Raw genomic sequence first — 288,358 nt, 5'->3', positions numbered from 1 at the left:
CCTTGCAGCAGGCTGATTAAGGGTACTTTCACACTTGCGTTGTTAGATTCTAGCAGGCAGTTCCGTCCCCGGAACTGTCTGCCGGATCTGGCAATCTGTAGGCAGGCACCATTCGCAATACCGGATCCGTCTCTCCGGTTGGCATCCGGAAAAATGGATCCGGTATTTATCTTTTTCACATTTTTAAAGGTCTGCACATGCATTTCAATGAAAAATAATGCCTTATCCGGCATTTCGGCTGCGGTATTTTCTCCGTCCAAAAACCGTACAGTGACTGAACTGAAGACATCCTGATGCATACTGAACGTATTGCTCTCCAATCAGAATGTATTAGGATAAAACTGATCCGTTTTTTTCCGGTATTGAGCCCCTAGCACGGAACTCAATACCGGAAAAGTTTACCACAAGTGTGAAAGTACCCTAAGGCGTGTGATGGTGTGTGAGGGTGAAATTGCGAGAAAAGACAAGGTAATCCTGGAAAAAGGAGCCTATTACTTGGGAGATATATCAAAACATAGGCTTTATCAATCAGTTTTTTATTTATAATGTTATATAATATTACATATTTACAATGTTATATATTTATGATATAAATGTACCAGCAAAACACATAGGAGCTACTGCACAGCATAGGGTATAATAAGACAGTATAGGAATAGGTTCTGGCTCCGGATAGAGGTCCTTTGGAAAGCGAGAGTTCCCTCTATCCGGCATAGGGATATACAGGTTAACCAAGCACTGTTTGTGGGACGGCCTCAATGCTGGAGCTCTCTCTGACCATGAGTGCACTCACTCACCTACTCTATTGGAGTTTGCCAACTGAGCATCTATTTTAATTTTCTTGTTTATTTTAAATGGGGACTTTGCTTTGTTTTAACATTGATTAATAAAGGTTATGTTTTAATATATGTCCCAAGTATTGATGGTAGATTCAGATTCCTCCTGTTTAGACGAATCCAGATCTTTTTTGTAAGATCACCCATAATGCCGTGTGATGTCACAGCTCTATAAAACCCTCATCCCGCACGGTCTCCGCCATTGTCCTGTGAGCCGAGCATAGGGAGAGACATGACAAGCATTCATGCTCTAGGGACAGTGTTACTGATAATGATTAATAGGAGATTATTGGAGAGGGAGGGTGCAGGGAGACTGCAGGGAGAGTGCGGGGAGAGTGCAGTGGCAGTGCAGGGACAGTGCATGGAGACTTATTTTCCATCAGTTTTATTTATTTATTCCTATATTTACTTATTCCTACATCAGCCAGAAACTAAGATATGTAATTCAGTACGAATAAGATGGAAGCCTTTATTATTCCACTGCCAGTGTGCCAACCATTACACCCAGAGCTGCCGAAGATTTCTGGCTTTATTAGCACCAGACAACTGGCGTAAATGAAGATAAATTTGTCTCAGCTGTTGGTCATGCCGCTTTCACATCCTTGCCATGCCCCCTTTTGGAAATGTGGAGAGGTTGGGCATTTGTGATTTATTTATTTTTTTAAAGTCGCATTTAAAAAGTTGTGAACAGACGGGATTTATGTCAGGTAAAGCTACAACTGATAATATTATGCGCTATTTTGTGAACACCCAGCTTGAACCTACAAACTGTGGTGAAAGACTGATTGTCACTATAGATGCCTCAAAGGCATTTGATACGATAGAGTGGCCTTTGAAGAAGGCCACATTGAAGAAGATGGGCTTCAGTGATAATTTTATTTCATGGGTAAGATTGTTATACACGGAAATAACAGCAAAAGTGATAATAAATGGGGAATATTCTGATAAAATACACATAGGTAGGGGGGTGAGACAGGGATGCCCACTTTCCCCGCTACTTTTTGCTATAGCCATGGAGCCGTTAGCTGATATGATTAGGCATGATAAAGAAATTGTAGGGTTTAGATACGGTGAACATGAGGCAAAGATTGCTCTATATGCCGATGACATTATGTTATTTGTAGGCTCACAGGGATCACTTATAAAAAAAATTCAGGTATTTGATCATTACGGCAAACATGCAGGGTTAACTGGTCTAACGTCCCGACTGATAGCAACACCGCAGGAGAAATGCTAGCACAGGCTTCCAGTATCCGTAGTTTCAGGTGCTGCACATCTCGTATCATCTGAAGGCAATCGTCTATGCTGTGAAGATACGAGATGTGCAGCACCTGAAACTACGGATACTGGAAGCCTGTGCTAGCATTTCTCCTGCGGTGTTGCTATCAGTGTGTGAAGAGTGGGAGAAGAGGGTTGCATTGACAATCCAACACAATGGGCAGCACATTGAACACGTTTTATAAGTGGTCAGAGACTTGTAAATAACTCATGAAAGAATAAAGTTACGTTAAAACCAAGCACACCATTGTTTTTCGTGTGAAATTCCCAATAAGTTTGATGTGTCACATGACCCTCTTCCTATTGAAAAAACAAAAGTTGGATTCAAAATGGCCGACTTCAAAATGGCTGCCATGGTCACCACCCATCTTGAAAAGTTTCCCCCTCACATATACTAATGTGCCACATGCAGGAAGTTAAGATCACCAACCATTCCCATTTTATTAAGGTGTATCCATATAAATGGCCCACCCTGTATATATATATATATATATATATATATATATATATGAAAAAAAGTTGAAGAGCAGCACACAAATATAAGCTGGTGCAATACCTTGAAGCAGACCATGGACCTGGTCTTGTTAGATATGTGCAAAAAAGGCCAAGGCAGCACTCAAATATCCGTGAAAAACAGAGGGTATTTTATTAACCCATGTGGTAACAGCAACGTTTCAGCTCACCCCATGGAGCCTTTGTCAAGCCATAATACATAGTGCAACATCAAGTGCTTATATAGCATACATATTTAACAAAGTGATTACATGATTATACATCAATATCCATAAAAACAGTGTTAAAACAATATACAAAAAAGTGTGCATAATTTTATCTCAATAAAAACAGGCCATAAGTCATAAAGGGCTATGTGCCAATATTGTGTATAGCATACAAAACCTTTCATTAACCCTTTCATGACCAAGGGTCATTGATGCCCCAGTGTCCAGGTCAAAATTTACAAATCTGACATGCGTCACTTTATGTGGTAATAGCTTTGGAACACTTTTACTTATCCACGCCATTCTGAGATTGTTTTCTCGTGACACATTGTACTTCATGATAGTCATATATTTGAGTCAATATATTTCACTTTTATTTATGAAAAAATCCCAAATTTACCAAAAATTTTGAAAAATTCACAATTTTCCAAATTTCAATTTCTCTGCTTCTAAAACAGAAAGTCATACCTAATAAAATATTTATTACTTAACATTCCCCACATGTCTACTTTATGTTTGCATCATTTTGGAAATGTCATTTTATTTTTTTAGGACATTAGATGGCTTAGAAGTTTAGAAGCCATTCTTACAATTTTTAAGAAAATTTCCAAAACCCACTTTTTAAAGGACCAGTTCAGGTCTGAAGTCCCTTTGTGGGGCTTACATAGTGGATACCCCCATAAATGACCCCATTGTAGAAACTACACCCCTCAAGTTACTCAAAACTGATTTTAAAAACTTTGTTAACCCTTTAGGCGTTCCACAAGAATTAAAGGAAAATGGAGATGAAATTTCTAAATTTCACTTTTTTGGCAGATTTTCCATTTTATAATTTTTTTTTCTTTAACACATTGAGAGTTAACAGTCAAACAAAACTCAATATTTATTACCCTGATTCCGCGGTTTACAGAAACACCCCACATGTGGTCGTAAACTGCTGTACGGGCACACGGCAGGGCGCAGAAGGAAAGGAATGCCATACGGTTTTTGGAAGGTAGATTGTGCTGGGTTGGTTTTCTGAACGCCATATGTTTTTTATTTTTGTGCCGATCGTCTTGTGCAGGGGCTCGTTTTTTGCAGAAAGTGTTGAGGTTTTTATTGGTACCATTTTTGGGTACATAGGATTTTTTGATCATTCATTATTACACTTTATGGGGCAAGGTGACCCAAAAATTGGCTGTTTTGGAACAATTTTCATTTATTTATTTTTACAGCGTTCATCTGAGGAGTTAGGTCATGTGATAGTTTTATAGAGAAGATCGTTACGGACGTGGCAATACCTAATATGTATACTTTTTCTTATTTATTTAAGTTTTACACAATAATAGCATTTTTGAAACCCAAAAAATGATGTTTTAGTGTCTTTATAGTCTGAGAGCCATAGCTTTTTTATTTTTTGGGCGATTGTCTTAAATAGGGTATCATTTTTTGCGGGACGAGGTGACGGTTTGATTGGTACTATTTTGGGGGTCATAAGCCTTTTTGATCGCTTGCTGTTGCACTTTTTGTGATGTAAGGTGACAAAAATAGCTTTTTGGGCACTGTTTTTTAAATTTTATTTTTATGGTGTTTATCGGACGGGGTCTATCATGTGATATATTTATAGAGATGGTCGTTACGGACGCGGTGACACCTAATATGTGTATTTTATTTTTTCATTTTTTATAGGAAAAGGCAATTTTCTTTTTTCTAATTTTACATTTTTATTTATTTATTTTTACTTTTATTATTTTCACTTTTTTTTTATCAGTTCCCTCTTGGATCTTGAAGATCCAGTGGGGCTGATAGTTGTACTATACTTTGCAATGCTCTTGCATTCCAAAGTATAGTACTTCCAGATTGCCTGTAGGTGGCAGCACTGGACGCCTTTGCCATGGCAACCGGACGCTTTTGCTCCAGTAATGGAGCCGCCGCCATCGCACACAGCAGGGGGATCGGGGGGGGGGGAGCGCTGGAAAGGGGGGGGGGTTCGGGAGGCTGCCCACAATATCGAGGAAGGCTGGGGCAGGAGGGGGGGCTAGAAAATTAATGCAGGGGGCGGACCGCATGCCATCAGCGCAGGAGAGGGGCACAGATCGTCGGGGCACAGATCGTCGGGGCACAGAGGGGCACAGATCGGGGGGGGGGGGGCATGAGGAACACTATCGGCTTTCAGGCTCTGATCTGCAGAGCGCAGATCAGAGCCTGAAACCGGCATTTTAACACTGCCGCGATCCGATTGGTTAGTCTGCACAGACTAACCAATCGGATCGATTGCCAGCAAGGGGCCACTCTGATTGGCCCCTTGCTGGCATTACTGGCCTGTATGCTGTCCGTGACAGCACCAGGGCAGGGGCAGAAGCTTTAATCCAAGTGCTTTGCAGCTCTTGGATTAAAGAGCTGGCTTGACGTCTATACACGTGGTAGCTGCACGGGGCATGTGCAGCTATCACGTATATATACAGATTGCAGTCGTGAAAGGGTTAAACAATATCACATCTCAGGTGTGCATGATCGTGTTGATTAAAAACAAATAATTTATTCAATCAAAAGTTCTCACATGTAGCTTGAGACGGCAGGACCTGGTCGGCGTCCGAGATTACGTACTGCGCAGGCGTAAAGTGCTTCTCATCCCGCAAGACTATTCTAACACATAGAAGACATAGGCACCCACATCCAAGATGGCGACCTCGCACTGAGCATCAACTGAGCATGCTCCAACCCATAGTAAGGTGGAAACAGTCTGTCGATCACATGATGGAGTCACATGACCGCCATTCACACCAGCGGACAATCCATGCTATAGTATTTCTTTAATGATTACTTAAGAACGGGAGTCGAACAATATAAATAGGGCTAGTGTCATCTCGCCATTATCACCCTTTCAAACTTACTCCCATAGTCTTATACCAATAATTCCAGTGATGAACTCACCATGTATATAATAGTCCACTTATCATAGGCAGTCACATACTCTCTCAGAGGGCATGACGTCCCCGCCAGGGGTCATCTGTTTGGGGGCAGCATGTCCAAATGGGACCAAGGGGTGCCACCGTCACCGTGAAACGACTTCGCATCCTGGTCCCTATCCTGAAGTACTCAATATCAACATCCAATTATACGCAGACTGTATATCACCCTATGGATCCAATGGGCACAGGTACATGACCTCCAACAGATGTCAATCTACACTGTGCCAAAGACCCCATAATGTTCAAAAAATTGTGCAATGTGTCTAATTGTGTTTGTGTCGTCATATGTCTCAATGTGATTACATGCATACAGCATTGTACAAAAAATAAATAAAAAATTGCACATGTCCATGGCCGCCTGTCTGGTCCTGCTGTCTTATAGCTTCCAAGGAGGTAATTCATTGTTGTGAATATTTGTATATCCATCTGTATAAAAATCTGTATAAAAATCTAATAAAAAATAAATCAATTAATGGAATAAATCCAAGTATGGCACAGGTATAAAGCCTATACGAGAGAAAAATCTGAAGACAGAATTCATCATAGCAATAGGAGGAAAGGGAAGGGAAAAGGAGCAAAGGGAAGGAAAGGAAAGGACAATGGAGAGAGATATTCATATGACCCTAAATTCCACATTGAGGCCTCTTCGCTTGAGAGTTTGTAACTCAAAGATCCAGTAGAGCTCTCTTCTTTTTAAACGTATAGTCCTATCTCCACCCCTTCTGGACAACTTGCTCCTAAGTATTCTGAATTTCAGATCACGCTCAGAATGTCCTGCATCTTTAAAATGTTTGGACACGGTAAATCTAGCTTCCTTTTCCTATGGTATACCTATGTTGGTTCCAGGCGAGTTTTGACGTCCCCAAGTAGATTCGCCCAACATACCACAGGTTTGCACAGACATGATGATAGGGTAAATTCACATATGTAGAATCGCACGTAAGATATTGTTGAACTCTAATTACTTTACCAGAGGCTGGATTCACAAAAGATCACCTCTGATCATATAGGGGCAATTAACGCAATTGCAGCACGGAAAATAGCCCTTGCGTGTAGAGCCAAAATACGTGCTGCAATTGATTCTGGAGACCTAACACCGACTTGAGAGTTAAGTTTCATGGCAAAGAAGGACTATGCAATTCATCTGATCACTCTTCATAACATTTAGAGTATATGCAAATTGCTATTATAAAAACTTAAGCAGCCCACTTTCCAATTTCCAATAATTTATGTATTCTCAAAACTTTTGGCCACGACTGAGCTATGTACAGCTGAGGGGGACCGCGATAGGGTCCAATGTGGCGCCTACCTATGCAAATATATACATGACCCACCTGGAGGAGTCTTTCGTCTATGGGTGCCGCCACTTCAGCCATGTGCTGGGGTGGTGGCACTATATAGATGATATTTTTTTTGTATTGGTGGGCGCCACAGAGGACCTCATGGCTTTCCACTCATTCTTGAATGACATTGATCCAAGCGTCAAGTTTACTTTGGTGCACTCAAAAGATAAGCTACAGTTTCTTGACACAGAGGTTTCTATTAGGGGACACGAGTTGTTCACTGATCTATACGTGAAACCTATGGATAAAAATACCCTTTTACGGTTTGATAGTCACCACCCACGACCTATGATTAAGTCCCTTCCTCTTAGGCAAATGGTGCGGGTAGCTAGGATAGTGGATACGGGCCCTGTTAGGGATCTTAGATTAACAGAGATGGCTACCAAATTCCAGACTAGAGGATACCCCAAGAGTTTGATTTCTGATAGTATCTGTAAAACTAAAACTAGAATGATGAATGGAGATCCAAGGAGGCCCAAGAGTGCGATGCCCGGATCCCATTCATACTGACTATAGCATTAACAGTCCACAGGTCTCATCCATTGTCAGAAAACACTGGTCGGTTTTGGCCAGTGGGTTTGACAATATAGAGGAGTTCAGGGTTCCTCCATTGTGCTCCTTTCGTAGGAGTCGTAATTTAGGTGACAAATTTATCAAGTCGGATGTTGGGTCCTCCAGAGTCATTGCAGCACGTATTTTGGCTCTACACGCAAGGGCTGTTAATCCGTGCTGCAATTTCGTTAATTGCCCCTATATGATCAGAGGTGAATCTTTTGTGAATCCAGCCTCTGGTAAAGTAATTAGAATTCACAATATCTTACGTGCGATTCTACATATGTGATTTACCTATTATCATGTCCGGGCAACCTATGGTATGTTGGGGAAACACTTGGGACGTCAAAACTCGCCTGAACCAACATAGGCATACCATAAGGAAACAGAAGCTAGATTACCCGTGTCCAAACATTTTAAAGATGCAGGAAATTCAGAATACTTGAGCAAGTGCTCTGTCCAGAAGAGGTGGAGTTAGGACTATACGTTTAAAAAGAAGAGAGCTCTACTGGATCTTTGAGTTACAAACTTGGAAGCTATAAGACCAGACAGGCGGCCATGGACATGTGCAATTTTTTATTTATGTTTTGTACAATGCTGTATGCATGAATCACATTGAGACATATGACGACACAACACGATTAGACCTTGCACAATTTTTTAAAACATTATGGGGTCTTTGGCACAGTGTAGATTGACATCTGTTGGAGGTCATGTACCTGTGCTCATTGGATCCATAGGGCGATATACAGTCTGCGTATGATTGGATGTTGATATTGAGTACTTCAGGATAGGGACCGGGATGCGAAGTCGTTTCACGGCGACGGTGGCACCCCTTGGTCCCATTTGGGCATGCTGCCCTCCAAACAGATGACCCCCTGGCGGGGACGCCATGCCTCCAGAGAGAGTATGTGACTGCCTATGATAAGTGGACTATTATATACATGGTGAGTTCATCACTGGAATTATTGGTATAGGACTATGGGAGTAAGTTTGAAAGGGTGATAATGGCGAGATGCCACTAGCCCTATTTATATTGTTCGACTCCCGTTCTTAAGTAATCATTAAAGAAATACTATAGCATGGATTGTCCACTGGTGTGAATGGCGGTCATGTGACTCCGTCATGTGATCAACAGACTGTTTCCACCTTACTATGGGTTGGAGCATGCTCAGTTGATGCTCAGTGCGAGGTCGCCATCTTGGATGTGGGTGCCTATGTCTTCTATGTGTTAGAATAATTGAACACAACCACGTCAAGATGGTCAAGCTATTGATATCAATTATGAGCTAAACCCTTAAATCCAATAACAATTCACAGATAGTGGGTATCTTATAGTAAAACTTAGCATTTAATGTTTGCATATAAAATGATAGGCCCAAAAGTTATAAAAAATGTTGCATTGAATACAACTCAACTGCATATGTGTGTTAATTTTAGTATAGCTGTAAATAAGGAAGGGACCCAGTAAAGGGACAGCAATATAGATAGAGTAAGAGGAAAAACAGACGAAGGACACATTGCTGGTCGCAGACCCTAGGTGTCCCTAAGTCTGTCTCTGTCCCCACTCTAACTAGCAAACCCTAGAGTCTCCCTTCCTAGATTTAGACTGCCCAGCTTCGTCTAGCAGATGTGAACAGGTCCGATCACTCCTGATACCACTGGTAGTCCAAAGACAACTAGCAAAGGTATAGTAAAGTTTGGCAATACAGTGTTACTGCCTGACTAAATCAGGCCTTGATGATGCAACACTAGTATCACTCAATAATCAAAGGACCTGGTTTTATCCCTTATAATGGTGATTAAACATGTTCCGACGCGTTTCATTGGTTTCTACCAATTCCTCAGGGGACTAACTTATACATATATGACCACAAGATGACTGGTCAAAAATCCAATATCTCCGGTCGACACAGATAGATTACAGTCCAGGTTGATATAGGATGATCAGCCCAGATGATCAGTTGACACAGATAGATTACAGTCCAGGTTGATATAAGATGATCAGCCCAGATCCACCGTCTGTTTTTCCTCTCACTCTGTCTATATTGCTGTCCCTTTACTGGATCCCTTCCTTATTTACAGCTATACTGCAATTAACACACATATGCAGTTCTTGAGTTGTATTCAATGCAACATTTTTTATAACTTTTCGGGCCTATTATTCTATGTGTTAGAATAGTCTCGCGGGATGAGAAGCACTTTACGCCTGCGCAGTACGTAATCTCGGATGCCGACCAGGTCCTGCCGTCTCAAGCTACATGTGAGAACTTTTGATTGAATGAGTTATTTGTTTTTAATCAACACGATCATGCACACCTGAGATGTGATATTGTTTAATGAAAGGTTTTGTATGCTATACACAATATTGGCACATAGCACTTTATGACTTATGGTCTGTTTTTATTGAGATAAAATTATGCACACTTTTTTGTATATTGTTTTAACACTTTTTTTTTAGGATATTGATGTATAATCATGTAATCACTTTGTTAATTATGTATGCTATATAAGCACTTGATGTTGCACTATGTATTATGGCTTGACAAAGGCTCCATGGGGTGAGCTGAAATGTTGCTGTTGCCACATGGGTGAATAAAATACCCTCTGTTTTTCACGGATAGTTGAGTGTTGCCTTGGCTTTTTTTGCACATATATATATATATATATAGTCCATTTTAGTCCTTTGTAAATGCATCCAAAGGAGAGATGAATGGGACTAAACGTGGTGTCAGTCATGTGATACACACACGTGTCATGGGACCTCTGGCATTCAGTTAAAGGGGTTCTCCAGGAATGATTAAAATTGCTGCCAGCAACTTGTCCCTAGAATATGAGCAGAACTGGTTGCCACCACTTGCAGAGCTTTCTAGTGGGTTGAGGAAACGAGGTCTCACTACACATTAGTAGTAGAAACCACGGCATTATTTCATTTCATTATTTAAATTTCATTATTTAAATCCATCCGCTTAGTAAATTACTGGCCAACGTTTCGGTCCAACACGGACCTTGTTCACGGCCTTAGTATCATGAGTATCTCAGATGGCGCCATCTGAGGTACTCATGATAAAAAGGCCGTGAACAAGGTCCGTGTTGGACCGATACATTGGCCAGTAATTTTACTAAGCGGATGGATTTAATAATTAAATTTAAATAATGAAATGAAATAAACAAGAAATTACCACAAAATCTCTTGCGAGTGCCGAGGTTTCTACTACTACTGTTCAGCACCTTTTACCACTGAGCACCGCCCATCTCCAAAGAGGAGTGCCATTCAACCACTCCAGCACTGGCATATATTACACATTGGTGAGCGTTCCTGTCATCATTTACCATCTATGGTAGAGCTGTGTAGTGAGACCCTGCCCCCTCACACCCCTAGGCAGCTCTGCACGTGGTGGCAAACAGTTCTGCTCACATTCTAGGATAGGTTGCTGTGGCCATTTTAAATAATTCCTGGAGAACCACTTTAAATATCCAGGAATATGATAGGTGAATAGTAGTTTACTGAGGACCAGAATATATACAGTATTACAGTATTACTACCCGTAGCAGCATCTTATCATATCTGTCAGTGTCTATGTTGAAGCATATCTAACATTGTTCTCCCTGGGTCTCGTTTGTGTTAGCTTTATTAACAAAAGTTGACTGTATTAACACAACATCACCTAGACACAAGCAGCCATTTTACAAATCCTCTCGAGACAGGCGGCCATGTAAATACACATCCAGTTATGTAATTATGTCCTCTATGTTCAGCCAGCATGTGTATGTTGTATAACACTGTGGCTTACAGAATATAAGGGGTTACATGACATGAAGGGTGTCACATGCCATTTTGTTAGTAAGGCCATGAATATGTACATTACGTGGGACTGATCCATGGGCCATACCATTGTATCACACACATAGTGGTCAACTGCCTGATATAAGAAAAATTGTATGATTTCTCATTATATTTTAAAAAATACATTAAAAAAATTCCCCTTTAAGGAACTTGATTCCTAATTAGTGGAAACATTGTATTGAGGCTAAATTGTCACCTTTGTGACACATGATGAAAACTTACTGCCAATCACATAGGAGGAATGGGACCCCTGTTCTCGGAATCAGAGGGGGTCCTAGCAGTTGGTCTGCTAGCAATTAGTTATCCACTATCCTATGGCTGGGGGTAATTTCAAATCTTGGTACAATCCCTTTAAAAAAATAATAACTATGTACCATGGAAGAATTTAAAAAAGCATCTGTATAGAATAATCCAGTAAAATATCAGCATTTAAAAAAAATATATTCTATTGCACATTTAGACAACTGATAATACAGACTATTTGATTCTATATTATCAGATTCTATTGATTATGAATGATTATGAATTATTTTTCCTGTACATAGATTCTATTTAGTAAAGGTGTGCATGTATCTATTACTTCAAATAGTGCTTCTCTAGAGGGATGTCTGCTTTTAATGCATTATAATAACATCTTACCAGAGAAAAGTATGAGAGGGAATTAACACAATTTTTTCACATGGGATAGCTTGTTTGTTAGGCTACTTTCACACTGGGGTTTTCGCTTTCCGTTTGTCAGATCCGTTCAGGGCTCTCACAAGCGGTCCAAAACGGATCAGTTTTGCCCTAATGCATTCTGAATGGATAAGGATCCGCTCAGAATGCTTCAGTTTGCCTCCGTTCCGTCTCCATTCCACTTTGGAGGCAGACACCAAAACTCTGCCTGCAGCGTTTTTGTGTTCGTCTGACGAAACTGAGCCAAACGGATCTGTTCTGACACACAATGTAAGTCAATGGGGACGGATCCGTTTTCTATGACACAATAGAAAACGGATCCATCTTCCATTGACTTTTAATGGTGTTCAAGACGGATCCGTCTTGGCTATGTTAAAAATAATACAAACGGATCCGTTCTAAATGGATGCAGGCGGTTGTATTATCTGAACGGATCTGTCTGTGCAGATCCATGACGGATCCGTACCAAACACGAGTGTGAAAGCAGCCTTAATACTTTAGTTTTACCATAAGTGCCAGATGTGAACACTGTGTTTTAATGTAAGCATTGACAGGTACTAAACTTGATTACATGTTATTAGTTTTCAGTTTATTATGTGTTATTCCCACTCTCTAACAAGCATAAGGATTAACATCTCACCTAGTTCACATAAATAGCCTCACCATAACTTTATCCACCATGATTCATGTCTCGTATTCTTAGGTTTTATCTTGAAAGCCATTCTATGAGAAAAACACGGTTTGCTGGGGCCAGTGCTAAATTTCTAGAATTGTCTGTCTTAAAATGTTAAAAATGTTTAGAGTAGATTACATGAAAAATTGAGAAAATAATTTTCAGTTTTGAGCTCATTTTCTCAAGCAGATAAATTATTTACCGTCAAATAACTGTAGAATCAGAAATATTTGTCCAGTAAAGCTGAATCCAGTTACTTGGTTTCCATCAAAACAATAAGATTTCCAAAATGTGTCTTATTCCTGCATAACATTTTTATTTAGCGCTCAATACTAAGACATTGTTTTGGTAAAATTATCTCATATATTATCATCCTCCAATAATGCATTCACAGTAGCGCCACGGCCTTCTGGCAGCATTCACTAGGCTGAGTGATGACACTTTCATCAGTCACATTGCCTAGGCACAGCTCAACCCCATAGAAGTGAATGGGGATGAACTGCGATACCAAGGAAAGCCGCTATACAGTTGCAAGAAAAAGTATGTGAACCCTTTGGAATGATATGGATTTCTGCACAAATTAGTCATAAAATGTGATCTGATCTTCATCTAAGTCACAACAATAGACAATCACAGTCTGCTCAAACTAATAACATGTTACCATGTTTTTATTGAACACACCATGTAAACATTTACAGTGCAGGTGGAAAAAGTATGTGAACCCCTAGACCAATGATGGTGAATCTTTTACAGACCGAGTGCCCAAAATGCAACCGAAAACCCACTGATTTATTGCAAAGTGCCAACACGGCAAGTTAACCTGAATACTACAGTCCAATATACTGTAATATATTATCCAAGTACTTTATGATTTAGCTATAATATCCTGCCTACATTCAGTGCGCTGACTGTGCCGTTCATAGTGCACCCTGCGTTGATGAATGGCAGGAAAAGTCTAAGGCATATCGATACACCATAGACTTTTTCCAGGGCGTGGGTGCCCACAGAGAGGGCTCTGAGTGCCGTCTCTGGCACCCGTGCCATAGGTTCGCCACCACTGCCCTAGACTAATGACATCTCCAAGAGCTAATTGGAGTAAGGTGTCAGCCAACTGGAGTCCAATCAATGAGATGAGATTGGAGGTGTTGGTTACAGCTGCCCTGCTCTATAATAAACACACACCAGTTCTGGATTTGCTTTTCACAAGAAGCATTGCCTGATGTGAATGATGCCTCTCACAAAAGAGCTCTCAGAAGACCTACGATTAAGCTTGCATAAAGCTGGAAAGGGTTATAAAAGTATCTCCAAAAGCCTTGCTGTTCATCAGTCCACGGTAAGACAAATTGTCTATAAATGGAGAAAGTTCAGCACTGCTGCTACTCTCCCTAGGAGTGGCCATCCTGTAAAGATGACTGCAAGAGCACAGTACAGACTGCTCAATGAGGTGAAGAAGAATCCTAGAGTTTCAGCTAAAGACTTACAAAAGTCTCTGGCATATGCTAACATCCCTCTTAGCGAATCTACAATACGTAAAACAAGAAAGGATTTCAAGGGAGGATACCACAGAGGAAGCCACTGCTGTCCAAAAAAAACATTGCTGCACGTTTACAGTTTGCACAAGAGCACCTGGATGTTCCACAGCAGTGCTGGCAAAATATTCTGTTGACAGATTAAACCAAAGTTGAGTTGTTTGGAAGAAACACACAACACTATGTGTAGAGAAAAAGAGGCACAGCACACTAACATCAAAACCTTATCCCAACTGTGAAGTATGGTGGTGGGGGCATCATGGTTTGGGGCTGCTTTGCTGCGTCAGGGCCTGGGCGGATTGCTATTATCGAAGGAAAAATTAATTCCCAAGTTAATCAAGACATTTTGCAGGAGAACTTAAGGCCATCTGTCCACCAGCTGAAGCTCAACAGAAGATGGGTGTTGCAACAGGACAACGACCCAAAGCATAGAAGTAAATCAACAGCAGAATGGCTTAAACAGAAGAAAATACGCCTTCTGGAGTGGCCCAGTCAGAGTCCTGACCTCAACCCGATTGAGATGCTGTGGCATGACCTCAAGAAAGCGATTCACACCAGGCATCCTAAGAATATTGCTGAACTGAAACAGTTCTGTAAAGAGGAATGGTCAAGAATTACTCCTGACCGTTGTGCACGTCTGATCTGCAACTACAGGAAACGTTTGGTTGAAGTTATTGCTGCCAAAGGAGGTTCAACCAGTTAATAAATCCAAGGGTTCACATACTTTTTCCACCTGCACTGTGAATGTTTACATGGTGTGTTCAATAAAAACATGGTAACATTTAATTCTTTGTGTGTTATTAGTTTAAGCAGACTGTGATTGTCTATTGTTGTGACTTAGATGACAAATTGGCACTAATGATGAGCATATTTTTTGCGCAATACATGCAACTTCAAATTTTATTAGGTCTGAGTAGATATTATTGATTGGTGCATTAAGTATTGTTGTGACATCACAGCACTATGTCTGTAGCATGTATGTATGGACAGCAAAGAAACGGTAATTCCTATCACACTACCTAACACCCTGCACTGGAACCCTTTCAGCTACACTATATCACTATCTAACCTGCCCTGACTATCTCCCACTAACTATCTGTATTATATATATGAGCTATCTATCTAATGTAATTGGATAAGGAATAGGATCCAGATGAAAGCACAAAGCACAGCAATGTCACTGCTCTCTCTCTCAGAAAATGGCTGCTGGGGAGTTTCTAATATAGTAAGGGGTAGGCAACTTTCCTATTGGTTGCTAGGGATGTTGCTAAGCTCAGACAAAGACATTGCAGCCTTCTCATTGGCCCACAAGCATGAAGGAAGGTTACTGATAAAAAAAACTTGAATATTCGCGATTACAAATATATAGCACTATATTCTAAATCTTTGCGAAAATCTTGCCGATATTCGCAATACAAATTCGCAATTAGAATATTCGCGATGAACACTACTCACCAGTTCTTTCTGCTGTTTATTTCAGGTGCAAAACTGTGATTGTTAGTATTATTGTTCGCAAAAATACAATTTAGGAATAAGTTGTACCATCCCAAATCAAAACAATGTCATCAATAACTCAGCATTATTCTCCTCCATGTTATGAGCAACAAGGATTTCTCTCTTGCATCATGTTCACCTAGTTACTAACTTGTTTTTTTTTTGCCTCGCTTGGCCTGGCTAATTAGGGTGGAGTTGCTGATTGTTGAGCCTTTACATATCCAGGCCTTACTCTATTCTGATTGCCTGGTATAGCAAGTGCATATCCTTGCAGAAATTTAGTATCTTATTCAGCATTCTGGGAATTGTATTTCTATGCCTGTATCATGTTCTAGTGTCGTGGTAGTCTGGAATTTTTAGTTCCACTGTGTTTTTTACTGCATTTTGGATTTGCTTGTGGCTGTGCTATTTTGTTGTCCTGACTGATTTACTCAGGTAAGGTCAGTTTACTATTGCTCTATTTCTGTACATTTGCATTCATCCATCATTTACGTGTAAGTCATAAATCTGTCATCCACTCCATTGCTGGATCATCTCCTCTATCAGTGAACATCACATTCATTTCTTCTCAAGTCAATGAGTCCATTTAAGTACCTTGTTTGGTAACTTGTTTTAGGCTATATTTTATGTACTTTATATGTTTTTTTATTTTAACTGTCTGGTTGTTGTACAGTTCAGCCCTACTGTAAGCCCAGGAGACACAGTTAGTGCTTGGAAAAGGCAACAGCTATAGGTGAAGTCCAGTTCTGTGGTATTTTGTACAACCGACATTATTACACTCCAGTTCCTTGGAATAAAAAATACAATGGTCTCACTTTCACCCAATGAAAGTCTGGAGCAAACATGGTGCCTGTGGCAGTGTCCAGAGAGATGAAGAAACAAAGCTAAACATTTTACACCAAAATTTAAGCAACATTATACATTGGCTTCGAAGCACAACTTGATAGCATATGTGACAAACTGCCATTTGCCACTGGGCATTGTAGAGGACTTATGGCTAGCCTCCTGCCCTACGACTATGGCCCCGGGACATATTACCTTCTTCCATACTGAACTTTCAGCTCCATAGACTAAGTCCCGTTCGAAGATGGGACTTAGTCATTTTCTGCATGAAATTGACCGACCGCACAGCCCAAATCTATGGAACTGTTTTGGGCAGGAAATTGTGCTTGCGGTCGGTCATAAAGGACTTCCACTAAACTTTTGATCCGCTGGAGGGATTTGTGTGATTTTTGGAAGTGTTTATGTTTGATGTATGCTGAGTTTAAATATGTAATTTTTATGGAGATGGAATGTATGGTTTTAAAGTTACAGTGTATGTTTAAAAACTGTATTTTTACTGTCTGTAAAAGTTATGTTAATCCATAATTATATCCCAGACAGAAGGGAGGATTTTGTGTATTCGGGTGGGGATTCCTCTCCTATTGTTCCCACATGTGTATTGGTGATCTCCCTTTGTCCTGGGAGATAATTGAATTGCACTTCGGGTGTCTCCAGGGCAGAGAGGAGGAAACCATGATGCATTGTGGGGACCTGCATAAAAACAGTTCAGCTCAGTTCCTGTTTTTCTAACTTTTCAAAACGCAGCTTCGTCTCGTTATTGGAGGGAATTGCTGCATCACGCTGGGGACTGCTATGCTCTGCATATTCCCTGGAGGAGAGATCTTTCCCACACGGTCCTGAATGCTGGAGGTTCATTCAGGGTGGAAGGAAGACGGCGCGGCTCCAGTTAAGCTACGGCGGTTGTGGAGTCTGCGGTGCTTGTGGTGTCCAGTGCGGTGCTTGTGGTCCTCGGCGCAAGCTAGGAAGCGTCCATTAACGGAAGCGGATCCGTTACAGCATATATTTATATTTCTTCTTTATGTTTACTACTAAAGTATGACATGTTTTAAATGAAAAATATTTGTGGCAGGTTATTGATTTTAATTATTTTTTAAAATTTTAATTGGTTTCTTGATATACGAAATATTTTAATAAAACAGAGCAGCTGCGATTTTGTTGCCAAGTTTGTGTAACTAAAAACAAAGCTGAAAAATATTGGTCTTCTTGGCACTGTTGTGCTTCCACGCTCACTGTTTACTGCATAAATATTTCCAAGCAAAGTCTCATTGCAAATAATCAATTTTATACGGAAGCTGCTGTGGCCATCATCCAATTGACATAGATCTGGCTCCCCAGACCTCCTCACTAGATTTTACTATTGCAGTTACCTGATAATTGCCCCTGAAATGTAGTGTTGGTGGCTTTGGAATGGTTGTCATTGTAATGCATTAACAGCTGGTGTTTCCCAGGAGGTCCATGTGCCCTAATTGGAAGTTCATATGCTTAAATTGGGAAACACCTTTAATTGCATAAGATTTATACTGTGAGTTTCATATCAGTGTCCTTGGTCTTTAAACTTTGAACATATCCGAAAACAAGTAAATCATCAGCATTTTCATGAAAATATACCAAAGATGGAAGGACTGTATAGCTACAAACCTCCATAAATGTTCTTGAGTTATTGGTTTCCAAATGATACCATCCAGGACACATAGCCTATCCCCACTGGGCTGTTGAAGAGGCTGTTACCAATCCTGTATTGGATAGATATTGTATATCACTGCTATTAAATCTCTGTATGTTGATATTATTTGGTCAGTATATGGGCAGTATTAAGGCAATATATAGCTCTGGTATTTGGTCACTGCTGTGCGTTGACAAGATGTGAGTTCTGTAGACATTGTTATATATTATCTTTGCGGTTTGACAGTGGTAGCAAAACTGGATACTGTTGAGCACGAATATTAAAAAAGCAAATTTTTGTCTTGAATATTGCCACTTCGAGAATTTGCGAATATTTAGAATATAGTGCTATATATTCGTTATATCGAATATTCGTCATTTTTTCCATCTGAACACATGATTCCTCCTTGCTTCTTGCTTGTGGGCCAATGATTCATTGGCCCACAAGCAACTTAAGCAGGGAAGAATCATGACTTCAGATGGAAAAAAATTACGAATAGTCTAAAAAACAAATATATAGCACTATATTCCAGATAGTGCTATATATTCGTATTTCAGAATAGTCATCATTTTTTTCCATCTGAAGTGAATGCAGGAGCTCCGTACAGTATTAGGATGTATTGGCTCTTATGAGCCGAAGTTATTGCTTTGCGAAGTCTCGGCGCTCCTGCTCCGTACAGTATTGAAACAAAGTTTTATGCGAATCGACTTCGGATGTTTTATCTAAACTCAATTCGCTCATCTCTAGTCAGTATGAATCCGGAGATACCTCAAATGTATAGTTTTGTTTGAGTTTTAATACTGATAAAATAATAAAAACCTTGGAAAAAAATCTGTTTTATTTTTTCATTGCTATATTCTGACCCATATAATTTTTTTGTAATTATGTGTACAGAGCTCTGTTAGTGTTAATTTTTTGCAAGTGTGTACGACTTTTGGATCACTTTTTATTTAATCTTTTGTGGGAAATAAAGAGACCAATAATGGCGAATCGGCCAATTGAGCTTTTTTCCATTACGCAATTTGCCATATGGGGAACATATTTTTATATTTTTATAGTATGGGTGTTTTCACACGTGGCAATACCCAAGAAGCAAGTGCTGACTTCGATTCAAATGTATGAGGCTGTTTATAGGCGTTTTTGCCGCGTTTTACACTTGCAAAATGCATAAAAAAAACTTGCAAAAATCAGCCGTGTAAACTGACCCTAACTGCTGCAGCCAGCCTTTGTTGTGACATCATTGCCTGAGCAGGAAGTAATGGGTGGCAGGAGGCTGGGCAGTGCAAGTATGAGAACAGTGGGGGATCCATGGTATGAGTATTGCTGTTTTGTTTTTGTTTTTTTGCTTTAAAATAGTCTTAGTAGTTTTACACATATTTTTCTGTTCTTAGTTTGGGCACCAAGGATATACACATACCCACCATAATTCACCATGACATTACATAATAAGATAGTAAGGTGGAAAAAAAAGTCCATCAACCATAGTTCAACATATTTCCCTCATATTTGAGGAAACCAATTACTTCCTAACTCTAAATATTAGAATAAATCCCTGAAATAACCCATCCCTTACACATCAAGAAAGAAATCCACATCCCTTTAAGGAGGAGCAGGGCCTGTCCAGCCTGACACATTTAAGATTACATCCCTGTTTTCTGACCCAGCACACCTGAAATCTTTGCCAACGCATACCTGGCATAGATTTCAGATTCTGATGCATGGACTTGGCGAGATGCACCTGTTAATAATTTTAGGGCATCTGATGCCGTCACAAACTTGATTAAGACTGGTATCAGAACTTCCCCATGTCCTCATCATGTGTGTCTATGCGTGCCTTAGCAGCTGCTGCCTGGCATTGGTTGCTAGGACTGTTTCACACTTGCATAGGCGTGCGCAGTCTATTGCATTAGGGTGTGCACCCTAAAGCACAAACACACACACCGCGCATGTGTGTATGTATGTATATATACACTCACCTAAAGAATTATTAGGAACACCATACTAATACGGTGTTGGACCCCCTTTTGACTTCAGAACTGGCTTAATTCTACGTGGCATTGATTCAACAAGGTGCTGATAGCATTCTTTAGAAATGTTGGCCCATATTGATAGGATAGCATCTTGCAGTTGATGGAGATTTGAGGGATGCACATCCAGGGCACGAAGCTCCCGTTCCACCACATCCCAAAGATGCTCTATTGGGTTGAGATCTGGTGACTGTGGGGGCCATTTTAGTACAGTGAACTCATTGTCATGGTTAAGAAACCAATTTGAAATGATTTGAGCTTTGTGACATGGTGCATTATCCTGCTGTAAGTAGCCATCAGAGGATGGATACATGTTCTCATTCTGTTTACGCCAAATTCGGACTCTACCATTTGAATGTCTCAACAGAAATCGAGACTCATCAGACCAGGCAACATTTTTCCAGTCTTTCATTGCTATATTCTGACCCGTATAAGTTTTTTGTAATTATGTGTACAGAGCTCTGTTAGTGTTAATTTTTTGCAAGTGTGTACGACTTTTGGATCACTTTTTATTTAATCTTTTGTGGGAAATGAAGAGACCAAAACGGCCAATTCGGCCAATTGAGCTTTTTTCCGTTACGCAATTTGCCATATGGGGAACATATTTTTATATTTTTATAGTATGGGCGTTTTCACACGTGGCGATACCCAAGAAGCAAGTGCTGACTTTGATTCAAATGTATGAGGCTGTTTATAGACGTTTTTGCCGCGTTTTACACTTGCAAAATGCATAAAAAAACTTGCAAAAATCAGCCGTGTAAACTGACCCTAACAATTTTGGTGAGCTCGTGCAAATTGTAGCCTCTTTTTCCTATTTGTAGTGGAGATGAGTGGTACCCGGTGGGGTCTTCTGCTGTTGTAGCCCATCTGCCTCAAGGTTGTGCGTGTTGTGGCTTCACAAATGCTTTACTGCATACCTCGGTTGTAACGAGTGGTTATTTCAGTCAACGTTGCTCTTCTATCAGCTTGAATCAGTCGGCCCATTCTCCTCTGACCTCTAGCATCCTCAAGGCATTTTCGCCCACAGGACTGCCGCATACTGGATGTTTTTCCCTTTTCACACCATTCTTCGTAAACCCTAGAAATGGTTGCGCGTGAAAATCCCAGTAACTGAGCAGATTGTGAAATACTCAGACCGGCACGTCTGGCACCAACAACCATGCCACGCTCAAAATTGCTTAAATCACCTTTCTTTCCCATTCTGACATTCAGTTTGGAGTTCAGGAGATTGTCTTGACCAGGACCACCCCCCTAAATGCATTGAAGCAACTGCCATGTGATTGGTTGACTAGATAATTGCATTCATGAGAAATAGGTGTTCCTAATAATTCTTTAGGTGAGTGTATATACAGTCAGGTCCATAAATATTGGGACATTGACACAATTGTAACATTTTTGACTCTATACACCACCACAATGGATGTGAAATAAAACGAACAAGATGTGCTTTAACTGCAGACTGTCAGCTTTAATTTGAGGGTATTTACATCTAAATCAGGTGAACGGTGTAGGAATTACAACAGTTTGCATATGTGCCTCCCACTTGTTAAGGGACCAAAAGTAATGGGACAATTGGCTTCTCAGCTGTTCCATGGGCAGTGTGTTATTCCCTCATTATCCCAATTACAATGAGCAGATAAAACGTCCAGAGTTCATTTCAAGTGTGCTATTTGCATTTGGAATCTGTTGCTGTCAACTTTCAAGATGAGATCCAAAGAGCTGTCACTATCAGTGAAGCAAGCCATCGTTAGGCTGAAAAAAAACAAAACAAACCCATCAGAGAGATAGCAAAAACATTAGGCGTGGCCAAAACAACTGTTTGGAACATTCTTAAAAAGAAGGAACGCACCAGTGAGCTCAGCAACACTAAAAGACCCGGAAGACAATGGAAAACAACTGTGGTGGATGACCGAACAATTCTTTCCCTGGTGAAGAAAACACCCTTCACAAAAGTTGGCTAGATCAAGAACACTCTCCAGGAGGTAGGTGTATGTGTGTCAAAGTCAATAATCAAGAGAAGACTTCACCAGAGTGAATACAGAGGGTTCACCACAAGATGTAAACCATTGGTGAGACTCAAAAACAGGAAGGCCAGATTAGTGTTTGCCAAACGACATCTAAAAAAGCCTTCACAGTTCTGGAACAACATCCTATTGTCATGGTCTTACCTTCTTGCTGTTCTCCTTCGTTTGACATGTGCTGGCGGCCATCTTGGTTTCTGGGTTTCTTGTAGCCTTCCACCCTGCGGCTCCTCCTTCCCACTGGGAGGAGCTAGATGCCTAGCTCATATATATAGGAGGTCTGTGGCTTCAGTTCCTTGCTTGGTCCTCCTGTGTTCACATGCTTCTAAGACTGCTGCTGCTTCTGGTTCCTGATCCTGGTTTCGTCTGACTACCCTGCTGGTTCCTGATCCTGGCTTCGTCTGACTACCCTGCTGGTTCCTGATCCTGGCTTCGTCTGACTACCCTTCTGGTTCCTGATCTCTGGCCTCTCAAAGACTCTGCTTCGGTTTCACCATTCGTTTGGACTTTTGCTTTACAGCTTTATTTTCAATAAAGCCTTCTTATTTTCACTTATCTCTTGTTGTACGTCTGGTTCATGGTTCCGTGACACCTATGGACAGATGAGACCAAGATCAACTTGTACCAGAGTGATGGGAAGACAAGAGTATGGAGAAGGAAAGGAACTGCTCATGATCCTAAGCATACCACCTCATCGGTGAAGCATGGTGGTGATAGTGTCATGGCGTGGGCATGTATGGCTGCCAATGGAACTGATTCTCTTGTATTTATTGATGATGTGACTGCTGACAAAAGCTGCAGGATGAATTCTGAAGTGTTTCGGGCAATATTATCTGCTCATATTCAGCCAAATGCTTCAGAACTCATTGGATGGCGCTTCACAGTGCAGATGGACAATGACCCAAAGCATACAGCAAAAGCAACCAAAGAGTTTTCTAAGGGAAAGAAGTGGAATGTTATGCAATGGCCAAGTCAATCACCTGACCTGAATCTGATTGAGCATGCATTTCACTTGCCGAACACAAAACTGAAGGGAAAATGCCACAAGAACAAGCAGGAACTGAAGACAGTTGCAGTAGAGGCCTGGCAGAGCATCACCAGGGATGAAACCCAGCGTCTGGTGATGTCTATGTGTTCCAGACTTCAGGCTGTAATTGACTGCAAAGGATTTGCAACCAACCATTAAAAAGTGAAAGTTTGATTTATGATTATTATTCTGTCCCATTACTTTTGGTCCCTTAACAAGTGGGAGGCACATATGCAAACTGTTGTAATTCCTGCACCGTTCACCTGATTTGGATGTAAATACCCTCAAATTAAAGCTGACAGTCTGCAGTTAAAGTAAATCTTGTTTGTTTCATTTCAAATCCATTGTGGTGGTGTATAGAGCCAAAAATGCTAGAATTGTGTCGATGTCCCAATATTTATGGATCTGACTGTATATATATATATATATATATATATATATACATATATAGCCTTTATGCCATTAGCCCCCATTATCAGCCCTTATGCCTCATTAGCCCCCATTATGCCTCTCATTAGCCCCCATTATGCCTCTCAGTAGCCCCCATTATGCCCCCAGCAGCCTCATTTTTTATAAAATAAAAAAACACTTACCTCTCTGCTCCTGGACGCCGCCACTCCTCGCCGCCTGCGATTATCTTCCTCCTGCTGTCGGCTCTCGGTTGTGAGCTCTGAACTGGCGCGCACAGCGTGACATCACAAAGCGCCTCACGCCGTGCGCAGCCCTGCACAGCTGACAGCCGAGCACCAGGAAGCGGTAAGTACAGAGTGTTCACCACTTCCTGGTCCTCCGGTACTAATTATTTTATTAGTATTCGCCGGCCAGCAGGCTTGATTAGGGTGTGCCCAGGCACACCCGTCACACCCTGTGTGCACACCTATGCACACTTGTGTTTAGACATCTCCGGGAGGCTCTTCTGGCAGGGAGCAGCCTGCTGGAGATGTCCAGATTTAGCACTGCTGAATGATACCTGATAGCCACCAGCCCTGGGGTTGACTGGGAACTTAAAGTAGCCCTGGAAAAAATGCTAAAAGTAGTCCTATTTTGTAGTCAGGTACAAATTGATGGAAGGCAGGGCCAGCAATACCATATTGTGGCACATGATACCACCCCAACAGAGCCAAATACCACAGTCCATCACAAAATACTGCCAGCAGCGCAAAATACATCACCAAAAACTTCCACTGGCCGGCCGTGAGGTCTATGGCCAATCTGCCCATGTAACCGCCCCATTCACTATAATAGGGACCGGTGGAGATCCAGCCACAACCGCGCAAACATGGCAAGAATCGGTAGACAAAAACCTACTGGGGCCAGTAATGTGATAGCTTCTGGCAATGCCGGAATACAGAGAGATCCGGCAGGTGTTTCCTGCAGGATCTCAAAATGTTAGTGTGCAACCAGCCTTACAGTCCGGTATTCTGTCCTCTAATATCGTCAATCAATAATATTATTGCAATAAAACAAATCACTTTTCAAACAGCATTGTCTTCTTAACGTTTACCTTCCTAGTATCACCTGATAAATTCTGAGCAAGTGATGTCACTGTCCATTACAATAGAAGGTGAGAGGTCTGCCACTGCACGTGTATGTCACTGGGTGTGTCCGCTGCACACACAGCATTATGTGGTTTGTTTGTTGTTTGGGTTGGTTAAGTAAATTACTGTATTCACAGCACAGGCAACTGCCTTTTTTGCTTGCACAGTTAGGGCTGTATTACACCAACAGATTATCTGATAGATATCTGACCAATCATTGGTCAGATGGCCGTTTACATGCACAGATCTTTTTGTTATACACACCAACTATTGGTCTGATTGGACAGATATTGGTCAAATAATTTGTTGGTGTAATACAGCCCTAAGTAGCACAACCTACTGACTGGTCATCTATGTTTCAGACATATCTCCAGTTGTCATAGTGTTACCGATGTGCAAAGGTAATTATAATATTTTAGCTGCTTTATTAATAATTATTATTATTATACCATTGTATTTCAAATTTGGTAATTTTAACATATTGAAGATTGAAATTAGTGTTTTCTTTTAAGGTAGCCTTTAATACTACTCCGTATAATACAAAAAATATGTTCTAACCTATAGGATGTATCTGAAATCTTCTCCTTGCCAAATTAAAATCAAGTAACAGAAAAGGATATATCTGTTTGTATATGGGTGTCTTAAGACACCAGGTGGTGAAGTCCAAAAATAATTTAAGATATAGAAAACCACCCATTCAAACAACTGGGTGATGCAGACTTAATGGGGTTTTCTGACCAAAAACATTTATCCCTATCTATTGGATGATTAATTGCTGGACGGCCCAAAGGTAGAGTTGCAGAGTATAGAGTGGGAGCACACTACTCATCATTCATTCCTCACCATAAGTCAAGGTGATGAAGAATGGTTTCCTGTCCTAGTGATAGGTGGGAGTCCCAGTGGTGGCTTTCCATTTTGGCTTTTAGAAGGGGTCCATAGCAGGTTCCCTAAAACAGCCTATGGACAAGGGTTGTTGTAATGAGACCACTTCAAGGACAAACTCTGTTACAAAGATATTAAAGTTGTTCGGTGGGACAAAAATTTTAGTTAAGTACTTAGAATGGTGTAAAGAAAATGAAACAATGGAAACCCACCATCACCGATGCCCAACTGCTGCTTAGCAGGTCTCCGCTGGTCTCCACTTCTTGTTCTGCGATCCCACAATTGACTACTATTGACCACCACAAAGTCCTACATTTCTTTAAGTGTCTTCTATTCTATAGGGTTTATCCCCCAAATTACAACTACTCATTTGATTACTGTATAATTCTATCCACACTTACAGGAAACGCCTTCGTATCTGTGACGTGAATGTTTTGTAGTGCACTCAGGGCTATGAGTGTGAATTCCTTAGACAGTGCTCATTCCTAATATTATGTTCCCAACCTGACCATTAAGTGTTAGGAATCTGATCCAGTAATTTGGGGAATTAAGTCACATATGTCATTTTAGGGTGGAGTAGATTTTGTTTACGAATACACCCAACTTATATTTTACACTTCTGTTTATGAGTAATTATGACTTCTCTGATTCCCTGATTGCTCTGCAAGTGTTTTCGGTTTAGTAATTTCTTCTTATGGACACACATATTTTAATAAGCTGGGCAACCTTGTACAGTGTCTTTGTGGTATTCTGACAGTAGGACTTTTTGGCAGAGGCTCCATGCATATGTACAGAAGAAGCTGCTGAAACCGCTGCCTCCAAAGAGTCCCCCATAATTTAATCATCTATAAATTAGCTCCAGGCCCACCCAACCACCAAGCAATGCCACAAGAGCTTCCAGAGGGTAGATTTCACAAATTCTTCTGAGCATATGTGGTTAACTTATACTTGATCGGAGGTTCCTGGACCATTTTTTTTTTTTTTGCTATGTGGACAGTCACATTTGAATACATTAGCTGACGGAGGACTATAACATAGATTGTTTTCATGTCATTTTTGGTTGTTATAATGTGATCCTGTGAGCAAGCATCTTTAGAATAACCCATGGTTACAATTATGTTATGTGACACACCTCGCCTTGGATCTCAGTGATGATCAATCGTGATTGGTTATGATGTACAAACCGGATTCCAAAAAAGTTGGGACACTAAACAAAGTGTGAATAAAAACTGAATGCAATGATGTGGAGATGGCAAATGTCAATATTTTATTTGTAATAGAACGTAGATGACAGATCAAACGTTTAATCCGAGGAAATGTATCATTTTAAAGGAAAAATACGTTGATTCCAATTTTCACGGTGTCAACAAATCCCCAAAAAGTTGGGACAAGTAGCAATAAGAGGCTGGAAAAAGTAAATTTGAGCATAACGAAGAGCTGGAAGACCAATTAACACTAATTAGGTCAATTGGCAACATGATTGGGTATAAAAAGAGCTTCTCAGAGTGGCAGTGTCTCTCAGAAGCCAAGATGGGTAGAGGATCACCAATTCCCACAATGTTGCGCAGAAAGATAGTGGAGCAATATCAGAAAGGTGTTACCCAGCGAAAAATTGCAAAGACTTTGCATCTATCATCATCAACTGTGCATAACATCATCCGAAGATTCAGAGAATCTGGAACAATCTCTGTGCGTAAGGGTCAAGGCCGTAAAACCATACTGGATGCCCGTGATCTCCGGGCCCTTAAACGACACTGCACCACAAACAGGAATGCTACTGTAAAGGAAATCACAGAATGGGTTCAGGAATACTTCCAGAAACCATTGTCAGTGAACACAATCCACCGTGCCATCCGCTGTTGCCAGCTGAAACTCTACAGTGCAAAGAAGAAGCCATTTCTAAGCAAGATCCACAAGCTCAGGCGTTTTCACTGGGACAGGGATCATTTAAAATGGAGTGTGGCAAAATGGAAGACTGTTCTGTGGTCAGACGAGTCACGATTCAAAGTTCTTTTTGGAAATCTGGGACGCCATGTCATCCGGACCAAAGAGGACAAGGACAACCCAAGTTGTTATCAACGCTCAGTTCACAAGCCTGCATCTCTGATGGTATGGGGTTGCATGAGTGCGTGTGGCATGGGCAGCTTGCATGTCTGGAAAGGCACCATCAATGCAGAAAAATATATTCAGGTTCTAGAACAACATATGCTCCCATCCAGACGTCATCTCTTTCAGGGAAGACCCTACATTTCTCAACAAAATAATGCCAGACCACATTCTGCATCAATCACAACATCATGGCTGCGTAGGAGAAGGATCCGGGTACTGAAATGGCCAGTCTGCAGTCCAGATCTTTCACCTATAGAGAACATTTGGCGCATCATAAAGAGGAAGGTGCAACAAAGAAGGCCCAAGACGATTGAACAGTTAGAGGCCTGTATTAGACAAGAATGGGAGAGCATTCCTATTTCTAAACTTGAGAAACTGGTCTCCTCGGTCCCCAGACGTCTGTTGAGTGTTGTAAGAAGAAGGGGAGATGCCACACAGTGGTGAAAATGGCCTTGTCCCAACTTTTTTGGGATTTGTTGACACCATGAAATTCTGATTCAACATATTTTTCTCTTAAAATGGTACATTTTCTCAGTTTAAACTTTTGTTCCGTGATTTATGTTCTATTCTGAATAAAATATTAGAAGTTGGCACCTCCACATCATTGCATTCAGTTTTTATTCACGATTTGTATAGTGTCCCAACTTTTTTGGAATCCGGTTTGTACTTGGCGGAATGGTCTATGATCGGTTTGGATCAATTTTTTCTGTAATTGACTTACGAGTGTATAGTATAGTACAGTAATGGCTAACCTCCGGCACGCCAGCTGTGGTAAAACTACGACTCCCAAGATGCCCCCATTCTTGGCTGTTCTCAGAACTCCATTGAAATTATTGGAGCTTCCTGGAAGTCGTAGCTGGAGTGCCGGAGGTTAGCCATCACTGGTATAGTAGATAATTTTTTCACTCGCTACAATACCTCAGCAAGATCAACTGAAACTTCACTGAAAAAATTAACACCTTCTGATCCTTAAAGGGACACTTCTGTCAGAAAGGGTCACTGAAAAAATTAACACCTTCTGATCCTTAAAGGGACACTTCTGTCAGAAAGGGTTATTTTTTAAACTCAGTATTCATAGAGAGCATTTTTTTTTTTAGGATTTTAGGCTGCTTTTCTTTTTTATGTCGGTAGTATTATACCATGGAAAATCAAATACAAAATGTTCTCCTTCTAAAACAGTCAACATGACACTCAAAATCAAAATGACAAAAGCTCCTGTATAAGATAGGTAATCCATTGTCAGTTTACTGCTGCAGTGAGTGAAAAATGTTATTCGCTAGTAAAATAATAGATTGGTAGACTTAGGATAACATTATGACAACTCTATTGTTCTTTTAATAGGCCTCGATAAAGATGCCCACAAAAGAGCATTGTGCTTATCGGTGTAATGTGGGATGTTATAATTGTGTCACTCATCCCCTGCCCTCTCTGATCACAGTGAATGGTCTGACTCAGAAAGTAGAATATATAGAGTGATTTAAAAATTATATATAGAAGACTATCCAGCAGTTTTTTTTAGTTTTTTTTAATGACATGGAATATTCACTTATAGGCTGTTAATGTGTCCCTTTAATGGCCCCATGCCAGCATCAACAAATCAATTCGGAATCAGATCCCAACAAATGCTAAATGAAACTTAACCTCTTCACGACCGCAATCTGTATATATACGTGATAGCTGCACATACCCCGTGCAGCTATCACGTGTATAGACGTCAAGCCAGCTCTTTAATCCAAGCGCTGCAAAGCGCTTGGATTAAAGCTTCTGCCCGAGCCCTGCTGCTGTCACGGACAGCATACAGTCTAGTAATGCCAGCAAGGGGCCAATCAGAGTGGCCCCTTGCCGGCAATCGATCCGATTGGTTAGTCTGTGCAGACTAACCAATCGGATCGCGGCAGTGTTAAAATGCCGGTTTCAGGCTCTGATCTGCGCTCTGCAGATCACAGCCTGAAATCGGTAATGTGTCCTGAAGCCCCCGATCTGTGCCCCCCTCTTGTCCTTCTTCTTACCCTGCCCCCGATGCGGTCCGCCCCCTCCTGCCCCGATCTGTAATAAATAAAATGCTGCGCCCTGCCCCCGATGCGTCCGCCCCCTCCTGCCGCCATCTGTAATAAGTAAAATGCTGCCCCCTGCCCCCGATGCGTCCGCCCCCTCCTGCCCCGATCTGTTATAAGTAAAATGCTGCCCCCGATGCGGTCCCCCTTCTGTGAGTGATGGCGGCGTCTCCATTCCTGAGCCGCCGCCATCAGCAGCGTGTGTCAGCTCTATGCTGACACTGCTGTAACCGCATAGATGCCGCAGTAGCGGCATCCATGGGGTTAATAGAGGGAGGGGGCTCCCTCTCTCTCAACCATCAGGGCTGCTGCGATCGCAGCGCCCGATGGTTGCCATGGCAACCGGACGCTTTGCAAAGGCGTCCGATTGCCATGGCATAGGCGTCCGGTGCTGCCACCTACAGGCATCTGATTGTATTATACTTTGCAATGCAAAAGCATTGCAAAGTATAGTACAACCATCAGCCCCACTGGATCTTCAAGATCCAAGAGGGAACTGATAAAAAAAAAATTGAAAATTATAAAAGTAAAAATAAATAAATAAAAATGTTAAAAAAAAAATCCTTTTCCTATAAAAAAAAACAAAAAAACTAACAAAAACCACACATATTAGGTGTCACCGCGTCCGTAGCGATCATCTCTATAAATATATCACATCATCAACCCCGTCCAATAAACACCATAAAAAATAAAAACGGTGTAAAAAAATAAGCCATTTTTGTCACCTTACATCACAAAAAGTGCAACAGCAAGCGATCAAAAAAGGCGTATATACCCCAAAATAGTACCAATCAAACCGTTACCTCATCCTGCAAAAAAAGCCCATATTTAAGACAATCGCCCAAAAAATAAAAAAGCTATGGCTCTCAGACTATAGAGACACTAAAACATCATTTTTTTGGTTTCAGAAATGCTATTATTGTGTAAAACTTAAATAAATAAGAAAAAGTATACATATTAGGTATTGCCACGTCCGTAACGATCTGCTCTATAAAACTGTCACATGACCTAACCCCTCAGATGAACGCTGTAAAAAAAAAAAAAAAAAAAAAAAAAGGTTCCAAAACAGCCAATTTTTTGGCCACCTTGTCCCATAAAGTGTAATAATGAATGATCAAAAAATCCTATGTACCCAAAAATGGTACCAATAAAAACCTCAACTCTTTCTTCAAAAAATGAGCCCCTGCACAAGACGATCGGTAGAAAAATAAAAAACATATGGCGTTCAGAAAACCAATCCAGCAAAATCTGCCTTCCAAAAACCATACGGTGTTCCTTTCCTTCTGCGCCCTGCCGTGCGCCCTTACATCAGTTTACGACCACATGTTGGGTGTTTCTGTAAACCGCAGAATCAGAGTAATAAATATTGAGTTTTGTTTGGCTGTTAATTCTTAATGTGTTAAAGAAAAAAATGTAATAAAATAGAAAATCTGCTAAAAAAGTGAAATTTAGAAATTTCCTCTCCATTTTCCTTTAATTCTTGTGGAACACCTAAAGGGTTAATAACGTTTGTAAAATTGGTTTTAAGTAACTTGAGGGGTCTAGTTTCTACAATGGGGTCATTTATGGGGGTATCTACTATATAGGCCCCACAAAGTGACTTCAGACCTGAACTAGTCCTTAAAAAGTGGGTTTTGGAAATTTTCTTAAAAATTTTAAGAATTGCTTCTAAACTTCTAAGCCTTGTAACGTCCTAAAAAAATAAAATAACATTTCCAAAATGATGCCAACATAAAGTAGACATATGGGGAATGTTATGTAATAAATATTTTATGAGGTATCACTTTCTGTTTTAGAAGCAGAGAAATTGAAATTTAGAAAATTGCTAATTTTTATTTATTTTTGGTAAATTTGGGATTTTTTCATAAATAAAGGTGATATATATTGACTCAAATTTATGACTGTCATGAAGTACAATGTGTCACGAGAAAACAGTCTCAGAATGGCGTGGATAAGTAAAAGTGTTCCAAAGCTATTACCACTTAAAGTGACGCATGTCAGATTTGTAAATTTTGACCTGGACACTGGGGCATCAATGACCTTTGGTCATGAAAGGGTTAATAAAGAACTGTCAGCTTGAGCTGCTGCAAAAGTAGCTCTGCAAAGTATGCAACTTTTCCTGTAAAAATCATTGAAAACCTGAAAGAATGGCAAGTAGCAGCTGCGTGAACAGAGCCTAAAAGCGATAGTATATTATGATATTATTGACCCACTTAATGTCATCTATGCTCTGCTTAATGATATAGAATAAAAAATATAACAACCTCGCTCATGTCTGGTTAGAGAAAACTGCTTATGAGTTCCCCAATAACTTCCAGCAAGTAAGAGGTTTCTAAATCTGTTCACAGCTACAGAATCCACGCTGGCAAAGCCACCTCCAAATTTTACCCCTTGGAGAGCAACCATCAATTCATTAAATCATAGACAATCAAAAGGGCTATAAATCATAATTTTTGGAAAGCAGAATGCCAATTTCTGTAATTGCTTTCATTCAGCAGAAACATGGGTGTTTGTTATTGTTTCCACTAAAAATAGCTAAGTGATGGGTGCAGACTTCCTGTAGGGTGGGTCCTCTGCAGCGCTAGACTTCATCTGCTGGCTTACTTTTCTCATTATTCTGACACATAACAATGTGAATTGAGGCAAAGTAAGGATGTTTTCTGTATTCTAGCAGATGAACAAACAAGTGTCAGACCAGATAGTCTTTACAATGCCAGATTAGAGAATGCAATCAGTTTAAACCTGCATTTACTAAAGTCTGCCAAATAGGAAGACATATTTGTTAGGAAGAAGTTTTCCAGTACTTAGATACTGATGACCTATCCTCAGGATTGGTCATCAATATCAGATCAGTGGGCATCCAATCTCAGGCACCCCCTCCAGAATCAGCTGTTTCAGGAAGTCATCAGCACCTGAAACTCTACAGTGGACAGAGGACTCACTTGAATGGGAGCTGTGCTGCAGTACGCCAACATGGTGACAACACAGTGGACGGAACCTTCCATCCACTGTATAGTTTCTGGCTCCAGTCACTACCTGAAACAGCTGGTTGGAGGGGTTGCCAAGTGTTGGACCCACACTGATGAGATATTGATGACCTATCCTAGAAGCTCCTTAAAACTATGTTTCATGGATGTCTATATTCAGGGGGTACTATCTCTCCTTGGGGAGAGAACGCCTTAGTCCGCCTGAGGAAACTTAAAGGCCATACATGCTCCTCTGGAATTCTATTGACTTATAGGATAACTGCCTTACATCTGGTGCCATCAGAGGCAGAGCTTGTTAAGAGATCATTTGCATCCCTTTCTTCCCAGAATTCCAGAGGAGCATGTATGGCCCATAATTCTCCTCATGCTGATTATGGCGCCCTCTCCCCAAGGAGAGATAGTACCCCCCAAATCCTGACTTGGCCTCTCAGTCAGTTAAGCCAGTACTCTCTGCTCTGCACCGATGAGGGGCAATCACCCTAAAAAAGCTGTCTGCAGATAAGATGCTGGCTTATTTATTATCTGAGTCATGTCTCAAGGCTAATTTAAAGGGTCAAACATTGACTTACAGGATAGCTGCCTTACATCTGGTGGAAAGAGAGGCAGAGCTTGTTAAGAGCTCATTTGCATCCCTTTCTTCCATACATGTCTATGTAGCACCACTGTGATGTGATGAAGTACTATACTATGCACAATCAATGACACTCTAGGTGATCATACAACAATGTGTACCAATGCAACAATGCTATGCTCAAAAGCCATGCTTAGTTTCCACAGTTATCTAACCATAAGGTGGCACTATTAGAACTAATTCTACTGGTTGTCCTTTGTTAATAGGGTCTATAAATGATGGAGGACATTTATTAAGACAGGCATTTTCCATGCAAGGCTCAAATCTCTCTGCGCTGTTATGTACAGATGCAGGCCTCTACATAAGTTTGGCGCTATGTCAGGCAGGCTGTGCGATAGACCTTACAGCTAGCATAGATTTAAGAGGGCTAGCATAGATTTAAGCCATTTTCAACATCAAAAACCGGAGTGGTGTTGGCGGCCCACTAGCTAACCCCACCCACGCCACGCCCACTTTTCTCGCCACTTTGGAAACCTTGCGTGAAGGGGAAAATGTCACAATTTTTAACATGCAAACGCCATGCAACAAAATTTGCAACCTGTTTACACCACAAAAGTGAAATAACTAGATTAGTAAATGTCCCTCAATAAGTTGTTTTCAGTGTGTCTGATAATACCATACTTTAGAAAATATTTATTGGTATTTTTTGATAAACATTTTAAGGTCATTAATATTTAAATTAAAATTAAAATTATTAGTATAAGAGGTTCATACAGTATATGCGTATGTAGATTTTTTGTTGCTCCAAATTCCTCCATTCGGCTATGTATTCCATATCTTTATAGTCTATGGCATTGATAGCTAACCTCCGGCACTCCAGCTGTGCTGAAACTACGACTCCCAGCATGCTCCATTAATTTCTATAGAGTTCTGAGAACAGCCAAGCAAGGGGGCATCTTGGGAGTCAGAGTTTTACCACAGCTGGAGTGCCAGAGGTTAGCCATCACAGCTCTATAGAATACTTCTGTATATCCATAGAGGTATATGAAAAAGTTTACTTTTGTATACTGTATACTTGTCACCGCCAGTTCTGTGAGAAGATCTGACAGACGTTCTTCTCTACCTCTTGTATGATGTTCTTTGTTTTGGTTTCACTTTCTCATCTCCTTTCCTTCTGCCAGGTGTCACTTATTTAGACTAATCGTCTTCCTTTATACTCCCTCCCATACTGCCTCACTTTGCGGTTTATACTACTTCCTGGATGAGGTGTTCACTGCTGGAGGCTGCTTCTGCTGTTTGTTCATTTACTTTATTGTGTTTCCTTGCTGGCTTGATTCCAGGTGACCCTGACTCCGTCCGTATTAAGTGCAGGGAGCCGGTGGTCGTGTCCCCTCACTATTATAGGGTTTTCAGGTGTCACACAGTATTAGGTACGCGGGCATGCAATCGTCTACCATACAGACCTTGCATGTGCATAGCAGTCAGGGAGAGCTCTTAGGGTTTTATAGGGCTCACCTATAATCGCTCCTTAGTTTGGGATCAAGCCAGTTGCTCGTTTATTTATATGTTCCAGCTATCTGCTAACTTTATCCATGAAATTATAAACCGCCATAACCGTCTTAAGCATGGATCCGGTTTCAGCCTTGATTGACCGCATGCAAGGTCTTTCGCTAGAGGTAGCTGATCTCCGTAAAACTGTGTCTCAGTTTCAGGTGACCGGTTCTGCTGGCGTTCATGGAGTTTGTCCCGAGCCTAAGATCTCGCTCCCGGATACGTTCTCCGGGGGTAGTGAGAATTTTGTTCGCTTTAGAGAGGCTTGCAAACTCCATTTTCGCCTACTTCCCCATTCCTCTTGTGATGAGGAGCAGAGGGTGGGGATCATCATCTCGCTGTTCAGGGATAACGCTCAGTCTTGGGCCTTTTCGCTGCCGGTGGGGGCACGGTCCCTCCAATCGGTGGATGAATTTTTTGTAGCCCTGGGGCAGATATATGATGACCCGGATCGTATTGCTTTGGCTGAATCTAAACTACGTCTTTTATGCCAGGGTAAACAGTCTGCAGAGATATATTGTTCTGAATTTCGGAGATGGGCAGCTGATACTGGTTGGAATGATGCTGCACTCCGAAGTCAATTTTGTCATGGTCTTTCGGAAAGATTGAAAGATGCATTTGCTTTTCATGAGAGACCAGCGTCTTTAGAGTCTGCCATGTCTCTAGCTGTTCGTATAGACAGGCATCTTAGAGAGAGAGAGGAGACTACTCTTTCCTGTCATATTCATCCCAAGGACAGTGGGGCTGTCTCATTCAGTGCGCAGGGGTCTCAGTCTGTCTCAATCCCCTCTGAGGAGGAGGCCATGCAGCTGGGTTTGCTTGCCTCTGATAGTAGAGGATTCAGCTCTCAGAGGAGGGTTTGTTTCTGTTGTGGGGGTATAAATCATTTGGCTAATGTTTGCCCCTCTAAGAGATTCATGGCGTTTTCTGAGGGTAATAAAAACAAAACAAAACAAAAAATAACCTCTAAAAACTTTCCATTTGCTACTATTGGCAAGGTTGATGTGGAAATTGAAGGTTTGGCGTTTGCTTGTAGCTCCCGTTTTCTCCTACCTGCCAGGATGGCGCTAGACAGCAAGAACATTGTTTGTGAGATTTTTGTAGATAGTGGAGCAGCTGTCAATCTCATTGATAATCAATTTGCAACAACGCATGGTTTCAAGGTATGCACTTTGAAAAAGGATATACCTTTTTTTGCTATCGATTCCGCTCCACTTTCTCAAAGATCGTTAAAGGGCATAGTTCAGAATATCCGCTTGACTGTGGGTGACGCTCATGTTGAGGATATGTCATGTTTCGTCTTAAGCGGATTACCTACTCCTCTAGTGTTAAGGCTACCCTGGCTCACTAAACATAACCCCACCATTGATTGGCAAGCAAGGCAAATAAATGGTTGGAGTGAGTGTTGCAGAGAGAATTGCCTCACGGCGTCTCTTTCGGAGGTTTCTACCAAGACTGTGCCATCTTTTCTCTCTGAATTTTCGGATGTGTTTTCCGAGAGTGGTGTCCAGGAGTTGCCCCCTCACCGGGAGTATGACTGCCCTATTAATCTCATCCCAGGCGCCAAGCTGCCAAAATCACGACTATACAATCTCTCCCAACCTGAAAGAGTCGCTATGCGTACTTATATCTCTGAGAGCCTGAGAAAGGGACACATCCGACCCTCGAAGTCACCTGTTGCCGCTGTTTTTTTTTTTTGCTAAGAAAAAAGATGCTTCTTTAAGACCTTGTCTGGATTTCAGGGAGCTGAACCGTATCACGATTCGTGACACATATCCGCTTCCTCTGATCCTGGACCTTTTTAACCAGATTGTTGGGGCTAAAGTTTTTTCTAAGTTGAATTCAAGAGGGGCATACAACCTAGTCAGGGTCAGGGAAGGGGACGAATGGAAGACGGCCTTCAATACCCCTGAGGGTCATTTCGAGAATTTGGTTATGCCCTTTGGTTTGATGAATGCTCCGGCCGTCTTCCAACATTTTGTGAACAGCATTTTTCATCATTTAATGGGGAAATTTGTACTGGTGTATCTAGATGACATTTTGATTTTTTCTCCTGATTTCAAGACTCATCGGGACCACCTATGTCAGGCTAGTAAAGAGAGTTTTGCTTCCGCTCCCATTTTGGTACAACCTGATGTCTCTCTACCTTTTATTGTTGAGGTGGATGCTTCTGAGGTGGGTGTGGGTGCAGTCTTATCTCAGGGTCCCTCTCCTGCCAAATGGCGACCGTGTGCCTTTTTCTCAAGTAAACTCTCCTCTGAAGAGAGAAATTACGATGTGGGAGATAGGGAGTTGTTGGCCATCAAATTAGCTTTTGAGGAATGGCGCCATTGGTTAGAGGGAGCCAGACACCCTATTACCGTGTTTACCGACCATAAGAATCTGGCCTACTTGGAATCGGCCAAGCGTCTGAACCCGAGACAGGCCAGATGGTCTTTGTTCTTTTCTAGGTTTAATTTTGTTGTTACGTTCCCCCCTGGGGTTAAAAATGTGAAGGCGGATGCCCTGTCACATTGTTTTCCGGGAGGGGGGAACTTTGAAGACCCGGGTCCCATTTTGGCTGAAGGGTTGGTCGTCTCTGCTCTTTATCCTGATTTGGAGGCAGAGGTTCAGGCAGCCCAGGCAGAGGCTCCTGATCTTTGTCCTCCTGGGAGGTTGTTTGTGCCTCTCGCTTTACGACACAAGGTTTTTAAGGAGCACCACGATACTGTCCTTGCTGGGCACCCGGGGAGTAGAGCCACAGTGGATCTCATTGCTCGGAGATTCTGGTGGCCGGCTCTTCGTAAGACGGTTGAGGGTTTTGTGGCAGCCTGCGAGACCTGTGCTCGTGCCAAAGTCCCTCATTCACGGCCATCGGGTTCTCTCCTCCCATTACCCATTCCTTCCCGTCCTTGGACGCATCTGTCCATGGACTTCATTACGGACCTGCCTGGTTCCTCGGGGAAGACTGTGATTCTGGTGGTAGTGGACCGTTTTAGCAAAATGGCACATTTCATTCCCTTTCCTGGGTTACCCAATGCTAAGACGCTGGCGCAAGCGTTTGTTAATCATATTGTTAAATTGCATGGCATTCCTTCAGACATTGTTTCTGATAGGGGCACGCACTTTGTTTCCAGATTCTGGAAGGCCTTCTGTTCTCGCTTGGGGTTCGGTTGTTGTTCTCTTCTGCTTTTCACCCGCAGTCTAATGGTCAGACCGAACGCGTCAATCAGAATCTGGAGACATATCTGCGCTGTTTTGTGGTGGAGAATCAGGAGGATTGGTATTCTTTTTTGTCCCTTGCTGAATTTGCTTTAAATAACCGTCGCCAGGAGTCCTCTGATAAGTCACAATCTTTTGGTGCATATGGGTTTCATCCGCAGTTTGGGACATTCTCTGGAGAGGGGTCTTCTGGTTTACCTGATGAGGAGAGATTTTCCTCGTCTTTGTCATTTATTTGGCAAAAGATTCAGGGTAATCTGAAGAGGATGAGTGAGAGATATAAGCGTGTGGCGGATAAGAGACGTGTGCCTGGTCCAGACCTGAATGTTGGTGATCTGGTGTGGTTGTCTACAAAGAATATCAAACTGAAGGTTCCCTCCTGGAAGTTGGGTCCTACGTTTATTGGGCCTTACAAGATCTTGTCTGTCATCATTTCAATGTCCAACCCACTGTACCCTCCTCTTTGCCTCCTTCTCCGATTATTGTTGATGGTAATCTTGAATTTCAGGTCTCTAGGATTGTGGATTCTCGCATTATCTGCGGTTCTCTTCAGTACCTCGTTCATTGGGAGGGTTATGGTCCCGAGGAGAGGATGTGGGTCCAAGTGGCGGACATTAAGGCCACTCGTCTCATCAGGGCTTTCCATAGGTCTCATCCTGAGAAGGTGGGCTCTGAGTGTCCGGAGTCCACCCGTAGAGGGAGGGGTACTGTCACCGCCAGTTCTGTGAGAAGATCTGACAGACGTTCTTCTCTACCTCTTGTATGATGTTCTTTGTTTTGGTTTCACTTTCTCATCTCCTTTCCTTCTGCCAGGTGTCACTTATTTCGACTACTCATCTTCCTTTATAATCCCTCCCATACTGCCTCACTTTGCGGTTTATACTACTTCCTGGATGAGGTGTTCACTACTGGAGGCTGCTTCTGCTGTTTGTTCAGATAAGTCATTTACTTTATTGTGTTTCCTTGCTGGCTTGATTCTAGGTGACCCTGACTCCGTCCGTATTAAGTGCAGGGAGCCGGTGGTCGTGTCCCCTCACTATTATAGGGTTTTCAGGTGTCACACAGTATTAGGTACGCGGGCATGCAATCGTCTACCATACAGACCTTTGCATGTGCATAGCAGTCAGGGAGAGCTCTTAGGGTTTTATATGGCTCACCTATAAGCTCCTTAGTTTGGGATCAAGCCAGTCGCTCGTTTAATTATATGTTCCAGCTATCTGCTAAATTCATCCGTGACAATACTGGTTTATTGTTGTGTCTAATGCATAAACTGTAACTTTTACTTATTCATATTATATAAAATAATACCACCGTGGTGGTTCACCAGTGAAAAATAGTGAGACAAACAACAATAATGAAAGATAAAAGATGCTCCTGGAAGCCTACCGTTGATACAGTAGTTGGGTGGTGAGTAAACACAGGGCAGCTAAGGGGAGCAGTAGGTATATCTAACCTGTCCCTACGCTCACCCTGACTGATTCCTCAGCCCAGGGACGTCCCCTAGAGGTGGAGACTCCCTGTCCTCGTGCCTGGGCTGACTGCCCTGCGTTTACCCTCCTCTCAAAAAATAATAAATAATTAACACAGCTCCCCAAGAACTGACAGGTAATACTCTGCGTCCCAGGTAACAGATTACCCACATGGACATCAATAGATAAGATCAGACCAGATAATGTTTATAAATGGGTGAACGAAGGTACGTATCGTCTATAGACATGAAAAAACCAGTAGCACAAGGGCATCATAACGGTGCATTCCCAGGCTGGTTCACATAAACCCCTACGCGTTTCCCCTATTGCTAGGTTCATCAGGGGGCATTCACGGTCAAGGGTACAGGACGTTACTGGGACGCAGCCTAAACCTTCTTGGGTGAAGTGCTGTCCCTTATCCTATTGGCCCCTTTAGCCTCCTGACTGCCTAGGACACTAAGTGGGACATATCATTTGGTCCCTTGGTCCTATGCCTATTATCGTCTGCGTCTCTGGTCCTGTGTCCTCCACTATATCATAAGTATATTTGATTTATCTTGTCATATATGACGGTTGTACCCTTGACCGTGAATGCCCCCTGATGAACCTAGCAATAGGGGAAACGCGTAGGGGCTTATGTGAACCAGCCTGGGAACGCACCGTTATGATGCCCTTGTGCTACTGGTTTTTTCATGTCTATAGGCGATACGTACCTTCGTTCACCCATTTATAAACATTATCTGGTCTGATCTTATCTATTGATGTCCATGTGGGTAATCTGTTACCTGGGACGCAGAGTATCACCCGTCAGTTCTTGGGGAGCTGTGTTAATTATTTATTATTTTTTGAGAGGAGGGTAAACGCAGGGCAGTCAGCCCAGGCACGAGGACAGGGAGTCTCCACCTCTAGGGGACGTCCCTGGGCTGAGGAATCAGTCAGGGTGAGCGTAGGGACAGGTTAGATATACCTACTGCTCCCCTTAGCTGCCCTGTGTTTACTCACCACCTAACTACTGTATCAACGGTAGGCTTCCAGGAGCATCTTTTATCTTTCATTATTGTTGTTTGTCTCACTATTTTTCGCTGGTGAACCACCACGGTGGTATTATTTTATATAATATGAATAAGTAAAAGTTATGTTTTAAAGGGATCAATACTGCTGGACACTTTTTGATTCTATGATCCTTCTTCATTAAAATTGATATTGATTTAGCTGGACATTTATTACTAATGCATAAACTGTATGCAGTTAGCTCTTAAGCTCCCCTTAGTGGTAGCTGCCAGAATTTTATCTATTAAAGAAATTGTCTAGCTAGAAAAAAATATCAGTAAACGTGTTTAAACCAGAACATACCGTACTTACTAATGTATTTAAATTAATAAAGGTGCCCCGATCGCTGTCATGACAGGAAGGAGGCTAGCTTAGCCACGGAGATGTGCCAAAATGATTATCATCCAGAAGCTGAAATCAGGAGGTGGTGTAGAATTCGGGCCTAACACCAGTTCTCACCCACACCCTGCCAACTGGTAAGTACAGGGGGAAATGGGAAAAGTTGCACATTTATGCACAAAATGGGCCTTACACAAAAAATGTGTGACTTTTCTACACCAGAATCGTTAAAAAATTCCCCCGTTGGGTCCAAGGTTGAAAATTCACACAATATGAATCTGTTTTTTCCTCCTCTGGCCTCATTGATTACTTGTGAGGTTCCCCAACTCTACATATCAAATATAATGGAAGTATTCATGTTTTTCTTTTATACATGAACTTTTATTTCATATTCACTTTGACTGCATCATAGTCTTGTCAGCGGAGTATTACCATAAGTTCATCACGCTGTCGTTGTTTCCCCAGCCTTGTTATTATCTGTTCTTACAAGTGCTGTTAGAACCGAGTGATCGGCTATTGCAGGGATCAGCAACCTTCGGCACTGCAGCTGTTGTAAAACTACCATTCCCAGCATGCTCAGTTCATTTCTATGTGAGTTCTTAGAAGAGCAGAGCGAGTATGCATGCTGGGAGTTGTAGTTTCACAACAGCTGGAGTGCCAGAGGTTGCCTACCCCTGATCTATTGGAAGCAATTGGCAATGATCATGACCTAAGAATGTGAAGTTTTGCTTTGTTCATTTTTATAGCAGTCTTAGGCCTCTTTCACTCGGGCGTTGCGGAAAAACGTGCGGGTGCGTTGCGGGAACATGCGCGATTTTTCCGCGCGAGTGCAAAACATTGTAATGCGTTTTGCACTCGCGTGAGAAAAATCGCGCGTGTTTGGTACCCAAACCCGAACTTCTTCACAGAAGTTCGGGCTTGGGATCGGTGTTGAATCACCATGGTAAAAGATCATGTGACGTACCATGTGATGACCAGAGTGACGTCATCCCAGGTCCTTAAAATATAGTTAATGCTCACCACAGGTCCTATACAGTAAAAGAGACAGACGGAGATGCCGAGCATCGCGAGCAAGTGGATTAAGGTGAGTTAAATGTTTTTTGTTTTTTTTTTAACCCCGCCAGCGCTGTTTTACTATGCATTCTGTATTCAGAATGCTATTATTTTCCCTTATAACCATGTTATAAGGGAAAATAATAAGGTTCGGGTCTCCATCCCGATCGTCTCCTAGCAACCGTGCGTGAAAATCGCACCGCATCCGCACTTGCTTGCGGATGCTTGCGATTTTCACGCAACCCCATTCATTTCTATGGGGCCTGCGTTACGTGAAAAACGCACAAAGAGAAGCATGCTGCGATTTTCACGCAACGCAAAAGTGATGCGTGAAAATCACCGCTCGTGTGCACAGCCCCATAGAAATGAATGGGTCGGTATTCAGTGCGGGTGCAATGCGTTCAACTCACGCATCCGCGCGGAATACTCGCTCGCGTGAAAGGGGCCTTAAGGTGGCCATACACATTAGTCTAAAGTTGATCAAAACGGACAATTTCAACCAAAATGAACGTTCATCGGTTGAAATTTAACGAACGAATGATCGGTTTAGCCGACCAATGACAGACTATCATCTTCTGAAATCAAGTCGGCCTTTTTAAAGATTTTCATGGTCATGAGTAAGGGTGACATTTTAAAATCCGAAACACATAGACGCTAACGCTGTTTGTCTGTACTGTGTCATTGGATATTTTATTGCTTTAAAGAATAAAGGCTATCACTTTTTTATGGAAAGCTGAATGTCTCTCCCAACTTCTATCTAATGCGTAAGGTCACCTTTAGGGCCCTTTTACTTAGGGCCTATGATCATCCACATGTGTAAACAGGGCAGCAATCAGCTCATTTGTAGGGTGATCAGATCTTTGATGCTGGCCTTGCTTTATATCTCCCCATGTAAACAATATGCAAACCGAATGGGGAGGAATGATCGTACTGATGATTGTTTGTTCCCCTTTCAGGTATGCTTGGCTCATCTAAAATATACTTTAAACAAGCACCAATCGAGTTGTTATATTGGTGATTGCTCGTTCTAGGCTGAAATCAGACCCTTAAGGACACTGAAAATAAAACCTAATACTGGGGACTAGAGGCAAGCACGTTATAGAGGTTTTCCAGGAGTTTAAAGGGGTTGTCTCATCTCAGACAATGGGGGCATATTACTAGGATGCCCCCATTGTCTTATAGGTGCACGTCCCACCGCTAGAACCCACACCTATATCAGGAACGGAGCCACGTAAAGTGGTTGCTGAAGGACTCTAGTCCGGCCACCACCAAGCGCTCCTCCCATAGAAGTGAATGGGAGCGCACTGCGCATGACCAGCCACCGCTCCCATTCACTTCTATGGGCCCGACGGAAATAGCCGAGCCAAGCCTCCAATGGAAAATGAATGGAAGACGGCTGCACATGCACAGTGCGCCCTCTACCACTTTTGGGGCTCCGTTCTTGATATAGGTGCGGGTCCTAGCGGTGTGACCCCACCTATCAGACAATGGGGCATATCCTAGCGATATGCCCCCAATGTCTGAGATGAAACAACCCCTTTAATATTGATGGGCTATCTTCAGGTTAGGTCATCAATATCTGATTGGTGGGAGTTTAACACCTGGCACCGCCATATTCAAATCATCTGTTTAAAGAGGCTGCAGCTCTCTGGTGAGTGCTGCGGCCTACTTACAGCATACCTAGAACAGCGCTGTCCAGTGTATAATGGCTGTGCTTAGTATTACAGTCCAGACCCTGGCACTTACCGCTTTTTCAAACAGATAATCAGCAGGGTTCCTGGGAGGTTGGATCCCCACCGATCAGATATTGATGACCTATCCTAAGCCATCAATATTAAACTCCTGGAAAACCCGTTTAATTTTATCTAGACCTAAACTACCATCCACAGAACACAATCATAATAGTTTCTGCGTCCACACAAGGATTACAAAAAATGGGTGTATCTTTTCTTCAGAAGCAGCGCCACTTTTTTCTATAGATTATTACATTTACCTGTGCAGGGAGGATTTGTAGTGATGAGCGGCAGGGGCAATATTAGAATTTGCAAATATTTTGTAAAATATTCGTCATATATTCCCGAATTCGAGATAATATTCTTGATTGCGAAAATTGCCAATGTAATATTCGCGTAATGCGTGCGAAATACAGGCGTGGGTCACTTATGCTACATTTTTCAAGTTGGTATAAGTTTCCTGAGCCTGGAGAAAACGGTTGGCACGGCAGAACATTAGAATAGCTTTATATGCAGATAGAGTGCTCCAATATGTTCGCGCTTGCGAATTTTCGGCAATATCTACTACACTATAGATCAGTCTAACCTACACTGACTATCTCCCTCTAACTATCTGATTTATATATATATATAAGTTAACTGTCTAATGCGATAACACAAAGCACAGAGCACAGCAATGACACTGCTGTCACTTTCATAACTGCAATAAACTTTAGAAAATAGCTGCTTCGGAGGTTCTTATATAGTAAGGGGCAGGCAACTTTCCTATTGGTTGCTAAGCTGTGACAAAGCCTTCTCATTGGCCCACAAGCTAGAAGAAGGGAGGGATGATCACCTGATGTGTACTGTGTTAAAAATAAATAAATTAATTAATTAATTACGAATATATAGCACTATATTCTAAATATTCGCGAATTCTCGAAGTGCCAATATTCGCGATAAAAATTAGCTTTCGAATATTAGCGCTCAACACTAATGATTTGCAATACCAGACAGAGCCAATGGAGAATAGCGGAGATGTTATTGTGTTTTCTTTTTGTTTTTTTACAATCCTAGACAACCCCTTTAAGCAATTCATCCATTGTATTCCAATGGCAGACAAATGAATAATCATGAATTGGTGGATCGCCTATTACGGTAGGTGGTTCGATTGTATTTTCTGGTAAATTAATAGTTTTATCATCAAGCATTCACATGCACAGGACTGGAAAACTACTGAACAGGTATAATATAATTCCTGGAAAGCAACAGGAACCTCACAGGTCTTGGCTGTGACAGCGATGCAGTGAAAGAGAGAGAGTATATACAGCGAGAACTGATGGCACTGCTACTTGTGCTTCTACATTAAGCTATAAATGTTTAACAGATGACTTGTCATCGTGTGGATATTTATTAAAACTTTCCTGGATTGGAATCTACATTGATGTGCCAGGTGGCCATTAAAGTATTAGAAATTCTGCCATCCACTGAGTATGGGATGTTCCTCTTAAGTCTTTGTTTTGCACAGTCTTGCATTTAACATCACTTACTGGAGCTCTCTTTCATCCGCAGGTTGGAAATGACAAGAGGAAAGTGCTGAATTTGGCATGGCATAGGCATTATGCTGGCGGTGAGCAGTCATTAATGTCGAGCTTGATGTATCTCTTGCTGCATATTTCCCTAATAGCAAGTTAATTGTAGGCTATGAGTGAGTGTTTGTCACCCGTCCACGTCAGGAATGGCTCTAGAGTCTTGCTCTTAACTTGTACTGGTGTAAGACAAGAATTTCTGCTTCTGCAACTCACATTGGTATTTGGGAGGAACCGCTAATGAAGTAATTAATTGGAATAAGACAAGCGCTTCTGGTGCCTCTCTGGCTTCATGTGGCGTTGCCCTTTGATAATTTACAGTAAGCTGCACAATGTTTGATAAGCTGTAAGAATTGCAGTCTTATCTGCGGATTAATGTATTCTTTGTGGGGCAGATTGCAGATGTTAAACTAACACTTTCACAAGTTCAGCTTTCTTTTTATCGGTTATTGAAAAGATTACTCATGTGTAGGGCGGTAACGTGTCATAAATAGAGCCAGAAGAAAGCTAGCACTAATAGTGAAAGTCAGCCTAACAGAAAGATTCACCGTTTACTATCATTTATTGTAAATCTCAAGGAACCATATGTCTATGCTTTTAATAAGGTGCTTTCCCTCTTTGCAGTGCCCATTTGCTGTATGCTCCAGGAAAGCTCCCGCCAGTATACCAAAAGTATCCATCCCCCCCCCCCCCCCCCCCATTCTATCAGTCGGGGACAAATGCTGCCCTTTTGTCCAATATCGGCCTGATATAGGTCAGCATACTTGTTTTTCTGCTGTTAAAATTTTTTTGAACACTGGAGCCTATGGGTGATGGATGCCACCCAGTTGCATTCATTGGAAGTATACCTTGGTTAATGCTTCTGACATACAGTACACCTCCAAGCAGGGGCGTAGCTAAAAGCTCATGGGCCCTGGTGCAAGAGTTCAGCTTGGGCCCCCCTTTCCTCAGGGCTTTGTGGCAAGGGGAAGGGAAGCACATAGCCTTCGTGCTGCCTGAGGAAACCCGCTCTGCACCCGCTTTAGCTATGCCCATACTTCCAAAGAATACTGCTGTGGGACAGCATCCACCACTGGTCTAAATCTACGCCAGTTTCCTTGCTGTTGTTTAAATTTAGACCATTTTCTATGGCTAAAACAGGCGTAGAAAATGATAAATGAGACAGGCCTTCTGGCCCATCCCCTTCCCCACCCACAACTCCTTTTTTGACCGGGTGGGAGTGGGGAAAAGTTGCAGATTGCGGTGCAAATAACCTTTGTGCCACAATCTGCGCCAGAAATACTCCAAAAATAGTCAAATTTCTGTAAGTAAATGACCCACTATACATCTGTACAATACTACTATAGTTAGGTGTCACGGCGGACAGGATCTCAGATACACAGACAACCAAATACACAAGTGTCTAGGCTAGATGCTGGGGAAAGGTCACCTCCTAGCACATCCCTGACTTCTCTCCCTATGCTGCTAAGCCCACATTCAGATCTTGATGGTAGGAATGATGTGTCCTCGTGCCTGGACTGCAAACACCCTAGAATGCCTGAGATGGTGAAAGGGGAGAAGGGGCAGAAGACACACAAATAGCCTAGACCGCAAACAACACAAACAGAAACCAAACTTATCTGAGCTGGAACAGACAATCCTTCCTTTCTTGAATCCAAGGCCAGACTGAATTCTATAACCCGCATGGCCCTCTGAGAGGGAAGGCAATTTAAGCCAATGACCCCACCCAGAGCACCTGAAGGAAGGCGGATCCAGCATGATTCCAAAACAAACAAAAGGTTAGACACGTGCTGCCAATCTGACAGACCTCCGCACACCGTCCGAGCAGGGCATGACATTAGGTATATAAGAGAACATCTCCATAATTTAGCTTCCGATTAAACGTTGCATGTATACTATGTATACTTCTCTACATGCAACTCTTAATATATCAGAAATACTAGGATTTGTTGCAGGAATTGTCCCTGACCAGTGGAGGTTTTCATAATAAATTATATTTGTTGTCTAATGCTGAAAAGTTTCTTAAAAGAACGTTTAGAAGTGCAGTACCCTAGACCTGGGGGTATCTGCGATTGTTTTGTATTAATGTATTGAAATGTTTTATGTACTGCTGTGCACTCCAGCAGTTGAGGTATGATTGGCAATTGTTGGCAGGAACATGGCTAACCACCCTGTTCCTACTTCCTGCCAGGAGGGAGAGTTTGAGTCCAGAGAGGGAAGAAGAAGGAAGCTAATGCCTGCACTCCTTCATTGGGGTATCCTCAACTATTCTCCTGTGAGACCCTTACTCAGGGATGAATGCCAAGTCAAGATACAGCTTTCCCAAAAGCAACAGCAGATAAAGACAACAGAGTGATCAGCAAAATCACAGCTTTAAGGATCCTGCTGCAGGCAAAGGAGTATGACTCAGACACCCATCACCTAGAATAACCATCATGCCATTATAACTTCAAGCCTGCATCCCACAGTGGATACATATATCCAAAAGTGCCATTTAATTGCCACACAACCAGCCACCAAACCTCCTTATCTGGTGCCAGGAACTGCACTTTGTACTTAATACTGCTGGATGTTACTGGAGTTATATTTTATATTTACTGCTGGAATTATATTTTGGAAGTATAGATAGACTTTTATATGTTTACTTCTGACCTGATTCTTCAAACCACCTTTCCATTGTACTGAGTCCCAGGGAGATATGGCCTGAGGGAGCATATTGTGACAAAACACCTCATCAGGGTCACCACCACTCCCATCCTCTGCACTGGCTCCTCAGGAGCTCTCTGCAGAATCAACATACTAGGCCCCAATTTGGGACTCCCTGTCGTGCTCTCAGCAAAAAAAAACATTTCTACAAGACTTTTAGAACAAGAATTCCAGTGATTAGCTGAGTGGGCCTCTCCATTTCTGGCAGTATCAAGACAGGACAGGAAGCATACCTCCCAACTTTTGAAAATCGCAAAGAGGGACAATATATGCGGCGCATATCACAGCAGTTTTTTTCATACTAGGCCACGGCTCTAACTTCGCCCAAAGCATAATTACTGACTCCATCACTACTGCAGTAGCTGGGGATCAGTTAGGTGAGTATTAGTTCCTTTATTTTTTTTTACAGCATGTGGAGCCCCCCTGGGACAAATTTTTTCTTGCACTTCAATATCCCTTTAAATATTGGCACATAAATCATCGGATTATAGATAATTTAAGGTACAAACTGCACAAAACAATGAAGTTATGGTCTAATATACAGGTAGAAACCATAGAGACACTTTAGTAAGAAGCAGTTTAGTAAATTTATTAATGCACATTTATGCATTAATTCCCCAGGTCAAAAAGAGGGACATTTAGGGATCAAAGAGGGACAAATGGACTTGGGTCAAAAAAAAGGCACTGTCCCTCCAAAAGAGGGACACTTTGGAGGCATGGGGAAGTGCAGATTGGCAGGATCCAGTGCAGCAGCAGGATGGCACTGGCAGGAAATCACTGCAGGTGAGTATTTATTATACTTACAGTATATACTGTAGTGCTGACATATTCCGCAGGGCTTACAGACATTGTCATCACACTGTCCCCAATAGGGCTCACAATCTTAATTCCCTATCAGTATGTCTTTGGACAGTGGGAAGAAAAACCACACAAACATGGGGAGAACATGCAAACTCCATGCAGATGATGCCTTTACCCATACTTTATTGTTATATATTTAAATCTTCCCAGAAAACCCATTTAATCAGATGGCTTAAATTTTTATATGTGATCTTGCTGAGCTGCAATGTTAAATGAAGCTATAATAGGATCTACCAGCTGCCTACTTGTAGATGGTTTCCCTCTAGCAACAGCTTGAACTGTATTTTTCCTCTGTTTCATATTTTGAAAAACCACAAGAAAGCAACACACCCAAATGACTCCAGGGAATTGTGGTGCACACTTCCAGGTGGGCTTAGTGTGTCTTGCCCACGAGCATAGACCAAATGCTGTTCAATAACAACGTGTAAAATCAAAGGTGCATTTTATCCCAGAACTGCAACATTTCAGCTAAATGCCTTTGATTTAGCATATTACAGTTCAGTGCTGCTATCAGTTATTAGACGTTATTGTAATATGTATTCAGCCCTTGAATTATTGACGTTATTTTTTTTTTGTTTCTTTTTTTTTTTTTTAATTATCCATCTAAAGGTCTCTTCATATTGTATGTGAAGTGTATGTCAGAGGTATACACTGCAAAGATTTTCCATTGTATAACTCCAACAGACACTTAGAAGTATATCCCTGTATAGCTGTTCAGTGACATATGTCACCCACAGTCTTCTATTTTTAAAAAAAATTGTGGGAAATCAAGTGGTATAGTTTTTTCTGAGTTTTTTGAGAAGGCATCTGAAAGCAATAGCACACCAGACTGCAATATTCCAAATAGCTGAAAAACGGATATATTGACATGTTCTAGCCCAACAAGCCAGAACTGGGCTCCTTTTATAAAGCATAGCAATTCTGATATGATGAATAATAGTGTTGAGCGCGAATATTCGAATAGCGAATTTTTTTTAGCGAATATCGCCACTTCGCTAACTCGCGAATATTTCAAATATAGCGCCTTAAATTCTTTATTTCGAATATTGTTTTTTTTTTTTTTTTTATTGTTATATTTTTTTCTTTCCCACTTTCCAAAAGTAGTTCTTACCTGTCCTGAGGATTCCTGGCTTCCTGGCTGCTCCAGTCAGTGCCCGTTGCCACTTTTGCCGACTTCCGTGCTCATGGAGCGTCCCCATCACCATGGGAACGCCTCCATACTAGAATGTACTGTCGGATGTGAGAATTAAGTTGAAATCGCAATGCGATTAATATAACTTGAAGTAATCGCATTGCGATTTCAACTTAGAGCTGGGTTTCTAATGGGTCAAGCTTGCTAGAATTAACGAAGTTAACGAATATGGAATATAGCAGTGCTAAGTTGAAATCGCAATGCGATTGCTTCAAGTTATATTAATCGCAATGCGATTTCAACTTAGCACTGCTATATTCCATATTCGTTAACTTCGTTAATTCTAGCAAGCTGACCCAATAGAAACACAGCTCTAAGTTGAAATCGCAATGCGATTAATATAACTTGAAGTAATCGCATTGTGATTTCAACTTAGACCTGGTTTACTATGGTTGGCTTGGTAGAATTAGCGAAGATGACGAATATGATGAATGTATTCGTCATATTCCTCAAAACGAAGATAACGGAATATTCTCCATCTTCGTTTTAGCTCCATATTCGTCAACTTCGCTAATTCTAGCAATCAAATAGGAAAGTTGACTATAGAGACAGCTGTAAACTTCAAATATTTAGAGAGGGCTCACCTGCTACTCAAGAATGATATGGGTGTTCCTGCAGAGAGGATTCACCCAATCCTCTAAAATGATTGAGGAAAAAATATAGAATAGTAGGGCACACCACCACTTGATACCACACGGAGAATTGGTATAAAGATATTTATTTATCACGGTCGGCGTGGCTATCACATATGTAGTATACGGGAGTTGTAATACCCGTTACTACCAAAGGTCACTTGGTGTGCTGTCGTCCCTCCTAATTATGGGAAGTTGCTTTATGTCAGTTTTATAAAATGTAATGTAATGTGTGTATTTTCCTGTCACTGAAACTTGCACTTACAGGCCTGCTAGGGGTGTCATTCCTACTTCTAGTCCATAGAGGGAGCTAGGGATCCCTAGTTTATATAAGGCCAGACCAGGAAGTGCAGGGCAGACGGAGTCTAGTTTCAGTAAGCTACAGTTGGAGATTAGACTATGTCTGAGACAAGTCCAGGCCTGAAGCCTGCTGTTCAGGAGAAGATTCCCTCCTGAATACCCATATGCAGAAGCAGGAACATCTTAGCCCAAGGGCCTGAGGAACCATTCAGAAGCTAGGAGAGACTGAGGCAAAGATCAGAGGAGCCAGAGGTACTGAGAGAAACAGAGGAGGTACTTATTTAAGCCATAATCAAGGATATAAAGCCAGACTTAGGTTAATGGGCCTTGGTGAAGAATTGCTACATTCCAGGATCAGACAGAGTTAGAGTGCAAGCTCCTTTGCTGCAAATCCTGTGTTCAACACTCTGTAATTACCCTGCTGTACTGAATTGCCTGCATCGACCGAATTGCAAAATCGACTGTATGCTGAGGAACTGCGTTTCCAATATTGTCTCTGCCTGCAAACTACTAAAGTTGAAGTTCTGTTTTAATTCCACGTTTCCTCAATTTATTTCTGCTTTCCGCAAACGGCGTGCCACCGTTTACTTGGCACTGGCGTCACGAACTATTTCCAATTCTATACCTGCCCTTGCAGAGAGTCAGCTGTACCAGGTTAGTGTATATTGCACTACTACACCCAGAAACACCTACTACGCACAACTTGAGTACACTGCACCTCTCTTTTGGCGTCACGAACAGGATACGCACGCTTTATAGTGCAAGAAGCGTGAACTTTGTGCCTTACACCGTTGCCCTGTGACCAAAGTGACATTTTCCTGATTTATTCAAGTGGACTTTGTGGATTAAAAATCATACCCAAAGTGTGTCAAAAACTTCTAAAAAGCGCTGTGCAGTATTGCGCTGCCCAGAGGAAGAAAATCGCCGCATTGGAGTGTGGTTTTGTGGACTTTAAACATTCCTGCTTGCCGTCAGTGAATAGACAGCGTTTGTACCTAAAAGATGGCCGCTGGGCTTGCTGAATTTACTGCTGCGTCACCTTCATCCCGAAAAGGCGGGAAAAATTGGCGCCTTTCTGAGGAAAAAGCGGGAAGAAGGTCAAGGGCAGGCGCCACGGCTTATCTGGACATTTGCATGTCTGCCAGCATGGACACCGCCTTCCATATACTGGAATACCTGGGGGGCGGCTCCCCAGTGCAGTGGGAGGAGCTGGCTACTCTAATTGACGCGACCCTATCGCTCTCCTCAGAAGGATCGAGCATGTTGGATTGTGAGCAGAGTGTTGCTGCAGCGTCCGCACCAAGGATTGAAAAGATGACTGACACCGGTGTAGAGCCAGAGGAGGCTCCACCGGCCTACGCTCCGGGACCGGAGCAACCCGCCTGCCGCACCAGGGAGAAAGAACCCGAGCCCTACTATGGCTCATGGAGGGACTTTTTTCAGCCATCGTTCAAATGGTCTTCCCTGATGGCGGAGATCCGAGAGGCCGCTATCAAGCGGAACATAAAGACTAAGATCGTGTATGAGGAATTGACCAAGACCATCCACGAGAAGCATACGCACACCCAACCCCGCCTGGAAAGGAGAAAGGGAGTGGTGCTGTCGTTTGACAAATCCCGTGGCTACGGGTTTATTCAAGACTATCTGACTGGCAGAGACCTCTATGTGAATCGAAGGTCTGTCAAGAGAGACTACCTCCCTTCGTACCAGCACAGCCTCCGCGAGGGAGAGGAAGTGGAGTACACCCCTGCCGAGGGCCTGCGCGGCCCCTATGCGACTGCTGTGACCCGTCCGAAGCGAGGACCTGAGGATTGGGAGGCAGAAGAAGGAGAAGACTACTCTGGCTGCGAGCGAGAACCGGAACGCTCTCCAGAGCCGGCCCATCACGCCTTTCAGGAGCGGAGCTCCTTCATTGGGCCGAACGTCTTCTGGCAGCCAACCGTGTTGGAAAAATGGGTGAGCCCTTACCCTTCCCCCGAGCTGCCTCGTCGGGAGAAGACAATATCAGAGCTGGAACAGTTAAAAGGACTTAGTGCTACCTTTGAGAACATCCGGATGGGACGGAGACCAGATGCAAGTCCAGAACCTGAAGAGGCCGAGTCTGCGTCATCGGTGACTGTACCTGCGCCGGCGGCGCCAGCAGAGAACAGCGACTCCGACACAGAGAGCATCGGTGAGCAGATCGTCCGGCTGGAGGAGAAGTTGCGGGAGTTGCGTAAGACCTACACCGCCAGGATCCAGACACCGCCGAGGAAGGATGAGGTAAGGGTGCCTGTCACCACCCGCCGACCGCCTTCTGTTGTCACCGCTCCGTCAGTGCCCCAGACCGGACCCGCGATTGCCGTGAATTGCTGCACCCAGAGCACCGGACCGCTTGCTGCGGCGGTGCCAAGCATGTCACCCCCTGCAGTGATCATGCCAGGGCCGGCACGGCCCACCAGAGGGTTTACCCCTAGGCCTATGGGGCCAATACCTATTAGGGGCCCCTTTACCCTGCAGCTGCCCCCTGATACAGTCATGTGGGCCCATCCTCCTGTAGAGGAATACTACAGAAGATACCTCCCAGCAGAGCCAAGTAGCTACAATATGCCACTGTGATCAGCCTGCTAGGCCTGTGATTTATTTCTTCAGAAGGTGATGTTAACCCTTCCAGGACAGGAGTCCTATGTTGCTGGTCCTTTGTTGCAGCTGCCAGTTTGTCCACGGCTCAGTGGTAGGTGTTGACCACTGAAATCACAAAGTCAGCAAGGCCACGTTTGTTTCCAGGACCTCCTGCCTGCTTTTGTTACCCACGCCAAGTTGTGCCTGTTCCTTTGTTGCACCTTTTACCCTTCACCCCCTTTTCAGGTTGATCAGGGGTGTTACAGCACTTGTCTTTGCTGTCCATTTTATTGTGCAACCAGTTACCAAGGAACCGTGCCCGGAGACAGACTCAAAAGTACCTGAGCCTCTGAGATTCTTACTCTTTTAAAAGTATTGTGCCCAGAGATGGACTCCACCGCATGAGAGCCTCTGTGATTAATAAGAAATAACCTGGGTACGGACTCATGTTTGTTATTTGAGCCTCCAAGAACTTTTATACCGTTTTCTACTGTTTTATCATGGACTTATTCATTGTCATGGACTATCCTGGTTCTAATGTTACGCTGTGCCAGGTCAGCGCCCCCGTTCCATTCACTATCCTGGGAGAAGAGAACGACGCCCCTTGTCACTACCCTTCACTTTTGCCAATTGGACCTGATGTAAATGCAGATGAATTACATGTATGTATGCCTGCATGTCTCTATTTTCTATTTCAGGTAGAGATTCCAGTTGGGAGACCCATGATGGAGTACGAGGTCGTACTCAGCTTAAAGCAGTGGGGTATGTAGTATACGGGAGTTGTAATACCCGTTACTACCAAAGGTCACTTGGTGTGCTGTCGTCCCTCCTAATTATGGGAAGTTGCTTTATGTCAGTTTTATAAAATGTAATGTAATGTGTGTATTTTCCTGTCACTGAAACTTGCACTTACAGGCCTGCTAGGGGTGTCATTCCTACTTCTAGTCCATAGAGGGAGCTAGGGAGCCCTAGTTTATATAAGGCCAGACCAGGAAGTGCAGGGCAGACGGAGTCTAGTTTCAGTAAGCTACAGTTGGAGATTAGACTATGTCTGAGACAAGTCCAGGCCTGAAGCCTGCTGTTCAGGAGAAGATTCCCTCCTGAATACCCATATGCAGAAGCAGGAACATCTTAGCCCAAGGGCCTGAGGAACCATTCAGAAGCTAGGAGAGACTGAGGCAAAGATCAGAGGAGCCAGAGGTACTGAGAGAAACAGAGGAGGTACTTATTTAAGCCATAATCAAGGATATAAAGCCAGACTTAGGTTAATGGGCCTTGGTGAAGAATTGCTACATTCCAGGATCAGACAGAGTTAGAGTGCAAGCTCCTTTGCTGCAAATCCTGTGTTCAACACTCTGTAATTACCCTGCTGTACTGAATTGCCTGCATCGACCGAATTGCAAAATCGACTGTATGCTGAGGAACTGCGTTTCCAATATTGTCTCTGCCTGCAAACTACTAAAGTTGAAGTTCTGTTTTAATTCCACGTTTCCTCAATTTATTTCTGCTTTCCGCAAACGGCGTGCCACCGTTTACTTGGCACTGGCGTCACGAACTATTTCCAATTCTATACCTGCCCTTGCAGAGAGTCAGCTGTACCAGGTTAGTGTATATTGCACTACTACACCCAGAAACACCTACTACGCACAACTTGAGTACACTGCACATACGTGACACAGAGGGAGGGAACGAGGAAGGCCCTGCCCAAGTGAGAGGGAAGATGGTGACCCCTGACTCACCTGGCGGCTGGCACCTGGCTGCCCTGACGTCCCTAGACGGGTTCCTCACCCGTACGCCGATCACGTGCCTAAAGCCCTGGCTTTCCCTGAGCTGAGCCCTAGGTAGTGAACAGGGCGATGGGAACACTAGTCCGCACCACTAACTCTAAGGGAAAACACCAAGGGGAGGACAGACAACACAGACTCAACATATATTCCCAGGTGGGCGACAACAGGAGACAACAATAAGCCAAACAGGGATCCGGAGGGTAGCACACAGGAACAACAACCAGGATTAACCACTCCAGTGGGTCAGTATAGATGTCCAGGCAGGAAGCTCTATAACTGGCAACTAGAGAAGTGTGAGGGGAGAATATAAGGAGGTAGGGAGTGGCAGACACGAAACAGCTGAGGAGGAGAAGCTACGGATCCCTGAGAGAGACAAAAAGGATAGCAAGGCAAACACAGAAAACAATAACTAAGAAACACCATGATCTTTAGATATAGAGCGCGCAGCCACCCGCTGCGACTTCCTGACCCCGGGTATAACGGAGTCAGACGTGGCTCTTGATACCCTCGTGACAGTACCCCCCCTTTCACGAGGGGCCTCCGGACACTCAGGACCAGGTCTCTCCGGATGAGAGGCATGGAAAGTCTGAATTAACCTGTTGGCGTTTACCTCTGATGCTGGAACCCACATTCTTTCCTCGGGACCGTAACCCCTCCAATGCACAAGATACTGAAGAGAGTGGCGGACCCGACGAGAATCAACAATTCTGGCTATTTGAAACTCCAGATTACCATCCACAATAACAGGAGGAGGTGGCAGCGGCGATGGTTCTAGAGGTGGAACATACTTCTTGAGTAACGATTTATGGAAGACGTTATGGATCTTAAAAGTCTGAGGTAGCTCCAGGCGAAAAGCCACAGGGTTAATGATGGCTACTATTTTATAGGGACCAATGAACCTAGGACCCAGTTTCCAAGAAGGAACCTTTAACTTAATATTCCTAGTAGACAACCACACATAGTCATTCACTCCTAGGTCCGGACCTGGCGACCGTTTCTTATCGGCCATGCATTTATATTTACCACTCATCTTTTTCAAGTTAACTTGCACCTTCTGCCATACCGATGAAAGAGATGAAGAAAACCTTTCCTCTTCGGGAACCCCAGAAGACCCCCCCTCTTTGAAAGTACAAAATTGGGGATGAAAACCGTATGCACCAAGGAATGGTGACTTGCCAGTGGACTCCTGATAATGATTATTTATGGCAAACTCAGCTAACGGTAAGTATGATGACCACAACTCTTGGTTTTCAGACACAAAACACCTTAAATATGTTTCTAGGTTTTGGTTGGTACGCTCAGTCTGTCCATTCGACTGAGGATGGAAAGCTGAGGAAAAGGACAAGTGAACCCCCAAACGGGAACAAAAAGCTTTCCAAAACTTAGAAATAAACTGGGTTCCCCGATCCGAAACCACATCGGAAGGGACCCCGTGAAGCTTCACGATTTCACTGATAAACACCTGAGCGAGAGTTTTAGCATTAGGAAGTGCGGGTAGCGCAATAAAGTGTACCATTTTGCTAAACCTGTCTACTATTACCAAGATAACTGTTTTACCCGCCGACAACGGTAAGTCAGTGATGAAATCCATAGACAGATGTGTCCATGGCCTATTGGGAATGAAAAGTGGCAATAAAGACCCTGCTGGACGTGTATGAGAGACTTTCGCGCGTGCACAAGTAGAACAAGTAGACACGAAATCCATTACATCCTGACGCAACCTTAGCCACCAAAAACGACGAGATAAAAGCTCCAAGGTTGCTTTACTACCCGGGTGTCCAGCAAGTGCCGAATTATGATGTTCTTTTAATAATTCAAGATGCAGGTTTAACGGTACAAACAATTTCTCTGAGGGGCAAGAGGCCGGGGCGTCCCCCTGAGCCTCTAACACCTTTCCCTCTAGAACAGAGTGTACAGCAGAGACAACCACTCCTCTTTGTAAAATAGGTACCGGATCACAAACATTACCCCCTCCAGGGAAACTACGAGATAATGCGTCTGCCTTGGTATTTTTTGCCCCAGGACGATAGGTGATTACAAAGTTAAATCTGGTAAAGAATAGCGACCACCTAGCTTGTCTAGGGGTGAGACGTTTAGCCGATTCTAGGTACAGAAGGTTCTTGTGATCCGTAATCACCGTGACGGGGTGGATTGCTCCCTCTAAGAAGTGACGCCACTCTTCAAGCGCCAGTTTAATCGCCAACAGTTCCCTATTTCCAATATCATAATTCTTCTCTGCAGAAGATAATTTTTTGGAAAAGAAAGCGCAAGGACGCCATTTGCCAGGAGACGGACCCTGAGACAATACAGCTCCCACTCCCACCTCTGACGCATTTACCTCGACAATAAAAGGCTGGGAGACATCAGGTTGAATTAGAACAGGTGCCGAGGTAAACCTCTCCTTTAGAGAGGAAAATGCATCTTTAGCGGCGTCAGACCATTTGGAAAAATCCGTCCCCTTCCTAGTCATGTCGGTAAGGGGTTTAACGATCACTGAATAATTTTTTATGAACTTTCTATAGAAATTAGCGAAACCCAAAAACCGTTGTAGGGCTTTAAGGTTCTCAGGAAGATCCCAATCTAAAATTGCCTGGACCTTCCCAGGATCCATGCGGAAACCTGAAGCAGATAATAGATATCCCAGGAACTGTAATTCCTGAACAGCGAAGACACATTTTTCAATTTTCGCATATAATTTATTCGTCCGTAGGACCTGCAGTACTTGCCTGACATGCACCTCATGTGTTTTCAGATCAGCCGAATAAATTAAGATATCATCTAGGTATATGACTACAAACCTGCCGATGAGATGACTAAAAATATCATTAACGAAATGTTGGAAGACAGCAGGGGCATTGGTCAGACCGAAAGGCATAACAAGATTTTCATAATGCCCCTCAGGGGTGTTAAAAGCTGTCTTCCACTCATCCCCTTCCCTGATACGAATCAGATTGTAGGCCCCCCTAAGATCAAGTTTGGAGAACCACTTAGCACCCGCAATCTGATTAAAAAGGTCAGGAATGAGAGGAAGAGGGTATGGGTCACGGATGGTTATCTGGTTTAACTCACGGAAATCTAAGCAAGGACGCAGGCCCCCATCTTTCTTTTTAACAAAGAAAAACCCTGCAGCCACGGGTGAAGAAGAGGGTCTGATGTGTCCCTTAGCCAGACTCTCGGAGATATAATCTTTCATGGCTTGTCTCTCGGGACCCGAAAGATTATACAACCTGGACTTGGGTAATTTTGCCCCGGGAATCAGGTTAACCGGGCAATCATAAGGACGATGAGGTGGTAGTTTCTGACAACCCTTTTCAGAAAAAACGTCCTCAAAGTCCGAAATAAATGTAGGTAGGGAAGCTATGGAGGCGATTAAGCAATTGTTATTTAATCAATTCTCTCTGCAATGCTCACTCCACTCCAATATCTCCCTGGCCTGCCAATCCACCACTGGATTGTGCGCTACCAACCAGGGAAGACCCAATACCACCGGAGAGGGAAGGCCCTCCAGAATGTAACATGAAAGACACTCATTATGGTGGTCCCCTACCCGAAGATGTAAATTACGAACAATGTGGGTGAGGTTTCTCTGAGACAGAGGAGCAGAATCTATAGCGAATACGGGAATAGGTCTCTGCAGCGTACAGAGAGACAAACCCATAGTGCGGGCAAAATGGGCATCAATCAAGTTTACCCCTGCTCCACTGTCTAGAAAAACAGAAATAGACTCCGTCTTAACACCAAAAACAATGACCGCTGGTAACACAAATTGAGATGTTCGTATGGAGGAAACGTATACCCCCCGGCTGACATCCTCCGCACAGCCCGGGGTTAGTAGTTTTCCGACGGTCTTTTGTTTTTGAGAAAGGAGGGACAGACATTAATGAAATGACCCCTCCCCCCACAGAAAAAACAAGCCCCCCCCCTACGGCGAATCTCGGGAGGACGGACCTGACGAGAAGTTCCGCCTAGCTGCATAGGCTCATCTAAGTCAGTACAGGCTGACTGTTGCTTGGGAGAGGTAACCAATTGCTCCGGAATTTTCGATCTCTCCCTAAGACGTCTATCTATTCTGATAGAGAGGGACATAACAGCATCAAGGGAAAGGGGGGTCTCATACAGTGCCAGTGCATCCTTAACCCTTTCAGATAACCCAGAGCAGAACTGACTCCTGAGAGCCGGGTCGTTCCACTGAGTATCCGTAGCCCACCTACGGAACTCTGAGCAATATTCCTCTGCTGACCGATCTCCCTGTAGGAGTCTCCGTAACTTCGACTCAGCCAGGGCGACTCGGTCAGGGTCATCATATATGAGACCCAAAGCCCCAAAAAATCCCTCCACTGACCGAAGAGCCTGAGAACCAGGGGGTAACGAACGCCCAGGATTGCGGATCCCCCTGAAGCAGGGAAATGACAATCCCAACCCGCTGTTCTTCATGACCTGAGGAGTAAGGGCGCAACTTAAAATATAATTTGCAGGCCTCACGGAACGTTGCAAATTTGTCCCTTCCCCCAGAAAATCTGTCGGGAAGAGCAACCTTGGGTTCAGTGACAACCTGGTTACCCATAGCAACCGCTGGGGGTGCGGTCTGCTGCATTTGCTGCTGTTGTTGGAGAACAGACGCCTTCAATCCTGCCACCTCCAAAGACAGGCTTTGAAGCTGTTCTGCCAAGGCATCAATAGGATCCATATTGGATTCTAAGTAGAGAGAGAAAAAAAAACAACAAACAAAAAATTAAAAAATAATTTTTTTTTTTTTCTCAAAAAGTAAGGGCCAGTTATAATATCACGGTCGGCGTGGCTATCACATACGTGAAACAGAGGAAGGGAACGAGGAAGGCCCTGCCCAAGTGAGAGGGAAGATGGTGACCCCTGACTCACCTGGCGGCTGGCACCTGGCTGCCCTGACGTCCCTAGACGGGTTCCTCACCCGTACGCCGATCACATGCCTAAAGCCCTGGCTTTCCCTGAGCTGAGCCCTAGGTAGTGAACAGGGCGATGGGAACACTAGTCCGCACCACTAACTCTAAGGGAAAACACCAAGGGGAGGACAGACAACACAGACTCAACATATATTCCCAGGTGGGCGACAACAGGAGACAACAATAAGCCAAACAGGGATCCGGAGGGTAGCACACAGGAACAACAACCAGGATTAACCACTCCAGTGGGTCAGTATAGATGTCCAGGCAGGAAGCTCTATAACTGGCAACTAGAGAAGTGTGAGGGGAGAATATAAGGAGGTAGGGAGTGGCAGACACGAAACAGCTGAGGAGGAGAAGCTACGGATCCCTGAGAGAGACAAAAAGGATAGCAAGGCAAACACAGAAAACAATAACTAAGAAACACCATGATCTTTAGATATAGAGCGCGCAGCCACCCGCTGCGACTTCCTGACCCCGGGTATAACGGAGTCAGACGTGGCTCTTGATACCCTCGTGACATTATTCTTGATCGTTGTGACATATAATGTTAAAACATACTAAAACACATGAACTAAAATTGTTACTATAAAATACCTAAAACACAGTCATCAATAGTCTAGTCTGCTGTATTATAAACGAGATGTTGTATATAGCAGTCTCTCCTAAGGGTTAATTAACCCAAATAGTGTCCCAGGAGGGGATAATGTACATGAAATACTCGATCCAATGATCGGATATAGTTGTTTGGAAGATAGTCACTTATATCTTTTGTGGTTTAGTTGCCACTTCTCCTGATCGCAGTAATACCGCTAGTTAAATCGCTGCCTAATTGCAGAAATAAACCGGAATAGTTTTTACTCACTGTTTTAAGTAATACCGATTTTGTTATATCACTCGTGGCGTCCCACGTGTAGTGAAGATCTTTATAGGCTGCGGTATGATGCGGTTTTAACTTGCTGCAGCGATGGTGAAAAACTTTCGGGATCCTCAGTGGTTATATGTAGCTGTGCTGTCTTTGAGATCACCTGTTAACAGGTACCTTCTGCGCTGTTTGTTTGTGGTACGCAGGGTTGGTTTTCACCAGGGAGAAGGATCTCAGCAAAGAACGACAGGTATCCAGCTTTTCTTTGTAACGAAACACAAATTCACCGATCCCTTTCTTGAAGCGCTTATTCTCCTCCGGTTCTGTACTTTTGTCTCATGGGATTAATTACCATACGCGTTTCGGAGTGGACTACGACTCCTTCTTCACTGGTACCACTGAAGAAGGAGTCGTAGTCCACTCCGAAACGTGTATGGTAATTAATCCCATGAGACAAAAGTACAGAACCGGAGAATAAGCGCTTCAAGAAAGTGATCGGTGAATTTGTGTTTCGTTACAAAGAAAAGCTGGATACCTGTCGTTCTTTGCTGAGATCCTTCTCCCTGGTGAAAACCAACCCTGCGTACCACAAACAAACAGCGCAGAAGGTACCTGTTACCAGGTGATCTCCAAGACAGCACAGCTACATATAACCACCGAGGATCCCGAAAGTTTTTCACCATCGCTGCAGCAAGTTAAAACCGCATCATACCGCAGCCTATAAAGATCTTCACTACACGTGGGACGCCACGAGTGATATAACAAAATCGGTATTACTTAAAACAGTGAGTAGAAACTATTCCGGTTTATTTCTGCAATTAGGCAGCGATTTAACTAGTGGTATTACTGCGATCAGGAGAAGTGGCAACTAAACCACAAAAGATATAAGTGACTATCTTCCAAACAACTATATCCGATCATTGGATCGAGTTTTTCATGTACATTATCCCCTCCTGGGACACTATTTGGGTTAATTAACCCTTAGGAGAGACTGCTATATACAACATCTCGTTTATAATCCAGCAGACTAGACTATTGATGACTGTGTTTTAGGTATTTTATAGTAACAATTTTAGTTCATGTGTTTTAGTATGTTTTAACATTATATGTCACAACAATCAAGAATAAATATCTTTATACCAATTCTCTGTGTGGTATCAAGTGATGGTGTGCCCTACTATTCTATATTTATAGAGACAGCTGTGTTTAATTCGCTATGCGATTATATTACTTTGCTTTTTTAAAAATAAATAGAATAATTATAATAATTATCAAGTATTATAATTATTCTATTTATTTAAAAAAAAGCAAAGTAATATCGAATAGCGAATTAAAAAATTTGCTGTCTCTAGTCAACTTTCCTATTTGATTGCTAGAATTAGCGAAGTTGACGAATATGGAGCTAAAATGAAGATGGAGAATATTTCGTTATCTTTGTTTTGAGGAATATAAGGAATACATTCATCATATTCGTCATCTCCTCTAATTCTAGATATCAAACCAATAGGTAAGTTGCCTTAAGTTAAAATCGCAATACGCGATTATTTAAATCGCATATTAATCGCGATAACTAGAATAATGCCGAATATTCGATTTCGACGAATATGAGACGAATATTCTAGCGAATAATCGCGAATTTCGTCGAAATCGAATATGGCACCTCCCGCTCATCACTAATGAATAATAGGCATTGTATAAACAACATGACGAATTACAGCAGGCTGGTTACGAAAAGTATTCTGTTTGATAAGATTAATCACAGCTAAAGGAATTGGCAATCTGAAAAACAGATGTTTCATAAGCCTTATTAATCTGCATAAACTAACGTTAAAAGGTATATAAGCATCTACACACATCTTCTAACATATCAGTCAAGGTCCATTGTGTAAGGGGCCAGCCTCTCCAAGTTAGGGTAAAAACATTCCTAATTCATAAAGCAGACAGTCATCTGTCATATATTCCTACCCTCTGATAATGAGATTGCTCTGCACACTCTGCTCATGTCTACACGGCAAAGCTGAGATCAAGCAGCAGAAAACAGGAAATATCAGCCTATTGTGTAGACTCGAGAATCTAGTGTTAAAGCAAGAACATTTTAAGATTGTGTTTATATAAATGTCACATAGCTCAGAGCTGATGCACAGATCCCATAGTTTGCTACAATGTATCAGTCTAGGAAACAAGACTATACTATCTTATCTAGAATAATACAGCTTTATTTGCAGACTGGATTTTGCAGACTAGAGATTGAAAGAATCTCCTGGTATGACTGATTCCCATAGAAAAAATGGATGCCAAAAGCCTTATTGAGTGCCTGACTGAAAACTGAGATGTACGCCTGTAAGGTTGTCGACTCCCTGGGGTGTTCATTATTGGTATTCTTGGTGTGTGACATGATGTTAATTGTTTCTTTGTTGCAGCAGTGGACATCTTTTACATACATAATGCTAATATTTGGTGTTATCCTAATATATTTTTGTTGCTGTCCAGGTGGTAGCTCTCATATTGTGACAGGTAATCACCTCCAGTCCTGTAACAATATGGTAGTGGGGGCGCCATGTTTGTGGAATTGAGTCAAGAAGACACTATAAAATTGTTCATAAACTTTTCCCATTTTTTTTATACAAAGTTGGCATTTGACCAAGATATTTCTCTCACCCAGCATGGGTATATGTAAAATGACACCCCAAAACACATTGCCCAACTTCTCCTGAGTACGGAGATACCACATGTGTGACACTTTTTTGCAGCCTAGGTGGGCAAAGGGGCCCACATTCCAAAGAGCACCTTTCGGATTTCACCGGCCATTTTTTACAGATTTTGATTTCAAACTACTTACCACACATTAGGGCACCTAGAATCCCAGGGCAGTATAACTACCCCACAAGTGACCCCATTTTGGAAAGAAGACACTCCAAGGTATTCGCTGATGGGCATAGTGAGTTCATGGAAGTTTTTATTTTTTTGTCACAAGTTAGTGGAATATGAGACTTTGTAATAAAAAAAATAAAAAATAAAAATCATCATTCTCCGCTAACTTGTGACAAAAATTAAAAAATTCTAGGAACTCGCCATGCCCCTCACGGAATACCTTGGGGTGTCTTCTTTCCAAAATGGGGTCACTTGTGGGGTAGTTATACTGCCCTGGCATTCTAGGGGCCCTAATGTGTGGTAAGTAGGTAAATGACCTGTGAAATCCGAAAGGTGCTAGGCTGCAAAAAAGTGTCACACATGTGGTATCGCCGTACTCAGGAGAAGTTGGGCAATGTGTTTTGGGGTGTCATTTTACATATACTCATGCTGGGTGAGAGAAATATCTCAGCAAAAGACAACTTTTCCCATTTTCTATACAAAGTTGGTATATGACCAAGATATTTATCTCACCCAGCATGGGTATATGTAAAATGACACCCCAAAATACATTGCCCAACTTCTCCCGATACCAGATGTGTGACACTTTTTTGCAGCCTAGATGCGCAAAGGGGCCCACATTCCTTTTATGAGGGCTTTTTTAGACATTTGGATCCCAGACTTCTTCTCACGCTTTTGGGCCCCTAAAAAGCCAGGGCAGTATAAATACCCCACATGTGACCCCATTTTGGAAAGAAGACACCCCAAGGTATTCAATGAGGGGCATGGAGAGTTCATCAAATTTTATTTTTTTTTGGCACAAGTTAGCGGAAATTGATATATATATATTTTTCTCACAAAGTCTCCCTTTCCGCTAACTTGGGACAAAAATTTCAATCTTTCATGGACTCAATATGCCCCTCAGCAAATACCTTGGGGTGTCTTCTTTCCGAAATGGGGTCACATGTGGGGTATTTATACTGCCCTGGCATTCTAGGGGCGATAAAGCGTGAGAAGAAGTCTGGAATATAAATGTCTAAAAATTTTTACGCATTTGGATTCTGTGAGGGGTATGGTGAGTTCATGTGAGATTTTATTTTTTGACACAAGTTAGTGGAATATGAGACTTTGTAAGAAAAAAAAAAATAATTTCCGCTAACTTGGGCCAAAAAAATGTCTGAATGGAGCCTTACAGGGGGGTGATCAATGACAGGGGGGTGATCAGGGAGTCTATATGGGGTGATCACCCCCCTGTCATTGATCACCCCCCTATAAGGCTCCATTCAGATGTCCGTATGTGTTTTGCGGATCCGATCCATGTATCCGTGGATCCGTAAAAAACATACGGACATCTGAATGCAGCCTTACAGGGGGGTGATCAATGACAGGGGGGTGATCAATGACAGGGGGGGTGATCAATGACAGGGGGGTGATCAGGGAGTCTATATGGGGTGATCACCCCCCTGTCATTGATCTCCCCCTTGTAAGGCTCCATTCAGACGTCCGTATGTGCTTTGCGGATCCGATCCATGTATCAGTGGATCCGTAAAAATCATACGGACGTCTGAATGGAGCCTTACAAGGGGGGTGATCAATGACAGGGGGGTGATCAGGGAGTCTATATGGGGTGATCACCCCCCTGTAAGGCTCCATTCAGACGCCTGTATGTGTTTTGCGGATCCGATCCATGTATCCGTGGATCCGTAAAAAACATACGGACATCTGAATGCAGCCTTACAGGGGAATGATCAATGACAGGGGGGTGATCAATGACAGGGGGGTGATCAGGGAGTCTATATGGGGTGATCACCCCCCTGTAAGGCTCCATTCAGACGCCTGTATGTGTTTTGCGGATCCGATCCATGTATCCGTGGATCCGTAAAAAACATACGGACATCTGAATGCAGCCTTACAGGGGGGTGATCAATGACAGGGGGGTGATCAATGACAGGGGGGTGATCACCCCCCTGTAAGGCTCCATTCAGATGTCCGTATGATTTTTACGGATCCACTGATACATGGATCGGATCCGCAAAACACATACGGACATCTGAATGCAGCCTTACAGGGGGGTGATCAATGACAGGGGGGTGATCAGGGAGTCTATATGGGGTGATCACCCCCTGTCATTGATCACCCCCCTGTAAGGCTCCATTCAGACGCCTGTATGTGTTTTGCGGATCCGATCCATGTATCCGTGGATCCGTAAAAATCATACGGACGTCTGAATGGAGCCTTACAGGGGGGTGATCAATGACAGGGGGGTGATCAATGACAGGGGGGTGATCAGGGAGTCTATATGGGGTGATCAGGGGTTCATTAGGGGTTAATAAGTGACAGGGGGGGTGTAGTGTAGTGCAGTGGTGTTTGGTGCTACTTTACTGAGCTACCTGTGTCCTCTGGTGGTCGATCCAAGCAAAAGGGACCACCAGAGGACCAGGTAGCAGGTATATTAGACGCTGTTATCAAAACAGCGTCTAATATACCTGTTAGGGGTTAAAAAAATCGCATTTCCAGCCTGCCAGCGAACGATCGCCGCTGGCAGGCTGGAGATCCACTCTCTTACCTTCCGATCCTGTGAACGCGCGCGCCTGTGTGCGCGCGTTCACAGGAAATCTCGGCTCACGCGAGATGACGCGTATATGCGTCCGCTGAGCGCAGGGCTGCCGCCTCCGGACCGCAATACTGGGTTAAGCGGTCCGGAGGCGGTTAAAGAGGTTGTCGGGTCCCAAAATCGAAATTCTTTTTATATGCACCTAACACCCCTCACCATGCATACATAAGCCCCCAATACCTGTTTTTCAAGTCTGAGCTTTCCTTCCCCCCTAGAAGACATCAGATTATCCGGCCTTAAGCTAAACGTCGTTTCGGCGCATTACCGGATCCGACGTTTAGCTTTTTCTGAATGGTTACCATGGCTGCCAGGACGCTAAAGTCCTGTTTGCCATGGTAAAGTGTAGTGGGGAGCGGGGGAGAAGTATACTTACCGTCCGTGCGGCTCCCCGGGCGCTCCAGAGTGACGTCAGGGCGCCCCACGCGCATGGATGACGTGATCGCATGGATCACGTCATCCATGCGCATGGGGCGCCCTGACGTCATTCTGGAACTCCCCGGGAGCCGCACGGACAGTAAGTATACTGCTCCCCCGCTCCTCACTACTACTATGGCAACCAGGACTTTAATAGCGTCTTGGGTGCCATAGTAACACTGAACGCATTTTGAAGACGGATCCATCTTCAAATGCTTTCAGTTCACTTGCGGTGTTACGGATCCGGCGGGCGTTTCCGGCAAATGGAGTGCGGATCCGACAGGGTGAACAGCCTGTTGGATCCGTCCTGTCGCTAGTGTGAAAGTACCCTAAGCCTATCTTGTATGATCCTGCCTGCTGAGCTGTTTATCTAAACCCTTATTCACACGACCGTATCCATTTTGCGATCCACATTTTTGCAGTCCCATTGAGTTCGATGGATTTGAGGTGCTCATTTTGAGGACCAGAATAGGACATGTTCTGTTTTTACAGGAACTGACATACGGATGTAAAAAACACACTGAGGACATCCCTGTGCTTTCCACATCCGTATGTCAGTTCTGCAAAAGATAGAATATGTCCTATTCTGGTCCTCATAATGCAGATCTAAAACCCATAGAACTCAATGGGACTGCAAAATGTGAATCCCACATTTAGTGGATCCGCGACTTGCAGACCGCAAAACAGATACGGTTCTGTGTACGAGCCCTATCACTTATACTGAGCGCCCATAACAGTGACGTCCACAGTGCCCCCATAGCAGTGATGCCCACAGTGCCCCCATAATGGTGACATCCACAGTGCCCCCATAACAGTGACGTCCACAGATCCCGCATAACAGTGTCATCCACAGATCCCGCATAACAGTGTGTCATCCGCAGATCCCCCATAACAGTGTCATCCACAGTGCATCCATAACAGTGACATCCACAGTGCATCCATAACAGTGTCATCCACAGTGCATCCATAACAGTGTGTCATCTGCAGATCCCCCATAACAGTGTCATCCACAGTGCATCCATAACAGTGACATCCACAGTGCACCCATAACAGTGTCATCCACAGTGCATCCATAACAGTGTGTCATCTGCAGATCCCCCATAACAGTGTCATCCACAGTGCATCCATAACAGTGACATCCACAGTGCATCCATAAAATGTCATCCACAGTGCATCCATAACAGTGACATCCGCAGATCCCCCATAACAGTGTGTCATACGCAGATCCCCCATAATAGTGTGTCATACACAGATCCCCCATAACAGTGTGTCATACACAGATCCCCCATAACAGTGTGTCATCCACAGGGCCCCCATAACAGTGTGTCATCCACAGGGCCCCCATAACAGTGACATCCACAGTGCCCCCATAACAGTGACATTCACAGTGCCCCCATAACAGTGACATCCACAGTGCCGCCATAACAGTGTCATCCACAGCACCGCCATAACAGTGCCATCCACAGTGCCACCATAACAGCGACCTCCACAGTGCCCCAATAACAGTGACATCCACATCGCCCAATAACAGTGACATCCACAGTGCCCCTCTTGTGCCATCCTGTGCCCCCTAGTGCCATCCTGTGCCCCTCTTGTGCCAACCTGTGCCCCCTTTTGCCATTCTGCGCCCCCTTGTGCCATCCTGTGCCCCTCTTGTACCATCCAGTGCCCCTCTTGTGCGATCCAGCGCCCCTCTTGTGCTATCCTGTGCCCCCTTATGCCATCCAGTGCCCCCCTTGTGCCATCCTGTGCCCCCTTGTGCCATCCTGTGCCATCCAGGGCCCCTCTTGTGCCATCCAGCACCCCTCTTGTGCCATCCAGCGCCCCTCTTGTGTCATCCTGTGCCCCCTTGTACCATCCAGCGCCCCCCTGTGCCATCCTGCGCCCCTCTTGTGCCATCCTGTGCCCCTTTAGTGCCCCCTTGTGCCATCCAGCGCCTCTCTTGTGCCATCCAGCATCCCTCTTGTGCCATCCTGTGCCCCCTTGTACCATCCAGTGCCCCCTTGTGCCATCCAGCACCCTTTTGTGCCATCCTGCCCCCCTTGTGCCATCCTGCGCCCCTCTTGTGCCATCCTGTGCCCCCTTGTGCCATCCTGTGCCCCCTCGCGCTATCCAGCGCCCCTTGTGCCATCCTGTGCCCCTCTTGTGCCATTTTGCGCCCCTCTTGTGCCATCCTGCGCCCCTCTTGTGCCATCCAGTGCCCCCTGTGTCATGCACAGCATAGCGATCAGCCTCTGTGGCTGATCGCTATGCTGTCACTCCTGCACAGTGCTTACATCGCACTGTGCAGGAGTCAATACAGGCTTCACATAGAAGCCTGTACAATACAGTCGGCGGTACTGCGCATGCGCACTAGCATTCAGCCTAGTGCGCTGTGTAGACGGTCGGGCGGAGCTTTCTCCAGCAGGAAGCGGTGACGTCATTATTGACGATCCTTCTCCTGCTAGAGAAAGGAAGAGAGGACCGGAAGATAGGGAGACTGACTTCGTCCGGAAGAAGAGAAAAGATCGCTAGAGGGACCACGTGACTAAGATCCAGATCGCAAGAACAGCTGCACTGTGGAAGGTAAGTATATTAGTAATACTCTTTCCTCCACAGGTTAGTTCTTTTTAGCAAAAAAAAGTTTTAGGCCAGAGAACCCCTTTAAGTCACTTATTAGGGTGACTCTGCTTACACTCAGCAGACTGGCATTGGTCAGGAGAGGAAAAAGTTGTTGCCCTAGACTTCATCAGCCAGGACTTTGTAATGCACACCCATGAACGAGTGGGTGGTAATGAAAGTGTGGGCCTTCTATGACTTAAAGGCCCTAAACCTTTGGCCTGTTACACACGGGCGTTGCGGGAAAATGTGCGGGTGCGTTGCGTTTGTAATGCGTTTTGCACTCGCGTGAGAAAAATCATGCATGTTTGGTACCCAAACCCGAACTTCTTCACAGAAGTTCGAGCTTGGGATCGGTGTTCTGTAGATTGTATTATTTTCCCTTATAACATGGTTATAAGGGAAAATAATAGCATTCTGAATACAGAATGCATAGTAAAATAGCGCTGGAGGGGTTAAAAAAATTAATAAAAAAATTTGACTCACCTTAGTCCACTTGATCGCATAGCCCGGCATCTCCTTCTGTCTCCTTTGTTGAATAGGACCTGTGGTGAGCATTAATTACAGGAACAGGACCTTTGATGACGTCACTCCGGTCATCACATGATCCATCACCATGGTAAAAGATCGTGTGACGTACCATGTGATGACCGAAGTGACATCATCAAAGGTCCTGTTCCTGTAATTAATGCTCACCACAGGTCCTATTCAACAAAGGAGACAGAAGGAGATGCCGGGCTACGCGATCAAGTGGACTAAGGTGAGTTAAATTATTATTAATTTTTTTTAACCCCTCCAGCGCTGTTTTACTATGCATTCTGTATTCAGAATGCTAATATTTTCCCTTATAACCATGTTATAAGGGAAAATAATAATGATGGGGTCTCCATCCCAATCGTCTCCTAGCAACCGTGCGTGAAAATCGCACCGCATCCGCACTTGCTTGAGTATGCTTGCGATTTTCACGCAACCCCATTCACTTCTATGGGGCCTGCGTTGCGTGAAAAACGCTGAATATAGAGCATGCTGCGATTTTCACGCAACGCATAAGTGATGCGTGAAAATCACCGCTCATGTGAACAGCCCCATAGAAATGAATGGGTCGGTATTCAGTGCGGGTGCAATGCGTTCACCTCACGCATAGCATCCGCGCGGAATACTCGCCCGTGTGAAAGGGGCCTTTATCTGGACTTGTAAATATGTGTATGTGTTTATGTAGAAAGCAATGGGGCCTGTGTATTTTACTTTAGTTCTTTATTTTAATAAAATACACACATACAGACATCTACATTATTTTCCTTGATCTGATTGCTACCCTACACACTAGCTGACCCTCGCCCCCCTCTATTTTCTATAGTACAGCTCTATGAATATATCAACGATGTGTTAAGACTTTGTAAACTGACTTGTCAGCATGTGCATATTTTTTCTTACCCCTACTGGCTGTCCAGCAAATGTTTTCAGTGGTAAGATTCCCCTGGAGTGAACTCTAGAAAATTTGAGTTCTTTAACCCAAGGATGACTGTAACAACCGGATGAAAGGTCTTTCAGATTCCAGTCCCTAGTGCTCTGATAATGCAGAAAATGGTGGTGACAGCTGAAAAGCCTCTAGAGCACTTCCTACGTCTGGATGTAATTTCTGTCCTCACATTCAGTCTGAGCCGCTAGATCGCAGGTGTTTGCTGCTATATCAGTTCATTTATGGGAACTACTGGAAGACTTGGCTTTCCTCAGCACTGGAACCTGCTGCGCAAGACAAGCAGATGTCCGGTATTTCAATAAATTGCTGTGTTATCATTTGGAGCTCACTGAGCAAAATGTATCATTTTATAAAATAAGCTATTAGGTCAAAGTGTGTGCAATATTAAAGGGAAAGTTCTACTTTTTCCCTAAAGAACCCCTAAATCAGTGGCGCACTGCCAATATAGGCAGGGTACACCACTGCTATGGGGCCCGCGGCACAGGGAAGCCCGGAGTGCATGGAAGGCCCCGCCCCCTGCAACTGCGCTCACTGTAGGCTCAGCTTGAAGGCCCTCCCCCCCCCCCCCGAACTCTCACTGACTCTGCGCGCTCCCTAGGACCCAGCCTGGCTGCACACTCCCTCGGCTCCTGCGCCTGCACAGCACCACACATTGGGCCAATCAGCATTAGGAGTGTGCAAAGATCCTGCTGCTGATTGGCCCAGTGTATCGCTGGCAGGCAGCAGGCGCGCACCCAGCGTGGAAGAAGTTGAGAGTGACTTGTGCTGCCCGCCCGCCTTGCCAGTGTCGCCAGCCAAACCGTCACCCCGCAGCCAGTCCAGACCTGTGCCACTGCCAGCCCGCCCACACAGTAAGACTGCCCCAGCCCCCAGTCACTATCTTTCCAACCCCAACCCGGATCATTAAAGAAAAAAAATTCTGTACTAATAACAGTCTCTCTTACTGGCACTGGCGTAATTTGAAATGACTGGGCCCCATAGGAAATAGGACGATATAAGATACACAGATAACTAAACAAACAATATTTCTAGGCGAGAAGCTGGGGATAAGGTCACCTCCTAGCAAATCCCTAACAGCTCTCCCTATTCTGATTTGCCCACATTCAGACCCTGAAGGTGGGAATAATGTGTCCTCGTGCCTGGGCTGAGAATACCCTAGAATCCCTGAGATGGTGAAAGGGGAAAAAGGGGCGGCCTGCTCCCTCAGAACCAGGAGGGGACAGACGACACTCAAACAGCCTAGACAGCAAACCAAAGAAATCAGAAACCAACTTATCTTATCTGAGCAGGAAAAGCCAATCCTTCACTCCTTGCTTCCACAGCCTGAAAGAAGCTATAACCCGCATGGAACCCTGGGAGTGAGAGTAATTTAAACCAATGACCCCACCCAGAGCACCTGAAGGGAGGCGGATCTAGCACGACTCCAAAACAAAACAAATGACTAGACACATGCTGCTAATCTGGCAGCCCTCCGCACATCGTCTGAGCAGGGCATGACAACATATTTCCATGACTTGTCTATTGGATGATAATTGGACTGTATTAGGGAAGAAGTCAAGTGTCTCTGCCAGTCAGAGGTGCCGGACAACTGGGTGGGCCCATTCAAAAATTTGCTGTGGGGCCCGTTCAAAAATTTCCTATAGGGCCCAGCCATTTCTAATTACGCCAGTGTCCCTAACGTTTTCGGTAGGTCATGTATACATTTCTTTATTGGCAAAATGGGGGTGTGGCAGAGGAGGAGCCAGGGCAGGAGGTGGGATGGGCCAGGCTAGAGGGCAGGGTTAGGGGGTCCAATTCAGATTCTTGCTATGGGGCCCAATGATTTCTATGTACGCCCCTGCCCTCAATCATAATCTTTAATGGATTCTCTGAAATGTTTTGAACACAAAGCAGATAATTACCGTAATACCCAGCTAAATAGTTGTGTACTGGGTACTGTCAGATAGACTCGTTATTAGTGTAGCTATCCAGAATTAAATTCTTTGCAACATGTACTGCCTGTAGCAGGTCAAGTATGGTTGAAAGATTTCACTAATCAATAGTCAAGGCAGAGATTAACATAAGCCTACCTCAGTCATTACCCTACTCCTTACAGAACACTCATCCTAAAAAGGGCCATTATATACATACCTGGCCATACACATTAGATAGTAGTTGGTTGATAGCTTACCACCAGTCTAACAAACAAACATCTGGTGAACGAAGCTTTCACAGGCCCTACACATTTTAGTCCATATTGACCATTACAGTTATTCAAACTGCTCATAAATAGAGATGTCGCGAACATAAAATTTACGCAAATGCTCACGAACGGGCGAACCGGGCGAAACGCCATTGACTTCAATAGGTAGGCGAATTTTAAAACCCACAGGGACTTTTTCTGGCCACAATAGTGATGGAAAAGTTGTTTCAAGGGGACTAAAACCTGGACTGTGGCATGCCGGAGGGGGATCCATGGCAAAACTCCCATGGAAAATTCCGTAGTTGACGCAGAGTCGGGTTTTAATCCATAAAGGGCATAAATCACCTAACATTCCTAAATTGTTTGGAATAACGTGCTTTAAAACATCCAGTGTGTGTATATGATCAGGTATGATGTTGTATCGATCAGGTAGTGTAAGGGTTACGCCCGCTTCATAGTGACAGACCAAACTCTGACAGACCAAACTCCCCGTTTAATGCACCGCAAACAACAGCAAACAGTCCATTTGCACAACCGCAAACTCCCCATTTGCACAAGGTTGGATACCAAGCTAGCCATGTCCCGTTCCTTGTCCTCACTGACGTCATTGAAGGTCTCTTCCTCCACCCAGCCACGTACAACACCAAGGGTCCCCGAAAGGTGACAACAAGCCCCCTGGGACGCCTGCTGTGGTTGGTCTTCCACCTCCTCAAAGCCACCTTCCTCCTCTGACTCCTCTTCTTCAGACTCCTCTCTCTGCGTTGCCGCAGGTCCAGCAATCAACGACGACAAGGCTGCTTCTGGTGGTGATGGTGACCACAACTCTTCCTCTTCATGCTCATCTATGGCCCGATCCAGCACTCTTCGCAGGGCACGCTGCAGAAAAAACACATATGGGATGAGGTCGATTATGTTGCCTTGGGTTTGACTGACCAGGTTTGTCACCTCCACAAAAGGACGCATGAGCCTACAGCCATTGTGCATGAGCGTTCAGTAATGCTGCCAAAAAATACCCAGCTCCGCAGAGGCTGTCCTCTTTTTTTTTTTATTAAAAAAATCTGTTCTTACCAGTTTAATCTCTGTTTTGTCCCCTATTAGGGGCCGGTGTATGGAATAGATTTTAGGAACCGAGAGATGGAAAAAGATGCTTGGTCGCTCCTCTTACTTCCAATTTAGGTCACTGCGCTTGCGCCGTGCAATGTACTGTGCTACCCTATATGAGTGGTATGTTAAGTAGTACTATTCCTATCAGTTTAATCCCTGTTACATCCCCTATCAGGGGCCGGTGTATGGAATAGATTTTAGGAACCGGGAGATGGAAAAAGATGCTTGGTTGGTCCTCTTACTTCCAATTTGGGGCACAGCGCGTGCGCCGTGCAATGTACTGTGCCACCCTATATGAGTGGTATGTTAATTAGTACTATTCCTATCAGTTTAATCCCTGTTACGTCCCCTATCAGGGGACGTGTATCGAATAGAGTTTAGACAACCGCAAAGAGTTGTCAATAGTTGACACACTCATGACATAAATTTTATTCCTCTATGCGTCAATCTTGATGTAGTGATGACTGTGCTCGTGCGCACATTTGGGAGATTGCCTATGGTCATGCTGAGGTAGTTCAGTGACAGTTAAGTGACCCAGAAAACAATGATTCTGCAGTGTGGGCCCATTGTTGGCCCAGTAGACTTTAATGATCACCTTAGATGATCAGAAAGAAAATTAATGTTTTTTCTATGCAAAATTTTCCAGCCGATCGCTTTTGGTCTGTTCACAATGAAGCAACGACCTTATCATCTGGGGTGTGCCAACATTGCCATTGCCAACAGAGGTGAACGCTTCATTGTGATACGCAAGCCCCTTCACCACAACAAGGTAACGATCACGAAGGGGAATTGACACATGTATGTGCCTTTTTTTTGTTTTGTTTTTGCAGCCACAGTGCAGCACCAGAGGCCAGAAAAATTAGACATGTACACATGCCTGAAAAATTAGGAATTGTTGCAGCCGCTGCTGCAGCTGTAGCAGCGGCCAGAAAAATGTATGTTTTCCAGGCAGAAAGTGCACTAAAACATTGCGGCTTTAACCCAATTTGGTGGCGGAGAAGTCATGGAAGTCATCCGGCATGCAGAGATTAAATACAGCAGCGTGTGTCCCATTTTTAGCCCAAGGCATCTCATCAGGCCTTTTTTAGTCAAATGCATCCCCCACTGTCAGTCCCTTCGGGATCCATGCCTCATTCATCTTAATAAAGGTGAGGTAATCTAAACTTTTTTGACCTAGGCAACTTCTCTTCTCAGTGACAATACCTCCTGCTGCGCTGAAGGTCCTTTCTGACAGGACACTTGAAGCGGCGCAGGCCAGAAGTTCTATCGCAAATTGGGATAGCTCAGGCCACAGGTCAAGCCTGCACACCCAGTAGTCAATGGGTTCATCGCTCCTCAGAATGTCGATATCTGCAGTTAAGGCGAGGTAGTGATTCTCTGAGGGTGGACCCCGAAGGGCTGTGGTGATGCGTAGGACTTAAAAAGCTCTGCATGTTCTCCATCAACAACACGTCTGTAAAACATCTTGTCCTTGCCGCGTGGTCATGGTAGGAGGAGAATTACTTTCACCTTTTCCCCTGTTAGATTCCCATTGTGCTGTGACATCACCCTTATACGCTGTGTAAAGCATACTTTTTAACTTGTTTTGGAACTGCTGCATCCTTTCCGACTTCCGGTAATTCGATAACATTTCAGCCACTTTCTGCTGAAAGGGTCTAGTAGCGTGGCCACCCAGTACAGGTCGTTCTCCTTCAGCCTTTTTATACGAGGGTCCCTCAACAGGCATGACAGTATGAAAGACCCCATTTGCACAAGGTTGGATGCCGAGCTACTCATGTCCCGTTCCTCGTCCTCACTGATCTCATTGAAGGTCTGTTCTTCCCCCCAGCCACATACAACACCACGGGTACCAGATAGGTGACAACGAGCATCCTGGGATGCCTGCTGTGGTTGGTCTTCCTCCTCCTCAAAGCCACATTCCTCCTCTGACTCCTCTTCCTCAGACTCCTCTTCCAGTGTTCCCGCAGGTCCAGCAAGCAATGCTGATAAGGCTGTTTCTGGTGGTGATGGTGACCACAACTCTTCTTCTTCACGCTCATCTACGGCCTGATCCAGCACTCTTCGGAGGGCACGCTCCAGGAAGAAAACAAATGGGATGATGTCGCTGATGGTGCCTTCGGTGCGACTAGGTTTGTCACCTCCTCAAAAGGACGCATGAGCCTACAGGTATTGCGCATGAGCATCCAGTAACGTGGCAAAAAAAATACCCAGCTCCGCAGAAGCTGTCCTAGCACCCCGGTCATACAAATACTCGTTGACGGCCTTTTCTTGTTGGAGCAGGCGGTCGAACATTAGGAGTGTTGAATTCCAACGTGTCGGGCTGTCGCAAATCAAGCGTCTCACTGGCATGTTGTTTCGCCGCTGATTATCGGAAAAGTGCGCCATGGCAGTGTAGGAACGCCTGAAATGGCCACACACCTTCCTGGCCTGCTTGAGGACGTCCTGTAAGCCTGGGTACCTATGCACAAATCGTTGTACGATCAGATTCAACACATGTGCCATGCACGGCACATGTGTCAACTTGCCCAAATTCAATACCGCCAACAAATTGCTTCCGTTGTCACACACCACTTTGCCGATCTCCAGTTGGTGCGGGGTCAGCCACTGATCCACCTGTGCGTTCAGGGCAGACAGGAGTGCTGGTCCGGTGTGACTCTTTTTTTCAGGCAAGTCAACCCCAAGACGGCGTGACACTGTCTTATCCGGGATGTGTAATAGCCCCTGGGGAGCTGGGGGGTGCAGTTGATGTGGAGCAAGACGCAGCAGCAGAAGAGGACTCAGCCGAGGAGGTTAGCGAAGAGGATGGAGTAGGAGGAGTAGAGGAGGTGGCAGCAGGCCTGCCTGCTAGTCGTGGCAGTTTCACCAGCTCCTCTGCAGAGCCACGCATTCCATGCTTGGCAGCCGTCAGCAGGTTTACCCAAAGTGCAGTGTACGTGATATACCTGCCCTGACCGTGCTTTGCAGACCAGGTATCAGTGGTCAGATGGACCCTTGCCCCAACACTGTGTGCCAGACATGCCATGACTTCCTTTTCCACAATAGAGTACAGGTTGGGGATTGCCTTTTGTGAAAAAATATTTCGGCCGGGTACCTTCCACTGCGGTGTCCCAATAGCTACAAATTTTTTGAAGGCCTCAGACTCCACCAGCTTGTATGGTAAAAGCTGGCAGGCTAAGAGTTCTGACAAGCCAGCTGTCAGACGCCGGGCAAGGGGGTGACTCTGTGACATTGGCTTCTTACGCTCAAACATTTCCTTGACAGACACCTGACTGTGGGCAGATGAGCAGGAACTGCTGAAGGTTAGAGGCGGAGTGGCGGGTGGTTGAGAGGGGGCAAGGAGGACAGCAGTGGTTGACGTGGCTGACGATGCTGGACCAGGAGGAGGATGGTGGCTTTGAATTTGTGTGCTGCTTGTACTCATCATGTGTTGATCCCATAGGCGTTTGTGATGTGAGATCATGTGCCTTCGCAAAGCAGTTGTATCTAGGTGGGTGTTGGACTTCCCACGACTCAGTTTCTTTTGGCACAGGTTGCAAATGGCATCGCTGTTATCAGAGGCAGACACACAAAAAAAATGCCACACTGCTGAGCTTTGCAATGACGGCATTCTGGTGGTGGCAACAGCATGCGTTGATTGGCGTGCTGTCTGGCTGACCGCGGGTGCCGATACATGCTGTCTGACTGTGCCACTAGCTCCTTGCGACGACCTCCCCCTGCTTCCAACTCGTCTCCTCCTCCTCTCTGTCTCCCCATCTGAACTTTCCCCCTGTTCTTCTTCTCTTGGAGCGGGCACCCACGTGACATCCACGGACACATCGTCATCATCAACCGCATCACTTGTATCTGACATCTCAGCAAAGGAAGCAGCAGCGGGTACAACATCATCATCATCACACCGTACGTCCATGTGTGTAATGCTGCCTGACTGAGACATATCCCTGTTATCTACATCCTCTGGCATTAATGGTTGCGCATCACTCATTTCTTCCAACTGATGTGTAAATAACTCCTCTGACAGATCAAGTGAAGCGGCTGTGGTGCTAGTGTTGGTGGTGGTGGCAGGCAGGCGAGTGGTAACTTGAGAGGTGCCCGAAGCTGAGCTGGAGGAGGATGGTGCGTCAAGGTTCCGAGCGGAAGCTGTAGAAGAATGGGTGTCCTGTGTTAGCCAGTCAACTATGTCCTCAGAACTTTTAGAGTTCAGGGTACGTGGCCTCTGAATACTGGGCATTATTCTAGGGCCAAAGGAAATCACAGCACCACGACTACGACGGCGCCTGCGGGGTGGCCTGCCTCTGCTTGTAATTTTTTTTTAGATTAGTGGTACTATGCATGCAAGGTACTGTGCCACCCGATATAAGTGGTGGGCAGTGGGTACAGTACAGTCTGTGGGCCTGATACACACTGGCAGGCAACTGCAATTCTATTACAGAGAAAAAATTGTATTCCTTTTTTATCTGCAAGCTACTGTGCCACCAGATATGAGCGGTGGGCACTGGCAGTGGGCACAGTACACTCTGTGGACCTGACACACACTGGCAGGCAACTGCAATTATATTACAGAGAAAAAATTGTTTTACTGTTTTATCTGCAAGCTACTGTGCCACCAAATATGAGTGGTGGGAAGTGGGCACAGTACACTCTGTGGGCCTGACACACACTGGTAGGCAACTGCAATTATATTACAGAGAAAAAATTGTTTTACTGTTTTATCTGCAAGCTACTGTGCCACCAGATATGAGTGGTGGGAACTGGCAGTGGGCACAGTACACTCTGTGGGCCTGACACACACTGGCAGGCAACTGCAATTATATTACAGAGAATTATTTTTTTTACTGTTTTATCTGCAAGCTACTGTGCCACCAGATATGAGTGGTGGGCACTGGCAGTGGGCACAGTACACTCTGTGGGCCTGACACACACTGGACTGGAGTGGACACAGAACACTGGCCTAGCTAACGATTTCCCTATAAATTCAGCAGCAGCAGCACTCTCCCTGCTCTAACTAACACTGCAGCTTCAGAATGAATCTAAGATGGATGCTGTCCTTGCTTTTTGATAGGAGGTGGGAGGGTCTGGGAGGGAGGGTATGCTGATTGGCTGGAATGTGTCTGCTGATTGTGAGGTACAGGGTCAAAATTTGCTCAATGATGACGTATAGGGGGCGGACCGAACATCGCATATGTTCGCCCGCCGTGGCGAACGCAAACAAGCGATATTTGCCGGGAACTGTTCGCCGGCGAATAGTTTGGGACATCTCTACTCATAAACATTCAATAAAATCGAGGAACGAAAGATCTTTCTTTGAATGTTCTTCCAAAGAAAGATGTTTTGTTCACAAATGATCTTTCTTTGAACTAAATACCTTTCATCCAATTACCGACTTCTATTCAAACAATAATGTTCTGTCATCTCTCTGTTAAAATAGTAGTTCATTGTTAAATTTCAACAGAACATTCATTTTAGTTGAAATCATCAATTTTGATCAACTTTAAACTAATGTGCATGGCCACCTTATAAATCTTACCCTGAGAGACCCTAACAAATTTCCATTTCCAACCTAATTATGTTTCCACCACTGTGACTATTTTGGAAAAATATCTAGACTGAGTATACACATATTGTGGCATCAGGGGCTTAGATGTATTGTTCCTTATCCTGAGTAACAATTTATTTGTTCCAAGAACTGTACACAGGACTAGAGGAAAATTCTTAACATGTGGAGTTAAGATGATTCACACATCCGTATAGGAAATGGTTCTTTAAAGCTGGAGTAGTCAAAATATGAAATTCCTTACTCCAAGAGTTTGGAGGTACTTTAGCAGACACATTCATACTCCTAACTGCCTTGGGGCAAAGTCGGAACAATTGGTATAGGAATCTGAGTTTTGCCCTGCTCTAGTTTAACCCCTTCCCACAAGTGAACTGTCCATTTTCTGTGTATGTTCATTTTGGCAGTGCCTTTACACAGATGGATGTACAGTGGCATTCAGTGGATGGCATGGACACAGCAACTGTGTAATATATAGCCGTCTTCCCACTGTAACAGCCAGAGCCGGCCAGGATCAGAGTTATCTCCAAACCTGGTCATTGCAGCGGAATGTCAGCTTTACCTGCTGCAGATGGTGCTGGCAGAGCACCTATGTCCATGCCATTCACCGATTTTAGGGGTACCTTTCTGCCAATAGCATAGGACCTGAGGCTGAACTATCTGCAACAGGAACAAACTGTAATATACACAGTCAACATCCCACTGCAATAGCCAGCCGATAACTTCAATCTTGGTTATTCCCTTAAGGTGCATTTACATGGGACTACTATCGGGCCGATAATCAGGACCTAGCATCCAATGAAAGAGCAAATACTACTGCATTCGTTTATCGGGAGAATTAATTATTTCTGGGTAGCAGATTGTGCTGTGTGAACAGTGATCTGCTGCCCAGAAAAAATGAATCTGTGTGTGGATGAGCAATTGCAGTAACCATCGCTCATCCCCATACAATGGAGATGATTGCCACACGTAAATGCAACTTTTCACCTCCACTAATGAGCAGGCAATTATCGAGAAGGAACAGTTCCTTCTCAATAATTGCCTGCTCAGTCAGAACGTGTAAATGTGTCTTTAGATGTTGGAGCCAATAGTGACTGTAGCATTTAGGTGGTAAGCTTTTTCTTTAAAATTGATTCAGTAATTTATTATGTACTTGAAAATGTTTGTGTCAAAAAAGAGGATTAAAAAAAAAGTTGCTGTTCTTGGATACATACGGTGACATAACACCTTATGTTTCCATGACATGTTATTATTGTGCAAAACTAGTAAAACATAAAAAACTATATATTTTTGGTATTGCTGTAACAAAGGTAACATATTATTTATGCCATGAGGTGAATGATGAATAAACTGGGCCATTCAGTATGGGACAAAGCTTAAGCCTGGTCATATGTGCTTCACATGGAAGGGGAACCTTCAAGAGTTTGTCCCATCTAGACATTTATGGCATATGTACTTGTGAGGCTCTCTCCATTCATTGCTATCTGACTTCCAAAAATAGCCAAGTAAATGCATGCGCGACTTCCTCTCCATTCACAGCAGTGAACGAGGAGGCCCATTCTTGAGGTACAGTATGAGCAGGTTCTAGAGATGTATGCCATAAACACTAGGATGGGACACTTTTAAAAGGGTTGTCTGAGATATTTAAAAATTTGCTCCATGCATGCTCAAGTTTGAAATAACTAGGGCAACCCCTTTAACTTTCTTACAGTTTTTATCTACTTCACATACATTAATATTTTTCCTACATTTCAGCTTTCCTATCTACAAATAACATAATCTGGACCATACCATAATTCTGTTCTGTGATAGCAAAAACAGTACATAAATACATAGATCATTTCCCAGAAGAGTTTATTAACACAAGACTAAAAGAATATGAAAAATAAGTACAATATCTAAGGTTCATGTATTTGTCAAAAATGATTGAGCTACAAATTGGCGTGGTAATGAAAAGCAGGAAGTGCTCAACCCCACATGCAGTGGCGCATCTATACCGGGGAGGCAGATCCTGCACTTGTGGTCCGCTGCTAATGGCAATCCCCAGCAAAAATGCATACAATGGAGGATTCCCGCAGCGGACCACAAGTACCACAGTAGACATCCTACACAGGATAGAAAATGTGTGGATGTGATAATCAAACAAAATAACAATAACTTTTACAAAGACAGGTGCACTCTGCGGTCTTACTAAACCCTCATACTGATGTAAAATTGAGAGATTAGCCAACATATCCTACTGTGGAGGACATGTCTGAGCCCGATCACCGCGACAAGGTTTCTCAAGTAGCTCTGGACCTAACGCTAAACCTACCGGTGCCGTATGGGCAATACCAGGAGCCAGTGGGCAAATTACAGGCGCGCAAGGTCCGACTCACAGAAAACTCCCAGTTACCTCCAGCATGCAGCCATGCTTACAATGGGAGGAGGGAGAGAGCTCTGAGCCCCACCCAAGACTAGGTGATATATCCCAGGCCTCACATGTGCACCAGAATGGTGCCTGTAGGAGGAAATACATGCATATTCACTAGTGCACATGTGGGGCCTGGGATATATCACCTAGTCTTGGGTGGGGCTCAGAGCTCTATCCCTCCTCCCATTGTAAGCATGGCTGCATGCTGGAGGTAACTGGGAGTTTGCTGTGAGTCGGACCTTGCGCACCTGTAATTTGCCCACTGGCTCCTGGTATTGCCCATACAGCACAGGTAGGTTTAGCGTTAGGTCCCGAGCTACTTGGGCTCAGACAGGTCCTCCACAGTAGGATATATTGGCTAATCTCTCAATTTTACATCAGTATGAGGGTTTAGTAAGACCGCAGAGTGCACCTGTCTTTGTAAAAGTTATTGTTATTTTGCAAAAATGATTGAATAAATATTTTACACTCCACCATAACATGCAGAAGATGCTTCTATGCAAGACATGAGGTTACTAGCCTTTGAGAGATATTTGAGTTTGCTTCCCTTTTATTCAGGGGCGTAGATAAGGGGGGGGGATAGGGGGGTTCAAACCCCCCCCCCCCCCAGAGTGTCTGTCCTCCTAACCTGCCAGAGAACGGCCCGGGCGTGCCGCTGCCTGCAATAGCGGCGCGGGCAGTGCAGCACACAGGGAGGTGATGGAGGCTGCAGGGCGGGCTGCGCAGGGGGGCAGGTACGGCGGCACAAGTAACTCACAGACACACACAGGGCAGGGCAGCCAGGCAGGGATGAAGCTGATGATCACATGGCATGCACGCTGCCTTCAGGCTCCGCCTGTCGTACGTCTGGCCCCCGGCCAGCTTCCTGCCTGCGCGTGCCTGCTACTCCTGGGCGGCGGCTGACAGAGCACCGAGCCTGGAGATCTCAGAAGATTAGAAGAGAGAGAGAAGAAAGAAAAAGAAGTAGTTTGAGAGACAGAGAGAGAGAGACAGACAGAGACTCTGGAGCACTAGTGTAAGTAAAAGTAATAGTTAGAAAAGGAAATCAAGAAGATTCAAAGCCCACCCCCACACCACCCCCACCCCCCGGGCCCACACCAGGCTACAGACAGTGTCAATTCATATATTTAGTCCAGCCCCCAGACTCTTATGAATTGAGGGAACTGGCCACCACCATGCTGGTCCACATCACTTATTGTGCAGGCTGCATGGTTTGATGTATTTTTTCTAGTCTCTCACACTCTAGTCTCCTCAACAATAAAGAAACGCAATTTCTTATGGAAATTACAAGAGTAAGCTAGCATGTGATGTGTCATGCGTGCCACAGACTGAGTCCACAGTCACACATGCTGCATCAGGAATCATGTGGAATGGATGCTGCAGCATTTGTGACTGTGGAGTGACAGCTATGGCAGGCATGACACATCACATGCTAGCTTACTCTTGTAATTAATTTCCATAAGAAATTGCGTTTGTTTCTTTATTGTTGAGGAGAGAGTGTAAGAGACTAGAAAAGTTAAATCAAATCCCCCCCCTCCCAAAAGGCTACACTGTAAATTCATATTTTTTAGTCCAGCTCCAGCCCCCAGACCCTTATAAATTAACTTCTATGAGGGAACTGGCCACCATGCTACACAATAAGTGATGTGGATGCATGTGTGACCGTGGAGTGACAGTCTATGGCATGACACATCACATGCCTGCCTGCTCTTGAAATTTTTGCATATTGGTTTTTGAAGCATACATTCATAAAGCGCCGGTTTATCATCAGGCCTCATGACTACTCAGTGAGGTGTGCGTTCACTTTAACCCATTAGAAAGCTGCTGTGATGGGGGCAGGTCATGGGCAATGAGGCATTTGCACACCTCACTAAGTCCATGAGGCCTGATTCAAAACCTCTTTATGAACGCAGCGCTTCAGAAACCAATATGCAAGAGAGCAAGCATGTGATGTCATCATGCCATAGACTGTCACCACACATGCATCCATCACCTATGTTGCTTGCACTTTGTTAGGATTGCCAATTTATTGCACCCAAATTGTGTTTAAAAATACAAGGAGACCATTTTTTTGTTCTGTTAGGAACCACAATGAAGCCAGCAGCAGGAAAAAGAACAAAGCAGACTCAGATTAATTCATTTTTTTGCCAAAAAGTTCCAAGACAGGAATCACTAGATGAAAATCAAAATATCTTACCTTCCCAGCAAACTAGCTCTAGTTCTATGTCTGCCACTGAGTCTGATTTAGTAAGCACAGAGGAATGTAATGCGTCAACTAGTACTGCTTTATGTTTACCACTTCCATTGAAGAATGACGTATATAGTTTTGTAAAAAAGGGCAACATAAGGGATGCTGAAAGATTCGACATTCTAAGGAATCTGTGGGTGCCAGATTAAACCTATTCATTTCCAGTGTCAAAACACTATCAGGAAAAGGGCCGAAATCTAAGATTCCAGTACCAGTGGCTGACTAGATGGAAGTGGTTAGCTTATTCTGCTGCTGAGGATGGTGCTTTCTGTAAATACTGTGTAGCATTTTCCAAGTCAGGAGCTGGAATAAACTCACAACCTCTTGCCTCTCTGTGTAAGAAAAAATTTGACAATTGGAAAAAAGCAGTTGAATATTTTGAAAAACATTCAGCAAACCAATACCATCAAAATTGCATTCATGATGCTGATTACTTTTTGACTGTGCATAAAAACCCTAACAAGTCTGTGGAAAACCAGCTGGTCACAGAAAACGTGAGAAAAGAAGCTGAGAACAGAAAGAAATTAATACCTTTAATTGAAAGAATTATTTTGTGTGGTAGGCAAGAACTGGCTTTAAGAGGAAATAAAGATCATGGTAAGATCAACTGCTCAGAGCTGCCAGACCATAATGACGGAGACTTCCATGCTATATTAAGATACCGGGCTAATATAGATTCTGAGTTGAGAACAGTCTTAGAGGGTGTAGGGCAAAGGGATAAATACACAAGCCCTAATATACAAAATGAAATTATTGAAGTATGTAATACAATAATTCTCAACAAACTTGTTGAAAAAGTTGCCAATCAAAGTTCTTTTCTGTACTACTTGTTGAGACCGCAGATATCAGCGGGGTCGAGCAGGCCTGTCTTTGTGTTCGGTATGTTGACTTGGATTCCAGCATTCTTAGAGAGGACTTTCTGCAATTTCTTCCAGTCACTGATTTGACAGGAAGAGGATTAGCTTCCTTACTATTATGTAGTTTAATCACATTTGGAATCAACTGTCAATATTTAAGGGGGCAAGGTTATGATGGAGCTTCATCTATGTCAGGAAAACTACAAGGTGCACAGGCCATAGTTAGAGAAAAACATTCCACGGCCCTCTATGTTCACTGTTCAGCTCACTCTCTGAATTTAGCAGTGTCTAAATCTTGTGAAGTGCAAGCCATCAGGAACTGCTTAGGGATCATAGGGGCTGCTCACAACTTTTGTAAATATCCAAAAAGAAAAACAGTGTTTCTACAATGTATTTAAAGATGCAATGTGCTACCTGCTGCAAAATCTTTAAAAAGTCTTTGTGCAACTCGATGGATTGAAAGATTCGATGCAGTTTCTGACTTCCTAGAACTCCTTGAACCATTGGTAGAAGCATTGACCACTATATCCAGATGGCCAAATGATTCATCAGACACATCCAAAGAGGCAAACTCTTTGTGTTCTATTCTACAGTGTGAATTTATCATATCTCTTTTGGTGACCGCAAAGGTTTTTGGACTTGGTCGAACATTAAGTAAAATCCTTCAAAGAACATCTCTGTGTTTAAGAGAGGCAATGAAAGTAGCTGAGGACACAAGACAAGAATTGGAGGTTCTGAGAGCAGACGCTACAGAAACTTTTCAATCTCTTTTTCAAACAGCAACAGATATTTGTCTGAAGCTGGACATTACAATCTTGGTCCCAAGACAGGTAGCGACTCAGAGAAATAGACCAAACTATATGACCCGTTGTCCTGAAGAGTACTTCAGGCTGGCAGTCTATATCCCATTTTTGGACTGTTTTATAGCAGAGCTGAATTGTAAGTTTGCAGAGCATAAGAAGGTGCTCTCTGGATTTTCATCCCTTTTTCTCGCTTCAACCGATGATGTCTTTGTGAAAGGGGAAGAACTGGAGGAGTTTAAGACTTTAGTTATATTTTATATAAGGGATATGGAGGGTGGTTTTGAAGATGTTGTAGCTGAACTGCAGTTATGGAGAAGGAAGTGTATCAAACAAAATCCAAGGCCATCATGTGCTTTGAGTGGACTAAGTACAGTTGCAAGAAAAAGTATGTGAACCATTTGGAATGATTTGGATTTCTGCACAAATTGATCATAAAATGTGATCTGATCTTCATCTAAGTCACAACAATAGACAATCACAGTCTGCTTAAACTAATAACACACAAAGAACTAAATGTTACCATGTTTTTATTGAACACACCATGTAAACATTCACAGTGCAGGTGGAAAAAGTATGTGAACCCTTGGATTTAATAACTGGTTGAACCTCCTTTGGCAGCAATAACTTCAACCAAATGTTTCCTGTAGTTGCAGATCAGACGTGCACAACGGTCAGGAGTAATTCTTGACTATTCCTCTTTACAGAACTGTTTCAGTTCAGCAATATTCTTGGGATGTCTGGTGTGAATCGCTTTCTTGAGGTCATGCCACAGCATCTCAATCTGGTTGAGGTCAGGACTCTGACTGGGCCACTCCAGAAGGCGTATTTTCTTCTGTTTAAGCCATTCTGTTGTTGATTTACTTCTATGCTTTGGGTCGTTGTCCTGTTGCAACACCCATCTTCTGTTGAACTTCAGCTGGTGGACAGATGGCCTTAAGTTCTCCTGCAAAATGTCTTAATAAACTTGGGAATTCATTTTTTCTTCAATGATAGCAATCCGTCCAGGCCCTGACGCAGCAAAGCAGCCCTAAACCATGATGCCCCCACCGCCATACTTCACAGTTGGGATGAGGTTTTTATGTTGGTGTGCTGTGTCTCTTTTTCTCCACACATAGTGTTGTGTGTTTCTTCCAAACAACTCCACTTTGGTTTCATCTGTCCACAGAATATTTTGCCAGTACTGCTGTGGAACATCTAGGTGCTCTTGTGCAAACTGTAAACGTGCAGCAATGTTTTTTTTTGGACAGCAGTGACTTCCTCTGTGGTATCCTCCCATGAAATCCATTCTTGTTTAGTGTTTTACGTATCGTAGATTCGCTAACAGGGATGTTAGCATATGCCAGAGACTTTTGAAATTCTTAGCTGACACTCTAGCATTCTTCTTCACCTCATTGAGCAGTCTGCGCTGAGCTGTTGCAGTCATCTTTACAGGACGGACACTCCTAGGGAGAGTAGCAGCAGTGCTGAACTTTCTCCATTTATAGACAATTTGTCTTACCGTGGACTGATGGACAGCATGGCTTTTGGAGATACTTTTATAACCCTTTCCAGCTTTATGCAAGTCAACAATTCTTAATCGTAGGTCTTCTGATAGCTCTTTTGTGTGAAGCATCATTCACATCAGACAATGCTTCATTTGAAAAGCAAACCCAGAACTGGTGTGTGTTTTTTATAGGGCAGGGCAGCTGTAACCAACACCTCCAATCTCATCTCATTGATTGGACTCCAGTTGGCTGACACCACACTCCAATTAGCTCTTGGAGATGTCATTAGTCTAGGGGTTCACATACTTTTTCCACCTGCACTGTGAATGTTTACATGGTGTGTTCAATAAAAACATGGTAATATTAATTTATTTGTGTGTTATTAGTTTAAGCAGACTGTGATTGTCTATTGTTGTGACTTAGATGAAGATCAGATCACATTTTATGACCAATTTGTGCAGAAATCCATATCATTCCAAAGGGTTCACATACTTTTTCTTGCAACTGTATATGTGACAAAGACATGTATCCAAACATAAATACTCTTCTTCAAATTGTGGCAACTCTTCCTGTTTCAACTTCCACTCCAGAGAGGTCCTTTTCTACTCTGAAAATGATCAAGACATACCGTATTTTTCGTCCTATAAGACGCACCGGCCTATAAGACGCACCTAGGTTTTTGAGGAGGAAAATAAGAAAAAAAATATTTTGAACCAAAAGGTGTGCTTTTGGTGGGTTTTGAACTAATTGTGGTCTGTGGATGGCACTGTTATGGGGGATCTGTGGATGGTGCACTGTTATGGGGGATCTGTGGGTGACACTTATGGGGGATCTGTGGGTGACACTTATGGGGGATCTGTGGGTGACACTTATGGGGGATCTGTGGGTGACACTTATGGGGGATCTGTGGGTGACACTTATGGGGGATCTCTGGGTGACACTTATGGGGGATCTCTGGGTGACACTTATGGGGGATCTCTGGGTGACACTTATGGGGGATCTCTGGATGGCACTGTTATGAGGATCTGTGTATGACAGTTATGGGGGGGATCTGTGGATGACACATATATAGCATCTTATGCTATGTGTCATCCACAGATCCCCTCCATAAGTGTCCCTGTAGTGAATGACCCTCAATACACGCTGGGGGCCGGCATCTGCTTTTATAATGACAGCGGGGCCCGTGCAGTGATTGTATTCTACTACACGGGCCCCGCTCACTGTATGATCCTATGTCTAATAGTTACTGTAATTGTAATTGTATGTAATCAGGAGCGCTGTGTATTGCCGGTACTTACAACTAGAAGCGGTAGGTAGCAGAGAGGAGGGAGGAGGAAGAAGGCAGGCTGGGAGGACGGGCGCTGGCAGCGTGAGTCATACGTCATGCGTCCACGCCGCCTGCTTCATTCATTCATAAAGTGGGCGGCGCAGACGCATGACGTATGACTCACGCTGCCAGCTTCCGTCCTCCCGGCCTGCCTCCTCCCTCCTCCCTGCTACCTACCGCTTCTAGTTGTAAGTACCGGCAATACACAGCGCTCCTGATTACATACAATTACAATTACGGTAACTATTAGACATAGGATCATACAGTGAGCGGGGCCCGTGTAGTAGAACACAGTCACTGCACGGGCCCCGCTGTCATTTTAAAAGCAGATGCCGGCCCCCAGTCCCGCCTCCCTCACAGCTGATACACCCGCCGCACGGCATCGCGGCGGGTGTATCATTGAAAACCCGACAAAATCGGCAGCATTCGCCGTATAAGACGCACCGCTATTTTCCCCCCACTTTTGGGGGGAAAAAAGTGCGTCTTATACGGCGAAAAATACGGTACTTGCGGAATACAACAGGACAGGTAAGTAAAATAATGAAAATTATAAATAAAAATTGAAAAATACTGTTGGTTTCATCATAGTATTTTGTATATTTTCAGACAAGGCTGAATGGGTTAGCACTGCTATCAATTCACCATTTGGAACCAGTGACACCACTGGATGTTTTGGATGAGCTCGCTAAGAGAAAAAATAATCTAGATATGTCATAACTTTGGTAAGTGATGCTTGTTATATCTCCTGCATTATATATTCTGAACTGTATTGGGCCAAATTCACAAGACTGAAGAAATAAAAAGAATTGCCCATGGCAACCAATGAGATTCCATGTGTCAATTTTTAAGAGAACCTAAGAATACAGAAGCAAAGATCTAAGTGATTGATATGTGCAACAATTACAGTTTTTCTTGCTCCAGTCCAGGTGATTTGGGCCCACTTTCGTTTATTTTAAATAGACTTTTGGTTGGTGTCTGCTGCATATTTTTACTAAGTATTTTTTGAAAATACTCAATGAAAATGTGCAGTGGGTAGGTACCAATTACGAGTCTTTTTAAAACATGTTTTTTCCATATGGTGTCAAACAACTAAATCGGTATTGCTCAAGGTAAAGGATTGGTTTAGGAATGATATGACTGGTATATTTTTTTCAAAACCTGGTGTGTCTGCTAGATAAAGTCTTATAATTTGAGAAAGCTGAACCCCCCCCCCCCCCAGGAAAAAAAAATTATCTACGGCCCTGCTTTTATTTGTCTCACTTTTAACTGGGTTTTCTGATATTTTTAACTAATGATAGGTAGAACCTCTGGATAAGTCATCAGTATCTCATCTGTGGGGGTCCGACACCCGCTGATCAGCTGTTTGAGAAGGCATCAGCGCTTGCAGTAGCGCCACTGCCCCTTTAATAGAAGGCTTTATTTTCTAGGATAGTCATGTGTCTGTGTAAACTTACAGTATAGTTTGGAAGACAAGCATTGTTCCATTTTTTTAAATTCCCATAATCCTAAAGTCTCCTGCCAGATCTTCACTGTCAGTGTTGCTGAGGTTTGATAATTCTTTCAGAAAACAATAGCTAGTTCATGGTCTGCTAGGAAATAAAATGGATCATATCAGGGTGGGAATAAATGTTAGACATTCCAATGTACTGAGAACAATTAAGCAAAAATAGAGGACATATCTATGAATTAAAACATGAACAAGCATTTTTAACTAGGAAGAGACCTGTAATATTAAATAAGCAAGATGTTTGGTTAGACTGATGCATGCCCTGGTTCTGATTCTGATTCGGCCTCTTGTTCTGTTGTCTGACTGGTTCTGTCTCTGCTCTTACTCTTGATTTAGGAGTCTGTCAGTGTCGTCTAATCTTACTAAGCCCTGTTTATTGTCTACTAGCTATTGTCTGATGCTACTATGATTAAAGGGATTTTTCAGGCGTTTGATATTGATGGACCATCCTCAGGATAGGTCACCCATATCTGACTGGTGGAGGTCCACCTCCTAGCACCTCTGTGTTGTTTGAAGTGGCCACAGCATTCCAGTAAGAGTTGCAGCTTCTTCTTGGGTCATTGATCTTACCTTCATTACTCACATGACCTACAGTATTTGGGACCTAGGGCTGAAATACCACGCACAGCCACTATATATTGTACAGTGCTGTGGTTGGTATGCTGTGAAGATGCCACAGTGCTCACAGAAGCTCCGCAGTCTCTTCAAATAGCTGATCGTCAATAGGGTGAGGTGTCAGACCCCCACCAATCAGATATTGATGACCTATCCTGAGGACACACCATCAATATTAAACTCCCAGAAAAAAACTTTAATTTCTTAATATATCTTTAAAACAGTGGGAACTTCTTTTTCTCATACAAAGCTACAAATCTGCTGCAGACACTAAAGGATAACATTCTGACTGCCTACAAACTCCAAAGGGGAAGCTTACTGCTTAATAATAAAATAGTATGCAGCATGCTCCTGAGATCCCCCTAGTGGTGGCTACAGGGTTCCAGAATTTTATACTCAACTCTATGTTTATTCCAGGGATTTGGATTTTGTACTAGAAAACAGGATGAGAAGTGAGTTAATACAGTATATTGGACCTATTTAAATGAGCAAAGTGAAAGAAATTTGAGGGGGGATATTCCCTTTCAGTTTTGGGAATCCAGCATGAGTTAAAGGTAAACGACGGTGGAGAGTTGCTTATTTTACTGACTCATGTATGTGGTACAGAGGATTCAATATCCAAATTCTTAATTATTCTCAAAACTATATATATGTAAAAGTAAATAGTCATCATAGTTTCAACAACCTTCCCTAGCAAAATAGCTATGCACAGGAAAGAATAGGCTACATGTAAATGTCCAAAAATAGACATTTGTGAGCACATTTTCGTAAAAGTTTCATAAAATGGTTATCATACTAACCAGCTAGTCAAAGGAATTCTTATTTTGTTTCCCCAGATAGGCAGCAGTTAACTGCCTACACCCCTTGACCACTGAGGAAGGGGTGTAGACGCCCCGAAACGCGTCTGGTTAAAGAGAAGGAAAAGCGCCCACCTAATATACCGGACCTTCTTATGGATTGCATGGCCATGCATGAATAAATCTTCAGCAAACAACTACAGACACAGCCTTCAGCGAATATTGCTGATCAGAATCCTACCTGCCGGATCCCGCGATATTGTGACGTCACCCGCCTGAGACGTGCGGCGCAAGACGCTCAGACAGCCGGCACCGCTCGCCTCGAGGAGGGAGCGTGAGACGCCACATAGCGAGATACATTACCAGGAACCAGGTAGGAACTGTAAAATTATAAGTTTGGGACTTTGTCATTACCGTTCTGGCTTGAGTGAACTTTCCTGGAGGAATTACTCTGCACGGCGTCTGCTTGCATTGGAGACAAGCCGTTAAAGTGCCCCATATGAGGAACTTTTAGGACGCTTCCATCTATTGTACTAACAGATAGTGACATTGTTACAACAATTGTCACATAGTGCGGCCACGAATTCTTACCCCGACACTAATTGTGGAAATTAAATGGTACCATATTATAGCATTTTTAGATATTTTTATGCTCATTGTATTTTAATGTGAATGGTGTATTGTTTTAACCCCATCTGACCAACTAGGTCTAAGTAAAATCATTTCCATATGACGCAGATGTTGTGAGTGCTCACTCTCTCTCTTGTTTTAACTTATCATTTGCATTGATTTTACAGTATGAATTGGAAAATTAATTTACATTTATTTACATTAATTTACATTTTCATGTTTCACTAGAAATCCAAATGAAAATTGTCAATCAAAATAAGTAGGGTGAGTTGAAAACTGAACCATAACTCTATTTAATATGAACATGCCATAAAAGAAATATAATTAGAATGATTTATGTTAATGTACACCATGCTATTGCATTGCCCCAAGCAGCTGTCTGTTTTGAAGGAGTGTCTCAAGATGTTTTCCAAAAATGCTGCTATCTGTTAGTGTCAACCTACACCCACAAGTAAGGAAATGATAAGAAAAGTGACTACAAGTATCCTATAGATGCCAAAAAGTGACAAATACAACCAGTCAGAAAATTATAAATTAGCATTAAAGGAAAGTAAAATATGCATAAGAGTATGGCCACATGGTCATATTAACTGCAGAGAAAAGACCGGCACTCGAGTGCCGGTCTTTTCTCTGCATTACCAAGCGGGCTGTCTTTCCCTGATGCGTGCACCGAGACCTCTGGATACGAGGAATGCCGTCTGTGTCTATTCTATGGTCATATTAACTGATGTGGTTTTAGAAGCCAAAACAGGTAGTGAACTAATAAAAGAGAAGTCGTATCTATCTATCTTTATACTTTCTCTCCTGTTATGATCCACATCTGATTTTGGCTTTGAAAACTGCATCAAGAAGCATGACCGTGTGGTTGTAACCTCAACTATCCATCTTGTTTCAGGATTTATTAGAGGCACTTCTAAGTGCAAAAGTATCAGCAAAATAGTTCCTTATGTGCCATTTATCCAGCCATCGTGCCTGATTATCTGGGGCATAGAAATTGCATTTGTCCGAACTACTGATGCATGTACTACAAGGTATATTTTGCACCAAGTAAAGAGAGACTTTTATTCTTTACTACTGGCCTTAAGGGAGTACACCAATACACGACCATTACCACTCCCATCCCCTGCCCATGCTCCTCAGGTGTCCGCTGCAAACGGATCATGATTACTGCACAGAATATTAATCAGTTGTGAACCATAAGCATGTCTGAACATAGCAGACCATGCTACTATTAGACTCCTTGAAGGAAGGGGGCCAGACCAAGATGGCTGCAAAATGATGTAAGAGTACAATTGCATGTAAGGGATAGATGGAGCGGACTTCCAGGCTGAGCAGCTCTGTACATGGTTGGTACCTTCTCTGTAATACAGCTGACACCGAGCTGCAATGACCACGGTGGGAGATACTCACAATACCATGGCATCTGAGGGGTTAGCCAGAGGCAGGAGGGGAATTGTGGGGTTCAGATCAATTACTATGGCAGACTGGGGCCTTGTGAAAGCTCCCAGGGCTGCCATAGTGAGCCACAGTAAACCTCTGGCATTGCTTAATAGGAAGCTTAGAAATCTCCCATAGACTGCAATAGTATTCTATTGGAGTCTATGAAACAATCAATCAGAAGATTGGATGTTTAAATCCACTAATGGGACTAAAAATAACAGTAAAAACGGTTTTTAATAATATAAAAACAAAAATATTAAAAAGTAAATCTCCTTTCACAATTTTACATATAAAAACAAACAGGAAAAAAATTAACATAATTGGTATCACCATGTCCAAAAATGTCCAAACTATTAAAATATAAGAATATTTATGCATGCATGCTTAATGCCCTAAACAGAAAAAGAATAAAAATAGCTGGTTTTTGGCCACCTTGACACCACCAAAAGTTGAATGTACCCCAAAATAGTGCCAATAAAAATTACAGCTTGCCCCTCAAGAAACATGTCCCCCAAAAACTCTGAAGACATAATTATAAAAAAAATTATGGTGTCATAATATGGGGATGCCAATAATTGTTTTCAAGGTTTTCATTATTTTAGAACATAGTAAAATATAACTCCAAGCCATTAAAATATAAAATATACTATATAAAGGCTAAACCTGATATCATCATAATACTATTCACCCACAGAATAAGATTGTCATGTCATTTTAAGTGCACGGTGTACTCTATAAATACAATACCCAAAAAATCATGGAAAAGTTAAAGGGGTTCTCCGGGAATTAAGAAAATGAAAATACTTAAAGTGGTTGTCTCACCAAGCCATTTGCAGTCTTTCTCAGTCAGTATAGTGTGCATTTTCAGGCTTGATGTGGGCGTTTTCATCACAGTGTATTTCACCCAATGAGGAGCTGGCCCTCTAATCCTCCTTCCTCTGTACGTGCACGCTCCCGATAAGAAATCATTGTCAGACTGTATACTAAGGGAGTCTTGGAGTGTCCCTGCCACAGGTTGTGACAAGCCATGAAAGTGGTTTGTCACAACCTATATGCTCTCTCCACTCATCATCACCCTCACAAATATAAAAAACTAAGTTTGCTGTGCTCTCTCTGCTAATTCAGTGCTGGCAGGCGAGATGCGATACTGTAATCACGCCTGCAGCGCCAGACAAGGATAGCCCTGCACACAGTGAAGAGCAGACCTTCACTGTGCTATCTGTGACTAATGCTGCAGGCGTCGTTACAGCATCGCCTGCCAGCGCCGCATCCCAGCTGAAGAACCATAGAACGATGACGGCGAGGGAGTGCTGGCAATCCATAAGAATGAATGGGGAGTGTGCTCCCCATTCATTTCTATAGAGCTGACGGACAAAGTCGAGCTTGCCGCTCAGCTATTTTTGGCATTCTCATATGAATGAATGGATGGCAGCCGCGCATGGGCGGCTCGCCCTCCTTCATTTTACTTGCTCTGCAGACGGGAGCTAAGGCGCATGTGCAGGTAACAATGCGCGATTACTCCCAACAGCTCGGCCGAAGGTATAAGCAGCAAGAAGAGGGGGCACCACGCCTGTGCGGCCACCGCAGTTAGTGTGAGAGTGGTGGCCGGATCCTCTGGAGATAAGGGGGTCAGGATTTTCAAAATAACTAGAGAGAGAAACAAAATCTACAAAACAAGGTATTTGCAAAGTTGAAGATGTTGATATGATTTATTGATTTACTATAGATTTTTGTGATGAGACAACCCCTTTAAATATTAATTTATGATAAATATATTCCCAAATACCTTTCATTAGTTATAATGGCTCGTTTTGTCTGGGGAGCAATCATTAAGAGAAATAAAATGTCTGCTATCCTATTAGTACACACAAAACCTGTCCTAATCACACAGGAGGACAAGGTACTTCAGAGCACTGAGCTAAAGAGCTTCCTTATCCTCCTCTATGCTGTACCTATCAGGGATTATGATCCTGAATACAGCTGATAAGATCTTCAGCTAAATCTCTGTAAGAATGGAGTCCATGAGGAGAAATGAAGTACAGAGAGGCGGTGGGAGTAATGAGCAGCAGCACTTGTATACAGTCCCCATTACCACAGCCCCACATTACCACAGTCAGTCCTGTCTGTCCTCTCTGTACTTCATGTCTCCTCATGAACTAAATTCCCCAGAGATTCAGCTAAAGTTCTTATCAGCTGTATTCAGGATCAAAATCCCTGAGAAGTAGAGAGGAGGATGAGGCAGCTCTTTACCTCAGTGTTGTGAAGTATCTTGTTCTGCTGTGTGATTAGGACAGATTTTGTATGTACTAACAGGAAAGCTGCCATTTTGTTTCCCCTGATGATTGGTCCCTAGACAACATGAGCCATTATAAATAATGAAAGGGATTTGGGAATATATTTATTATAAAGTAATATTCAAGTATTTTCATTTTCTTAATTCCCGGAGATCCTCTTTAATGTAAATGAAATGTGTGCCATTAAAAAATACAACTTGTCCCACCAAAAATAATCCCTTCTGTGGCTATGTGAACAGAAACTTTAAAAAGTTAAAGGAAAAAATAAATTGCAAAAACTAAACATTTTATATTGCCCTAACGTTTGGCCATGGCATTTGAACGTGGTGAAACAAGGAAGCGTGCGCTTCTGAGTGTGCTCTGGCTCCCTCCGGCAAGAATTGAGGGAGCCGGATGCACTGTGCAGCAGCCTCTGTCCTCCTGCGTGACAGGAGGCTACAGAACATCATTTTCCATGAAGTCCCTGCCTGTGGCATGGCTCCATAGGAACACAGTCCAATCCCCATAGACTATGGAAGAAGCAATCTAATGATTGCTTATTATAGTTCCAAAAAGTGTAAAAGATGTTTTTAAAAATGAAAAAAAATTTAAAAAATATAAAAATTAAACTCACCCCGTTTTCCCCAAAATGAAAAAAAATCTATAAAAAATAAATAAAAATACACATAATGGGTATGACCACGTGATTAAAAAGTCATACACATACATAAAAAGTAAAGATCGCCCTGCAAAAAATTAGCCCTCACACAGCTCTATACATATAACTGCAAAAAAGTTATAGGGGTCAGAATATGGCAACTTTTTTCAGTTTATAGTTCATAAAAAATATATGTATGTGGTATCTCCGTAATTGTACTGACCTGTAGAATGAAAGTAACTGGTCAGTTTTACCCTATAGGGAATGCCGTAATAGCAAAACGCTTAAAATTGTTATTTTTTTTCAATTTTACCCATTTTGGAATTTTTTTTCCTGCTTCCCACCATATTGTATGCAACTGTAAACAGTGCCATTAGAAAGTGCGTCTTGTGCTGCACAAAACAACCCCTCATATGGCCATATGAATAAAAAATAAAACAGTTTTGATTTTGGGAGGACTGGGAGTACAAAAAAAAAAGAAAATGGAAAAATCACCCGGTCTTGAAGGGATTAAATTTATTTTGTGTCCCATTCTCCAAATCTTTCAAAAAACTAGATTTGTGTCCGAATTGATTCTACTGAACTGAGTTCTCCTAGGACTCATATTTTTCTACAGCCCCCCCCGCCCTTTTAGCTCTTTCACGCAATGACAGCAATAGCAAATAATGTCAAAGTGACACTGACATATATAACTTTGGGCAAATGCACGGCTGACATTGTTAACAAACAAAGTTTAAAAACATTGAATGCCTATGATTTATTTTCATCCTGCAGATCTTATACACGGCAATGCTTTTGTCTTTCAGAACTGTGTGAAAAAACTTCCAGATGGGAGATACTTACACAGAGCTAGCGGCAGCCAAGCTTAGGTTAGGTCCGGCACATTTTGAGCCTTTGCCCACAGTATCAGTGTCATTACCTGTTCCCAAACTGACCATAATAGAAGCAGATCTGGCCCTGGGGCGCTTGGAGTTTTTAGGAGCACATTGCCTCTGCTCTTTATTGCTATTGCGACAACCTCTCTCCTTCTCTGCTATCCTGTCACCCTCTACCCACTTTTATCCGACTGTAATATGTCATTGTTGGCTCCTTGCCGCCTCCCAAATTTCCTTCTCTTCATTTGCCCCAAGTGCCACTATCACCACGTCCCACTATCATAGCCTCTACTGCCCCCACCACCACCATGGCTACAAGCCGGGCCATATTTATATGCATCCAAGGGCACGTGCCTAGGGTGGGGCTGAGCATGTGGGGGTGGGGGGGGGGCAGAGAGAATGAGTCATCAGTCCACAATGTTCTCCTCTTTTTCCTCAATATTAATGTAGTGCCGAAAGCAAGTGAGAACTGTGGCTTGCTGCTACTACTGCTACTACTACTGGCTGGATGACTGGTGCTGCTACTGCTGTTTACACTACTACAGCCACCCACTCCCGGATGACGCATTTAATTTTCTACTATTCTGTTACCAGACATTTAATTATGAGGTCTACAAATGAAAAGTCACAGGTTTGGTACACAGATTATTAAATGGTACTTGAAACATTGCAAGTGTTTTACTTTACTTTACAGAGCCACAATTAAACGTCCCTCCCTTTCTACCAATACACAGTACACTGGTATCGACAATTTACAGTGGTAATACAATGCTTTAAATTAAATTGGTATATTAATGCAGTACAATGCGTTAACTTAAACTGATACATTAATGCAGCTATTTCAGTACAATGTATTCACTGTAACTGCACTGTTTATTGACACAATACAATGTGTTAACTAAAACCGGTATATTAATGCAATTTTGGCAGTACCATGCCTTCCTAAAACTGAACAGCAAATTGACACAATACAATGCATTAACTAAAACTGGTATATTAATGCAATTGACGCAATACAATGTGTTGAATGAAAGTAGTATATTGATGCACTAAAATGTGCTGAACTGCACAATTATCTATCTATCTATCTATCTATCTATCTATCTATCTGTCTGTCTATCTGTCTATCTATCTATCTATCTATCTATCTATCTATCTGTCTGTCTGTCTATCTGTCTATCTAGCTGCCTGACTATCTATTAATCTAGTATACTGCACCTTAACAGTAAGATGCAGAGATAACATTAACGTTTCAATGTACTAATGTACTAAGCATTATAATATTTCAGCATGACTGGGTTCATGAGAACATGGTTATTTTATGCCATGGGAAAGGGATTAACACCTTACATTTTCCTTTGATAAACTGCTGAAACCACAACAAAACTTAGTATAACCAACAGATTAGTGCAAAATTATGAAAGAGGTTTCACTAGCTCTAAACCACAGTTTTAGGTAACATACTGTATAATGTTTCATCAATTTAAAGATAGAAAATTTTGTATATTTTATAATGTTGTTGAGTGGCATATAATGTAGTAAATACATTATATTGAAGAATAGTGTTGAGCTCGAATATTTGTATTGCGAATTTTTATCGCGAATATCGGCAGTTCGAGAATTCGCGAATATTTAGAATATAGCGCTATATATTCGTAATTTTGAATATTCTAGATTTTTTTTCATCAGTAACCTCCCTTTTTGCTTGTTAGCCAATGAGAAGGCTGCAATGTCTTTGTCTGAGCTTAGCAACATCCCTAGCAACCAATAGGAAAGTTCCCTACCCCTTACTATATATGAACCTCCCCAGCAGCCATGTTCTGTAATTTTTTAAAGTTCTCAGAGAGACAGCAGTGTCATTGCTGTGCTCTGTGCTTTCCGCTCAATACATTAGATAGATAGTTAGATAGCTTAGGCTACTTTCACACCTGCGTTAGGTGCGGATCCATCTGGTATCTGCACAGACGGATCCGCACCTATAATGCAAACGCTTGTATCCGTTCAGAATGGATCAGTTTGCATTACCATGATAATGCAAACGGATGCGTTTTGACTTACATTGAAAGTCAATGGGAGGCGGATCCGTTTTCAATTGCACCATATTGTTTCAGTGTAAACGGATCCGTCCCCATTGACTTACATTGTAAGTCAGGACGGATCCGTTTGGCTCAGTTTCGTCAGACGGACATCAAAACCCTGCAGGCAGCGTTTTGGTGTCCGCCTCCAGAGCGGAATGGAGGCTGAACTGAGGCAAACTGATGCATTCTGAACAGATCCTTATCCATTCAGAATGCATTGGGGCTAAACTGATCCGTTTTGGGCCGCTTGTGAGAGCCCTGAAACGGATCTCACAAGCGGACCCAGAAACGCCAGTGTGAAAGTAGCCTATATACACTATATACAAGAATTATTAGGAACACCATAATAATACGGTGTTGGACCCCTTTTGCCTTCAGAACTGCCTTAATTCTACGTGGCATTGATTCAACAAGGTGCTGATAGCATTCTTTAGAAATGTTGGCCCATATTGATAGGATAGCATCTTGCAGTTGATGGAGATTTGAGGGATGCACATCCAGGGCATGAAGCTCCCGTTCCACCACATCCCAAAGATGCTCTATTGGGTTGAGATCTGGTGACTGTGGGGGTCATTTTAGTACAGTGAACTCATTGTCATGTTCAAGAAACCAATTTGAAATGATTCGAGCTTTGTGACATGGTGCATTATCCTGCTGGAAGTAGCCATCAGAGGATGGATACATGTTCTCATTCTGTTTACGCCAAATTCGGACTCTACCATTTGAATGTCTCAACATAAATCGAGACTCATCAGACCAGGCAACATTTTTCCAGTCTTCAACAGTCCAATTTTGGTGAGCTCGTGCAAATTGTAGCCTCTTTTTCCTATTTGTAGTGGAGATGAGTGGTACCCGGTGGGGTCTTCTGCTGTTGTAGCCCATCCGCCTCAAGGTTGTGCATGTTGTGGCTTCACAAATGCTTTGCTGCATACCTCGGTTGTAACGAGTGGTTATTTCAGTCAACGTTGCTCTTCTATCAACTTGAATCAGTCGGCCCATTCTCCTCTGACCTCTAGCATCCACAAGGCATTTTTGCCCACAGGACTGCCGCATACTGGATGTTTTTCCCTTTTCACACCATTCTTTGTAAACCCTAGAAATGGTTGTGTGTGAAAATCCCAGTAACTGAGCAGATTGTGAAATACTCAGACCGGCCCGTCTGGCACCAACAATCACCTTTCTTTCCCATTCTGACATTCAGTTTGGAGATTGTCTTGACCAGGACCACACCCCTAAATGCATTGAAGCAACTGCCATGTGATTGGTTGACTAGATAATTGCATTAATGAGAAATAGAACAGTTGTTCCTAATAATTCTTTAGGTGAGTGTATATGTAATGTGTGTTCCTGCTTGAATTGTGCACGAGGGGGGGCGGGAGAGGGAGGAATTATGTCACTTCCCGGTTTCGGAAGATGTGCGTTCCACAGTGGAATGCATGCCCGTTTTCTCAGATGTATATATATATATATATATATATATATATATATATATTATTATACAGGCAACGCACCTGTCAGTTTCTTCTTGTGGGAATTCTGTCTATTGATAGTAGAGATGTGTGGGCTGGGAAAGGGGATATGGGGGCTCATTCGGAAGGAAGCAACTTCTGGTTCTAACGTTAGTAGAGCGCATCCGTGGAACACATCGGCCAGCATGGATTTCAACAGAGCCTGTCATACCCAATTAACTTGTAATGGCGTCCATCGGGTTCTGCTAAGGTGTCGTTTGGTTGCTGGAGAAAATGCCCGCAGTGCTATTTTTCATGTGAGATGTTCCACAATGTTCAACGGAGGCTCCTGGCGCAGATGTGAACAAAGATAATTTTTCAATTTTACTTGCAGTCCTGTGGGAAACTATAGATAGTACATGGTGATGTCATCATGCCAAATGACAAACCAAGCTCTTCTGCATTAACAAATCTATGAAGACTACATATGTATACAGAAGTAATCTCCATAGTATAATAAACCAGCTATTGGATGCTAGGACATGTCCTGTAGTGCTAATTGTCAGCTGTTTGCAGTAAACTATACATAAGTCTCTGGTGGACGTCCACATGTCAACATTCTAAACTCTTAGCCTTTCAAGTCTTACAAACGCTGAAAGGAATGTTTATTTTCAAAGGCACATTGGTTCTTCAATGCTTAAAAATGCAAGCTTGTTTACTCGATTTGATTTTGACAAGCGTATCTCCGTCTACGAGGCAAGACTGTTAGATTTCTTACATTACAAGGATGTATTTGCAATTTTTTTGCTGTTATATTGTAGGTAAATGACACACTGACTTAGAGCCAAACTTCCAGTATTCATAGATATTTCTAGTAACACACATGTAGCCCAGTTCCTCACTTACAACACACATACCCACCAATTTGTAAAAAAAAACTTAAAGGGGTTCTCCAAGACTATACCTAAATTCTCTGGTTCAGCTAATCTGTGGAAGGAAAAGGGTCTCAGCAGTACTTATCCTTCCATCACACCACCAATTCCGTGACTGTTTTGAGAGGTCCCAACCAGATGTGCTCCCTGTTCTGTTGCATAATGTTACAAGCAGCTGAAGAAGAAGACACAGGAGTATGTCTGGACTTCAGTGGAAGAGCTAGCAGCCAGTTGGGTCGGTCACTTGATCTCAACCTAGATTGCGGAATCAGTGGTACAACAGAAGCGCAAGTACTGCTGAAACTCACTTCTTTTCACAGGTTAGCGGAACCAAAGTATTTAGGTAAAGCCCCCTGAAAATCTTTTAAAGAGCATCCACGTTGTCACTTACAAAAATAGAAAATGCATGTCCATCAAGGTCTAGTTTTCTCAAACCTAGCAGTTTGACCAAGGGGAAGGCAAAATACAATTCCCCTGGTCAACTGTTGACAACCTTTCCTAATTAGATAGGTATTTAGCCCTTTTTTGAATGGTTTCATAGAATTTTGCTTTTTTATTCCCTAGGGTAGGTCATTCAATACTTTGACTGCCCTAACTGTAAAGAACCCATTCCTATATTGATCTGCCTTTTGCACCTGTCATAAGGAAGGTTCCCTCATCCTTTGCACCATTCATAAAATGAATAAATCATGTGCCTGTTCTTGGTATTCGCATAAAAAGCATTTATACCTGGCAATAAAATCACCTCCAAAGACAACTGGGAGAGATTTATCAAAACTGGCGCAAAGGAAAACTGGCTTAGTTTCCCATAGAAACTGATCAGATCCCACCTTTCATTTTCCAAAGGAGCTCTGAAAAATGAAAGCTGAAATTTAAGTGGAAGCTATTAGGCAACTAAGCCAGTTTTCCTTTGCATCAGTTTTGATAAATCTCTCCCATTATTTCCAGTCTTTCAATCTAAGAGAGAACTTTCATCCCATTTATTAATCTAGTTGTCAGAAGCAAAATTGAATTCCATATTTGGGATTTACTCAATGATTTATAGAGACAATATTTACATTTGGATCACCATTTTTCCCTTTTTGAACACCCTAAAAACATAATTGCTTTCTTAGCTGCTGCTTGACACTGAGCATCCTTGCTTAGCTTACTTGTAACCAGAATACCCATGCCCTTCTCTAGTTCTGCTTTGCCCTGTGATCACTTATAACCATATGCTCTGATAATTTTGTAATCCCTATAGCTGTGGGGTCTCCTCATATACTGTAGTTATTTATCTCAAGAAAGAAATTAGGGTGGCTTACTTAAAACCTCAAAATGGGTAAAATCTGACAATACGCCGAGTTACTCCACCTATCTGGTGCCTCCAGATACAAATAAAATAGTCATGAAAATTATGTTGAGAAACTCAAGGCGTATATACCAATAAATATTTATTATTACATACAGTCAGGTCCATAAATATTGGGACATCGACACAGTTCTAACATTTTTGGCTCTATACACCACCACAATGGGTATGAAATGAAAAGAACAAGATGTGCTTTAACTGCAGACTGCTAGCTTTAATTTGAGGGTATTTACATCCAAATCAGGTGAACGGTGCAGGAATTACAACAGTTTGCATATGTGCCTCCCATTTGTTAAGGGGCCAAAAGTAATGGGACATAATAATAATCATAAATCAAACTTTCACTTTTTAATACTTGGTTGCAAATCCTTTGCAGTCAATTACAGCCTGAAGTCTGGAACGCATAGACATCACCAGACGCTGGGTTTCATCCCTGGTGATGCTCTGCCAGGCCTCTACTGCAACTGTCTTCAGTTCCTGCTTGTTCTTGGGGCATTTTCCCTTCAGTTTTGTCTGCAGCAAGTGAAATGCATGCTCAGTCGGATTCAGGTCAGGTGATTGACTTGACCATTGCATAACATTCCACTTCTTTCCCTTAAAAAACTCTTTGGTTGCTTTTGCAGTATGCTTTGGGTCATTGTCTATCTGCACTGTGAAGCGCCGTCCAATAAGTTCTGAAGCATTTGGCTGAATATGAGCAGATAATATTGCCCGAATCACTTCAGAATTCATCCTGCTGCTTTTGTCAGCAGTCACATCATCAATAAATACAAGAGAACCATTTCCATTGGCAGCCATACATGCCCACGCCATGACACTACCACCACCATGCTTCACTGATGAGGTGGTATGCTTAGGATCATGAGCAGTTCCTTTCCTTCTCCATACTCTTCTCTTTCTATCACTCTGGTACAAGTTGATCTTATTCTCATCTGTTCATAGGATGTTGTTCCAGGCTTTTTTAGATGTCGTTTGGCAAACTCTAATCTGGCCTTCCTGTTTTTTAGGCTCACCAATGGTTTACATCTTGTGGTGAACCCTCTGTATTCATTCTGGTGAAGTCTTCTCTTGATTGTTGATTTTGACACACATACACCTACCTCCTGGAGAGTGTTCTTGATCTGGCCAACTGTTGTGAAGGGTTTTTTCTTCACCAGGGAAAGAATTCTTCGGTCATCCACCATAGTTGTTTTCCGTGGCCTTCCGGGTCTTTTGGTGTTGCTGTGTTTTTTCAGCCTAATGATGGCTTGCTTCACTGATAGTGACAGCTCTTTGGATCTCATCTTGAGAGTTGACAGCAACAGATTCCAAATGAAATAGCAGACTTGAAATTAACTCTGGACCTTTTATCTGCTCATTGTAATTGGGATAATGAGGGAATAACACACACCTAGCCATGGAACAGCTGAGAAGCCAATTGTCCTATTACTTTTGGTCCCGTAACAAGTAGGAGGCACATATGCAAACTGTTGTAATTCCTACACAGTTCGCCTGATTTGGATGTAAATACCATCAAATTAAAGCTGACAGTCTGCAGTTCAAGTCTCCCACTACCAGCACCGGTCTGGCCTGGCCTGCCCTGCTCTCCTGGTCCCCTGCTTACTGGAGCTGACATTCCCCTGACTGGCAGAGGTAGTGTCTGGCTGCAGCAGTGCTGTCCCTGAACTGACCTGAACTGACATCCCCCTCATCTGCCAACCTTGGAAACTTGTTGGGATGTGTCAGATCAGGGCTAGCCTCCCTGGCACTCTTCCCTCTACCCCGCTTTCTAACTGTTACCCAGCTAGCTACCTCACTTTCCTGAGCCTCCTCGCTACCACCCTCCCCCACATCTACCCCATAGAGTGCTTGCTCAGTGAGCAGCAAACTCTTTTCCAAATTGTCAACGCTTCTCAGTGTTGAAACTCGTCCGTTTAGATATACGATGTGCGATTCCAAACTGGGAATTTGCTCACATTTTGAACAAAGATATGCACCCTCAAACGGCTGTTACAGGACTGCATACAGTAGACAAGATGTGCACTGGACTGCGCTGTCAATAATGGAACACATACTAAATGGGGATTACGCAGGAAAAGAGAAAACATACAATACAGTGCAGTGATAAGAATCTAACTTACCCTCAAAAGTCCCTGAATCTCAAGTCACGTAATCTAAAGTCACACACTTAATACAATCACACACTGGAACTCAAACACGCGAACGCTCAGAAACTTGTGTTGTTTGTCTGCTTGTGTAAGTGCAGCTCTCAAACCAGACTGCTTTTTTTCCCTCTGGATTCAAAGGACTGAGCTGGCTATTTAAAGGGAACCTGTCACCTGCAAAACGCATATTAAACCGACCACAGTACCTTACAGTATCCCCCAGTGTGTTGCTAATCATGTTTTCCTTTCCTCTTTGTGTTTCTTCATACTTGTTAAAAGCGCTGTTTTAATGTCGGTTGGCGCTGTCTCCGAGTCAGGCTTGAAGTCAAGGGGGCAGCGGCCTCCTTGCTTCAAGTAAAGCTAAGCCTGCCCCTTACCCCTCCTCTCTACAATTAGATGGACATGCTACCGTGAAGCCGGGATCGCGCTCTTCTAGCGCATGCGCGGTATGCTGCCTGTTACAGCGCGATCCTCACTCACCCGCCTGCATTTTGCTGACTGCGGATGCGCCGGACAGCTCGATCGCGCGCGCGCCCGGCCGTTACGCTGTAACCGGCAGCGTACCGCGCATGCGCTAGAAGAGCGTGATCACGGCAGCATGTCCATCTAATTGTAGAGAGGAGGGGTAAGGGGCGGGCTTAGCTTTACTTGAAGCAAGGAGGCCGCTGCCCTCTTGACTTCAAGCCTGACTCGGAGACGGCGCCAACCGACATTAAAACAGCATTTTTAACGAGTATGAAGAAACTCAAAGAGGAAAGAAAAACATGATTAGCAACACACTGGGGGATACTGTAAGGTACTGTGGTCGGTTTAATATGCGTTTTGCAGGTGACAGGTTCCCTTTAACTTCTCCTAATTAAATAGCCACACCCTAATTACTCACCTGTGCAACACCCTGGAGAAGGAGGAGAAGAAAGAATGTAATCACAGTATACTCTCAGCTGCTATGCAATAAGCATGGCAGCAAAAGCAAGTCACAGTGTATAAACTAGCCTACACTGCTCTGACTTGGTATAGAGTACAAAAAAGTCAGGCACAGCTACTCAGCAATGCACACAAATAATTTAGCTCTCACAGATACTTCCTCGCGTAATCTAAAGTCACACATTTAATACAAACACACACTTAAAATCAAACACGCGAAATCAAACATATTCCAAAGCTTCCAAAAATTGCCCCTTATCAGAGGCAGATGATGTTTAAACACACACGGTGTTATGGGATAAAAACTAAATTAAATTAAAAAGTAGCTTGGGGGACCAAGCGGTCAAAAATTATGCCATGACAGGGTCAGGGTCAAAATGCCTAAAAAAAGTTCTTCCTTTTAATTGAGAGCAGCAGTGCAGTGAGGAGGTGGGAAGGTACTGTATGGAAATATTGGCATGAGACCACAATAGTAGCGGTAGCAGAAGCAGCATAGCATGGAACATACAAGGGTGTCTATGCAGGGCTGGACTGGCCTACCGGGATACCAAGAAAATTCCCGTTAGGCCGGTAGCCTTGACTGCCGCACGGCCGGCCGTGCCGACAGCGAGGAGGCTCCTTGGCTGGTGCAGTATATTACATAGAGTGACTGACAGAGAGAGGAGCCCATCCCCCGGCACCGCCCCCAACAGCAGTCTCCAGCACAGACATTGCCCGGAGCCTGACTCCTCCCACACATGTGACTGATCACATGACGTCACGGAAGGTCCTTTAGCCTGCTAGCTGCTGCTTGTGCAGAGCTGTCATCCAGCTGTTCAGGGCTGTGTGTCAGGTAGGAGACTGAGTACAAAGAGGCTGGTGATTTTCAATATCAATAGGAGTTTCAATAGGAGAGCGATTGTTTCAGCAGTAAAGAAAGACTTTGCATACAAAGACAGTTATGTGCGCGGTTTAGGACACATGAGGGGACATTAATAAAGTAATGCTGTGACACATAGGGCCATGAGAGGGGCCAGCATAATATGCTATATGTGTGTCATTCACAGATATAGCATCTTATGCAGGCCCCCCTCATGGCCCTATGTGTCATAGCACACATCCCCTATAACAGTGCATCATACATAGGTCCCCCATAACAGTACCATCCACAGATCCCCATAACAGTGCCATCCACAGATCCCCATAACAGTGCCATCCACAGATCCTTTATAACAGTGCCATCCACAGATCCCTCCTAACAGTGCCATCCACAGATCCTTTATAACAGTGCCATCCACAGATCCTTTATAACAGTGCCATCCACAGATCCCCATAACAGTGCCATCCACAGATCCCCATAACAGTGCCATCCACAGATCCCTCATAACAGTGCCATCCACAGATCCTTTATAACAGTGCCATCCACAGATCCCCATAACAGTGCCATCCACAGATCCCCATAACAGTGCCATCCACAGATCCCTCATAACAGTGCCATCCACAGATCTTTTATAACAGTGCCATCCACAGATCCCCATAACTGTGCCAACCACAGATCCTTCATAAAAGTGCCATCAACAGATCCTTCATAACAGTGCCATCCACAGATCCCCCATAACAGTGCCATCCACAGATCCTTCATAACAGTGCCATCCACAGATCCTTCATAACAGTGCCATCCACAGATCCCCCATAACAGTGCCATCCACAGATCCCCCATAACAGTGCCATCCACAGATCCCCTCCATAACAGTGTCACCCACAGATCCCCTCCATAACAGTGCCATCCACAGATCCCCTCCATAACAGTGCCATCCACAGATCCCCTCCATAACAGTGTCATCCATAGATCCCCTCCATAATAGTGTCATCAACATATCCCCTCAATAACAGTTCCATCCACAGATCCCCATAACAGTGCCATCCACAGATCCCCATAACAGTGCCATCCACAGATCCCTCATAACAGTGCCATCCACAGATCCTTTATAACAGTGCCATCCACAGATCTTCATAACAGTGCCATCCACAGATCCCCATAACAGTGCCAACCACAGATCCTTCATAACAGTGCCATCAACAGATCCTTCATAACAGTGCCATCCACAGATCCTTAATAACAGTGCCATCCACAGATCCCCCATAACAGTGCCATCCACAGATCCTTCATAACAGTGCCATCCACAGATCCTTCATAACAGTGCCATCCACAGATCCCCATAACAGTGCCATCCACAGATCCCCCATAACAGTGCCATCCACAGATCCCCTCCATAACAGTGTCATCCACAGATCCCCTCCATAACAGTTCCATCCACAGATCCCCTCCATAACAGTGCCATCCGAAGATCCCCTCCATAACAGTATCATCCATAGATCCCCTCCATAACAGTGTCATCCACAGATCCCCTCGATAACAGTGTCATCCACAGATCCCCCATAACAGTGCCATCCACAGATCCCCCATAACACTGCAAATAGACCTCTACCACAATTCCCTTAAAATATCACATATCGTTATCGCATCCTGTTTGGGAAAAGCTGGTCTACTGTGATAATATAAACAATGGGGGTTCTACAAAAGAGCTATTGTGGGGCAAAATTCATATTCGTGTTTACACACGTGTTTTAACCCCTTAAGGACTCAGCCCTATTTCACCTTAAGGACTTGGCCATTTTTTGCAAATCTGACCAGTGTCACTTTAAGTGCTGATAACTTTAAAACACTTTGACTTATCCAGGCCATTCTGATATTGTTTTTTCGTCACATATTGTACTTCATGACACTGGTAAAATTGGGTCAAAAAAACTATTTTTTTTTGCATAAAAAAATACCTAATTTACCAAATATTTTGAAAAATTTGCAAATTTCAAAGTTTCAGTTACTCTACTTCTGTAATACATAGTAATACCCCCAAAAATTGTGATGACTTTACATTCCCCATATGTCTACTTCATGTTTGAATTATTTTGGGAATGATATTTTATTTTTTGGGGATGTTACAAGGCTTAGAAGTTTAGAAGCAAATCTTGAAATTTTTCAGAAATTTACAAAAACCCAATTTTTAGGGACCACTACAGGTCTGAAGTCACTTTGCGAGGCTTACATAATAGAAACCGCCCAAAAATGACCCCATTCTATAAACTACACCCCTCAAGGTATTCAAAACTGATTTTAAAAACTTTGTTAACCCTTTAGGTGTTGCACAAGAGTTATTGGCAAATAGGGATGAAATTTGAGAATTTCATTTTTTTGCCTAATTTTCCATTTTTTCCACTAACAAAGCAAGGGTTAACAGCCAAACAAGACTGTATCTTTATTGCTCTGACTCTACCGTTTACAGAAACACTCCATATGTGTCCGTAAACTACTGTACGGGAACACAGTAGGGCGTAGAGGGAAAGGTGTGCCGTATGGTTTTTGGAAGCCAGATTTTGCTGGACTGGTTTTTTGACACCATGTCCCATTTGAAGCCCCCCTGATGCACCCCTAGAGTAGAAACTCCATAAAAGTGACCCCATCTAAGAAACTACACCCCTCGAGGTATTCAAAACTGATTTTACAAACTTTGTTAACCCTTTAGGTGTTGCACAAGATTTAATGGAAAATAGAGATACAATTTCAAAATGTAACTTTTTTGGCAGATTTTCCATTTTAATATTTTTTTCCAGTTACAAAGCAAGGGTTAACAGCCAAACAAAACTCATTATTTATGGCCCTGATTCTGTAGTTTACAGAAACACCCTATATGTGGTCGTAAACTGCTGTACAGGCACACGGCAGGGCGCAGAAAGAAAGGAATGCCATACGGTTTTTGGAAGGCAGATTTTGCTGTACTGGTTTTTTGACACCATGTCCCATTTGAAGCCCCACTGATGCACCCCTAGAGTAGAAACTCCAAAAAAGTGACCCCATTTTAGAAACTACGGGATAGGGTGGCAGTTTTGTTGGTACTAGTTTAGGGTACATATGATTTTTGGTTGCTCTATACTACACTTTTTTGTGCGGCAAGGTAACAAGAAATAGCTTTTTTGGCACGTTTTTTTTTTTGTTATTTACAACATTCATCTGACAGGTTAGATCATGTGGTAATTTTATAGAGCAGGTTGTCATGGATCCGACGATACCTAATATGTATACATTTTTTTTTATTTATGTAAGTTTTACACAATGATTTCATTTTTAAAAAAAAAAAATGTTTTAGTGTCTCCATAGTCTAAGAGCCATAGTTTTTTCAGTTTTTGGGCGATTATCTTAAGTAGGGTCTAATTTTTTGCGGTATGAGAAGACAGTTTGATTGGCACTATTTTGGGGTGCATATGACTTTTTGATCGCTTTCTATTATACTTTTTGTGACGTAAGATGACAAAAAATGGCTTTTTTTACACCGTTTTTATTTTTATTTTTTTACGGTGGTCATCTGAGGGGTTAGGTCATGTGATATTTTTATAGAGCCGGTCAATACGTACGTGGCGATACCTAATATGTATACTTTTTATTTATTTATTTAAGTTTTACACAATGATTTCATTTTTGAAATAAAAAAAATCATGTTTTAGTGTTTCCATAGTCTAAGAGCCATAGTTTTTTCAGTTTTTGGGCGATTATCTTGGGTAGGGTATGATTTTTGCGGGATGAGATGACGGTTTGATTGGTACTATTTTGGCGTACATGCGACTTTTTTGATCACTTTTATTACCTTTTTTGGGAAGTAAGGTGGGCAAAATTTCAATTTCCTAATAGTTTTTATTTTTTAATTTTTATGGCGTTCACCGTGCGGGGAAAGTAACATGACTGTTTTATAGATCAGGTCGTTACGGACGCGGCGATACCAAACATGTGTAGGGAATTTTATTTTTTTCATTTTTAATCAGTGATAAATGTGTTTTTTGATTTTTACTTTTTTTTGACCCAGACCCACTTGGTTCTTGAAGATCCAGTGGGTCTGATGTCTGCATAATACAGTACAGTACACTATATAGTGTTTTGTACTGTATTTTACTTACACTTTGTCTGAACAGATCTATGCCTTTAGCACAGATCTGTTCAGCACCATGGACAGCAGGATGCCTGAGAAGGTGTCCTGTTGCCATGGGAACCTTCCCCGTCTGCTCAGTTGTGGCCACAACTTTGCAGACGGGGAAGGGTAAGGAGGGGGGCTGTCTGGGGGCTGTCTGGGGGCTCTCTCCCTCTCCCATCGGGGGCTGCAAAGGCACAGCAGCCCCCCGATGGGAGAGGGAGGGAGCTCCCTCTTACTGTTAACTTTTTCCATACAGCGGTCCATACGGACCGCGGTATGGAAAGGGTTAAACGACTGACATCTGCACAGATGTCAGCCGTTTATACAAGAGTGTCAGCAATGTGCTGACACCCTGGTATAACTACTGGCCACCAACGAATTTTCAAGAGGAGGCGGGCAGGGGATCGCGATCAGGGACCGTGGGGATCAGAAACTGCAGAAAGCGCAGCAAACCGCAGGTCTGAATTTGAGCAGATTTATTCATTTTAGGTCTGATTTGCCAAGTTTTTGAAAATATAAAAAATATTCGATTCAGGCACAAATCACTTCTATGCGAATCAAATATGATCCAATTGCCCTGAAAGTTATTTTCTTCTGGAATGAGAGAGATGCAAATATATTCAAATAAGCTTTCCTAAGCCTATCTATGGTAGATGGAAGATAATTTTCATATATTATTCCCAGAAACCCAGAGGAACATTGACTGGCTTACAATACTCCTCATGCATACCCAGAGCCCTCCATAAGGAGAAATAGTACCCTAACTGTTGGAAGTCCAACATTTTATTGACGCCTGATTACAGGCCTTTATAGCAGAGTGGAATTGGGCCATAAATACCCTAGCAACTCTTCCACAAAGCAATTGCTGTGGCCAAGTCTTATGCGCTCAACAGACAATAGACACTGCTATTTTATGTGGGAAATCAAGAATTACCATGACTGAGAGACAATACAGGGCCTTGCCCCTTGAGGAACACACTGGTGAACATGTGATTTATGATGCTTCCAGACCTGGCAAGAGCCACGGCCTGCGGTGACCTGTTCTGCAAGTCTGTTTGACTGTCACGGTGGGGAGTGGGGGAAACCCCCCACCGTATAATGGGAACTGTTACTGGAACATACTGTCATGGTGGAGAGTGGGGAAAACTCCCCACCGTATAGTAGTGTTACGGTGGAGAGTGGGGGAAACTCCCCACAGTATAGTAGGATCTGTTACTAGGCCAGACAACAATGAAGGTTGCAGGCCACAACCTACAGCCGCCCTAATCCTGACCCTGATCTCCTGACCGCATGAGCAAACCCTGAAGGTGGGAGGGCACATGCACTGGAACCTGGATCCTGCTGACCCTGACGGTCCCTGGCATAGGGGTCAGGAATAGGAGACAACCGGTTCCTCAGGGACTTAGACGAACTGGAGTCTCCAGCTGCCTAGTAAAAGGTGGAAGGGAAATGACCATATGCAGCATCTGAATCGGCAGGTAAGAACACCGGAAAACTCACTTACCTGCCGCTGCCACCAAGACTGGAACCTGAGCATAAGTACAGGTGCCCACACACCAAACAGGACAGCGTACAGACAACACACACAGGTATCCAGCACTCCTGATACTGCCTGGACCCCATGCCGCAAGGAGCATGGCAGCCCCAGGCAGCACTGCATAGACTAATGGTTAACCCCTCTGGGAAACCAGCCCCCTCACGGAGGTATCAACATACTGGGTGACATATAGCATACATGCAGGGACCAACACCAACAAAAGCCCAGACATGTAACAACCAACAAAACGCTACACACACCCAGAACATAAGCCCACACCACACATACAACAAGTGAGGGTAAATGTACAAGGAGGGTACATAAGGGAGGACAATTTATGTTCCATAAGGTGGCCCTCAAGGACTGGGCTGGAACACCCAGGCAAAGAGCAAAGCTCCAACACCAAGCAAGGCTGAAGCACACCTTAAAGGGGAAGTGCACATGCAAACCACAAACTACACGTTGCCCCTGGCAACCAGTCTGCACGGCAACCGCATCATGGTCAAACACCAAGATGACCTTGACACTATTAACCTCTTGCTCACCAAACAACAGAGAGGCACACCTTAAAGTGGAAGTGCACGTGCAAACCACAAACTACACGTTGCCCCTGGCAACCAGTCTGCACGGCAACCGCGTCACGGTCAAACACCAATATGACCGTGACATTGACCTTCAGAGGAAGGACAACTCTGGACTCAATGCTACCTACAGGAACGTGTTAACGTCTACAAGCATGTCTACAAACTATAATTGTCTTTGCTGATTGGCTAAGACAGTATTTGGGAGGTGTTCCAGGGATGGGTAATGTATGGACTATGTGTGTGAGTATGTATGGCTAGTATATAAGTCTGCACATAGATAGCTGGTTAGGCACTTCCTTCCCCACCCCCTTTCTTATGTTCTCTTTGTCCCTGTCATTTAGTTAGTTAACCTTTTATGTAGAATTCCCTGTACTATTAATAAATCCCATTTTTAAAGATCCAGTAGCTACTTTGTTAATTCATAATTAACTGACACACCGAGATTCTACACTTACCAAGGTCTATCAGGCAGCCAAGCAAATTTTCTTTGCTAAGCTCTGTTAACCACCTCAGCCCCCATAGCTTAAACACCCTTAATGACCAGGCCACTTTTTACACTTCTGCACTACACTACTTTCACCGTTTATTGCTCGGTCATGCAACTTACCACCCAAATGAATTTTACCTCCTTTTCTTCTCACTAATAGAGCTTTCATTTGGTGGTATTTCATTGCTGCTGAAATTTTACTTTTTTTGTTATTAATCAAAATTTTATGATTTTTTTGCAAAAAAATGAAATTTTTCACTTTCAGTTATAAAATTTTGCAAAAAAAACGACATCCATATATAAATTTTTCTCTAAATTTATTGTTCTACATGTCTTTGATAAAAAAAAAATGTTTGGGTAAAAAAAAATGGTTTGGGTAAAAGTTATAGCGTTTACAAACTATGGTACAAAAATGTGAATTTCCGCTTTTTGAAGCAGCTCTGACTTTCTGAGCACCTGTCATGTTTCCTGAGGTTCTACAATGGCCAGACAGTACAAACACCCCACAAATGACCCCATTTCGGAAAGTAGACACCCTAAGGTATTCGTTGATGGGCATAGTGAGTTCATAGAACTTTTTATTTTTTGTCACAAGTTAGCGGAAAATGATGATTTATTTTTATTTTTTCTTACAAAGTCTCATATTCCACTAACTTGTGACAAAAAATAAAAACTTCCATGAACTCACTATGCCCATCACAAAATACCTGGGGGTGTCTTCTTTCCAAAATGGGGTCACTTGTGGGGTAGTTATACTGCCCTGGCATTTTAGGGGCCTGAATGCGTGAGAAGTAGTTTGAAATCAAAATCTGTAAAAAATGGCCGGTGAAATCCGAAAGGTGCTCTTTGGAATGTGGGCCCCTTTGCCCACCTAGGCTGCAAAAAAGTGTCACACATCTAGTATTGCCTTACTCAGGAGAAGTTGGGCAATGTGTTTTGGGGTGTCATTTTACATATACCCATGCTGGGTGAGATAAATATCTCGGTCAAATGCCAACTTTGTATAAAAAAATGGGAAAAGTTGTCTTTTGCCAAGATATTTCTCACCCCACAAGTGACCCCATTTTGGAAAGAAGACACCCCAAGGTATTCCGTGAGGGGCATGGCGAGTTCCTGGAATTTTTATTTTTTGTGGGTAAGAGAAATATCTCGGCAAAAGACAACTTTTCCCATTTTTTATACAAAGTTGGCATTTGACCAAGATATTTATCTCACCCAGAATGGGTATATGTAAAATGACACCCCAAAACACATTGCCCAACTTCTCCTGAGTACGGCGATACCAGATGTGTGACACTTTTTTGCAGCCTAGATGCGCAAAGGGGCTCACATTCCTTTTATGAGGGCATTTTTAGACATTTGGATCCCAGACTTCTTCTCATGCTTTAGGGCCCCTAAAATGCCAGGGCAGTATAAATACCCCACATGTGACCCCATTTTGGAAAGAAGACACCCCAAGGTATTCAATGAGGGGCATGGCGAGTTCATAGAAATATTTTTTTTTTGGCACAAGTTAGCGGAAATTTATATTTTTTTTATTTTTTCTCACAAAGTCTCCCTTTCCGCTAACTTGGGACAAAAATTTCAATCTTTCATGGACTCAATATTCCCCTCACGGAATACCTTGGGGTGTCTTCTTTCCGAAATGGGGTCACATGTGGGGTATTTATACTGCCCTGGCATTCTAGGGGCCCTAAAGCGTGAGAAGAAGTCTGGAATATAAATGTCTAAAAAATTTTATGCATTTGGATTCCATGAGGGGTATGGTGAGTTCATGTGAGATTTTATTTTTTGACACAAGTTAGTGGAATTTGAGACTTTGTAAGAAAAAAAAAAAAATTTCCGCTAACTTGGGCCAAAAAAATGTCTGAATGGAGCCTTACAGGGGGGTGATCAATGACAGGGGGGTGATCAGGGAGTCTATATTGGGTGATCACCCCCCTGTCATTGATCACCCCCCTATAAGGCTCCATTCAGATGTCCGTATGTGTTTTGCGGATCCGATCCATGTATCCGTGGATCTGTAAAAAACATACGGACATCTGAATGGAGCCTTACAGGGGGGTGATCAATGACAGGGGGGTGATCAATGACAGGGGGGTGATCAGGGAGTCTATATGGGAAGATCACCCCCCTGTCATTGATCACCCCCCTATAAGGCTCCATTCAGATGTCCGTATGCGTTTTGCGGATCCGATCCATGTATCCGTGGATCCTTAAAAAACATACGGACATCTGAATGGAGCCTTACAGGGGGGTGATCAATGACAGGGGGGTGATCAATGACAGGGGGGTGATCAGGGAGTCTATATGGGGTGATCACCCCCCTGTCATTGATCACCCCCCTATAAGGCTCCATTCAGATGTCCGTATGTGTTTTGCGGATCCGATCCATGTATCCGTGGATCCGTAAAAAACATACGGACATCTGAATGGAGCCTTACAGGGGGGTGATCAATGACAGGGGGGTGATCAATGACAGGGGGGTGATCAGGGAGTCTATATGGGGTGATCACCCCCCTGTCATTGATCACCCCCCTATAAGGCTCCATTCAGATGTCCGTATGTGTTTTGCGGATCCGATCCATGTATCCGTGGATCCGTAAAAAACATAAGGACATCTGAATGGAGCCTTACAGAGGGGTGATCAATGACAGGGGGGTGATCAATGACAGGGGGTGACAGGGAGTTTATATGGGGTGATCACCCCCCTGTCATTGATCACCCCCCTATAAGGCTCCATTCAGATGTCCGTATGTGTTTTGCGGATCCGATCCATGTATCCGTGGATCCGTAAAAAACATACGGACGTCTGAATGGAGCCTTACAGGGGGGTGATCAATGACAGGGGGGTGATCAGGGAGTCTATATGGGGTGATCACCCCCCTGTAAGGCTCCATTCAGACATCTGTATGTGTTTTGCGGATCCGATCCATGTATCCGTGGATCCGTAAAAAACATACGGACGTCTGAATTGAGCCTTAGAGGGGGGTGATCAATGACAGGGGGGTGATCAGGGAGTCTATATGGGGTGATCACCCCCCTGTAAGGCTCCATTCAGACATCTGTATGTGTTTTGCGGATCCGATCCATGTATCCGTGGATCCGTAAAAAACATACGGACGTCTGAATTGAGCCTTACAGGGGGGTGATCAATGACAGGGGGGTGATCAGGGAGTCTATATGGGGTGATCAGGGGTTAATAAGGGGTTAATAAGTGACAGGGGGGTGTAGTGTAGTGGTGTTTGGTGCTACATATTACTGAGCTGCCTGTGTCCTCTGGTGGTCGATCCAAACAAAAAGGGACCACCAGAGGACCAGGTAGCAGGTATATTAGACGCTGTTATCAAAACAGCGTCTAATATATCTGTTAGGGGTTAAAAAAATCGCATCTCCAGCCTGCCAGTAAACGATCGCCTCTGGCAGGCTGGAGATACACTCGCTTACCTTCCGATCCTGTGAACGCGCGCGCCTGTGTGCGCGCGTTCACAGGAAATCTCGCGTCTCGCGAGATGACGCATATATGCGTGACTGTGCGCAGGGCTGCCGCCTCCGGAACGCAATCCTGCGTTACCCAGAAAAGAGCCAGGTTCCTGGTATGAGACACTCTGTTTTGCTTTCCTTTTGAAAAGGAGACTAACTTAAATGTCTCATTTCCAGATAAGCATTATGTGAGGACACAAGCACAGCAATAGATATAAAAATATTATTATGAAAAAGCACTGATTGAACAGTTTGAGACTACCACCAGGGGAAAATCATATTATAAAAAAGCACTGATTGAAAAATATATGAAAATTGGCACTTATATATGTTGGCATCAGATAGGCTTAGAAAAGCTAATTTGAATATCTTTCCCAGGAACCCAGAGGAGCATTGCCTGGCCTACAATACACCGCACACATACTCCATATACTAGGCCCTCTCTGTATTGAAAAAGAGTACCCTAGACAATGCAAATGTTTTGCGCAAAAACCCAGAGTACAAAATATCTTTCTCAAAACAAAAAAAAAATTTAGAATCTAAACTTTTGGGGAAATTTTATACAATTGATTCGATATATATCTGAGATAGAGCCGAAACGTCGCTACACAAACAACTTCATTTTTTCACTTATTTTTGGAGTGCTGCTCTATTTTGTAAGTATATATATATATATATATATATAATATAAAGCTGAGTGTATCTATGTATGCATGTATGTCCGCTAAATGAATCGGCACTGTCGTATTTACAATCACAAAATTTGGCACACAGGTACATCAGGTGTACGGGAAGGTTTTAGACCGGGTCTCAGCTCTCTAGCACATACCGTTCCTGAGATATTCCCAAAAAATGCAAATATGGCACTATCACATGACCTACATTAGCCAATAGAAGCCTGCCGGTCTTTCTCCTTATATATCAACAGCCATACACACGGTCACATGACCCTTATCAGCCAATAGAAGCTCACAGGCTCTTAGTCTCCACATACACACAGATTTACACCAGGTTTCCATAACATCCCAGCCATTTTTCTTCACTGCTGTAGGTCAGCTTTAAAGGGTTAAAGGGGCAGGGTGCTGTGGATGACACTGTTAAGGGAGCAGAGTGCTGTGGAGGTCACAGTTAAGGGGACAGGCTGCTGTGGAGGTCACAGTTAAGAGGACGGTCCACTATGGAGGTCAGTGTTAAGGGGCTGATTGCTGTAGAGGCCACTGTTAAGGAGGCGGGGTGTTGTGGAAATCACTGTTAAGGAGATGGGGTACTGTGAAGATCACTAATAAAGGGGCGGCTGCTGTGGAGGTCACTGTTAAAAGGGCGGGCCGCTGTGGAGGTGTCACCGCCGGCCCTGGGAGAGATCTTAGGAGTTCAGATAGACGGAAGACTCAGGAATCTATCTGACAGAACTCTCTTGTTTTTATTGTTGCTGACAGGTTTCCACCCCTTCGCAGATGCTGCTCATTATCAGTCAGGTGGTTATATGTTCCGCCTCTCACTTGTTTCCCTGTGGCTAATAGTTCTTCTGTGAGTGCTCTGCTTGTGTGGTGGTTCTCCTGTTACAGTTTCTTCTCAAGCTAAGTACTTTTCCCTTTCCTGTTGTGTCTGTTCTGACTAGGTCTCAGGGAGACACTAGCTCCTTCAGTTTGAAAGGAGACGGTTGCCTCTTTCCCTGTTCCCTAAGCTGAGGGTTTGGTGCAGTATTTCAGCAGTCTCAGGTTCCGGTGTATTTCAACATTTTATCAATTAAATTTTTCATCATTTGGTGGGAAGGTTTGTTGTCGTATACCTAGATGACATATTGATTTACTTGCCCGATATGGAGAGTCATCAGGATCATTTGAGACAAGTCTTGCTGATCCTCCGGGAGAATAAGTTATATGCCAAGATAGAAAAATGTGTGTTTGCTGTTCAAGAGATTCCTTTTCTAGGTTACCTGCATTCCGCTTCGGGCTTCTGCATGGATCCCGAAAAAGTCTGTGCAGTCTTGGAATGGGATCTGTCCGAGAATCAGAAAGCGCTTATGAGTAGGGATGAGCGAACCCGAACTGTATATAATTTTGGGGTGTCCGTGACACGGACCCGAACCCGAACATTTTCGTAAAAGTCCGGGTTCGGGTTCGGTGTTCGGTGCTTTCTTGGCGCTTTTTGAAAGGCTGCAAAGCAGCCAATCAACAAGCGTCATACTACTTGGCCCAAGAGGCCATCACAGCCATGCCTACTATTGGCATGGCTGTGATTGGCCAGTGCACCATGTGACCCAGCCTCTATTTAAGCTGGAGTCACGTAGCGCCGCACGTCACTCTGCTATGATCAGTATAGGGAGAGGTTGCAGCTGCGACGTTAGGGCGAGATTAGGCAGATTAACTCCTCCAAAAGACTTCATTCTGTGATCGATCTGCAGCCGTGGATCATTGAAGTGCTATTATTGACTTGCTCACTTTTTTGAGGCTGCCCAGAGCGTTTTTAGATCACTTTTTTTCTGGGGTGATCGGCGGCCATTTTGTGACTTGTGGTGCGCCAGCACGAGCTATCACCAAGTGTATTTAACCATCGATAGTGTGGTTATTTTGTGCTATATCCTACATCAGCTGCAGGCTGAGCCTGTGTCACCGAAGTGCATTTAACCATCAACAGTCTGGTTATTTTTTGGCCATATACTACATTAGCTGCAGGCTGAGCCTGTGTCAAAGAAGTGCATTTAACCATCAACAGTCTGGTTATTTTTTGGCCGTATACTACATCTGGTGCAGGCTGAGCCTGTGTCACCCAAGGGCATTTAACCATCAACAGTGTGGTTATTTTTTGACCATATATTACATCAGGGGCAAGTTGAGCCTGTCACCCAGCGCCTAAAAAATAGACCTGACATTTCTATTCAACCAAATCTGCACAGTTTTAGCTGGTCAAGTTATTTGTAGTGACCGTAAAAGCAGACTTTTTGTTCTGGGTTGAAAAAGCATTCCCAAATTTGCCATTCTGAAAATAACTAGTTTGTGGTATTTGAGGCCTACTTGAAATCTATCCCAAAAAGAAAATCTTACATTGAAGGTATTGATAGTGTGATTCAGAAAAACCTAAGACACACGCTAGCGTGCTGATAGAAGTGTCATTCTGTGATTAAACCTTTAAATGTCACACAGCGCAAAAAAAAAACAGGTCTCACATCTCTATTCAACCAAATCTGCACAGTTTTAGCTGGTCAAGTTATTTGTAGTGACCGTAAAAGCAGACTTTTTGTTCTGGGTTGAAAAAGCATTCCCAAATTTGCCATTCTCAAAATTACTAGTTTGTGGTATTTGAGGCCTCCTTGAAATCTATCCCAAAAAGAAAATCTTACATTGAAGGTATTGATAGTGTGATTCAGAAAAACCTAAGACACACGCTAGCGTGCTGATAGAAGTGTCATTCTGTGATTAAACCTATAACTGTCACACAGCGCAAAAAAAAACAGGTCTCACATCTCTATTCAACCAAATCTGCACAGTTTTAGCTGGTCAAGTTATTTGTAGTGACCGTAAAAGCAGACTTTTTGTTCTGGGTTGAAAAAGCATTCCCAAATTTGCCATTCTGAAAATAACTAGTTTGTGGTATTTGAGGCCTACTTGAAATCTATCCCAAAAAGAAAATCTTACATTGAAGGTATTGATAGTGTGATTCAGAAAAACCTAAGACACACGCTAGCGTGCTGATAGAAGTGTCATTCTGTGATTAAACCTATAACTGTCACACAGCGCAAAAAAAAAACAGGTCTCACATCTCTATTCAACCAAATCTGCACAGTTTTAGCTGGTCAAGTTATTTGTAGTGACCGTAAAAGCAGACTTTTTGTTCTGGGTTGAAAAAGCATTCCCAAATTTGCCATTCTGAAAATAACTAGTTTGTGGTATTTGAGGCCTACTTGAAATCTATCCCAAAAAGAAAATCTTACATTGAAGGTATTGATAGTGTGATTCAGAAAAACCTAAGACACACGCTAGCGTGCTGATAGAAGTGTCATTCTGTGATTAAACCTATAACTGTCGCACAGCGCAAAAAAAAACAGGTCTCACATCTCTATTCAACCAAATCTGCACAGTTTTAGCTGGTCAAGTTATTTGTAGTGACCGTAAAAGCAGACTTTTTGTTCTGGGTTGAAAAAGCATTCCCAAATTTGCCATTCTCAAAATTGTTGTGAACGGGAACAATGAGGAAAACATCTAATAAGGGACGCGGACGTGGACATGGTCGTGGTGGTGTTAGTGTACCCTCTGGTGCTGGGAGAGGACGTGGCCGTTCTGCCACAGCCACACGTCCTAGTGAACCAACTACCTCAGGTCCCAGTAGCCAGCAGAATTTACAGCGATATTTGGTGGGGCCCAATGCCGTTCTAAGGATGGTAAGGCCTGAGCAGGTGCAGGCATTAGTCAATTGGGTGGCCGACAGTGGATCCAGCACGTTCACATTATCTCCCACCCAGTCTTCTGCAGAAAGCGCACAGATGGCGCATGAAAACCAAGCCCATCGGTCTGTCACATCACCCCCATGCATATCAGGGAAACTGTCTGAGCCTCAAGTTATGCAGCAGTCTCTTATGCTGTTTGAAGACTCTGCTGCCAGGGTTTCCCAAGGGCATCCACCTAGCCCTTCCCCAGGGGTGGAAGAGATAGAATGCACTAACGCACAACCACTTATTTTTCCGGATGATGAGGACATGGGAATACCACCTCAGCACGTCTCTGATGATGACGAAACACAGGTGCCAACTGCTGCGTCTTTCTGCAGTGTGCAGACTGAACAGGAGGTCAGGGGTCAAGACTGGGTGGAAGACGATGCAGGGGACGATGAGGTCCTAGACCCCACATGGAATGAAGGTCGTGCCGCTGACTTTCACAGTTCGGAGGAAGAGGCAGTGGTGAGACCGAGCCAACAGCGTAGCAAAAGAGGGAGCAGTGGGCAAAATCAGAACACCCGCCGCCAAGAGACTTCGCCTGCTACTGACCGCCGCCATCTGGGACCGAGCACCCCAAAGGCAGCTTCAAGGAGTTCCCTGGCATGGCACTTCTTCAAACAATGTGCTGACGACAAGACCCGAGTGGTTTGCACGCTGTGCCATCAGAGCCTGAAGCGAGGCATTAACGTTCTGAACCTTAGCACAACCTGCATGACCAGGCACCTGCATGCAAAGCATGAACTGCAGTGGAGTAAACACCTTAAAAACAAGGAAGTCACTCAGGCTCCCCCTGCTGCCCCTTCTGCTGCTGCCTCGGCCTCTTCTGCTGCTGCCTCGGCCTCTTCTGCTGCTGCTGCCGCCGCCTCGGCCTCTTCCTCTGCCTCTGGAGGAACGTTGGCACCTGCCGCCCAGCAAACATGGGATGTACCACCAACACCACCACCTGCGTCACCAAGCATCTCAACCATGTCACACGGCAGTGTTCAGCTCTCCATCTCACAAACATTTGAGAGAAAGCGTAAATTCCCACCTAGCCACCCTCGATCCCTGGCCCTGAATGCCAGCATTTCTAAACTACTGGCCTATGAAATGCTGTCATTTAGGCTGGTGGACACACACAGCTTCAAACAGCTCATGTCACTTGCTGTCCCACAGTATGTTGTTCCCAGCCGACACTACTTCTCCAAGAGAGCCGTGCCTTCCCTGCACAACCAAGTGTCCGATAAAATCAAGTGTGCACTGCGCAACGCCATCTGTGGCAAGGTCCACCTAACCACAGATACGTGGACCAGTAAGCACGGCCAGGGACGCTATATCTCCCTAACTGCACACTGGGTAAATGTAGTGGCGGCTGGGCCCCAGGCGGAGAGCTGTTTGGCGCACGTCCTTCCGCCGCCAAGGATCGCAGGGCAACATTCTTTGCCTCCTGTCTCCTCCTCCTCCTACTCAGCTTCCTCCTCCTCTTCTTCCACCTGCTCATCCAGTCAGCCACACACCTTCACCACCAACTTCAGCACAGCCCGGGGTAAACGTCAGCAGGCCATTCTGAAACTCATATGTTTGGGGGACAGGCCCCACACCGCACAGGAGTTGTGGCGGGGTATAGAACAACAGACCGACGAGTGGTTGCCGCCGGTGAGCCTCAAGCCCGGCCTGGTGGTGTGCGATAATGGGCGAAATCTCGTTGCAGCTCTGGGACTAGCCGGTTTGACGCACATCCCTTGCCTGGCGCATGTGCTGAATTTGGTGGTGCAGAAGTTCATTCGCAACTACCCCGACATGTCAGAGCTGCTGCATAAAGTGCGGGCCGTCTGTTCGCGCTTCCGGCGTTCACACCCTGCCGCTGCTCGCCTGTCTGCGCTACAGCGTAACTTCGGCCTTCCCGCTCACCGCCTCATATGCGACGTACCCACCAGGTGGAACTCCACCTTGCATATGCTGGACAGACTGTGCGAGCAGCAGCAGGCCATAGTGGAGTTTCAGCTGCAGCACGCACGGGTCAGTCGCACTGCGGATCAGACACACTTCACCACCAATGACTGGGCCTCCATGCGAGACCTGTGTGCCCTGTTGCGCTGTTTCGAGTACTCCACCAACATGGCCAGTGGCGATGACGCCGTTATCAGCGTTACAATACCACTTCTATGTCTCCTTGAGAAAACACTTAGGGCGATGATGGAATAGGAGGTGGCCCAGGAGGAAGAGGAGGAAGAGGGGTCATTTTTAGCACTTTCAGGCCAGTCTCTTCAAAGTGACTCAGAGGGAGGTTTTTTGCAACACCAGAGGCCAGGTACAAATGTGGCCAGACAGGGCCCACTACTGGAGGACGAGGAGGACGAGGATGAGGAGGAGGTGGAAGAGGATGAGGATGAAGCATGTTCACAGCGGGGTGGCAATCAAAGCAGCTCGGGCCCATCACTGGTGCGTGGCTGGGGGGAAACACAGGACGATGACGATAAGCCTCCCACAGAGGACAGCTTGTCCTTACCTCTGGGCAGCCTGGCACACATGAGCGACTACATGCTGCAGTGCCTGCGCAACGACAGCATAGTTGCCCACATTTTAACGTGTGCGGACTACTGGGTTGCCACCTTGCGGGATCCCCGGTACAAAGACAATGTGCCCACCTTACTTCCTACACTGGAGCGTGATAGGAAGATGCGCGAGTACAAACGCACGTTGGTAGACGCGCTACTGAGAGCATTCCCAAATGTCACAGGGGAACAAGTGGAAGCCCAAGGCGAAGGCAGAGGAGGAGCAAGAGGTCGCCAACGCAGCTGTGTCACGGCCAGCTCCTCTGAGGGCAGGGTTAGCATGGCAGAGATGTGGAAAAGTTTTGTCACCACGCCACAGCTAAGTGCACCACCACCTGATACGGAACGTGTTAGCAGGAGGCAACATTTCACTAACATGGTGGAACAGTACCTGTGCACACCCCTCCACGTACTGACTGATGGTTCGGCCCCATTCAACTTCTGGGTCTCCAAATTGTCCACGTGGCCAGAGCTAGCCTTTTATGCCTTGGAGGTGCTGGCCTGCCCGGCGGCCAGCGTTTTGTCTGAACGTGTATTCAGCACGGCAGGGGGCGTCATTACAGACAAACGCAGCCGCCTGTCTACAGCCAATGTGGACAAGCTGACGTTCATAAAAATGAACCAGGCATGGATCCCACAGGACCTGTCCATCCCTTGTGCAGATTAGATATTAACTACCTCCCCTTAACAATATATTATTCTACTCCAGGGCACTTCCTCATTCAATACTATTTTTAATTTCATCTTACCATTATATTGCGGTGCAACCCAAAGTTGAATGAACCTCTCCTCTGTCTGGGTGCCGGGGCCTAAATGTGTGACAGTGGCCTGTTCCAGTGGTGGGTGACGTGAAGCCTGATTCTCTGCTATGACATGAAGACTTATTCTGTGCTGACATGAAGCCAGATTCTCTGTTACGCGACCTCTCTCCTCTGCCTGGGTGCCTGGGCCTAAATATGTGACAGTGGCCTGTTCCAGTGGTGGGTGACGTGAAGCCTGATTCTCTGCTATGACATGAAGACAGATTCTGTGCTGACATCAGGCCAGATTCTCTGTTACGGGACCTCTCTCCTCTGCCTGGGTGCCTGGGCCTAAATGTGTGACAGTGGCCTGTTCCAGTGGTGGGTGACGTGAAGCCTGATTCTCTGCTATGACATGAAGACAGATTCTGCGCTGACATCAGGCCAGATTCTCTGTTACGGGACCTCTCTCCTCTGCCTGGGTACCTGGGCCTAAATGTGTGACAGTGGCCTGTTCCAGTGGTGGGTGACGTGAAGCATGATTCTCTGCTATGACATGAATACAGATTCTGCGCTGACATAAGGCCAGATTCTCTGTTACGGGACCTCTCTCCTCTGCCTGGGTACCTGGGCCTAAATGTGTGACAGTGGCCTGTTCCAGTGGTGGGTGACGTGAAGCCTGATTCTCTGCTATGACATGAATACAGATTCTGCGCTGACATAAGGCCAGATTCTCTGTTACGGGACCTCTCTCCTCTGTCTGGGTGCCGGGGCCTAAATATGTGACAGTGGCTTGTTCCAGTGGTGGGTGACGTGAAGCCTGATTCTCTGCTATAACATGAAGACAGATTCTGTGCTGACATAAGGCCAGATTCTCTGTTACGGGACCTCTCTCCTCTGCCTGGGTGCCTGGGCCTAAATGTGTGACAGTGGCCTGTTCCAGTGGTGGGTGACGTGAAGCCTGATTCTCTGCTATGACATGAAGACAGATTCTGTGTTGACATAAGGCCAGATTCTCTGTTACGGGACCGCTCTCCTCTGTCTGGGTGCCTGGGCCTAAATGTGTGACAGTGGCCTGTTCCAGTGGTGGGTGACGTGAAGCCTGATTCTCTGCTATGACATGAAGACAGATTCTGTGTTGACATAAGGCCAGATTCTCTGTTACGGGACCGCTCTCCTCTGTCTGGGTGCCGGGGCCTAAATGTGTGACAGTGGCCTGTTCCAGTGGTGGGTGACGTGAAGCCTGATTCTCTGCTATGACATGAAGACAGATTCTGTGTTGACATAAGGCCAGATTCTCTGTTACGGGACCGCTCTCCTCTGTCTGGGTGCCTGGGCCTAAATGTGTGACAGTGGCCTGTTCCAGTGGTGGGTGACGTGAAGCCTGATTCTCTGCTATGACATGAAGACAGATTCTGTGTTGACATAAGGCCAGATTCTCTGTTACGGGACCGCTCTCCTCTGTCTGGGTGCCGGGGCCTAAATGTGTGACAGTGGCCTGTTCCAGTGGTGGGTGACGTGAAGCCTGATTCTCTGCTATGACATGAAGACTGATTCTGCGCTGACATAAGGCCAGATTCTCTGTTACGGGACCTCTCTCCTCTGCCTGGGTGCCTGGGCCTAAATATGTGACAGTGGCCTGTTCCAGTGGTGGGTGACGTGAAGCCTGATTCTCTGCTATGACATGAAGACAGATTCTGTGCTGACATCAGGCCAGATTCTCTGTTACGGGACCTCTCTCCTCTGCCTGGGTGCCTGGGCCTAAATGTGTGACAGTGGCCTGTTCCAGTGGTGGGTGACGTGAAGCCTGATTCTCTGCTATGACATGAATACAGATTCTGCGCTGACATAAGGCCAGATTCTCTGTTACGGGACCGCTCTCCTCTGTCTGGGTGCCGGGGCCTAAATGTGTGACAGTGGCCTGTTCCAGTGGTGGGTGACGTGAAGCCTGATTCTCTGCTATGACATGAAGACTGATTCTGCGCTGACATAAGGCCAGATTCTCTGTTACGGGACATCTCTCCTCTGCCTGGGTGCCTGGGCCTAAATATGTGACAGTGGCCTGTTCCAGTGGTGGGTGACGTGAAGCCTGATTCTCTGCTATGACATGAATACAGATTCTGCGCTGACATAAGGCCAGATTCTCTGTTACGGGACCTCTCTCCTCTGTCTGGGTGCCGGGGCCTAAATATGTGACAGTGGCTTGTTCCAGTGGTGGGTGACGTGAAGCCTGATTCTCTGCTATGACATGAAGACAGATTCTGTGCTGACATAAGGCCAGATTCTCTGTTACGGGACCTCTCTCCTCTGCCTGGGTGCCTGGGCCTAAATGTGTGACAGTGGCCTGTTCCAGTGGTGGGTGACGTGAAGCCTGATTTTCTGCTATGACATGAAGACAGATTCTGTGTTGACATAAGGCCAGATTCTCTGTTACGGGACCTCTCTCCTCTGACTGGGTGCCTGGGCCTAAATGTGTGACAGTGGCCTGTTCCAGTGGTGGGTGACGTGAAGCCTGATTCTCTGCTTTGACATAAAGACAGATTCTGTGCTGACATCAGGCCAGATTCTCTGTTACGGGACCTCTCTCCTCTGCCTGGGTGCCTGGGCCTAAATGTATGACAGTGGCCTGTTCCAGTGGTGGGTGACGTGAAGCCTGATTCTCTGCTATGACATGAATACAGATTCTGCGCTGACATAAGGCCAGATTCTCTGTTACGGGACCGCTCTCCTCTGTCTGGGTGCCGGGGCCTAAATATGTGACAGTGGCCTGTTCCAGTGGTGGGTAACATGAAGCCTGATTCTCTGCTATGACATGAAGACAGATTCTGTGCTGACATCAAGCCAGATTCTCTGTTACGGGACCTCTCTCCTCTGACTGGGTGCCTGGGCCTAAATGTGTGACAGTGGCCTGTTCCAGTGGTGGGTGACGTGAAGCTTGATTCTCTGCTATGACATGAAGACAGATTCTGTGCTGACATAAGGCCAGATTCTCTGTTACGGGACCGCTCTCCTCTGTCTGGGTGCCGGGGCCTAAATGTGTGACAGTGGCCTGTTCCAGTGGTGGGTGACGTGAAGCCTGATTCTCTGCTATGACATGAAGACAGATTCTGTGCTGACATGAAGCCAGATTCTCTGCTATGGCATGAAGAGACTGATTCTGTGCTGACATGAAGCCAGATTCTTTGCTATGGCATGAAGAGACTGATTCTCTGCTGACGTGAAACCAGATTCTCTGCTATGGGACCTCTGTCCAATTGATATTGGGTCATTTTTTTTTTTTTATTTTTTTTTTAATTCATTTCCCTATCCACATTTGTTTGCAGGGGATTTACCTACATGTTGCTGCCTTTTGCAGCCCTCTAGCTCTTTCCTGGGCTGTTTACAGCCTTTTTAGTGCCGAAAAGTTCGGGTCCCCATTGACTTCAATGGGTTCGGGTTCGGGACGAAGTTCGGATCGGGTTCGGATCCCGAACCCGAACATTTCCGGGAAGTTCGGCCGAACTTCTCGAACCCGAACATCCAGGTGTTCGCTCAACTCTACTTATGAGGTTTTTGGGGTTTACCAATTACTACAGAAAATGTATCTTGAATTATTCCAGTGTTGTCAAACCTCTGACTGACATGACTAAGAAAGGGGTGGATTTCTCTGTCTGGTCGGAAGAGGCGTTACATGCTTTTTACACTGAAAATAAATGTTTTTTTTCTGCTCCCATTTTGGTGCAGCCTGATGTGTCTCAGCCATTTATTGTTTAGGTGGACGCATCAGAAGTGGGAGTTGGTGCAGTTCTGTCGCAGGGTCCTTCTCCTGGCAAATGGCGCCCTTGTGCTTTTTTTTCGAAAAAACTCTCTTCTGCCGAGAGAAATTATGATGTTGGCAATAGAGAGTTGCTGGCCATTAAGTTGGCCTTTAAGGAATGACGTCATTGGTTAGAAGGAGCGATTCATCCCATTACTGTATTTACCGATCATAAAAATCTGGCCTACCTGGAGTCGGCTAAACGTTTGAACCCAAGGCAGGCCGGATGGTCTTTGTTTTTTACCAGATTTAATTTCATTGTCACTTTTCGCCCTGGGGTCAAGAATGTCAAGGCGGTTGTCTTGTCGCATAGCTTCCCTGGGGGGGAGGGGGGTGATACTGAGGATCCTGGTCCTCCTGATTTTGGCTGATGGGGTGGTTGTATCCGCCCTCTATCCTGAACTGGAGGCGGAGGTGTTGGAAGTTCAGGGAGAGGCACCTGATTCCTGTCCCCCAGGGAGGTTGTTTGTTCCTTCTGAGCTTCGTCACAAGGTGTTTAAGGAACACCATGAGACTGTCCTTGCTGGACACCCTGGTAGCAGATCCACTGCTGATCTTATTTCTCGGAGATTCTGATGGCCGGGTTTACGGAAGAGTGTTGAGGGCTATGTGGCAGCTTGTGAGACCTGTGCACGTGCCAAGGTGACTCATACTTGGCCCTTAGGATCTCTTCTTCCTTTTTCCATCCGGTCCCTGGACGCACTTGTCTATGGACTTTATCACCGATTTGCCCAGTTCTTCAGGGATGACGGTGATTTTGGTGGTGGTCGACCGCTTCAGTAAGATGGCACACTTTATTCCATTTTCTTGTTTACCCAATGCAAAAACTCTGGCTTGGACTTTTGTTGAGAACATTGTGAAATTACACGGCATTCCCTATTATGTGGTGTCTGATAGAGGAACTCAATTTGTGTCCAGATTCTGGAAGGCTTTCTGTACTCGCCTGGGGATTCGTTTGTCCTTCTGTTCGGCTTTTCACCCTCAGTCGAACGGACAAACTGAACGCACTAACCACAATCTGGAGACATATTTGAGATGTTTTGTCACGGAGAATCAGGAGGAGTGGTCCTCATTTTTGTCTTTGGCTGAATTTGCTTTGAATAACCGTCGTCAGGAGTCCACTGATAAGTCACCATTTTTTGGTGCATATGGGTTTCACCCTCAATTTGGTACGTTCTCTGGGAATATTTCCTCTGATTTACCTGATGAGGAGAGATTTGCTTCTTCCTTGTCATCTATCTGGCGGAAAATTCGAATCAATTTAAAAAAGATGGGCGATAGGTATAAACGGGTGGCTGACAAGAAACGTGTGTCTGGTCCGGACCTGAATGTGGGTGATTTGGTGTGGTTGTCCACTAAGAACATTAAGTTGAAGGTGCCATCCTGGAAGTTAGTAGTGTTGAGCGCGAATATTCGAATTTCGCATTTTTTCTCGAATATCGCAATTTCGAGATTTCGCAAATATTTCGAATATAGTTCCAAATATTCGCAAAATCGAATATTCGTATTTTTTTTTTTTCAAAAAAATAAAAAAATCGTACGATTAATTTAATCGTATGATTTTTATTTTTTTTCCTGTATAAGGCAACGTTCCTATGACTATGGCTAGGCTAATATGTGAATTTTACGAAATTTCTTAATATTGCTCTAACTTCGTCTTTTAGAATATTTGTAATATTCTAAAAGACGGAGTTAGAGCAATATTACGAATATTCTAAAAGACGAAGTTAGAGCAATATTAAGAAATTTCGTAAAATACACATATTAGCCTAGCCACAGTCATAGGAACGTTGCCTTATACAGGAAAAAAATAAATAAAAAATCGTACGATTAATTTAATCGCATATTATTCGCGAAAAATAAAATAATTATGAATATTCGATTTCACCGAAAATAATACGAATATTCATTCGAATATTCGCGAAATATCGCGAAATCGAATATGGCACCCCCCGCTCATCACTAGATGTTAGGTTCAAGATTTATTGGTCCATACAAGATCTCTGCCATTATTATTCCGGTTTCTTTTCGCCTTGAACTTCCGCAGGCTTGAAAGATCCATAATGTCTTCCATAAGTCTTTGTTAAAGAGTTATGTGGAACCTGCTGTACCATCTTCCTTGCCACCTCCACCTGTCATGGTTGACGTTAATCTGGAGTTTCAAATTTCCAGAGTTGTTGACTCTCGTGTCCTTCGCGGTTCCCTTCAATACCTCGTTCATTGGAAGGGTTACGGTCCGGAGGAGAGAATGTGGGTACAGCGACTGATGTGAATGCCAGTCGGCTTCTGAAGGCCTTTCACAGAGCCCACCCTGATAAAGTTGGTCCTGGGTGCCCGGAGGTCACCCGTAGAAGGGGGGTACTGTCACCGCCAGCCCTGGGAGAGATCTTAGAAGTTGAGATAGACGGAAGACTCAAGAATTTTTCTGACAGATCTCTCTTGTTTTCATCATTGCTGACAGGTTTCCATCCCTTCGCAGATGCTGCTATTTATCAGTCAGGTGGCTCTTTATATGTTCCGCCTCTCACTTGTTTCCCTGTGGCTAATAGTTCTTCTGTGAGTGCTCTGCTTGTGTGGTGGTTCTCCTGTTCCAGTTTCTTCTCAAGTTAAGTACTTTTCCCTTTCCTGTTGTGTCTGTTCTGACTAGGCCTCAGGGAGACGCTAGCTCCTTCAGTTTGGAAGGAGCCGGTTGCCTCTTTCCCTGTTCCCTAAGCTGAGGGTTTGGTGCAGTCTTTCAGCAGTCTCAGGTTCCGGTGCATGTGCATTTCTACCCTATCTAGATTTGCACATGTTGTTAGCAGCTTAGGGAGAGATATTCAGGGATTGCTAGCAGGTGACCACTTTTACCTAGGTTTGGGGCCTAGTCTGTTGTTGTTTTGTTGTGGTTCCCTTTGGTTGTCCTTCCTTCCCCGTACTACCCGTGACAGGAGGTCACTGTTAATGGGGCGGCATGCTGTGGAGGTCACTGTTAAAGGGGCAGGCGCTGTCGAGGTCACTGTTAAGGGGACGGTCCGCTATGGAGGTCAGTGTTAAGGGGCAGGGTGCTGTAGAGGTTACTGTTAAGGAGGTGGGGTGTTGTGGAGGTCACATTTTAAGGGAATAGAGCTCTGTGGAGGTCACTGTTAGGAGGGGGGTTTATTGGGGAAATCACTGTTAAGGAGACGGGTTAATGTGGAGGTCACTAATAAAGGGGCGGCCACTGTGGAGGTCACTGCTAAAGGGGAGGATGCTGTGGATGTTACTGTTAAGGGGGCAGGCCGCTGTGGAGGTCACTGTTAAAGGGGCGGGCACTGTGGAGGTCACTGTTAAGGGAGGAGGGGACTGTGGAGGCCATTATCAATGAGGGATGGGGGGTAGTTTGAGGTCACTGTTAAGGCAGCGGGGTACTGTGAGGTCACTGTTAAGGGAGCAGGGTACAGTGGAGGTCACTGTTAAGGGAGCATGGTACTGTGGCAGTCACTGTTAAAGGGGCAGTCGCTGTAGAGGTCTCTGTTAAGGGGGCTGGGAATGGTGGAGGTCACAGTTAAGGGGACTGTAATCTATGGTCAGTGTTAAGGGGCGGGTTCTGTAGAGGTCACTGCTAAGGGGGCGGGCCCCTGTGGAGGTCACTGTCAAGGGGGTAGGGTGCTGTGGAACTCACTTTTAAAGGGGAAGGCTGCTGTGAAGGTCAAAGTCCCATTTTAAGGAGGCAGGGCACTGTGGGGGGGTCATTGTTAAGGGATGGGGGGCTGTGGAGGTCACTGTTAGGGGTCGGGGTGCTGTAGATATCACTGTTATAGGGGATACTGTCAATATCTTTTAACGAAACACAAAAACATTAAATGAAATAGATGAAATATACCCGTGCGAAGCCCAGTCCTTCTGCTAGTATATAGATATATATTAATTAAATACACAATACTGGATATGTATGTATTACATAAATGTTCTTACTCATGCTGCTTAACACCATGGTGTTATGGGCGTTTGTTCTGTTCATTCTCTGCTTCATGGATCCAGTTCACACCCCAACCTTGAATGCTCCTGACACCATTGCATATAACACAAGCCAAAATTTTTAGCTAGTTTACTCGAGAGGGCTGTTGGGCAATTGATTCATTACTCATTAAACCGGATATGAATTAATGTTAAATTCACAGCATACTGACTGCAAATGTTGGCAATTGGTTATACTTTTATAAACAATATTCGCAAAATAAAAGTCTCTACCCTAAATGTATGTGAGACTAGTCAGCCTTCAGCTGCTCTCACATCTGATATGTTCTCTATTTCCCACTGTTCTTAACGCAGAGCAAAGTCCATTGTGAATTCATGTCATTTATAGGAACAGGACAGGGTGGTTCTCAGTCATAGTATAAGGGTTATCTTTTTGCTAATATTATACTAGGACTTCTTTTACATATTTAAACATTAATAACAAAGTTACAAGTGTGAAATAAATAAGACTTCCTTTCTCAAAAGGATCACTTACACTAGAGGCTCAGAAAGTCGTCTTTTTCTATGCTTATAGACCATGCTCTTTGGAAACGTTATCATTAAGAAAAATACATATTTGGCACATTGACTGGAAAGTCGGCTATTTCAGACTATTCCCAACTGCAGAGGAAGTTTGTATTATTATTTAAAAAAATGACTGATAACTTCGTATTTTGGCTTCCTGATGACTGCATAGCTCTATCCTTATGTGCCCGAAAATTCGTGTCCATTATTTAAAGAAAATGTGTCACCAAAAATGTTGTCTGCCAGTTAAAACCAGATAGTAACTAATATCCTTTTTTTCTAATCTGTTTTTATTTTCTGATTGTTATTATTCTATTTCCTAAACATGATTATGGGGGCGGCCATCTTGCCTGAGCTGTTCTTAACAGCATTTAGAAAGCCACATGGGCCATAAACACAATGGTCAAGAGGGAACCTCGTTGACTTCTATGGGATAGTTTTCTAGACATGTGACCCGTGCAGAGGTCATGGTTAGAGATGAGCGAATCGACTTCGGATGAAACATCCGAAGTCCATTCACATAAAACTTTGGTCCAATACTGTACGGAGCTCCTGCTCTGTTCAGTATTAGAATGTATTGGCTCCGATGAGCCGAAGTTATTGTGGTACCTTGGAACCAAACCCGAGTTCGGGAAATTGTTTTTATAGTACAAATTAATTTATGAAGTTATTACGTGAAGTCTCGCGAGACTTCACGAAGCAATAACTTCGGCTCATCGGAGCCAATACATTCTAATACTGTATGGAGCTCCTGCTCCGTACAGTATTGGAACGTAGTTTTATGCGAATCGACTTTGCATGTTTCAGTCGATTAGCTCATCCCTAGTCATTGTACAAGGAAACAATTGATAAGCTGTAATATCACCTATTGTGAATGGTGGATTCTGTCTGATCTATACACACAGGTGATATACCGTATTTTTAGCCCCATAAGACTCACATTCCACCCCCCAAATTGGGGGAAAAATGTCCCTGCATCTTATGGGGTGAATACTAATGAGAGCTTCTATTATGGAAGCGCTCATTAGTACCAGAGGACCGGGAAGCGGCTGTCGGTTGTGCAGTAACTGCGCACAGAGTGAGGGCGCTTTGTGACCTCACAGTGTGCGCGCCAGTTCACAGCACAGCTGACAGCAGGAGGAAGAAGATCGCGGGCGGTGAGAAGTGGCAGCATCCAGGAGTGGTTTATTTATTTTGTGATCTGAGGCTGGGGGCCGCTGAATTAGGGCTAGAGGGCTGCTGAATTATGGATGGAGGCTGCTGAATTATGACTGGGGGCTGATTATATGACTGGGGGCTGATTACTTATGACTGAGGGCTGATTACATATGGCTGGGGGCTGATTACATATGGCTGGGGGCTGCTGAATTATGGGGGCTGATCACATATGGCTGGGGGCTGATATGAGGCATGGAGGACTGATATGGGGCATGGGGGTCTCATCTGATGTCTGATTGGGGGTCTTCTTTATATTGGGCTTTGATCTGCGGTCTGATTAACATTGGGGGTCTGATTGCAGATCTGATCTCAGGTCTAATGAAAAATATTTTTTTCTTATTGTCCTTATCTAAAACCTAGCATCTTATGGTCCAGTGCATCTTATAGGGCGAAAAATATGGTAATTACAGGCAGGATTAGAATGACAGATAAGCAGATAGCTGCAGTAAAGGGATCTCTACAGACCAAGAAGTGGCACCTATTAGGCTTAGTGGCCAGTGCTAAGACTGCAGGATTTTGTTTAGATATTGACATGGAAAATGAAAAATATCATCAAAAATTCTTTAAAAATATGGAAAAGATGAAAACATGATTTAAACAGTAGGCCATTTCCTGATGACACATTATCTTTAAAAGATAACATTACAGTTTTTAGACTGCATTCCACTAACTAACTGGAGAGGTATAGGTCATCAGGAGACCATGTTGAAATGTGATAACTCTATTGCCAGTCATTGCTGATGTTCCCTTCCTCAAAGAGATCTTATTTGAAGATTTAGGAAGGTGGAGGCTGTAATTATAAATATACTGTTTCCCATAGACACTGAATGTAGAGACAGAGCGCATGCTCAGTTGTGCATTGAGGAGGAATGGGGAATACAGGATTGGTGTGGGTCCCAATGGTAGACGCAGAGCTGTCATCAGGGCACTATAGCAGTTTGGAGCCCTTTGCAGCCTCATTAATACTCACTTTAGTGAATATTAATGAATGTTCAGTAAACATTAAAAGGGTTTCCCAAGACTTTAATGCTGATTACCTATCCTCTTGATAAGTCATCAGTAGCGTTGGCCGAACATTGGCCGGAACGGTTCGCAAACGCGACCGTGCGTTTGCGATCAAATGTTCGTAAACTTGACTTTAATGGCAGGCGAACCTGAAAAACCTTCAGGTCATATATGCAGCCACCAAATACTTACTAGAAGTGCGCAAATAGTCCCACAACATGGACAGTGACATACCAGAGGGGGATCATTGGCAAAAATTCCCACAAAACTTTTTATTTTAGGCCATGGGAGTACAGGCCCCAAAAATTAGGTGTTCACCTGACAGAAAAGAACTTGTGATGATGTGGCTGGAGGTACATTAGGCGGCCACTGGATACAAATTTTACTGTAGGCCACTGGAGTAGAGGCCCCAAAAATTAGGCATTCACCTGACAGAAAAGGGCCTTTATGCCGCTGTATATGCATAAGACAAGGACCATTCTTTGTTCTGGGTGGTGGCGGATATGCGTGGGCTGGTGCCCAGGAAAATCTCTGGCCATTTTAGAATATCTTACGTGACCATGGCTCAAGGCGAGCCATGGTCACGTAAGATATTCTAAAATGGCCAGAGATTTTCCTGTCCTGCTGCAAGACGTCCTGAACCCCGGGGTATTTGGCAACGAATCGCTGCACAACTAAGTTCAGGACGTGTGCCATGCACGGCAACTGTGTCATTTTGCCCTGTTTCAGTGTGCTCAGCAGATTGGCACCGTTGTCGCACACCACTTTACCAACTGTCAAATTGAGCGGGGTTAGCCAACGATCAGTCTGTGACCGCAAAGCTGAAAGGAGTGCAGGACCAGTGTGGCTCTTGGCTTCCAGGCACAACAGCCACAGAACAGCATGGCAATGTCTCACCTGGCACGTCGAATAGGTTCTGGGGAGCTTGGGGGGTGTAGCGGAAGAGGCGGTAGCAGTGGAAAAGGAGGAGTCAGCCGAGGAGGAGACAGAGGATGGAGGAGGAGATAAAGAGGCACGCCTGCTTGCAATCCATGGCGGTAACACCAAATCCACACGGGTGCCAGGGAATGCATGCTTGACGGCCGTCAGAAGGTTCACCCAGTGGGCAGTAAAAGTTATGTACCTTCCCTGCCCGTGTTTGCTAGACCACATGTCTGTGGTCAGATGTATCTTGGCATCGACACTGTGGGCCAGAGATACATTCACTTGCCGCTGAACGTGGCCATATAGCTCCGGGATGCACTTCTGGGAGAAATATTTCCTTCCGAGTACTTTCCAATGCGGTGTGCCAATGGCCACAAATTTTCTAAAGGCCTCCGAGTCCACCAGTTTATTTGGCAGTAGTTGGCGGGCTAGCAGTTCCAACAAGCCAGAGGGCAGCCGTTGGAAAAGAGGGTTATCCGGCGTCATCAACTTTTTACACTCGAACATTTGGGCCACGGAAGCCTGCCTTTTGCCAGATGAACACGACGACGGCACAGTGGAAGGTGGAGTGGAGGACAAATGTGCCGGCGTCCTGGGAGCGCCAGATGTGACCGTGCATGGTGGATGGCTCGTTTCAGATACATTAGCAGTCTGCTTTTTGCCTCCTGTGCACTGTAAGTTCTGCCTGCTTCTCCTCCTTCTCCTCCCTATCTTCTGCTCCATCTCTCCCTCTGAACTCCCCTCCTCTTCCTCTCTAGTGGGCACCCACGTGACATCCATCGACACGTCATCATCGTCACCTTCACCACCACTGACATTTGAGATCTCAGAGTGGGCAGCAACAGTGGGGACCTCCCTTGTTGGGCTGATCTGGGTACTGTCGTCAGACTGCTGGGTGGCGACCGTTGCTACCTCCTCCTCCTGATCCGATGCCAAGAATGGCTGCGCATCGGTAAGGTCTTGTAATGGATGGGAAAGTAATTCCTCTGGCTCGAGCGGAGGGGATATGATGGTGGTGGTGTCTTTGGGGGTGCACACAGCAGAGAGTGAAGAGGGTGCAGATAGAGAGGATGAGGAGGGTGCAGAAGCGGAAGGCTGAGTTAGTCACTCAACCAAGTCTGGTGCGTCCTTTGATGTAATCGCACGCACCTTCTGCAACTTCACACTTAGGCTCCGGCCTGGTGCACCTGCCCGATCCCTACCACCCCTGCGGAATGGCCTGCCTCTTCCTCTGCCTGTCATTTTCAAAATGACCCTGTGACAAAAGTCCCTAAAGAAGAGCAGTATTTGTGGAAGAAGGTATATCACACCCCTGCTTTTGGAAGGTATATCACACCCCTATATTTGTGGGGGCAACTGGTATATCACACCAGTAAACATTATTTGTTCCAATTTCATTTGTCACTATCTGTAGCTGAGCTAACGCAGCTAAAACGCAAATAAATGCTGCACTACCCAAATGCACTATATAGAAAGTATATTATTGGTATATAACACCCCTGCTTCAATCAGTTTTTTTGGGGGGCAACTGGTATATCATACCAGTGGAAATGATTTGTTCCAATCTCCTTTGTCCCTATCTGTAGCTGAGGTAACGCAGCAAAACCACAAACCAATACTGCACTACCCAACTGCACTATATAGAAGTATATAATTGGTATATAACACCCCTGCTTCAATCAGGTTTTTTGGGGGGCAACTGGTATATCACACCAGTAGAAATTATTTGTTCCAATGGCGTTTGTCACTCTGTGTAGCTGAGGTAACGCATCAAAACCGCAAACCAATGCTGCACTACCCAACTGCACTATATAGAAAGTAAATAATTGGTATATAACGCCCCTGCTTCAATAATTTTTTTTGGGGGGGGGGGCAACTGGTATATTACACCAGTAGAAATTATTTGTTCCAATAGCGTTTGTCACTCTGTGTAGATGCAGTAACGCAGCAAAACCGCAAACAAATGCTGCACTACCTAAATGCACTATATAGAAAGTATATTATTGGTATATAACACCCCTGCTTCAATCAGTTTTTTTGGGGGGGCAACTGGTATATCACACCAATAGAAATTATTTTTTCAAATAGCGTTTGGCACTCTGTGTAGCTGCAGTATCGCAGCAGAACCGCAAATAAATGCTGCACAATACAAATGCACTATAATATACTTTCTATGTTAGAAAGTATATTATAAGTATATTATACCCCTCAGTAATTCACACCTATCAATAGCACACCTATATTAGTCCTTAAAAGGACTTTTGTGGCCTAATTAGCTAGCGTTTGGTGTCCCTAACAGTCTGTCCCTGCTCCACACAGCAACCTCTCCCTACACTGGCAAAAGACTGAATGTAAAATGGCGGCCAGATCATTTTTTTTTTTTATAAGGTAGGGGGTATGTCCATGTGCTGAAAAGTCTCAATTGGCTGTCCTGTACCACCTGATGGATGTGTCATGGGTCAAAGTTCTTCACAATGTAAAAGAATATGGTATATCATTCCCCTTATTCAGTATTTTGTGGAAGCAGTTATATCGCAGTCTTCAATCAATATTTGGTGGAAACAGGTATATCGAATTCTTAATCTGTATTTTGTGGAAGCAGGTATATTGCAGGCCTCAATCAATATTCGGTGGAAACAGTTATATTGAACCCCTTAATCAGTATTTTGTGGAAGCAGGAATATCGCAGCCCTCAATCAGTATTTTGTGGAAGCAGGTATAATAAACCCCTTAATCAGTATTTTGTGGAAGGAGGTATATCGCAGCCCTCAATCAGTATTTTATGGAAGCAGGTATATCAAACCCCTTAATCAGTATTTTGTGGAAGCAGGTATATTGCAGGCCTCAATCAATATTTGGTGGAAACAGGTATATCGAACCCCTTAATCAGTATTTTGTGGAAGCAGGTATATCGAAGCCCTCCATCAATATTTGGTGGAAGCAGGTATATCGAACCCCTTAATCAGTATTTTGTGGAAGCAGGTATATCGCACCCCTCAAACAATATTTGGTGGAAGCAGTTATATCACACCCCTCAATTATTTTTTTGCCACAACAGTTATATCACACCACCCAGTTATTTGGGGCAACAGGTATATTGCAACCCTCAATCAATATTTTGTATAAGAAGGTATAGCACACCCCTCAATCAGTTTTTTTTGGGGAAACAGGTATATCACACCCATTGCAAATAGTTGTTCCAATAGCACTTGTCCCTCTATATAGCTGCGGTATCGCAGCAGAACCGCACACAACTGCTGCACAATACAAATGCACTATAATATACTTTCTATGTTAGAAAGTATATTATAAGTATATCACACCCCTCAGTATATCACACCTATCGATAGCACACCTATACCAGTCCTTAAAAAGACTTTTGTGGCCCTATTAGCTAGCGTTTGGTGTCCCTAACAGCCTGTCCCTGCTCCACAAAGCAACCTCTCCCTACACTGGCAAAACACAAAATGTAAAGTGGCTGCCATATCGGGTTCTTTTATAGGGTGGGGGTGTGTCTATGTGCTGAAACATCTCAATTGGCTGTCCTGTCCCACCTGATGGATGTGTCTGTCATGGGTCAAAGTTTGGCGCAATGCAAAAGAATATGGCGCCGTCGGACATCGCCATATGTTTGCATGTTCGGCAAATCATAAACGCACAAAGTTCGCTGCGAAACGACCGCCGGATGAACCGCAAGGCCATCTCTAGTCATCAGTATCTGATCAGTGGGGGTCCGACATCCGATCAGCTGTTTGAGAAGGCAGCAGTGCTCTTGTTTGCACCGTGGCCTTCTCTATGCTCACCAAGCACAGCGCCATATATTGTATATTGGCTGTGCTTTGGATCGCAACTCAGTCCCATTCACTTCTATGGGGCTGAGCTGCACCTAGGCCATATCCCCGATGAACATGTTGTCACAAGGCCTAGGAAAAGCTGGAGAAACAGCTGATCGACGGGGGCCCTTGGTGTCGAACCCCCACCAATCAGATACGTATGACCTATACAGAGGATAGGTCATCAGTATTAAAGTCTCAGAAAACCCCTTTAATAATCACTTTAGTGAATATTAATGACAAAGGCACGCCGAAACGCGCGTCGGGGTAGCGCCATTCTGGTTGTGGGCACATCGCTCTCGGTAAGTTCCATGAAACAGGTCCCAGGTTTTTCCATGCAAAGGGGAGCTCACTCCCTGACATTATATTATTGTTATTTTGTATTTTGACTGGTGGTAACTATTATGGGTACCTGATATTTATTACTGCTACATAATTTATGTATGGGACATTCCCGTATAAAATCTCTTACATAAGAACTTATAACATATTAATATATCTAGCCTGTGCTCTGCCAGGATGGTGTGTTTCTCTCTGCTACCTTTCCTTTTAAAATGACATTGTCTTTTATATTTTGTGATTAATAAAATATGATACTCTTTATTTGTACTTTTTGAGCTCCATTATTTGTTTAGGTTTAGTTCGTGCTCTAGGAGTTTGTACTTAGATTCTTTCATAGCTGCCCCCCCCCCCCCCTCATTTAGCCACAATACATATTGATGTACCACTAGTAAAGTCTTTGCATGTGGGCCACTTTTGGTCTTTTTTCGGTATTTGAATATTAATAAAGCAAATATAAACCTATAATGTTGTTAAACAAACAACAAATGAATGCCCAATGTATTGGAAAAATATATACTTTATTTAATTATAATAAACATATCATGATTATTAAAATATTAGAGATAACAAGAAAAGAATATGAAGAGTCAGCAGAAAAACCGGATGCCGCAATCTACTGGCCAGTGTCTCTGCTACCCGCCAGCAGATGGAACACATGACAAGTATACCAATAATATGCAGCAGGGTGATTCACAATACAATAGCACATAAAGTATGACTATTCTAATGTTAGTAAATGTGATCGTCACTCTGGTGCATAGCCGCCAGATGGATCTCAGCCACTAGAGTCTAGCATCGCAAAGGTAAAAAATAAAATATATATGTAGAGCCCTCACATAAGTGAGACCACACACACCAAGCCTTATTATAAAGGATATGAGGGAGCTCATCTATGGACAACAGATAGACAATTAAGGTATACCATAAGACATGAAGGGTAAAGGCAGCAGGCACGGGACAGGCTAGGAACCTCGACGCGATCCATCTGGCGGCTATGCACCAGAGTGACGATCATATTTACTAACATTAGAATAGTCATACTTTATGTGCTATTGTATTGTGAATCACCCTGCTGCATATTATTGGTATACTTGACATGTGTTCCATCTGTTGGCGGGTAGCAGAGACACTGGCCAGTGGATTGCAGCATCCGGTTTTTCTGCTGACTCTTCATATTCTTTTCTTGTTATTGCTAATATTTTAATAATCATGATATGTTTATTATAATTAAATAAAGTATATATTTTTCGAATACATTGGGCATTCATTTGTTTTTTGTTTAACAACATTATAGGTTTATATGGTTGTCTCTTCTCTGCCCTAAACTACGGTTTTATAGTGAGGCTTTTTTGTTTGGTTCTATATTAATAAAGCGAAGTCTCTTGTGCCATGTGGGTTGGGGGAGGGGCCCTCTCCCAGCATGTAGACTTTTACTAAAGCAATTTGAACCCAAGACTTTCAATATGGTAGGCAGAAAACTTACCATTACACTACAGACCTCCCATGTTAAAGCAATTTGATATTCTGTGCCTAAGTATCCATTTTTTTTACTGCCATGATATTAAATACAAAGCATATTACTGAGATTAAAGGTAAAAAATTGCACCATTTTTATTTACAATGTTTACCATTCACCATAAATAATGTGTTCATTAACAGGTTATTGTGGTTATAGGAATACCAAGTACAGTTCTGTGATATTAAATAGTATGTAACAAAAATGCATTTATTGTAATGATGTTTGCTCTATTTTTGTAATATTAACTTTGATAAAATATATAGTTTTAAAAAAAAACTAAAGTTCATTTTTTTCTGCTATAACTTTTAGTAAAGGAAATATTTCATAGATATGTACCAGACTTTATGCACTAATGTATATGATGGCTTTGTTGCAAGCATAGAATAGTATTACTGTTGTCTTCGCTGGCATAATATTAACCCCTTTAGGACCTTGCAATTTTCTGTTTTGGGGTTTTCGTTTCTTACTCCTTACCTTCCTGAAGCCATGACTTTTTTTTTTTTTTTTTCATTCACACATGAGGGCTTATATTTTTTGTAGGACGAATTGTGCTTTCTAATGGCACCATTAAAAATTGCAAATGATGTAGTGGGAAGCTAGAAAAAAACTTCCAAATGGAGTAAAAGTGGAAAAAATGCAATTCTTTAATTGTCATATTCTGAACCCCATACCATTTTGGGGGTGTTTATGATTTTTTGAATACTTTTTATTAAAAATCAGACATTTAGATTTTTTCTGCTACAGTGTTCACCATATGTGATAATTGTTTTTATATTTTAAAAGGCATTTTGGGACATGGCAATTCCTATAATCTATATATTTTTTTAGTTTATTATTTATTATAAAAAATTGCGCTGTATATATGAAAAGGGGTGTAAATATATACTATGAAACAATAGCAATAAGCATGAGCAAGATGAGTTACAAATGGGTACAGGAGAGAGGACCCTGCCTGTGAGAACGTATCACCTATCATTAGTAAGGATATAGTAGGTGGGGTAAAAACTGCTCATATGGCGGTATAGGTGCTGCATGGTTACTGTAGGCTGTAGGATTGTCTGTAGAGGAAGGTTTTCAGGTGTCTTTTGAAGGTTTCTATGTTAAGTGAGAGTCTGATATGTTGAGGTAGAGAGTTCCAGAGTATGGGAGAGGCATGGGAGAAATCTTGAAGGCGATTGTGGGAAGAAGATATAAGAGGAGAGTAGAGCAGGAGGTCTTGTGAGGATCAGAGATTGCATGTGGGAAGATACTAGGAGATCAGGTCTCGCATGGATGAGACAGGTTGTGGACGGCCTTTTAGGTCATAGTGTTTTGTCCTGGATTCTCTGGGCAATGGGGAGCCAGTGAGGGGATTGGTAGAGAGAAGAGACAGAGGACTAAAGAGGGAGAAGTGGATTAGTCAGGCAGCAAAGGCATGTACAAGCATTTTTGCATACTCCTGGTTGATTTATTTTTATTTTTAATATGTAAAAAGGGATGATTTGAATTTTCATATTTAAAAAACAAGCAAACAAATTTTCTAGGTCTGTCTAGGGGACTTGAAAATGCGATCCTCTGATCAATTTCCCCACTGGTTTTAATGAATCACCATTGCAGTCTGTGAGAGACTTACTACATTCTGGTAGAGCTCTGCCACACAAACATGCTGTCCCAGGCCTTGGAGCATTTCGAAGGCCTGAAGCTGCCACAGCAACCAAACAGCTTCTTCAATCCCAGCACGGGCCCCAGGAGTGCAGCACTTCCAGGGAAAGATCTCTCAGATGGTTGCAACTGGCCAAAGCATCTGAGGGGTTATATGTCTGTGATTGCCGTTATCGTTCACTAACATTGCCTCTGGGTGTCTGCTGTGTAAAACATTATTTGGTGCAAGCAAAAGTTTATTCTTTCAATTATTGTAAAGGGTTTTCCTATAGTGCATCGCTGCAGTGTTCTGTTAACAGTCCTTGATTTCATTGATATACATTCATTGATGTGTCTTTTCTACAGTATCTTGCACCATGTCACAGGGATCACGTCATCATGAAACATCTGCTGCCAAGCACAGAGGCTGCCCAATGCCTACATGTCAGCATGGTATAGCAGTTTAGATGGCATTTTAGGCATCACAACACTGGTTACCTTATCATTTATTAACACTAGCGTTTTAGACATTAGTCTTAATAAAGCCCTAAACTGGCGGAGGATCCGTCGGAGTTATGAAGTGGCGTCGGCCTCTTTATAACTTCGGCGCATCCAGCGCCAGTTCTAAATGTAAGACAACTTCCGAGCTGTCTTACATTTAGAGCATTTTCTACACCTAAAACAGGCATAGAAAATGATGAATGAGACGGGCCTGCCGGCGCCTTCCCTTCACCGCCAACACCACACTCACAATTTTAGACCTGGCGTGAGCAGGGAAAAGTTGCATAAATTGATGCAACTAACCGTAATTTAGGCATATTTTAGATTAGTAAAGGACCCCCACTATATTGTACAGGGAGTGCAGAATTATTAGGCAAGTTGTATTTTTGAGGATTAATTTTATTATTGAACAACAACCATGTTCTCAATGAACCCAAAAAACTCATTAATATCAAAGCTGAATATTTTTGGAAGTAGTTTTTAGTTTGTTTTTAGTTTTAGCTATTTTAGGGGGATATCTGTGTGTGCAGGTGACTATTACTGTGCATCATTATTAGGCAACTTAACAAAAAACAAATATATACCCATTTCAATTATTTATTTTTACGGGTGAAACCAATATAACATCTCAACATTCACAAATATACATTTCTGACATTCAAAAACAAAACAAAAACAAATCAGTGACCAATATAGCCACCTTTCTTTGCAAGGACACTCAAAAGCCTGCCATCCATGGATTCTGTCAGTGTTTTGATCTGTTCACCATCAACATTGCGTGCAGCAGCAACCACAGCCTCCCAGACACTGTTCAGAGAGGTGTACTGTTTTCCCTCCTTGGAAATCTCACATTTGATGATGGACCACAGGTTCTCAATGGGGTTCAGATCAGGTGAACAAGGAGGCCATGTCATTAGATTTTCTTCTTTTATACCCTTTCTTGCCAGCCACGCTGTGGAGTACTTGGACGCGTGTGATGGAGCATTGTCCTGCATGAAAATCATGTTTTTCTTGAAGGATGCAGACTTCTTCCTGTACCACTGCTTGAAGAAGGTGTCTTCCAGAAACTGGCAGTAGGACTGGGAGTTGAGCTTGACTCCATCCTCAACCCGAAAAGGCCCCACAAGCTCATCTTTGATGATACCTGCCCAAACCAGTACTCCACCTCCACCTTGCTGGCGTCTGAGTCGGACTGGAGCTCTCTGCCCTTTACCAATCCAGCCACGGGCCCATCCATCTGGCCCATCAAGACTCACTCTCATTTCATCAGTCCATAAAACCTTAGAAAAATCAGTCTTGAGATATTTCTTGGCCCAGTCTTGACGTTTCAGCTTGTGTGTCTTGTTCAGTGGTGGTCGTCTTTCAGCCTTTCTTACCTTGGCCATGTCTGAGTATTGCACACCTTGTGCTTTTGGGCACTCCAGTGATGTTGCAGCTCTGAAATATGGCCAAACTGGTGGCAAGTGGCATCTTGGCAGCTGCACGCTTGACTTTTCTCAGTTCATGGGCAGTTATTTTGCGCCTTGGTTTTTCCACACGCTTCTTGCGACCCTGTTGACTATTTTGAATGAAACGCTTGATTGTTCGATGAACCCGCTTCAGAAGCTTTGCAATTTTAGAGTGCTGCATCCCTCTGCAAGATATCTCACTATTTTTGACTTTTCTGAGCCTGTCAAGTCCTTCTTTTGACCCATTTTGTTAAAGGAAAGGAAGTTGCCTAATAATTATGCACACCTAATATAGGGTGTTGATGTCATTAGACCACACCCCTTCTCATTACAGAGATGCACATCACCTAATATGCTTAATTGGTAGTAGGCTTTCGAGCCTATACAGCTTGGAGTAAGACAACATGCATAAAGAGGATGATGTGGTCAAAATACTCATTTGCCTAATAATTCTGCACGCAGTGTAGTTGTAAACTTTTCAAACAGGGCTCAGTCACCAAAAAGTAAAGAGCAGGTACGAACCCAAATATGTGAACACCAAATAGATAAAACAGAGCACGCTGCCAACATTGTAAAAACAACATATTATATTATATAATTATTATTAAATAATTCATATTAAAAGACATTTACACTATTCATATGTATACACATAAAACACTTAAAATACATAGTAAATGCCATCCTAAACAGTATCAGTATAATAAAATTATAATTGCGCCAGATGGGCAAGGTACCCTGAATGGTATTAATAAAAAAAAAAATATTAATATTGTCAGCTACGTAATAAACAATAGTAATGGTACAAAAGAGCCCCCAGCACAGTATGAAATGAATAAATTAAAATGTGTTGAGCGCTCTTTTGTGCTATTACTATTGGCTATTGGCTAATTATACTATATTGATACTATTTGGGATGGCATTTACTATGTACAGTATTTTAAGTGGTTTATGTGTCTATATACTGTATGAGTAGTAGAGATGTCTTTTAATATGAATTATTTAATAAAGATGTTTTTTTACGATATAGGCAGTGTGCTCTGTTATGTCTATTTGGTGTTCACTATATTGTGGTTGGTGGACTGAATAGTGTTATCTTATGTATCATAGTTTATGGTATTTCTCTCTAAATATGTAAAAGTGCAACCCCTCCTTTGGTTTGCACACGTATTGCTATCTTGAAGTTTGGGAGGGGTGCCATTTTTAGCTGTGCTCTGCGTGAGTATAGGATGTCCCCCACCCTTTCATAAACAAGTACATCTGCATCTGTAGATATAGAACATGCACGACTTGTATTGTCACCAGGAAAACGAATCTCTATTATTGACATCATCATGAAGTAAAAAATGCTAAAGCCAAAAATACCAAAGTATTTGATGGTTATATTTCCTGTAGTAACAAAATTTTGACTTTACAAAACCTATTAAAGAAATGTTGAATACCAGAGGTGTTCACAAATAAAGAGGACCTGTAACCTCTCCTGACATGTCTGTTAGTAACTGTACACACTCCGCAGGCAATAACAATTCTAGAGAATCATTTTCCACAACTGTATGTATATATATATATATACCTGTCTCTAGGGTCTATTTCTTTGATTCAAAACTTATTAGACTTTATAGATGATATAAAGGTTGAGGCCTGAGAATAATTTCCTCTGGTGGGCCCAAGGAACCCCAGTCCGACACTGGCTCTTAGGGCTCATTCACACGACCGTGGTTTGGTTCCGCATCCGAGCCGCATTTTTTGCGGCTCGGGTGCGGACCTATTCACTTCAATGGGGTCGCAAAAGATGCAGATAGCACTCCGTGTGCTGTCCGCATCCGTTGTTCCAATCCGTTGCCCCGCAAAAATTCAAAGTCCTATTCTTGTTCGTTTTGCGGACAAGAATAGGCATTTCTATAAAGGAACATCCGTTCTGTTCTGCAAATTGCAGAAGGCACACGGGCGACATCCGTGTTTTGCAGATCCGCAATTTGCGGACCGCAAAACACGTCACGGTCGTGTGAACAAGTCCTTATTCTGTATATGGACACTGCACAGTACCACTTCTCCTGTCCTGTATATTGGGTGTAATTCTCAGTATCTGCTCTTATTCTGTATATGGACACTGCACAGTACCACTTCTCCTGTCCTGTATACCGGGTGTAATTCTCAGTATCTGCTCTTATTCTGTATATGGACATTGCACAGTACCACTTCTCCTGTCCTGTATACCGGGTGTAATTCTCAGTATCTGCTCTTATTCTGTATATGGACATTGCACAGTACCACTTCTCCTGTCCTGTATATTGGGTGTAATTCTCAGTATCTGCTCTTCTTCTGTATATGGACACTGCACAGTACCACTTCTCCTGTCCTGTATACTGGGTGTAATCCTCAGTGTGCAGGAGCCAGTTGACGGGTGTGGTTGTGTGTGAAGGAGCTCCTGCTAATTAGTGACAGACTTCCAGGGATTTTTCCACCTTTCCCAGCCCAGGCCCTGCCTCTCTCTCCCCAGGGAGCTGGTAGGGTCCTGGGCCATGAAGCGACTGAAGACCCAGGATCCTACTTCCGGGGTAGGCCGGCGGGAGGTAGGGGAGGTGAGCTACCGGCCTCAGTTCCATCTTCCGCCCCGGGGGTCAGAAGATCCAGCAGGAGTCGTGGTGCAGCGGCCCCTGCAGCCCCCGGAGGTGAAGCCGTGTCCATCGCCGGCAGTTCCAGGAGGGCGGACAGTAGCCCTCCAAGAGGTACGCGGAGTGCTCCTGGGGATGGGCCGGTTCCGGTTGAGGCAGACTGGGGCAACATGAAGCCCCAGGAACTAATCGCCGTTTACAGCTCCCGGATCACGGCCTACCTCCGGGAGTACGAGGAAGCGAGTAGGACCCTCAAGAAGGTGAGGGAGAACCTAAAGCTTGAGAGGGGGAAGGTGGACAAAGCAGCCAGAAAAAACAGGCCAGAAATATCAAGAAAAATAAAAGGCTTAAAAGAAGTTATTAAAGAGCTGCAGGAAAGAATGGGGGCCATTCTGGAAAACAGTGGTCCCTTTAAGGAAAAGCTCATGAATGATCAAAGGTTTAATGAAATGGCTGGAAACCAAAAACAGCAAGAAGATGACTCCTCTAGTGAGGAGGAAGAGTCGGACACGGGGGGGCAACCTGCGGAAACTGGCATCACCGCAGAGCAGGTATGCCTGCCCCCCACTAGTTCTGATGAGGAAATAGACTACAGTGAGAGCAGCGGAGTTGGGGGGCAGCTTATGGCCGAAATACGCCACCTGGAGTCCCCCAAAATTTGTGAGGACATTTGCTTTGGTAATGAATTACCTGAAGATGAGCCGATGGGAAAGAAGAGAAAGGCAAAGACATTAAAGCCAGAGGTGAGGTATGTCTATGTGACCCACCCTGCGTGCCCTGGGCCAGCTGAAAAGCCAGCTCAGGGCACGAACCCCACCATCCTCCCTGGCCAGAACTCTGGAACGGAGTAGGGCGGGTAACTGGAAGGGGTACATGCTGGCCTTAGATCAGGCAAAGGCTTTTGATCGGGTTAACCACGAGTACCAGTCCTTCTGAAATATGGCCTGCCGGGAGGGTATGTCGATTGGTTAAAGATCTTGTATGCGGGGGCAGAGAGTTTCCCGCTGGTGAACGGTTGGTCTGGCAGCCCTTTTGAGGTTGGGTCTGGAGTCCGCCAGGGTTGTCCATTGAGCCCGCTTTTGTACGTGTTTTCGATTGATCCTTTTATTAGGAGGATTGATCGAGGATCGTTAGCGGGAGTCAGGATGAGTCTGGAGGAGCCAGAAGCCACTCTGAGGGTGGTGGCGTATGCCGATGACGTCACTGTTTTCATGTCCTCGGGAGGGGAGGCGGAATACGTGATGTCGGAGGTAGAACGCTACTCGGAAGTCTCCGGGTCCGTGATTAACCGGGATAAGTGTGAGAGTCTCTGGCTGGGAGGGGGTGATCCATCTTTCGGTCTCCCGGACACCCTCCCAGAGCCCCAGTCGTCAGCCAAAGTCCTAGGCGTTGAATTCGGCCATGGGGATTATCCCACCCAAAATTGGGACAGCAGGCTTACGATCGCCGCTCAGAAGGTTGACCAGTGGAAGGGTTGGTCTTTGACCCTCAGGGAAAGGGTGAACCTGATCAAGACTTACCTTCTCCCTTTGCTTATCTATTTGGCCAGTGTATGTGTCTTGCCAGAACCTCTCTGGACTCGGGTTTACAGTCTGTTCTTCCAACTGTTATGGGGGAATAGGCTGAACCTAGTCAAGAGAGAGGTGACATACCGTACGAGGAGATTAGGGGGGTTGGGTATGGTCAACCCCGTGGTGTTCCTTGTGAACACCTTTGTTAAGATCAACCTGGCAAACCTCTGGAAAGAGAGGGCTCCTCCTTGGGTAGTCTCTTGCAGGGGTTGGTTTCGGCCTTTCTTCCAGGAGTGGGAGACAGGAGGGCAAGTGAAGGATTTGCGTACACCTCACGGATATCTTCCGGCTTATGTCACCCCGATTCTGAAGGTGATCCGCCAGTGGGGTTTGGGAGTGAGGGAAATCAAGACTCAGTCAAGGAGATCCCTTGACGAGAGGGTCTTGTTGACCCACTTCCAGAAGCCCCTGGCCCTTAAGGATTGCCCAAGCCAGGATCTAGACAAGGGGTTACAGTTGTTAAATTCGGCAAGGATCCCCTTGAAGTTTTGGGACTTGGCTTGGCGCTGCTTTCACGGGAAGCTGTATGTAAGGGACAACTTGAAGTACAGGAACTCTGATGAAAGGGGTTGTCCCCGGGAGGAGTGTGGCGACATACTGGAAAGTATGGAGCACTTCCTGCTTCAGTGTCCCTTTAATACAGAGGTATACAAATGGGTGGGTGCATCCATTGGCTGGCCTAGGCTAGCCAACCTCTCCTATGCGGAATGGGCTTATGGAGCATTCAAAGGTTTGGGAAGAAGGGACCCATGCACAGCTTTTATAGTTAGCATAGTGATCAGGTACTTCACATGGAACGCACAGTGTTTAGTTTCAACCCAGCAGAAAGTCCTCCCTGTGGAAGAGGTGTGTAGGAACATTCTAGGTGACCTGGCGAAGGTTCGCTCTCTTGAGTGCGAGAAGGTGGGTACGGATGGGGTCTCTTACCTCTGGAGAGGCTTCACCTTTGATGTGCCTTAGCCTCAGTAGCACTTTTCCTGGTGTTGGGCTGAGGCTTTCACATTAGGTTTTTGTTTTGTATTTAAGATGAGTTTTTGAAGAAAGGTTTGCAAATGACTGAACTTGGGCCTTCGGGTGGATTTTAATATTGGTTTGTATAGATTGATATGGTTGTTATAAGATGTATATATTGTATGATAGGGTAAGTGGGGTGTAGTTAGGTTGGGTGGGATGGGGTGGGGGGGTTCATATTTCTGTGTGGGGAGGCCTTCATCCAGCCCTGGACTATGCGGACATAGGGGGACATGAGGCGAGGGGCTGGGTGTGGGTGGTGGTGGAAGGGCTGGCCTCATGGAGGGACAAGAGGCGGAGGTTGGCCCTGGGTGAAGGTGATGGGATAGATAGATTGGTAGGGTTAGTATAGGTTACAAAAATGTTTTCTCATATATGTGTGTAATAAAAAAATAAAAAAAATTCTAAATATATATATATATAAAAAAATATATATATATTATAGTTATTAGATATTTCTATTATGATTATTTTATGTTTATTATTTTTTATTGTAAGAAGTTGTAATTTATTTTCTGTTCTGAGCAATTTGTATAAATTTGTATATAGTCGGGGCTCAGCCGGATCGGATGTTTACGTTAGGCTAGGTTTCATTTTCTCCTTTTTTTAGTAGGTATGAATGAGATAGTATGCATGTAGCTGGGCCAGTAGGGTAAGTGTATATACTTTATACCTTATTTCGAAAATTTTATGGCAACGTTTTTGTATTTTTGTATAAAATTAAAAAAGAGTTCCTCAGAATCTGCTCTTATTCTGTATATGGACACTGCACAGTACCACTTCTCCTGTCCTGTACTGTATATTGGGTGTGATTATCAGTATCTGCTCTTATTCTGTATACATGGACGCTGCACAGTACCACTTCTCCTGTCCTGTATATTGGGTGTGATTCTCAGTATCTGCTCTTATTCTGTATACATGGACACTGCACAGTACCACTTCTCCTGTCCTGTATATTGGGTGTGATTATCAGTATCTGCTCTTATTCTGTATACATGGACACTGCACAGTACCACTTCTCCTGTCTTGTATACTGGGTGTAAGTCTCGGTATCTGCTCTTATTCTGTATATATAGACACTGCACAGTACCACTTCTCTTGTCCTGTATACTGGTTGTAATGCTCAGTATGTGCTGTTGCTCTATATATATGGACACTGCACAGTACCACTCCTCTTGTCCTGTATACCGGGTGTAATTCTCAGTATCTGCTCTTATCCTGTACATAAAGACACTGCACAGTACCACTACTCCTGTCCTGTATACCGGGTGTAATTCTCAGTATCTGCTCTCATTCTGTATAGATGGACGCTGCACAGTACTATTTGTTCTGTCCTGTATACTCGGTGTAAGGCCTCATGCGCACGGCCGTTGTTTGTGCGGCTGTTCTGTGCATTGGGGACCACAAATTGCGGTCCCCAAAGCACAAGCCCCATTCGTGCGGCAGCCGCGACGGATACAGATCCATTCAACTTGAATGGGTCCGTGATGCATCTGCACCATAAAAAACTAGAACAAGTTCTATTTTTTTTCCAGTGTGGCGCCACGGACAGAAACACCACGGAAGCATGCCATAGTGCTTCCGTGGGGTTCCGTGTCTCCGTTCTGCATCCGTGGTGCGGGGTGCACACGTCCGGTGCCGGTGTATTGCGGACCCGCTGTATGCGGGCCGCAATACGACCACGGCATGGCAATCCTCAGTGTCTGCTCTTGTTCTGTATATATGGACACTACTCAGTACACATTCTCTTGTCCTGTATACTGGATGTAATTCTCAGTATCTGCTCTTATTCTGTGTATATAATATATACTCTTGCCCTGTCGGAGAGCAGAACCGCCGCCCTGACATTGGTGATCCTACTGTCTTCTTAGCTTTCCCTCTATTACCCTAATACCACTGGGTCCAAGAAGACAGGGGGTCGCCAAATATAGGTCTGAGAAATTTATCACAAATGTCTCACCAGTCCTGTCGTGACAGTGATATATTTGTGCTGTATTTTAATCAGTCACTTGTATAACGGTACATAATATTCATAGAGCATCGTAGGGAAAAAGTATATACATAGTGCAGCATAAAGTCCTCAAATATCTAGACAGCAGTAGGGCTCACAGCTATCTAGATATTATCAGTTAAATTAGGTCCACATGTCTACGGAACAGCATAGATTCACAGCTGTCTAGACATCATCAGGTACATCAGGTCTGACATGTTTCCCCCAGATTGTCAATACTCTGGGGTTCATCAGGGACTCATAAGCACAGCATAGGACGTCAGGTCTACTGTGAAAATAGACCAGATATGTACCTCCGTATTAATTAATATCTACAGTTACAGTGCCAGTATGTCCAGTATTTAGTGTTCAATAGCTGCTAGGGTGCATCATTTTGATATTACACTTAAGGATTCAATGATATTGGCCCCCAGTGGTATAGATGTCACATCCTAGGCGACTATATACTAGACCAGGAAACCCCTTCTTTAATGAGATGACAGTGCATCTGCTTCTAATAAATAGTGAAAGTAGGCTCCATCATTACATATCACTGTATTCTGTGCTCCCAGGACTATAGATACACAGAACAGGCAGTCAAGGTGAGTTTAAAGGGAACCTGTCATGTGGATATTTGATTATAATCTAACTAATTATATACAATCAATAACTACTAAAAAGTACCTTAGATGTATTCACTTACTGGTGTGACAGATGGTTACCTCATAATATACACACAAAGATGCCACATGCCGCATGCTAATGAGCTGATTTGAGTCCAGCGTGATGTCATTGAGTCCAGTGTTTATTTAATTAACAGCTATAGCCACTCCCCTGCCCACCTGCTACTGATTCATATGGAAAAAAACTGTCAATCAGCAGCAGGTAGGCGGGGAGTGTCAGGAGCTCATAAATATTCATGACTCATCATTATCAGCTGGAGCTTTTCAATACAAGATGTTGGCAGATTGACTGGGTCAATTAAGGAAAGTGACCCAGCATTTTGCGAAGAGAATCAGTCACTTATTTATGTTGCCCTTAGTTAGGACACCATAAACTGGTGACAGGTACCCTTTAAGCGCTTATCTTGGCCCCTTATTAGGGATAGTCGTCTGTTAGATGGAGCCTTCTAGATAATGGGGATCCTGGAACAATAGATAGGTTGGTGTAGCTAGCCAATCAGCAGATAGCCATTCCCTGTGATGTTACAGCCTTATAAATATCCTCACCCCGCGCGGTCTCCGCCATTTCACTGTGAGCTGAGCTTAGGGAGAGACGTGACAAGAGTTTATGTGCTAGAGACAGTGTTGCAGAAAGATTTTAATTGAAGAATATTGTATAAGGAGAGTGCAGGGACAGTGTAGGGAGATCATAGGGAGAGTTTTTAGACACTGTAGGAAGAGCATAGAGAGACTGTAGGGACAGTGCAGGTTGTGCGTAGTCGCGGTCTGCATCTTGTTGAACTGTTGCTACAATCTGATTTAATCTGTTAGTTTATATATAGAATTACTGTGCCTCAGTATTAAAGGGCGGTCTAATATATCACCGTCTGCATCTTACTGAACTGCTGACACAATCCCTATTAATCTTTTAGTTTTAATTAAAAATTACTGTGCCTCAGTATAAAAGTAATGGTCTAATACATCGCCGTCTGCATCTTGTTGAACTGCTATATTTATATATAGAATTCCTGTGCCTCAGTATTAAAAGGCGGGCTAATATATCGCAGTGTACATCTCTTTTAACTGATAACACAATCCCTGTTAGGCCTCATGCACACGACCGTTGTGTGCATCCGTGGCCGTTGTGCCGTTTTCCGTTTTTTTTCGCGGACCCATTGACTTTCAATGGGTCAGTGGAAAAATCGGAAAATGCACAGTTTTGCAGCTGCATCCGTGATCCGTGTTTCCTGTCCGTCAAAAAAATATGACCTGTCCTATTTTTTTGACGGACAACGGTTCACGGACCCATTCAAGTCAATGGGTCCGTGAAAGAACACGGATGCACACAAGATTGGCATCCGCGGCCGTGATCCGTTGCCGTAGGTTACTTTCATACAGACGGATCCGAAGATCCGTCTGCATAAAAGCTTTCTCACTATGGGAACACAGAGGCGTTCCCATAGTGATGGGGACGCTTCTAGTTAGAATATACTACGAACTGTGTACATGACTGCCCCCTGCTGCCTGGCTACACCCGATCTCTTACAGGGGGCTGTGATCCGCACAATTAACCCCTCAGGTGCTGCACCTGAGGGGTTAATTGTGCATATCATAGCCCCCTATAAGAGATCAGGGGCTGCCAGGCAGCAGGGGGCAGACCCCCCTCCCTCCCCAGTTTTAATTTCATTGGTGGCCAGTGCGGCCCCCCCCGGCCCCCCTCCCTCTATTGTAATATCATTATTGGCCAGTGTGCGCCCCCCCCGGCCCCCCCCCCTCCCTCTATTGTATTATCATTGGCAGCCAGTGTGCCACCAATGATAATACAATAGAGGGAGGGAGGGGGGGCCGCACACTGGCCACCAATGATATTACAATAGAAGGGGGGGGGCCGCACGCTGGCCACCAATGATATTACAATAAAGGGAGGGAGGGGGGGCCGACGGAGGCCGCACACTGGCCACCAATGATATTACAATAGAGGGGGGCCGGGGGGGGGCCGCACACTGGCCACCAATGATATTCAAACTGGGGAGGGAGGGGGGTCTGCCCCCTGCTGCCTGGCAGCCCCTGATCTCTTACAGGGGGCTATGATACACACAATTAACCCCTTCAGGTGTGGCACCTGAAGGGTTAATTGTACTGATCACAGCCCCCTGTAAAAGATCGGGTGCTGCCAGGCAGCAGGGGGCAGTCATGTACACAGTTCGTAGTATATTGTAACTAGAAGCGTCCCCATCACTATGGGAACGCCTCTGTGTTAGAATATACTGTCGGATCTGAGTTTCACGATGTAACTCAAATCCGATGGTATATTCTAACATAGAGGCGTTCCCATGGTGATGGGGACGCTTCAAGTTAAAATATACCATCGGATTGGAGAAAACTCCGATCCTATGGTATATTAACTCCTGACTTTACATTGAAAGTCAATGGGGGACAGATCCGTTTGCAATTGCACCATATTGTGTCAACGTCAAACAGATCCGTCCACATTGACTTGCATTGTAAGTCAGGACGGATCCGTTTGGCTCCGCACGGCCAGGCGGACACCAAAACGACTTTTTTTTCAGGTCCGTGGATCCTCCAAAAATCAAGGAAGACCCACGGACGAAAAAACGGTCACGGATCACGGAAAAACGGAACCCGTTTTTGCGGACCGCAAAAAAAAAACGGTTGTGTGCATGAGGCCTTAATCTGTTAGTTTATATATAGAATTACTGTGCTTCAGTATTAAAGGGTGGTCTAATATATTGCTGTGTGCATCTTGTTCAACTGCTGATACAATCCCTGTTAATCTGTTAGTTTATATATAGAATTACTGTGCCTTAGTATTAATGGGTGGTCTAATATATCGCTGCGTGCACCTTGTTCAACTGCTGCAACATTCATGGTTAATCCGTTACATTACAGGTATAGTTACTGTACACTATGGCCAACAGACAGTTGCTTGGGCCCTCCAAAGGAACCGTTGCATCTCCCACCAGCTTGCACCCCCTCTCCAGCCGTCAGGGCTCGTTAACGTCAAGAGAACGAAGCTGTTGTTCCTTCCCATCGACTTCAATGTCGTCTATATCTCCTGAGGCTCCTCCTCTTTCTCCTCATTACTTGTTTTAACAGCAATCAATCACCGAGGTGATTGCAAAAAGACAACAGTATACATACACTAATCCAGAAGCTGAAGTGCACCTGGCCAAGTTGCTGGTACTACAGTCCTTCCCCTTCCATGTAGTTGACTATGGAAGTAGTATGTAGTACAATATGGAAATCATTCTTTTTTATGCACGCCTTAGGTGGTCCAGGTCTTAATAATGACCATCCTCATATTTTGCTGGCTTTACTTCTTCCAAATCATCCTTCAAAGTCTCCATGTCCTAGAAAAGTCTGAAAAATGCAGAGAGATGAGAAGCTGGCTGTTTCTGATAACATATCAATGATATTAGATGATGTGGAAAAGCAGATGGCAGAAGAAATGAATGGAGTTGGAGTGAGTTTGCAACTAGGGGGTGGGGGGGGGGGGGGGCTTTCTTCTTGTGTCACTCCAGGAATGCCCCATGACAGTTTTTCTCTCCCCTTTTAACAGTTTGTTGGATCCAACTGGCGGTCATCTGCTGCGCAACAAGGTACTCTTCATATGTAGTTTCAGGATGCAAGGGTTAAAGGTAAGTATAACTTTAATTATTAGGCCATGTGGCCCCTTTATGTAATTCTCATACAAAAGGGGCATTTTCAGGAGATTGCAAGCCACAACAGCAATAATTGGCATATTCTGCCATGCACCTAACCAGCCAAACCACATACCAGCAACAGCCCCTGTTTGACCAACCTACTGTATTATATGGCAGCTACTACTTTTCAGGCTCCTGTCCCTTTTGGCAATAATCATGTGGCCATGTTTGATCCATGTACCATGTTCAGCCCATCTGGTGTTAACTGTAATACATGTTTAAAGCAAAATACCATCTGGTTCATAGTATATACTTGTACAGTTTTCGATTTTACACCTGAAATATGGAAATCATTCTTTTTTAAAGGGGTTCATGTCTACAGTGTTAAAAAAAATTCTGTTCTTTCAGTAGTTTTTCATTTGACAGAACAGAGCCATTTACAATTTTAATGTATATATTTTTATATTTATTCTCAGTCTGTTTTTGAAAGATTCTTTATTGTTTGTATATTTTTTCAGAGCATATAGTACGGGGCCCATTTTTGGTTTTGCATTTTAGTTTTTTCCTCCCAACGTTCTAATAGCCATAACTTTTTAAATTTTCCATTCATGTAGCCATATTAGGGCATATTTTTTGGGAGATAAGTTGTACTATTTAAGAGCACCATTCAATTTAACATGCCTGTTATTGGAAAATAGGAAAAATATTGTGTGTTGTTTTGCGGTTTTGACATCACTGCGTTCACTGTGCACTTAAAATGTCATAACCTCCTTATTCTGCCGCTCAATACGAATACGACGATACCAAACTTGCATTTATTTTATCTTCTACTTTTAAAAAAATAAAACCCGTTGGTGTGGGGTCTATATTCACTTTGGAGTGTGAGAAAGGAGCCACATGCACCACTTTTGCATTAGTTAGCTAAGTTTGGAGGACATAGATAAATGGGTGGCATATGTTAAAATTTCACCCCAGCCACCAACAGGAAGAAAACCCCAAAAGCCCAGGGTGTGCCCCGAGGGAAGAAAATGTGTCCCCTCCAATCACTGCAGTCCAGGGAGCAGTAGGGAATGGACTGCCACCATGATAGCCACCACCCCCCATCATTGCCACTACCACAATGACTTTCCGCCCCTTGCTTTCCCCTCCTGGGCTATCTGCACCCATAGTTACATAGTTACATAGTTAATATGGTTGAAAAAAGACATAAGTCCATCAAGTTCAACCAAGGGATAGGTGGGGACGCGAATCCCAGAAGGAAATGAAACTAAGAATTCTACACATTTTCATAAGAATTAATGTTGTTTACTTTTAGGAATTCATCTAAACCCTTTTTAAAACTGTCCACTGTTCCTGCTGTGACCAAGTCCTGAGGAAGTCTATTCCACAGATTCACAGTTCTTACAGTAAAGAAGCTTTGACACTTCTGGAGACTGAATTTTTTCTTCTCCAGTCGGAGGCAGTGCCCCTTGTCTTTTGAGGCCATTTTGCATGGAACAGTTTTTCACCGTAAAATGCCCTCAAAAGACAAGGGGGCACTGCCTCCATACCCATGCTTGTTTCGGTTAACAGCTACCTACCGTGTCTCCCTCATAAATATACAGACAGAGCAGGCTGAATAGGTAGGTTTATTTCAAAGAAGAAAGCCACTGCCAGACAACAGAGATCCCACAAAAACAAATATTTGGGCATCTACTGCCTGTGGTGCTTCCATTCAGCTCAGGACATGATTATCATCAGGTCCATTAAACCTTGACATATTGTATACAGCCAGCTTTACATTGGAGTTCAGCAAGATGTAAGAACCTTAGATGGTTTACATCAGTGATGCCCAACCTACGGCCCGAGGGACAAATGCGTCCCGAAAAGCCGCGTCATGCGGCCCGCGCAGTAACAGAACTTTATCAGCGCAGGGCGCGCTGCAAACGGCACAGGCAGCAAAGCGATGCCTATAAGGGTCATGGAAGGGTGTTTGGGTGGGAGCTCTGGAAGGGGTGGGAGGTCTGTTAGGTATGTGGGGGTGGGACATCCGGGAGGGGGGGCCCATAAAAAATTTTGGTATGTCATTTCTAGCTACGCCCCTGATTGGTAATATTGGGCGGGCACTGGAGCGATAGAGCGCCCTGCTGTAGGAGAAGCCAGCGGGAGATGAAAGGAGGAGGGGCCAGCTCCTGGTGGTGTCGGGCACACGGCGCAAGCATGGCGGTGGAGGATCTGACTGAAGCCTAAAGACCAGACATCAAGGTAGACCTTCAGAAGAAGGTGACAGCGCAGTATGTCATGTATACATGTGTGTAATGTACAGTTGCAAAAAAAAGTATGTGAACCCTTTGGAATGATATGGATTTCTGCACAAATTGGTCATAAAATGTGATCTGATCTTCATCTAAGTCACAACAATAGACAATCACAGTCTGCTTAAACTAATAACACACAAAGAATTAAATGTTACCATGTTTTTATTGAACACACCATGTAAACATTCACAGTGCAGGTGGAAAAAGTATGTGAACCCTTGGATTTAATAACTGGTTGAACCTCCTTTGGCAGCAAAAACTTCAACCAAACGTTTCCTGTAGTTGCAGATCATACATGCCCAACGGTCAGGAGTAATTCTTGACCATTCCTCTTTACAGAACTGTTTCAGTTAAGCAATATTCTTGGGATGTCGCTTTCTTGAGGTCATGCCACAGCATCTCAATCGGGTTGAGGTCAGGGGTCTGACTGGGCCACTCCAGAAGGCGTATTTTCTTCTGTTTAAGCCATTCTGTTGTTGATTTACTTCTATGCTTTGGGTCGTTGTCCTGTTGCAACGCCCATCTTCTGTTGAGCTTCAGCTGGTGGACAGATGGCCTTAAGTTCCCCTGCAAAATGTCTTGATAAACTGGGGAATTCATTTTTCCTTCGATGATAGCAATCCGTCCAGGCCCTGACGCAGCAAAGCAGCCCCAAACCATGATGCCCCCACCACCATACTTCACAGTTGGGATGAGGTTTTGATGTTGGTGTGCTGTGCCTCTTTTTCTCCACACATAGTGTTGTGTGTTTCTTCCAAACAACTCCACTTTGGTTTCATCTGTCCACAGAATATTTTGCCAGTACTGCTGTGGAACATCTAGGTGCTCTTGTGCAAACTGTAAACGTGCAGCAATGTTTTTTTTGGACAGCAGTGGCTTCCTCTGTGGTATCCTCCCATGAAATCCATTCTTGTTTAGTGTTTTACGTATCGTAGATTCGCTGAAAGGGATGTTAGCATATGCCAGAGACTTTTGTAATTCTTTAGGTGACACTCTAGGATTCTTCTTCACCTCATTGAGCAGTCTGCGCTGTGCTCTTGCAGTCATCTTTACAGGATGGCCACTCCTAGGGAGAGTAGCAGCAGTGCTGAACTTTCTCCATTTATAGACAATTTGTCTTACCGTGGACTGATGAACAGCAAGGCTTTTGGAGATACTTTTATAACCCTTTCCAGCTTTATGCAAGTCAAGAATTCTTAATCGTAGGTCTTTTGAAAGCTCTTTTGTGTGATGCATCATTCACATCAGGCAATGCTTCTTGTGAAAAGCAAACCCAGAACTGGTGTGTGTTTTTTATAGGGCTCCAGTTGGCTGACACCCCACTCCAATTAGCTCTTGGAGATGTCATTAGTCTAGGGGTTCACATACTTTTTCCACCTGCACTGTGAATGTTTACATGGTGTGTTCCATAAAAACATGGTAACATTTAATTCTTTGTGTGTTATTAGTTTAAGCAGACTGTGATTGTCTATTGTTGTGACTTAGATGAAGATCAGCTCACATTTTATGACCAATTTGTGCAGAAATCCATATCCAAAGGGTTCACATACTTTCTCTCGCAACTGTATGTAGTGCAGTGTGTGATCATCACATATCACATACTGCACTACATACATTACACACATGTATACATCACATGCCCCCTCACAGTAATAATGCCAAGATATGTGCCCTCTTCACAGACGTAATGCTCACAGATGCCCCCTTACAGTAGTTATGCCCAGATATGTGCCCCCTCACAGTAATAATGCCAAGATATGTGCCCTCTTCACAGATGTAATGCTCACGCATGCCCCCTCACAGTAGTTATACCCAGATATGTGCCCCCTCACAGTAGTTATGCCCAGATATGTGCCCCCTCACAGTAGCTATGCCCTGATATGTGCCCTCCTCACAGTAGTTATACCCTGATATGTGCCCCCTCACAGTAGTTATGCCCAGATATGTTCCCCCACACAGTATTTATGCCAGATATGTGCCTTCTTCACAGAAGTAATGCTCACTCGTGCCCCCTCACAGTAGTTATGCCCTGATATGTGCCCTCTTCACAGTAGTTATGCCTTGATATGTGCCCTCCTCACAGTAGTTATACCCTGATATGTCCCCCCTCACAGTAGTTATGCCCAGATATGTGCCCCCTCACAGTAGTTATGCCAGATATGTGCCCTCTTCACAGTAGTAATGCTCATACATGCCCCCTCACAGCGTTTGCATTTCTTTTTGGCAAAGCTACCTGGTTCCGGGCCGCAAAATTTATACCAAGTCTAGTGCGGCCCTCAGACGAAAAATGGTTGGGCAGTGGCACCACTGGTTTACATTATTTAGTCTTCTCTATTTAATTTACTTAAAGAAATCATCTAAAACAAAGTACCGTAGAAACGTGTTTTATATGGAAAACCTAATACTTCCACTATGTGCTGCTATTTGTAGACAAAAACAGAATATTTTCAATTTGCACACAGCTCCACAAAGCTTTAATGAGTATATCATCATCAATCAGTATGTTGTGACCATATAACATGTAAACGTCTTGTCTTCTCATCTTCAAAAGGCTTGTCAGGACGTTTCCTGTTATGTTGTTATAGAGTATTGTACAGCAGCCTCAAGGTATAGGTGTTACATATACCTAAACATCTAAAGCTTGAGATGGCCAGGGACCACAAATACCGCCATGCTGAGCCAGTAATAATAAGCCAACAGCACTGAAGACACAAAGGGAGGCTCATACAAACAATTATGATTGAAAGATGTATTAACTGGAGAGATATTTATGAAAATAGACATTTCGTAGTCAAAAGGGTTGTGCAGGACTAGAAAAACATGGCAACTTTTTCCAAACATGCCACACTTGTACATGGGCTGTATTTTGTATTGCAGCTAGCCTCCATTGAAGGGAGTGGAGCTGAATTGCAATATCACACATAACCTGTGGACAGAGGCAATGTTATTTTTTTTAAGAAAACAGCCACCTTTTTCTAATCCTGGATGTCCCCTTTAAAGCGCCATGTAACATCTTCACAGCCACGTTTCCTATTACCATTGCCTGTAAGTACAAAGTGTAAGATTCTGATTCAGTGTAAATGTACCAGATAGGACCAGCACTACATGGATACCCCTATTTTAGCAGAGATAGTCGAGGACAATACAACTAGGTATTTCCCTATCAGCAATTACAGTACAGAGCTTTATCATATGCATACTGTATACATAATGAATGCAAAATTACTGTACCAAATCCCACTTCATTATCTTCCTTTTACTTGGACCAATTTAGCAGGCAATTATTGGGAACAATCAACAAACTAGGGGAGTTGAGAGCTGCATAGGGAGCTACACAGAGGTACCTATAGGTAGCAGATCCCTGTTTATACAGCCTGATCTGTTTCTCAGAGACAATTTTTAGGTGCCTGATGAATGAGCGTTTGCATGTCCATTGGGTGATCGCTGGCACCTGTTACACAAGGTACTTATCATGAATAGTGTTTCAAGAATTGCTAATTTCCAATAATGGGCCAGATTGTTGGCCTGTGTAAAAGGACAGTTAGGCAAGGACAGTTCCATGTGCCTAATGGAAAATCTGTCACAGCTCATCTAGATTTTTCAGTGTTTATAGCAAAGTCTCCACTATATAACAAAAATTCATATTTCTTAATTGTCTTAAAGGGTATCGGGATCTGGGACCGACACTATATGGCATACTAATAGGGTATGCCATAAATGTCTGACACTTGCAGGTCCCATCTCTGGGACTGGATCCTATCTAAGAACAGGGCTCCAAATAAATAAAAATGGTACCAAAAAAGCCATTTTTTGGTCACCTTGCCTCACAAAAAGTGTGATACCAAGCAATCAAAAAAGTTGTATATACCTCAAAATGGTACCAATGAAGATATTACCTCATCCCGCAAAAAACTAGCCCCCATATAAGACAATCGCCACAAAAAAAAAATATGCCTTCAGAAAAAGGCAACACAAAAAGATTTTTTCTTTTAAAAAATGCTTTTACTGTGTAAAACTTAACAAAAATAAAAAAACTGACATATTAGGTATAGCTGCATTCACAACGACCAGCTATATAGAAATATCACATGATCTACCCCATCAGGTTAAGACTGTAAAAATGTAAAAACAAAAACTGTGTAATACCAAACAATCAAAAAGTTGTTTATTCCACAAAATGGTACCAATAAAAATGTCAACAAAACATGAGCCCCCAAGACAATCTCCTGAAAAGTAAAAAAAAAAAAATAGGTCTCACTGCGTCCATAACGACCTGCTCTGTAAAAATATCACATTATCTGCTCTTTTAGGTGAAAGCTGTAAAAAATAAAAACTGTGCCAAAACAGCCATTTTCGGTCACCTAACCTGACAAAAAGTGAACCAGAATGGTACCGATTAAAACGTCACCTCGTCGCACAAAAGATGAGCCCCCGGGGGGCGTGGCCAGCCATGAGCGAGTGAGGACGTGTTCTCCCTGAGCTCCTCTGCATCCCTGGCGATATTTATCAGCATCCGGCCTCTCCTGATGGGAAAATTGATTAGGAAGGGTAGAGCCCGACCATTGGCTCCCCTGGCAGCCTCGCAGGGGGATTTGCCCCTTCTCTTCGCCCGGCAAGCCTCCTCTCCGGGCGCCTCGGGCTGACAGGCCTCCATGTAGGCTCCCAAGATGGCGCCGGCGCACGAACCATGCGCCCGACTGCAGTGCATCCGGCTACACCGGGGAGCCCCACTACACAGCTCCACCGGCACCGATCTCTTTCAGTGCCCCCGTTGCCCTCCACCTCACCTGGAGTCGCTGAGTAGTGGGCCCGGGATCGGACCTCTCCAACCTCCCTGGAGCCGCGCTCCCTGCCGCCTTCCACCCTCCTGGCACGCGCACCTGACCTGGATCCACAAGCACATGCCGCGGCTGTGGCGCTGATCCCGAACATCTCCCAGGTCAGTCAAGGGGGCTCACCACAAAACCCTAACCCTGAGGCCCCTTGCCCGCCCTTTCTGGCCTGGTAAGCCCTTATCAAGTGGTGCAGACCTCTTCACCCTCCAGCGGAGCCCTTTGGACATTCCCGTGGGCCCTCAACTCCCTCCTGGGGAAGACCCCCAAAATGGAGGCTCCCCTGTTGTATTGGACCCTTTCCGTCCTCCCTCCCACTCTCCTGGGCCTTCTCTAGCTGCCTTACCGCACTGTTCCACTGGATCCTCTTGGGACGGGTACCACCAGCCACCGTCCGGGGTGTCCCCTAAGAGACCAGGCCTCACACATATTTCCCCCCAAGTCGGGGCCCCTCCTGCCTCAACAGATTTATTTGGCGACGAAGCCAGGCTGCCAACGATGGCGGATTTGCGCACTCTCATTTGTTCACTGCCCACCAAAGCAGATTTATCCAGCTTTGCCACTAACATACTGCAGGGATGCAAGCGAGAATTCTCACAGGTCAGCTCTGAAATGGCTGTTATTGACTCCAGAATTGACTCTGTCGCTCAAGACCACACATCTCTGGCAGCCACGGTCTCGGCCCTACAAGATACTGTCCAAGCTCATGAAGCCCAGCTCTATATTTTACATCAGCACTTGGATGACATCGAAAATCGCAACCGTCGTAACAACGTACGGATTGGAGGCCTGCAAGAATCCGTGACGGCACCTGACCTCCTGTACACCATAGTTGGATTGTTTAACAAAATCCTGGGTCGTCCGCCGGGCTCTCATTTAGAAATTGATAGAGCGCATAGAGCCTTAAGACCCCCCAACCCGGATGGTTCTAAACCGAGGGACGTCATCTGCAGAATTCATTTCTACGTGATCAAGGAACAAATCCTGAACAAAGCTAGGCAGTCTTCGCCTTTGTCATATGAGGGATCCCCTCTCCAGCTTCTGCAGGACCTTTCCCGTCATACTCTGGCCCAGAGAGATACCCTACGACCTCTTTTGGATCTCCTCAGGGAACGAGGCATCCCCTACAGGTGGGGCTATCCTTACGCCCTTTACGCAGGACCCAAAGGACACGCTGCGACACTCTGCAAACCTGCGGACCTTCCTGAATTTCTTCATCTCCTGAACCTCCCGATGGTTGATCTAGGCCCCTGGCCTTCTGTTCTTCAACCCACACCAACGCAACAGGGTCGCATCCGCCCACTCCTGCCTGTCAACTCCAGGTCGCCGACAGCAACCTTGCCGACCCCTTCTGGATGGAGGCAGTGTCGCTCCCCAGCCCATGGTGGCAGATCTCCACCTACAGCAGATATGGGCACCTGAAGCCGTGCAGTCTGCCGTGTTTGAGAATTCCGTTACATTGCTAGTGAGACGCCCTAGCATATTTGACTCTCATTTGCCCTCTTAGTAGCAGGCATGGTTATTGTCATTCTTGTTTCAGGCCAGGGTTTGCAGCTGGCTCGCTTTCTCTTGGTTGTCACCATCCCCAAATAGGCACCCTCTGGGGATTGATTGATTGATCCCTAGCGACTGTCTCTTTGGATCTGTTCGATCCGGATAGTTAGCTACCTATTGTCTTCTCCTTTCTTCCGTTTCCTCCTTTTCCTTTCTTCCCTTGTTTGTTTATCCTCCCCCTTGTCCCTTGTGTTTTTTTCCCTTTTGCTACAACTATGACATCACTCAAGATTGCGACGTTTAACGCAAAAGGCTTCAACATTCCTGAGAAGAGATCCCAGGTCCTCCATCACTTTCACCGCCAAAGGGCGCAGATTGTATGCTTCCAGGAAACCCACTTCAAAGAAGGTAAGGCCCCTAACATCCGCCACAGGCACTACACGTCCTGGCACCTTGCGAATAACGCTGAAAGCAAATCTAAGGGAGTCGCCATAGCGATCCACAGATCTCTGGCTCATCAGGTGCTAGGATGCGTTGCTGACCCTGGTGAGAGATACTTGATCCTCACACTTCTTATAGGCAGTCGGGAATTCACCCTTCTCAACGCTTACGCTCCTAATTGTAATCAGGTCCCCTTTATCATGGATTTAGTTGACAAAGTCTTACCCCTGATTTGTGGAACGCTCGTGCTGTGTGGTGACCTTAATATGCAGTACGCCCGTCCTTCAGGGTGAGCGAATGTGAGGTCACGGGGGTCAGTTAGCACAGTTAGCAGACCGAGGGTTGCTCTTAGTACTCACAGTTTGTAGTATACCCTGGGCAGGCGTACAGCAGTGATGAAGAGGCTGGCACGTAGATCCTCTGGGGCACTCTCTAGATATAGGGACCAGGCTGGGTGATTGGTGAGGTGCCCTGGGTGTTGAAAGTTTAGCGTGCCTGTGGCAAGATCCCTTACAGTTCGTGACGCCAGTGCCGGTAACGGTGGCACACCGATTTGTTAGGAGGAATAATGGAGGTACACACTATTGTAGTGAACTAGAATTCCTCTTTACTGAACAGTTCAACTATATACAAGCTTCAAACAGTTCCATAGGAAGTAGATTTGGTAACAGGCAGGCTTCACATAAATGGCAGGTAGAATCCTAGCAAGATAACTCAGAGGGAATAAACTCACAGATCAGGCTGTACTTTCTGCAGAATCCTGTCTGACTTTCTCCAAGGCCCGAATGCCTAAAAGTTGGCTTTATCCTTGGGTAGGGAAACCTTTCTCTGGTATAAATCCTCTTGCTGTAAATAAACTTCTGCCTTTCAGCTTTCTACTTGGCTGGATACAATTAGCACAGCTCTGTACTTTGCTTTATGCAGGATAACTTCAGGAGGAAACTTCTTCTCATGGAAGCAGGTTAGGAACCTGGGCTATCTAGCTGCATGTTAGAAGCTGGTTCTCAGCTCCTGCCTGGCTGAAGTCAATCTTGGCTTCTAAAACACACCCTCTCCCTGGACTGGACCTGTCTATATATACTAGGGGGTTCCCTAGCTCCCTCTACAGCTTGGGACCTCGGCGCAACACAGGGGGCCCGCCCAGCTGGAAACTGTGACCTGAAAGACAAAAATGCAAAGCAGACATATACAACAATCACTACATTTGAAATTAGATTGGCAGGCAGCTCCGCTGGCAAAGGACAAGTGCGGTGAAAAGGGGCGTCGTTCTCTTCATAAGTTGGTACATGGAATGGGGGCGCTGACCTGGTACAGCGTATCAGGAGTAACCAGGATAGTCCATAATAATAAAATACAATAGTCCCATAAAACAGCATCTCAGAGGCCCACATGCGTTGTCGTCATTTCTGGGCACAGTTCTTGAACTAATATTGCATATAAAAGTCACAGCACAGAACTCTACATCTTAGGGATACTTTCCCCTGGCAAGTCCTGGTAGATAAAAATGGTGCTGTAATATCCCCGCTCAACCTGAAAAGGGGGTTAAAAAGGGTAAGGTGCAAAACAGCAGTCACAACTTGGAATGGCACTTAAAGCAGGCAGGAAGTCCTGGAAAACACCATGGCAAAAGAGCAATGGAATTCTCAGTGGCCTTACAACCACCACTGGGCCGTGGAAAAACTGGCAGCAGCTCATTGTGCCCAAACATAGGACTCCTGTCCTGAAACAATTAGATTCACTATATGGGTCTCTCAGCTATCATGGCCTAGCAGGCCTACTCACAGGTATGTGTCAAATTCGTCCTGATCATCAGAAGTGGTGCAGCCTGGTTCCGCTCTGAGTCTTGGCCTGGGACATAGATTGACACTTGGCTGGGCCCACAAAGCAGTATTATCTGGAAGCTGGAATGCAAATGGGCCTGTCCCTTGTACAGGCTCCACAAGTCTGGGCGTCGTCTGTCCTGTACGAAGGACCCGACTTCTAACATAACAAAGTTGTGGTCCCTGAACTGGTGGCGACGGGATCCTCTGTTGCAGGCCCGGGGAGAACAGAGTTCATGGACAAATCGCCATCATCCTATTGTATTTGGGCTACTCTGGACGCAGCAACTTGGTGCAGGCCATCAAGGTGAACTTCTAGCCTGGCGATCTGTTCTTCCAGAGTCTCTTGTGATGCTGTCACAGCATGTACTAGGTACTCCAAGATAGGGGAGGCGGAGTCCATATTGACATACATGTAAATTAAATGAAGAGGCGGTGGCGCGAACATACAGTCCTTCCCGCTCTCTCAGTGGAAGGCGCCAGATTTTTCCCGCCAACAAAAGGTAGTGATGGCGCAGCAATAATTCCAGTCAGCTTAGGTGGCCATCTTGCAACATAATGCTGTCAATTCACTGACAGCAAGCGGTGACTCAGAAACCAGCTATGCAATACCAAATACCATGACCATGTTCCACAGGAGGTGGAGAACAACATGACCCAATTGACCCTTGAGTAGTGCCCACCGTTACGTAGTGGGACACTACAAATCTCACTCTTGACCCCACGCTCGACAATTCTTCAGGTAGAGCCTCCCTCTCTTATGCTGCCATCAAAAAGGTGAAAAGAGCACTGCTCCAAGTACAATTGTATGACCCATGGCGCATTCACCAATCCATCCTGCAGATAGAGACTACACCTTTTTTTCAGCTCCCCACTCCTCATATAGCAGAATAGATTATATCCTTGTCCAACAGCCCGCCCTCTTGTGGCTAGTCTCCATGTCCATCGGAAATATTCTGTGGTCTGATTATGCCCCGGTCTTTTGTTCCCTGACGCGCCCTTCCTTAACCAGAAACGAATGGAGTCATTGGAAATCAACTTCCCCCCTTATTAAAGGAGTGGTTCGAGGATATTGCTCTCCACCAGAGGATGTAAGACCTTATCTGTATCACCCCACTGGACGTTTCCCGCTACATAAAGACATGGAGCCCCTGGGAGACGGGTTCCGGGATGCCTATCTGTAGCAAACGCACATGTTTGTACCCTGCCTTCCCTTCCTCCCCTTTTGTCCCTCTCTTTTCTTCTTCGCTGTTTATAATGTTTGCTGACATTGTTTATTTTTATTTTTATTTAATTTTATTTATTTTTTCTCTTTTTCTTTCTATGTACTGTCCCCGTTTACTTTAGGGGTGTACCCCTGGTGGTTTATACTGCTGATATTGTATCCTGATTGTCCTAAACTCACTGCTTAGTAATGTACACACTACTACGCATTTCTGTCTTGTTTTATCTGAAAAGTCAATACATGTACTGCAGTATAACATGATATCTCTGTACGTGTTGCAATTGCCTATGTATCAAGTTTGATTATGTTATATGCTCTAATTTTACTGTTGTGCAGTTATTGCAAGGAATTGGATCCTTTATGCATATATTATTGCTGCTCAATAAAAAGAAAATTGAAAAAAAATGAGCCCCCACATAAGACAATCACCAGAAAAATAAAAAACAACTATAGCTTTTAGAAAAATAGCGATACAATACATGATTTGTCTTTACATAAATCGTTGTCTGAAAGTGGCAAAATGTAAAAAAATATATATACATATAAAATTGGTATGTTTGTAATTATACTGACCAGCAGAATAAAGATAACAAGTCATTTTTCTCGCATGGTGTTTGCCGCAATAACACCAAAAAAGCAATGGCAGAATAGCTGCATTCCTTTATCCTGCTTTTGAAAAAGCAAAATAAAAAGTGATCAAAAAGTTGTATGTGACCCAAAATAGAACAAATAATGATGGCAACTCATCCGACAAAGTCCTCACACAGCTCTGTTGAGAGAAAAACATATGGTTGTCAGAAAATAGCTATACTTGTACCCCAGAGACTGCTTAATACCAACATGGTGCCTGTAAACCAATACATCGAAATCTGCGCTGCAAAAGCCATATGGCGCTCCTTCCCTTCTGAGTCCTGCGGTATGCTTCTACAGAAGTTTATGTCTACATATAGAGTATTGCTGTATTCAGGAGAAAATGGGTAATAAATTATGGGGTGCTTTATCTTCTTTTACCCCTTTGTGAAAATGAAAAAAATAGGGTTAAAGTGTAATTTTATTGGAAGAAATTAAGTTTTTTTATTTTCACAGCCAAGTGTTTCTAAATTCTGTAAAACATCTGGGGGTGTGAGTGCTCACTACACCCCTTACAAAATTCCTTGTGGGGTGTAGTTTCCAAAATAGGGTCACTTTTTGGGGATTTCCACTGTAGAAGTACCTCAGGGTCACTTCAAATAGAACATGGCACCTAAAAACCATTTCAGCAAAATCTGCCGTCCAAAAACCATATGCGCTCCTTCCCTTCTGAGCCCTGCCGTGTGCCCATAGAGCAGTTTAAAAACACATATGGGGGGTTTCTGTAAACTGCAGGATCAGGGTAATAAATATTGAGATTTGTTTTGCTGTTAACCCTTGCTGTGTTATGGGAGAAAATGAAAATGAAATTTTTAAATGTCAACCTAATTTTCCTCTAATTGTTGTGGAACACCTCAAGGGTTAACAAAGTTTGTAACATCAGTTTTAAATACTGTACCCTGAGTTTATAAAATGGGCTCATTTATGGTGGTTTCTATTATATAAGCTCCTCAAAATCACTTTCTAACTGAACTGGTGCTTAAAAACGGTTTGGGAAGTTTTCTTGAAAATTATGAAAAATCACTTCTAAAATTCTAAGCCTTCTAATGTCCTACAAAAATTAAATTAAATTTAAAAATGATGCCTACATGAAGTAGACATATGGGGAATATTGTTTGATAACTATTGATAACTGATAACTATCTGATTTAAAAGTAGAGAAATTCAAATTTAGAAAATTGTGATTATTTTCCAAATTTTCTGTACATTTTGCATTTTTTTAATAAATAAAGTTAAAAAATATTGACCCAAATTCACTGCAAACATGAACTACAATGTGTCATGAGAAAATATTCTCAGAATCTGTAAGTAAGTAAAACCATGTGACCTGAGCAACAAAACACAATTAGTCAAACCCCTCTATACAAAACTCAAACTCATTAGACTCGTACCCACAAGGGTGCAGTGAAACATAAAGTAAAAAGTTATTTAACACAATACTACTAGGAATATATAATTTAATTGTTCATAAAATGTTACAGAAATGTGAGGGAGGGTAATGACTCCTAAGGGCACTAATATTATCCCCAAGGTGCAGTGTCATACCAAGAAACACAGATGTTTACAACTCCAGGATAAAATGTAGACTCCAGAATCGAACATTATAATTGGCATGTTTATTTCTTCATGTTAAAAAGGCAAAAAAAATGTTTACGCGTTTTGGGTCAGTTGCAACCCTTACTCATAGATCGTATTATTAAGACTGACCTGGAATGCGTAAGCCATTCATGCCTTTTGAAGAAATATAAATACTAATGTTAATCCTCGATGTTGGGTGCTGTCTGTGCATCAACAAAAATATATTCAGCATGCTGCAATACCAGAATTGATCTTGTATATGTATGAGGTGTATTTCATTAACCACTTAAGGACCACAGGTTTATACCCCCCTAAAGACCAGGCCCTTTTTTACAAATCGGCACTACACTACTTTCACCGTTTATTGCTCGGTCATGCAACTTACCACCCAAATGAATTTTACCTCCTTTTCTTCTCACTAATAGAGCTTTCATTTGGTGGTATTTCATTGCTGCTGACATTTTTACTTTTTTTGTTATTAATCGAAATTTAACGATTTTTTTGCAAAAAAATGACATTTTTCACTTTCAGTTGTAAAATTTTGCAAAAAAAAACGAGATCCATATAGAAATTTTGCTCTAAATTTATAGTTCTACATGTCTTTGATAAAAAAAAAATGTTTGGGTAAAAAAAAAATGGTTTGGGTAAAAGTTATAGCGTTTACAAACTATGGTACAAAAATGTGAATTTCCGCTTTTTGAAGCAGCTCTGACTTTCTGAGCATCTGTCATGTTTCCTGAGGTTCTACAATGGCCAGACAGTACAAACACCCCACAAATGACCCCATTTCGGAAAGTACACACCCTAAGGTATTCGCTGATGGGCATAGTGAGTTCATAGAACTTTTTATTTTTTGTCACAAGTTAGCGGAAAATGATGATTTATTTATTTTTTATTTTTTTTCTTACAAAGTCTCATATTCCACTAACTTGTGACAAAAAATAAAAAATTCTAGGAACTCGCCATGCCCCTCACGGAATACCTTGGGGTGTCTTCTTTCCAAAATGGGGTCACTTGTGGGGTAGTTATACTGCCCTGGCATTTTCCAGGGGCCCTAATGTGTGGTAAGTAGGTAAATGACCTGTGAAATCCTAAAGGTGCTCTTTGGAATATGGGCCCCTTTGCCCACCTAGGCTGCAAAAAAGTGTCACACATGTGGTATCGCCGTATTCAGGAGAAGTTGGGGAATGTGTTTTGGGGTGTCATTTTACATATACCCTTGCTGGGTGAGAGAAATATCTTGGCAAAAGAAAACTTTTCCCATTTTTTTATACAAAGTTGGCATTTGACCAAGATATTTCTCTCACTCAGCATGGGTATATGTAAAATCACACCCCAAAACACATTCCCCAACTTCTCCTGAGTACGGCGATACCAGATGTGTGACACTTTTTTGCAGCCTAGATGCGCAAAGGTGCCCAAATTCCTTTTAGGAGGGCATTTTTAGACATTTGGATACCAGACTTCTTCTCACGCTTTGGGGCCCCTAGAATGCCAGGGCAGTATAAATACCCCACATGTGACCCCATTTTGGAAAGAAGACACCCCAAGGTATTCAATGAGGGGCATGGCGAGTTCATAGAAATTTTTTTTTTTTGGCACAAGTTAGCGGAAATTGATATTTTTAATTTTTTTCTCACAAAGTCTCCCGTTCCGCTAACTTGGGACAAAAATTTCAATCTTTCATGGACTCAATATGCCCCTCACGGAATACCTGGGGGTGTCTTCTTTCCGAAATGGGGTCACATGTGGGGTATTTATACTGCCCTGGCATTCTAGGGGCCCTAAAGCGTGAGAAGAAGTCTGGAATATAAATGTCTAAAAAATTTTACGCATTTGGTTTCCGTGAGGGGTATGGTGAGTTCATGTGAGATTTTATTTTTTGACACAAGTTAGTGGAATCTGAGACTTTGTAAGAAAAAAATAATAATAATTCCGCTAACTTGGGCCAAAAAAATGTCTGAATGGAGCCTTACAGGGGGGTGATCAATGACAGGGGGGTGATCAATGACAGGGGGGTGATCAGGGAGTCAATATGGGGTGATAACCACAGTCATTGATCACGCCCGTGTAAGGCTTCATTCAGACGTCCGTATGCGTTTTGCGGATCCGATCCATCTATCAGTGCATCCGTAAAAATCATGCGGACATCTGAATGGAGCTTTACAGGGGGGTAATCAATGACAGGGGGGTGATCAGGGAGTCTATATGGGGTGATCACCACAGTCATTGATCATGCCCCTGTAAGGCTTCATTCAGACGTCCGGATGCGTTTTGCGGATCCGATCCATCTATCAGTGGATCCGTAAAAATCATGCGGACGTCTGAATGGAGCTTTACAGGGGGGTAATCAATGACAGGGGGGTAATCAATGACAGGGGGGTGATCAGGGAGTCTATATGGGGTGATCACCACAGTCATTGATCACGCCCCTGTAAAGCTTCATTCAGACGTCCGGATGCGTTTTGCGGATCCGATCCATCTATTAGTGGATCCGTAAAAATCATGCGGACATCTGAATGGAGCTTTACAGGGGGGTAATCAATGACAGGGGGGTAATCAATGACAGGGGGGTGATCAGGGAGTCTATATGGGGTGATCACCACAGTCATTGATCATGCCCCTGTAAGGCTTCATTCAGACGTCCGGATGCGTTTTGCGGATCCGATCCATCTATCAGTGCATCCGTAAAAATCATGCGGACATCTGAATGGAGCTTTACAGGGGGGTGATCAGGGAGTCTATATGGGGTGATCACCACAGTCATTGATCATGCCCCTGTAAGGCTTCATTCAGACGTCCGGATGCGTTTTGCGGATCCGATCCATCTATCAGTGCATCCGTAAAAATCATGCGGACATCTGAATGGAGCTTTACAGGGGGGTGATCAGGGAGTCTATATGGGGTGATCACCACAGTCATTGATCATGCCCCTGTAAGGCTTCATTCAGACGTCCGGATGCGTTTTGCGGATCCGATCCATCTATCAGTGGATCCGTAAAAATCATGCGGACGTCTGAATGGAGCTTTACAGGGGGGTAATCAATGACAGGGGGGTAATCAATGACAGGGGGGTGATCAGGGAGTCTATATGGGGTGATCAGGGGCTAATAAGGGGTTAATAAGTGACGGGGGGAGGGTGTAGTGTAGTGTAGTGGTGCTTGGTGCTACTTTACTGAGCTACCTGTGTCCTCTGGTGGTCGATCCAAACAAAGGGGACCACCAGAGGACCAGGTAGCAGGTATATTAGACGCTGTTATCAAAACAGCGTCTAATATACCTGTTAGGGGTTTAAAAAAAAACATCTCCAGCCTGCCAGCGAACGATCGCCGCTGGCAGGCTGGAGATCAACTCTCTTACCTTCCGTTCCTGTGAGCGCGCGCGCCTGTGTGCGCGCGTTCACAGGAAATCTCGGCTCACGCGAGATGGCGCCTATTGGCGTTAGCGTAGCCTGGGGGAGCCGCCGCAATGACGCCTTTCGGCGTTACAGTTGCGGGAAGTGGTTAACTTTCACTATGCTTTCTTCTATATCTTCATCTTCAATCTTTATGGACCCGTGTTCCAGTGTTCTAGGTGGAATTGTTCATTGACAAATATATTAAAGAAAAGATGCCCATATTTTAAAGCAGTCTGCCAGACTCTGCCAAGAGGTGCATGGGAAGTGTTACCCTCTTTAATACAGCAGACTCATAGCTATGAGTATTCGCTGTTATTAGCCAAATGGTACAATTCAAAGGGTGTTTTAAAATGATAGACCCGATTTCAAAGCAGCAAATTTCATGATGGCAGCATGTTACCAACTTATCAAATTGTATCTTCTCACATTTTCCTCTGAAGTGTGTGGTTGCCCTGTGTTCTTCCTTTTACATATACAGGTGCATCTTAATAAATTAGAATATAATCAAAAAGTAAATTTATTCATTAATTCAATTCAAAAAGTGAACCTCATATACATGTATTCTATTAATTCATTACACACAGAGTGATCCATTTCAAGCGTTTATTTCTTCTAATATTGAAATGATTATTATGGCTTACAGCTAATGAAAACCCAAAAGTATATTACAGGTGAAACTCGAAAAATTAGAATATTGTGCAAAAGTTCATTTATTTCAGTAATGCAACTTAAAAAGTCAAACTAACATATGAGATAGACTCATTACATGCAAAGCAAGATATTTAAAGCCTTTATTTGTTATAATTTGGATGATTATGGCTTACAGTTTATAAAAACCCCAAATTCACAATCTCAGAAAATTAGAATATTACATGAAATCAATAAAAAAGGATCTTAAATAGAAAAATGTAGGAACTCTGAAAAGTATAATCATGCATATGTACTCAGTACTTGGTTTGGGCCCCTTTTGCATCAATTACTGCCTCGGTGCTCAGGAACCCTTTGCAGGTGTTATGGATTAATTAGCTGACTAGAGTGTTTCACTTTGAGCCTAGAATTAGAGTTGAGCAGACACCTGGATGTTCGGGTTCGATGGGTTCGGCCGAACTTCACAAAAAAGTTTAAATTCGAGACCCGAACTTGACCCCGAACCCGAACACCATTGAAGTCAATGGGGACCTGAACTTTGGAGCACTAAAATGGCTCTAAAAAAGTCATGGAAAGGGCTAGAGAGCTGCAAATAGCATCAGAATGTGGTTAAGAGCATGGCAAATGCTCTGCAAACAAATGTGGATAGGGAAATGACTTCAAATAACATAAAATACGTGGAGGTGGAAGTCCATATGGAGGAGGCGGTGGACGTGGATGTGTAGGTGGAAGCCGTGGTGGAGGAGGAGGTAGCCAACCCTGGTATTTTTTATTTTTGAAAAAAAATAATTTTGTTTAAATTAGGGTACACCCCAAAACATTGGGAAATATAAAAAATAAAACAATGAGAAAGTGCACTGGAGTATAACAATGGCTGGGTGAGGCCGGTATACATGTCTATTCTGCACAAAGTACGGATAAGTCCTGTGGGATCCATGCCTGGTTCATTTTAATGAACGTGAGCTTGTCCACATTGGCTGTGGACAGGCGGCTGCGCTTGTCTGTGATGACGCCCCCTGCCATGCTAAACACACGTTCAGATAATACACTGGCTGCAGGGCAGGCCAGCACTTCCAAGGCATAAAGGGAAAGCTCAGGCCATGTGCCCAATTTGGAGAACAAGAAGTTGAAGGGGGAAGACCCATCAGTCAGTACGTGTAGGCGTGTGCACACATACTGCTCCACCATGTTGCTGAGACGCTCCATATCAGCTGGTGGTGCTGGTTGTTGTGGCGTGCTGACAAAGCTTTTCCACATTTCGGCCATGCTAACCCTGCCTTCTGAGGTGCTGGCGGAGCCTCAGCTTTGTTGGCGACCTCTTCCTCTGCCTTCGCCTTGTACTTTCACTGTGCCCCCGCTGTCAGGTGGGAATGCCATCAGCAGTGGGTCTACCAGCGTGGGCTTGTATTTGCGCATCTTACGATCACGCTCCAGTGACAGAAGTAAGGACGGTATGTTGTCCTTGTAATGGGGATCCAGCAGCATGGCCACCAAGTAATCAGCACAACTTAGAATGTGGCCAACTCGGCGGTCGTTGCGGAGACACTGCAGCATGTAATCGCTCATGTGTGCCAGGCTGCCCAGAGGCAACGACAAGCTGTCCTCTGTGGGAGGTGTATCGTCTGTGTCCTCTGTATCCCCCAAGCCACGCACCAGTGATGCCCATGAGCTGGTTTGGGTGCCACCCTGCTGTGAACACTTTTTCTCCTCCTCCATCTCCTCATCCTCCACCTCGTCATCCTCCAGAACTGTGCCCTGGCTGGACATTTGTGTACCTGGCAGGTTGGTGCAGGAACCCACCCTCTGAGCCACTTGTGAATGACTGGCCTGAAACCCTTGTAAATGATCCCTCTTCCTCCTCCTCCTCCTGTGGCACATACTCTTCCATCATCGCCCGAAGCGTTTTTTCAAGGAGGCATAGAAGTGGGATAGTAACGCTGAGAACGGCGTCATCGGCACTGGCCATGTTGGTGGAGTACTCGAAACATAGAACATAGAAACATAGAAACATAGAATGTGTCGGCAGATAAGAACCATTTGGCCCATCTAGTCCGCCCAATATACTGAATACTATGGATAGCCCCCGGCCCTTATCTTATATGAAGGATGGCCTTATGCCTATCCCATGCATGCTTAAACCCCTTCACTGTATTTGCAGCTACCACTTCTGCAGGAAGGCTATTCCATGCATCCACTACTCTCTCAGTAAAGTAATACTTCCTTATATTACTTTTAAACCTTTGCCCCTCTAATTTAAAACTGTGTCCTCTTGTGGTAGTTTTTCTTCTTTTAAATATGCTCTCCTCCTTTACCGAGTTGATTCCCTTTATGTATTTAAAAGTTTCTATCATATCCCCTCTGTCTCTTCTTTCTTCCAAGCTATACATATTAAGGTCCTTTAACCTTTCCTGGTAAGTTTTATCCTGCAATCCATGTACTAGTTTAGTAGCTCTTCTCTGAACTCTCTCTAGAGTATCTATATCCTTCTGGAGATATGGCCTCCAGTACTGCGCACAATACTCCAAGTGAGGTCTCACCAGTGTTCTGTACAGCGGCATAAGCACTTCACTCTTTCTACTGCTTATACCTCTCCCTATACATCCAAGCATTCTGCTGGCATTGCGTGCTGCTCTATTACATTGTCTTCCCACCTTTAAGTCTTCTGAAATAATTACTCCTAAATCCCTTTCCTCAGATACTGAGGTCAGGACTGTGTCAAATATTCTATATTCTGCCCTTGGGTTTTTACGCCCCATGTGCATTATCTTGCACTTATCCACATTAAATTTCAGTTTCCAGAGTTCTGACCATTCTTCTAGTTTTCCTAAATCCTTTTCCATTTGGCGTTTCCCTCCAGGAACATCAACCCTATTACATATCTTTGTGTCATCAGCAAAAAGACAAACCTTACCATCGAGGCCTTTTGCAATATCACTTATGAAGATATTAAACAAAATCGGTCCCAGTACAGATCCCTGTGGAACCCCACTGGTAACATGACCTTGTTTTGAATGTTCTCCATTGACTACAACCCTCTGTTGTCTGTCACTCAGCCACTGCCTAATCCACTCAACAATATGGGAGTCCATGCTCAATGACTGCAGTTTATTGATAAGTCTTCTATGTGGGACAGTGTCAAAAGCCTTACTAAAATCTAGTAAGGCACACAGGTCTCGCATGTACGGCATACATATTAGGACATCATCAGACATCATCCACAACTCCATCCTCCGTCAGGCAAAACTCCATCAGACCTCAGACAAAACTCCGTCCTCCCTCATCCAAAACTCTGTCCTCCCTCAGGGAAAACTCCGTCGTCCCTCAGCCAAAACTCAGTCGTCCCTCAGCCAAAACTCAGTCGTCCCTCAGCCAAAACTCAGTCGTCCCTCAGCCAAAACTCCGTCGTCCCTCAGCCAAAACTCCGTCGTCCCTCAGCCAAAACTCTGTCGTCCCTCAGCCAAAACTCTGTCGTCCCTCAGCCAAAACTCCGTCAGACATCAGCCAAAACTCCGTCAGACATCAGCCAAAACTCCGTCAGACATCAGCCAAAACTCCGTCGTCCCTCAGCCAAAACTCCGTCAGACATCAGCCAAAACTCCGTCAGACATCAGCCAAAACTCCGTCAGACATCAGCCAAAACTCCGTCAGACATCAGCCAAAACTCCGTCAGACATCAGCCAAAACTCCGTCAGACATCAGCCAAAACTCCGTCAGACATTAGCCAAAACTCCGTCAGACATCAGCCAAAACTCCGTCAGACATCAGCCAAAACTCCGTCAGACATCAGCCAAAACTTCGTCCTCCCTAACTCAAAATATGCCCTACTACACACACTCTTCACCTGACAGAGCTGCTAGCTGCTGGAGAGGCAAAGGACCTGTGATGATGTCATGACCATGTGACGAGTCACGTGTGTGGGAGGGGTCAGATGTGCACAGCAGCTGGTAGAGTGTACAGAACTGTAGCCATCAAATAGAGCTCTGTACTAGAGATGTGTGTGTAACCTGCATGTAGCAGTGTTGTGTATTGTGTAGCAGAGCTGTATGTGTAACCTGCATGTAGAAGAGCGGTGTACTGTGTAGCAGAGCTGTATGTGTAACCTGCATGTAGCAGAGCTGTGTACTGTGTAGCAGAGCTGTATGTGTAACCTGCATGTAGCAGTGCTGTGTACTGTGTAGCAGAGCTGTATGTGTAACTTGCATGTAGCAGAGCTGTGTACTGTGTAGCAGAGCTGTATGTGTACCCTGCATGTAGCAGAGCTGTGTACTGTGTAGCAGAGCTGTATTTGTAACCTGCATGTAGCAGAGCTGTATGTGTACCCTGGCTGTAGCAGAGCTGTGTACTGTGTAGCAGATCTGTATGTGTACCCTGCATGTAGCAGAGCTGTGTACTGTGTAGCAGAGCTGTATGTGTAACCTGCATGTAGCAGAGCTGTATGTGTAACCTGCATGTAGCAGAGCTGTGTACTATGTAGCAGAGCTGTATGTGTAACCTGCATGTAGCAGAGCTGTTTGTTTTACCTGCATGTAGCAGTGCTGTGTACTGTGTAGCAGAGCTGTATGTGTAACTTGCATGTAGCAGAGCTGTATGTGTAACCTGCATGTAGCAGTGCTGTGTACTGTGTAGCAGATCTGTATGTGTACCCTGCATGTAGCAGTGCTGTGTACTGTGTAGCAGAGCTGTATGTGTAACCTGCATGTAGCAGAGCTGTATGTTTAACCTGCATGTAGCAGTGCTGTGTACTGTGTAGTAGAGCTGTATGTGTAACCTGCATGTAGCAGAGCTGTATGTGTACCCTGGCTGTAGCAGAGCTGTGTACTGTGTAGCAGAGCTGTATGTGTACCCTGCATGTAGCAGAGCTGTGTACTGTGTAGCAGAGCTGTATTTGTAACCTGCATGTAGCAGAGCTGTATGTGTAACCTGCATGTAGCACAGCTGTGTACTGTGTAGCAGAGCTGTATTTGTAACCTGCATGTAGCAGAGCTGTATGTGTAACCTGCATGTAGCAGAGCTGGGTACTGTGTAGCAGAGCTGTATGTGTAACCTGCATGTAGCAGTGCTGTGTACTGTGTAGCAGAGCTGTATGTGTTACCTGCATGTAGCAGGGCTGTGTACTGTGTAGCAGAGCTGTATGTGTAACCTGCATGCAGCAGAGCTGTATGTGTAACCTGCATGTAGCAGAGCTGTGTACTGTGTAGCAGAGCTGTATGTGTAACCTGCATGTAGCAGAGCTGTATGTGTAACCTGCATGTAGCAGTGCTGTGTACTGTGTAGCAGAGCTGTATGTGTAACCTGCATGTAGCAGAGCTGTATTTGTAACCTGCATGTAGCAGAGCTGTGTACTGTGTAGCAGAGATGTATGTGTAATCTGCATGTAGCAGAGCTGTATGTGTAACCTGCATGTAGCAGAGTTGTGTACTGTGTAGCAGAGCTGTATGTGTAACCTGCATGTAGCAGTGCTGTGTACTGTGTAGGAGAGCTGTATGTGTAACCTGCATGTAGCAGTGCTGTGTATTGTGTAGCAGAGCTGTATGTGTAACCTGCATGTAGCAGAGCTGTATGTGTACCCTGGATGTAGCAGAGCTGTGTACTGTGTAGCAGTGCTGTATGTGTAACCTGCATGTAGCAGAGCTGTGTACTGTGTAGCTGAGCTGTATGTGTACCCTGCATGTAGCAGAGCTGTGTACTGTGTAGAAGAGCTGTATGTGTAAACTGCATGTAGCAGAGCTGTATGTGTAACCTGCATGTAGCATTGCTGTGTACTGTGTAGCAGAGCTGTATGTGTAACCTGCATGTAGCAGAGCTGTATGTGTAACCTGCATGTAGCAGAGCTGTATGTGTACCCTGGATGTAGCAGAGCTGTGTACTGTGTAGCAGAGCTGTATGTGTAACCTGCATGTAGCAGAGCTGTGTACTGTGTAGCTGAGCTGTATGTGTACCCTGCATGTAGCAGAGCTGTGTACTGTGTAGAAGAGCTGTATGTGTAAACTGCATGTAGCAGAGCTGTATGTGTAACCTGCATGTAGCATTGCTGTGTACTGTGTAGCAGAGCTGTATGTGTAACCTGCATGTAGCAGAGCTGTATGTGTAACCTGCATGTAGCAGAGCTGTGTACTGTGTAGCAGAGCTGTATGTGTAACCTGTATATAGCAGAGCTGTATGTCTAACCTGCATGTAGCAGAGCTGTGTACTGTGTAGCAGAGCTGTATGTGTAAACTGCATGTAGCAGAGCTGTATGTTTAACCTGCATGTAGCAGTGCTGTGTACTGTGTAGCAGAGCTGTATGTATAACCTGCATGTAGCAGTGCTGTATGTGTACCCTGGCTGTAGCAGAGATGTGTACTGTGTAGCAGAGCTGTATGTATAACCTGCATGTAGCAGTGCTGTGTACTGTGTAGCAGTGCTGTATGTGTAACCTGCATGTAGCAGAGCTGTGTACTGTGTAGCAGAGATGTATGTGTAATCTGCATGTAGCAGAGCTGTATGTGTAACCTGCATGTAGCAGAGTTGTGTACTGTGTAGCAGAGCTGTATGTGTAACCTGCATGTAGCAGTGCTGTGTACTGTGTAGGAGAGTTGTATGTGTAACCTGCATGTAGCAGTGCTGTGTATTGTGTAGCAGAGCTGTATGTGTAACCTGCATGTAGCAGAGCTGTATGTGTACCCTGGATGTAGCAGAGCTGTGTACTGTGTAGCAGAGCTGTATGTGTAACCTGCATGTAGCAGAGCTGTGTACTGTGTAGCTGAGCTGTATGTGTACCCTGCATGTAGCAGAGCTGTGTACTGTGTAGAAGAGCTGTATGTGTAAACTGCATGTAGCAGAGCTGTATGTGTAACCTGCATGTAGCATTGCTGTGTACTGTGTAGCAGAGCTGTATGTGTAACCTGCATGTAGCAGAGCTGTATGTGTAACCTGCATGTAGCAGAGCTGTGTACTGTGTAGCAGAGCTGTATGTGTAACCTGTATATAGCAGAGCTGTATGTCTAACCTGCATGTAGCAGAGCTGTGTACTGTGTAGCAGAGCTGTATGTGTAAACTGCATGTAGCAGAGCTGTATGTTTAACCTGCATGTAGCAGTGCTGTGTACTGTGTAGCAGAGCTGTATGTATAACCTGCATGTAGCAGTGCTGTATGTGTACCCTGGCTGTAGCAGAGCTGTGTACTGTGTAGCAGAGCTGTATGTATAACCTGCATGTAGCAGTGCTGTGTACTGTGTAGCAGTGCTGTATGTGTAACATGCATGTAGCAGAGCTGTGTACTGTGTAGCAGAGCTGTATGTGTAACCTGCATGTAGCAGAGCTGTATGTGTAACCTGCATGTAGCAGGCTGTGTACTGTGTAGTAGAGCTGTATGTGTAACCTGCATGTAGTAGAGCTGTATGTGTAACCTGCATGTAGCAGTGCTGTGTACTGTGTAGCAGAGCTGTATGTGTAACCTGCATGTAGCAGAGCTGTATGTGTACCCTGGCTGTAGCAGTGCCGTGTACTGTGTAGCAGAGCTGTATGTGTAACCTGCATGTAGCAGTGCTGTGTACTGTGTAGCAGATCTGTATGTGTACCCTGCATGTAGCAGAGCTGTGTACTGTGTAACAGAGCTGTATGTGTAACCTGCATGTAGCAGAGCTGTATGTTTAACCTGCATGTAGCAGTGCTGTGTACTGTGTAGTAGAGCTGTATGTGTAACCTGCATGTAGCAGAGCTGTATGTGTACCCTGGCTGTAGCAGAGCTGTGTACTGTGTAGCAGAGCTGTATGTGTAACCTGCATGTAGCAGTGCTGTGTACTGTGTAGCAGATCTGTATGTGTACCCTGCATGTAGCAGAGCTGTGTACTGTGTAGCAGAGCTGTATGTGTAACCTGCATGTAGAAGAGCTGTGTAATGTGTATATAGAGCAGTGTGTCTAACCGCATGTAGCAGGGCTGTGTACTGTGTTACAGAGATGTGTGTGTAACCTGGGAACTATAAAAAAGTGTAAAAAAAAACATAAAAATTCAGATCACCCCCCTTTTCCCAAAATGAAAATAAAAGAACTAAAAAAATACACATCATGGGTTTCACAATGTGTATAAACACCCATTGTATAAAAATATATTCCCCATACGGCAAACAGCAAAACAGAAAAAAAAAAAGAGTCCAAATGTCCGATTCGCCGTTTTTGGTCGCTTCATTTGCTACAAAAATTTAAATAAAAAGTGATCAAAAAGTCTTAAACACCCCAGAATGGTATCAGTGAAAAGTTCAGATTGCCCCGCAAATAATGAGCCCCCACCCAGCTCCGTACACATAATTGCTAAAAAGTTATAGGGCTCAAAATATGGCGACAAAAAAATTAATCAGATTTTTATTTTATTTTTTTATCACTATTAAAACGCAAGAAAAACTATACATATAAGGTATCGCCGGATTCGATCTGACCTGTAGAATAAAAGTAAGTCAGTTTTATCGCACATCGAATGTCGTAAATAAAAATCCTGTAAAACTGTGGTGGAATTGCTTTTTTATTTTCAACAGGAAGAATCGGCAGTTTTACCATCTGAGAAAATAAAGAGCCTCATCCACAACTACCACAAAAGACTTCAAGCTGTCATTGATGTTAAAGGGGGCAATACATGGTATTAAGAGCTGGGGTGTGTAAACTTCTGATCAGGGTCATTTGAGGAGTTTGTGTTGTGATTATGATTTATAAAGAGTAAACACAGTTGTTTGACATAAATGGCTTCAGCCGACCACTAATCATGAGCGAGAGACAAGTGTCCGTGTTATCATTCATATTCTCTGAACAATGGTTAAAGGGGTATTCCCATCATATTGATCACTGTTAAATCTGTTAATGATTTGACAGTGATCATTTTTCTAAATACATTTTATTACCCAATTCCCACCCTTTTTTAGAAAATAAGTCACCTCTTACCTGATGTTGTCTTTGGTCTCCCCTGGTTACGGCGACCTCTCCTGTTGAATCCCGCCGCGCCGCGCAATGTCCTGAACACGCATGCCGCCACTCATGCGCCATGATGACTTCTTCCTGGCCAGTATAGTACAGAGCCGCGAACGCGCACGCCGACTCTATACTATACAGGCCAGGAATAAGTCACCATGGCACATGCGCGGCGGCGTGCGCGTTCAGGACATTGAGCGCCCCGGCCGGGAGAAAATCTTCAGTCTTCTGCGCAAGCACGGCCCGGCCGGGAGAAGAATCCAGGAAGTGAACGTCGCGCTCAAGAAAGGCAAGTATAAAAAAGTGAAGATGAGAATACCCCTTTAAGAAATCATAAGTTCTGCAAGGGTATGTAAACTTATCAGCACAACTGTAAGTAGCTGTGTGATATAAATCTGTGGAATATGGGAAGCATAAGAGGATGTGCACCATAAATCCCATCTTTGTAAGGCCTCTTGCACATGGCCGCTGTGTGCCTGTGGTTGTATTGTGGACCACATACGGCGGTTCCGCAATACACAGGGCACCAGCCGTGTGCATCCCGCATCCGTGATGTCGACCCATTCACTTGAACGGAACGTAAACACGGATCGGATCCCCATAGAAGCACTACAGAGTGCTTCCGTGGTGTTTCTGGCCGTGCCTCCGCACAGCAAAAAAGTAGGACATGCTCACGGACCCATTCAAGTTGAATAAGTCTTGATCTGTCCCAGCCGCTGCACGCACGTTGCCCGTGCATTGGGGACTGCAAATTGCTGTCCCTAATGCACGGAATGGACCAACAACGTTTATGTGTAAAAGGCCTAACACTTGTGATCTAGTTTTGTGTGAAGCGGCATATATACATTCATGTTGCATGTATTTATTAATTAGGGCTACCAATTCTGAGTAACTCGGAGTGACAGGAGATTTCCAGAATCTGATTTATTTATTTTTTATTTTAACCCCTATAACTTTTTTGTAATTATGTTTACGGAGCTGGGTGGGGCTCATTTTTTGCAGGGCAATCTGAACTTTTCACTCATACCATTCTGGGGTGTTTAAGACTTTTTGATCACTTTTTATAAAAAAAAATTGTAGCAAATGAAGCGACCAAAAACGACGAATCGGACATTTGGACTCTTTTTTTTTCTGTTTTGCTGTTTGCCGTATGGGGAATATATTTTTATACAATGGGTGATTTTACACATTGCGACACCCATGATGTGTATTTTTTCAGTTCTTTTATTTTCATTTTGGGAAAAGGGGGGTGATCTAATAATTTTTTTTTTTTTACACTTTTTTATAGTTCCCAGGTTACACACACATCTCTGTAACACAGTACACAGCTCTGCTACATGCAGGTTACACACACATCTCTGTAACACAGTACACATCTCTGCTACACAGTACACAGCACTGCTGATGGAGTTTTGGCTGATGTCTAATGGAGTTTTGGCTGATGACTGACGGAGTTTTGGCTGATGTCTGACGGAGTTTTGGCTGATGTCTGACGGAGTTTTGGCTGATGTCTGACGGAGTTTTGGCTGATGTCTGACGTAGTTTTGGCTGAGGGACGACGGAGTTTTGGCTGATGTCTGACGGAGTTTTGGCTGATGTCTGACGGAGTTTTGGCTGATGTCTGACGGAGTTTTGGCTGATGTCTGATGGAGTTTTGGCTGATGTCTGATGGAGTTTTGGCTGATGTCTGACGGAGTTTTGGCTGATGTCTGATGGAGTTTTGGCTGATGTCTAATGGAGTTTTGGCTGATGTCTGACGGAGTTTTGGCTGATGTCTGATGGAGTTTTGGCTGAGGGACGACAGAGTTTTGGCTGAGGGACGACGGAGTTTTGGCTGATGTCTGATGGAGTTTTGGCTGATGTCTGACGGAGTTTTGGCTGATGTCTGATGGAGTTTTGGCTGATGTCTGATGGAGTTTTGGCTGATGTCTGAGGGAGGAGGGAGTTTTGTCTGAGGTCTGATGGAGTTTTGCCTGACGGAGGATGGAGTTGTGGATGATGTCTGATGATGTCCTAATATGTATGCCGTACGCATGGAGGCCCAGTCATTGGTGGTGAAGTGGTGCTGTTCCGCAGAGCGGCTCACCCGTGCGTGTTGCAGCTGAAACTCCACTATCGCCTGCTGCTCGCACAGTGCCAGCATGTGCAAGGTGGAGTTCCAGCTTGTGGGCACGTCGCATATGAGGCGGTGAGCGGGAAGGCCGAATGTTACGCTGCAGCGCTGACAGGCGAGCAGGCGAAAGCGCGCACAGACGGCCCGCACTTTCTGCAGTAGCTCTGACATATGAAGGTAATTTTTCAGGAATTTCTGCACTACCAAATTGAGAACATGCACCAGCCAAGGGATGTGCGTCAAACCGGCTAGTCCCATAGCTTCTACGAGATTTCGCCCATTATCGCACACCACCAGGCCAGGCTTGAGGCTCACTGGCACCAACCGCTCATCGGTCTGTTGTTCAAGGCCCGTCCACAGCTCCTGCGCGGTGTGGAGTCTGTCCCCCAAACAGATAAGTTTTAAAACTGCCTGCTGTCGTTTACCCCTGGATGTGCTGAATTTGGTGGTGAAGGTGTTACGCTGACCGGATGAGGAGGTGGTAGAGGATGAGTAAGCGGAGTAGCGGATGAGGGTTAAAAAATAATAAAAACATTACTCACCCCATCCACTTGATCGCGGGGCCGGGATCCTCTTCTTTGTTCTTCTTGAAGGACCTTCAAAAGGACCTTCGCTGACGTCATCGCGCTCACCACGTGGTGGTGCCTTAGTCTTGTTCAATTGGAACACACTTTTACTCAACAAGGTGGCAACAAGATTGGTGGTTACAGTACACGAAACAGAGACAACAAGCATGGTGGTTACAGTACTCAATATAGCGTCAACAAGTGGTTAGAATTGTCACCATCTTTGTGGAGTAAAGCAGTCTGTACATGACCCAACTCTTTGCTTCAGTCAATCACCTAGGCCAGTGGTGCCCAACCATTTTTCGTCTGAGGGCTGCACTAGACTTGGTATAAATTTTGCGGGCCGGAACCAGGTAGCTTTGTCAGAAAGAAATGCAAACGCTGTGAGGGGGCATGTGTGAGCATTACTACTGTGAAGAGGGCACATATCTGGCATAACTACTGTGAGGGGGCACATATCTGGGCATAACTACTGTGAGGGGCACATATCAGGGTATAACTACTGTGAGGAGGGCACATATCAGGGCATAACTACTGTGAAGAGGGCACATATCAGGGCATAACTACTGTGAGGGGGCACAAGTGAGCATTACTACTGTGAAGAGGGCACATATCTGGCATAACTACTGTGAGGGGGCACATATCTGGGCATAACTATTGTGAGGGGGCACATATCTGGGCATAACTACTGTGAGGGGGCATGTGTGAGCATTACATCTGTGAAGAGGGCACATATCTTGGCATTTTTACTGTGAGGGGGCACATATCTGGGCATAACTACTGTGTGGGGGCATGTGTGAGCATTACGTCTGTGAAGAGGGCACATATCTTGGCATTATTACTGTGAGGGGGCACATATCTGGGCATAACTACTGTGAGGGGGCATGTGTGAGCATTACTACTGTGAAGAGGGCACATATCTTGGCATTATTACTGTGAGGAGGCATATGATGTATACATGTGTGTAATGTATGTAGTGCAGTATGTGATGATCACACACTGCACTACATACATTACACACATGTATACATCACATACTGCGCTGTCACCTTCTTCTGCAGGTCTACCTTGATGTCTGGTCTTTAGGCTTCAGTCAGATCCTCCACCGCCATGCTTGCGCCGTGTGCCCGACACCACCAGGATCTGGCCCCTCCTCCTTTCATCTCCCGCCCGCTTCTCCTACAGCAGGGCGCTCTATCGCTCCAGTGCCCGCCCAATCTTACCAATCAGGGGCGTAGCTAGAAATGACTGGGCCCCATAGCAAAAAAATGTATGGGCCCCCCCCCCCCCCCGGATCTTCCACCCCCACATACCCATCGGACCTCCCACCCCTTCCAGAGCTCCCACCCAAACACCCCTCCAGGACCTCCCACTCCAACATCCCCACACCCCTCCCTAGATCCCCCTAAGTGTAATCCACAAATCCCCCCATAAGTGTCATCCACAGATCCGCCCTCAGTGTCATCCACAGATCCCCCCTCAGTGTCATCGACAGATATCCCCCTCAGTGTCATCCACAGATCTCCTCCCCACCCAGAGCCGCTTCCTAGCTAATTTATTCACTGCACTTGCCTCTGTATAATTGAAGAGAAGCGCTGTAATCTCGCACAGGCGCACTGGCAGAGGCCAGTAAGACGGTGCATGCGCACTTCGATGCCTCTGCCAGTGCGCCTGTGCGAGATTACAGCATTCTCTTCAATTTCACAGAGGCAAGTGCAGTGAATAAATTAGCTAGGAGGCGGCACTGGGCGGGGAGATTGCAGGCACAGGCAGCATCGCTTTGCTGCCTGTGCTGTTCGCAGTGCGCCCTGCGCTGATAAAGTCCTGTTACTGCGCGGGCCGCATCACAGGGCCGTAGGTTGGGCATCACTGGACTAGGCCAAGAATTAAATCATGTGGGTTTGTGAATGTGGATAGATTGATAGTGGCTAGAGATGAGTGAATTTCTTGACATTTTTTTCAGATCAGATTCAAGAAAATTAGTTAACAGATTCGATCCAGGTACAAATAAATTTACCCGGAATCTAAAGTGCTCAGATTGCCCTATGTTGTGTATGACACTTTAGGGTCTCCTGGAAATGTATCCAATGCCTTTTAAGCTCTTTAAAGGGGTTGTCTCATCTGAGACATTGGTGGTATATTACTAGGATACACCTCTGGGACCCACACCTATCTCCAGAATGTAACCCTGGAAGTGAGTAGAAGTAGCCTGGCATGCATGACCTTCCTTCATTTATTTCTATGGGACTTCTGAAAATAGCAGAGCCAGCTGGCTCGGCTATCTCCGGCATTCCCATAGAACTAAACGGAGCGCTTGCCACACTTGTGCTGTGCGCTCTCCATTCATTTCTATGGAACTTGCAAAAATAGATTAAAGCGCTTGCACTCTACTTCACTTTTGGGGTTCTCAGAAATGGAATCGCACCTATATGACTTTGATGGCATATGCTAGCAATATGCTCTCAAAGTCCCAGGTAAGTGAACCTTTTGAGATTCTGTTTGTTTCCCTGAATTTTTCAAAAAGTTTGGTTGGGGCCCAAATCGATTCTGCCTGAGCTAAAGTTGCTCTTATTGCCCTGAAAAGTGATATACAACAACTTCTAGTCTTCTAGGCCTCAGATTTTTTAGGAAAAGATGTTATCTCTTTTCATTATTTTTTATGAATGTTAATTTTTATCTCCCCCTCCCTAAGCTCTTGAGCTCAATGACAGCAATAGTAAATCATGTCAGAGTGACACTGACATCATACATAGCTATGGGTAACCACATGGTTGACTGCGTTAACAAACAGTGTGTTTAAGAACACACCACGCCATTGCATGTGTTATGCTTTTTCATATTCCAAAGCTTCCAAAAATTGTCCCTTATCGGGGGCAGATAATATTTAAACACACGGTGTTATGGGGGAAAAACTGTGGCTTGTTGAGGGACCAAGCATCCAAAAAGTATGCCTTAATGAGGGCAGAATACCTGCCCATATGACAAGCACAAGTGTTACTTGTAAAAAGAAAGAGTAGCTTGTTGGGACCAACCCTCCAAATATTAGGCCTTAACATGGACAGAATGCTTGTCTGTATTCATACACACAAATGATCCGGCTACCAGGTCCTGTCCAACACACAGTCATCATTGGAGTCCTCATCCTCCCCACTACTATCACACTGTAATATGTAATGGTGGGCTCTTCTTCTCCCCTCCTGAATATCTGCTATGTATTTGCCCAAAGTGCCACTGTCACTACCACTGCCCCTACCGCCAATACTGTGGCTGTGTGTGCCATTATTACTACCACCAACACAAATAAGCCTGCCCCCGTCTCCCCTTAACCTTGTCCTTATGCCAGTCCAAACACTGACTGCTCTCACATAAGTCAACAGGAAGACTTTCTTGACTATCTTCCGGAGAGCGTGATGGGTTTTGAGGTCTCTTTGGGGTTGCAAGGAGAAGAATGCTATGACCCCTGGTTCCATGGCACAGTCATGACATGGAGGTCAGAAGTGATCTCCACGTTATCCTTCTGACGCTGAGAGGAGTAGTAGGCCATCTCATCCATAATCTCCTCCTCTTTGTTCTCAAAAATAATGTTGTTCCTTTCCGAAAACAGGGAGAACTATGGGCTACTACAACTACCGCCTGGGTAGCTGCTGCTGCTGCTACTATCCACATTCTGGCTCTGGAAGGACAAGGCCTGGCTCTTTGCAAGCGTGCTTTCTATAACTTAAATTCAGAGGCACAATTAAATTCCCCTTCTACAAACACAGTGAATAGTGCACTTGATTATTTACTTTGGAAATAATGGAGAATTGGCAATGGTAAGATTTGCCTACTGTGTTATTTGAATTTGAAAACACAGTTTCAAGAAAGACCATTCTCTACTGTAACACACATTTTAAAGCCGCATTGTGATTATCCCCCCCCCCCCCAATACCAATATAATAATGAAGGAAAGACCAGTGTAATTTTTATATACTGTGTTATTTGCATGTTACAACGGACATTTTTTATACTATAAAACACATGTTGCTGAACCTTTGTATAGGGGACAGATATATTAAGAATTTTGTATTTGGTTAGATTAACCTTAAAATTGGATACTGCGGCAAAATCTTTGACTAGACGTAGGATAAATGGGAGAGCTACCTCCTCTACTACACAACGAATTAGTCCCATTACAAAAGGTTCCATAACTGTAGTTAGAGAGTGGGAGGCCGAGGCAGAATAACAAAACGCTAAATGATGCCTATAGGCGCCCTACTGTTCCTGTCAAAAACTGTGGTGAGCTTAACTTTCAATGGACGAAGCTAATGCATGCCTGAATTTCTCAATTAACACACCTTGCACCAACCTTTGACCTGACCACCCTACTTCCACAGGAAAATCAACTTTCCTACACTTCCTCAACTTCCATCTAAATGGACGACCTTACCAAAGAACCTCACCTCTGAGGACATTTAACTGGTTAGAAGAACTCCTTTCTTCAATTCCCTGTGCAAGATCAGTCTCCAATATTTATAATCCTCTTCTTATGCGTTTTGCAACATCTAAACCTTATTATATACATGAGTGGGAAACTAAATTAGGATGTAATTTTTCTGACTTGGAAATTTGGACCTTCTGCCATAACTCACATGGTTTCCCCCTAAGCATTGCAGTTCAAGAAAACTCAGGTTTTCTTACAAAAACACTAGCCTTTCCTCCTCTGATGCATGCTGGAGATGTTGGTACTCGAGAGGTACTAACCTTTGGTTAGATTGCCCGCTTATATGACCTTTTTGGAACTCCGTCATATCGTTAATCAAAACAATTTGTGACCAAACACTGTCCTTACCACACAAAACCATCTTACTCTGGCTCCCTTACAGGATTTTCAGCCTGCCAAGCACTGTTTTATAACTTGGTTTATACAAGTGGTTAAACTTTTAATCCCTCTGCACTGGAGGTCTACAGAACCACCAACAATTGCTCAGTGGAAAGCAAAGGAAAACCTACTGTATAACAATTATTAACCACCGCTGTACTTCCCCCTCTTTCAGACCCACATTCCTTTACTGCTGATACTTTATGGTTTTATTCCTTCTCTTAGACAGGTGTGACTGCTAACAGCAATAGATACAAGTTATTTTATGTTCCTTTTGTTATCCCTTTTCTCCCTTACAATCCAGACTATTGTGCACATCTCAGCATACAGTCATGTGAAAAAATTAGGACACCCTTTGAAAGCATGTGGTTTTTTGTAACATTTTTAATAAATGGTTATTTCATCTCCGTTTCAACAATACAGAGAGATTAAAGTAATCCAACTAAACAAAGAAAACTGAAGAAAAGTCTTTTCAAGATCTTCTGTAAATGTCATTCTACAAAAATGCCTATTCTAACTGAGGAAAAAGATAGGACACCCTCACATGTATTCCCTCTTAAATTGGCTCAGATCTCACACAGGTATATCACACCAGGTGCACATAATTAGTAGATCGTTACTCTGCATGTTGAATGAGGCTTGCCCTATTTAAACCTCAGACATTTAGTTTGGTGTGCTCCTGACTGTTGAAGTGAGAGTGAGCACCATGGTGAGAGCAAAAGAGCTGTCAGAGGACTTCAGAAAAAAGATTGTAGCAGCCTATGAGTCTGGGAAGGGATTTAAAAAGATCTCAAAAGATTTTGAAATCAGCCATTCCACTGTCCGGAAGATAGTCTACAAGTGGAGGGCTTTCAAAACAACTGCCAACATGCCCAGGACTGGTCGCCCCAGCAAGTTCACCACAAGAGCAGACCGCAAGATGCTAAAAGAGGTATCCAAAAACCCTAAAGTGTCATCTCGAGAACTACAGCAGGCTCTGGCTACTGTTGATGTAGAAGTACATGCCTCTACAATCAGAAAGAGACTGTACAAGTTTAACTTGCATGGGAGGTGTGCAAGGAGGAAACCTTTGCTTTCCAAGAGAAACATCGAGGCCAGACTGACATTTGCCAGCGATAAAGTTGACAAAGACCAGGACTTCTGGAATAATGTTCTTTGGACAGATGAGTCCAAAATTGAATTATTTGGACACAACAGCAGAGGACATGTTTGGCGTAAACCAAACACAGCATTCCAAGAAAAGAACCTCATACCAACTGTGAAGCATGGAGGTGGAAGTGTCATGGTTTGGGGCTGCTTTGCTGCAGCAGGACCTGGTCAGCTCACCATCATAGAATCCACGATGAATTCTACTGTGTATCAGAAGGTGCTTGAAGAACATGTGAGACCATCAGTTAGAAAATTAAAGCTGAAGCGGAACTGGACCATGCAACATGACAATGACCCAAAACATACTAGTAAATCAACCAAAGATTGGCTGAAAAAGAAGAAATGGAGAGTCCTGGAATGGCCAAGTCAAAGTCCAGATTTGAATCCCATTGAGATGCTGTGGGGTGACTTGAAAAGGGCTGTACGTGCAAGAAACCCCTCAAACATCTCACAGCTGAAAAAGTTCTGCATTGAGGAGTGGGGTAAAATTTCCTCAGACCGATGTCGAAGACTGGTAGATGGCTACAAGAACCGTCTCACTGCAGTTATTTCAGCCAAAGGAGGTAACACTCGCTATTAGGGGCAAGGGTGTCCTATCTTTTTCCTCAGTTAGAATAGGCATTTTTGTAGAATGACATTTACAGATCGCAAACGGAACAAAAAAAAGGTGTGAACATCTTTCTTGAACACATCCCCTTTTTCACTCCCCCTATTTAACTTGGTCATGTGCGACTTGTTACTCCAATTTTATCAGCTTGTTGCAGCATTGAGAGCGTACTTGGAATCCTGTGTTTGGCAGACATTGGATTGTGGCTACAATTTTCTGTTGTATCATGGCTGAGGAGGAACTGGTTCTCTTGTGCTGGCTGATTTCTCGGGAACAGGAACAGCAGCCAACTATGCTGAACGTGGAACCGAGGAGGAGGAGGCATTGGGTTCACCCAATTCTCTGTCAGCGGCGCAGGAAGGGTCATTTCCACACGCTGTACATGGATCTGCGACAGCATCCTGAGAAATTTCATGGGTATTGTCGTATGTCTGTGAGCAGCTTTGATTTGTTGTTGGCGTCTCTGCGTCCTGGCCTCACTTACCAGGACACTAATATGAGGCGCTGCATTTCTCCTGAGGAACGGCTCATCGTCACGTTGAGGTATGGATATTTCATATGATTTATATGTTTGTGTCATAGTTTAGATGCAATGTGATTATGAGTATATATATTAGTCTAAAATTGTGGTTGTTAAAGACCAGCCATGCTCAACCTGCAGCCCTACAGCTGTGGCAAAACGACAACTCCCAGCATGGCCGAACAGCCTACAGCTATCAGCCTACAGTAGGGTATGGTGGGAGTTGTAGTTTTACAACAGCTGGAGGGCCGTAGGTTGAGCATGGCTGTTATACATGTAGTATATACTGTATGTGTTGCATGACTGTTTTTATGTTTGTGTCTTCCAGATTTTTGGCTACTGGGAATTCATTTGTATCTCTGCATTTTGAGTTCCTGCTGGGAGTCTCAACTATTTCTCGGATAGTTCGTCAAACCAGTGATTTGATTTGGCAGCAACTCCGGGGAGTGGTGATGCCAGTGCCCAAGGCTGAGGATTGGATACGAATTGCTGAGGGTTTTTATGTTGATGCGCAGTTTCCGAACTGCATTGGGGCACTGGATGGCAAACACATACGTGTTAAGAAGCCGCCTCACTCAGGGTCCCGGTACTACAATTATAAACAGTATTTTTCTGTTGTGCTAATGGCCTTGGCTGACAGTAATTACAAGTTTTTAATTGTGGATATTGGGGCCTATGGGAGCACTGCAGATGCGCGCATTTTCAGTTCTTCTAGAATGGGTGATCGGCTTCAAGCCAACCAGCTTTCACTCCCAGAGCCCAGACAGCTGCCAGGTTCTGCGGGACCACCGGCTCCATTTGTTATTGTGGCTGATGAAGGGTTTGCTTTGACACCCCATGTCATGCGGCCCTTCCCCAGACGCAACCTGGATGACAGCAGACGTATATTTAACTATCGGCTGACTCGAGCCCGTCGGTATGTTGAGTGTGCGTTTGGAATACTCTCACAGAAGTGGAGAGTATTACTGTCATCCTTACAGATGGCACCGGAGAATGCCACCAAGGTTATTCAAGCGTGTGTGATCCTGCATAACTTTGTAAGGATTCATGATGGTCATTCAGAAGTTGATGAATTGGAACCTGGTACGTCTTCTTCATCCGGAGGATTGGACCAAACCCTTCATGGACGACCTGGAACTGCAGGGATTGCAGTTCGGGCTCTCTATGAGCAATATTTTTCAAGTCCTGAGGGAGCATTGCCGTGGCAGATGGACGTAGTGCATGGCAGATAATGAATTGTCTGGACTCTGGGCATCTTAGTATTTATTATTTTCCAGTGTAATTTCTTGTGTGGGTGGGGGGGGGGGGGTTTATGGAGATAGTGTAGGACTCACAAGACCAAGAGGACCCTTGACGTGGGCTTGTGGGCTGGGGTTCCAATGTAGACACTAAAAAAAATAACACTATGTAGTAAATCATGTTCGCTGTGAACATTTTTATTTGTAAAAATGTTTTTTTTTGGTCTACATTAACCCTCTAATACCTCATTATCCTTATATATTTATTACATATGTATTGTGTGTTGAGATTGCCTAGTCTTTATCGACATTTAACATTTTTTTAACATTCTTTATCCCTGCAGAGCGCTTTAAAGACGCTGTCCATTGTCCTGCCATTGGAGGTTATCCCAGCACTTTGAAGATTTGCCTTTGTAATACAATTTGCATATATATGTTTGTGGTTTACTACAGGAATGTCCACACCGCAGCACTCAAGCTGTGGAAAAAGTTATTTTCCTGCATGTGTGGACATACCACAGCTATTCAGACATGCAGGGAGCTCTAGTTTTTTAATAGCTGTAGTGTGACAGGTTGAGCATAGCTGGCTAAAAGTATACATACTTCCCTATTTCTCCTTAATGTACCAAATAAATACTATATCTGTGTATTCTATTCCTATTCTTCTTATATGTCAATAAAGTTTGTAATGTTGTAATATTGGTATGTATGTGCAATATGAAATAAAAGTCGACACATAGATTTTTGATTCATAAAGTATATTATTAAATAAAAATATAAATTAAAATATACACAAAAGGCTTAACAATCAGCCCAAATTAGTTATTACTCAAACGTTAACATAACATTAAAGATCCATTAGCTCCCGCAAATATAACCCCGGACCAGTTTGACGAGGGCCAGCAACATTACTTGCACCGGTGTTACTCATTGTGGGCCCTGGATATTGTGGCCGTGGCATGAACTGAGACTCTTGGGAATAAAGAGGCTGTGAATAGGAGGGTGGCCTAGGAGGTGGTTGGATCATACTGGGCCCAGGTTGGGTTTCTTTTGCTAACCTAAATGCCCGTTGCTTCAGGTTTTCCACCCAACTCACCAGTTCATGGGGATCAAGTGGCGTTTTTAAAATTGTCGCCACTGACCCCATGATGTCAATAAATATGGTTTGCTTGTATGAATCCAGATCTTCAATAAGAGGAGCAAGACCACAGAGCATCCGCTCCTCCTTTCCTTCCGCCCGTCTCTGCCTCAAATAGTCAAGCACCTGATTTTGAACCAGTATTTGAGGCAGAGACGGCAGTGTTAGTTGCCCCCCTTCTCCGCCGTGGCTGCCTTCTTCTTGTCTCAGGGCTTGACTGAATTGCAGCCGAAGGACCCTCCAAAGCTGAAGACTCCTCCCTCTCTTCCTGCAGCACTGGTTGGGGGTCGTCATCCGCAGTAAGTGTGGAGTCTAGGGGCTGCGCACCAGCATCTTCATCACTGTTGGTGCTGCTATGATCTCCCTCTTGCTCTAGGCTGTCAACGGTCCTGTGGAATGAGAGATAATTGCAATCAAGGAAAGTGTATATATGAAGGGTATAGACCGAAAATAAAACATTTACTATACACACTGGAACAGAGTCTACCATGATAATTATTATTAATGTTGACAGCTTCTAAATTAATAAGTGGTATCTTTAATAATTCACTGCAATAAAAACCTAAGCCAATCAAAGTCTACGCGTTTCGGATCATACAATATTGATTCTTTTATACTCAATATTGTAGTATCCGAAACGCGTAGACTTGGATTGCCTTTGTTTTTGTTTGCACTAAATTATTAAAGACACCACTTCAAAATTTTTGGAAGCTGGCCTTTATCTTCTCATTGTTCATATTCATGTTTCAAGTATGGGAAAAAGACATTCCAACAATTTGAAATAGTATTTTTCGCCTATGGTTGACATGAGCCATGTGAAGCATTGCAGAGGCCAAGGTCTGTTTCATTCCTGCCAGTGATGTAATGTCCTTGTCCACACTATATGCTACACCCTGACTTCTGCATAGCAATATGGCCGACCTTTTTTTCCAAAAAGGACCAGCACTGATTTGTGCTGGTAATGTCAAGAGAAAAAACAAAGAGATGGAAGTATTCTTCTAGCAGGGTGTGTAGAAGGGCAGATTTTTACCCGCAGAGAACTAAGTGTACCATGCATGTGCAAACCAAAAATAAGTTTACAGCATAGCATAGCACAAACCATTACTTCTATGCTGGTATAAATGATTACAAAAAAACAACAGTACGAATATTTTATTTTGGCCAAACATTACAAGAGATAAAATAATTACAGTGGTTACTCACGCCCTAAGATCCAACACGGGTTTGAGAAAGTGCAATTGTTTCGTATACAGATACGGTTTTTTACGGGGACCACCATCTCCACTTTTCCCAAGTCCCTGGACACGTTCACGCCGGTATTGGTCCCGGCACGATTGCCAGCGGGTTTTGACACGTAGTACTGTAGAAATATAACCGAACAAAAATTCTATCAGAATATATCCATACAAACTTATCAATGCACATGTTAACCAAGGCTTTCTACCACATGCTATAACATTGTAGTTTCTAAACTAGTTACGTGCATTGACATAAAAATCTGGGTCATCTATAGACAGGTTCTATATTCAGTTTTTTGCCCACATACATTTAATGGGCCTGTAAACACAATTGCCATATATTTACATGATATAAATGTCAATACATGAGGCCTAAACACTTTAGCATATATGTATTTTGAGAAAAGCACGAGAGACACCGGCGGACAAGGTTGCTGACATCCAAAACTATCTAGTGCTATGGAAGGGGATAGTTACTTCAAAAAAAAGAGTTTTACAAAAGTGCACCTTCATTACAACATGGCCTATTTTCCTGTATTCACATATAAACCCACCAGTGCATCACAGTTTTGACATAATTCCAATAAACATTTGATAAAGAAGCACACATGCCCGCATGGGTAGGCTTACCTAATCTGCGCCTTTTCGACGAATTGCCCTTCTCCCATTCTCTCGCCAGCATCTCCTTTGTAATCTCCTCCCAGGCACGCTCCTTCACAATGCGATCATGGTACTGATCTTGTCTGCTGTCCCACAGCTGGGGACGCTCCTGTATGAGGGTGATGAGCTTGGCAACATCCATCTTTTGGCTTTGCAGGCAAGTCAGACAGCGTGGGGGTGGGTTATTTAAGTGCACATGTGCTCACTTCCTGGATTGTAAACACAGAACACATGGCCACAGTGGGCAGGGCCTAGCATCTCCTAACTATTGATCCGCAAAAAACGGATGACATACGGATGTGCTCCGTATGCATTCCGTATGTGTTCCGTTTTTAAACGGACCCATTGACTTGAATGGAGCCACGGACTGTGATTTGCGGGCAATAATAGGACATGTTCTATGTTAAAACGGAACGGAAAAACGGAAATACGGAAACGGAATGCATACGGAGTACATTCCGTTTTTTTTGCGGGCCCATTGAAATGAATGGTTCCGTATACGGACCGTATACGGAACAAGAAAAACGAACCGCAAAACGGAAAAAAAAAACGTTCGTGTGCATGAGGCCTAACAATGCAGGAAAAGAGGTAACATTTCTGTCTACTGTGTAAATTGCACAGATTTAATGCACTGAAAAATAAATGTATTATTGCTTAGCACAGAAAAATGCTATTGGGGCGCTGTGCTGGCAATAACAATGTAGAAATGTGAGGTTTTGAAAATAAATAAATAAATGCTGTCTGTTCAAGTGAGAAAAAAAAAAAGATTTTTGCAGGTGACTGGTTTTGTAACACAAAAATGCCATGAGATTCTGTAGCAGCTGAAAATTGGGCAAGCATAGTTCAAAAGTGTATACTTTTGACTTTGCTTGTCATTGTTAACATTTCTGTATGGTTTTTTTTCAAGGACAGAATAGTGTAGCATACCACGCTTTTCTCCTTTGCAAAAAAAAAGTGTATAGAATCATATATGTTTTTTCTATAGTGCAGATTATGGGAACGGATGAAAATGTAAGACAATATGTTTAACCACCTCCCGACCGCCTAACGCAGGGATGCGTCCTGCGGGCGGCCGGGTTATTCCTCCTTGACGCATCGGCGCGTCATCTCGCGAGACGCGAGATTTCCTGTGAATGCGCGCACACAGGAGCGAGCGTTCACAGGATCGCAAGGTAAACGAGTTGATCTACAGCCTGCCAGTGGCGATAATTCGCTGGCAGGCTGTAGATGCGATTTTTTTAACCCCAGAAAGGTATATCAGATGCTGTTTTGTTAACAGCATCTGATATACCTGCTACCTGGTCCTCTGGTGGTCCCTTTTGCTTGGATCGACCACCAGAGGACACAGGCAGCTCTGTAAGTAGCACCAAGCACCACACTACACTACACCCCCCCTGTCACTTATTAACCCCTTATTAACCCCTGATCACCCCATATAGACTCCCTGATCACCCCCCTGTCATTGATCACCCCCCTGTAAGGCTCCATTCAGACGTCCGTTTGTGTTTTGCGGATCCGCGGATCCGCAAAACACGGACACCGGCAATGTGCTTTCCGCATTTTGCGGATCCGCACATTGCCAAAACTATATAGAAAATGCCTTTTCTTGTCCGCAATTGCGGACAAGATTAGGACATGTTCTATATTTTTGCGGAACGGAAATGCGGCCCCGGAAGTGCAGATTCGCAATTCCGGATCCAAGCGGGACAAAGTCTGTCCCCATAGAAATGAATGGGTCCGCAATTCCGTTCCGCAAAATGCGGAACAGAATTGCGGACTTGTGAATGGGGCCTAAGGGTCCCTTATCACCGCCAGTTAGTTAGCCACTTGTTAGGTAATTAGCGCCCACCGCACCGCAGTCACTGATTAGTCGCTGATTAGTGTCATCGCTGTCGCTAATCAGCACTAGTAATATATAGTATCTGTAAGTGATCAAGACTGATCGCAATCAGATCTATATCAGTACATTAGGGTCACCTTAGGCTCTACAAAAAATGCAGTGTTCGCCCGATCAGGCCTGATCTTGTGCGCACACTTGCGTTCAGTCCGCATCACCGCAGCGACAGAAATGTTTTTTTTTTCTGATCACTGCAAAAACACCGTAAAATCGCTGCGGCGCTATAAAGATCACTTTTGAGCTTTTTGGATCTTTATTAGCGATCGCAGCTTTTTTTTTTTGCACATTTTTTGGCAGAGATTTTTTCATCCACATTGATCGATGCGAATGAAGAAATCTGTGCCGTTCATTTTTTCTTTCAGCCCAGAGGCTGAACGAAAAAAAACAATCTCATTACCCGTATGCTCAATATAAGGCCTCATGCACACGACCATGCCGCAAACCGCGGATGCGCAAAAAACGGAAGGCTCCCGTGTTGACTTCCGCAATTTGCGGAACGGAACGGGCGCCGGCAATATAAATATTAATAGCACATGTTATATTTTTTTAGCGGGGCCGTTGAACGGAGCCATGGATGCGGACAGCACACGGAGTGCTGTCCGCATCTTTTGCGGCCCCATTGAAATAAATGGGTCCGCATCCGAGCCGCCAAAACGGCGGCTCGGATGCGGACCCAAACAACGGTCGTGTGCATGAGGCCTAAGGAGAATAGCAGAAACTCCTAATGCTGGCCATACATTTAATGATTGCGGAGACCCTCAAATGCCAGGGCAGTACAAACACCCCACAAATGACCCCATTTTGGAAAGAAGACACCCCAAGGTATTCGCTGAGGGGCATATTGAGTCCATGAAAGATTGAACTTTTTGTCACAAGTTAGCGGAAAGAAAAACTTTGTGAGAAAAAACAAAAAAAAATCTATTTCCGCTAACTTGTGCCCAAAAAAAAAATCTTCTATGAACTCACCATGCCCCTCACGGAATACCTTGGGGTGTCTTCTTTCCAAAATGGGGTCACATGTGGGGTATTTATACTGCCCTGGCATTTTAGGGGCCCTAAAGCGTGAGAAGTAGTTTGGAATCCAAATGCGTAAAAAATGCCCTGTGAAATCCTAAAAGTACTCATTGGGATTTGGGCCCCTTTGCGCACCTAGGCTGCAAAAAAGTGTCACACATGTGGTATCGCCGTACTCAGGAGAAGTAGGGAAATGTGTTTTGGGGTGTATTTTTACATATACCCATACTGTGTGTGAGAAATATCTCTGTAAATGACAATTAAAAAAAAAAAATTATACAAAGTTGTCAATTTACAGAGATATTTCTCTCACCCAGCATGGGTAAATGTAAAAATACACCCCAAAACACATTGTCCTACTTCTCCTGAGTACGGCGATACCACATATGTGACACTTTTTTGCAGCCTAGGTGCGTAAAGGGGCCGAAAGTCCAACGAGTACCTTTAGGCTTTACAGGGTTGCTCACAATTTAGCCCCGCCCAGAACAGTAAACACACCCCACAAATGACCCCATTTCGGAAAGTAGACACCCCAAGGTATTCACTGAGGGGCATAGTGAGTCCGTGGGAAATTTTATATTTTTTTGCCAGAAGTTTGCAGAAATGGAAACTTTATTTATATTTGAATTTTTTCAGAAAGTGTCATTTTCCGCTAACTTGTGAAAAAAAATTAAATCATACATAAACTCACCATGCCCCTCCGCGAATACTTTGGGGTGTCTTCTTTCTAAAATGGGGTCATTTGGGGGGTATTTATACTATCCTGACATTCTAGCACCTCAAGAAACATGACAGGTGCTCAGAAAGTCAGAGCTGCTTCAAAATGCAGAAATTCACATTTTTGTACCATAGTTGTAAATGCCATAACTTTTGCGCAAACCAATAAATATACACTTATTGGATTTTTTTTATCAAAGACATGTAGCACAATAAATTCTGACACAAACTTGTATAGAAATTTAATTATATTTGAACAATTTAACCAGAGAAAGTTAAAAATACACTTTTTTTGAGAAAATTGCGGCCTATTTTGATTAATATCGGAAAAACGAAAAATCTTAGCAGCAATAAAATACCACCAAAAGAAAGCTGTATTTGTGAGAAGAAAAGGAGGTAAAATTCATTTGGGTGGAAAGTTGCATGACCGAGCAATAAACCGTGAAAGTAGTGTAGTGCAGAATTGTAAAAAGTGGTCTGGTCATTAAGGGGGTTTAAGCTAGGGGGGCTGAGGTGGTTTACATCTGTTAAATGCATTTATTTATTTATTTAATGCACTTATATAGCGCTACTATATTCCGCAGAGCTTTATAGACATTAGCATCACACTGCCCACAGCCCCCAGTGGGGCTCACAATCTAAGCTCCCTATCATTATGTCTCTGGAGTGTGGGAGGAAACCGGAGAACCCGGAGGAAACCCACGCAAACACAGGGAGAACATACAAACTCCATGCAAATGTTCCGTTTTTATCCAGATACTTCCTACTTCCTTTGATACACTTCCAATCTTTGTTTAAAAAAAAGAAAGGTTTCACAAAATCATATACATTTTTTGTTAAAAAAAACAGACACAAACATATTGAAATGAACACACATCCATCAAACATGTATAGGCGCGGTAGACGCCGCATTTGTGTGAGGGGAGGCGCCAGCACCACTACAAAAGGTGGGAGCAGCGAGCTCCCGGGTGACGCGGTCTTCAGCTTCAGCTGACGTCACTTCCGGGATTCTCCTGCTCCTACTCTTGCTCCGGCGTCGGCGTGGAACGCGATCCCCCGATACTTCCTCCGGTGGGTAAGTATAGGGCGTGCAGCCGAAGCGAGGGACCGTACATCTGTACACACGGAGGGTAAGTGGGGTGGGGGGGCGGCACGGCGCAGACACCAGCCAGACACGTTTTCACACTTACCAGCGGCAGCCGGATCACTGGCACGCACGCCCGGTCCTTGCGGCGCATCTACCCGCTTCCTCACATGTGTGCTTCCAACAGGTTGTCGCTAGTGGCAGTTCGGCATCCCTCAATAAAGCAACGCCTACTGTGGGTGTGTTAAAGGTACTGTCTGGGGATGATAGGGCTGTGGCACTGCAATTATGGGAGTCCATCATCAAGTACATTTTCCCTTACAGGGCGCCAGTTTCAGTGATAATTGAAGGGAAAAAAAAAGGGGAGTATCTGCCTGGGGGGGGGGGGGGGGGGAGAGGAAATGTTGGCGATGGTGACATTATCCTGCTGCTGATAGGTCATGTAGGGGAAAATTTCATAAGGGGCAGTACGGCCCGGGTATTCTGCAACAATCAGCTGCGCCCCCTTATCGCTGGGGCGCTAGTCGCGCATCACCATGTATTGTCAGACTCACGTGTCTGTCTGTCCTCTCTGAGTACCCAAATACGCTTAGCGCACGCGGGGCGCGTGTTGCAGTTGGCTCAAGCTACGCATGCTGGGTTTAAATGATGGTAAATGTGGATCAACGGATCATTCATACTCAGAGCTGTGCCCATACTATGTTTTAGGCTCCACTCACATCCAGAGCTGCATTTACCCACTTGTTCTTACATCATGTGTCATACTCTGCTTTCACTTAAAGCTGCATTTCTTTTCATTGCACATAATGGTTACTCTGTATTCTTACTAGGGCTATCAGCACACCGCTCTGATACTGCTCTTCCATAAACATAGCTGCTTTCTTTTCAGGCTTACGTTTCTTTCCTTGGTGGTTTGTTACATTCCTTAGGCCTACCCTTTTCTGTTGGTGTTCTTTAAATCCTGGTTGGCATTCACTCAGACTGGTCTCCTTTACTTCTGGTTCGCATTCACTCAGATTGATCTCCTGCCCCAGTTAACCAAATAGCTCCCTAGTGGACAGTGGGCCAATAGGAGTAAGTTCCTACAATGTTTTCACAGTTGTTCATTTGATTGTCATGACAAGGGTCTTCTTAGCGAAATGCAATGCCTCTGGCTCTTGTTTTTCTCCCATCGGTTTCAATGTCGCGGTTGGTTAATGTTTCGTTTATGCAAGTGGTTCCGATCACTAATGTCTATGCATTTTCCATTAGGTCTGGCTCACATTTTAAATTACTTATCGTCACCGTAAGGTCATCCAGGTCAGTCTCTTGGCTCAGGGGGCCTCATGGCTTAGGGGGCCCGATGACCGTTCTTCATGTTGTTCGTTAGGGGTACAATATGGTGTAGGCTGGTTAGAGTCCTAGGTTGTCTGAGAGGGTCATGGTCATGCGAGTCCCCAAGTCATACTGGAGCTGCATAAGTGGTCATAAAAAAAAAATATATATATATATATATATATATAATAAAAAATCCGCCATTAGAATCTCTCTCGCATGGCTCCGCCATTAGTCTCTCACGCATGACTTCTCCGTTTTAGTGTTACACATATGGCTCCACCATTAGAGTCTCCCACGCATGGCTTCTCCGTTTTCAGGTTTACACATATGACTCCGCCATGAGTCTCTCACGCTTGGCTCCGCCATTAGAGTCTCTCACGCATGGCTCTCCGTTTAGTTTCACACACATGACTCCGCCATTAGAGCCTCCCACGCATGGCTTCGCCATTAGTCTCTCACGCATGGGTTCTTCGGTTTTTAGGTTTACACATATGACTCCGCCATTAGTCTCTCTCGCATGGCTTCTCCGTTTTAGGTTTACACATATGACTCCGGCATTAGTCTCTCACACATGGCTTAGCCATTAGTCTCTCACGTATGGCTTCTCCGTTTTAGTTGTACACACATGACTCCGCCATCAGAGCCTCTCACGCAGGGCTTCTCCGTTTTAGGTTTACACATATGACTCTGCCATTAGTCTCTCACGAACGGCTTCTCCGTTTTAATGTTACACATATGACTCCGCCATTAGAGTCTCTCACGCATGGCTCCGCCATTAGAGTCTCTCACGTATGGCTTCCCCCTTTTAGTGTCACATATGACCCCGCCATTTGAGTCTCTCACGCATGGCTCCGCCATTAGAGTCTCTCACGTATGGCTTCCCCCTGTTAGTGGTACATATGACTCCGCCATTAGAGTCTCTCACGCGTGGCTTAGCCATTAGAGTCTCTCACACATGGCTTCTCCCCTTTTTAGTGTTACATATGACTCCGCCATTAGAGTCTCTCACGCATGGCTTAGCCATTAGAGTCTCTCACGCATGGCTTCTCCCCTTTTAGTGTTACATATGACTCCGCCATTAGAGTCTCTCACGCATGGCTTAGCCATCAGAGTCTCTCACGCATGGCTTCCCCCTTTTAGTGTTACATATGGCTTAGCCATTAGAGTCTCTCACGCATGGCTTAGCCATTAGAGTCTGTCACGCATGGCTTCTCCATTTTAGTGTTACACGTATGACTCCGCCATTAGTCTCTCACGCATGGCTTCTCCGGTTTAGTTTACACATATGACTCCGCCATTAGTCTCTCACGCATGGCTTCTCCCTTTCAGTGTTACACATGTCTCCGCCATTAGAGTCTCTCACGTATGGCTTCTCCGTTTAAATTTTACACACAACAACGCCATTCGAGGCCGGCTGCGTGGTCCCACAACAAGTAAGTTCCATGTCTTTTTCTGCCTTCAGACCCGCTCGCATGGCTCGGCAATCTGTGGCTCGTAATACAATTTTCTCGTGGTGGCTCGCACGTGTGACTTGTACCATTAGAGTCTCACTCACTCATTGTTTTCCCTGACTTTTATTTTCTAGGTTGTTGGGTTTCATTGTTTTCTTTATTAGCAGTCATCCCAAGCCTGCCTTTGCGGACATCATCTTCTCCCAGGCATGCTTACTTCATCTACAAACTCGGGCTGAGGGTGTTGGTGTCCGGCCTAAGTCCTGGGTATCGGTCCATCTTCCAGTAGGAGGTACAGTAATAAGGCGCAGCTTACGAAGTCTGTCATGTCTTCTGACACGACTAGTCCTATCACGACTACAGGCACAGCATACACAGTTCATCACGACCTTAAGCATTTTCTGTCACAACTGCAGGTATCGTGTACGTTCTGTCCTCATTACAGGCAACATTAGCTCGTTAATCGAAATAGCCATGTATTCCGGTGGATGGTTCCCCAGGCCTGGTGGGTGTACACATTTCACTTAATTTACTACTACAGTAAGACGGCAGGCAGACACCATGCTCTGACTTGTGGGCCCTTAATAGGAAGTGTGGCCTGGGGAATAAGTATAGGTAAAGTATTTTGCCACCAGGAACAGTTGGTGCCCGATCAGGGCCCTGGGCGGATGGTAGGAATTCATCTAGGCCCTACCAACAGATTATCTATTGTTTGTTTCAGTCTGCAGCTCTCAGGATTCAGACCTTCTCGTAATAGGGTCATACGTTAGTCAACATAGGAGTAAATCGTTCCTGGTTACCGGCCACTCTTTCAATTGCATCAGCATTAACCATCTCCAAGAACGATGTGGCGGTACACATGACAAAGAGGTAAGGTAGATGGTAGTCACTGTGATATATACGGTATATTCCGCACCTCCATCGTGAAAGGTCTTTTCCGTTCAAAATCGGGTGTCGTAACGGTATGTATATATTTACTCCAAACAAGGTCTGCTCTTTTTGGCCCCTTCAGGCTGCCCTACCACGGCAGTCATGGTATAATTCTACTGCTTGTTGTAGATAGGGGTAGATAGTGTAGGTCCACCTTTCTGATAGCCTATCTGACCACAGGTATTAAGCAAATATATTGCTGCATTTGTGGGAGGGGAGGCTGATTACAGGGCTAAATACACGCACCTGTGGGCCCAGGCTGGCTGATTGCTAGGCTGATTATACGTACCAGTGGGCCCAGGCTGGCTGATTACTAGGCTATTCATAGGCACCTGTGGGCCCCGGCTGACGATGATTCAGCTGATCTCCCCTACTAGCTCTTGGCTCCGTTCCCCTCTGCATTCAAGTCTTCCTAAAGCACGTCCGGATCCTCCTCTCCAAGCTAAAGGTAAACCCGCGATCAATCACGGGGCATTCCTTTAGGATAGGCGCAGCTTCCGCAGCTTCAAATATAGCACCCCAGCGCACATCATAAAGAAACTAGGTCGGTGGCAGTCTTCATACTATACCAGGTACATTCCCAATCCACGCTCCGAAATGTCTTGTGCTTTTCAGAAGGTATTACTGTAAGTCCGTAACATGAGTCCTTTGTACCATCCGTGTCTCACGCGTCATTTTTGGCCCCTTTAGGCTTTCCTTACACAAGCAGTTCCGCCACACCCCCACTGCTAAGGTTAGGGCTCATCATCTGCTAGCCGATCTGATCACAAGTATAGGCGCGGTAGACGCCGCATTTGTGTGAGGGGAGGCGCCAGCACCACTACAAAAGGTGGGAGCAGCGAACTCCCGGGTGACGCGGTCTTCAGCTTCAGCTCACCCGCCCACCCACAGCCCTCAACTCACACATCCTCCTTTCAAGTTGGCCCCCTTTAGGCTTTCCTTACACAAGCAGTTCCGCCACACCCCCACTGATAAGGTTAGGGCTCATCATCTGCTAGCCGATCCGATCACAAATACATTTAGATACTGTATGTCTAAATGTATCTGCTTGACATACAGAAAAAACGAGATGTGAACAGGCCCTGAGTTCACTTGTATAAGGAGTATATATGCAGTTATTGCTTTAAAATGCTTGTGCTATAATGCAATGCACTGAAATAAAAGTGCAGTTTCTCAGCAGCAGAATGCTATTGGGGAGCTGTGTTGTCATATGCAGAAACCTGAGCTTTTGGAAAAAAAAATACCTGTCTCTCTGTTTCTTGCATTTGCCTGGTATTGTAGCACAGAACTGCTAGGGTGAGGTTCTGCAGCAGGTGTATTATTAAGCACTGACTGTCCTCAGTTCTTGAAACTGCTTTCTCTTAATAGACCCTAGTATTCTACACAATTATTTCTCCATATTCTGTCCCTACACTTTCCCTGTAACACGAGAAGAGATTGTGTGTGCCTCTGTATACTGTGTAAGATCGTTTTCTGTCAGACATTGCATACACCCAACCACCCTCTTTAATAGCTGAGCACAGAATGACGTTCTTCTCGTTTTTCACAGGCACCTCTCTGCTTATAGCCCCACTGACTTTCTGATGAGGCTGTTTTTCAGCCAATCAGAGCAAGCCCTTCCCCCCAGTGTCATGTATGCATCCTTATTCTTCTTCCCTCATGGTTTGTTTGGGGATAAATTTTTGTGAAATTCTTACCGATCCCTGTTTGTATTGAACAGCTTACCCTTAATATGTATCTATCTAGAAAAAGAAAAAAGCAGCACACAATAATAGCGGGTGCAAAATCCTTCCCAGGACCTGAAACCAGGATCCTACAGTGCCTTGAAAAAGTATTCACCCCCCTTGACTTTTTTCGTATTTTGGGGATTTGTATTATTTAATTTACAGAACATGCCCACAGCTTTGAAGATGTTTGAACAAATAGGACAAAACAACAGCTTTGAACAAATAGGACAAAATAACAGAAAAAGTAAATGTGCATAACTATTAACCCCCTGAAGGCAGTACTTTGTAGAGCCACCTTTTGCGGCAATCATAGCTCCAAGTCGCTTTGGATAGGTCTCTATGAGCTTTCCACATCTTACTACTGGGATTTTTGCCCATTCCTCCTTGCAAAACTGCTCCAACTCCTTCAAGTTGGATGGTTTGCGCTTGTGAACAGCAATCTTTAAGTCTGACCACAGATTTTCTATTGGATTGAGATCTGGGCTTTGACTAGGCCATTCCAACATATTTACATGTTTCCCCTTAAACCACTCAAGTGTTGCTTTAGCCGTGTGTTTGGGGTCATTGTTCTGCTTGAAGGTGAACCTCCGTCCTAGCCTCAAATCACGCACAGAGTCGTACAGGTTTTGCTCAAGATTAAATATCCCTGTATTTAGCACCATCCATCTTTCCCTCAACCAGTTTCCCAGTCCCGGCTGCTGACAAACATCCCCACAGCATGATGCCGCCACCACCATGTTTCACTGTGGGGATGGTGTTCTTTGGGTGATGTGATGTGTTGAGTTTGCGCCAGACATAGCGCTTTCTTTGATGGCCGAAAAGTTAAATTTTAGTCTTATAAGACCAGAGCACCTTCCTCCATACATTTTGGGAGTCTCCCACATGCCTTTTTGCAAACTCACAACGTGCCTTATTGTTTTTAGCTGAAAGTAATGGCTTTCTTCTGGCCACTCTGCCATAAAGCCCAACTCTATGGAGCATCCGGCTTATTGCCGTCCTATGTACAGATACTCTAGTCTCTGCTGTAGAACTCTGCAGCTCCTCCAGGGTTACCTTAGGTCTCTGTGCTGCCTCTCGGATTAATGCCCTCCTTTCCTGGTCGGTGAGTTTTGGTGGGCGGCCGGCTCTTGGCAGGTTGGCTGTTGTGCCATGTTCTTTCCATTTGGTTATGATAGATTTGATGGTGCTCCTGGTGATCATCAAAGATTTGGATATTTTTTTATAACCTAACCCTGACTTGTACTTTTCAGCAACATTGTCCCTTACTTGTTTGGAGAGTTCCTTGGTCTTCATGGTAGTGTTTGGTTAGTGATGCCTCTTGCTTAGGTGTTGCAGCCTCTGGGGCCTTTCAAAAAAGGTGTGTATATGTAATGACAGATCATGTGACACTTAGATTGCACACAGGTGGACATCATTTCACCAATTTTGTGACTTCTGAAGGTAATTGGTTGCACCAGAGCTTTTTATGGACTTCCTAACAAAGAGGGTGAATACATACGCACATGCCAATTTCTAAACAATAGTTTTATTTATATATTTTTCTCATTTCACTTCACCAACTTAGACTATTCTGTTCTGATCCATCACATAAAATTCAGATTAACAAAACATTGAACTTAAGGTTGTAATTAACTTAAGGCTGTAAGGTAACAAAATACGAAAAAAGTTAAGGGGGGTAAATACTTTTGCAAGGCACTGTATGTAGATATATTTGAAAAAAGACGGCAGCTCTCCAGACTTTGGTGAAAAAAAGTGGATGGTTTATTAACCCATCTAGCAGCAACATTTCAGCTCAATGGAGCTAGACAAAGGCTCCATTGAGAGAGCTGAAACGTTGCTGCTAGATGGGTCAATAAACCATCCACCTTTTTTTCACCAAAGTCTGGAGTGCTGCTGTCTATCTATTTATCTATCTATCTATCTATCTATTTGTCTCCTATCTATCTATCTATCTATCTATCTACACACACACACAGAATAAAAGCACTATATTGATAGTGAAAATTACTACTCATGTCCCAATATGAGGACAGTGATACTGTGCAGTTCCCCTATACACAAAATAAGCAGATGTTAACACACACAAAGATAAACACACATAGACACACACACAGATAGACAATTAGACATACAGTTGCAAGAAAAAGTATTTGAACCCTTTGGAATGATATGGATTTCTGCACAAATTGGTCATAAAATGTGATCTAATCTTCATCTAAGTCACAACAATAGACAATCACAGTCTACTTAAACTAATAACACACAAAGAAATAAATGTTACCATGTTTTTATTGACCACACCATGTAAACATTCATACTGCAGATGGAAAAAGTATGTGAACCCTTGGATTTAATAACTGGTTGAACCTCCTTTGGCAGCAATAACTTCAACCAAACATTTCCTGTAGTTGCAGATCAGATGTGCACAACGGTCAGGAGTAATACTTGACCATTCCTTTTTACAGAACTGTTTCAGTTCAGCAATATTCTTGGGATGTCTGGTGTGAATCGCTTTCTTGAGGTCATGCCACAGCATCTCAATCAGGTTAAGGTCAGGACTCTGACTGGGCCACTCCAGAAGGCGTATTTTCTTCTGTTTAAGCCATTCTGTTGTTGATTTACTTCTATGCTTTGGGTCGTTGTCCTGTTGCAACACACATCTTCTGTTGAGCTTCAGCTGGTGGACAGATGGCCCTAAGTTCTCCTGCAAAATGTCTTGATAAACTTGGGAATTCATTTTTCCTTTGATGATAGCAATCCGCCCAGGCCCTGACACAGCAAAGCAGCACCAAACCATGATGCCCCCACAACCATACTTCACAGTTGGGATGAGGTTTTGATGTTGGTGTGCTGTGCCTCTTTTTCTCCACACATAGTGTTGTGTGTTTCTTCCAAACAACTCAACTTTGGTTTCATCTCTCCACAGAATATTTTGCCAGTACTGCTGTGGAACATCCAGGTGCTCTTGTGCAAACTGTAAACGTGCAGCAATGTTTTTTTTGGACAGCAGTGGCTTCCTCTGTGGTATCCTCCCATGAAATCCATTCTTGTTTAGTGTTTTATGTATCGTAGATTCGCTAACAGGGATGTTAGCATATGCCAGAGACTTTTGTAAGTCTTTAGCTGACACTCTAGGATTCTTCACCTCACTGAGCAGTCTGCACTGTGCTCTTGCAATCATCTTTACAGGACGGCCACTCCTAGAGAGAGTAGCAGCAGTGCTGAACTTTCTCCATTTATAGACAATTTGTCTTACAGTGGGCTGATGAGCGGCAAGGCTTTTGGAGATACTTTTATAACCCTTTCCAGCTTTATGCAAGTCAACAATTCTTAATCGTAGGTCTTCTGAGAGCTCTTTTGTGCAAGGCATCATTCACATCAGGCAATGCTTCTTGTGAAAAGCAAACCCAGAACTGGTGTGTGTTTTTTTATAGGGCAGGGCAGCTGTAACCAACACCTCCAATCTCATCTCATTGATTGGACTCCAGTTGACTGACACCTCATTCCAATTAGTTCTTGGATATGTCACTAGTCTAGGGTTCACATACTTTTTCCACCTGCACTGTGACTGTTTACATGGTGTGTTCAATAAAAACATGGTAACATTTATTTCTTTGTGTGTTATTAGTTTAAGCAGATTGTGATTGTCTATTGTTGTGACTTAGATGAAGATCAGATCACATTTTATGACCAATTTGTGCAGAAATCCATATCATTCCAAAGGGTTCACATACTTTTTCTTGCAACTGTATACACACACTTTTATTTAGAGGCTGCTGCAGGTTCCCTGACGGAGTCTTTTGGAGGATTCAGGAACTTTGAGATAATCGATCATATGACATGCACTGTGTTTATTGGGGTCATTGTGCAATGTTGTTTTGTTGCAGCTTTTGCTATGCATTTTGGTAAAAACATAATAAAACTATGATGTACAATAATCCCCAAAGACAAAAAGCTGTGCAGAAGTGCAGGGTTGGAAGCTAAATTGTCTCCCCCCTGCAGTCCTAGCACAGAGCCGCCTGAGACCACAGTCTTACTTTGCCTCATGAACAGTGCACCCCTGCCCAGAGAGAGTTAATAAAAGTTATTAAATGAGTTATATGTACGCCAACATGGTGCTATTAAAAGCAACAACTTGTTCCACAAAAAACATTCCCTTTATATGACTTAATTGACAGAAAAATAAAAAAGTTATAGCTCGTGGAACGCGACAATCAAAGAACTAAAAAAACTGCTTGGTCATTAAAGTGCAAAATGCATACAAGGGAAAGGTTTAAACAGGGCTGTGACCTAGTTTGTCTATTAGGCATATATACATGACTAATAAACTGGCATTATTTATAGAGCATTGCTTCAGAGCAAATTTTAATATTGCTGGCACTATATATACATTTGTGATTGTGCTGATTTTGCATGCATTGCATAGGATCTCAAGTGTCACGATAGGAACATTTTTGAGTTATCGATCTCAGTGGTTTTATTGCAAAGCATAATTAAATCTACATAGTCATCTTAACATTATAAACGTGTTAGGAAAAGAGTACATTAGGATATAACAAGCATTTCTCCTGCTGACTTCAATACAAAGAATGATAAGCTACCTCCAGGTTACATAGATACTGTACACAGGAGGAAAAAGACACATGTCCATCTAGTTCAGCCTTTCTGAGATAAATTATACAACCATCAATGCTGTCTGCTATTAGATAAGCATCCACTCATTTTTTAAATGCTGATGCATTGCCCCTGGTTGGCCAGATCTAGCAAGATCATCTCCTCTGGTTGGTTCATCGACTATCATCCTGAATTTTGCTTGGTGAGCTGCCGGGAGCTGAGGATAGGTCATCATTATCATTTCCCAGATAAACCCTTTAAGTTGGATTTTACAAACAGACAAACACCCCTACCCCCTTCCGCCTTTCAGTCTTTTCTAAATACAGTATAACCCTCCACATTTGTTATCCAGTAATGGCTCTCATCCACCCAGATTTCTGTTATGTCCTCTACATCATAATATACAGTATACAAAAGTTTTAGGCAGGTGTGAAAAAAATGCTGCAAAGTAAGAATGCTTTAAAAAAAATAGAAGTGTTAATACTTTATCTTAATTAACAAAATGCAAAGTAAATTAACAAAATAGAAATCTAAGTCAGATAAAGATTTGGTGTGACTACCCATTGGTTAGAATAAATGGCGCAAAAAGGAACTATTCAAAAAAACATAGAAGACAAGCCCGTGTGGGCCTAGACAATTGCAAGATGGTACCAGTATAAATAAAAAGGAACGCTCTCACCCATGACGAACACGATGGATAGAACTCATCAGGAGGGTGCCATGTCGGGATCCCAAGGAGTGCGTCTTCCAATTCTTACTGATTACGGTTACTGGAAACCATGCAAGGAAGATGTCAAGAGAGGAGTTGCTGCAGAATAGGCAGGGGTCGGGAAAGATTTCCCTAATCAGGCCCTAATGCAGGGAAGGGGCTATTGATACCCTGCCTGCCTACACGGAGTACTTGCCCCGCAAGGAGCAACCCCATCCGGATACCTGTCCCTGGTGGAGGCCGGTATCCCTAGTGTACCCTAAAAAATTTCCGACGTGTCACGTTTCATTACACAAAAACTCATCAGGGGAAGTATGCATTCGAGGGTAGCAGGCAAACCAAGCCTGTAGTTAAAGGCAAAAATAGCAACAGTTAAAGCCATAAGGCTAAAGACATTGAGCTGGGCCAATAAAGCCTCTAGTATTCCCCATTCCTTGGGTCTCAAGGCTGTGGAATTCTTCTTGAGCAGTCGTAGTCGTCAGTATCGCGCCCACAGTCTCTTCATCCTCCGTCTGTTGGAATTCACGCTCACCCACAACGTGTTCTCCTTCAGCGGCAGGGTCTACCACCAGCTCAGGGGCACCGCGATGGGGAGCCCATGTGCCCCATCGTATGCAAATCTGTTCCTGGGCTGGTGGGAGGAGACTCTGGTCTTTACAGATGCGGGATCCGCTACCATGGACCCGGTGGGACTGTGGGCGCGATACATCGACGACATTTTCATCATTTGGAATGGTGATGATGTCTCGTTTCGTTCTTTAGTGGAGACACTTAATAATAACACCATAGGTCTTCGCTTCACTAGCGAAAACAACACCGTCTGCCTGCCGTTCTTAGACGTTCTCATCTCTAAAACAGAGGAAGGGGAGCTGACTACGACGGTATATAGGAAACCCACCTCAACCAATACATTACTTAAGTGGGAGAGCAGTCATCCGCTCCCCCTTAAGAAGGGAATTCCTAAGGGGCAAATTGCTCATCAAAAAAAGAATTTATTAAGCAGGCCGACGACTTGCGGCTTAGATTTCGTCAGCGAGGGTATCCTGACAAGGTGTTGAGAGGAGCTTTCAGATCAGCGTTGCAAGAAAACAGAACGAATCTCCTAGTCCCAAAGTCCAACCAGGCACAGACTGGGAACCTCACCCGCCTTGTCAGTACCTTTGATCGGGCAGCACCTGAGGTCCGAGACATTGTACGTAACAACTGGGGCATTTTACTCATGGATCCAGATCTAAGAGAGGTGGTGGGGGAGTATCCACATCTCACCTACCGCAGAGGACGCAGTCTTCGTGATAGACTGGTCTCGAGCGAGTTTATACCCCCTGCACCTTCTGGCTCCATGTGGCTACAGTTCAACATCAAAGGTTGCTACAGATGTAGTGGCTGCATTGCGTGCAGCCATATGCAAACTGGCAAGACTTTCCGCAGCAACGTCACTGGGAAAGCATATACTATCAATCATTTCATCAATTGCAGGACTCGGGGTGTGATCTACCACCTTACTTGCGAATGCAGCAAGGAATATGTCGGTAAGACCATCCGCGAGTTCCGCAGACGCGTGGTTGAACAGTTCTGCAGACGCGTGGTTGAATGACATTTCCAAGGCCAAAGACACACCAGTGGCCAACCACATTCATAATCATCACAACGGTACTGCCCATGTGTCCGTCATGGGCATTGACAGGGTCCTTCCTCCGCGGGGGGGGGGGGGGGGGACAGGGACCGGGCGATTCTGCAGCGCGAAACCCGCTGGATCTACTATCTAAAAACAATGGCTCCATTGGGCCTTAACGAGCAGCTTAATTATAGCTGTTTTCTGTGATCATACCGGTCATAATGTCATTCATCTGTATCACACTTCTTAACCTAGCCTTATCATCAGTCTAACTGCCTTAAATGAGGCCTGTTGTCTTTTAGCCTGCACATATGTAGCTCTGCTTTCTAAGCATTTTATTGCTTTGCTGAAACATGAGACCCATTTGACTGTTGGTCTCCCCTGCAATCTCTGACGGCTCCGTGGCAAAGTTCCTGGCGTCTTGATTGCCTGGCAACCAGCCCGCCTCCAGTGTGTAAGTATCCACCCCCCTTCCTGACCTGCGTGCCTAGTTGGTGCAGCGGCTCCGGTTGTGCTGCGTTCCACGTCTCCCCGCCCCTTTATGTGCTCCGTCACGCTGAGCGTGCCTCCATCCCTGTCGCTCTCTGGGCGGGACGTGGGATGCAGGCGCTGCTGTGCACCGCGTTCCACGGCACGTAGGCCTGGGTCACATGATTGGGCGTACCCGGCCTCATGTGACCTCTGAGGGCGGTCCTGGATAACCGGCGCGCTGTGCCCTTTAAAAGTGGTATTATTAAGGTACTTATTTGCTGACAGCCCTACATCACGTACCCAACGTTTTGGGCCCCACAGGGACCTCGATACGCTATACGCTTTATATCTCTGTGCTGATGCAGCCCACTGGCATGCCGGCACTATAGGTCCATCTGTGCATACAATTTTGTTGTCTGGTCCCACTGCCCCGGTCACAGTTTTTTGAGCATGTTTGGTCCCACTGGTCCATTCCAGTGCTTTTTTTGAGCCACATCGGCCTTATTGGCCGAGCTCAATGTCTTTAGCCTTATGGATTTAACTGTTGCTATTTTTGCTATTCCCCTTTAACTACAGGCTTGGTTTGCCTGCTACCCTCGAATGCATACTTCCCCTGGTGAGTTTTTGTGTAATGAAACGTGACATGTCGGGAATTTTTTAGGGTACACTAGGGATACCGGCCTCCACCAGGGACAGGTATCCGGACGGGGTCGCTCCTTGCGGGGCAAGTACTCCGTGTAGGTAGGCAGGGTATCAATAGCCCCTTCCCTGCATTAGGGCCTGATTAGGGAAATCTTTCCCGACCCCTGCCTATTCTTGCAGCAACTCCTCTCTTGACATCTTCCTTGCATGGTTTCCAGTAACCGTAATCAGTAAGAATTGGAAGACGCATTCCTTGGGATCCCGACGTGGCACCCTCCTGATGAGTCCTATCCATCGTGTTCGTCATGGGTGAGAGCGTTCCTTTTTATTTATACTGGTACCATCTTGCAATTGTCTAGGCCCACACGGGCTTGTCTTATATGTTTTTTTGAATAGTTCCTTTTTGCGCCATTTATTCTAACCAGTACCTATTAAATGTTACGTTTTATTCCCTCTGTCCCCTTCTTAGGGGATTAGTTCTTTGCTTTTGACTTCTGGGAGTATTTTGGACAAGCCTTCATTGAACTTGACCACTCTGTATTAATTTTTCGTGACTACCCATTGCCATCTAAACACCATAAATTTTTCTAGGTACACTTGCACATAGTCGATGTACCAACGAGAAGGTAAGAAAATCAGCGGAACTCACCAATTGCAGAATATCAACGTTCCATCTCTTTATTGCGATTACAGGTACGTGCATATACAGGGCTGGGGCGGACAGCCTTTCACTAGGTACACTTGTGCTTCTTCCGGCTATCTGAATGACGCAGACAGGTGTGCCAGCCTACTTAAGGAGGAGCGTGAGGTTAACCCTATATGGGGTATGTGATTCTCAATTGCAGATTAGCAGATTAGGCAACACCTGTGTGCGTCTACAATTGAACATCAATCAAAACAATTAGAACATTTCAAATAAATACACTGAGATCATTGCGATCATTCAGACCTAGGGGTCCCATGGCACCCGTGCGAATTATCCATCGCGCTTCTTTTTGCAATAAGAGGCGATATCTATCGCCTCCTTGTTTCATCTGTGGAACCACCTCAATTCCAGCAAACCCAGGCATTTTTTATTTCCCCCGTGTTTTTGCCATACATGGTCTATAAGACTGGGGCAGCCTTTCTTTGTTTTGATGGAATTGAGGTGTTCACGGAACCTCTCCAGCATGGGTCTTATTGTTTTCCCTATATAGAATGCTCCGCATTCGCATTTAACCACATACACAACGTATGCGGTTTTACATGTGCAGAATTGTTTCATTTTGTGTAATACATTCCCCAAGGAAAGGACCTTGTCCCGGAGCATGTATCCACAGAAGGAACAATTACTGCATCGGTGATTTCCTGAGGGTTTCGTCACGCCTAGCCATTGATTTGGGTGTTGTTCACACTCTATGCGGTTACTGACTAATTGATCTCTAAGGGTATGTGTTTTTCGGAAAGTAATGAGGGGTTTCTTATCCGTGAACTCGTCTAGACATTTCTCACTCTTTAATAGATCCCAATTATCGTGGATGATTTTTTTGACTACATCAGCCATGGGGCTGTACTTAAACACAAATACAAATAGATTCTCTTCCTCAAGTTTCTTTTTCTGATATAATAATTCTCTTTGTGTATTTGTACCTGCCCTGATAAGAGCCTCATCAAGCATTTTGAAAGGGTATTCCCTCTTCAATAGACGATTTTTTAACTCAGTGGCCTGTCTCACGTATCCATCATTACAGCTGTTAATGCGCCTCAAACGTGTGAATTGTCCATAAGGTATGGCCTCCTTCACACTCCGTGGATAAAAGCTTCCATGGTGTAGAAGGGAATTCGAAGCAGTGGGTTTGCGAAATCCCTCTGTTATGATTTCCCCATCGCGTATAATGACACGAACATCAAGAAACTCCAAAATCTCACCCCAAAAGTTTAGGGTGAAATATATGTTCATGTCATTTTCGCGATTTAAATAAGCGACAAATTCTTCGCATAATGCTCGACTTCCCCTCCACACCATGAAGACGTCATCCACATAGCGCAAAAACATCTGAATATTGGTCAAAAAGGGATTTTTTTGTGCTGAATACATATCTATTCTCCAGATTGTTAAGGTATATATTGGCAAAGGTTGCCCATAGTGTTTGAAGATACTCGACAGGGAGGTTGTTCCAAACATTTTGGAGAAGTAACCACAGATCTTTTGTGGATGAAGGCTTGCTCAGATCTTTCCATCTCTTTGTGTAATCGCAGACAGCCTTGATGATGTTGAGATCATTGCTCTGTGAGGGCTCTATCATCACTTTCAGGACTCCTTGTTCTTCTTTTCACTAAAGATAGTTCTTAATGACATTGGCTGTATATTTGGGTCATCCTTTTACAGAACAAATTTAAACTATTAACACTTCTATTTTAAAGCATTCTAATTTGTTGACTTTTTTCCACACTTGCCTAAAATGTTTGCACAGTACTTTATGTCATTAAAATTTCTAGTTCATCTGTTTTATTTGCCAGAATCCTTGCATTCACCCATAGACATTTGATGCTACCAAAAGCTCTTTCTTTGGTCTCCTAGCAAAAAATTGGAACCAGGGGTTCTAAGTATTAATAATAATTCAGAGTTGAATCCCTTTCTATAGGGCCAAAGAAAAGTTGGGCAGGACCCCTTATAATTGCTTGTCACCCAGCATATCTTATCTGGATAGGAGATATAAATAACAAACAGCTATATCAATAGAACACTACTACAATTTGCATAGTAATGTACACCATACATTTTAGGCAAAGTATGAAATAATTCACTAATATGACTGGCTTTCAACACATCTCCCGTATTTTATTAATCCACATTATGTATAAACATACATTAAAATATAAAAAATACGTTATTTGGTGATCCAGGCTTATAATATGCGGAGCTCGCGCATAAAACAAATTAAAAAACAAAACTTTTTTTTGTTTTTTATTCAGTTTTTTTTTTTTATTATTTGTCTTATGCGTGAGCTCTGCATATTATAAGCCTGGATCACCAAATAACGTATTTTTTATATTTTAATGTATGTTTATACATAATATGGATTTATAAAATACAGGAGATGTGTTGAAAGGGAGTCATACTAGTGAATTATTTGTAGTTTTTCATACCGTGGGGTGAACGGTTGACTGGGCTCCACACTAGCTGGTGATCTCTCTCAAATAGTTAATATTAAAGTATGAAATAAGGTCATTTCACTGGTATTTGAAAGATTTGAAAGCTAACATTGCATAATTTATTTATTTTTATTCTCATTTTTTGACCCTAATCCTACATTTCTAACCCTACGGCCTCCAGTCTGCAAACAGCAGATCTGCAAAATACGGATACCTGCCGCGTGCATCCCGCACTTTTCTTGTCCCCCTTGTACAAAGGCCTACTCTTGTTCACAGAATAGGACATGTTCTATAATTTGCGGCACAGCCACATGGATGCGGACATCACACGGATGAAACCCATGTGCTGTTCGTATTTTTGGAGGACCCACAGAAATGAATCGGATTGGGTGCGATTCGCAAAAAATATAGATCGGACACGAACCGACAATATGGTCGTGTGCATGAGGTCTAGCACTAATATATTTTTCCTAACCCTTACCCTCATAAGTCTCATTTCTTTAACACTTAAAATGTTTAAAAGCTGATAAACCCCTTTAAGCTAAATGAAAATATTCAGATTTATTAATAACTTGAAACTGGTACAGCAGAATCTAATTAAAAAGAGAAATAGAATAGACAACAGAGATGTGATTTTTTTTTTTTAGGATCTGGTATCTACAGCCCAACATTGATGCATTGTAGTCTTTTATTTCTTCGAGGTGTGCAGATTATTTTACAGTACATGTTACAGGCAAAGTGTGAAATAGAAGACTAAAAAAGGCAATCTTGGGTGTCATATCGAAGTGAAATCACCTTATTTCATATTTTGCCTAAACACGCTGGACATTTTATATATAATGCCTAGGCGCTCTATATAACACCTGTATTTCATTCAGGTCGGAGGCTCAGTGATTAGCCGTGTTCTCTTGCACTGCTTGGGTCCTGGGTTCAAATCTGACTTAGGGCAACATCTCCACACATTTGGTATATCTGCATGGGTTTTCTCCCATAAACACACTGATAGGTTTGGAGTTTAGAATTTGAGCCCATATGGGGACAGCGAGTGATGACAAGCTCTGTACATTGCTGCAGAATACAGTATGTTAGCAATATATAAATGATTGAAATATATAATGGTTTAACCCCATACTGGATATGTATGGCATAGCAAGTAGAATATTAGTGCACCATGCTGTACATTTATGACATGACTAAACTGTCACCCTTCAAAGTGACAAATGACAAAACTAGTGATGGCTTCTGCCATCCACAGCAGACCATCACTGCTAACTGTGGGACCACTCGCAGTGGTCCGCTACCGGTGATCACTGCCATCGGTTAGTCAATACTGAAAGACGTATGGCAGTGATGTCATGGGAAAAGGCAGGGTTCCCATTTTGTCACCTCCTCATTTCCGTGTGAGAAGAAGTGTTGTGGCCTTTAAAACACAAATAAACTCACTCCCTGATCTCTCCCATTCACCCCCACACTTACTAACATTCTGCATGGCAATCCTATTTTGTGTGCTGTTCGAGGTAATCGCCGATAACCATCGCAATCCCTGTGTGGGCTGACACTCCCCCATCACCCCAATATCTTACTGTCATCCAGGGCAAGTCCCTTATTTGCTGTCCTCCATTTCAGCCTGTCTGTGGGCTGACTAGACTGGCCTCTGATATTCATCTTGCATGCTTTATCTGGTATCACTTGTGATGTCTTTACCCCAATACCTCATCACATTCTTTTGTACAAAACTATTAAAAAAAAGTAAAAACAAAAATTTAAATACATAGTGGTTGCAGGTAGAAATAGGCGATTTAATATATACAATATTTTATACCGTACAAGTTGTACTACTTAAGTGGCGTGGCACAAGTTGTAATACATAATTACTGCGCACAAGTTGTACTATGTAATTAGAGCATGGAAAGGAATATCCAGCACTCCTATGAGCGGTATAACATCTTCTATACTTTATTTCAAAACATCAACATGTATACATCTCCAATGTCTTTTCTATGTAATGTCTATGTAATTAGAGCGCGCACGTTGTGCTACCTAATTGGTGTGGCACAAGTTGTACTATGAAACTGGTGCAACAAAAGTGCAGGACCCCAGAACAGGATACTTGAAAATTGTTTCTGGTTATTTAAATGTTATATAATGTTATTTAATGCATTGTACAAACTCAGCATAGTGTTGTATGGATATGACAGGGTTAACAATCCTGACTCTGCTCCTGTAGGAAGCTAGGTGATGGACTCAGGTCCGCTCCAAGCTCAGTTAGTATCCAGAGTTAGCTGAGGAAGTGCGAAAAGCTAATGTGCTCATTCTCAGAGGGCTAGGCCTCCGCCCCAGGGAATCATTATCTATGAGAGATTCACAGATAGAAGGGCATCTATACTTCACAGTACAGTACAGTTCAGTACAGAAAGAGTGAAAGGAACAAACTAGAAGGTTCGGAATGTGCATGAGTGAGCACTGGAGTCAGTCAGTAAAGTGCTCACTGTTTAAGGCCTCATGCACACGACCGTATGTATTTTGCTGTCCGCAAAAAACAGATCTGCAAAAAATACGGATGACGTTTGTGTGCATTCCGTATTTTGCGGAACAGAACAGCTGGCCCCTGATAGAACAGTCCTATCCTTGTCCGTAATGTGGACAATAATAGGACCTGTTCTATGTTTTTGCGGAACGGAAATACGGACATACGGAAACGGAATGCACACAGAGTACCTTCCGTTTTTTTTTGTGGACCCATTGAAATGATTGGTTCGGTATACAGTCCGCAAAAAAAACGTAGCGGGCACGGGAAGAAAATACGTTTGTGTGCATAAACCCTAATGCTGTTAGAGACTTTACTGCAGAGAGAGGGACATTGTTAAGACATCCTTCTACTCTCTGAAACGGTTTGGCCAACCGCATCTTAACTCTGTACTCCTCCTGATCCCACCATACTCAAGGAACTGGATTTTCTTAGAGATAAGTGACATTTATCACATAGAGAAAGTTAATACAAAGCACTTACTAATGTATTGTGATTGTCCATATTGCCTCCTTTGCTGGCTGGATTAATTTTTACATCTCATTATACACTGTTTGTTTCCATGGTTATGACCACCCTGCAATCCAGCAGTGGTGGCCATGCTTGCACATAATAGGAAAAAGTACTGGCCTCTCTGGTGTGCAGGACCATGGGAGCTCACATAGGCTGGTGTTTTTTTCTATAGTTTGCAAGCACAGCCACCGTTGCTGGATTGCAGGGAGGTCGTAGCCATGCAAACAAGCAGTGTATAATGTGAAGGAAAAATGAATACATTGAAATACATTAGTAAGGGCCTTGTATTAACTTTATCTACATGATAAATGCCTCTTGCTGAAGTGACACAACCCCTTTAAGCTGTTTTTTCTGACAATTTTATTGATTTATAGTTGCCCAGACTAATTTGCATGCATAGCATTTTGCTAAATCCCAGCTCCTTTTATGTTATATCCCACAGTTGGACCCCTGTAGATAGATTTAAAATGGCCAAATTTTGGGGCATTATATTATATATAGGATTAGTCAAGAGGCCAAGCTTTCGGAACTATGGGACACCGACATCCTATATCACACCCCAATGTTCCATATGGCCGGAACCAGGACGCAATTTGAGGTCATGTTAAGAATTTTACATTATTACGATAATGTGCAATGTCCACCACAAGATCAAAAACTTCTTGTAATAAAGTAACCTGTCTGGATCCACGCCAGAAGAGATGCGCTGCTTAGCCACTCCACTGATGACGTGACCACATCCTTAGTACAGGATGCAATGCTCTGTTTCTCCCAACAGTGACTGTCGCTGGGGGAGATTAGCAGTGGGCTGGTTGATAGCTCAGCTGCTCTATGACTGAGTACTTGTGTTTCTGACTAATGGAGCACCGAGTCATGGACCTATCAGGTTCTGATCCAGGTACTCGGTGCTCTATTTAAATCCCTTAACTGCATGTAACCATTGCTAGTGATAGTCTTTTTCTTGACTCACTAACTAGGTTCCTTGTTTTCTGTTCCTGCATTGTCTCTGACCTTGGCTTGTCTTCTGACCACTCTGTCTTTCTAGGAATCTGCATTATTATGGATGCCATGGCAGCATTAGCCTCACAAATGAAGGGTACTGCTCAGTTGGTGCAGAATTTAGCGGAGAGAGTTTAGCAGCGGGAATCCTGACAGACTAGTCCCCCTGCTTCGAAAACTCCCTTACCAGTGGAGCCTAAGATCCCTGACCACTTCTCTGGTGATCGTAAGGGTTTTGCAACTTTTAGGGAGAGTTTCAAACTCTATTTTGATTTTACCTCACTCCTCGAGCACCAAGGCAGAGAGAGTCGGTACCATGTTGTCTCTGTTGCAAGGCAACCCCCAAGAGTGGGCATTTTCACTTTAGCCTAATTCCCCTGAGCTGTATTCTGTCATTTTTTTTTTCAGCTCTCAGCCTTCTGTATGATGAGTCTGACAGAGCAGCTAATGCTGAGTCAGCTCCTCTCTTTGCATCAAGACAAACAACCAGCAGGAGTATTGCTCCGATTTCCACAGGTGGTGTACTGCGTCTGGCTGGAATGATCCTGCCCTTAGATCACAGTTCAGACTGGGCCTTTTAGACACTCTGAAGGATCTTTTATTCAGTCATTCCACCCCAGGCTCCTTAGACGAGGCTATATATCTAGCTATCCGACTAGACGGACGATTAAGGGAATGTAAGCGTGACATTCTGTTTCTGTCCATCCTTCTCCTTTCTCTTCTGTCTCCCAGTCCAATGTGGTTAAGGCACCAGTGAAATCCAAGGAGCCCATGCAAGTGGGTAACATGTCTTCTCAGCAAAGTAAGGAACACTTTTGGAAGAATGGCCTTTGCTTCTACTGCAGCAATCCTGCACATCTTCTGTGATCCTGTCCTAATAGGCCGAAGGCCTAATAGACTGAAGGGTTCTATTGCCTGTTAATCTATCTTCACTAGAAAGGTCTGTTTCTGGTTTAGCTTTTGTGGATTCTGGGCCTGCAACTAGCTTTGTTAATTTCAATTTTGTATCAGCCTTGGATTGGAATTACTTAGACTGTCTGAGCCATTCCGATTTCTGGAGTGGATACTATTCCCTTGGCCAGATGGTTTGAGTATAAGACTCCTGATTTAGTAATGAAGATCAGTTCTATTCATACTGAAAAGTGGTCTTTATATGTAATGAGAAATTTATCTGCTGATGTCATCTTTGGGTTGCCCTGGCTGAAGGTGCATAGTCCTGTCTTTAATTGGAGTACTGGGTAATTAGTAAAATGGGGACCTCAGTATTCTAATAATTGTATTTCTATTTAACTCAATAGTCTTGAACTAGAGGAAGGTTTGTTACCTGAATATATTCAGGATTTTCAGGATGTCTTTTCTAAAAAGCCATCCGAGACCTTGCTCCCGCATCATGAATATGACTGTGCTGTTGAACTTGTTTCGGGTGGCAAATATCCTAAGGTAAAAATGTATAATCTTTCTGGCCCCGAAAGACAGGCCATGAAAGATTATGTCTAAGATAGTCTTGGGGAGGGACATATTCAGATGTCTGTATCCCCTATGGGAGCTAGGTTCTTTTTTGTTGGGAAAAAATTGTGGATTACGCTCCTGTATTGACTATAGGGAGTTAAATAAAATCATGATCATGAACCAGCATCCTCTTCCCCTTATTCTTGATCTTTTTAATCAAATTGTTGGGGCTCAGTGGTTTTCTAAGATTGAACTCAGAGGATCCTATAATTTGATTAGAATATGGGAAGGGGACGAATGTAAGATGGTGTTCAATACCATTGAAGGGCATTTTGAATACCTGGTAATGCCTTTTATGCTGTGTAATGCCCCAGCTGTTTTCCAAAATCTTATCAGTGATAGGGACAGTCGACCAGTTGTGGTCTAGCCATTTAGGGTTTGTACTGCAAGTAGGTAGGGACAGTGGGTGGTTGCAGTTCAGGGCCTCACTGTCTTTGCCTATATCTACACTACTGACATTACACTTCTGTACAAAAGGATTTCATTTGTACTTGGATAATTTCTACACAAGTATAACATTATTCAAAAACATTGCTAACAGAGAAACTGTGATGTGTGATACTAACGAGAAATAATAAAAACCTCCCAAAATCACTGCTTGGGCAATCATGGCCTTTTGTATTTCAGACACAAAGATAAAAAAATATGTCCTGACTGCAATACATGGCCACAGCAGCGCCCCAATGCAGATCTGAGGAACCACTACTGAAACCATGAAGCCGGATTGTATTGTACTTGGTACAAAAGGAGGGGTGGATCACTCAGATCAGGTCCTGCAACTGTACAGAGCTATAAGCAAAACAAGAACCTGCTATAAAAAGTTGACGGTACATATTACTGTACACAAATGGCCCTTTATAATTTATTTGTGCTTCACTGATTTATAGCCCAGAGAGCGACATTTCTGGAGCCCTAGGAAATTATTATTAAGGCCCTTATTTTTGAGAGCCAGGAAAGGGTGGGCCACAGCACATCAGGCAGAGAGGACAGTTGTATTATACAAGGGCAACACTTTCTGAGTGAAGTCCCCTCACAATGTGTCACAGAAGAGGAATAAGAAGGGATACAATTCACCAATGTAAGACCTGCACCAAACAACCTGGTCTGTGCATTAGTAATTGCTTTAAGATATACTACACATCCCTGGGATTTTATTTGTATACCTCTTTTATTGTAAATTGGATGGTGTAGATTGAAAATGGCAAATTTCTCTGTAATGTACTCCACACAGCTTATACTTATATCACCACACTTTGCGGCATGCTGCTCCTACTAATAGCTTTTTTTATTCACCCCCATTTTTAATACCTAATTGTATGTCACATGTTTTCGTGCCTAACTGGTGCACCATAAGATTTATTACCTAATTGGTGCACCACACATAGCAACCCACATAACAATTTGTGGGGTATGTGTCTGTGGTGACAAAAGATAAACATAATAGGTTGGGCACAGAAATTGCATACGTTTAGAAAATTAGCAGTTTTTAATCTACATAATCTACTTTACATTATATTCACAAATAACTCCAGTTGGGTGATAATGCTCACTACACCCCTAGATTGTGTAGTTTCCAAATGGGGTCAATTTTAGGGAGTTTCCACTGTACTGGTACTTTAGGGGCTCTGCAAATGCCACATGAAATCTAATAACCATTCCAGGAAAACTGTTCTCCAAAAGCCAAATAGTGGTTCTTCCCATGTGTGGCCACATGTGGAGTATTGTCATACCCAGGAGAACCAGCATAGCAATTAATGAGTTTTTTTTTTTTTTTCTAGAGGCAGAAGCTGGCCACCACATATTTGGCATTGAAATAATATTTATTTGAGAAAATTGGAATTTGTATTCTGTACCATCCACTATGCCTTAATATTAGGACAACACCTGTGGGAGCAAAATGCTCATTACACTTGTAGATGTATTCTTTGAGAGGTGTAGTTTCTATAATGAGGCATTTTGGGAATTTTTAACATTTTTGCATCTCTAAGCCTCTGCAAATTTGAAATGGTGCCTGAAAAATATCCTACTAAAAAGGAAGCCCAAAAATCCAAAAGTGGCTCCTTAATTTCTGAGGCCTGTATTTCAGTCCAGTTGCACAGTAGGACTACATATGGGGTATTTCTAAAGATTACAGGACCAGGGTAATAAATATTACAATGTGTGTCTCTGGTAACACCTACAGTTTTATAGAAAATAAAAAATGTACATAAAAAATCTGCCAAATAAAAAATTTTAAATGTTACCTCCATTTTGCATTGATTCTGTTTAACCTTAAAGGGTTAACAAACTTCCTGTATGTAGTTTTGAATACTTTGCGGGGTGCAGTTCTTAAAGTTATGTAATGTGTAGGGGATGATTTCTAATATATAGACCCCTGAAAGCCACTTCAGAACAAATTAATCTCCCAAATCTAGGTAAATTGCTGCTAAACTTAGAAGGCCTCTAAAGCAATGTTCAAAAATTTATATGGAAAACTCAGCGGCTCAACCTCTCACCGTATAGAAAAGGTGCTCACCTACAAGTCCCACCCTAAAGACCAAAGTGAAAACGTTGATAGCAAAAGCAAAGAAGGGGCACACTCAAAAGGGCGCACTTGAAAGAACAAAGATGCACAATTTATTCAACCTAAAAACATATACTCCCCTAAAAATAGATATACATAAAATGCAGGCTCTATACAGATATATAACCTCTAAGTAGATAGGAATGAGTCCCGTATATCAATGCGCCAGTCCCAGGGTGATTCCTATAGCATGTATGCCAGCTGTATACAGTTGAAATGAAGCCCGTGCTGTTGAATAGAAAAGATTGTACAAATATGCTGGCTATATAGCACTGGGAATGTAGCACGTGCGTCAATATACCGCAGCCAGATATATATCAATGGAAATACAACACGTGTACAGGTGTAATGGTGAAGGCTGTGTAGCACTTAATACCAATGACTTCTGGTCATTCCCAGTTAAAGTCCAATTTATATATCCGGCAATATTCACAGTTGGTAACACAGCATCTCTTCCAAAAGTCACCTGGTAAGTTCACAATACCATAATGGGTGCTCCCCAGGAGCTGGGTCTTACCCGTCTTCAGTGCCTCTTTGCAGCGCTGATTCCAGGCGGCCGCACACCAGCGGCGTCCCACGTGGTGTGCTAGACCTCAGCGTGGCATCCCATGTGACCTGGTTGCTTAGGAGACCGGGTAAAGCTGAGATGACGTCACAAATAGGCGACCGCTTGCTCAGGATCCGGACAAAGATGATTCTCCTTTATCTTCTTTTCTTATTGCAGATATTCTCTTGTAGGATTGGTAAGTGCAACGCTCACTCCTCACGCCAGACGCGTTTCGAGGTGCTGTACCTCTTCCTCAGTGGCCAACTGAGTGAGCGTATCCTCACTCTTATATATGGGACAACTACTCCCATAATGCTTCACATTATCATGTATTTACTAAAATCCAGAATGGACCAGGGTCATATTCCTTCTTCCTATCCTACTCCCTAAAAACCTAGTATAGAGTCAGCCCATACTGCTGCCATCATCTTATACAAAAAAACTCATAAATTTCCATGCCTCCATAAGTACAACATATATAAAAAATAAATAATCAAACATATATAAAATTGTATATAAAATTGTGTATAAAACATACGATGCTATATTCAACAATAAACATAAACTAAAATAGGATCTGGAGAAATGCGCAAGGTCGCACGGTAACCTGCCAAAAAAACACACCACAAATACATAGGCATAAACCTGCGTTTCTCATGCGATTTAATCCTTTGTCTCAGATTTCAAAACGGGTGTGTATGTAAACAAACTCATGCTGCCCCATGAAGGTAGCTATCCTGTAGACGCTGGGAGGACACATCAATATTCAACCAGCATGTCAGTATATGAACCACAAAGTAGAATAGGATCCAGACTATACGTTGTTTGTCAGGAACCCTCCGAAAATGGAGATCCCCGGTCCCCAGAAGAGAATGATGTAAAGGGGAGAGCTGTCCGACAGGGAGGGGAGATCGGAGTGTCGATGGACAACCAGACTCCGATGTCCCATCACCACATGGCAACCCCCCCACTCCTCACAGAAAACCAAAGACCTCTATTTCAGCATTCATGCCCCTCGGAACAATCGTGTCATATTCAAAGATCCTTTGTGATTCCTGTCTAGACATGTGCGCTATATGGTTCCCCCCTCTCCAAGGCTTTTTAACCTTCTCAATCGCCGTAAATCTTAAACCAGTGGGGTCACAATTATGTATTAACTTAAAATGTCTCGATAATGAATGTGTGCCCAGCCTCTTCTTGATGTTTGAGATGTGTTCCGCTACCCTCTTTTTGAGGGTTCTTTTAGTTCTCCCTATATACTGCTTTCTGCAGCTGCATTCCAGCAAGTAGATAACATCCGTGGAATCACATGTCAAACATTCTTGTATATCCAGACTGAAGGAGTTGTCCGTTGACTCCACCTTAATGGTTTTCTTGGAGAAAGTAGTAATTCTGCAATTGGAACATCTGCCACATCTAAAAAAAACATTAACCGCCAACCAGTTTTCTTTACTCTGAGAATCCTTTTTTCTTTTCACAGTTGGGGCTACTTTTCCCGCCAAGTTTCCTGCTCTTGTATATGTGATCTTTGGGGTCTCACTCAAAAGGGGACCTATAGGTTTGTCATTTAGTAGGTGACCCCAATGCCTCCGTATAATTCTTTCTATTGTCCTATATTGGGAATTAAATGGAAGGACAATTCTCAAGGTTTCATCCTGTTGTTGGGGGGTACTAACAGAAAAAAAATGGGGACGGATCCGTTTGACGTTGACACAATATGGTGCAATTGGAAACGGATCCGTCCCCATTGACTTTCAATGTAAAGTCAGGAGTCCCTATTATACCATCTGATCAGAGTTTTCTCCAATCCGATGGTATGTTTTAACTTGAAGCGTCCCCATCACCATGGGAACGCCTCTATGTTAGAATATACCATCGGATTTGAGTTAGATCGTGAAAACTCATATCCGACAGTATAATCTAACATAGAGGCGTTCGCATAGTGATGGGGACGCTTCAAGTTAGAATATACTACGAACGGTGTACATGACTGCCCTCTGCTGCCTGGCAGCACCCGATCTCTTACAGGGGGCTGTGATCCGCACAATTAACCCATCAGGTGCCGTACCTGAGGGGTTAATTGTGCGTATTATAGCCCCCTGTAAGAGATCAGGTGCTGCCAGGCAGGAGGGGGCACCCCCCCTCCCTCCCCAGTTCTAAATTCATTGGTGGCCAGTGCGGCCCCCCATCCCTCCCCTGTATTACTGTACATTCATTGGTGGCCAGTGTGCCCCCCCTCCCTCCCCTGTATTTAACTTATTGGTGGCCAGTGCGGCCCCCCCTCCCTCCCTTGTATTACTGTACATTCATTGGTGGCCAGTGGGCCCCCCCTCCCTCCCCTGTATTACTGTACATTCATTGGTGGCCAGTGGGCCACCCCTCCCTCCCCCTCCTAATTAAAATCCCCCCCATCATTAGTGGCAGCGGAGAGTTCCGATCAGAGTCCAAGTTTAATCGGTGGGACTCTGATCGGTAACCATGGCAACCAGGACGCTACTGCAGTCCTGGTTGCCATGATTAGTAAGCAATTTTTAGAAGCATTATACTTACCTGCGATGTCTGTGACCGGCCGGGCGCTCCTCCTACTGGTAAGTGACATGTCTGTGCTATGAGCAATGCGCCGCACAGACCTTTCACTTTCCAGTAGGAGGAGAGCCCGGCGATTAAACTGGGACTCCGATCGGAACTCTCCGCTGCCACCAATGATAGGGGGGGGATTTTAATTAGGAGGGGGAGGGAGGGGGGGCCCACTGGCCACCAATGAATGTACAGTAATACAGGGGAGGGAGGGGGGCCGCACTGGCCACCAATGAGGTAAATACAGGGAAGGGATGGAGGGGGCACACTGGCCACCAATGAATGTACAGTAATACAGGGGAGGGAGGGGGGGCCGCTCTGGCCACCAATGAGTTAAATACAGGGGAGGGAGGGAGGGGGGGGCACACTGGCCACCAATGAATTTAAAACTGGGGAGGGAGGGGGGTGTGCCCCCTCCTGCCTGGCAGCACCTGATCTCTTACAGGGGGCTATGATACGCACAATTAACCCCTCAGGTACGGCACCTGAGGGGTTAATTGTGCGGATCACAGCCCCCTGTAAGAGATCGGGTGCTGCCAGGCAGCAGGGGGCAGTCATGTACACAGTTCGTAGTATATTCTAACTTGAAGCGTCCCCATCACTATGGGAACGCCTCTGTGTTAGAATATACTGTCGGATCTGAGTTTTCACAAAGTGAAAACTTAGCTCTGAAAAAGCTTTTATGCAGACGGATCTGCGGATCCATCTGTGTGAAAGTAGCCTACGGCCACGGATCACGGACGCGGATGCCAATCTGAGGACCTCCATCCACAGCGCTCCCCACTCCATTCTCGATATAGGTGCAGTGGGACCCGCACCTATCAGACAATGGGGGCATATCCTAGCGATATGCCCCAATTGTCTAAGATGGGAATACTCTTTTAATGACCACTTCCCTTTTCTCAGCTGTTGCTCAGTGGTCATCACTTCTACCCTTTATAGTCTTACCCCACCCTTCTGACTATGCGGTAGATAGCTTTCATTTGGGTTTGGCTGAGCTGGTGTGAGGTCATCTCTGGTGTTCCTTCTCGTCCATCTCTACATAAGTTAAGTGTCGCGTGATCGTGGGACTCAGTTTGTTTCCAAATTCTGGAAAGCGTTCTGTACTCGACTGGGGGTACAATTGTCGTTTTCTTCGGCTTTTCATCCTCAGTCGAATGGACAGACGGAGCGCACCAATCAGAATCTGGAGACTTACTTGAGATGTTTTGTTTCGGAGAACCAGGAGGAGTGGTCTTCATTCTTGTCGTTTGCTGAGTTTGCCATTAATACCGTAGACAGGATTCCACTGATAAGTCGCCGTTTTTTGGGGCATATGGATTCCATACGCAGTTTGGCACATTTTCAGGTTCTCAAACTTCCGGAATTCCTGAGGAGGAACGATTTTCCTCTTCTTTGTCTTCGATTTGGCGGAAAATTCAAAATAACCTGAAAAAGATGGGTAACAGGTATAAGCGTGTGGCTGACAGGAGACATATGAATGGTCCGGACCTGAGAGTGGGTGATTCTGTGTGGCTGCCCACAAGAAACATTAAGCTTAAAGGGGTTCTGCACTTTCATTTAACTGATGATCTATCCTCTGGATAGATCATCAGCTTCTGATTGGCGGGGGTCCGACACCCGTGACCCCCGCCGATCAGCTGTTTGAGAAGGCAGCGGCACTCCAGTAGCGCAGCGGCCTTCTCACTGTTTACCGCCGGGCTGCCGGCCCACTGACGTCACGACTAGTATCAACTAGCGTGGGCGCGGCTAAGCTCCATTCAAGTGAACAGAGCTTAGCCGCGCCCACGCTAGTTGATACTAGTCGTGACGTCAGTGGGCCGGCGGCCCGGCGGTAACCAGTGAGAAGGCCGCGGCGCTGCTGGAGCGCCGCTGCCTTCTCAAACAGCTAATCGGCGGGGGTCCCGGGTGTCGGACCCCTGCCGATCAGAAGCTGATGATCTATCCAGAGGATGGATCATCAGTTAAATGAAAGTGCAGAACCCCTTTAAGGTACCTTCTTGGAAGTTGCGCCCAAGATTTATTGGTCCATATGAGATCACTGCCATTGTTAACCCTGTAGCCTTCCATCTTAAACTTCCTCAGGCTTTGAAAATTCATAACGTATTTCATAAGTCGTTGTTAAAGAAATGTGTCGAACCTGTTGAGCCGTTCTCCTTGCCTCCCGCTCCTGTCATGGTAGACGGTAATTTAGAATTTCAAATCAGCAGGATTGTGGACTCCCGAGTTCTCTGTAGATCCCTCCAGTATCTCGTCCACTGTAAGGGTTACGGACCAGAGTGGAGGATGTGGGTTCCAGCGGCCGATGTTAATGTGAATCATCTGCTGAAGGCCTTTAACAGAGCCCATCCTGATAAGGTCGGTCCTGGGTGCCCAGAGGTCACCCGTAGAAGGGGGGGTACTGTCACGGTTTCTCAGGTGATTGAGGTCAGGAGATCAAGGAGATTGGCTGAGCATGGAAGAATCTAACAGCCTCCTTGAGTTCTCTTGATTCAGTGTTGATAGGGTTAATGACCACTTCCCTTTTCTCAGCTGTTGCTCAGTGGTCATCCCTTCTACCCTTTATAGTCTGACCCCACCTTTCTGACTATGCGGTAGACAGCTTTCATTTGGGTTTGGCTGAGGTGGTGTGAGGTCATCTCTGGTGTTCCTGCTCATCCATCTCTACATAAGTTAAGTGTCGCATTTGTTTGTGTTTGTTATATTCCCTGTTGTTTGTATTTGGGCCTGAGACAAAGACTTTCTTTCGTCCATCTGGGGAGGAATGGGTTGTCTATAGTCCTAACCTTATTCCAGGGCCTTATAGGGAATAAAGGGCCTAGGTATACTGATTCCTGCATATGAATATTCCTACCTTCAAGGTCTATTCATATTGATCAGTAGTTAAGGCCCGGATAAGGGTTTTTTAGGAGGTGCCCTGTTCCTTCCCTAGTTTCCAGGCCCAGTTACACTGTTCCTCTTCTCTCCTGTGTTCAGTGTTGAAGTTTTTCCCCACACTGATCGTGACAGCTCCTCTGCCAGTTTTCTGAGGTCAAAACTGCCTTCCCTCACTTCACATACACACTTGCTGTAGCCAGCAGCCAGCCAATCAGATAGGATTACTGAAAGACATGCCTCCTCACTCTGAAGCCTAATGCAGGCATGCAGTGTGAAGGACCGCCCCTCTGTCTTCTGTTTATACTAAAGGGAAGACAGACAAGCCATAGCAATGGTCTTTTAAGGAACCAGTGGAATGGGACAGGGGACCTTAATGAAAGCTGTTATTATAAGGTCATTTTAGATATTTTGTCAATCATTGACAGACTAACTCAGGTAAACATGCCTAGCTCTAATAAACTAGCAAATAAAATAAAAAATATGATGGTCACACTTTAAATAATCCTATCTTCTTTAGAACCAATTCTTTCCAGACGAACCCGGGGCCATCCATGGAAGGATCTGCATCGATTCATTAATTAACATGATTTATAGAATATACTCAAGTCTCTGAGCTTTTAATATAATTAAATGTGAAATGGTAGCGTGACTTCTGCAAATAAACAGTAGGTGAAATTATCTTTAAGTCTGTCTTTTGTAGTGAAAAATCCTGTTCAAGCAAGCAGTAAGCCGGCAGGTTCACCAAGAGGCTACTGAGCCTTTCGTGGAGCGCATTATACTGGGTGGATGCCTTCTGGATTGCTGCCAGTTTTTCCAGTTTCTTTTATGACAGGCATTTCTTCTGAATTTGCATCTGCCTAATCATGGCATTACACTAAATGTCCATAACACATCGAGAGAACACATCAAGGCTGTCAAAGCAATTACACAGAGAATGCAGGAAACAAAGTGCACTATATTATAGCGAAAGACCGAAAGTTTTCTGCTAATTATTCAGTTAAGGGTGACAAGGTGCTGAATGCAGTGGAGTAAATGTAGTCATAGTTTAGATAAACTGATAGACTTAAGAAGTGCGGGACAACAGGTAGGACGTGATACCTATCACTCTACACTATCACATACCACATCTACTCCCAGCCAGACAGTTTATACAGGCAGTGCCTGACACCAATATTAACAGCAAGTCTATGTACTTGTGAAGTTTCAGGTTCAGTATGTAGAAGGTCTCAGGGTCCAATCCATTTACGTAGGCCGATGGTCAGTGCAATGATCTGTAACGGACTGTCTGTTCCTGATCATGTGGGTTCTATTGATATGGAGCAGTCAGTGAAGATCGTTCTTGTGATCATTCATCCCCATAGGGTAAGGCCACACGATCGGGCTTCCTGTTGCAGTTCTGGAAGCCAAAATCAGAAGTGAATAAAAAAAAAAAAGCAGAAGTCGTATCTGCCCTTTATACTTTCTTTCCTTTTATGATCCACTCCTGATTTTGGCTTCCAGAACTGCATCAAGAAACCTTACCGTGTGACCTTACCCATGGTTTGTTGGCAGCACATCCCTGTCTACCCAGGGCAATGGGTGACAACATAAAGTGATTTAGCTGCTGATTACCCAGTGAATGAACGTTTGCTTATTTGTTAGGTGTTAAGTTGTAGGAGAGTTCGTGTGAACGTCCATCCCTGATAATTGTCCCTTTCCTTATGTTCCTTATCCAGTGTAAAAGGTCTCTTAGTCATACAGAGAGTGAGAGACAGTGTGGCCAATACAGCAGAAGCCTATCTCTGTTAGGGTCCATTCACATGACTGTATTTTTGGTTCACATCAGATCAGATACTGGCCCATTTACTTCAATGGGGTCGCAAAGATGTGGACAGCACAGCGTATGCTGTCTGCATCTGTATGTCCGTTCCACAGCCCGGCATAAAAGATGGAACTTTTATTATTCTTGCCCATTTTGTGGGACCGCAAAATGTGGGACGCAGACAGCCGGTATCTGCAAAACAGGTACAGTCATGTGAATGGACCCTTTAGAGGTGCAGACTTGAACAAGTTACAACTAGCAGGTACAAGGCAATGATGGGTTTCAATGCATTTCAAGAAGGTATCTGGCAGGCTTCTGTTTTCTTGAACTATGTCCGCCTCTCTGAAGACAAATTGCTGAACCCCCTCACTGCACTGGAGCTGCTGTTCTCCACAGCTTCGTAGCTAATTGCTCACCCAGTATACAACGGTCTCTGATTCACACATACAGTACATGTAGTGTCCCACTAGATAGGCGTGGGCACTACACAAGGGTCAATTGGTGTGTACGTTACTCATCCTCACTAGGGACAGAAATGTCATATTTAATTGTGCATCTTTTGTATTTTCTAATGTAATTGTTGTATGCAATGTTCCCCTGTAATATGCAATAGCAGGCCTAGTTAGATGCAGTTAGTCATCCCAGACGTTAGAGGGAGTTAGAGAACCCCTAGTATAAAGGTCCAGGACCAGACAGGGAGTGGGAGTTCAAGGTCAGGAGTCTGCAGAGGCAAGTTAGAAGGCACAAGCCAGAGCCTTCTCCTGACATGCAACTAGACAGCCCAGGCTTCTAGTTGTTATCAGGAGGCTAGTAGAGGGATCCTAGCGTACCTGCTGATCAAGAGAGCCATGGTTAGCTCAGAAGATTCACCCCAGGGGAAGAGTTTGCCTCCTGGGAGAAAACCTGCAGTTCCCACCAAGTCAAGCAGAGTCAGCATGTCCAGCTAGTACAAGTAAGCTGAAGGGCAGAAAGGGTAGTAATGTAAAGCAAGGATGAGTACCCGAGGAAGATTGTTACCAAGGATAAAAGCCAGCATTGAGGCATCCGGGCCTTGGGATTGAAACCAGACAGGAGTTCTAAGGAACAGTGTACACTATCTCCGAGGAGACGGTACAGCCTGATTCTGAGTGTGTTGTTGTTTACCCTCTGAGTATCTTGCAAGGAAACAGTATACCTGCCATAATTGTGAAAGCCTGCTTGCGAAGTGTACTTGATATGTGGAACTGAGTTGACATCCAACTGTATAAAGTTGAATTGATCACAGTAAAGCAAAGTTTGGTTCACCATACCATCTGTGTACCTCACTTATTAATACTACCAACCGGTGTGCCACCGTTACAGGCACTGGCGTCACGAACCTTAAAGGGACCTTGCCCCAGGCACATAAAACACCTGCAACATCCAGGGCACCTCATCCACCACCAGGCCTGGTCCCTAAATACAGAGCGTGCCCCAGAGGACTCCTGTGCCAGCCTCTCCTTCACTGCTGTACGCCTGCCCAGGGTTTCCCTCCAGAACTGTGAGTAACCCTCGCTTGCTGTTCACCGTGACCTCACAATCGCAATACCCTGCAGGTCTGGCGTACTGCATACATGCTCCCAATAATACTCCCCCCCACTTACAAAAATGGCAAACTAATGTAGTTAAAAAAAAGCATATGTGGCCATATACCCCCCTCCCCCAGAAATTCCATCACTGCCATATGTTCTTGGTATCTTCTATGATTATACTATACAGTATACTATACTGCAGTATTACTATGGTTTGATGTTATGCATTAAAAACTGCCCTTCTCTCTGAAGTGCAGGGGTAGGCAACCTACGGCACTCCAGCTGTTGTGAAACTACAACTCCCAGCATGCATACTTGCTCTTCTCTTCTAAGAACTCACATAGAAATGAATGGAGCATGCTAGGAATTGTAGTTTCACAACAGCCAGACTGCCGAAGGTTGCTGATCCCTGCTGTAGTGGATTCTTGCTGTTTGCAATGGCAGTTTTACAGCTTATACACATGGCCATATATATGAATATACTTTGTACGGATGTGTACCTGCATGTGTGTATTAGATTTTATACAGATGGAGGCAAAGGTGTTTTTTTCTCACTGATTCACATAGATTCTAGAACTGGGGTTAACAGAACAAGAGAAGGACTTGTCCTGATTACAAGTATGCTAAGCAGCAGTTCTCAATGCCAAGCAGTGATTGTGAACCAAAACCAGACCTAGGTCAAAAAGCATAGAACACGTATAAATCCTTCCATTAGACCTTGTCTCTGTAGAGGCTCCACTCCTGGTTTTGGCTCATGGTCACTGATGGAAATCACTGATCAAACACTGACTGTGTGAAAGTGTCCTAAGGGCTCTTTCACACTTGCGTTCTTGTCTTCCGGCATAGAGTTCCGTCGTCGGGGCTCTATGCCGGAAGAATCCTGATCAGGATTATCCTAATGCATTCTGAATGGAGAGAAATCCGTTCAGGATGCATCAGGATGTCTTCAGTTCCGGAACGGAACGTTTTTTGGCCGGAGAAAATACCGCAGCATGCTGCGCTTTTTGCTCCGGCCAAAAATCCGGAACACTTGCCGCAAGGCCGGATCCGGAATTAATGCCCATTGAAAGGCATTGATCCGGATCCGGCCTTAAGCTAAACGTCGTTTCGGCGCATTGCCGGAGCCGACATTTAGCTTTTTCAGAGTGGTTACCAGGGCTCCCGGGACGCTAAAGTCCTGGCAGCCATGGTAAAGTGTAGTGGGGAGTGGGGGAGCAGTATACTTACTGTCTGTGCGGCTCCCGGGGCGCTTCAGAGTGACGTCAGGGCGCCCCAAGCGCATGGATCATGTGATCACATGGATCACGTCATCCATGCGCATGGGGCGCTCTGACGTCACTCTGGAGCGCCCCGGGAGCCGCACGGACTGTAAGTATACTGCTCCCCCGCTCCCCGCTCCTACTATGGCAACCAGGACTTTAATAGCGTCCTGGGTGCCATAGTAACACTGAACGCATTTGGAAGACGGTTCCGTCTTCAAATGCTTTCAGTACACTTGCGTTTTTCCGGATCCGGCGTGTAATTCCGGCAAGTGGAGTACACGCCGGATCCGGACAACGCAAGTGTGAAAGAGGCCTTAGACAACACTTTGAAAATAGGATTCAGTTTTAGTCTTTATGTGGTAAACAGAACTTAGTGAAGCTGGACAGGTTTGAAAACGAGTGTAATAAGTGGGATTGGAGGTCTCTCATACGTGCATTAGAGGTTGGAAACATTCTACTACTTCAGTTCAAAAGGATATCTTAGCGGTGATTAAATATATATAAATATATATATATATATATATATATATATAGTGTATGTGTGGTCAATACAAAGAACTGCCCCTTAAGGGAACCTGCCACCATGAAAATGCAACGTAAGCTGCAGGCAGCATGTTATAGAGCAGGAGGAGCGGAGCAGCTTGATATATAGTCTTATGGGAAAAGATTTTGTAAAACTTGTGTTTTATTAATTTAAATCCTGCTCATTCTGGGCTTTGAAGTCATGGAGGCGGTCCTATCAGTGATTGACAGCTATCTCTGTATACACAGTCATAGAGGGAAGGCTGTCAATCACTGATAGGACCTCCTTCTGGACTTCAAAGCCCAGAATGAGCAGGATTTAAATTAATAAAACACAAGTTTTACAAAATCTTTTCCCATAAAACTAAGTATATATCAATTTGCTCAGCTCATCCTGCTCTATAACACCTCAAACACCATGTTCAACCTGACAGGTTCCCTTTAATTTATAGATTCCAAATCCTGTACAAAAGCCCAGGGGGATAGAAGAAAGTGGAAGAAAGGAGATAAGCCTAGTCAAACTATAGCATGCCCTACCCTAAGGCTATAAATGTCAGATAATACTATGACAACATTCAAAAAAGGCCTAGACACTGATCTAATGATAAATGGCATTGAGAATTATACTTAATTCAGCAATGAATGGTGTGTAATTGATTTGAGAATGGTTGAACTTGAAGGACATGTCCACATTTTTGCATATTGAAGTCTAAATTCCAAGTAAGAGGACCTGTCACCACAAAATGTACTGCTATCTGCAGGCAGCATGTTATAGAGCAGGAGGAGCAGAGCAGTATAGTTTGTGAGAAATAATTCAGCAAAACTTGTAATTTATACATTTACACCTCTGCTTGGTATACTTTGAAGAGGGCAGAGAACTTGGTGACCAGCAGTGGGCACCCATTAATCTGATATTGATGTGCTATCTTGAGTATAGATCATTTATATTTAAATCCCAGAAAATCCCTTTAACCTCTTGGGGACATAGGGTGTACAGGTACGCCCTGATGTCCCAGTACTTAAAGAGGACCTTTCACCGATTATTACACTATGAACTAACTATACAGACATGTAGAGCGGTGCCCGGGGATCTCACTGCACTTACTATTATCCCCGGGCGCCGCTCCGTTCTGCCGCTATGCCCTCCGGTATCTCCGCTCACTAAGTTATAGTAGGCGGAGATTCCAGTCACTAAGTTATGGTAGGCGGAGTCTGCCCTTGTTCTGCTCTAGCGCTTGCCAATCGCAGCGCAGAGCTCACAGCCTGGGAGGTTATTTTCTCCCAGGCTGTGAGCTCTGCAATGCGATTGGCCAGCGCTACAGAAGAACAAGGGCAGACTCCGCCTACCATAACTTAGGGAACGGAGATACCGGAGGACATAACGGGAGAACGGAGCGGCGCCCAGGGATAATAGTAAGTGCAGTGAGATCCCCGGGCGCCGCTCTACATGTCTGTATAGTTAGTTCATACACTGCGTACAGAATTATTAGGCAAATGAGTATTTTGACCACATCATCCTCTTTATGCATGTTGTCTTACTCCAAGCTGTATAGGCTCGAAAGCCTACTACCAATTAAGCATATTAGGTGATGTGCATCTCTGTAATGAGAAGGGGTGTGGTCTAATGACATCAACACCCTATATCAGGTGTGCATAATTATTAGGCAACTTCCTTTCCTTTGGCAAAATGGGTCAAAAGAAGGACTTGACAGGCTCAGAAAAGTCAAAAATAGTGAGATATCTTGCAGAGGGATGCAGCACTCTTAAAATTGCAAAGCTTCTGAAGCGTGATCATCGAACAACCAAGCGTTTCATTCAAAATAGTCAACAGGGTCGCAAGAAGCGTGTGGAAAAACCAAGGCGGAAAATAACTGCCCATGAACTGAGAAAAGTCAAGCGTGCAGCTGCCAAGATGCCACTTGCCACCAGTTTGGCCATATTTCAGAGCTGCAACATCACTGGAGTGCCCAAAAGCACAAGGTGTGCAATACTCAGAGACATGGCCAAGGTAAGAAAGGCTGAAAGACGACCACCACTGAACAAGACACACAAGCTGAAACGTCAAGACTGGGCCAAGAAATATCTCAAGACTGATTTTTCTAAGGTTTTATGGACTGATGAAATGAGAGTGAGTCTTGATGGGCCAGATGGATGGGCCCGTGGCTGGATTGGTAAAGGGCAGAGAGCTCCAGTCCGACTCAGACGCCAGCAAGGTGGAGGTGGAGTACTGGTTTGGGCTGGTATCATCAAAGATGAGCTTGTGGGGCCTTTTCGGGTTGAGGATGGAGTCAAGCTCAACTCCCAGTCCTACTGCCAGTTTCTGGAAGACACCTTCTTCAAGCAGTGGTACAGGAAGAAGTCTGCATCCTTCAAAAAAAACATGATTTTCATGCAGGACAATGCTCCATCACACGCGTCCAAGTACTCCACAGCGTGGCTGGCAAGAAAGGGTATAAAAGAAGAAAATCTAATGACATGGCCTCCTTGTTCACCTGATCTGAACCCCATTGAGAACCTGTGGTCTATCATCAAATGTGAGATTTCCAAGGAGGGAAAACAGTACACCTCTCTGAACAGTGTCTGGGAGGCTGTGGTTGCTGCTGCACGCAATGTTGATGGTGAACAGATCAAAACACTGACAGAATCCATGGATGGCAGGCTTTTGAGTGTCCTTGCAAAGAAAGGTGGCTATATTGGTCACTGATTTGTTTTTGTTTTGTTTTTGAATGTCAGAAATGTATATTTGTGAATGTTGAGATGTTATATTGGTTTCACTGGTAAAAATAAATAATTGAAATGGGTATATATTTGTTTTTTGTTAAGTTGCCTAATAATTATGCACAGTAATAGTCACCTGCACACACAGATATCCCCCTAAAATAGCTAAAACTAAAAACAAACTAAAAACTACTTCCAAAAATATTCAGCTTTGATATTAATGAGTTTTTTGGGTTCATTGAGAACATGGTTGTTGTTCAATAATAAAATTAATCCTCAAAAATACAACTTGCCTAATAATTCTGCACTCCCTGTAGTGTAATAATTGGTGAAAGGTCCTCTTTAAGGACACAGGGCGTACCTGTACGCCCTGTGTATTTCCGATCACCGCCGTGTGGCGGGTGGTGATCGGAACAAAGTGCCTGCTGAAATCATTCAGCAGGCACTCTGTAACAATGCCGAGGGGGGTCCTGTGACCCCCCCCCCCCCCCCCCCCGTATAGGCGATCGCTGCAAACCGCAGGTCAATTCAGACCTGCGGTTTGCAGCACTTTTGGAAGTTTCTGATTCAAACTTAAAAATGACAAATCTTTTAATTTTTAACCCCCCCTGCAGCCCTCAATGTTATGTGCCAGCGGACTGTGCTGGGAGGGTGCAGGCGGTGCGGGTGGACGCGCGCACGATCATCCCGCCCCCTCTCATTTCCAGAATGGCCCAGCGGTTTTAGCAGAGTGTCAGCACATTGCTGACACTCTGCTTGAAACGGCTGACATCTGTGCTGTGATGTCAGCCGTTTAACCCCTTCCATGCCGTGGTCCGTAGGGACTGCTGTATGGAAGGGGTTAACAGGGAGGGAGCTCCCTCCCCATCACCCGCTGCTCTGTTGTGGCAGCAGGTGATGGTTACCATGGCAACCGGACGCCTTCACAGGCTTCCGGCTTGCCATGGTAAGGCTAAGTCTGATCAGACTTCTGCTAAAGGCAGAAGTCTGATCAGACTAAGTGTAAAGTGTAAACTGTATTGTATTATACATACATCAGACCCACTGGATATTCAAGAACCAAGTGGGTCTGGGTTAAATATTTTTTTTAAAAAGTGAAAAAAAATAAGTAAAAATAAAAAAATACATTTATCACTGATTAAAAAAATAAAAAAATAAATGCACTACACATATTTGATATCACCGCGTCCGTAATGACCTGATCTATGAAACGATCATGTTACTTTCCCCGCATGGTGAATGCCATAAAAAACAAAACAAAAAAAAACTATGATGAAATAGAAATTTTGCCCACCTTACTTCCCAAAAAAGTTGTATGTACGCCAAAATGGTACCAATTAAATCGGCACCTCATCCCGCAAAAAATGAGCCCCTACATGAGACAATCACCCAAAAAGTAAAAAAAATATGGCTCTAAGATTATGGAGACACTAAAACATGATTTTTTTTTTCTAAAATGCTTTTATTGTGTTAAAGTAAAAAAAAAACTATAAAAAACTATACATATTAGGTATCACTGCGTCCGTAAGAACCTGCTCTATAAAATCTATATATATATATCACATGACCTAACCTCTCAGGTAAATACCGTTAATTTTTTAAAATAAAAACTGTGTCAAAAAAGCCATTTTTGTCATCTCACATCACAAAAAGTGTAATAGCAAGCTGCCTCCCAAAATAGTACCAATCAAACCGCCATCTCATCCCGCAAAAAATGAGCCACTAAATAGGACAATCGCCCAAAAAAATTAAAAATTATGTCTCTCAGACTATGGAGACATTAAAACATGATTTTTTTGGTTTCAAAAATGATATTATAGTGTAAAACTTAAATAAATAAAAAAAGTATACATATTAGGTATCGCCACGTCCATAAAAACCTGCTCTATAAAAATAACTGATGAACTAACCCCTCAGATGAACACAGCAAAAAAAATTATATAAATACGATGTCAAAAGCCATTTTTGTCACCTTACATCACAAAAAGTGTAATAGCAAGCGACCAAAATGTTATATGCACCCCAAGATAGTGCCAATCAAACCAACATCTCATCCTGCAAAAAATGAGCCCCTACATAAGACAGTCGCCCAAAAAAATGAAAAATAAAATATGGCTTTCAGAATGTGGAAATTTCAATAATCCGCAGCACTCGCCGGTAGTTGGTGAAAATGGTGATTTATTCACTCAGACAGCCAGACTACAGCGACGTTTCAACCTTGGTTGGTCTTTATCAAGCCAAGGCTTGATAAAGACCAACCAAGGTCGAAACGTTGCTGTAATCTGGCTGTCTGAGTGAATAAATCACCATTTTTCACCAACTACCGCCGAGTGCTGCGGATTATTGAAATTTCTGGAAGAGTTGGGACCCCCAGCCAGGATCCCTATCTGCGTGCACCATCCGGCTTGCAAGCCTCTTCACTGATCTGTACCCAAATGTGTGGGATGAGTAGTGCTGCCAATCTTTGAGTTTTTTTCAGAATGTGGAGACACTAAAAAATCATTTTTTTAAAAATGCTTTATTATGTAAAACTGAAACAAAAATAAACAAAAAGTTGTAATATTTGGTATTGTCACGTCCGTAACAACCTGCTCTATAGAAATAGCACACGATCAGATCAACGATGTAAATAACAAAAAATAAAAACGGTCCCAAAGCAGCTATTTCTTTTGCAAATTTTAATCCATTTTTCCAGTAACAAAGCAAGGGTTAACAGCCAAACAAAACTCAATATTTATTGCCCCGATTCTGTAGTTTGCATACAGTAAATACCCCATATGTGGTCGTAAACTGCTGTATGGCCAAACGGCAGGGCATAGGAGGAAGGGAATGCCATATGGTTTTTGGAAGGCAGATTTTGCTGGACTTGTTTTTTGACACCATGTCTCATTTGAAGCCCCCCTGACGTACCCCTAGAGTAAAAAACTCCTAAAAAGTGACTCCATCTAAGAAACTACACCCCTCAAGGTATTCAAAACTGATTTTACAAACTTTGTTAACCCTTTAGGTGTTCCACAAGAGTTATTGGCAAATGGAGATGAAATTTCAGAATTTCTATTTTTTGTTACCTTGCCTCAAAAAAAGTGTAATATAGAGCAACCAAAAATCATATTTACCCTAAAGTAGTACCAACAAAACTGCCACCTTATTCCATAGTTTCCAAAATGGGGTCACATTATTTGGAAGTTCTACTGTAGGGGTGCATCAGGGGGGCTTCAAATGGGACATGGTGTAAATAAACCAGTCCAGCAAAATCTGCCTTCCAAAAACCATATGGCGTTCCCTTCCTTCTGTGCCCTGCCGTGTGCCCGTACAGCAGTTTACGACCACATATGGGGTGTTTCTGCAAACTACAGAATCAGGGCAATAAATATTGAGTTTTGTTTGGCTGTTAACCCTTGCTTTGTTACTGGAAAAATTGAATAAAATGGAAAATTTGCCCAAAAATTTTAATTTTGAAATTTTAGCTCCATTTGCCATTAACTCTTGTCGAACACCTAAAGGGTTAACAAAGTTTTTAAAATCAGTTTTGAATACCTTGAGGGGTGTAGTTTCTAGAATGGGGTAATTTTTTGGGTGGTTTCTGTGACAAACTCCCCTCTTTTGAGTTTGCCACGAGTACTTGGAGAGGACTACTTGCCAGCCTCTTACCATGTGATTACGGTCCCATGTTGAATGCACCGGTTTTATGCAATAGCTGCATAGTTATATAAGTTCATGTATTTTGCTGTCTTTTGCTACCATGTGGCTAATGGAGTCTTGCCCCTATCCTTGGGAGATAAGTGGATCCCTTCTCAATTGTCTCCAGGACAAAAGACTGTGTAGAAATGGTTTCGGACAGAAAACGCATGAGTACAGCCAGGCCAAAGAGACTTTTACTAACTTTTGAATTCCTGGTCTAATTCGTGCCATTTTGGGATGTGTTAAATATCTATGTGTATTGTAAAGGGTGGGACATTGTGTATTTGAGTAAGTGATGTCTGTCCTATTGTCTCCCCGTGTGTATTGGCGATTTTCCTTTGTCCTGAGAGATAATGGAATTACACCTCGGTTGTCTCCAGGACGGAGGACATTGTGTATTGTCCTGCCTGGGATAATTATGTTAACAATTGTGTACCATAATTGTATCACAGGCAGAGGGGAGGATTTCTGATGTAATGAATGGGAGTGTTAGCTGTGTTGTAATATGTTTATTGGTTGTTTTATAACACCCTGTGGGAGGTCCTGTATGTGTAAGACCAAAATAAAAAGAGTTTGTATGTCCCAGGACAGGCAGTTCTTCTTCACCTTCAATTTGAAGTGTCATCTCTTATTGGGGGAATCTGCTACAAGGGATTGCTATGCTCTGCATATTCCCTTGCTGTAATCACTACTAAGCTCTTGTAAGAGCTTGTTCCTGCTCCACTCTGAAGGGAGATAGCCACAGCCTGCGGTGGTTGTGGTGTCGGCTAGAGTTCTTGGAGTCCTCGGGAAGCGCTAGGAGCATCCTTCAACGGAGGTACCCAGTCGGGGTGCCAGGCGATCTGTTACATTGGTGGCAAGCAGTGGGATGGCGTCCTAGTGCGAGGAGAAGCATCTCAGAGACACCGGTAACGTGTGGAGTTACAAATTGAGGGCAACGCTAGCACTCGTGCAGCGCCCCTGGGAGCAGAGGTATCCAGCGACTTGGAGCAGACAAGTATTGAAGGCTCTGAAGATGACTGGCTGGCCGAGGTGAGGCAGCGAGTGGCCCAGTATGGAGATAATGTGTCCATGGATATATGCCAGGCCATCTGGAACCAGGTCACAGCCGAGTGACATGCTAGGATGGAACGAGAATTCCGACTGGCGAAAGAGAGAGAAATTGCCCAGCGGAAGGAGTGTTACAGCAGCAGAGGCTGCATCCGAGGAGGTAAGCCGTCTCCCCCTGAGGCGGCCAGAGGAACCCGAAGTAGGGGTCCTCATAGATTGGTCCTGTGAGGACCACAACAGGCAGGTAGAGACGGGACCGAGGTCGCTCCACCGGGCCCACCGGGATGCTGGGCAGCTGGTCCAGACCCTCAGCAGCAGCCGGAGTTGCCAGGTGTGGACGCAGGTGGTCCTTACTCGCAAATGTTGAGGGACCTCACAGACTGGTCCTGGGAAGACCCACAGATGGCAGGTGGAGATGGGACGTAGATCTCTCCACCGGCCCTACAGGGATGCTGGGCAGCCGGCCCAGATCTCCAACTCCAGATGGGGGTAATACAGGGAGAGAAGTGTGTCGTCCTTCCTTCCCAGCGGCAGAGTGCTTTACAGGAAGGCAAGACAGCCGGTCTCACTCCCCAGTGGCAGTGTGAGCTACAGGGAGTGGAGACAGCCGGTCTCACTCCACAGCGGCAGTATGCATCACAGGGAGAGGAGAGTGTTGTCCTCCCTTCCCAGCGGCAGAGGGTGTTAATAGGAGAAGAGACAGCCAGTCTCTCTCCACAGCGGCAGAGTGCTTTACAGGGAGGGGTGACAGTCGGTCTCACTCCCCAGCGGCAATGTGTATCCATAGGAGAGGGGACAGTCGGTCCCTCTCTCCAACAGCTAAATGTGTTATTGGGAGAAGAGACAGTCAGTCTCTCTCCCCAACAGCAGCAGTACCAGGAGGAGGAGGTAAGCAACCCCTCCCCTCCACAGCCAACTCCAAACCAGGTACTGGGGTCAGTAGAGAAGTCGTTAGCCCCCTCTGGCCCCCTCCCAGCAGAAGAGCTGGCATCTGGGCAGAGCGCCGCTGGCCTCTGCCCTACTTGTCCCCTTACTACCCAGCAGGACTGTACTCCAGTCCCTTCAGCAGAAGAGCTGGCATCCGGGCAGAGCGCCGCTAGCCTCTGCTCCACCGACCCCCTTGTTACAGGGCTGGCTTGCACCCCCCTCACCCCAGCAGAAGAGCTGACATCAAGGCAGAGCGCCGCTAGCCTCTGCTCCACCGACCCCCTTGTTACAGGACTGGCTTGTACCCCCCTCGCCTCAGCAGAAGTGCTGGCATCAGTGCAGAACGCCACTGGCCGCTGTCCCCCAAGTAGCCCCAGCGGTTTGCCTAGCCGCACCAGGGAGACTGAGGATGCTGAACTGTTTCACCACAACCTGGGACCTACAGACCAGTACTGTCCCTTGTGGGTGAGCTACCCTGTTAACTATTTACCATGGGTGGGCAACTCTGCTAATGTTTCTTTGTGGATGGGCTTCCCTACTAATCTAGGTACAGACCAACAGGAGGTCAGATACCTGTTTAGTCTTAAACCCAAAGGGAAGATATGTGACAAACTCCCCTCTTTTGAGTTTGCCACGAGTACTTGGAGAGGACTACTTGCCAGCCTCTTACCATGTGATTACGGTCCCATGTTGAATGCACCGGTTTCATGCAATAGCTGCATAGTTATATAAGTTCATGTATTTTGCTGTCTTTTGCTACCATGTGGCTAATGGAGTCATGCCCCTGTCCTTGGGAGATAAGTGGATCACTTCTCAATTGTTTCCAGGACAAAAGACTGTGTAGAACCGGTTTTGGACAGAAAACCCATGAGTACAGCCAGGCCAAAGAGACTTTTACAAACTTTTGAATTCCTGGTCTAATTCGTGCCATTTTGGGATGTGTTAAATGTCTATGTGTATTGTAAAGGGTGGGACATTGTGTATTTGAGTAAGTGATGTCTGTCCTATTGTCTCCCCGTGTGTATTGGCGATTTCCCTTTGTCCTGAGAGATAATGGAATTACACCTCGGTTGTCTCCAGGACAGAGGACATTGTGTATTGTCCTGCCTGGGATAATTATGTTAACCATTGTGAACGATAATTATATCACAGGCAGAGGGGAGGATGTTATGTGGGTTGTAACCTTTGTGTTATGAGTTAATGTATGTTATTTGTGGGTGTCTCCCTTGCATGGGAGCAGGGGATAAAATAAATTGTATGTTTGAGTGCCTGGGTGCTTCCAGTAAACATTTTCCAGCATTCAGCTTTGGCTCATGTATGGACTTATAGGGCGATACCAGCGATACTGGCGATACCAGCGATAGTAGCGATTTATTGCTCTGTGGATTATTTGGCTGTGCTATTGCATGGGAAGAAGGGAATACTAGACGGTGACACAGATGATACCGTCACAGTTTCTATTATGTAAGCCTTACAAAGTGACTTCAGACCTGAACTGGTCTTTAAAAAGTGGGTTTTGGAAAATTTCTGAAAAATTTCAAGATTTGCTTCTAAACATCTAAGCCTTCTAACGTCCCCAAAAAATAAAATGGCATTCCTAAAATGATCCAAACATGAAGTAGACATATGGGGAAGGTAAATTAATTACTATTTTTGGAGGTATTACTATGTATTATAGAAGTAGAGAAATTGAAACTTGTTTCAAAATTTTTGGTAAATTTGGTATTTTTTTAATAAATAAAAATGAGGGTTTTTTTACTCCATTTTACCAGTGTCATGAAGTACAATATGTGATGAAAAAACAATCTTAGAATGGCCTGGATAAGTAAAAGCGTTTTAAAGTTATTTATACATAAAGTGACACTGGTCAGATTTGCAAAAAATGGCCTGGTCCTTAAGGTGAAAATGAGCCCGGTCCTCAAGGGGATAATCATAGCTATCAGAAACAACTGAAACGCGTCAGAGCTGTGTGTTCCTGCTGTTGGAGTGGTATAATCCCTACATTACAGAATATTCTTTATATGTTCCTTATTAGTGACCCCATAACCTAGTTTAAAGGGCATCTGTCAGCAGACTTGTACCTATGACACTGGCTGACCTGTTGCATATGCATTTTGCAGCTGAAGGCATCTGTTTAGTTCATGGGAGAAAAATGATGTTTTTATATATGCAAATGAGCCTCTAGGAGTAATGGGGGCGTTGCCTTTACATCTAGAGGCTCTGCTCTCTCTGCAACTGTCGTGCCCCCCTGCACTTTGATTGACAGGGCCAGGCATGATGACGTTTTCGCTGTCTTTCTCTGTTAATCAAAATGGAGAGGGCGCGGCAGTTGCAGAGAGAGCAGAGCCTCTAGGTGTAACGGCAACGTTCCCGTTGCTCCTAGAGGCTCATTTGCATATATTAAAACATCGTTTTTATCTGCAGTGTGGACACATATGAACATGGGACCAAGCGCTGCCAAGCGCACATGAAACAGGACCACAAGTTTCATAGGTGCAAATCTACTGACAGATGCCTTTTAATTTTGCATTTTGATATCGTTATAGGCGAGAAGAAGTCAAGTTTCTGCTATGATAGGTCATCCAGCAATTAGTCTAGCTCCGGTTCTAAATCCAGGGTCAGCTCTTTATTCTAAATAAACCTGCCCTTTGGTTGTTTATTGTCACAAGCTGCAGATCTGCCCAAAATGCATAAACCTCTCCTGTTGGTCTCCCCCGAATCCTGTCTGATGTGTCATACTGTACATCACAGGGTACTGTATATCAAAGATTTCCTGCTGGAAACCAAGGCAAAGGATTAGAACATCAAACGAAGCAGACAATCACTTCACAGCATTCCATGAAGTACATCTGGCGTCCTATTCGCCAGTACACAGGGTGGCTGCAACAAGTCAGTGTTTGCTATGGAGCCCACACAATCTCTGCAGTTTGCCGACTGTCACAACAAACATGTCACATTTTGTTCCTAAACTTTGTAGTAATGCATATCTCAGCTATGTTACCAACCTCCAACCTGCTGAGCGAACAACACTGGATACACAACAATTACATGTAGGAGTAGTCTTCTCAACTCTCCCACAAGTGAATACTTCAGGATATTCTTCTTGTTTCTTAATTTTTCCTATAAAACTAGCAATAATCCAATCTCATGGAAAGGTCATGCTCTAAAATCTCTAGCATTCCCTCATCATGAAGATTACCAGGAACATGTTTATATTTCTAATTTAAAAAAATGTAATAAAGTTTTGCTCAATCATCTAAGTTATGTGGATAGATAGATACTGTGTGACAACTACTGATTACAGTCATTACATCGGCCTTTGGGTTGTCAGAGTACTTTTTTGTACATTGTCTGCCTGTGCCCATGGCCGTATACGGCGGTTCTGCAATACATGGGCGCCGGCCCATGTGCACTCCGCATCACAGATGCGGAACGGAAGCACGGATTGGAACCCCACGGGAATACTATGAAGTGCTTCCATGGTGTTTCTGTCTGTACCGCAAAAAAATAGAACTTGTTCTATTTTTTTTGCGGTGCAGACGGATCATGGACCCATTCAAGTTGAATGGGTTTTCGATCCGTCCCGGTCACTGCACGGAGGTTGCCTGTGCATTGGGGACCACAAATTGGGGTCCCTAATGCACGGAACGGACCCACAATGGCCGTGTGCATGAGGCCTTAATGGCATATAGATCTGCATTGCACAGGCTATGGGGCACATTCAATAAGACTGCATTTTAGATGCCTGTCTCAATATAGACCCATAGCTGGTGCTGGATCCCCTGGAGTTATGGAGAGGCACCAGCGTCTCCATATCTTTGGCACATCCAGCGCCAGTTCTAAATGTAAGACAGCTTCCTTGCTCACTTACATTAAGGGTCCGCACATGTCCGCAAAATGGGTCCGCATCCGTTCCGCAATTTTGCGGAACGGGTGCAGACCCATTCATTTTCAATGGGGCCGGAGTGTGCTGTCCGCATCCGCATTTGAGGATCCGCACTTCCGCATCCGTGCTTCCGTTGCCGCAAAAAAATAGAACATGTCCTATTCTTTTCCGCACGTGCGGTCCGCAAATTGCGGAATGCACATTGCCGGTGTCCGTGTTTTGCGGATCTGCAATTTACAGATCCGCAAAACACTTACGGACGTGTGAATGGACCCTTAGACCATTTTCTATTCCTAAAACAGGCGTAGAAAATGATGAATAAGACGAGTCTGCCGGCCCGTCCCCTTCCCGGCCCACGCCATGCCCACAATTTTAGACCTGGCGTGGGCAGGGAAAAGTCCCATCTGCACCTGAAATACGCCTAATATAGGCGTATTTCTGTATAATAAATGACCTCCGAAATCTTCTGCTTTTTCTCTCCTACTTTTCTGTGTGTACTTTCTTACTATTTTTTTGTAGTTTCATAGTGCTCACAATTCAGTAATGAACCAGGAGCATTGCTCCTTGCAAAATAGGCAAGCGGTGCAATGCAGTGCAATTGGCCTTAGGGTACAACCAAGTTTTCTGAATGCAGTTTTGAAAGTCAAAATCAGGAGTGGATCTTAAAAGGAGAGAAAATATAAAGACCCCTGATCCCTGGTGAAGGAATCCAAGTATTCTGAAACGCATTGAAAGTGTGGAACGAACGTGTGACATCACACTGAAGGTCCTTTCTCCTGTAAACAGCAGCGCGGCTTCTCCTCTACTGGCCAGAGCCGCGTGCTTGGTAAGGAGTAAGCTGAAGATCGTGCCATCTCCTACCTCTCTCTGCAAACTGAAACTGAAATTGACGATCGGAACAGGACTTATACTACACCACCAACGGCAAATACTGGTTGTATTCCTTATATTTTTTGTATCTTTTTTATGTCAGTGTGGCCTCTTTTTTATTACTATTAGTATCATTTAAAGTATAAAGACCAGGTATGATGTCTCCTCTTTTGGTTGTACCCTTATAAGAAGAATTATATTGTATGTGGCACTAACGCCAGCTTTGTTTAAAGGAACATAAAACATAGGAAATAAAAATAAAATAAAACCCCAGCAATTCTTACTGTAATCTCACCACTTCCTTTGATTCTATTTTGCAAATAAAACAGAGAAGTACAGTTGCAAGAAAAAGTATGTGAACCCTTTGGAATGATATGGATTTCTGCACAAATTGGTCATAAAATGTGATCTGATCTTCATCTAAGTCACAACAATAGACAATCACAGTCTGCTTAAACTAATAACACACAAATAATTAAATGTTACCATGTTTTTATTGAACACGCCATATAAACATTCACAGTGCGTGTAAGTGTTTCCCATATTCAATCACTTACACGCTCTTGTTGTCTGCACCTCAAGAATATCGCCAGAATCCGCCCTTTTGTTACGGTGGAAGCGGCAAAAACTCTTGTTGTTGCCTTGATTCATTCTCGTCTTGACTACTGCAACGTATTAGTTATTGGTCTCCCTCTCACTAAACTCTCCCCTCTTCAGTCTGTTCTAAATGCTGCAGCCAGGCTCATCTATCCATCCAACCGCTACACGGATGCTACTAGTCTGTGCCAGTCACTTCACTGGTTGCCCATCCACCACAGAATACAGTTCAAACTTCTCACCCTCACCCACTAAGCTCTCCACAGTGCTACACCTCCATAGATCTCCTACCTCATCTCCATCTACCACCCTACTCGTGCTCTCCGTTCTGTTAGCGACCTAAGATTAATAACCTCCATAATTCGTACCTCTCACTCCCGTCTTCAAGATATTTCTCGAGCTGCATCTACTCTCTGGAATACTCTGCCCCGGAATACCAGGTCAATCCACAACTTCTCCACCTTCAAACGTGCCTTAAAAACACATCTTTTCAGGCAGGCTTATCAAGCTACCTAAACTGACTATTCCCTGACTAAACCTCCCCCCCACCAACTCCTCTGGCCTAAACTCGATCCTCTAGTAGTCCCAAACCCGAAGCAGATCGGCTGGCACCACTCCTGTCAGTTCAATAATGGCTCAAATCCTACTTATCACAATCAACTACCTTATGTGTCACCCACAATTCCTTAAAGCGCTGCGGAATATTGTGGCGCTATATAAATAAATTATTATTATATGTAGTACGCCAAGACAGAAACTACACAGTGGTTGGAGCCTTCTGCCCTCTGTATACTTTCTGGTGCCAGTGGCGTCCTAACACAGGTGAACAGTTGGGGTGCCAGTTGTTAGAGCCTCACCAGTCTGATACTGATGACCTATCCAGTGGATAAGTCATCATGATCTAAGCCCCAGAAAGCCCATTTAAGACACTGGTTGTCATTCTGCCTCTGTGTTCAATAATAGTGTATGAACAAGCTGTAATATCTCTATACTGGTTCAGTTGTGCCCATCCTTAATATTATTCATGGTTCAAGCTATCCCAACGCAATTGGTGCAACGCTTTGAAAAAACCAAAACTTTTGTTGCTCACAGATGTTTTATTTTTTAAAGCTGGTCATCCATTACTTATTTCAGGATATCTCAGACCAAAAGGAACAGTCAGGAAAGGCACATCTGTACCATAAGCTAAACAGTTATATTTGTCTATAAATTGATAGTCATTATCTCTTTTTTGTTTTTGAATGGATTTGTTCCTGTTACAGTGAGTAGGCTCATAACCTGTCTCCATCAGCTGATGAGGTTGTTACAATAGATCAGTGCAGCTATCAGCTCGAATTCCAGGACAGAAGGCAGGAATTTGTACTGCTGCTGTGTGTAGATCACTGATACATTGTAATAGACAAAATCTAACTTGCCTCAGTTCTCGTCTTTAGTATCGAGTGTATGTCACTAGATATGAATTTAGCCAGCTCTTATCGCTGGGGTTTATCTGCTAGCCTTGTAGTATTTGCTCTTATGTAATATCTGTGTCACTTGACATGTCTGTGTGCAGAGAAGCCCAATGCATCCAGCATTTATCCGCTACAGTCAGGTCCATAAATATTGGGATATCGACACAATTCTAACATTTTTGACTCTATACACCACCACAATGGATTTGAAATGAAACGAACAAGATGTGCTTTAACTGCAGACTGCAAATCTATTTGAAATTATTACTGAAGCGAGTGCTGGTCCTTACTATACCATTATCTGTGGATCTTCCTCCCGGGACGCGCGCACCGCACCGCTGAAAGCAGAAGTGCCGCTTGTATCTTCTCTTGGATTTAACTGCAGACTGTCAGCTTTAATTTGAGGGTATTTACATCCAAATCAGGTGAACTGTGTAGGAAAAGTAATAGGACAGAATAATAATCATAAATCAAACTTTCTTTTTTTAATACTTGGTTGCAAATCCTTTGCAGTCAATTACAGCCTGAAGTCTGGAACGCATAGACATCACCAGACGCTGGGTTTCCTTCCTGGTGATGCTCTGCCAGGCCTCTACTGCAACTGTCTTCAGTTCCTGTTTGTTTTTGTGGCATTTTCACTTCAGTTTTGTCTTCAGCAAATGAAATGCACGCTCAATCTGATTCAGGTCAGGTGATTGACTTGGCCATTGCATAACATTCCACTTTTGTCCCTTAAAAAACTCTTTGGTTGCTTTTGCAGTATGCTTTGGGTCATTGTCCATCTGCACTGTGAAGCACCGTCCAATGAATTCTGAAGCATTTGGCTGAATATGAGCAGATAATATTGTCCGAAACACTTCAGAATTCATCCTGCTGCTTTTGTCAGCAGCCAGTCACATCATCAATAAATACAAGAGAACCAGTTCCAGTGGCAGCCATACATGTCCACGCCATGACACTACCACCATCATGCTTCACTGATGAGGTGGTATGCTTAGGATCATGAGCAGTTCCTTTCCTTCCCCATACTCTTCTCTTCCCATCACTCTGGTACAAGTTGATCTTGGTCTCATCTGTCCATAGGATGTTGTTCCAGAACTGTTAAGGCTTTTTTGTCGTTTGGCAAACTCTAATTTGGCCTTCCTGTTTTTGAGGCTCACCAATGGTTTACATCTTGTGGTGAACCCTCTGTATTCACTCTGGTGAAGTCTTCTCTTGATTGTTGACTTTGACACACATACACCTACCTCCCAGAGAGTGTTCTTGATCTGGCCAACTGTTGTGAAGGATGTTTTCTTCACCAGGGAAAGACTTCTTCGGTCATTCACCAGAGTTGTTTTCCGTGGTCTTCCGGGTCTTTTGGTGTTTCTGAGCTCACCGGTGCATTCCTTCTTTTTAAGAATGTTCCAAACAGTTGTTTTGGCCACGCCTAATGTTTTTGCTATCTCTCTGATGGGTTTGTTGTGTTTTTTAAGCCTAATGATGGCTTGTTTCACCGATAGTGACAGCTCTTTGGATTTCATCTCGAGAGTTGACAGCAACAGATTCAAAATGCAAATAGCACACTTGAAATGAACTCTGGACCTTTTCTCTGCTCGTTGTAATTGAGATAATGAGGGAAAAACACACACTTGGCCATGGAACAGCTGAGAAGCCAATTGTCCCATTACTTTTGGTCCCTTAACAAGTGGGAGGTACATATGCAAACTGTTGTAATTCCTACACCGTTCACCTGATTTGGATGTAAATACTCTCAAATTAAAGCTGACAGTCTGCAGTTAAAGCACATCTAGTTTGTTTAATTTCAAATCCATTGTGGTGGTGTATAGAGCCAAAAATGTTAGAATTGTGTCTATGTCCCATTATTTATGTATTCGGTAGGGTATATAAAGGCAGGGAGCACATTGTCAATTATCCCCTGAGGAAGAGAGATGCGAAACGTGCGTCGGGGTCTAAGCTACACTGGCCAGTATTAATCTATTATGTATTCCCTAATGTATTAGATGCTTTGCACTAGGCACTTTAATTATGTATTTATCTGCTGGAAATTATAGTTCTGGTGGGGTGTAGGATTGGGACTGCGTCTGTTTCATAGAAGGGATTTCTTAGAATGCTACACGCCCTTTGTAGTTCTATTTTTTGTATATGTATGCCGCTGCTACTTATAGTTTTAATGCTATTTATAATTAATTAATAAAATATACTTTTAGATCAATTGTGTACTGTGTATACATAAGTTCTTATTGGCGGGGAGTGTTTATTACAAGGCCGCAACATCACAAAATGTAAAAAGAGTGAAAGGGTCTGATGACTTTCCGAATGTACTGTATATCTGATAACCTGTCAAAAACTTTGGAAAAACCCTTAAACTAGAAAGTAAATGTTGGAAGGAGAAGCTTTGCATTGATGAGATGTCCTAAAGCTGGCTGCGAGTTCTCCTTTGGACTCCTCATTCTACTATCCAGCAACTCATTAGGTCTTTGTGTTTTCACATTATAACATAATTGCCTGCATAGAACTTGGATCCTCCATAAACACACAGTTGTGGAAATGCTGTGTTTAGCTAACTCTGATTATGGTCTGAAAATTGGCTTTCTTCAATTCATTTTTGTTATGTACTTGGCCTCTTCCCAAAGCCTGATCTTCCATCTGCAGCTGCACCTGCATTTTACAAGACATGACCGACAAAAGTGTCTTAAAAAAGAGTTGTTATTTTGAAGAGGGGACACGGTGCCAAGATTACAGCGTGAGATGAGAAAAAAAAAAAAAGAACAGAGAAGCGTACACATCATGAAGACTTTTTCAGATAGAATTTTACTTTGCAACTTAGTAAATGGTGGTTTTGTTAGCAAAAACCAGATCACTGCTGGCAAAAGGCCATGTGTCTGAAGCAGACGAGCAGTCAGGATCCAAAGGCCATTCTGTTTCTGAATTCCTGAGCTGAGCTGCCAAGTCCTGCTTACTTAACGGTTAATTTTAGTTTTTTAGTGTTAAGATGGATTTGGGTTTGTACTTCATTATCCTGTGATTACTTAGCTTTAATATGTTGCAATAAAGTATATCAGACCCTTTAATTATGTATTAAATGGTTTATATAAGACTTTATTTTACTGTTTTTATTATATTTTTCCTAAAGTTCTCGGAAACAACACCCAGAGCAGCTTTAAAGAACACTTAACCCCTTAAGGATGAAGCCTATTTTGATCTTCAAGCTGCAGCCTCATTTCTTAAATCTGATGTGTCACTTTATATGGTAATAACTTTGGAATTCTTTTACTTATCCTAGCGAGTTTGTTTTTTTGTGACATATAGTACTTTATGTTAGTGGCAAATTTGGGTTGCTATGTTTTGTATTTTTGTCTAAAATATTTGACATTTAACAAATATTTGGAAAAATTTGTGATTTTCAAAATATGAAAATGTATGCTCCATACTACACAAAAAAGTTTGTTTTGTAACTTATTCCATGTATCTACTTTAAATTGGCATAATTGTTGAACATTTATAGCAAAAGCAAAGAAGGGGCACACTCAAAAGGGCGCACTTACAAGAACAAAGATGCACAATTTATTCAACCTAAAAACATATACTCCCCTAAAAATAGATACACTGAGATCTTCACCTTTATAGGGGGAAGTAAGCCGCAGCTGAAGCAATCATAGCATCAGGTGGCTCCTCCCTCCTGGAAAGGTGCGTGGTAGTAAAACTAAAGTAAAAAGGGTTGATATATTTCATCCTGAATGATTTAGAAGAAATGGGGACATTTTTAAAAAAATTAAAATTAATAAAAATTAGTATTGTAGGATCAGGTCTAATCTTTTATTAAACCCTTGAGGCTGGCGACTTTCTAACTGGAAAATCCAGTAGTATTCTCTATTTAAAAGTTTCCTTCTGCGGTCGCCTCCTCTTTCTGGTTTATTAACCCTTTCAATACCTTGCACAGACATGTCAGAGGTATCACCTCCATGGACTACCGCACAGCTCACAGCCTGGGAGGTTTTTTTCTCCCAGGCTGTGAGCTGTGCGCTGCGATTGGCCAGCGCTACAGCCTAGGAGAAGGAGACGCCCACAGGACAAGGGCAGACACCGCCTACTATAACTTAGTGAGTGAAGATACCGGAGGGGATAACGGGAGAACGGAAAGGCGCCCAGGGATAATAGTAAGTGCAGTGAGATCCCCGGGCGCCGCTCTCCATGGCAGCATACTTAGTTCACAATGTTTTTCAAGGTTAAAGGTCCTCTTTAAGGACCAGGCCATTTTTTGCAAATCTGACCAGTGTCACTTTAAGTGCTGATAACTTTAAAACGCTTTGACTTATCCAGGCCATTATGAGATTGTTTTTTCGTCACATATTGTACTTCGTGACACTGGTAAAATGAAGTAAAAAAAAAATCATTTTTATTTATAAAAAAATCCCAAATTTAGCAACAATATTTAAAAAATTGCAAATTTCCAAGTTTCAATTTCTCTACTTCTATAATACATAGTAATACCTCCAAAAATAGTTATTACTTTACATTCCCCATATGTCTACTTCATGTTTGGATCATTTTGGGAATGATATTTTATTTTTAGGGGATGTTACAAGGCTTAGAAGTTTAGAAGCAAATCTTGAAATTTTTCAGAAAATTTTAAAAACCCAATTTTTAGGAACCAGTTCAGGTCTGAAGTCACTTTGCAAGGCTTACATAATAGAAACCACCCAAAAATGACCCCATTCTAGAAACTACACACCTCAAGGTATTCAAAACTGATTTTTACAAACTTTGTTAACCCTTTAGGTGTTCCTCAAGAATTAATGGAATATAGAGATACAATTTCAAAATTTCACTTTTTTGGCAGATTTTCCATTTTAATAATTTTTTTTCAGTTACAAAGCAAGGGTTAACAGCCAAACAAAACTCAATATTTATGGCCCTGATTCTGTAGTTTACAGAAATACCCAATATGTTGTCGTAAACTACTGTACGGGCACACGGCAGGGCGCAGAAGGAAAGTAATGCCATATGGTTTTTGGAAGGTAGATTTTGCTGGACTGTTTTTTTTGACACCATGTCTCTTTTGAAGCCACCCTGATGCACCCCTAGAGTAGAAACTCCATAAAAGTGACCCCATCTAAGAAACTACACCCCTCAAGGTATTAAAAACTGATTTTACAAACGTCATTAACCCTTTAGGTGTTCCACAAGAGTTATTGGAAAATAGAGATACAATTTCAAAATTTCACTTTTTTGTCAGATTTTCCATTTTAATATTTTTTTTACTTTTACAAAGCAAGGGTTAACAGCTGAACAAAACTCAATATTTATGGCTCTGATTCTGTAGTTTACAGAAACACCCCATATGTGGTCGTAAACTACTGTACGGGCACACGGCAGGGCGCAGAAGGAAAGGAATGCCATATGGTTTTTGGAAGGCAGATTTTGCTGGACTGTTTTTTTTTTACACCATGTCCCATTTGAAGCCCCCTGATGCACCCCTAGTAGAAACTCCAAAAAAGTGACCCCATTTTAGAAACTACGGGGTAGGGTGGAAGTTTTGTTGGTACTAGTTTAGGGTACATATGATTTTTGGTTGCTCAATATTAGACTTTTGTGAGGCAAGATAACAAGAAATAGCTGTTTTGGCACCGTTTTTATTTTTTTTATTTACAACATTCATCTGACAGGTTAGATCATGTGGTATTTTCATAGACCAGGTTGTCACGGACGCGGCGATACCTAATATGTATACTTTTTTAAAAATTTATGTAAGTTTTACATAATGATTTCATTTTTGAAGCAAAAATAATCATGTTTTAGTGTTTCCATAGTCTGAGAGCCATAGTTTTTTCAGTTTTTGGGCGATTACTTTAGGTAGGGTCTTATTTTTTGCGGGATGTAATGACGGTTTGATTGGAACTATTTTGGGGTGCATATGATTTTTTGATCGCTTGCTATTACACTTTTTGTGATGTAAGGTGATAAAAAATGGTTTATTTAGCACAGTTTTTATTTTTTATTTTTTACGGTGTTCATCTGAGGGGTTAGGTCATGTGATATTTTTATAGAGCCGGTCAATACGGATGCGGTGATACCAAATATGTATACTTTTTTTTATTTATGTAAGTTTTACACAATAATATCATTTTTGAAACAAAAAAAATTATGTTTTAGTGTCTCCATATTCTGAGCCATATTTTTTTTTATTTTTTGGGCGATTGTCTCAGGTAGGGGCTAATTTTTTGCGGGATGAGGTGACGGTTAGATTGGTACTATTTTGGTGGGCAAACGCCTTTTTGATCGCTTGCTGTTGTACTTTTTGTGATGTAAGGTGATTAAAAAATGGTTTATTTAGCACAGTTTTTATTTTTTATTTTTTACGGTGTTCATCTGAGGAGTTAGGTAATGGGATATGTTTTTAGAGCCGGTCGATACGGACGCGGCGATACCTAATATGTATACTTTTTTTTTTTCCCTATTTTTCACCAATTTTTTTTTACTTTATTTGGGGAAAATGACGTTTTTGTTTATTTTTACTTGAAACTTTTAATTTTTTGGGGGGAAAACTTTATTTTTTCTTTTTTTTTCACTTTATTTTTTGTCCCACTTTGGGACTTGAACTTTTGGGGGTATATTCCTTTACAATGCATTCCAATACTTCTGTATTAGAATGCATTGGCTGTATGAGTAATACTGTGTGTATTACTCCTACAGCTTCCGGGGCCTGTGAGATCCAGGGGGCTGGATCTCACAGGCTCGTCACCGGAAGGCAGCGTGATGCCTTCCTTAGACATCGCGCTGCCTTCCATGCCATCGGGTCCCCCCTACAGCTGCATGGGGACCCGATGGCACCGCCTGCCGCCGCCGCAACTTAGAAAAGCCGCGAACCGCAGGTCTGAATTGACCTGCGGTTTGCGGCGATCACCGACATGGGGGGGTCACGGGACCCCCCCGGGCATTTAGGCGAAGTGCCTGCTCAATGATTTGAGCAGGCACCGGCTTCCGATCACCCAGGTACAGGTACGCCCTGTGTCCTTAAGTACCAGGACATAAGGGCGTACCCGTACGCCCTGTGTCCTGAAGAGGTTAATGATGTTGCAGATTTGTGTGTATTCACTGCTAAATTGTGTAACAAAGACATTCTTTTTGATGTACTTTGTATCACAATTCCTCTTCCTATCTTTTGCTTTACATTTCTTGGGATCCACTGAGAGCAAACTGTCTCTATTCATATCCAGGACTTCTTTATTGTATTTTAACATCATTTGTTTAGGATATGCTCTGTATGTTAATCTATTTATAATGTCCTGCGCTTCAATTTCATAGATTGTTGTCTGACTGCAATTTCTCCTAGCTCTAATAAGTTGTTCCCCTTTGGGAATATTCTTAATTGTATGGGTAGGATGACATGACATAGCATGCAGTAGAGTGTTGCCTGCTGAGGGTTTCCTGTATGTGCTTGTGTATATGGAGGCTGTGGAGGAGTCCCCCCCAAGGCGGAGATCCAAGAACAGGAGGCTGACTCATTAGAATCAGAGTGTGATGTTGATCAATCACAGGTGAAGGAAACTTCAAATCCTCCTGCACAAGAATCCAGTTCACACAAGCAGGCGGCAAAAAACGCAGGGCGGTTTGAAGACACCGCAAATCGCCGCTACCCTACGAGATTCAAAAAAGGAAAAATGAATTACAAATAATGAACCTATCCGCCTGCATATTGTCCCAACATGAGTTGAATGTACTAGAGAAAGGTTTAACATTTTCGCCATCATGTCATTTTGACCTTTACAAAACTATATTGGACGTAAACAGGTTGGCTCGAAATTTAACCTTACAGCAGCACTTTCAATCAATTGATTCCTGTACAGATAGTGCAGGTAATATTGAAGCCGGCCTGTTCGCCTCCAATATAGATATGATTACTGACGATGTTAGTACACCTATGATTCGTGATTACAAGCATGATTCAGTCATCATGTCATTCATAGAGTTGATACATGTATACGATCTGCAAGAATTGGGGAACATGAGCTCCTCTTTAAATCCTGTCCATCGCTCACAGAACTTTAACCCTTCCAACCGGGACTTCTACCCTATCCAGTCCAGATCACATGCGCTGGATAGGTTTTAAGAACTGGTTGAGAAGGATTTAGTTCAATTAAATAAAAAATTACTTCAGAGAACCAAGACCCTAGATTGAACAATCTGTCCAAAAAAGAATATGCAGCACTTTGTGGACTAGGTGACAGAACAGACATTGTGGTCAAGCAGGCTGACGAGGGGGGAGCGGTGGTTATTTTAGACAGTGAATTATACAGGCTTCTGATTCATCAGATGTTACAAGATGATAAGACCTATAGAATTTTACCTAGTAACCCGCTCCCCTCTTTTCAAGCAGAAATTAGGGAATTGTTAGTTCATGGGCTTAATATTGGTGTTCTTAATCAGAAAGAATATGATTACATTTTTGTTGAACACCCTGTTATCCCTATCCTACATTCCCTTCCGAAAGTGCATAAGCAAATTTTTCCCCCACCCCTTAGACCCATAGTATCGGGCATAGGGTCATACTCTGAACGCCTTTGCCAATGGGTAGACTCATTGTTACAACCATTAATCCCCCATATTCCGGGTTTCCTGAGAGATACTAAATCAGTCCTACAAGCGGTACAGGAATTGGAATGGTCTGAACAATACTCATGGGTAACGGCGGATGTTATTGCGCTATATCCCAGCATTCCACACGATCTAGTCACTATTTCCTTAACATGGTTTCTAGATAACTTTCAGAATTTCTCTGCTGTGCTTGTTGAATATGTGGTGGCTGTGGTGGACTTTCTCCTAAGGCCTCTTTCACACTTGCGTTGTCCGGATCCGGCGTGTACTCCACTTGCCGGAATTACACGCCGGATCCGGAAAAACGCAAGTGTACTGAAAGCATTTGAAGACGGATCAGTCTTCAAAATGCGTTCAGTGTTACTATGGCACCCAGGACGCTATTAAAGTCCTGGTTGCCATAGTAGGAGCGGGGAGCGGGGGAGCGGTATACTTACAGTCCAAGCGGCTCCCGGGGCGCTCCAGAATGACGTCAGAGCGCCCCATGCGCATGGATGACGTGTCCATGCAATCACGTGATCCATGCGCTTGGGGCACCCTGACGTCACTCTGGAGCGCCCCGGGAGCCGCACGGACGGTAAGTATACTGCTCCCCCGCTCCCCGCTACACTTTACCATGGCTGCCAGGACTTTAGCGTCCTGGCAGCCATGGTAACCATTCAGAAAAAGCTAAACGTCGGATGCGGCAATGCGCCGAAACGACGTTTAGCTTAAGGCCGGATCCGGATCAATGCCTTTCAATGGGCATTAATTCCGGATCCGGCCTTGCGGCAAGTCTTCAGGATTTTTGGCCGGAGCAAAAAGCGCAGCATGCTGCGGTATTTTCTCCGGCCAAAAAACGTTCCGTACCGGAACTGAAGACATCCTGATGCATCCTGAACGGATTTCACTCAATTCAGAATGCATTGGGATAATCCTGATCAGGATTCTTCCGGCATAGAGCCCCGACGACGGAACTCTATGCCGGAAGAAAAGAACGCAGATGTGAAAGAGCCCTAAGGCGTAATTTTGTTGTATGTTTGATGAGAAGTTTGATGAGAAGTTTTTTCTACAAACATCGGGGGTGTCGATGGGGGCTAAGTTCTCTCCCTCCATAGCCAATATATTCATGGCATGGTGGGAGAGAAGCTTCCTCCTCATCGACACCAACCCTTTTGCAGGTGACATAAGGTGGTATGGCCGTTACATCGACGACTTGATTTTCGTCTGGTCGGGTGATGTGGCGGCCATACCGCCTTTCACTTGCTACTTGAATTCATGTGTGAACAGCATCCAATTTACTGTTCAGCATGATACCTCGAATGTTGTGTTCCTAGATCTCCACCTTGGGGGGGACTCCTCCACAGCCTTCATATACACAAGCACATACAGGAAACCCTCAGCAGGCAACACTCTATTGCATGCTATGTCATGTCATCCCACCCATACAATTAAGAATATTCCCAAAGGGGAACTTATTAGAGCTAGGAGAAATTGCAGTCAGACAACAACCTATGAAATTGAAGCGCAGGACATTATAAATAGATTAACATAGAGCATATCCTAAACAAATGATGTTAAAATACAATAAAGAAGTCCTGGATATGAATAGAGACAGTTTGCTCTCAGTGGATCCCAAGAAATGTAAAGCAAAAGATAGGAAGAGGAATTGTGATACAAAGTACATAAAAAAGAATGTCTTTGTTACACAATTTAGCAGTGAATGCACACAAATCTGCAACATCATTAAAAAACACTTCCCAGTGCTAGCATGTGATAAAAACTGGTTGACAGTTACACAAAATGGTGTCAAATGTGCGGCACGTAAAGCTCCCACCATAGCCAATACAGTAAGTCCTAGTCTTTTTCAAAATAAAAGATCCTTGAAACCACAATATACTTGGTTATCTACCAAAGGAAATGATAAATGTGGACATTCCATCTGCACCTGCTGCAAACATATGAAAATTTCGAGATCTTTTGAATCCAGTGTAAATGGTCGTAGTTTTGTGCTGAAATCATTTTTAAACTGTAACACAACTTATGCTATATATTTGATTATCTGCACTAAATGTATGTTACAGTATGTAGGTTGCACCACCAACGCTATAAAAACACGGATAAGAAAACACATCTCAGATGTACCACACCATGAAAGCCGCAACATTTCAGCGGCTAGTCTTCATTTTGCGGTAGTCCATGGAGGTGATACCTCTGACATGTCTGTGCAAGGTATTTAAAGGGTTAATAAACCAGTAAGAGGAGGCGACCGCAGAAGGAAACTTTTAAATAGAGAATCCTACAGGATTTTCCAGTTAGAAAGTCGCCAGCCTCAAGGGTTTAATAAAAGATTAGACCTGATCCTACAATACTAATTTTTATTAAAAAATGTTTCCCCTATTTCTTCTAAGTCATTCAGGATGAAATATATCAACCCTTTTTAGTTTAGTTTTACTACCTCGCACCTTTCCAGGAGGGAGGAACCACCTGATGCTATGATTGCTTCAGCTGCTGCCCCCTATAAAGGTGAAGATCTCATTGTATTTTGAGCAGTCATGAGTAGAGTTGAGCGAACACCTGGATGTTCGGGTTCGAGAAGTTCGGCCGAACTTCCCGGAAATGTTCGGGTTCGGGATCCGAACACGACCCGAACTTCGCCCCGAACCCGAACCCCATTGAAGTCAATGGGGACCCGAACTTTTTGGCACTAAAAAGGCTGTAAAATAGCCCAGGAAAGGGCTAGAGGGCTGCAAAAGGCAGCAAAATGTAGGTAAATCCCCTGCAAACAAATGTGGATAGGGAAATGAATTAAAATAAAAATAAAATAAATTAAAATGAACCAATATCAATTGGAGAGAGGTCTCATGGCAGAGAATCAGGCTTCATGTCATAGCAGAGAATCAGGCTTCACGTCACCCACCACTGGAACAGGCCATTGTCAGATATTTAGGCCCCGGCACCCAGACAGAGGAGAGAGGTCCCATAGCAGAGAATCAGGCTTCATGTCATAGCAGAGAATCAGGCTTCAAGTCATAGCAGAGAATCAGGCTTCATGGCATAGCAGAGAATCAGGCTTCACGTCACCCACCACTGAAACAGGCCATTGTCAGATATTTAGGCCCCGGCACCCAGACAGAGGAGAGAGGTCCCATAGCAGAGAATCAGGCTTCATGTCATAGCAGAGAATCAGGCTTCAAGTCATAGCAGAGAATCAGGCTTCATGTCATAGCAGAGAATCAGGCTTCACGTCACCCACCACTGGAACAGGCCATTGTCAGATATTTAGGCCCCGGCACCCAGACAGAGGAGAGAGGTCCCATAGCAGAGAATCAGGCTTCATGTCACCCACCACTGGAACAGGCCATTGTCAGATATTTTTAGGCCCCGGCACCCAGACAGAGGAGAGAGGTCCCATAGCAGAGAATCAGGCTTCATGTCATAGCAGAGAATCAGGCTTCATGTCACCCAACACTGGAACAGGCCATTGTCAGATATTTTTAGGCCCCGGCACCCAGACAGAGGAGAGAGGTCCCATAGCAGAGAATCAGGCTTCATGTCATAGCAGAGAATCATGCTTCATGTCACCCAACACTGGAACAGGCCACTGTCAGATATTTTTAGGCCCCGGCACCCAGACAGAGGAGAGAGGTCTCATAGCAGAGATTTAGGCTTCATATCATAACAGAGAATCAGGCTTCATGTCACCCAACACTGGAACAGGCCACTGTCAGATATTTTTAGGCCCCGGCACCCAGACAGAGAAGAGGTTCATTCAACTTTGGGTTGCCCCGCAATATAATGGTAAAATGAAAATAAAAAAAGGATTGAATGAGGAAGTGCCCTGGAGTACAATAATATATGACAAAGAAAAAATGTGGGGGATTGGGTCAGCACAACCCGTATGTAGGTGCATATCACTATGGCGAAATACATATACAACGGAAAATGCAAATGTGATCGCACACTACATCCAGCACTCTGCCCTGCCTCCATGCTGGATGAGACATTGGTGTACATTTTGGCCAAAGTGTAATAAGCCACTCACCGCGTCAAGGTCGTCTCATTTGAGTAGTCCCTAAAACTAGTTCCTACCTGTTCATGGGCCATGACAGCCACACAAAGTCCAGACTTTGTGTGGCTGTCATGGCCCATGAACAGGTAGGAACTAGTGTTAGGGACCACTCAAATGAGACGACCTTGACGCGGTGAGTGGCTTATTACGCTTTGGCCAAAATGTACAATAATATATGGTTAAGGGGAGGTAGTTATAAATGTCTAATCTGCACAAGGGATGGACAGGTCCTGTGGGATCCATGCTTGGTTCATTTTTATGAACGTCAGCTTGTCCACATTGGCTGTAGACAGGCGGCTGCGTTTGTCTGTAATGACGCCCCCTGCCGTGCTGAATACACGTTCAGACAAAACGCTGGCCGCCAGGCAGGCCAGCACCTCCAAGGCATAAAAGGCTAGCTCTGGCCACGTGGACAATTTGGAGACCCAGAAGTTGAATGGGGCCGAACCATCAGTCAGTACGTGGAGGGGTGTGCACACGTACTGTTCCACCATGTTAGTGAAATGTTGCCTCCTGCTAACACGTTCTGTATCAGGTGGTGGTGCAGTTAGCTGTGGCGTGGTGACAAAACTTTTCCACATCTCTGCCATGCTAACCCTGCCCTCAGAGGAGCTGGCCGTGACACAGCTGCGTTGGCGACCTCTTGCTCCTCCTCTGCCTTCGCCTTGGGCTTCCACTTGTTCCCCTGTGACATTTGGGAATGCTCTCAGTAGCGCGTCTACCAACGTGCGCTTGTACTCGCACATCTTCCTATCACGCTCCAGTGCAGGAAGTAAGGTGGGCACATTGTCTTTGTACCGGGGATCCAGCAGGGTGGCAACCCAGTAGTCCCCACACGTTAAAATGTGGGCAACTCTGCTGTCGTTGCGCAGGCACTGCAGCATGTAGTCGCTCATGTGTGCCAGGCTGCCCAGAGGTAAGGACAAGCTGTCCTCTGTGGGAGGCGTATCATCATTGTCCTGCGTTTCCCCCCAGCCACGCACCAGTGATGGGCCCGAGCTGCGTTGGGTGCCACCCCGCTGTGAACATACTTCATCCTCATCCTCCTCCACCTCCTCCTCATCCTCGTCCTCCTCGTTCTCCAGTAGTGGGCCCTGTCTGGCCACATTTGTACCTGGCCTCTGCTGTTGCAAAAAACCTCCCTCTGAGTCACTTCGAAGAGACTTGCCTGAAAGTGCTAAAAATGACCCCTCTTCCTCCTCCTCCTGGGCCACCTCCTCTTCCATCATCGCCCTAAGTGTTTTCTCAAGGAGACATAGAAATGGTATTGTAACGCTGATAACGGCGTCATCGCCACTGGCCATGTTGGTGGAGTACTCAGCGCAACAGGGAAACAGCGCAACAGGGCACACAGGTCTCGCATGGAGGCCCAGTCATTGGTGGTGAAGTGGTGCTGTTCCGCAGTGCGACTGACCCGTGCGTGCTGCAGCTGAAACTCCACTATGGCCTGCTGCTGCTTGCACAGTCTGTCCAGCATGTGCAAGGTGGAGTTCCACCTGGTGGGGACATCGCATATGAGGCGGTGAGCGGGAAGGCCGAAGTTACGCTGTAGCACAGACAGGCGAGCAGCGGCAGGATGTGAACGCCGGAAGCACGCACAGACGGCCCGCACTTTATGCAGCAGCTCTGACATGTCGGGGTAGTTGTGAATGAACTTCTGCACCACCAAATTCAGCACATGCGCCAGGCAAGGGATGTGCGTCAAACCGGCTAGTCCCAGAGCTGCAACGAGATTTCGCCCATTATCGCACACCACCAGGCCGGGCTTGAGGCTCACCGGCAGCAACCACTCGTCGGTCTGTTGTTCTATACCCCGCCACAACTCCTGTGCGGTGTGGGGCCTGTCCACCAAACATATGAGTTTCAGAATGGCCTGCTGACGTTTACCCCGGGCTGTGCTGAAGTTAGTGGTGAAGGTGTGTGGCTGACTGGATGATCAGGTGGAAGAAGAGGAGGAGGAAGCCGAGTAGGAGCAGGAGGCAACAGTAGGCAAAGAATGTTGCCCTGCGATCCTTGGCAGCGGAAGAACGTGCGCCAAACAGCTCTTCGCCTGGGGCCCAGCCGCCACTACATTTACCCAGTGTGCAGTTAGGGAGATATAGCATCCCTGGCCGTGCTTACTGGTCCACGTATCTGTGGTTAGGTGGACCTTGCCACAGATGGCGTTGCGCAGTGCACACTTGATTTTATCGGATACTTGGTTGTGCAGGGAAGGCAAGGCTCTCTTGGAGAAGTAGTGGCGGCTGGGAACAACATACTGTGGGACAGCAAGCGACATGAGCTGTTTGAAGCTGTCTGTGTCCACCAGCCTGAATGACAGCATTTCATAGGCCAGTAGTTTAGAAATGCTGGCATTCAGGGCCAGGGATCGAGGGTGGCTAGGTGGGAATTTACGCTTTCTCTCAAATGTTTGTGAGATGGAGAGCTGAACGCTGCCGTGTGACATGGTTGAGATGCTTGGTGACGAAGGTGGTGGTGTTGGTGGTACAGCCTCTATTTGCTGGGCGGCAGGTGCCAACGTTCCTCCAGAGGCGGAGGAAGAGGCGGAGGCGGCGGCAGCAGCAGAAGTGGTAGCAGGGGGAGCCTGAGTGAGTTCCTTGTTTTTAAGGTGTTTACTCCACTGCAGTTCATGCTTTGCATGCAGGTGCCTGGTCATGCAGGTTGTGTTAAGGTTCAGAACGTTAATGCCTCGCTTCAGGCTCTTATGGCACAGCGTGCAAACCACTCGGGTCTTGTCGTCAGCACATTGTTTGAAGAACTGCCACGCCAGGGAACTCCTTAAAGCTGCCTTTGGGGTGCTCGGTCCCAGATGGCGGTGGCCAGTAGCAGACGGACTCTCTTGGCGGCGGGTGTTCTGCTTTTGCCCACTGCTCCCTCTTTTGCTATGCTGTTGGCTCGGTCTCACCACTGCCTCTTCCTCCGAATTCTGAAAGTCAGTGGCACGACCTTCATTCCATGTGGGGTCTAGGACCTCATCGTCCCCTGCATCGTCTTCCACCCAGTCTTCCTCCCTGACCTCCTGTTCAGTCTGCACACTGCAGAAAGACGCAGCAGTTGGCACCTGTGTTTCGTCATCATCAGAGACGTGCTGAGGTGGTATTCCCATGTCCTCATCAGGAAACATAAGTGGTTGTGCGTTAGTGCATTCTATCTCTTCCACCCCTGGGGAAGGGCTAGGTGGATGCCCTTGGGAAACCCTGCCAGCAGAGTCTTCAAACAGCATAAGAGACTGCTGCATAACTTGAGGCTCAGACAGTTTCCCTGATATGCATGGGGGTGATGTGACAGACTGATGGGCTTGGTTTTCAGGCGCCATCTGTGCGCTTTCTGCAGAAGACTGGGTGGGAGATAATGTGAACGTGCTGGATCCACTGTCGGCCACCCAATTGACTAATGCCTGTACCTGCTCAGGCCTTACCATCCTTAGAACGGCATTGGGTCCCACCAAATATCGCTGTAAATTCTGGTGGCTACTGGGACCTGAGGTAGTTAGTTCACTAGGACGTGTGGCTGTGGCACGTCCTCTCCCAGCACCAGAGGGTCCACTAACACCACCACGACCATGTCCGCGTCCCTTACTAGATGTTTTCCTCATTGTTACCGTTCACCACAATAAGAAAAAAATTATTTGGCCCAATGTATTGAATTCAAATTCAGGCCTTTTTTTACAGGCACCTAACACTATCTGGCTATCTATTTAGGTACCGTATTACACTAATACAGGCACAGCAGTAACGACAGATTTAGCTGAATATAAATTGTAGGCCTAGTATTTAGGCGCTGGATGACAGGTATCCCTTTTACGGACAGAATTAGACTTGGAAATGCACGGTAGCGTGTGAAGTTATTGAGGATGACCCTATCCGCACCTTCAATCTAATATACCCTTTTATGGATAGATTTAAACTTGGCCTGATAGAGCAGAAACCACTAATTTAGGGAATTGCTAAGTTGGGAATTGTATTCAACCCAGAACAAAAACTGTGCTTTGGCAGACAGCAGACAGTATTACAATTGGCTAGCCACAGCTGAAACACCAGATTTAGGGTACTGCTATTTTGGCAATTGTATTTTACCCCTCAATAAAATAGCAAGCACAGCCAAGCCCCTTATGTAGGATATAGCAAAAAACAACAACACACTATTGATGGTTAAAAATGGACTTGGTGGCAGCTTGTGCTGGCGCACCACAAGACACAAAATGGCCGCCGATCACCCCAGAAAAAAGTGACTGAAAAATGCTCTGGGCAGCCTTAAAACAGTGAGCAATTGAATAGCAGAGGTTGTATGATACACAGCTGTATATCGATCACTTCAGTAAATAAATCCCTGCCTAATCTCGCCCTAACAGCAGCAGCTGCATCCTCTCTCTACACTGATCAGAGCAGAGTGACGTGCGGCGCTACGTGACTCCAGCTTAAATAGAGGCTGGGTCACATGCTGCACTGGCCAATCACAGCCATGCCAATAGTAGGCATGGCTGTGATGGCCTCTTGGGGCAAGTAGTATGACGCTTGTTGATTGGCTGCTTTGCAGCCTTTCAAAAAGCGCCAAGAAAGCGCCGAACACCGAACCCGAACCCGGACTTTTACGAAAATGTTCGGGTTCGGGTCCGTGTCACGGACACCACAAAATTCGGTGCGAACCCGAACTATACAGTTCGGGTTCGCTCATCCCTAGTCATGAGTAAGGGCTAAATTGTTTTCTGCCCGAAATGCGTAAACCCTATGCAAACTTGTATCTGGATGTTTTTAGTATGCACCATTATTGAATAAAGTGCTTTTTGGATTACCACGAAGCAAGGCTGGACAAACTTTTCTTTGCATTTATTCCTATTTGCTCCCAGACCGGATGAGGGAGCTGTTCCGTGCCCTAGAGGTGGATTTCCAGGCAGGTGAGAGCTGCTCATACCACGTTTTCCTTTGAATATATTCAACAATATACATCAACTAAAATAGGATCTGGAGAAATGTGCAAGGTCGCACAGTAACCTGCCAAAAAAACGCACCACAAACTCATAGGCATAAACCTGCGTTTCTCGTGCAATTTAATCCTTTGTCTCAGATTTCAAAAGGGGTGTGTATGTAAACAAACTCATGCTGCCCCATGAAGGTAGCTATCCTGTAGACGCTGGGAGGACACATCAATATTCAACCAGCATGTCAGTATATGAACCAGAAAGTAAAATAGGATCCAGACTATACGGTGTTTGTCAGGAACCCTCCGAAAATGGAGATCCCCGGTCCCCCGGCTGAGCAAGCGGTCGCCTATTTGTGACATCATCTCAGCTTTACCCGGTCTCCTAAGCAACCAGGTCACGTGGGACGCCACGCTGAGGTCTAGCACACCATGTCGGACGCCGCTGGTGTGCGGCCGCCTGGAATCAGCGCTGCAAAGAGGCAGTGAAGACGGGTAAGACCCAGCTCCTGGGGAGCACCCATTATGGTATTGTGAACTTACCAGGTGACTTTTGGACGAGATGCTGTGTTACCAACTGTGAATATTGCCGCATATATGAATTGGACTTTAACTGGGAACGACCAGAAGTCATTGGTATTAAGCGCTACACAGCCTTCACCATTACACCTGTACACGTGTTGTATTTCCATTGATATATATCTGGCTGCGGTATACTAACGCACGTGCTACATTCCCAGTGCTATATAGCCGGCATATATGTACCATCTTTTCTATTCATCAGCACGTTCTTCATTTCAACTGTATACAGCTGGCATACATGCTATAGGAATCACCCTGGGACTGGCGCATTGATATACGGGACTCATTCCTATCTACTTAGAGGTCATATATCCTTATAGAGCCTGCATTTTGTGTATATCTATTTTTAGGGGAGTATATGTTTTTAGGTTGAATAAATTGTGCATCTTTGTTCTTTCAAGTGCGCCCTTTTGAATGTGCCCCTTCTTTGCTTTTGCTATCTGCGTTTTCACTTTGGTCCCACCGGGTACCACTCATCTCTACTACAAATAGGAAAAAGAGGCTACAATTTGCACGAGCTCACCAAAATTGGACTGTTGAAGACTGGAAAAATGTTGCCTGGTCTGATGAGTCTCGATTTCTGTTGAGACATTCAAATGGTAGAGTCCGAATTTGGTGTAAACAGAATGAGAACATGCATCCATCCTCTGATGGCTACTTCCAGCAGGATAATGCACCATGTCACAAAGCTCGAATCATTTCAAATTGGTTTCTTGAACATGACAATGAGTTCACTGTACTAAAATGGCCCCCACAGTCACCAGATCTCAACCTAATAGAGCATCTTTGGGATGTGGTGGAACTGGAGCTTCGTGCCCTGGATGTGCATCCCTCAAATCTCCATCAACTGCAAGATGCTATCCTATCAATATGGGCCAACATTTCTAAAGAATGCTATCAGCACCTTGTTGAATCAATGCCAAGTAGAATTAAGGCAGTTCTGAAGGCAAAAGGGGGTCCAACACCGTATTAGTATGGTGTTCCTAATAATTCTTTAGGTGAGTGTATATTGGGGTGGAAAAGTTTATTAGACGTTTGTGTCTAAAGAAATACTATATAAAGAACCCCATAAATAGAGAGATGAATTTAGTAGCGAATGTGGACAAATATTCACATACTAATCTGAAAGCCAAATCTAAGAAATTCCCCAGACAGGAAATTAGTAGTGAGATGGCCACGTTTAAAAACAATGTGGAACGAGATCTCAGGAAAACAAAAAGTCATAGGTTGAGTGCCAATCTGAGTAAAGAAGAAATAAAGGCAATAAAAACATTGCAGGAATGTAATGAAATAACCATTAGGCCAGCAGATAAGGGGGGGGGGGGGGGGGTGCTGTAGTTATACTCAACATGGAGGCTTATTTAAGAGGAAAACACGTATCAAAAATTTAAAGGGGATCCGACGGATGCATATTATAAGACACTGGAGGAATATTGCAATAAAGGGATAGAGGTAGGCTTTCTTTCTAACCAGGAAGCTAGGTTCATTTTGGAGACAGAAAAAAGAATTCCGATGTTCTACTGCATCCCCAAAATCCACAAAGATATGAAGTCGCCCCCAGGGCGTCCGATAGTATCGGGGATAGAGTCTATATCTTGTAATCTATCCAAATATATAGACCAGTGGTTGCAACCCTATGTGAAACGAATGCCATCTTACATTCGGGACACCACAGATATTATAAAATGCCTGGAAACAATTAAATGGGAAGACAAGTGGATTTTGGGGACTTTAGACGTCGGATCATTGTACATGGTGATTGATCACACTCAGGGTGTACAGGCGCTCTATGAACAACTGTCGGGGGACACCAATTTGCCGATTGAGCACTTGGAGTTTTTATTAGGTGGAGTAAAGTACATACTTGCTCACAATTATTTTTCGTTTGAGCACGAATTTTATGTTCAGCGAACCGGCACCGCCATGGGCACCAGATTTGCCCCCAGCTATGCCAATTTGTTTCTGGCCCAGTGGGAAGTGGAAGTCATCATGCCCAAGCTGGGGGCGAGTCTGGTGCTATGGCGGAGATATATATCGATGACATTTTATTCATATGGCGAGACACACCTGAATTTTTGGATCTGTTTCTAAAGAATATCAACATCAATGAGAGGAACTTAGTGTTCAGCCCCAATATAAGTAAAGAAAGAGTAGAGTTTCTTGATTTGGAGATATGTGTACATGGGGACAAACTATGTTGCAACACATACTTCAAACCAGTAACTAAAAACAGTTTTATTAGATTTTCAAGTTGTCATCTTCCACGCTGGCTCATCAATGTCCCCACCAGGCAATTTCGGAGATTGAAACTGAATTGTACTGAAGAGAGCAAATTTGAGGATGAAGCTGCTTGTTTGAGACAACAACTATTAGAAAGGGATTATCCAGTGCAGGTAATAGACAGTTCATTAGAAAAAGTGAAAAAATGGAAAGGAAGGATTTTTTTTCTGTTAGCTATGCAGCCAATAAACGTGCAGATAAGTACTGCCATTCACTGTAATGCCGTAGCCATGTAGGCTACTGGCATTACAGTGATTGGCTGGCCGAAACGCGTCATCGGGTGCTATATAGCCCCCGATGACACGTTTTGGGCTCAGTCTTAGTCAGTGAGAGCTGGAGAGCAGAAGGGAGAGATAGTGTAGGGAGTGAAATAGGAATATTTTAGTTTTTATACTTGTTATAGACCCCAAAGTCATTTTAAGGACTATTGTGTGTGGCAGCAATATATATTTTTAGCGCAACCTGCACTAAATTGCTAAAACTTGTTAGAGACCCAAAAGTCCTTTTAAGGACTATAGTTGTATCTGGCAGCAATATATATTTTTTGCGCAACCTGCGCAACCTGCGCTAAATAGCTTGCAATAGTTTGGCCGCTGCAGACAGCGACATTATCTGCGCTACATCTCCTGTCTAATGTGTGCGAAGCCTAAAAATATCTGCAACATCCAGTGTACTTTTTCTGTAGATGGTATCCGCTGCGGACAGTTACATTACCTGCGCTACATCTCCTGTATAACGTTTGCGTATCCGAAATATCAGTGACATTCAGTCAAATTTTTTTGCTGCTGGTAGCAGCGACATTATCTGCGCTACATCTCCTGTATAAAGTTTGCCCATCCTAAATATCACTGACATTAATTCAGTGTCATTTTTTATTAGCCGGTGGAGACAGCGACATTACTTGCACTATACCTCCTGTATAACGTTTGTGCAACCTAAATATCAGTGACATTAATTCAGTGTAATTTTTTATTAGGCGGTGGTGACAGCGACATTACTTGCGTTATACCTCCTGTTTAATGTGTGCGCATCCTAAATATCAGTGACATTCATTCAGTGTAATTTTTTATTAGGCGGTGGTGACAGCAACATTACTTGCACTATACCTCCAGTTTAACGTGTGCGCATCCTAAAAATATCTGTGATATTCTGTGTACTTTTTGCGCATACAGTTACAAAACCTGCGCTACTGTACGTGTGACATACTTGCAAGCATATATACCATTTAATATGCGCAAGTCGAGCAGCAAGGGATAGGGAAGAGGTCGTGCTGCTGGGCACGGTGAAACTTCGCCTGCTGCCAGACCACAAGAAACACACTCATCCACAATACCTAGCTTCATGTCCCAGTTTGCAGGGCGGCGCAGGACACCACTCTCGAAGTCAGAACAGTGCAACCAGGTAGTCGGTTGGATTGCAGCAGATAATGCTTCCAGTTGGTTAAGCACCACCCTGTCTTCCACAAAGTCCAGTCTCAGTAGCCAAGAGTCTGGTCAACACAATCCTCACCCTGATACTTCTTCCACCCACCATGGAGAGTCTTGGCAAACAAGTGATCCCACACTTGGATATTCCTAGGAGCTGTTTCGATCGCCATTCTTTAATTTGGGCCTCTCGCCAAGCCTGCTTGAAGAGGTACATGAGGGGATCTTGTGCCCTGATTCCCAAACTCTGGAGCATCCACAGTCAGAAGAAGATGATGGTGGGGAACGGCAATTAGTGTTTCACTAGGTGGATGATGATGATGAGACACAGTTGCAAATAAGTCAACCGCAATTAGTGTCTCAAGAGGTTCATGATGAGGATGAGACACAGTTGCAAATAACTGAGGTTGTTGTTAGGTCAACAAGTCAGGAGGATGACCAGAGTGAGGAAGTGGAAGACGAAGTGCTGGACGAAGAAGTCACTGACCAAACCTGGGAAGGTGGCAAGCCGAGCGAGGACAGCAGTACAGGGCGGGAGGGATATGCAGCACCCCAACAGGCTGGAAGAGGCAGTTGGGTGGCAAAAGGTAGAAGGCGGGCCACACCAAACAGGCCTGCAACTGTTCCCCGGAGCCCCCTCTTGCAGCAATCTTCCTTGCCAAGGGGTAGGTGTTCCACAGTCTGGCACTTTTTTGAGGAAAGCACAGACGATAAAAGAATTGTCATTTGCAACCTGTACCGTACCGAAATGAGCAGGGGTGTGAACACTAGCAACCTCACCACCACCAGCATGATCCGCCATATGTCATCAAAGCACCCTAATAGGTGGGCCGAACACCTGGGTCCACAACCAGTGTCTGCAGGTCACACCACTGTCTCCTCTTCCCCTATGTTACGTGCTGGCCAATCCCCTGTCCAAGACGCACGCCTGGATGCCTGCCGCTATGCACCTGGACCTTCGCAAGCGCCATCAGCTAGCACATCCACTTCTGTGTCCCAGCGCAGCATACAGATGTCTATACCCCAGGACTTTGAACGAAAGCACAAATACCCAGCCACCCACCCACAGACTATAGCACTAAATTTGCACCTTTCAAAATTGCTGGCCCTGGAAATGTTGCCATTTAGGCTTGTGGACACTGAGGCTTTCCGCAGCCTGATGGCGGCGGTTGTCCCGCGATACTCTGCCCCCAGTCGCCAATATTTTTCACGGTGTGCAGTTCCAGCCTTACATCAGCATGTGTCCCGTAACATCACCCGTGCCCTGACCAACGCAGTTATTGGGAAGGTCTACTTAACGACTGACACATGGACAAGTGCTTTTGGCCAGGGGCGCTACATTTCCCTGATGGCCCACTGGGTGAATGTGTGGAGGCCGGGAGCGAGTCGTACCCTGGGATGGCACAGGTGCTACTGACGCCAAGGATTGCGGGCCCTAATTCCATCAGGGTTTCCGCCGCCACCTATGTTAGTGGCTCCAACCCCCTCTTCTCCTCCTCCACCTCCTCCTCCACTTCCACCTCTGAATTATCATCTTGCAGCACCAGTCAGCCATCAGTCACTAGCTGGAAGCAGTGTAGCACTGCAGTGGAGAAGCGGCAACAGGCCGTGCTTAAACTGATCTGCTTAGGTGACAAACAGCACACCGCCGCAGAGCTGTGGCAGGGTATAAGGGACCAGACTGAGCTGTGGCTCTCGCCACTCAACCTACAGCCAGGCATGGTAGTGTCTGATAATGGCCGTAACTTGGTGGCGGCTTTGGAGCTAGGCAAGCTCACACACATACCATGCCTAGCCCACGTGTTCAACCTAGTGGTTTAGCGGTTTCTCAAAACCTAGCCCAATTTGCCTGAGCTACTGGTGAAGGTGCGCCGCGTGTGTGCCCATTTCCGCAAGTCACCGACTACTTCTGCTGGTCTGGCAACGCTGCAGCAGGGCTTGCAATTGCCAGCTCACCGACTGTTGTGTGACGTGAGCACGCGCTGGAACTCCATGTTCCACATGTTGGCCAGGCTTTGTGAGCAGCAGAGGGCAGTAGTGGAATACCAGCTGCAACATGGTCGTCGCCTTTCCAGTCAGCTTCTGCTCCTAACAAGCGATGAATGGGCAATTATCAGCATAACCATCCCACTTCTGTGTCTACTCAAACGCTCGCTGCTCAGAATTAAGGCGGATGCTTTGCATGTGGAAGAGGTGGAAATGGGGGAAGAAAGTACACAGGGTGATAGCCAGACCACTCTCAGTTTGTCTTAGCGCAAATTGGATGATGAAGAGGAGGAGGAGGAAAAGGAGACGTTTGCCTCCACTACAGAGGGTAGTACCTATGGAAGTTTTATTCCATCTGTTCAGCGTGGATGAGTAGAAGAGGAGGAAGAGGATGAGGAGATTGAGAGTCATCCTCCTGATGAGGACAGCAAAGTTTTGTCTGTTGGGACTCTGGCACACATGGCTGACTTTATGCAGTGGCGTTGCGAGGGGGGGTGCGGCGGGTGTGGGCCGCACCGGGTGACACCAATCTGATGGGGTGTCACCCGCCGGACCCAAGTTCCCAACACCACTAGCACCCGCCCCCTCTTGTACTTGTGTCGCTGATCTGATCCTGTACTTGCCGGCTGCACGGGCATGAGTTCAGTCACTTCAGCGCGCAATCCCGTGAATCCCGAGACTCGTGACCTCCCGCGGTGGGTCTCACGGGATCACGTGCCGCAGGACGGGATTGCGCGCCGAAGACGGAACTTAACTGAACTCATGCTCGCGCAGCCGGCAAGTACAGACTGTACAGGATCAGCGACACAAGTACGGGGGGGGGGGGGGGCAAAATTACTTAGTGTGGGGGGCAAATTACTTAGTGGGGGGGGCAGTGTGGTGGGCAAACTACATAATGGAGGGCAGTGTGGGGGCAAAATTACTTAGTGGGGGCAAATTATATAATGAAAGGCAGTGTGGGGGAAAGTTACTTAGTGGGGGGCAAATTACATAATGGAGGGCATGTGGAGGGCAAACAACATAATTTGGGGCAGCGTGGGGGGCAAATTACTTAATGTGAGGCAGTGTGGGGGGCAAATTACTTAATGTGAGGCAGTGTGGGGGCAAATTACATAATGTGGGGCAGTGTGGGTGGCATATTACTTAATGTGGGGCAGCGTGGGGGGCAAATTACCTAATGTGAGGCAGAGTGGGGGGCAAATTACATAATGTGGGGCAGTGTGGGGGGCAAATTACCTAATGTGGGGCAGTGTGGGGGCAAATTACATAATGTGGGGCAGTGTGGGGAGCATATTACTTAATGTGGGGCAGTGTGGGGGGTAAATTACATAATGTGAGGCAGTGTGGGGGGCAAATTACATAATGTGGGGCAGTGTGGGGGGCAAATTACATAATGTGAGGCAGTGTGGGGGGCAAATTACATAATGTGAGGCAGTGTGGGGGGAAATTACTTAATGTGGGGCAGTGTGGGGGGCAAATTACTTAATGTGGGGCAGTGTGGTGGGCATATTACTTAATGTGGGGCAGTGTAGCGGGCAGTATTACTAATGAGGGCATTCTAGAAGGGAATTACTATTGGTGAGACTATGAGGAGCACTATTACTATGAGGAGCACTATGAATATGGGGCACTATTATTTCTTCAGGATAGTATTTATGGTATTGGGGCTGGGGCAGAGCGAGCAGCAGGATAAGGCCTCTTTCACACGGGCGTTGCGGGAAAAGGTGCACGTGCGTTGCGGGAACATGCACGATTTTTCCGCGCGAGTGCAAAACATTGTAATGCGTTTTGCACTCGCGTGAGAAAAATCGCGCATGTTTGGTACCCAAACCCGAACTTCTTCACAGAAGTTCGGGCTTGGGATCGGTGTTCTGTAGATTGTATTATTTTCCCTTATAAATGGTTAAAAGGGAAAATAATAGCACTTCTTAATACAATAGGGCTGGAGGGGTTAAAAAAAATATATAATAATTAAACTCACATTAATCCACTTGCTCGCGCAGCCCAGCATCTCTTCTGTCTTCTTTTTTGCTGTGTGCAGGAAAAGGACCTGTGGTGACGTCACTCCAGTCATCACATGGTCCATCAGATGTTCTTTTACCATGGTGATGGATCATGTGATGGATAATGTGATGACCGGAGTGACGTCACCACAGGTCCTTTTCCTGCAATCAGCAAAGAAGGAGACAGAAGAGAAGTCGGGCTGCGCGAGCAAGTGGATTAAGGTGAGTTAAAAAAAAACAACATTTTTTTAACCCCTCCAGCACTATTGCACTATGCATTCTGTATTCAGAATGCTATTATTTTCCCTTATAACCATGTTATAAGGGAAAATAATAAAATGATCGGGTCCCCATCCCGATCGTCTCCTAGCAACCGTGCGTGAAAATAGCACCGCTTCCGCACTTGCTTGCGGATGCTTGCAATTTTCATGCAGCCCAATTCACTTCTATGGGGCCTGCGTTGCGTGGAAATCGCACATTATAGAGCATGCTGCGATTTACACGCAACGCAGAAGTGATGCGTGAAAATCAACGCTCATGTGCACAGCCCCATAGAAATGAATGGGTCCGGATTCAGTGCGGATGCAATGCGTTCATCTCACGCATTGCACCCGCGAGGAATACTCGCCCGTTTGAAAGGGGCCTAACACTATGGGGACTCCAGATTGGGGGATAATGATAGAAAAGTGAGGACGCTAAGATGTCTGTGTGTCACACTCTGCAGAGACAAGGACGGCTGAAAGAAGTTGTACGGACCAAATGGAGAAGATGATGACAGAGAAGATCTACATTGGAGGAGACGTCACCTGGAGGCCCTGGATGTGAGAGGTACGTGCTGCTGTATAGCAAGTACAGCAAAATGCGGGGGGAGGGGGTACTTAGAGAATTGGGCCATATTCATTGGGACTGTGTATTTAGTGTATTTATGTATGTGTACCATGTATATGGTGTATTTATGTGTATGTGTGTTGGATATATACGGTGTATGTGTCGTGACGCCTCGCGTCCGCCGTTGAGTAGGGAACCTGTTCTTAAAAATTTTAACCCCCCTCCCCCGTTGGCAGTCTGCTTAGCCCCCCCCACGTCAGCGGTCTGTTTACTATCCAACTGCCCCCCCCCCCTCCCGCCTTCCATAACCGCTTGTGTCGGTCGGCAGGTGCAGTGAAGGACGTAAAGGGACATCAGCGGCGCTGCGGTGGCCGGGGCGGAGCTTGATGGATGTCCCCTACGTGACTCGCCCCGAGGGGGGTGACACCATTTTCTACCGCACCGGGTGACACCAGTCCTAGCAACGCCACTGACTTCATGTTATGCAAGGCAGCATAACATAAAGTCAGTGGCGTTGCTAGGACTGATGTCACCCGGTGCGGTAGAAAATGGTGTCACCTTCCTCGAGATGAGTGACTCTCGCGTTGTGCACATTTTGGCCAACACCGATTACTGGTTGTTCACCCTTCTCGACCCCCGCTACAAAGAGAACTTCCCATCTCTCATTCCTGTGGTGGAGAGGACGAGCAAAATGGTGCAATACCAGAAGGTCCTTGTGGAAAAATTGCTCCAAAAATGTCCAGCTGACAACGCTGGCTGCAGAGTACGTACTGTAGTTCCTTGGCCAACCGAGGAGGGGAGACAAGGGGAACACACAGCAGTTCCAACAGAGGCAGGGCAACACTCTCCAAGGCCTGGGACAGTTTTATGACACCCCACCAGCACCCTCACCCTGATGAGCGTACTAGTGTCACAAGGAGGGAAACATTTTGGAAGAAGGTGAAGGAATATGTAGCAGACCGTATCAGCGTCCTCAGTAATCCCTGTGTGCCTTACAACTATTGGGTGTCCAAGCTGGACACATGGCACGAACTGGCGCTCTACACCTTGGAGGTGCTGGCTTGCCCCGCCGCCAGCGTTTTGTCAGAGCGTGTATTTAGTGCTGCTGGGGGGCATAATAACTGATAAGCGCATCCGCCTGTCAACTGAAAATGCTGAAAGGTTGACTCTTATAAAAATGAACAAGGCCTGGATTGCCCCTGACTTCTCTACTCCACCAGAGGAAAGCGGTTGAACATAAAGGCACTTTCACCGCCAGTTCTGTGAGAAGGTCTGGCAGACGTCCTTCTCCCTCTTGCATTATGTTCTTTGTTTTGGTTTCACTTTGTCATCTCCTTTCCTTCTCCCAGGTGTCACCTATTTAGACTAATCGTCTCCCTTTATATTCCCTCCCATACTGCCTCACTTTGCGGTTTATACTACTTCCTGGATGAAGTGTTCACTGCTGGAGGCTGCTGCTGCTGTTTACTCAGATAAGTCTTTTCATGTATTGTGTTTCCTTGCTGGCTTGATTCTAGGTGACCCTGACTCCGTCCGTATTAAGTGCAGGGAGCCGGTGGTCGTGTCCCCTCACTATTATAGGGTTTTCAGGTGTCACACAGTCTTAGATACGTTGGGGCATGCAATCGTCTACCATTGAGACCCTTGCATGGGCATAGCAGTCAGGGAGATCTCTTAGGGTTTTATAGGGCTCACCTATATGCTCCTTAGTTTGGGATCAAGCCAGTCGGACGTTTATTCATAAGTTCCAGCTATCTGCAACATAATCCGTGACATTATAAACCGCCGTAACCGTCTTAAGCATGGATCCGGTTTCAGCTTTGATTGACCGCATGCAAGGTCTTTCGCTGGAGGTAGCAGATCTCTGTAAAACTGTGTCTCAGTTTCAGGTGACCGGTTCTGCTGGTGTTCATGGAGTTTGTTCTGAGCCTAAGATCTCGCTTCCGGATACGTTCTCCGGGGGTAGTGAGAATTTTGTTCGCTTTAGAGAGGTTTGCAAACTCCATTTTCGCCTACTTCCCCATTCCTCTGGTGATGAGGAGCAGAGGGTGGGGATCATCATCTCGCTGCTCAGGGATAACGCTCAGTCTTGGGCCTTTTTGCTGCCAGTGGGGGCACGGCCCCTCCGATCGGGGGATGAATTTTTTGTAGCCCTGGGGCAGATATATGATGACCCAGATCGTATTGCTCTGGATGAATCTAAACTGCATCTTTTATGCCAGGGTAAACAGTCCGCAGAGATATATTGTTCTGAATTTCGGAGATGGGCAGCTGATACTGGTTGAAATGATGCTGCACTCCGAAGTCAATTTTGCCATGGTCTTTTGGAAAGATTGAAAGATGCAATTGCTTTTCATGAGAGACCAGCCTAGTTAGAATCTGCCATGTCTCTAGCTGTTCGTATTGACAGGCGTCTTAGAGAGAGTGGAGACTACTCCTTCCTGTCATATTCAGCCCAAGGACAGTGGGGCTGTCTCATTCAGTGCGCAGGGGTCTCAGTCTCTCTCAATCCCCTCTGAGGAGGAGGCCATGCAGCTGGGTTTGCTTGCCTCTGATAGGATTCAGCTCTCAGAGGAGGGTTTGTTTCTGTTGTGGGGGTATAAATCATTTGGCTAATGTTTGCCCCTTTAGGAGATTCATGGAGTTTTCTGAGGGTAATAAAAAAAAAAAAAAAAGAAAAAACCCTCTAGAAACTTTCCATTTCCTACTATTGGTAAGGTTGATGCGGAAATTGAAGGTTTGCCGTTTGCTTGTAGTTCACGTTTTCTCCTACCTGCCAGGGTGGCGCTAGACAGCAAGAACATTGTTTGTGAGATTTTTCTAGATAGTGGAGCAGCTGTCAATCTCATTGATAATCAATTTGCAATAACGCATGGTTTCCAGGTAGGCACTTTGGAAAAGGATATACCTGTTTTTGCTATCGATTCCGCTCCACTTTCTCAAAGATCGTTAAAGGGCATAGTTCACAATATCCGTTTGACTGTGGGTGACGCTCATGTTGAGGATATGTCACGTTTCGTCCTAAGCGGATTACCTACTCCTCTAGTGTTGGGGCTCACTAAACATAACCCCACCATTGATTGGCATGCAAGGCAAATAAATGGTTGGAGTGAGTTTTGCTGAGAGAATTGCCTCACGGCGTCTCTTTCAGAGGTTTCTACCAAGACTGTACCATCTTTTCTCTCTGAATTTTCGGATGTGTTTTCCGAGAGTGGTGTCCAGGAGTTGTCCCCTCACCATGAGTACGACTGCCCTATTAATCTCATCCCAGGCACCAAGCTGCCAAAATCACGTTTATACAATCTCTCCCAACCTGAAAGAGTCACTATGCGTACTTTTATCTCTGAGAGCCTGAGAAAGGGACACATCCGACCCTCGAAGTCACCTGTTGCTGCTGTTTTTTTTTTTTAAAGAAAAAAGATGGTTCTTTAAGACCTTGTCTGGATTTCAGGGAGCTGAAACGTATCACAATTCGTGACCCATATCCGCTTCCTCTGATCCCGGAGCTGTTTAACCAGATTGTTGGGGCTAAAGTTTTTTCTAAGTTGGATTTAAGAGGGGCATACAACCTAGTCAGGGTCAGGGAAGGGGACGAATGGAAGACAGCCTTCAATACCCCTGAGGGTCATTTCGAGAATTTGGTTATGCCCTTTGGTTTGATGAATGCTCCGGCCGCCTTCCAACATTTTGTGAACAGCATTTTTTATCATTTAATGGGGAAATTTGTTCTGGTGTATCTAGATGGCATTTTTATTTTTTCTCCTGATTTCAAGACTCATCGGGACCACTTACGTCAGGTCTTGCTGATTCTGCGGGAGAATAAATTGTACGCTAAACTGGAAAAATGTGTGTTTGCGGTTCCGGAGATTCAATTTCTTGGTTTTCTTCTCTCCGCTTCTGGTTTTCGCATTGACCCTGAGAAGGTCTGCGCTGTGCTTGATTGGGAGCTTCCTGAGAATCAGAAGGCGCTGATGCGGTTATTGGGTTTTGCCTATTATTACAGAAAGTTGATTTTGAATTATTCCTCTGTTGTTAAGCCACTCACTGATATGACTAAAAAGGGGGTCGATTTTTCCTCGTGGTCGGTAGATGCGCTTAAAGCCTTTTCTAGTATCAAAGAGAGTTTTGCTTCCGCTCCCATTTTGGTACAACCTGATGTCTCTCTACCTTTTATTGTTGATGTGGATGCTTCTGAGGTGGGTGTGGGTGCGGTCTTATCTCAGGGTCCCTCTCCTGCCAAATGGCGACCATGTGCCTTTTTCTCAAGGAAACTCTCCTCTGCAAAGAGAAATTATGATGTGAGAGATAGGGAGTTGTTGGCCATCAAATTAGCTTTTGAGGAATGGCGCCATTGGTTAGAGGGAGCCAGACACCCTATTACCGTGTTTACCGACCATAAGAATCTGGCCTACTTGGAATCGGCCAAGCGTCTGAACCCGAGACAGGCCAGATGGTCTTTGTTCTTTTCTAGGTTTAATTTTGTTGTTACATTACGCCCTGGGGTTAAAAATGTCAAGGCGGATGTCCTGTCACGTTGTTTTCTGGGAGGGGGGAATGTTGAAGACCCGGGTCCCATTTTGGCTGAAGGGGTGGTCGTCTCTGCTCTTTATCCTGATTTGGAGGCAGCGGTTCAGGCAGCCCAGGAAGAGGCTCCTGATCTTTGTCCTCCTGGGACGTTGTTTGTGCCTCTCGCTTTACAACACAAGGTTTTTAAGGAGCACCACAATACTGTCCTTGCTGGACACCCCGGGAGTAGAGCCACAGTGGATCCCATTGCTCGGAGATTCTGGTGGCCGGCTCTTCGTAAGACGGTTGAGGGTTTTGTGGCAGCCTGCGAGACCTGCGCTCGTGCCAAGGTCCCTCATTCACAGCCATCGGGTTCTCTCCTTCCGTTACCCATTCCTTCCCGTCCTTGGACGCATCTGTCCATGGATTTCATTACGGACCTGCCTCGTTCCTCGGGGAAGACTGTGAGGTAGTGGACCGTTTTAGCAAAATGGCGCATTTCATTCCCTTTTCTGGGTTACCCAATGCTAAGACGTTGGCGCAAGCAATTGTTGATCACATTGTTAAATTGCATGGCATTCCTTCAGACATCGTTTGATAGGGGCGCGCAATTTGTTTCCAGATTCTGGAAGGCTGGCAGGCTGGCGATTTTCAAAAAATCAAATCAGAAGCCATTTAACACCTTATATTTATAAATATAAGGTGTTAAATGGCTTCTGTGCTCCTCTGCTGGTCCTTTTCGTCGGTTGGTCCCAGCAGAGGAGCACACATCACAGTGAGTACCCACCAAACACTTCACTTAGCCCCAGATCACCCCCCATCACCCCAATTAACCCCTTGATCACCCCTTGATCACCCCTGTCAATCACCTAGTGAAAAGGAAAAAAGTGATCAGTGTAAACTGTCACTTTTTTTTCCCACTGGTATTGACTGTTAGGTTTTAGGATAGTTTAGGCCCCTTGGTTAGGTAGTTAGCGATCGATTAGCGCCCAGCCCACCGCACCGCAGTCACTGATTCGCTGATTAGCGTATCGCTAATCAGCATTTGTACTTTTATAGTTTCTGTAAGTGATCAGAACTGATCACAGTCAGATCTATAATAGTATTAGTGTCACCTTAGTTCGCCCTCCACCCAAAACGCAGTGTTTGCCCGATAAGGCCTGATCAGTCGCCCACACGTGCGTTCACCCACGCCCACCCCGCTGCAGTGACAAAAAAATTATTATTTTTTGATCACTGCACATTCACTTTACACGCGCTGCGGCGATAAAAAAATCAGTTTTGATATCAATCGCAGCGGCCTCCGGTACTTCGCTAGCCTCCCATTTGTAAGACAGGCTTGCTTTTTTTCTTGGGTAGTCTCAGGGAATACCCCCTAAATTTAGTTGACAAAATGGCAAATAAGGGGTATTCTTCTGAAGAGGCCTACAGGATTCTGACCCAGTCGGATGAGGAATGGGAACTCTCATCTGACGAATCTAGCGGGTCAGAATATGAACCTGTAGAAAGCAGTGGCAGTCTGACCCAAAGTTCGGACGAGGAGGTTGAGGTCCCTGATACCACCAGGCGTACAAAGCCCCGTGTTGCTAGACCACAGGTTGCGCAGGATCCGCTTCAAGGGCAGCAGAGTGGGGCTGGCGCTGTCGGATTACGTGGTGAGGCATACACCAGCAGCGCAGCCCATCCTGGACCTAGTACCAGCACTGCCGTACAACATGGTGAAGTGGCGAGCACCAGAAGGGCAGTTGAAGCTGGTACGGTGTCACGTGCATTAGTTCCCCCGTCGCAGCCACCGCACAGACAGGCCCATAGAGCCCCTAGAGTCCCTGAGGTGCTGGCAAACCCTGATTGGCAGTCCCCAACTTCAGCCGCACCAATAGTTCCCCCTTTCACCGCCCAGTCTGGAGTTCGGGTTGAGACCGCTCAGATCGGTTCGGCACTGGGATTTTTTGAGCTGTTCTTGACTGCGGAGCTCTTGGACTTAGTCGTG

The sequence above is a fragment of the Bufo bufo genome, chromosome 2 (assembly GCF_905171765.1).
Source record: "Bufo bufo chromosome 2, aBufBuf1.1, whole genome shotgun sequence".
Classification (NCBI taxonomy): Eukaryota; Metazoa; Chordata; class Amphibia; order Anura; family Bufonidae; genus Bufo; species Bufo bufo.
The sequence above is the reverse complement of the archived record's forward strand: the minus strand, read 5'-3'. Positions refer to the sequence as shown.